The sequence below is a fragment of the Drosophila teissieri genome, chromosome X, assembly GCF_016746235.2.
Source record: "Drosophila teissieri strain GT53w chromosome X, Prin_Dtei_1.1, whole genome shotgun sequence".
NCBI lineage: Eukaryota > Metazoa > Arthropoda > Insecta > Diptera > Drosophilidae > Drosophila > Drosophila teissieri.
In genome coordinates, this window is record NC_053034.1 from 3,859,431 (window position 1) to 4,082,044 (window position 222,614).

At 45.2% G+C, this 222,614-nt stretch overlaps 23 protein-coding genes and 2 long non-coding RNA genes across 30 annotated transcripts; 13 read left to right on the top strand and 12 right to left on the bottom strand.

Annotated features, from left to right (window-relative positions):
• Window positions 1–3,163: 3,163 nt before the first annotated feature.
• On the top strand, window positions 3,164–12,030 carry LOC122624529 (titin). The gene is made up of 8 exons (XM_043804136.1): window positions 3,164–3,316; window positions 3,625–3,738; window positions 3,798–6,887; window positions 6,952–7,587; window positions 7,657–10,707; window positions 10,766–11,356; window positions 11,415–11,654; window positions 11,718–12,030. Exons 1-8 carry the CDS (start codon window positions 3,212–3,214, stop codon window positions 11,940–11,942), a joined length of 8,052 nt encoding a protein of 2,683 aa, XP_043660071.1. The 5' UTR covers window positions 3,164–3,211; the 3' UTR covers window positions 11,943–12,030.
• A 7,236-nt stretch (window positions 12,031–19,266) lies between these two features.
• LOC122624474 (putative inorganic phosphate cotransporter) lies at window positions 19,267–28,275 on the bottom strand. Of its 2 annotated transcripts, XM_043804026.1 has the most exons (2): window positions 26,791–28,275; window positions 19,267–19,393 (listed from the first exon to the last, which is right to left on the bottom strand). In XM_043804026.1, coding segments are annotated over exons 1-2 (1,410 nt in total). In that variant the 5' UTR covers window positions 28,200–28,275; the 3' UTR covers window positions 19,267–19,392. The 2 variants fall into 2 exon arrangements, with proteins under 2 accessions (XP_043659961.1, XP_043659960.1); XM_043804025.1 differs by lacking the exon at window positions 19,267–19,393 and having other exon boundaries at window positions 26,757–28,275.
• A 1,266-nt stretch (window positions 28,276–29,541) lies between these two features.
• On the top strand, window positions 29,542–30,120 carry LOC122624693. The gene has a single exon (XM_043804367.1). The coding sequence runs from the start codon at window positions 29,635–29,637 to the stop codon at window positions 30,022–30,024; it is 390 nt and encodes a 129-aa protein (XP_043660302.1). The 5' UTR covers window positions 29,542–29,634; the 3' UTR covers window positions 30,025–30,120.
• A 10,250-nt stretch (window positions 30,121–40,370) lies between these two features.
• On the top strand, window positions 40,371–41,336 carry LOC122624822 (Krueppel-like factor 17). Its single transcript, XM_043804537.1, has one exon. It carries the CDS (start codon window positions 40,371–40,373, stop codon window positions 41,334–41,336), a length of 966 nt encoding a protein of 321 aa, XP_043660472.1.
• Window positions 41,337–41,939: 603 nt separating this feature from the next.
• On the bottom strand, window positions 41,940–50,788 carry LOC122624791. Its single transcript, XR_006326513.1, has 3 exons — window positions 50,659–50,788; window positions 42,584–42,812; window positions 41,940–42,515 (listed from the first exon to the last, which is right to left on the bottom strand). It is a non-coding gene; the product is annotated as an uncharacterized LOC122624791 (long non-coding RNA).
• A 2,359-nt stretch (window positions 50,789–53,147) lies between these two features.
• LOC122624461 lies at window positions 53,148–61,158 on the bottom strand. Of its 2 annotated transcripts, none has more exons than XR_006326469.1 (4): window positions 61,037–61,158; window positions 53,614–53,934; window positions 53,492–53,560; window positions 53,148–53,413 (listed from the first exon to the last, which is right to left on the bottom strand). It is a non-coding gene; the product is annotated as an uncharacterized LOC122624461 (long non-coding RNA). The 2 variants fall into 2 exon arrangements; XR_006326470.1 differs by having other exon boundaries at window positions 53,488–53,560.
• On the top strand, window positions 55,921–56,532 carry LOC122624460. Its single transcript, XM_043804007.1, has 2 exons — window positions 55,921–56,252; window positions 56,373–56,532. Exons 1-2 carry the CDS (start codon window positions 56,040–56,042, stop codon window positions 56,496–56,498), a joined length of 339 nt encoding a protein of 112 aa, XP_043659942.1. The 5' UTR covers window positions 55,921–56,039; the 3' UTR covers window positions 56,499–56,532.
• Window positions 61,159–79,484: 18,326 nt separating the features above from the next.
• Window positions 79,485–100,822, bottom strand: LOC122623790. Of its 2 annotated transcripts, none has more exons than XM_043803125.1 (9): window positions 100,667–100,822; window positions 99,727–99,926; window positions 84,264–84,639; window positions 82,636–82,808; window positions 81,550–81,666; window positions 81,198–81,473; window positions 80,842–81,068; window positions 80,402–80,605; window positions 79,485–80,344 (listed from the first exon to the last, which is right to left on the bottom strand). In XM_043803125.1, exons 3-9 carry the CDS (start codon window positions 84,467–84,469, stop codon window positions 79,916–79,918), a joined length of 1,632 nt encoding a protein of 543 aa, XP_043659060.1. In that variant the 5' UTR covers window positions 84,470–84,639; window positions 99,727–99,926; window positions 100,667–100,822; the 3' UTR covers window positions 79,485–79,915. The 2 variants fall into 2 exon arrangements, with proteins under 2 accessions (XP_043659060.1, XP_043659061.1); XM_043803126.1 differs by having other exon boundaries at window positions 99,727–100,004.
• Window positions 100,823–101,275: 453 nt separating this feature from the next.
• On the bottom strand, window positions 101,276–103,360 carry LOC122623610 (probable pyruvate dehydrogenase E1 component subunit alpha, mitochondrial). Its single transcript, XM_043802864.1, has 2 exons — window positions 103,084–103,360; window positions 101,276–102,818 (listed from the first exon to the last, which is right to left on the bottom strand). Exons 1-2 carry the CDS (start codon window positions 103,204–103,206, stop codon window positions 101,472–101,474), a joined length of 1,470 nt encoding a protein of 489 aa, XP_043658799.1. The 5' UTR covers window positions 103,207–103,360; the 3' UTR covers window positions 101,276–101,471.
• A 142-nt stretch (window positions 103,361–103,502) lies between these two features.
• LOC122623234 (pyruvate dehydrogenase E1 component subunit alpha, mitochondrial) lies at window positions 103,503–106,316 on the bottom strand. Of its 2 annotated transcripts, none has more exons than XM_043802253.1 (5): window positions 106,044–106,316; window positions 105,751–105,942; window positions 104,514–105,078; window positions 104,116–104,438; window positions 103,503–104,059 (listed from the first exon to the last, which is right to left on the bottom strand). In XM_043802253.1, the coding sequence occupies exons 1-5, from the start codon at window positions 106,101–106,103 to the stop codon at window positions 103,877–103,879; spliced, it is 1,323 nt and encodes a 440-aa protein (XP_043658188.1). In that variant the 5' UTR covers window positions 106,104–106,316; the 3' UTR covers window positions 103,503–103,876. The 2 variants fall into 2 exon arrangements, with proteins under 2 accessions (XP_043658188.1, XP_043658189.1); XM_043802254.1 differs by having other exon boundaries at window positions 105,751–105,819; window positions 106,044–106,313.
• A 2,570-nt stretch (window positions 106,317–108,886) lies between these two features.
• LOC122623795 (ataxin-8) lies at window positions 108,887–109,777 on the bottom strand. Its single transcript, XM_043803131.1, has one exon. It carries the CDS (start codon window positions 109,775–109,777, stop codon window positions 109,295–109,297), a length of 483 nt encoding a protein of 160 aa, XP_043659066.1. The 3' UTR covers window positions 108,887–109,294.
• A 39-nt stretch (window positions 109,778–109,816) lies between these two features.
• On the bottom strand, window positions 109,817–120,474 carry LOC122623796 (dynein light chain 1, cytoplasmic). The gene is made up of 3 exons (XM_043803132.1): window positions 120,323–120,474; window positions 116,954–117,163; window positions 109,817–109,978 (listed from the first exon to the last, which is right to left on the bottom strand). The coding sequence occupies exons 2-3, from the start codon at window positions 117,059–117,061 to the stop codon at window positions 109,817–109,819; spliced, it is 270 nt and encodes an 89-aa protein (XP_043659067.1). The 5' UTR covers window positions 117,062–117,163; window positions 120,323–120,474.
• A 1,394-nt stretch (window positions 120,475–121,868) lies between these two features.
• On the top strand, window positions 121,869–128,813 carry LOC122623864. The gene is made up of 3 exons (XM_043803233.1): window positions 121,869–123,665; window positions 124,868–125,315; window positions 125,383–128,813. Exons 1-3 carry the CDS (start codon window positions 122,591–122,593, stop codon window positions 128,174–128,176), a joined length of 4,317 nt encoding a protein of 1,438 aa, XP_043659168.1. The 5' UTR covers window positions 121,869–122,590; the 3' UTR covers window positions 128,177–128,813.
• Window positions 128,814–129,243: 430 nt separating this feature from the next.
• Window positions 129,244–141,761, top strand: LOC122623533 (fizzy-related protein homolog). 2 transcript variants are annotated; one of them, XM_043802738.1, is made up of 5 exons: window positions 129,244–129,544; window positions 132,117–132,494; window positions 134,590–134,842; window positions 140,128–140,361; window positions 140,437–141,761. In XM_043802738.1, the coding sequence occupies exons 2-5, from the start codon at window positions 132,373–132,375 to the stop codon at window positions 141,262–141,264; spliced, it is 1,437 nt and encodes a 478-aa protein (XP_043658673.1). In that variant the 5' UTR covers window positions 129,244–129,544; window positions 132,117–132,372; the 3' UTR covers window positions 141,265–141,761. The 2 variants fall into 2 exon arrangements, with proteins under 2 accessions (XP_043658673.1, XP_043658674.1); XM_043802739.1 differs by lacking the exon at window positions 129,244–129,544 and adding an exon at window positions 131,237–131,361.
• Window positions 141,762–142,551: 790 nt separating this feature from the next.
• LOC122624266 (acidic phospholipase A2 PA4) lies at window positions 142,552–151,474 on the top strand. The gene is made up of 4 exons (XM_043803757.1): window positions 142,552–142,862; window positions 149,144–149,318; window positions 149,397–149,849; window positions 151,086–151,474. The coding sequence occupies exons 2-4, from the start codon at window positions 149,152–149,154 to the stop codon at window positions 151,183–151,185; spliced, it is 720 nt and encodes a 239-aa protein (XP_043659692.1). The 5' UTR covers window positions 142,552–142,862; window positions 149,144–149,151; the 3' UTR covers window positions 151,186–151,474.
• Window positions 151,475–151,626: 152 nt separating this feature from the next.
• LOC122624264 (nuclear cap-binding protein subunit 1) lies at window positions 151,627–159,506 on the bottom strand. The gene is made up of 7 exons (XM_043803755.1): window positions 159,186–159,506; window positions 157,786–159,124; window positions 157,611–157,714; window positions 152,546–153,034; window positions 152,354–152,478; window positions 152,100–152,288; window positions 151,627–152,044 (listed from the first exon to the last, which is right to left on the bottom strand). The coding sequence occupies exons 1-7, from the start codon at window positions 159,226–159,228 to the stop codon at window positions 151,931–151,933; spliced, it is 2,403 nt and encodes an 800-aa protein (XP_043659690.1). The 5' UTR covers window positions 159,229–159,506; the 3' UTR covers window positions 151,627–151,930.
• Window positions 155,072–157,577, top strand: LOC122624265 (serine/arginine repetitive matrix protein 2). The gene is made up of 3 exons (XM_043803756.1): window positions 155,072–155,113; window positions 155,244–155,473; window positions 155,547–157,577. Exons 1-3 carry the CDS (start codon window positions 155,072–155,074, stop codon window positions 157,492–157,494), a joined length of 2,220 nt encoding a protein of 739 aa, XP_043659691.1. The 3' UTR covers window positions 157,495–157,577.
• Window positions 159,507–159,754: 248 nt separating the features above from the next.
• On the top strand, window positions 159,755–161,011 carry LOC122623705 (torsin-like protein). The gene is made up of 2 exons (XM_043803003.1): window positions 159,755–160,007; window positions 160,073–161,011. Exons 1-2 carry the CDS (start codon window positions 159,812–159,814, stop codon window positions 160,900–160,902), a joined length of 1,026 nt encoding a protein of 341 aa, XP_043658938.1. The 5' UTR covers window positions 159,755–159,811; the 3' UTR covers window positions 160,903–161,011.
• Window positions 160,944–161,715, bottom strand: LOC122623706 (39S ribosomal protein L30, mitochondrial). Its single transcript, XM_043803004.1, has 2 exons — window positions 161,499–161,715; window positions 160,944–161,426 (listed from the first exon to the last, which is right to left on the bottom strand). Exons 1-2 carry the CDS (start codon window positions 161,624–161,626, stop codon window positions 161,012–161,014), a joined length of 543 nt encoding a protein of 180 aa, XP_043658939.1. The 5' UTR covers window positions 161,627–161,715; the 3' UTR covers window positions 160,944–161,011.
• Window positions 161,716–163,216: 1,501 nt separating this feature from the next.
• Window positions 163,217–163,720, top strand: LOC122624749 (helix-loop-helix protein 1). The gene has a single exon (XM_043804436.1). The coding sequence runs from the start codon at window positions 163,217–163,219 to the stop codon at window positions 163,718–163,720; it is 504 nt and encodes a 167-aa protein (XP_043660371.1).
• A 941-nt stretch (window positions 163,721–164,661) lies between these two features.
• On the top strand, window positions 164,662–168,548 carry LOC122624613 (protein Flattop homolog). The gene is made up of 4 exons (XM_043804268.1): window positions 164,662–164,794; window positions 167,544–167,680; window positions 167,737–168,046; window positions 168,162–168,548. Exons 1-4 carry the CDS (start codon window positions 164,768–164,770, stop codon window positions 168,447–168,449), a joined length of 762 nt encoding a protein of 253 aa, XP_043660203.1. The 5' UTR covers window positions 164,662–164,767; the 3' UTR covers window positions 168,450–168,548.
• Window positions 168,549–168,774: 226 nt separating this feature from the next.
• LOC122623950 lies at window positions 168,775–170,559 on the top strand. The gene has a single exon (XM_043803349.1). The coding sequence runs from the start codon at window positions 168,775–168,777 to the stop codon at window positions 170,518–170,520; it is 1,746 nt and encodes a 581-aa protein (XP_043659284.1). The 3' UTR covers window positions 170,521–170,559.
• A 253-nt stretch (window positions 170,560–170,812) lies between these two features.
• Window positions 170,813–173,608, bottom strand: LOC122623949 (calponin homology domain-containing protein DDB_G0272472). The gene is made up of 2 exons (XM_043803348.1): window positions 173,036–173,608; window positions 170,813–172,882 (listed from the first exon to the last, which is right to left on the bottom strand). The coding sequence occupies exons 1-2, from the start codon at window positions 173,474–173,476 to the stop codon at window positions 171,344–171,346; spliced, it is 1,980 nt and encodes a 659-aa protein (XP_043659283.1). The 5' UTR covers window positions 173,477–173,608; the 3' UTR covers window positions 170,813–171,343.
• Window positions 173,609–174,029: 421 nt separating this feature from the next.
• LOC122625202 (Alstrom syndrome protein 1 homolog a-like) lies at window positions 174,030–178,471 on the top strand (the record flags this gene model as incomplete). The annotated part of the gene is made up of 5 exons (XM_043805192.1): window positions 174,030–175,950; window positions 176,010–176,968; window positions 177,064–177,814; window positions 177,876–178,024; window positions 178,108–178,471. Coding segments are annotated over 5 exons (3,843 nt in total), but the record flags the coding sequence as incomplete, so codon positions are not given.
• A 110-nt stretch (window positions 178,472–178,581) lies between these two features.
• Window positions 178,582–188,653, bottom strand: LOC122625201 (zinc finger protein 236). The gene is made up of 3 exons (XM_043805191.1): window positions 188,177–188,653; window positions 185,204–186,112; window positions 178,582–184,929 (listed from the first exon to the last, which is right to left on the bottom strand). The coding sequence occupies exons 2-3, from the start codon at window positions 186,086–186,088 to the stop codon at window positions 180,058–180,060; spliced, it is 5,757 nt and encodes a 1,918-aa protein (XP_043661126.1). The 5' UTR covers window positions 186,089–186,112; window positions 188,177–188,653; the 3' UTR covers window positions 178,582–180,057.
• Between the last annotated feature and the right edge of the window lie 33,961 nt (window positions 188,654–222,614).

Here is a 222,614-nt window from a genome sequence, read left to right on the forward strand (position 1 = left end):
GTTTTGTGTGGTCCTTCGATGTGTGTCTGTCTGTGTGGGCGTGGGTGTGCGTTTCTGTGTGTATGTGCATGTGTGTGTGTGTAGCCTTGTTGCACTTTTCCGCCAACAAAGTAACTGCAAACTGAAAACCTGCAGCAGCCAAAGTAAAATAGTAAAATTAAATTACATGTGGATCTATATGAGCACTTACACCTGCGCGCAAAATACTAGCATTTGTAGGGATAGTTGAGAATGTACACATGTAATCCTTATGGAAAGGCACGACTCATGCACTACTCCCCTATCAAAATGGTATTTCTGCTATTGTTTGTTACATCGCGCATTAATTGGAACATACAAAAGTGCATTACTATTATGACCGCTGCTGTCTGGGTGTGCATGTTTGTGTGGTTTTGTGTGCTTATGTGGTTGTTTTAAATAGTCATAGACTGTTAGACAACAAACAATGCCTCTGCCGCTCAGCCTGCGCCACTTCTGCTCGCAGCTTCTTCTTTTTGACCGCTTTTTGGGAGGGGGGGGAAAAGTTTTTTCGGCTAAGGAAAAGGGGGCGGGGTCCATGCGTGGTGGGCGTGTCTTGGGAAAGTTGCAGCCGAAATGAAATATGCTCGGTGGCACTGTGGCGAGAAATCTCAACTGAAACGAAAGAGAAAGAGAGAGAGGGGCTTATGCTGTGCGAAAGAGACGCTTGGACGGCGGACGGCGGAGACAAAAAGCCTTGGCAGGAAGTTTTGGCTACGGAAATTTATAAGATTTATGTTTAATTGTTGTTTTTGGCTTTTGCGGCAGCTGCCGCGTGCCTTCAGCACCATCGCCACCCCCACCCCCTCACCAGCACGCCCCTTCATTTCATCCTTTCGGTTGCTGTGTGTGTGTGTTTGTGTTTTGGAGAAAAACAAATTAATTAGTGAAATTAAATGGCAGTCGACGGCAAATGACAAGTTCGAGCAATTAAAAATATATATGTGGCTCACACTCGAGCGCACAAAGTGTTCCAAAGCTGAGCCATCACAAATCGCACATCTCCAGTGATGTGAGTGTGAGTTTCGCTTAAGACCTAAATTGGCTTAGAAGGATTTGTTAGCTATATAGCTGTATGTTGCTAAAAAGTGTCTAATAAAAATGATTGGGCAACCAAAATACTCTTAGGAAATGTATTGCTTTGGTAAAATACATGCGCCTTTAAGCTGTGTGCACTTTAGTTATTTACTAATATTATTCGGCTTAAATGTATGCCCAAAACTGATAGTTGGCCAACCACAAGACGCCAATGCAGTTTGCAAGTTTGTAAGTTTGGAATTTGCCAGTTAAATAAGAGCTTCTAATAGCAGCTAAGCTGAGCTCGTTAGGACAACAAGCGAAATGTCGTAAATTACCAATTACAAATTGCTCGGAAGACGATGACGATGAGGATGAGGATGGCACATCGGATTTTATCTGCGGCCAGCAATTATAAATGCATTTGTCAAATATTGAAATAAAGTGAAATACTCTCGAAGGAGGAATGTGGTGCGGTTTTTGCTGGCTGAGCAATTAATGCCAATAATGCAATGAATACTTGGCTAATTCGAAGTGTGCGCCCTGCACTGAGCGCAAATCTAGCGGGCAGATAAATCAATTTGCCTATGTACATATGGGCGACATGCAACTGAAATTGATGACCTCGCTCAACTGAATCAATTGTGGACATTGCCACAAATTGGTTAACGTTTCGAATTTTAGTATTGGGTATTGGCCAAATCAGTAACAGAAGTCCTTCCATATTGTGAACAGTATTGCCTGTTTAGGGCATGAATAATATTTGGCAACACTTAAGAGCTGCATACACTGTTGGCTGCACTCATGCGATTTAAATTGTATTGCCCAATATTCCAGAGATTTTCTGATAAAGAACCAACCACCTTTTCATTTCTTTCTTTTAATTTCAGACTCGAGGACATCCGATGCGCCTTCATTGCGAAATCCACGAGAGCTGGGAATTAATGCGAAAAGAGAAAACACCGCCGGTTGTTGATGTTTTTGGTTCTGGGAGCGATGGAAACTGGGCAGGATTTTCCGTAAGACGCTGTCGCGCAGCACAGGACTTCACTCGATTTCCGTTGCGTGCACTTTTGCGGCCGGCTTTTCCATTTTGCGCATGGTAATGGAGCTGGCCAGCACAGCAGAAATGCAGGCCGCAGAAGCCATGACCGCACTTTTAATCAAAGTGAAAACTATGAAAATTTATAAAATAATTCTCGTAAACGAGCTGGGGAAAAGAAGGCGACCTCCTAAGCATGCAGAAACCGAATTTGTGCAAGGACCTGTCACTGCAGCCCTCAAAAAAGGCTGCAGCCAGCCAGCCACACCCCAGAAACCAAACATCCTCTGATACAAGGACCTCGAACTCCTTACCCCCCTCCCCTAAGCTCACCCCTCACCCCTTACCCCACAACAACCTCACGCTCTGGCTGCAGCTTGTGTTTGTGTTTGTGTTTGGATTTTCGGTTGCTCGGGGGTTTTTGGGGAACTGCGAGCTGGAAGCTGAGAACTGAGAACTGGGAAATGGGAGTAACCCCCTCTGTGTGTGGATATTTGCATGATATATGCAGTTATAATAAACCACAAGAGCTGCTAAAGCAACAGCAGCAGCAACAGCAGCCACAGCCAACTAGATGGGGACGAGGACGAGGCACAGGAGGTCCTGGCCAGGACCTGGCAAACAAATGCCCATGCTCAACGGTGCGTGCGAAGGCAAATGGCAAACAGGAGCCACCATAACACTGGCCATCCAAAGGAGCCTCGCTCGTGGGCCACCAAACTGCAACTGCCACTGCAACTGCAACGGCAACGGCAACTGCCGATCGCAATTTTGACATACATAAATTACGTAAGCATATTATTTGCCCCAATTGAAATGCACATTAATAAACAGAACATTTAGGCCGCCAGGTGGAATATCATTGGACGAGCGTCGAAAGTTGAAGGCAACTCTTGCCGTACATTTCCCATAATGTGTGGCATTCCTTTTTTTCGTAACTTTTGGTATTAAATACTAATTGAAATCGTAGACGTCTTTGCCGATTAATTCGATTTATCCGAGTAGCACTGACAAATACGTCAACCAGTTCAGAGCTGACAGTGGAGTGAGGTGTCAGCAATTCAGTAATATTAGTTCAGTTGGCAGGAGAACATCTCTGCCGAACGAAAAAATATAAATCGCCAACACACAATCATGAGTTATCACCAAAACAACAGAAACGCGGCTGCATATGACCACTATGGTTTCGCCAATGCGGACAATCGGACTGAAGACAATTTGCGGCGCTCCCATTCGCAGGTGAGTTTTTGTTCATTTTCCTGCTTACATACATACATAAATGTATGTTCTAAAACACCGCAGTTTGGGCGCACTTCGAGCCCCACTATTACCACTATTCATTCAAACAGCATGTCTTTGTTCCGTACTTCTACCAATTACGCATTTGATACATTTCTCATTTTCTTGTCTTTTTTTTCATAGCAAACATATACATATATATATATATATACATTTTTGAAGCATTTGTTCATAGTAGGCATTGACTTTTCCTTTCATATCTTCGACTTGAACAATTCATCTGACATTACTTTTTCTCTGGCTTTCAGGCCAATCGGTTCAGGCCAACTGCAGGAGAAAATATGGATTTCGATCTTATGAACTTCGTTTCGCAGCATGCGAACTACATCGATGTCCATGCCGAAGCCAGGATGCAATTTCCGGTGCGTGTTCCTTATTAGCTTTTATACATTTTTTATTTGACATACATCATCAACTGCAGGAGCCGGTCAACGACTACGAATTTGATTGGAGCTCCATTGGAGTGGACGAACATCAGGGTGCGAATCAAGGTGCCATTAGGCAAGATCTAAACCAGCTGAACCAGGCCCCAACCGATGTACCTTTTTCGAGGATGGCTGTAGATCCAACGACATCGCAGGATCCCACTCAGCTGGGTAGAGCCGAATCGTCAAGGAAGAAAGTAGAGAAAAATCAAATTGACGATACTCAGTTCCTGAGCGAATTGGAATCTCTAATTGACGGTCATGAAAACTTGTCTCAGCCGACGAAATCGAAGGCATCCAAGCAAAAGAAAAAGAAAAAATCGAAATCTGAACATAAACATAAGCCAATTAAAATGGAAGCAAATTCAACAAACAATGAATTACCAACTACATACTGCGGAAACATAGCGCAGTCAACTGATATGCAATCTAATACGAATACCAATTCCTTCAATTCCGATATGCCCATTTCTGATATTGCACAATCCAACGGAAATGCTAATTCAGCTTATGACACAACTGGCGGTACAAACATGGATGTAGAAGAATTACCAACTACGTCCAATGATATAACCAATCCGCCAACTGATGTAGAACCTAATATGGATATTACTTCAGTCTATGATTTAATTGATGATTTAAATTTGGACTTTGATCAACTACCAACTACTTCCGTTGATATAGCAACACACCCAATGGACATACAATCCAATATGGATGTCAATTCCGCGTATGATTTAATTGGCGACATTAATAGGGATTTTAATCAATATAACAGAACATATACGGCACCTGCCAAGCCAACTAGAGGCTCCATATACAAGATCAAAAAGCCCAGGCCCGTCAAAAGAACCATTCCGGCACCATCGAAGCCCAGTATTGCCCAATTGATGCGCGAGGCTGCCAAAAAGGAAAGGGAAGCTGCCAGACCGAAGAGACAGAAGAAGACCAAGGGGACCACACAACCAGAACCAGTTCCAAATCTTCCAAACTTCAATCTGTTGTCTGCAGACCAGACCATGCCTGAGCCATACTATTTTCAAGAGAATTATGACGAGTTCATGCTGCAGGAACCCCCAATACCAACCGAATATATAAGTCCCATTGAAACCGAAGACTTGATGCAAACGATTCCGCAGATTCCAGCAGTGCCTGCTGCTCCAAATCAACCAATACGAACAATCGGAAAGGTAATAAAGCCTCCAGTCAAGCGGACTTACAAAAAGAAAGCCAATAAACCCATGACTACTGATATACTTCAAGAAAACCATGCCGAGGTCATGGCGCCAGAATCATCTACTATACCAAATGAACTAGTAGAGCGCGTTGAAACTGATATTGGGATGCCAGCAAATCCTCAGATTCCAACAGCGCCTGTTGCTCCCATTCGATCAATCGGAAAGGTAATAAAGCCTCCAGCGAAGCGTACTTACACGAAGAGAGCCAATAAGGTCAACAACACAAATACACTTCAAGAAAATCATGCCGAGGTCATGGTGCCCGATCCTACCATACCAACTGAACTTGTGGAGCCCAATGGAACTGGTTTTCTTATGCCACCAAATCTGCAGACTCCAGCAGTGCCTGTTGCTCCAAGTGTACCAATACGATCAATCGGAAAAGTAATAAAGCCTCCAGCCAAGCGTACTTACACGAAGAGAGCCAATAAGGCCAACAATACAAATACACTTCAAGAAAATCATACCGAGGTCATTGTGCCACAACCTACTACAACAAGTGAACTCGTAGACCCCGTTGGAACTGATGTGGGCATACCACCGACTCCGCAGACTCCTACTATACAATCGATCGGCAAGGTTAGTAAGCCCAGAGCTCCCAGGAAGAAACCTGTTAAGAAGGTTCCCGTTCAGGAGACGCAGCAGGATGTACCTATTGGAGTTGCGGCAGAGCAAGAAGCTCCTCCAATCGCTGCCCAGGCACCTAAGCCTCGAGCCAAACGAACTTACACAAAGAGAGCCAACAAGGCCATGAATACAAATACACTTCCAGAAAATCATACCGAAGTCTTGGCGCCAGAACCTACTATACCAATTCAACTGGGTGAGCCCCTCGGAACTGACATTGGGATCCCACCGCTTCAGCAGATTCCAACTGCGGCTGTTGCTCCGAATTTAACCGTACAACCGATCGACAAGGTGGTCAAACCCAGAGCACCCAGAAAAACACCTGCTAAGAAGGTGCCCCCTCAGGAATCGGGCACGGATATACCAACTGAGATATCGCCGGAAGGAGAAACTGCTCAAAACAAACCGAAGCCTAAACCAAGAGCACCCAGGGTACCCAAGGAACCTAAGGCGCCAAAGGTGCCGAAGACACCTAAAGTACCAAAGGCACCGAAGGTACCGAAAGAACCTAAGGCACCCAAGGTACCGAAAGAACCTAAGGCACCCAAGGTACCGAAAGAACCTAAGGTACCAAAGGCACCCAAGGAACCTAAGGTACCAAAGGCACCAAAAGAACCTAAGGTACCAAAGGCACCCAAGGAACCTAAGATACCAAAGGCACCCAAGGAACCTAAGGCACCTAGGCCACCCAAGGTGGCCAAAACTCCTAAGGAACCAAAGGCACCCAAGCCTCCGAAGCAGCCCAAGATACCAAAAGCAGCAGGGCAACCTAAGGCATCAATGAACACAACACCGAACAGCGTACAGGTACCGCTTCCCATTGAGCCTGTCCCCCCAGAAACAACCATCGATACCATGCTCTTAGATAATCCCACTTGCATGGATCCCATGTCTATGCCTGTAATATCAACACTTTGCAAAATACTCATTCAGGGGCCGATAACACCCATATCGCCAATTAAATCCCATGTGCCAATTGCTCAAGATCCTGCTCCGCATCACGTAGAGGACTCCAATGTGTCCCAATTGTGCGAAGATCGTCCAAACTTGCCGACCATCTCATGCGAGGCCAGTGTAAAAGCTAGTCCACGGGTCCCAACAATGGGCAAGAACATAAGCAATGTGACTGCAGTGATGGAAAATAAACAATTACCGAAAGAAAAGGCTGAAAAATCGGAAATATCAAGTCATAATGGTGGCAAGACAGTTCAAGACACTGCTGTAAGTTTGAAATACATTTCATATTTTCTCTGCTGTAATTACCTTTAAATATTACCCAATTTAGATTTCAAACGGCGCGATTAGCCAAGATCATGTTAGATCACTATCAAAATCCCTATCCGTATCTCCACGCGTATCAAGGCATTCATCTCGTTCCTCGTCATCAAGTTCTTCGTCAAGCTCTTCATCAAGCTCTTCATCAAGCTCATCGTCAAGCTCTTCATCCGGCTCATCCAAGTCGTCCAGTTCGTCCAGTTCATCCAGTTCGTCCTGCTCGACTTGCTCCAGTTCCGACTCTTCCACATCAACTTCCAACTTGGAGTCGTCACGATCTTCACGAGCACGGTCCCGGCCTTCCCGGTTGCCAAAGTCTGCTTTGGCAAACAAGTCGGTTCCACTTTTGGAGGAGCCAATTGAAGCAAATGCGAAAATAAACATACAGTTGGGCCAACCAACCCGTCTTGACTCACTATCGCCACCAAGCACGCACAAGCCGATTTGTATCACATTCGAAGAGCATTTGAAAAATCTATCAACTGCGCAGATTCGGCCTATATCGCCGATGTCAAGGCAACCATGTGATGGGTTTGAGTTCAACTTGCCAGCGCCCATGTTGTCCGAGGAGTCATCCAGTTCATCTTCGTCGGAGAGCGAAGATGAATCTAACGTGAAGTGTCAGATGACACCAAATTCTCATGCTGTTAGTATAAACTGTTTATGAATTAATTATTGTATATAATTTGTATGTCATTGCAATGTTTCATTTCAGGTTTTACCAATGATACCGCCACTTAAACAATTGAACAGAGAGTCCCGTCCAATTCAACCAAACTTGAAAGCTTGTAAACCTGGAGTTCCCCTAGCACCGGCTTCCAGATCATCAGATGAAGCCGCACTTGGGTCCTGTGCTCCAAGAGCACAGGTACCAATGATACCGCCACTTAAACAATTCGAGAGAGAGTCCAGACCAATTCAACCAAACTTGAAAGCTTGTAAACCTCAAGTTTCCCTAGCAACGGCTTCCAGTTCATCCAGATCATCAGATGTAGCCGCACTTGGGTCCTGTGCTCCAAAAGCACAGGTACCAATAATACCGCCACTTAAACAATTCGAGAGAAAGTCCATCCCAATTCAACCAAACTTGAAAGCTTCTGAACCTAAAGTTCCCCTAGCACCGGCATCATCCAGATCATCAGATGAAGCCGCACCTGGGTCCTGTGCTCCAAGAGCCTTTGAGCGTGATTTAAACAAACCAAGTCATGCAGCGAGGAATGTTGGTATCAATTATCAGAAAGAGGTCTCACAAGACCCAAGTGAAATACTTCTGAAGAAACGTGCCACTGAACTATACACTCCAATGGAAATAAATGCTGCGACTCAATTGCCTATTCAGAATCCCATTGAAGTGCCCAATTCTAATGCTTCTTTACCGATTCCCGTAAATTTGAATTACAACTTAGAGAAAGAAACAAACGATAAGCCACCTAATTCTAAAATGGTAGAACCATTTAAAAAGCCAAGTAATTCAATACTTTCCAAACCAGACGTCGATTTTCCGACCATTATGAATGCACCAAAAACAAATCTTTCTGATGAACCGAATAATGAAAATATAAATTTCCAGAAACGGGCTTTACTAGACTCGAAGCTCAAATCATTGATGAGAAGTGCCATTGTAAAGTGGAATGTGCCAGGAGTTGAAACCAACCAAACAACACAACAATCTGATTCCATAATAATAATAAAGGAGCGCATTAAAATCCCTGAACATAAAGTTTCGCTACCGATGGATGTGAATTCAACTGAAGGAGAAGATGATAAGATAAGTAATCCCAAAATTGTTGAACCAGTAAGCAATACATTAAAAGTGCTGCATAAGCACCAACCATCAAGGATCCCAATTAAAATCAGACCACCGAAGAATAAACATATTGATTACCAGTGGCGCGCTCCACTGGAGAGGATTAAAAAATCCTTGAAAGACTGTTCTAGTGTAACTAGTGATTCGGCAGATAGTCCAAATGACCAGATGGAAAAGGATGAGACTCAACTGAAAGAACTGCCAATCCAACCGACCACATCTACGGTAAACCTACCGATGGCTCTGAATTCAATGAATGAATCAGAGGATAATGCATGTATTCCAAAGATTACGGCAAAACCGGACACAGACGTCAATCCTCGAAGTTCTACAGTTTGTGGACCGAACTTAAAACTGACAAATGAGCACAACAAATCTTGGGCCCCAAATTACCAAGGACTAGAATCACGGGAGTTAAAGGAGAATTCATTGAATGGAGGTTTCAATGCGAAGTGTAACTTACCAGATATTCCTATCAGCCGGATGACAAAACATCCTAAGACTCAGCTCACAATTGAAAAGCCATTTAAAGATTCCGGCTGCGAAGTTTCTCAACCGGTGGCTCTGAACTCTAATCAGGAACCTGATGTTGAGACAAGCGTTTCCAAACAATTGGAACCTGTACACAAGGCCGTCAAACTGATAAACGAATCACAACCACAATCAAGGTCTCCAAATGTAGTCAGCAACACGAAGAATAAGAATGCAAACGACCAGAACAAAGTTCTGGTGGAACCAACAAATAAGTCTTTCAAAGAAGATCCTACTGTAAATTGTAATTCGGCAGATAATCCAACCAATCAGGTGGTAAAACAATTCCAAAAGGAATGGCCAATCCAGGAGACAGCATCAACTCTCCCGATGGTTGCAAGTTCAATGAAAAATACAGAACCTGAGCCATATAAGGCTGACACTGTTGAATCCAATGTAAAACCTTTAATATCTGCACCAGGCATAAACCCAAGCAGTTCTAAGGCTTGTAGACCAGACTTGAAGCCCAGTATTCTTGAAAGGTATTATTCCTATAAGCGTAAATCGAAGGATGCGATGAAGTCAACGCTCTTTACTTCTAATATTTCCCAATCAAAAGATATAGCAAATCTCAAAATATTCGAACCAGATATAAAACCGCGTAACTGTAGAATACCTGTTCCAGTTAAGCGAAATTTATCTGAACCAGACCTTTTTGAGCTAGATATGCAGCCTAGTACTTCCAAAGCTGCTAAGCTATATATTAATTCAAGTACTTCCAAAGCTGCTAGGCCAAAAACTTCTGAACTAAACATCAAAAAGTCAAGGCTCTTTAAATCTAATGATTCTAAATCTGAAGTAAAATCTCCTCTTTGTCAAATGTCAGCACAGCAAGGGCCTCGCAAATCAATTAGCGAACTAGATTTGAAACCCGATGCTAAATCCAATAATTTCAAAGCTGTTCAACCAGATATTAATGCACGTATTCCAAAAATGTCGGAAGCAAATGTCGAACTCGGCAATCTGAAAATATCTGAACCAGATATATCTGATCCAGTTAAACGAAATCCCTTACAGCCTATAATGCCTGAGCCAAATACTTTTGAGCTAGATATGCGGCCTAGTACTTCTAAAGCTGCTCAGCTATATTTAAAAGCAAGATCTTCTAAAGCTGCCAAGCCAAAAACTCTTGAACCAAAAACTCTTGAACCAAATACTCTTGAACCAAATACTCTTGAACCAAATACTCTTGAGCTAGATATGCAGCCTAGTACTTCTAGCTCTTTTGCTAATCCAAGCACTTCTGCACCAACCAAAAAACGTCGTAAATCAAAAACTGCGCAATCAAAACAGGGGACCCCGAAACCATCGAACAAACAAGTGAAATCAAAGGCCGCAAAACGTACAAATGATGCTGAAAATAAAGACCCAATGAATACGGCAATGCATCAGTATAAAATTCCCAAGCTTGGGCCAAATAATCCTGAGGTAAGATTTCAGATGAATGTTTTCTTCTATGTGTTATATTAATTGTTTTCAATTTCAGGAAAATACGGCAGTAAAAGCTGAAGAAAATAAAAGTGCCGATAGGTCTCGGATAAGACCCAACTTTTCAGAACCGGCGAACGGAGTTCAACATGCACCGGAGATGTACCAGACGCCAAACTATCAGAATCTTCAATACCCCTACTCGCCGAGGGGCTATTACCCCTATCAGAGGGTCTATCCGCCGCAGCCCTCAGGCAGTCAGTATTATATGAACCAACCAATGCGAATGAATCAGCCCATGTACGAAGAGGTGGAGCCGTCCTATCAGAGGCCATATCTGATGCAACGATATCAGCCATATCACATTAACCAACCCATGAGACCCAATTACTCCTACCAAGGGGAGCCTTCTCCCAGAACCCATTCGATGGGTATTCATTATCAGCCCTATGACACACTCTACCCGATGAGAAGTGATTTGTACTATCAGAGGGGCCGTTCGAACTACTCCATAAATTATGCCCAACAACCTGTCCATTCTGTAAGAAACATGCAACCACGAAGCTCTCTAGGAAATCATCCACTGAATATGATACCTTCCCGTCAATCTGTCCAATCCATTGATCATGCTCAACGGATGAATGAACAGGTATAAAATATAGAACTCTCAAAATGAGCACCTTGTACTTTTTGTTTTTTTTATATAGAGCACATTTGAAACGATCCAAAAAATTGATTGCACTATTAGAAGTGCCTTCGCTGGTCGGAAGTACAGGACACTCAAGGACCTCAGGGAGCGAACAAAGCTATCGAAATATTGTTTGCGCATGGCTTTTAAGCGCATTTGCAAAATCAAGCGTCCCAAGTGGCGTATCAGCAAGTTCTATCTGGAGGCCTATGGGGCGGAAATGTCGGGTCTCTCCCCAAGTTCCGATGATGATGAACCGGTAGGCTATGAGAGTACTTCATAAAAGATTAAATATCTTTATTCCTTATCCATGCTCTCTTAGTTGGAACTGAACTCTACCTATCGCACAGTGATTAGGTCCTATGCGGAATGCAAGTTTTTACGCATGGAGTCCTTAATGCAGAGAACTGGGTTTGGGAAACACAAACTGATGCGAATTCTGAAGATGATCGGAAGAAAGCGATCGACGAAATGGCGTCTGCTCACTTATAGGAAGCCACTAATTCACTTGCACCGAGGTCACAAGAAAGTCTTCCCTTGCATTTAGAATTTATGAAGAATCTACACTTACATGCTACAGAATTTATAAAGAATTATAATTATAATTGTTATTATAAAACATTCAAATAAAAACACATGCCATATTTTTCAAGCATCTATTATAAAAGTATACATAAATAAAAGGTCGGGGCAGTCAATCTTTTACATTATTTTCAGTTAACTGAGTTTATTCAGGATTTTGCACAAAAAATTCGAAAATCCTAATTTTCGACCCAAAAATAATGAATTTTTTGTCTACAACATCGAAAAGAGTTGTCCAAACATAGAATGCCATACATCGTTGAATTCGTAAGAAAATTTCCAATAAAATGGCATTTCAGCCTAAAAATGTTGAATTGGGCCGATTTTTCGCAAAAATAGATGATGTTACCCCTTACCGAAAATGCAAAAAATGGTGAAAATTTTTTTTCGTGCAAATCTCTAAAAAGATGATAGAAATCGTTAGGGTTGGCAATTAGCTGCACAAAACAGTCATTCTTTCAGTTCTGCTATCATTTTCAGGCAAGTTATGTCAAAAATCCCCAATGAAATATTCCTATTTTTGCCAAAAATCTTGTTTTAATTTTTAGGCCAAAAATAATCCGTTTTTTGTCTACAACAACGAAAATAGTTGTCCAAACATAGAATGTCATACACCGTTGAATTCGTAAGAAAATTTCCAATAATGTTGCGTTTCAGCCTAAAAATGTTCAATTTGGCCGATTTTTCGCAAAAATGGATGATGTTACCCCTTACCGAAAATGCAAAAATTGGCGAAAATTTTTTTTTGGATAAATCTGTACAGAAGTGATTAGGATAGTTAGCGTTAATAATTAGCTTTATAAAAAATATACTTTTTAGGCTATGCAATCATTTTTAGGCAATAATCTGGCGGTTCAACACGATGAAAATTATAATAATATTTGTTTATTGTAAAACATAAAATTGTTATATTTAATTGATTTTGAATTTCATCATGCATTCGGTTATTTGGCTCGTGCAGTTTTCTTCCCTTGTTGCTATTATTTCTATGTGTTGTTTTAGATGTTGCATCCATTGGTGTTTTAAAGTTTTCTATGCGCTGGCAATTAATTGCTTTCAAATCCTTTTATCCAACAGATTTGGTCAATTTATTTTGAACAGTTTTTTGCTGTTTGTATGTGCGTGTGTGCTTTGTTATTTACCACACATGTGTGCATATGTGTGCGCTTGTTTGGCCTGAATTTATTACATGTTTAGTTTATTGTTTTTTAATGGCGCTTAGTTTCAATTTGAGCGAAGCAATAAATTACACATTACTGACTGCCCCAAGTCCTTGTCTCGTCCCTTTTCCCTGTTTCTCTGTGTGGGTGAGCCATTCGGTGTCTGTGCCAGCGTGTGTATGTGTGTTTGTGTGTGTGAACGTGTGTGGGTAAACGCTTTAATGAGGCCAACGAAGTCGTTAAGGCATTCGATACCAGATTGATGCCAGCCGCAGACAGTTGACCTTTCGAAAGAGTTCAACGAGAAGAAGGCATTCGCTGGCAGCACATATCGTTTCACACATTCTGAGTCATACATTATATTTCGCGATATACTATTAGGATACATATCTCTTATGTATTATAAACGGAATATAAGTCGTACTAAGCCGCATGCCTTTCCGTTTGACCATTTATTTCGAATCCGTACATACATCCCCCCATTTCCGATGCAACAAACCCTGCCAAATGGCACAAGTTTTGGGTTTCAGACACCAGGCGAACAGAATACGTAGAAAGTGTCAGCTGGTTGCTTGAATTTCATTAAAACAGCTGATCCTCTTGCATGATGGCCGCCCTTTTTCATAATGGCCGCCCTACACTTTTTACCCATCAGCAGGCAACGATCATGTCAGCTTGCTCCCTACGCAAATTTCTGTTCGCCTGGTGCTAAGCCACCGAGAATTCACAAATCTCGCACAAAATTTCCGTCCCGGCATCATTTTTCCCAGTCAAATTGCCACTTTTGGGATCCCAGATACCAGGCGAACAGAATCCGCAGCAAGCAGCCGCTGGCAGCTCAAATTCAATTGAAACAGCTGATCCTCTTGCATGATGGCCGCCCTTTTTCATAATGGCCGCCCTACACTTTTTACCCATCAGCAGGCAACGATCATGTCAGCTTGCTCCCTACGCAAATTTCTGTTCGCCTGGTGCTAAGCCACCGAGAATTCACAAATCTCGCACAAAATTTCCGTCCCGGCATCATTTTTCCCAGTCAAATTGCCACTTTTGGGATCCCAGATACCAGGCGAACAGAATCCGCAGCAAGCAGCCGCTGGCAGCTCAAATTCAATTGAAACAGCTGATCCTTTGCATGATGGCCGCCCTTTTTCATGATGGCTGCCCTTTCGATCTCTTCAGTCGCCATTAGACCAATAGGAAGCCAGCAACATAAGTTTTTTCATAATGGCCGCCCTACACTTTTTCCCGTCAGCAGGCAACGATCATGTCAGCTTGCTCCCTACGCAAATTTCTGTTCGCCTCGTGCTAAGCCACCGAGAATTCACAAATCTCGCACAAAATTCCCGACCCGGCATCATTTTTCCCAGTCAAATTGCCACTTTTGGGATCCCAGATACCAGGCGAACAGAATCCGCAGCAAGCAGCCGCTGGCAGCTCAAATTCAATTGAAACAGCTGATCCTTTGCATGATGGCCGCCCTTTTTCATGATGGCTGCCCTTTCGATCTCTTCAGTCGCCATTAGACCAATAGGAAGCCAGCAACATAAGTTTTTTCATAATGGCCGCCCTACACTTTTTTCGCGTCAGCAGGCAACGATCATGTCAGCTTGCTCCCTACGCATATTTCTGTTCGCCTGGTGCTAAGCCACCGAGAATTCACAAATCTCGCCCAAAATTCCCGACCCGGCATCATTTTCCCCAGTCAAATTGCCACTTTTGGGATCCCAGATACCAGGCGAACAGAATCCGCAGCAAGCAGCCGCTGGCAGCTCGAAATCAATTGAAACAGCTGATCCTCTTGCATGATGGCCGCCCTTATTCAAGATGGCTGCGTTTCGATCTCTCCAGTCGCCATTAGACCAATAGGATGGAGGGATAACAAGTTTTTTCATAATGGCCGCCCTACACTTTTTTCCCGTCAGCAGGCAACGATCACGTCCGCTTGCCCCCTACGCAAATTTATGTTCGCCTGGTGCTAAGCCACCGAGAATTCATAAATCTCGCCCAAAATTTCCGACCCGGCATCATTTTTCCCAGTCAAATTGCCACTTTTGGGATCCCAGATACCAGGCGAACAGAATCCGTAGAAAGTGTCAGCTGGTTGCTTGAATTTATTTAAAACAGCTGATCCTCTTGCATGATGGCCGCCCTTTTTCATGATGGCTGCCCTTTCCATCTCTTCAGTCGCCATTAGGCCAATAGGAAGCCAGCAACATAAGTTTTTTCATAATGGCCGCCCTACACTTTTTCCCGTCAGCAGGCAACGATCATGTCAGCTTGCTCCCTACGCAAATTTATGTTCGCCTGGTGCTAAGCCACCGAGAATTCACAAATCTCGCCCAAAATTCCCGACCCGGCATCATTTTCCCCAGTCAAATTGCCACTTTTGGGATCCCAGATACCAGGCGAACAGAATCCGCAGCAAGCAGCTGCTGGCAGCTCGAAATCAATTGAAACAGCTGATCCTTTGCATGATGGCCGCCCTTATTCAAGATGGCTGCCCTTTCGATCTCATTCGACCAATAGGAGAGCAGCGCATCCGTTACTTGGGTTCTGAGTGCAGCGCAGTGATGAGCGACCACGTTGTTCTTGTGTGCGTGTCACGATTTTGGCACGATAGGCACGAAAGTCCCTTGCATTACATGGGCGCGTGCCGATAAGGAGAGGCACGCGGGCATCTCTATCTAAGCGCCTTTTAAACTGATCAGCTGATTGTTTTGCACGTGCTGATCTTTCTGCGCGCCTGGTGTCCGAAACTCAAAATGTTACAGTTTAATAACATTTGCAGCCGAACTTTCTGTATTTATTTATTACATTAACATAGATTATTGATGTAAAGGTGAAAATGGACGGATTAACATAATGTGTATGTTATGTTATATTTATGACTTGCTCCTAGAACGAAAGTCACAGGAGTGCGTTTTTGATCCGAGTTTTGTTGGGAAAATTGAGAGATTCTGGATTTCAGATACCAGGCAAACAGAAATGTCAGGAAGTGGCCAACGATCATTTCGTTTCTAGTAGAAACCTACTGCTGATTATGATCGCCTGGTGCATAAAGTAATGAAATGTGCCGAAAACAGGCTAATTTTGATAAAAAGTTCGCCCCTGAAAGTACGCAGCAGAATTTTTAAGGCGAAACTGCAGTGCAAAATGAAAAGTGCAGACTGCAGACTGCAGACTATAATAATTTGCGCAACAAAGGGCGCACCTCAACTTGACAGCAGCGGAAGTTGTCCCCACTTAGCCGGCAATCCCCCTTAACCCCTTAACCCCTTGGCCGCCGCTTGCCCGAGAGCCTTAACCCTCGCGCACCGTTTTGCCCCAGAACAAACACAAAATGAATGGCCCGCAAATTCACGGCAAATTAAATGAAATGCGCAAATTAAACGCAAAAGCAGCGCAACAACAGAGGCAACAAAAAAAGTGAAGCATGGCCAGGACAAAGTGAAACAAATATTGCATAATATTATTGCGAGTTCTTTTTTTTCTGTTGGAGACGGGTGGTTTTTTGGAGGCATGGTCGCCACTTGAGCGCCGCTTAAAGCGAACGAAAATGCGGAAGCAATTCACTTTCGGCTTTCAGCTTTCAGCTTTTGCCTGCTGCTCACTTTTTTCGCTCGCTGTCCTGTGTTTTTCTTCTTTTCTTTCTGTGTGTTTTAATATTTATATCAGGACAGCAGCTTTGGTCCTTCCACGTCGTTGTCAACGTCATCATCCACATTCACATCCAGTGGACGGACTTGCAGCTGCTGTTCCAGCTTAAAATCCTGCCAATACACTGTAGGCAATCTAGCGAATGATTCTGGTCAAATGTTTAGGCTAGATTTGTTAATTAATTTTATAAAACTTCATAAGTTACAGTGGTCCTTGGAATAACTATGAAGAACGAGAGTTGAGAGTGTACATTTTGAGAATCGAGCGTTAAGTGTATCTTAATTTCTTCCAATGCATTGGGTCAGTAATTTTGCATGCTTAGCTTTCAGCTCGCTCGCTCCCAAGAGTCCTGCGTCCTTCCGACCCACTGCCACTCCTTCTCCTCCTCTCCCTTCCTTTCCTTGCCCTTCCCTTCCTCTCTGTTTCGCTCTGTTCTGTTCGGTTCCGTTCCATTCCGTTTGGTTTTGCCTCTTTGGCGCGACTTGGCCATTTTTTTGTGTGTGCTAATTACCATAATTAAGCAAAGGTCAGGCTTTAGTCGCCTTTTGTGGCCGAGCTTGGCGAAATAATAATGAGAGAAAGCCGGGAGAGAGTTGCGAAGAAAGGGGAAGAAAGCGGGAGAAAGCAAGTGATGGGAGGCGGGGCAAAAATGGCTGACCAGCGTACAAATTCCCCCCTCTGTTCTGTTATGCATTATCTTTATGATTATGTTGATTATGACGTTTTAATGGGTTTAGTGAGGCGACGACGGGGGGCCACCCCTGGGCCACTGGGTGCTTAAGGGGGCGGTGGACAGTGGACATTGGACGGTGGGAGGTATCAGCTTAAGCTGACAACAAAAGGGCAACAAGAAAAACAAAGACTTGACAAGCTGTTGGGGCACATTAAGGAATGAATGCAGTTTCCCTTCAATTCCTTCTTTTCGTACCCATCATAATACCCTGCAAAAGCGCACAAGCTTGGGCCATAAACGAATGGTTTATATGGTTCAATTGGGTCGTAAAATACAAGTATTTTGCGGGAGACACAAAACCAGGCACTGCGTACTTTTATGACTTGCGATAGGATAGCATAAAAAATTGCAATAGAAAGAAGCATTGGGAAAGCATCGTAAAGGAAATTCGGAGAATGCGGTTAGGTTAATTTTCACAGGGTAATACACCAGTCGTCTAGAAGTGGCGTTTAGCTTAATCTCAATATTTCATTTTTTTATTGCCGGCACTCAAAACATTACTTTGAACTTGGTCAAATTACTTGGGGCTTGTCTGTCAACGCTTCCTCCCGCACTTCCTTCGGCTTCTGCATTTTCCAACGCCCCCCTTCCCCACCACTCCCCGCCGTTGCCAGCCATAAATATTTTTGGTACTCGGCGAGGAAAATGAAAATTCCATAGGAACTTAACTTGAAAACTGCAATGTCATGACAAATATACAGAAGGGCCAGGGACGATGACGTGGGCGAGTTTCGGCGCGATGGGATCTTGCAGGATGGCACGCACTTCCCTCGCCGGGGGAGGCCCCTTAACCCTTGGGCGCCAGCCTTAACCCCCCGGCGGTGATTAACGATCGCAGCACACGGCGGAAAAGATGAAAGTCAAATGGGAGATATGCCGGAGCAGGAGCTGAAGGCGGAGAGTTGGAGAAACGCAACTATTATTTTAACATGGCGGGAAGCCACCTCACCGACCCCCTCCTAGTTCTCGCCCTGCAGGCCCAGCATTCCTAGCCAAGAAAAACATTTTCATTCCAAGGCGTTTTCCGGACGGGGCATCGAGGAATCGAGGCATGGAGGACGGGATGGGGTTTCTTGGGCGGAACGGCAGTTGTTTGAACTTATCTAAATTGTTTTGCCATATTGTTTTCTTATGCCATGTGTGTCGCATCGTTCCATACTTGGGCGTACTTCCTGCCCTTTTCCGCTGAATATCCTTCTAGTGCAGGCAGAAAAATTATATATGTGACACAAATAATAATATTTATTTAAGGTTAGACAATTCACCTCACCTTAAAATGGGGAATTTTTATAGATTTATTCAATTTGTTGGTGCCAAAATATTTGAATTGAATGAGTAGCATGTAGGTGTGATTTTCAATTTGAAATGGCACGTTCAAATGACTTTAATCGAATCTTTCTTTCGGTGTATCCACTTGTCCGTCCCCCTTCACTCCTCTCGAAAGTCCCATTGTCTTTAGCAAATTTGCTTTACTTGCACTGGCTGCTTATTCATTGACTTTTGTGTTCTGTGCCATTTTCAAATGCCTTCATTTCTTCGCCGCACACAGCCCGAACATACGCCCGTCTCTGTCGCACACCAGATGGCCGTCCCACTCGCACGGCGCTTGCCGTACGTGTCTATTATTGGTATTTGCTGAATGAATGGATTGTACGTGCCCAGAGGCATTTCGAATAACTTTTTTCCAGGCTCCCGAGCTTCCACGTAGCAGCTTCCGCTTCTCTGCTGCTTTTTGCCTTTATTTCTGGCTCGAGCTCCTCGTCGATTGCAATTCTCCGCTTCCGTTCCGTTCCGCCTTTCTCTTGTTCCTCGCCCATCTCTTTCACACACACACGCCCCTCTCCCTTCCTCTGCGGTTGAAATCTAAGCGATTTTACATTGTTATTGTTATTATTGCTACACGCGCACACACACACCCACACCGCACATGAGCTTTATTTGCACATGCATTTATATTTGTTGATGGCGTATTTTTGTTTATTTATGTATTCATATGCAATGTCGAAAATAATCGTTAATATGCTGATAAAACACGCCCCCTCAACAATGTGGGCATGTCGAATGCGTATAGTGAGGTCTCTTTCCAGTTTCCAGTATACCCCCTTCACTTCCCTTCCCCTGACTGACCCCTTCTCGCATTGTCAACACTTGGCTTCATTTTTCATCCGCTCCCATTGAATTGCCGATCCCGGCAAATATGGCATGCTAATGAAATCCCATAATGCATTGACTAATAAACAAACAGCGCCCGAATGTAGGCAACACATTTTCGACCAGCAAAACGGCCAAAAAGTTGCCGTGCTCTTAAATGTGTATGCAAATATATTCGCCTGCTGGCGATTGAGATTTCCCGCTGCCCACGGGAATTCGGCACAATCACGGCCTAAGCCCCCTAAATAATATTGAAGTTCTTTTCAGCGGGCGAGATTATTTATACATTTATACATTTACAAGCGGATAAGCGAATAAGCGGATGAAACTGGTAATTTGTGAATTTGTCATAATGTTGGGCACATGAAATGATCTATTATTTGTTGAATGCAACAAATGGAGTATCTTTACATGTTGCTCATATGCTGTTGTTTTAACTAAGGAACAGGCAGTGCCGCATTGCACATACGCACCGTTGCCGCTGCCCACAAATGAATGCATTTATTTATGCGACCACAAACAATTTGATGTGTATTCAAAGAATTGAATACATAATCCTTCAGCATTTATTGGCTGCACATTAAAAAGCTGCAAGAGTAAAATAGAATAACTCCTATTTCGTGCGTGAAATATCCTCTTATAGTGCAAAATCAAAATGGAAATCATAAAATGCTTTTTGTTTCTCCCCCTCTTCAGTTATATAGCATTTTATTGTACAGTTTAGTTTTGTGCCCTCGGCATGAATTGCATGCAATGTTAATATACCTACAGTTGAATTCTATTCTCTAGTTGGCCAGAATCGAAATCATAAACTTCATTGGGGTTTTGTTTTGGATACAGTTTACTTTTGTCATCACTTTATTCACTTTGTTGCTGTTGCTGTTGCTGTTGCTGTTGCCAGATTACTGTAGATTACACCCACCGTATTCATTGCCATTGTTGTTGGTGAGCAGCCCACCCAACGAAAACACCACCTACCGCCCAACGCCCACCGCCCATCGCTCGACCTTGTCATGTAGTTAGATATATTTAAAGTTGGGCGTTGGAAAGTAAAATAAAATGGAATAAAATGCAGATTGAATTTGAGGGCGACAACTTTGCTGACGTTGGCGACGACAACAGAGTAATATTACTCACACACACACACAGATACATGGGTAACAAAAAAAAAAAGAAGCGCTCACACACACACACACACTCAAATACTCGCACATTCACATGCACACTGGGACCGTAAAAAATAAGCAAGTAATGCGCAAAATACAAAACCCACATTGCCTTCGAAAAAGGGGGGCTGAATCGGTGGAGGGGGGAGGGGGGGTTTGTGGGGATAAGGAGGACCGAAAGCCCGGCTATATACTATAAGTACGATATGTAGTTTGACGTTATCCAACACTAACAACACCACCAGCACTGAGGACAAATGCGAGTTCTGAAGGGATAAACGTGAGGAAAATGGGGGGAAAATGGCAGGAAAATGGGTGTGGGTGTTAAGTAAGGCAGTGCACCATAAAAAATTACTAAACCTTCTATGCTGAATGCTATGCTGGATATGCTCATGCCTAATCTGCATTGGAGTCGTTTCAATAATCGAATATATGTATGTATTCTCCTAATTTCTACTTTCACTAGCTTTTTTTGGACACTTTTCACAGAGCTGGCCAACTGAAAGCTGTGCAGTTTTGCGTTTTAAGACTCTTAATATATGCTCGCTTCCGTTTATGCTTAATTTCTAGCCGTGTGGGAAAGCCAGTGGGAGTGGGAAAGTGGGCAGGAATGGGGGTGGGGTACTGAAAGTCGACGTGATCGTATGCGAATGCGATTGTGCGGGTGTATTATGTATTTGGTGCATTTTAAATCGGATTACTTAAGGCAACAACAACCATGTGCGGCTTTAGCTTTTGTTGTCCTTCCGTGCCTTTCTTCGAAGGGGGGGAAGGGGTGGTGGGTGGTGATGACTCTCAAGTCCCACATGCACACCATGTGTGTGTGTGTGTCTGTTTAGTTCTCATTGTTGCCATCATCGGGATATCGTTGTCAACGCCGCGCCTATAAACCGTTTATTATTATTTACAATTTTCGCCTCGACGCTGGCAAATATTTTCAAATCGCATGGCGACACATCGCTAGACACGTGGCATTTTCCAGCATTTTCCCACCCACCGCCACCCATCGCCCAGCCATCAAGCTTGGCAAATGTGTTGGCAACGTGTCGGCATTCGAGGGAAAAGTGAATGACAAACTCCGCTTCGCTGGCTGGCTGAATGGCCAACTGTCAATCGTTTGGTTTATCAATCCATCAATCGAATGGCTCGGCAGCACTCCGACTGGAATCTTAATCGAGCCAAGCAAGCTTAAGAAGTTTGACACGGCCTCCAATCTTGACACTTCCGCCCCCACAAAGCTCACTACTCTCAGTACTCACAAAAATGTAGAAAAGTCACAGCGCATTTGATACCAAATAATTTAAATTTAGACTCCTTGAACGCGCAGTTAATTAGGCTACATATGTGAGTGGGTCATCAGTGAGTTGGACAATCAATCAAGTGCATTACACGCTTATTCAATTGGAAGTGGCACACTTTCAATGAAGCAGCCTATAAATAAGCCGTGCATTAATCAATCATGGAACTTAATGCAACTGTTTGTAATCATCACAAAATCCAATGATTGTTGTTGTTGTCGAGTAACTAATCAAGCAATGTTTTATTAGCATTTAATTGGCAAATAGTGCAGATGCATGCCTGACGCAAAGAATTAGCCATCGTTGATCTATCGATTGAAACGAATTATGGGCAAATTAGGTGGGTGGATTGGGTAGTTTGGTTTTCGGTTTTCGGTTTTTGGTTTTCGGGCGAGTTCTGTGGGTACACTTTGACCTCCGGCCGCCATCAATCTTTATCGGCAAACGGCAAACGACGAACGGCGAACGGCAAACGGCAAACTGCGAACTGCGAAACTGAAACAGCAGCGGAAATAGAAGTGCGCGGCATAAGTGCACTTCCGGTGCCGCAGTTGTTGCATTTTCAGTGGCAGCAGCCGTCACATCCATGAATCCCCCGCATTTGCATCTGTATGTGTGGCCGTGTGACCGTGTGACTGTGTGACTGTGTGCACTCGCCTGCGGTTGAGTATCATTTTCACTAACGAGATTTCCCAGAAAATGAGAAAATAGCGAGCGTGGGCCGCGCCTTTAAATTCGAATTTGCCCCCAAAAAGTGCATTGCATTTGCCATTTTTCACGCTGCGCTATCTACAGCGCAATTTGCAATAAAATAATGTTAGTCTTTGCAACAATTTTATACGCAATTTTTCGGCATTTCTGCGCACTTGTCTCGCTATTATTTCAGTAGGCTATTTATCGCGCAAATCCATTGCTGAAATACTCGTATTAAATGCCTTAATGAAATCGAAACTGGCACAGCTGCTTAAATTTATTTATTAAATGTATTTGAATATTGGGAACTAATATCTTTTGGCCCTGCTGAGAATGCAATGCCCATATATATGTATGTATATATATGTGCTTCACCTGCGGAATGCATCCGTTTATGCGGCTAGCATTGACATCTGTCACGCGCAACTGAAATTGGACAGCGGGGAGTCGTTTGGTTTCTACTGGTTTGGAGCACTACTGCAAACTGCGGCTTCCCCCGTTCACCTTTGACCCCCTGCCCCGCTGCCTCACGCCTAAGCCATTAACCAAATCAATGGTTAAGCTATTGCCTTTGGTCACAAGGCTTCGATGTTCGAGGTTCGCAGTCCAAAGTCTGCGGTTGCCATGCCAAAGCCAAGCATTGCGTTTTTGGGAGTTTGCGTTTGTGTTCGGGGCTTGTTAGCGGGTCTTTACTGTGGAGTGGGGCTTACTGGCACTTCGGCAGGAAAAACTAGTCATTTTTTATGGATGATTTGGCCGGGCAATTGACCATCGACCTCGCCACATTGTTATCCCATATCCAATTGCGCCCAGGCATTTATATATCCACAGCTTTATATGTATATATATCTATGTATATGTATCTAGCATACGATAGGTATTTGGGTCGCGAGCTGAGTGCTTCGATTTGGTTTTTCCATCCATGTCCTATTTCGGTTTTCGAACCAGCAGTAACAGCAAAAACTCCAACTAAACCATATACATATGTGCATATAAGTAAAACAAACAAATTGGTAAAATCAATAAACGAGCTCTGGACATTTGGGGGGGAGGGGGGTGGGGCTAAGTATGCAAGTGGTGTGCTCCAAGAATGGAAATAAAAATGATTTATAAATTGCTTATTTGTCAAAAGCACAGACACACAAGAGCTGCAGACTGCGAGAAAATACATATGTAGTTGGGTGAATCAAAGCGAATCGAATGCGATTGAGTGAGTATTATTCATATTTCTTGATAATGAAATCAGTGGCAAAACTGTCTTTCCTGTTAGTAAACTCACAAGACACTTTAGAAATATGTTTGCAAAATATCCACCTTGCAGCTTTTCGCTCTCTGCAGTCATAACGAGCAGCTTCTGAATCCGAGTCCAGGGTGCGGCCACGCCCACTCCGCCCACTACGCCCACTCGAGCGGGCTGCACTCGAGAGCCACAAATCGAAGACAGGAGTCGAAGTTACGGAGCCAGTCACATTATCGTAACTTTTCAATATCGAAGCGTAAACATCGGAATCGCACAAAAGTAGGTTCTTTGGGGGCTCTGTTTCTGATTTGAATGCCGTTGCCGTTCGAGTTGCTCGATGGTATGAGTGTGTACTCAAAACTAAAGAAGGAATTACAGAAAAACCTGATGGACATTTTCACAGGCTCACTGCCATTAGTTTTGCTGAATTGGATTAGCAGGCGACAGAGGCCAAAATGCGGACGCAAACGCAGTGAAAACAGTGCAAACAGTGAAATGGGAAATGGAAAATGGCCAAAGGCCGCTTACAAAATGCTGGAATTATGACATTTAATTAGCCAAATGAATCTTTTTTAAGCTCCGGCTTGCGCTGCAATCGGCGGCTCTGCCAATATGCTGAGGGGCATGGAATTAGCGACGGTATTTGGGAATCGACGCCTAATTAGCGCATTGTTGCACCAGAAAATAATGGCGTCCAGCACAGCAAATGCCAAAAACCGATTACAGTCGCCATTCAGCTGGGGATATAGAGATGTTAATGCCGATATGCATTGGCATATATACATACATACATATATATATATATATATGTACATATATGTGAAAGCCAAATAATGAAAACACTCAATCCGCGGCGGGGATTTGCAGCTGGACAAGAGAGCAACGGATTTCCGGCTACAGTGGACCCTCAATATTACATATGTGCATAGGAATATTCAAGTAAAAATATATTTTCAATTTCAAAATGATTTGTATCACGAAATTCTATTCGATAATTCCTTTTAAAAGAAACAATCACTAGTTTGTTAAGTCAGCAACGTTTTCTTTGAGTTATTTTATCATAATTAAAGGGCACATAGCTCCAAACAGGGACTGCTGGTATCACTAAGGTAATCAATTGCCATACCATACACACATAGGTATCCTTACTCCTGGGAGATTTATCAAATCCATGCTGTGTTGCCAGTTTTCAGCGTCACCTGAATTCTCGGGGAATCCAAGTCGAAACCCGGATACGAATACGAGTACGAGCCTCAGTTGGAGTCGGTTTTCAAAAATCCAAATCCGAATAAAAAGCGGGCAGCAAAAAGCGGCAACTGGAGAAAAGCAGAGGAGCTGCAGCTGCAGCTGGGAAATAGACGAGGAAACTTGCGGTGCACTTTGACATTTTGGCGCATGTTGAATCAAGTGAAAACCCAATTACATGTCCCGCCCTATCTAGTCGCTTCACTGGCGACAAAACGAAACGTGCAGACAAGTTAACATTCTGGCCAACTTTGGCAGCAGTCAGCCAGGAGCTGGAGCTGGAGCTGGAGCACCCAGCATCCCAGTATCGCCACCCACACATCCACCCACTCTGGTGGTGTCCTTGTGTCCTTGTGCTCCTGCTCGCTGGTTATTACAAGAGTGGCGAACATTCTGTGGCCACCAGGTGTCTGTGGGCGGGCGTGGGCAGGTGGGTATCTGTGGGCCTGGACGCGCAACTCTGCATCTGTATACACGAGTGAGTATCTATGTATCTACTATGTATGTATCTACGTATCTACTTGTGTATGTATGTGTGCACCCGTATGGCACTGGCTGCTGCTATCGCACGCAAATTATTGTTGCAATGAAACTTAAGCTGCTTAAACTTGCCGGAACGCTTTGGCCTCCACCTCCGGTGCCCCCCCACCTCCTGTGCCCCTGTGCCCCTTACCCATTTGGCCAACGGATGATGGAGACATCAGTGAGCGTGTTTAACCTGATTTGGGGGAAGGTTAGCTGCAGCTGGCTGACAGGGGGCGAAATTGAAAAGCTTAATGGATTACGAGTCACAGATTAACTGGGGCAGTTTAGAGGTCCACGCAAATCGAAGGTGATGCGCACATAATCTCATTCGAATCCAGTCAACTCCTTCTAACAACTCGGGCCATCAAAAGCCATCAAATGTCAAACACGTTTATCTTTATGTGTACATAAGTGCAGAAAGAAGTGCAAAATCGCATTTGCTACAGTTGCGCCAATAAACTACTGACATTTAAAAAAAAGTTTCATAAGTAAGCATTTGATGTGCCTGCCAAAAACACGAGCCGAAAATGTTCGAGTTTCGTTGGAACAGACAAGTTCGAATAAATCATTGTTAATTTACAAACGCCCTGCTGATGGCCTGACAATTTTCGGTTGCTGGCGAATGTTTTGGCCAGAAACCATGACGGGGACAAGTGGCCATCCGAACCCTGCTAATTAGGCCCAGAAATGTGCCATAAAATAAATGGCACAAATGCGAAATTAAATGGCCCGGCCAGGCCAAAGGACATGCGGCCATTTGATTGATGTCCTGATGTCCCGCCGTCCCGATGGCCGTCGTCCGGTTTTAGTTTCAGTTTTAGTTTCAGTTTCAGTTGGAGCTTCCATGTCTGTGGCAGCAGACTGTGTGTTTTAGTTTCCATTATTACAAGAGACTCGTTTTTTCCCCACTTTTCGATTTCCTCTTATTATTAACGAGCTTACCATTGCGGCTTGCCGCTGGCAAACACGTTGTAGAAGCTGGCGGTGAACACAAACAGGCCAGCGGCAATATAGAACACAATCCGCCAGTTCTCCACGCTGGGCTTGGGATCGATCACATGGCCGGCGACCATGGGCGCCAGCAGACCCACCAAATTGGCCACGCAGTTGGTTATGGAGACCAGCAGGCCGGCGAAGCGCGGCGACAGGTCCAGGTGATTGATCTTGAAGCCGCTGTAGATGGCACCGTTCAGTCCCATGCCCAGGATGAAAGTCACGCAGGTCAGCCAAAGGCTGTGGTTCACAAAGCCCACGCAGATTAGCGCCACAGCGGGTCCGTACTGGCCCAGGCTGTTCATCAGCTTGCGCACCACGGCGATGGAGCAGTTGCGCCGGATGAGGCAGTCCGCCACGATGCCAAACACAATGGCCAGTAGCCACATGGCCAGGTAGGGCAGCGAGGAGATTAGCCCGTTGGCCTGGATGTTCACGTCGAGCACTCTGTACATGTAGGTGGGCAGCATGGTCATCAGCGTTTCATAGCCATAGTTCTGCCCGGCATGGGCCACCAGAATGGCATAGAAGGGCATCGACTTCGCAATGCCCACAAATGGTATGCTGCCCCTGGCCTGCTCCGTCTCCGCCTGCCAAATGGCCGCGATGATGTGCCGCCGCTCCGCCTCCGAGATGCGAGTGCTCACCGCCGGACTCTCCTGCACCAGCCAGATGAAGATCACGCACCAGATGGTGCTGAGCAGCCCGAACACGTAGAAGATCGATGGCCAGCCGCCATCGAAGCCGTAGTGGGCCAGCAGGCCGCTCAGCGGCATCGATACTATCGTGCCGAACTGGGCGCCCGCATAGACGGCGGCGCCGGCCAGCGATCGCTCGTCCGGCGGCACCCACTGGGCCAGCAGGGAGTGGGAGCTGGGCACAATGGGTCCCTCGCCCAGGCCCTGGATGAAGCGCACCACACACAGCCCGATGGCGCCGCCCGATCTCGCCGAGATCGGCACGAAGAAGGCGGCCAGCGAGTTGATCATCATGCCCCAGCCGAGGAAGTGGCGAGCGCCATAGTACTTGATCATCAGGCCAAAGGGTATTTGGGTGAGCACATAGCCGTAGAAGAAGCTGGAGAGGATGTAGCCCTGCAGCTTGTAGCTCCACTCGAAGTCACCATCCCGCTCCTTCGCTTGAGGCGACGACCTGGCATCCGAGATGGCCGTGTGGTTGACCATGGCCACAATCGCCACGGACATGTTGGTGCGCATCACGTAGGCATTGGCCATGCCCGTGAAGAGCATCAGGACTACGAAGAACCGGGTCTTCCGGCACCTGGGTATCTGCCCGTCCGTGGCGTAGCGCTCCGTCCTGGGAGTCCTGGAGTCCTGCGGCCCGGCGGCATCGGCCATTTCGAGATTGCTCGCCTTCCTTTTGAGTGGCCAGCGGTTGTGTGTCAGTCTGTGGCATTTGAGTTAATACTCCTGATCTCTAGAATCATGTTTTGGAATGATTTATTCACGCTCGACGAATACCCAGCGCATTTGATTTGTAAGCGAATGCTAATGGGATCCAGATTGAATGTTGCCCGAATTATATTATATTTCAAAAGTATTTTTAAAGCTAGCAAAAAATAGATGCGCTGCAATTATGGGGTAAGTAGAACACCCAGCACCGTTTAAACCCATATTAAATTCATCCAGTCCAGCGACTTCACACTAGATTACCCCGAAACGCTGGCAATCCGATACTTGGAAGCCCAGAAAGCCAAATGGGGGCGAATCCTTTCCCGCCTTTGCCGATTTTGTCATTCATATCAATTCATATCAATTTCGCATATCTTAGGGCAGGCAAATGAAGCCATTGACAAACGAAGGAATATGGCTGGAATCATACATGATGCCAAATACAAGGGGTTACTTTGTTGCGTAGGCTGTTTGCCGAAATCAAATTGGGCCTCATCCAATGCAAAGTGAAGTAAACAAATCCAATTGGATGCGGATGCGGATGTGAGGACAGATTCAACCAAGGGCTGCCTGTGTATTCTTTTCCAATTTATGAGTTAAGTCGCGCTAGGGGACTGCCATTGAAATGGCAAAAAAGGTATAGTTAAACTTACTTACTCTTCAACTTAGTTCTGCCTCAAAACCCATTGCAATCCTTTAACAATTTCATCTGTTAAAGTGCGTACGTTGTAATAAATATAACCAAGTCGCATTAACCAAGTCCATGACTAATCCGTAAATTACTCCCAATTTTCGCCGAGTACACGGCATTATCCCGGCTGGAATTGCGTGAAACACGGCTGGCGCAGAAGGGATTATAAGCAAGGCGGCTTAAGCAGCACCAAAAAAAGGGGGAAAAAACACAGGAAAAAAGCGAAAATACCCCAATGCTGACGAAGATGACGACACCTTTGCGGCTGACCCGGACGGAGAGCAGCATCCTTTTCCGTTCATTTGCCATTCTTTGCAGGCCTGCCAACGGGGCGTATTATGCGCTCACACACGACGCGTCGCCTGAGTTGATTACGTATACGCAACGATGGCCCATGAGTTGATTACGACGCACTGGCGGTGGCGGTGGCGCTGGCGATGGCGATATGTATGCCAAGTAATTTGCATAAACCGCGAATCGGACGCCCGCAGACAGACAGACAGACAGACGGACAGACATTCGTTGACACAGATGATCGGCATCAAAGGAGGCGCGAATAACCAGCCGAGTATGCGAATATAATGAAGCAAAGGTAGGCATTGCCGTAGTGCTCAACACGAAAAAAAAAATTCAAAAAATAACAATACCTACGGAATAGGTATAGAAACAATTGCGCTAGAATTCAAAGTTATGACCAGTCTGCCGGACGATCAGGGTCCCAATATCTGCAACTGTCGTCGCATGCGTTCCGAGTGCTGGATACGACATTCGATCTCCGCCGAGGACACGATGACCCGTCTGGCCCTGAAGTACGACACCAGCATTGGCCACATCTGCCGGGCCAATCGCATGCACCGACAGGATGTCCTGCAGGCACGCCACCACGTTTGGGTGCCCATTCCGCGGCGTCAGTTCCAGATGGCGAGTCCACAGAAACCGCAGTGCCACCAAAGTGCGCAGATCCCGGCCAGAGCAGAAAAGCCGAACTTGCCGCCACATTTCTACCGCCAAAGTGATCCCAATCCGAATCCCTTTGCCGACGATGGCGATCCCCTGCTGGTCATCACAGAAATCAAGTAGTGGCACTGCAAGGAAAAGTCCAATAAATTGTTTGTTAGCAATTATTGTATAATCATTTTGTATAAGTAAATAAGACAATAGTTTTTGGTAGTCCTATTTGAGTGCTTGAATCATTTCACTCTCCATTCCCAAGGATACAGGCATCCTTCAGATGCAGCAGCTTGAAAGAAAGAGCATCGCAACTGACACAGTTTTGGCCCGTTTGCCGTGGCGGAAACAAAGCCGAGATGTGGCGATGCCGAAAAAGCGAATGCAGGCCACATTGGCTGGGAAACGCGACAATCTCCTGTCGCGCTGATTAGAAAACCCCTTTGGGGGCAGCTGGCTGTGGCACTGGCACTGGAATTGGCTATTAATTGTGGCAGAAGTGAATTTGCCAGCAGCAGGATGCAATTAAGACATGCTGCGCATTTTCGCCCACTTAGCTGGACTCTTTGAGAAGCACATAGAGAGGCGCTCCAGTCCGGGGGAAGTCCGTGTGCTGCGCTTCAGATAAGCGCTCTGCTGCTGCTCATATTCAAATGCGAATATTAACTAATCTGGACGAATATGTGAACCGTGGAGCGGAGGAGGCGGGGTGGCCAGCACATCAGCACAACCAGCCATTCCGCTGGCTCCTGGCACCGAAAAAAGGACAACGGGGAATATGCGTACGTGCTCGTGTGATAAATTCACATTTTCCGGCTGACAAGCGGATTGTGCGAGGACAATCGCCCGGGCATTGATAGACACGATGGGCGCCGAGGTCGTGCGACGTGAAGCCAGGTGAAATGGCAGCCCGTGAAACGTAGCGGAACGCCGGTGTCAAAAAGGAAGTGCCAACAAAAAGGCCACCAAAAAAGAAATTCCGCCACCCGTGGTAGTAGTAGTGGTGGTGGTGGTGCAAAAATCAGTTTGGTGGCAAAGTATGGAATGGAAGGCCACATTTTGTGCCTTTCTGACAGACGCAACTTTGAAATTGCTCTGATTATGCGGCAGCGAGGACGAAGGACTCGAAATTCTGAATCGAGAATGGAGAATCGAGAATCGGGACTCGGGACTGGGGGTTTGTGCTTGGGTTTCGGTTTTCGGGTCTCGAGTCTCGGCACTCAACGGCATGTTGACAATGATAACGAAGTTGGTCACGGCCCTTTGGGTACACTGCAAGAATAAGCCAAAGCCTATTAACTACTATTATTAACTATTTATTTGAACACAAAGCATTTTGAATGGATCCTACTAGCAAATGTTTAGCCAGCGTTCTTAGGTTATTCCAGCATTTAATATAAGATACTTACATTTTGCTTAGCTTTTTTTCTGCGAGTGCAATTCAACGTCTAGCGTTGGGGGCACAAAAACAAAAGCGCACATCGCCAAATATCAAATGTCGCATGCCGGCATTAATATTTCATGAGAAATCATAGTTTGCTGATGCGTATAATTCAAAGGAATTGCAATCTGAATTAATTTTTGAATGCCAAGCAGCCAGGTGGCATTTATATTGATTCGCTTTAGAATTTACATGGCTTGCCGCCCAATCGATTGATTGATGAGTGGGTCAGACAGTTCGATTTGGTTGGTGGTGGTGCTGCTGCTGGTGGTGCTGCTGGTGGTGCTGCTGGTGGTGGTGCTGGTGTGGGTGGTGGTTGGGTTGTGTCACTGCATTTGGTACACTCCCATATTTGCGGATCGATGGCCAGAAGTTGCACAAAGAACAAAGTTTTGTGAGCGAAACTCATTTATTTGTTTTCCGCCGTGACAGTTGAACCATGTAATTATACACAGACAGCAGGAGCTCCACCATTCCACCCACTCTACCCATTCGGATATTCCCACTTCCATTCCCATTCCCGTTGGCTTCAGTTTCAGTTTCAGCTCGGGCTTGAGCTTCAGTTTCAGTTGCTGGTTCGGTTTGGTTTGGGTTTAGGTTTGGGTTTGGGTTTGGGTTTTCGGGCGACTTATGAATTATGACAGTTTTGCACACCACGCACAACTTTGGCAGGGCTTTCAAATAGAAATTATTAGAAAGTTTGCAGCGAAAGCGAAAAGGGGGGACAGCTGCATGGCATGAGATTAGTGCAATTGGGAGTGGGGATACGGATCGGATCTCTTTGAGCAATGAGAAATGAGAATTGGCTGGGGGCCACAATCCAAGGCATTCTCATATTGAACGTTTGAACGTTTGAGCGTTTGAACGTTTGAAGGTTCTCGTTCTCGTTTTCGTTGAGTTTTTGATTTATGTCTGTTTGCACTCGGGGAGCCGAGTGGATTGGTCGATGTGGCAATGGGGATTATGTTCATAAATGGCACACATGGAGCATTTCGAGCATTTGGAGCATATGGGGCAATGCAGCTATGCGACAATTGTCATCTGAACGCATTTGAACGTATGTATTTGCCCATGCTGCAGTTTGTCCAATAACTAGATTATACGGTCTTCCAGGCGAAATGCGTATGTATCCATAGCATTTACTCACCATCTTTATCTTTAAAGCAATAAGCCAGGCTCTGCATTTATATGTTTCAATGTGTGCTTTCGCATGGGAAACTGTCCAATACCTTATGCAGCTTACTCAACGGATCAAATTTGAAGACACTCGCACACTTTGCTGTGCCAATTATTAATTGCGAACTGCGAATTGCGAGGCGCTATGGCATCGCATGAAAAACAATCAACAATCATCATGGCCAACTGGCCAGATGAAGGTTATTGAATTACATTAATGACAGACGACAGACGGTGCGGGATTGACCAAATGGGAGGTCCTGCCAGAAGAAGATATCCTCCTTTAAATGGCTGGGTGGCAACGTCTTGGGTCGGATTCACACTTGTACCGCCCAGCAGCATCATCATCATCATCGCCGTCAGCAGCGGGACGACAATCATCATTCATTCGTGCAATGTGGCATTCATTTATGCATTCATTCGCATCCTTCGCACTACCTTTCTATGCCCATCTCTTTCTGCCGCCGCATTAGCCGTCTCTTTCTTGCCGCATCTTCTGAGTCGCATCTTCGTTTATTCGCTCATTTAAGCATTCGTGTTGTCGTTTCAGTTTCAGTTTCAATTTGCCTTGCCAACATTTTCGCAAATGTCTTTTTAATTGATTCGCAGCGATGCGAATGCGAATAAGAGACGAAAGAGACGGCTGCACTTGATGAGAAAGAGATGATGGCAGAAGGAGACAGGGAGAGAGTGCGAGAGAGAGGGAAAGATCTACCTACCCGGCTGCCGAGTGTAATTATAAATTGAATTAAAAGGCGCACATTTCGTCTTTTAATTCTGCTTGCTGCTTGAGCTTAATTAAAATTTCATTATGTCTCTCATATATATATGTACGTATATCCTTCGCTGAAGGATGACTGCGAAGTAAGGAAAACTACAGACTACGATACATGCAAAAAATATATTTGACAAGCAGCTTTACGAGCGAGCAGTAAAAATACTTGTTCTCCATTAATGTTCGCCTAATGCTCGCATAGAGTGCCGCTTCCTCGCAAGCCCCCACATTATTATGCAAAAAACACAAAACACACGAAAAAAAACCAAAAAACAAATAAATAAAAATATAATAAAAGTACCAGAAAATACTGCCAACAAAAAGGGGTAGCAGGCTAAAAACAAAACAAAAAGGGAGAGTGAAATGCCAGCGCAACTTGTCGACATGAAATGTTGTTGTCATTCTGTCTGGCAATTGCCATTCTTGTTGTTGCTACTGTAGTTTATCGTCTTCGGTCGCTGTATGTGTACATGCATATATTCCCACACATGCACGCTCCTTTTTCTGCGAGTGTGTTGGTGCAGTTGTGCGCCTGTTGTTGTAATATTGTTGTGCTGTTGTTGAGTTTATGCATTGCAGCATTGTAGTAACAAAGCATAGCATAGTTTTTAGCGCAAATCAAAATGATTGATGATGATGGCTGCTCTAGATCTTGCACCCCCCCTGCCAAGTGCCCCGCCCACCATGTCATGTCCCCTTGCTACAACAATAACAACAACAACAACAATAACACCTACACCAACAAAAACAAAAACAATAGCTACACTCACTTGACAGTTATGGCTGCTGATATGCTGCAAATAAACTAAATAAATCCTCTTTTGTGTAATGTCATTTTTGTGCCACTTTGTTTTCCACCCAAGCACTATGTTTTGTACATTTTCCAAGACAAAGAGAGCGAGAGAGAGAGAGAGAGACTTGTGCCACTGCCACTGTCTATTTCAATTTCAATGCTAAAATTGACACAACTCCAAGCTGCAGGATTTTGAACAAAGACTATGGTAAATGCATCAAACAATAGAAGCGAAAGGTACCTAAGTTACATAGGGCCAATATCAATATCAGAAGTATGGCAGGTTGGGACAACGCCATTAGCAAGTGGATTTGGAAAAACACTTCGGTTCGCCACATGGCACTTCATTAACATGGGTTAGGCAGCACAAGCAGCGCCAAACACATGCACGCAAATTGGCCAATCGCTTGAGTGAAGGATTATTTGCCCTTCGCCCTTTTGGCGGAAACACCACCGCACCAAACCACACACCACCCCCACTCCCCCCGTTTCCATCGCATATTAAACATACATGCACATGCACATGCAGCTGCTTGTGGTAATGAGTGGGTGGGTTGGGTGGACGGGCGGATTTTGACTGCGGCTGCCCCTGAGGTCGTTGCGAGCAGCTGCACCAAAACCCCAAATTGTTTAGCATATGCAAGATGGGGCGACCACCCACTCCTCCTCCTACTGCTCCTCCTCCTCCCAAGCCACCGCCACCCATCCACATTTCGCTGCCCATCCATCCTTTGGAGCGCACAGCAATTTGGACATGTTAATAATGTTGACTTCTTGGCCAAGTTTAATTAATCCATTTATGCGGTCACAAATTGAAAGCTGTTTAATCTCTTAATTATTGCTGCAAATATGCACTCCACTCACTTTGCACTTTCTCCAGGCCAAAATGGCCAAAAATAATAAGATATTTCATACCTATGTGGAAGGCGGCAAAGATTACACACGCGACAGTTTTATTTCTTTCTATCCTTCTTCTTTATTTGACTCGCAGAAACAGATTGACTCTTAAAGTTAATTACATCAGCTTAACATTATCTTAACATAGGTTTAACATCGGTTTAACATAGGTTATCGTGTAGTGTAAGTATCGATATATGAGTGTGCCCACCTAGTAGGCCATGATTCCCTTTCCTTCCTCTTGTCATTGGATGTCACAGAAATAGAAAGTTCCCCATTTCAGTCGTCTATGCACAGTCAAGTCGGCAGCTTCTAAAAAGCAGTTTAAAATATACACCTGAAAAGAGAAAGTTGGCAAATTTTCAACATGATTCAGTTGATGATTTTCTTCTCCGGCCCCGTGCTCACAGCCCTCATCTACTTGATCGTCAACCTGTCGTCGCTGTGGAAGAAGTGCCGTGAGTTCCAGCGCATGACGGAGCTGCTCGTCCTGGAGAATCAGCTGGAGCGGATGATCAAGGCTGGCCAAGCGGTGCGTCCAAACGACGAGGCGCTGGAGCAGCTCGGCCGCAACCTCATGGGCAACTTCAGACTGGACGTGCGCGACCAAGTGCAGCAGGTTGCAACTCGCACTGCTCAAAAAAAAAAAAACACTGAGGGATCCAAGTGAGGCATCCAACTGAGGGAGCCAGCTGGAAAGGTGAAGCTGGAGTGCAACTAGGACAACATGGCAAGCAGACGATGTTTCGAGTTAGCACCCGCCGTTCCAGCTGCTTGTATCCGCGATTAAAAACAACAAAAAGGTCATAAAATGGTCATTTTTCAGTACAAAGGGGGGGGCTGGCTACTTAATCAGCCTTTGCTGTCGCACTTGTCGTAATACCCACTGTAATACAAGCCAGGCTACTGGGGTGCAAGCCCGTTTTCTGCGTGGCACTCTGTAGGCACTTTGCACTAAACATAAATTTCGCAGCAGTTTGACACGACACGGAGAGAACTCAAATTATATGCGAGTACATGGATTGGGCGGGCGTGTTTAGCTGTATGTGTGCGTGTGTGTGTCAGCTGTGCGTGTGCGTGTGCGTGTGCGTGTGTGTGTAGAACAAGCCTTCAAATTGCCCCGGGGACTTTGGCAGAGTGCAATGTCTGTCAACACTAATTGTTGGCTCCTGCTCAGCCGCCCGACTGCTGTCTTCCGCTACAATAATGTCGTGTGTTCCCGTGGATGTATTCCTGTGTTGGGCTCCTCAAATACCGCCTGTTCCAGTGCCCCCACCCCCCCCCCCCCCCACGCCCTGCTGTTGTCCACAGCCTGGTGTGCTAAGCCAGCTTACTAGTGCGTACACTTGGCGAAACCACACACACTTGCACCATGCAACTTGCAACTGCGCCAAGTAACTCAGATATTAGCTCCTCCTTGGGCACAAATATGTATTTTATATCAGCCTTACATTTTATAGGCTAACCAAGTCAGGCAGCATTTTTCTCCGTGTAGCATCTGAGGCAGCAGGAGCAGCGACGAGGTCCTGGCATTGGCATAAGCCTCGCTTTTGGCATACATACATCCTGGCAGGCAACCGAATAGCTCAATTTTGGTGGCGAGCACAAGACAAATACTAGGGGTTGTACTACACAACACTAATACTAATACTAATACTCGCACTAATACTAATGCCACCTCGGGCCGTGTGTCTAATTAAATTGGGTCAAACCAGTTAACTCGCTTGTCTCTGGATTACGTTTGCATCTGACTTAATCTCGGTGCTGGTGGTGTCCTCTCCTCTCCTGTCCTGTCCTGCGTCTAATATGTGTCCTTTCACCCCACACCACCCCGTTTCACTCGATTTCGAAAAATGGCTTTTCCTCAAGACACAACAAATTGCTTTCAGGCTGTGTCGCTGCTGCTGCTGATGCTGCTGCTGCTGCCCTCAAAATCAAATTATTGTCCTGGTCTCGTCCTTCGGTTAGGCAGCACGGACATAGGGAAAATATTGTCTTTGCTGAGTTTATTAAAACTTTCCACCACCGACCAAAATCGAGACGGGGGACCAGGACTACTCCACTGCTCGGCCGACTGGCGGCAGGAAACTTTTGACCTGTTGCAGGCAACTGACTGCGACTGTGAGGCACTGCAGCTGGAACTCCACCCACGGCGTCTGAGTCCTGGCAGGAAAGTTGTTGGCCAAGTTTGCAGCGCTTCTTGGCTAAATTGTGTAATTAATTGGGAATGCCAAGCGGAGCAGGACAATGCTGAACCCTGGGTGGTTGGCGTTATAAATGACTTCAATTAAATTTTTCCCATCTGGCTGGGCATCTTGGCTTTCTCTCGAATAACCCTTTTTTCCTGACTCCTTGAACTATTTATATAATTAGCACTATCGATAGCATCGAACTTCAGTTGGTTGTCCAGTCTAATAAAACTAATCAATTCCTTCGCAATCAGAGTCGAGTTTCGTACTAAGTCCTTTTTGCCACAGCCAGTGATTCAATTAGTCCACACATTTGCCGAAAATAACTGGGTCACTTAGCTGCAATCCGCTTTGCTTAAGGAAATAAATAAAACTCGGCCCGGCGCAAATCGATAGTAAGCAGAGGGATTATAAATTTGACATGTGGTATTTTGTGCACAGACATTCGCATGCCGAATGGCAAAATTAAATGGCCATAATCACGGCACACAAACAGCAGATACAAGTTTCAGATACAAACACAGATACAAATGCAGATACAAATACAGATACAAATGCAGATACAAATACAGATACAAGTTTAAGATACAAATACAGATACAAATGCAGACACAAATACAGATACAGATAGAGATACCGATTTAATTTGCCACAACAGTAAGCCGCATATACATCGCTCTTCTTTCTTTGAGTAACTAGGCACTGGGAACTCGGAATTTGGAACTCGGAATTCGGAATTCAGATGCGGATTCACAACTCGAAGGCAAAGCAAACTTGTCTAATCCAATGAAAACAAGCAGCTCAGCTGCGATTGATAAGGGCAAGTCCGACTTACTAGGCAACTGAAGTGACCCCCTTCATCTCGTTCTCGTATATGGATGTACTCTTGTATACTCGTACAACCCAAAAACTTATATCCTGACAACCGCTTAGCTCATTTGACTGCTGCCAGGACAACGACAACGACAACGACAACGACGACACTTTGGCAATAATATCGTCCGGTTGTCCGCTTTAAGTCCTCGGATTTGCCTCGTAAATACTTGCAAACGGCTTCAAAATGTCCGGCTTAAGTGAGTTTAAGAGTTTGGAGTTCTGGGAGTTCTGGGCGGTGGGAGTTTGATTAAACTGAGGTGACAACATTTTGCCGAGCGCAATTTACAGTAAAATTGTATGCATAATTTCCGTTATGACACTTGCGGTGCACACACACAAGCACGCATTTGAACGGAGAAATGTATTTGCAGATAGATGGATAGATAGATGTGGTTGCACATTCCAAAGCACTGGAGAAAACTCCTTTAGCAAACCAAATTCCTAAAGGAAATAGTATAAAATTCACTGCAAAAACGTTTTTTGAGGCGCACATCTTTCACAAAGTTAAATGGCATTTTGTAGTAGTGCTTCCTGTTTTCAGCAGTGCATCCTTATATGGGTTTGCGGATCTGTAAGTAAGTGAACTACGAACTACGGCACTACGGCTAAATACCAGAACTGCCTGCAGGCAGCATTCTAATTTATGTTATCCTTGCCACTCCACTCCACTTGAGGCCACACAAAGGCAGATGCTATACTCGTATACTCGCATACACAGAAATCAGGGTCGCAGTACCCTGCTGTAATTACAAAGTGCCGGAGTCGAACTCACAGCCAGATTCCGCAATTGCGAATCCAGACTCCAGAATCCAGTATCCAGAATCCGGAATTCAAAGCCCCGAGTCCCAGAACCCAGAAGCCAGACCTCAGTCCCCAGACCAGTTGATATCCTTTAAATCCCTTTAATGCCGGCGCGCAGCCTTTGATTTTTGCAATATCAATTAGCGCAAAACGCGTAGGCCGCCAAAAACTGGTGGTGAAAATGGGGAAGCTGCCGAAACTGGTGGGGGGTCCATGAGGATTTACAGCTGCTGATTATTTCATTAGGCGAAAGTAAATTTAAACGCCAGCCGCACGTTAAATTTATGTTAATTTCCAAAGGGCTGCCAGCCAAAAAGGATGCGGAAATGGCATAGACGAGGAGCAAAAAGCTGGGGTAACTGGCAACTGGAAACTGGCACAGACAGCCGAGGAAAATGAGATGTTCAAGGAGGGGAAAGCGGTGCTTACAAGTGTAGTGCAAGGCAAATGGGTGGAAAACCATATTAGACAGCAAACTATACATGCAGGGTCACATTTTAATGCTGCATTCCCTGCGCATTACAAAGCACTTTAAGTGAACTGCACACAACTCGCTTATTAAATATGAACGCAGCAATGAATTGCCAGCAGCTAGCCCAGATTTGGTACAGATATTATCCAAAAACTACTATCAACCTTTGCAACCCAATGACCATATGGTGCAAATGGACCGTTGCCAAGCTGCCAACTGGTGGACAACGTTTCCAAACAGATAACTTTCCGTGAATTTTTCAAAACCATATCTGCGACTCACTTGACACACATAGCCAACGCACTTGTTTTGCTTGGACACACTGATCAACCGGGAATATCAATATCCATATCCATATCCCCCGGGCATATCTAGTTCGCCAGTAATAATCATTAATTAATAACAAATTTGTATTGATTGTCGTCCGGCGACGGCGACCAAAACAAACGCAAAAACAATAGAGTGAGATGGCGAGATCAGGTGCCGTCGGCTATATACTATATATAGTATAGGCTATAGCCAGCCGATCTGTGGCCTGACACTGCTTGGCACTCGGTAACTGGGCACTCCGATAGCAGTGCGGATTCCCGGACCCAGTCCGGCCACCAAAAAACCCGGCACATGTGTCGCCGATCAATGGCAACATCTGGTGCGGTCGGCTATGTGTGGTACGTACGTAGATACGTATGTATCTTTATCTCGCTCTCGGACTAATGAAGCCGGCAGCGCGTTAGATACATTGCTCGCCGGCTAATTATTCCCCACGGGATCCTGGCCACGAATCACTGGAAGCAATCCGGCCACGATCGCAGTGAGTGCATCTCTTGGTACCCCTTGCTCTCTACGGCGATCGCGGGGTATGCCATCTCTTGCCACGATGATATCTGTATCATTTTAAGCGGATAAAGGGTTAAGTTCATAGGGTATGGTCCATGCGTTGCCCGAGCGTGTTCAATGGCTCTCATCAATTCTGTCACTGTCACCACTCATCCGGCTGTTATCATCGGTGGATATTATAAATATTTGGACACTCGACCGCAGTCCGCTCATTTGCGATCATGGACTTCTTTGCGACGGGCGGATTCCAGCAGCTCTACAGCGACTTGGAAGAGGAGCCACTGGCCGCCGGCGATGCGCTGCTAAGTGTAATCAGTGTTGCGGATTTCGAGAGCTCCTATGTGGACAGCAACTTTGCCGGCGGCTATATAACCAACTACAGTCAGCTGGAATTCGAGGAGTCGGACTACTACGGCATCATCACCTTAGACAGCAATAATAATAACCATAATTCTAATAATAGTAGTAGTGGTGGGCATGTGCAGGTGGATCTGCCGTATGGGGAGGATCCCTCGTTGTTCATCGACTTCAATGAGCTGACCGTCTGTCCGCCGGACTTGAGTGACTGGGAGCAGCGGCTGTTGGACAACTACGTGGAGATTCCGGAGCTGGTGGACTTTCTGCCGGAGCGCACACCCCTCTGCACCGAAAACTGTGCGGACTTTCTGGAGGAGAGCAACAGCAATCTGCGGCTGCCAGGGCCACCAACCTCAGAGATCTTCGATCCCGATCGATTGTCTTCGTCGCCCGGCAGTCCTGCGGATGCAGCTGCCCCACCACCAGCACAACTAGCACCACCTGCCCTCCAGATGAGCGAGAATGCCGCCGGCGAACGGGGCTACCTGTGCACCTTCGGCAACTGCGAAAAGATCTACGCCAAGCCCGCGCACCTGAAGGCCCATTTGCGGAGGCATCTGGGCGAGAAGCCGTACGTCTGCAGTTGGCCCGACTGCGTCTGGCGCTTCTCCCGATCCGACGAACTGGCCCGCCACAAGCGCTCCCACTCGGGCGTGAAGCCGTACAAGTGCGACTACTGCTCCAAGTGCTTCGCCAGGTCGGATCACCTCACCAAGCACCGCAAGGTCCACGAGCGGCGACTGCTGGCCGCCACCAGAGCTGGCAAGTCCCTCTTCTCCGACGATCTCTATGCCGTGCGACCAGGTCGGAAGCGGAAGAACCAGCTGTAATCATTCCACAGATGAGAACATAAGTCATAGATAGGGATAAGTCAGCATTAAAGTTTTGCATTTTTTTGTGTTTGTTTGTTATACTTTAGATTAGGAAACATATCCATGAAATAGATTTAAAGTAGTTCTTCTTTTGTTGCAAGAAAATGTTTTTACTTCGAATGGGAATTTTAATTGTGATAATAATAAACTTCTCTCCTTGGCACAAATGAAATGCTGCAAATTATACATTGTCGTTTCTACAGATTTAATTACGAAAATCATAAACCGTTGATAAACTCATTTAACAGAGTAAAAGAGCATATGATTTAATAAAAGTAGGGTAACAAGCATGAGGTTAATTCATTACAGACGTTAAATCCAATTTATCAATATAATTAAAAGGCTAATTTCACGCGGCAGCGCAATTATATCTACAAAATCAATGGGGTTCTACAAACAGTAGGCTGTTTGCACAGTTTCACACTCAGTATATATACGTAGTATATAGCTGCTTAAAAACAGGGTAATATGAACAGAAATATGCCACTCATTTCACATGTGATCAGTATCCCACATTCAGTGCGGAACAGCACAGTGACCATAGTAGCCAAGCGTGTTTCGATCTGAGGAAGTGTGACATAACTGAGCACGAAAGGCAAGACTTCAAGGACTTGGATATGTACATCATTTGGACGCAGAGACCACTCCACGTCTGCCTCACTGCCTTCAATTGCAGGGTATATGTGGCGCTGAATATCATCTCCATCTCGAAGTGATCCTGAATGAGTCTTTGGAATGAGCAGCCAGCTAAGATTTGGTTAATTTACTTTGCATTTGTATTTATTAAAGCGCAGAGTTGTGAAACAAATGGGAGGAGGGGGAGCTCTGATAAAGGAAGAAGGATCCTCCCCAGCTCGCCAACGCTCGCATCCTTTATGCACTGTCATATCGCATACTTTACGGCTTTCAGGGCGAGTGCTTTTGTACATTTGAAGTGAATTTACAGCGCAACTTGCTTGTATAATGGCATTTACTTTATGCAAACACTGGCGGGGCACACAGGAGTGGGTACAGGAGTGAGTGCTCAAGGAGTCGCACCACCAGCAGGATTCAGCAGGATTCAGCGACGACGACGACAACAACAATTATTGCCCCACTCATTAAGGCAAACTGCAGTGCTCCGCACAGGACCTCCTGCTTATTCGAAAGTAATTAGCATAAAAATAAATACCACTCATTAAGTCATGTTGTTTTTATCTATTTACTGTTTGATATTGCCGTCGTCAGAGTCGTTGTTTCTCTTTTTCTTTTTCTTTTTCTTCGTGCTCGTGTTGCTGTTGCTGTTGCTGTTCCTGTTGGTGTTGATGTCCTGGCCCCCCTTTTGCAGCGTCCTGGTGGCAGGACCTCCATTGAGACGACAAGAGGGCAACTGGGGTTATTTGCATAGCTGCAGCCACGGCGGAACTGGTTCAATTAGCCTGGATCTCTGGGATGCTGGAAAGTGAAGGGGGACGTGGAGGTGGGACATTAGGCACATATCGATATGGAATGGTAAGCTTATTTCATATATTTCATATATTTTCATTTTACAAGCATTGGACTGGTGTATAAACATGTATCTGCTAATCTTTTATCAACTCCTTCCCGTCGTGCAGAGAAAAGGAAATCCCCAGCGGTAATAACACAGGTAATCCCCAAACTTAAATCCTTTGATAAACTGCTGCGAATGAATCGCCACGAAAAACAGAGCCACTTTTTGTGCCATGGACATCCGATAAGTTGCCTTCAGCATCCAGTTTCTATAGATACCTGTACATACATACATATGTAAGAGTGTATATGTATGTACACAGATATACGAGCAAGTAGCTTGCCGCTGGCTTATGGATAAATTTGCTTTTTGTCGCAGCTCGAGCTGGAAAATTCCGATTGCAATTTTAATTAGATGCCATACACACATATCCAGCCAAGAAAGGGGGGGAAAAGCGAAAGGCAATGCGCAATGCGAAGAAAGCAGTGAAAGCATAACTTCTTGTGTGCTCTATGGGATATACTCGTATGTACATACATATGTATCTGCTGTAGAGGAGGAGCAGATACATCTGTACATCCTATGTAGCAGATCGGATGGCAGATACGTCAATGGTGTGGGCGAAAGACAAAGCGCGGTGTTGTAAGAGAATTCAATTAAATGTTCATCAAAAACTACAAGAAAAAGTGTTGAGTATCTCTGTAGCTGTGTGTATTTCTGTGTTTCTGTCTGTGGGCTGAGCGATCCAGAACAAAGGATATGTACAAGGACACTGCCGCAGTTGTGTGGCAAGGGGCAGGGTGCAGGATGCAGGGGGCAGGAATAGGAATCAGGACCTTGATGACGCGGCGGCAACGCCAGCAACTGTGGCTCTCTGACTTCATCTCTAAATGCAGACAGTGGCGCAGGCAGTGGGGATTTCGGGGGTTCAACGACCCAAATGAAATGCATAGTATACAACATGAAATACTATGGAAGTACCTATCCGTAACTTGAAAAAATAACAAAAATCTGCCAACTAAAATCAAAATAGTAATGAGAAACCCCCTGTCTTTCATAGCCCGCTCGTCCCTGGCAGTATCTGTGTGTCTGCGCTGCCTCTGTGTGCGTGTGCCGCTATCTGTGTGTCTGTGACTTGGCTGCTGTAATCAGCAGAAGAAGATGGAGAAGTTGGAGGCGATGGCGGCGATGTGGGTGGGTGGTGCGGAGGTAAGGCAGCAGGAAGAGCACAAAAGTTATAAAATACCAGATAGATAGTAATTGCAACAGTTCAGTCTTCCCTCTCTCTCTCTCTCCCTCTCCCTCTTTCCCACAGACCTCCCTTTCTGGCGCTGTCTGTGTGTGTGTGGCTGGTGAAAATAAGCAGGAAACTGGAAATTACAAATGATACGGAAATAATGCGATATCATGAATCATTTTTACGAGAATCGAGACTTTGATTCTCAGGGGCAAACGATTGGCAAGGGGATCGGCGCTGAGCTTCCATACACACTAATATACATATATATATTATATATACTATATAGGGTTGGCGGCTAGGTACATACATACATACATATACATATTATATCCCCTGAAAGTGCAGGCTTCTTGTGGCCTCAGCTTGAGTCTGTGTCAACAAATTTGCATTGCATTGGGCGACCAACTGGCGTCGACCACACAAATAATGTCAACAGCATTTCCACTCATCAATAAGTGAAATATATATATATAAAAAAAAACACAAAAAAAAAGAATGGTAAAATGAAAAGGGACAGTTGGGGAAAATTCAGGGCGCATCGGGTTCCGTTCCGGCTCCTTTTGGCATCCATTTTCCCAAGGAGTGCGGAAAAGCTGAAGGCTGGCATATTTATTTTCTCCCCGCCTTTTCTTTTGTGCGGCTGTCGCATTCTTGATTTAGCAAATTGACTGCCATGAAAATGCGGAAAACTTGCGGAAAAGTTGCCGGGCGCTTTAAGCGTACAGGAATTCGACTCAAGTTCTTCGTCCAGGTATTTTCACGGCATATCAAAGATTGAGTCGAAAATAATTTTAATCAAATATGGCTCGTTACTTTTACCAAACATTTCCTGAGAAGTTCAAGAATCTCTGCGGAAAATATGTGCAGTATATGTCCTTGTTGTTCCTCAACCTTTTTTCTAATGATTACCAAAAACAATTACGAGTATTTATAAAAAATATAAACAAAGATAATTATTTTCTTTAGAAACAATAGCTTTACAAAGACTTGCAGAAAAACTACACAAACCTGAAGTCCCAAAGGCCATAACTTGGCCAAATGAACTCCGATTTTGGAGTAACATACCTCAAAAAGCTTGTATCAATATACTTAAAAAATTTGCATTTAAATTTATGTTTCCCAATTTTGAACCATTTTTTGCAAATTTTGATGATGGTACCCCTTGCCAAATTTTCAAAAAATTGACAAAAAATGGTGTGCCCAAGTTTAAACGCCAAAAGTTTGTGGATGTCATCCTGAGTTGCGGAAGGTACAACATTCCACTATCCGACTATTTTTAACCAAGTTATGAGGTACCAAACTATGGTTAAATGGCCAAAACCAGAAACAGTACACAAGCCTGAAGTCCCAGAATCTAAAACTTGGCCAAATGAACTCCGATTTGGGTGACATACCTTAAAATGCTTGTATTAATATGCTCTAAAAATCTGCATTTAAATTTGAGTTTCCCAATTTTGACCCAATTTTTGCAAATTTTGATGATGATACCCCTTACCAAATTTTCAAAAAATTGACCCAAAATGGTGTGCCCAAGTTGGAACGCCAAAAGTTTGTGGGTTTCGTCCTGAGTTGCGGAAGGTACAACATTCCACTATCCGACTATTTTTAGCCGTGTTATGAGGTACTGAAGTAGGTAGGCGACCGAAAACCACGAAATGTAAATCAAAACATAGGAAATTATTAAAAACCACTAATTTGATAGGGCAAGGAAGGGGGAGGAAGTGATTTGGCAGCCACCCCTTGCTGAAACTCAAATCAGCCCAAATCGCAGCATAAAACTTGGTCAAAAACTTAAGCCATGCTCGGTGGCAAAAACGGGGAAAAGCCCAACAACAACAGCAAAAAAATGGGAAAACCAAGAACTCTCGTCTCAACTCAACCGAACTGAACTCTGCGGAACAAAATCTGCAGCTCGGGTCCAGAGATAAAGTCAAATACTTGACAAGTCACAGGTAACAAGTATGAACTTATGAAGCCATCAAGTGTGTGTGTGTGTGTGTGTGTGTGCGTAAATGTACGGGTGTGTGTGTGTGTGTGTGTGTGCGTAAATGTACGGGTGTGTGTGTGAGTGTATGTTGGTCTTTTGCAAAAGTGCTGCAAAGTTTTCAAATTATTTTTGGTTACATAATTGGAATTGATAACTTTGCCAGTCGACAGCGCACGGGAATCATTCGGGACATACATACAGCTCTCTCTTTCTTTTTGTACAACCCTCTCTCTCTTTTTCTCCTACATCGCTTTCCATCTCTTTCGCCCACGCAGATCTGCACTTGTATTTGTCAATAACAAGCAATTTAACAATTTTGTACACAGTCACAGAAAAGGCGAAAAACTCTTGTAAAGTTATCATTCAAACTTGAAAATCAATAAAACTTTTGACACAACTCCATGCAGTGAGAAAAAAAGAGTGCACAAAGAGCGCTGTGGAGAGAGGGGCGCGGGGCGGGGGGCGGTGGCAGAGGTGTGCGGAAGCTAGAGGTATGTGTGTTCACCTCTGACTTAACCCCTCTTCACCCCTCTGCCCCTGACATTTTTCCTTTGTCGCTTAACAACACACATTTTTCACCAAAAAAAAAAGTATATAAATCCCAGCAACTTCCTCTTTCCCCTTTGGAGTTTTCTCATCTTTTTTTTAATATTCTTGCTCTATCCGCACCCACCCACCACCACCACCCCCCGCTATCTGCCATCGACGCCGCTCAAGAAAGTTAATTAAGAAAGTTTGATTTCTTATGGCTAAATAACGCTGCAAAGTTTCACTGACTGACAAATATCGAGCAATAATCAAAAAAAGAAAGAAAAAAAGGGGGTTTTATTATACAACAACAAAAATATGAAATTCCTTACCCACAGAATATTTCCTGTTTCCCACACCACACACCCCCCCGCCCTTATCGGCGATTGATAAGATGGGGTTGCCAAATTTTTCCGGGGGGGTAATAAAAAGTTTTTTCCCTGGCCCCTTTTGTCTGACTTGGTAACCAGCAAATCAACAAATATTTGTTTCTTCCTTGGGCACTTTTCCTGAATTTTTCCATAACCCTGGGCACACACACTTTCACTTTGAGAATGTTGCATTGGATTAAATTGGGTATTGCATGTGTGAGAAAATATAAAAAATCTTTAGTTATTTAGTTAAAACTTTGAATGGCTTAATTCCATCGGAAAATGCATTAACAAATCTTTTTAGTAAGCATATTTACTAACATTTATTCCCACAATTCTAGTTAGGGCATTCGACTCTCAACATTACTGGCTAATATTTTTATGCATTTTATTTTACAATTACAATATTTATTAAGTGTGACGGCCCTTGGCTTTACGAGCTGTTAAGTGGCCAGCGAGAGAAAACGGGAATTGGGTTGAGGGTCATAAAGCCATGACTTATGGCCTGTTAACTGGTCCACACACAAACACAAACACACACAAACAGGCAACCGAAAATCAGAGTCATACATTATGGCAATTTACAAGGGTTATTGATATGGCCGCCGATAGGCTGCAGGCCTATGAATCGGCCCCCGTCTAATTGGCCAACTGAAAATGGCCAAAAGCCAGGCGCAATTTTCGCAGGCAAATTGCTGGGCAAAACCAAAAACCAAAAAACCAGAGAAACCAAAAAATGGACCGGCATTCATGTCACATGCGCCGGATGTAGAAAAGAATATTAAAGAAGCTGCCACTGCGAGCTAAACAACTTAATGACTTCCTGCTAGTTAGGCCTCCATGCACAGCCGCAAAACAGCAACAGCAGCCAGTGAAGTACACTGCAAAAAATTTCGAATTTTTTATCAAATAGCAAAGCAATTCAAAGCAATGCAAAAGCTACAGGCAAAACATATACAAATTTTGTTTGACTAGCTTATAAAGAAGAGTTGTTAGTTTTGGTGTGTAATAGTTAGCTTTTTTCCAGTGCAGCACAAAACCAAACAACGTACTCAAAACTGTCAACAACAACAACAAGAACAACAACAACGAGGACGAGGACAAGGACAACAACTAAAGACATCTGTGCGAATGAATGTTTCCTTGGGGCTTCTAAGGCCGCCAACGACCGCAGAGAGCGCCATTATAAAGCTCCAAAATGGGCCGGCGTGTTTTATGCACTGGCAAAAATAGCTGTAGGTTTCTAGCTGAACAACTAACAAATCATTGCTAACGTAGCTCAGCAATGAAGGACTATACAGAGTAATTATAGCTAAAATCCCCATTTAAATTGTAAATAATGATGTTTGCAATATGAAAGTAAGCCAATTCTTTTCTCAGTGCATAGAAGTTGGCGGGGGATGGCTCAAATTTATGTCGCACTTGCGACGCTTTATCTCTGCGGCGAGAGACAACAAAAAAAGCGAGAGAGTACATAAATTTTTAATGCAAATTTCCTTTCTATAATTGTTCATACTTGGACACATTTGCATTTATTAAGCCCGAGTCTAAGGAGCCACGCCTACCGCCCCACGCCCACCGCTGGTGGGCCACTTAGTTCGCGTTTATTGTACACTTTTTATGGGGCATACCCCCCTGCGAAGGGGAGTGGGCGGGGGGGAGATATTGCTATTTTGTTAAATTATGTTGAGCATTTTTATGGCAAGATTTGTTTTTTATGGCATCGAGAGTTGCGCCTCCACAGCCGCACTTCTGGCACTCGGCTTTTATTTTTTTTCACTCTTAGTGCTTATTTTTATTGTATTACGAGGAGCACGCGGGTGGTTTAAGCAGATCTTTACTTCAATTGGTAAAAGAGTGAAAGAGATCTAAAGTATAATACATTTATATTATTGAAATATAAGGAGTAACGCTTGGATTAAGAACCAAAAGCGACTAAATAATATTAAGTACAGAACTGTGCAATCCACCCTCGCCGATTTACATTTGTCACACATACCGAAAGCTGCCGAAGGAAAGAAGGAGAGCAGCATTCTTGGCCGTCTCTGTTTTGACGGCATTTCATTTAATATAATAAAATGAAACGCAAACGCAAACGACAGACATCTGGTATCTGGCGAAGTGCAGAGTAGAAGGCGCTGGGTGGCCAAATGCTGGGTTATGTTGGCCAAAAAAAACACCAAAACTTTGGCATAAAGAAAGCTGGGCTTTATAAATGCAAGCAGATAAAAAATGGTGGGTCAATTGAAGTTGCTATGATGCAAATACCTAAATATCTAAGCTACTTGGATAGCAATGCTGCCATTGAGTTATTTTAAGTAACTTGGATTTTTTTTGCCTGTGTAGCGATGTGCGGAAATGACACTGAAGTGATGAACCAAAATCAGCGCCACTTTTCTGTTATTAGAAGTTGTAAAAAGAACAAATAGCAATTCGGAAAACGAACTGGGGGCGTGACAGCTCAAATAGACCCCGAACAATTGGCAATGGGGAAGTAAGGGGGGGAAATCGGCTGGAAAAGCGGCGGCAAAGGCAATGGAAAATCTGGGGAAAATCATTTGAAAAGGGCGAAGACAATAAGAAGGCACTGCGATGACAGCACAATGTTTGACAGGCGCAACATGTGATGGACGTGCCCGAAAAAGAATGTATTCAATATATACATTTGTATATTTATATTTATATATTTATATTTATATTTACATGCATATGCCCATATAACCCATATAGACCGACATTCGATATGCTGACAGGTCCCGGCATCAAATTATCAAATTATCAAATTATTCAACTGTCAAACACGTCGCGGCTGCCATCAGCCATCAGCCAAGAGCCAAGCTGAACTGCAGCCAATGTGAATTAATTAAACTGTAGCGTAAACATATTTGATGTAATTAGCCCAACAAATTACAAATTACAAATTACAAATTACAACGCCAACGCATAAATAACCCATCGATGCAACGCAGCAAAGCAATGAATATATATATGCATGGGTTGGATTTTCTAAAAATTGAATAAGAATAACTAAGCATATAAATACCAATTTGCAATAGGTTGAAGGGTTGGGCTAGACGGCACATAAATTAAGTGCGGACCGCCTTTCCGCAGCGCAGGAACATGATTTGTGGCATGCAACTTTGCGGCATGCAACTTACCAGGCGCTGTCCTTGTGCCCCACCCCTCCACGCCTCTCCCCCGCTGGCTGAGTTCTATAATATCGAGCAACATATGTTGGCAATAACGTGCACCACGGGCCCATCCATTCGGCGGAAGGGGCACGAGTCCAGCCTTGAACCCCCTCTATTATTGCATAAAGTTTTACTTTTATCAGCTTGCACTGCTCGCTCGCACGCAGCAATGGCAGGAAAAAGAACTTGAATACAAAAAAAAAATATATATATATATAAAAAACATGCTGCAAAGAAGCAGCAAAGCAGCGTAAAGTTCTTAACCAAAAGTACTGGACCAAAAAAATCAATGGCCAATGCGAATGTGGCTCAGAGGAGCACAACAAACTTGCACCACTTGCGCAGCTTGTGCCTTGTTTTCCAGCCATTTTGGCCACGTTTCTTCGCCTGCTCTCTGCTCCTTTGCGAAAACTTTTCACCGGCCAGTGTGGCCAGAGCTGAAGTTTTTCGGGTTAAGCGACCCTTGTGTGACCGACCATCTAAAGTGCTTACCAAACTTCGATCCGTGGCGTTGGTAGATCGACTGGATAGAAATAAATTGGCCAGCTTCCCCAGTAAATGCGACTAATCAAAGTCTTTGGCTTGCGCCTGGCCTGCACTGAGAAAAATTAAATGTACAAAGACATACTCTCTAAATATGTAAGTAATATACACGATTTCTGTAACAGACAATGTGGATGAAATCTAACAATATTGAGCTTTAATTGCACTGTTATTTAGGTTGTTCACCCAGTAAACGTGGCTCAGCATTCAGCTTTTGTACGCAGTGTTTGTGCCACTGGCCAATCCACATCTTTTCATTTTGCAGCTCTTGTCACGCGGCTTTCGGTGGCTTATGGCCAACTGATTCTGTGATTCTGCGACTCTGCTGGCTCTTTGTCCTGCTTTTCCGCCGGCTATGGCGATGGCATTGGCAATGGCAATCGGCGGGATCAGGACTCCTTCACAGCAGGCGTTCTCCTAAGCTCCAGCAACTTCTCCTCTTATTTTCCTCTGCTCGCAGCCACAAAGAAAAACTTTACACAAAGATTATTTAGTTACAAGCGCCGTTCGTGTGTGTTTGTCTGTGGGCAAAATAAAAAGAAGAAAATATCAACAGCAAGTTGGGATTTAGCTCGGGGGGCAGGAGCCACAATCCATGTGATACCCCAGCCATTAGCCAGATGAAACAGCAGTCGCGATCCTGGAGCCTGAAGTCCGGAGTCCTGCTGCTTATTAAACTCATCAGGAGGATAAAGGCAACAGATTACATTGGAATTTAGTGGCACTAGGTTTAATTTGTATTAAATCAGAGATACATTTTAATGTAAAGCGCGTGTTTTTCTTAGTTTCACAAGTGCTTTGCTGCCGTTTATTATTCAGCCACGTCATTGGTGCATTGGTGTCAAAGTGCAAGCTGAATTGTTCATTGCCCTCTTTTGCGCCATTCATTGCCATGCACGACGTACCCCTCCTTTGAAAAAAAGAAAAAGTGCAAACCAGAGACTCCGACACTGAAGACATTCCACAATTTGTATGACATTCGCAATGACACACTTGGCAGGAGAAAAAAACCACACTGAGGGGGAGCTCTGCGATGAGATGCGAGTCAATTGCACATGGGTTCTCTATTCAGAGCGATTGTGCTGACGTCTCTTCAATGGCCTGAAATGAATGCTGGGTATCGAGATGCCCCCTGAAAAACGCCATCGCAAAAGAGCTGAAAACCCAAGCTCAAACCAAAACTGAAATCCCTGAAACAAAAGGCCAAATGCGCTCACTTTCCGCTGGCCTGCGATGCGGCATCTGCGTATGGCCAAGTTCTATTCCTATTTCTATTCCTATTCCTATTCCTATTCCTATTCCTATTCCTATATCTATTCCTATTCCGATATGAAGTCATAGTCCGTGCACGAGTGCGATGTCATTGTTACAGCCAACTGGCGGACAAGTGACTCTGGCTTTTTTCGCACCAACTTCTAGTGGTAATGATATCCAAGGGGACACTTGTTCTGTGCTTCCCTTACGCGCACAGGGCGTATACTTAATATGCACTCGCTGGCAGCTGGCGGCTTGCAGAGCACACAACTTGTACTGGAACTAGAACTCAACCAGCAGTTAACTTGTATTTATAGTAATATTTCATTGCATATTTGTTTTAGTCGGATTGGTAGTGCTTTAAAGCCGCAAGCCAGGCAAAGGGTATATCTTTCGTGGGTTTCAGCCATTGCAGCCATTCACTCCCTTTACTTTTTATGTATTTGCCTGATTTTTTCATCGTTTTGCCGCTTTCCCTTTGTTTTTGCCCTTTCAGCTTTCTTTCGCACGATTTGTTTTGCTGATGCAGCTGCTTTGACGCTCGGTCCGCTCAATTGGCTGCAAGTGCAATATTTTGATTTACAATTGTCTCGCAGGAAGAGCAACGGCAACGGCAACGGCAACGGCAACACGCTGCTTTTTCAGCATCTTAATTGGGTGATTTTTCTGCATTTTCACGAATGCTTTCTGCGAGTGCAGAGATACAGAGATAGTACGTACTGCGTCTCAGTGGCCAATGCAATGACATTTGTATGCATTGCGGGCAGGACACAAACCGAAACTAATTTCCATTGTGCAAATAATTTGCGACCAGACATAATTTTTCTACACTTGCGGGGCAGCATGTTGCTGCTGTTGCTGATGTTGCTGCAAGTGCAATTTCTGCTGCAGCTGCAGCTGCTGCTGCTTGCGAGTCCCAAAGGGTTGCCAGATTGGCCGACTTTTGCCGGGGATTCCCACTGTTTGCCCATGCACAATGCATACAAATTGCATTACAATCAGGCAGGGCAAACATGGAAATATATATATGCGTACTCGTATAATATAAGTAAGGAGCGACAAAAACCCGAATGCAAGAAATGCTTGAAATCGTTCAAAGAAAGCGAACAAAGCATGGCAAATATTTATATACAAATATTTTTAGCTCCAAGCCCAAACAACAGACGAGTAAAGGAGGCGGCAGGTCGATACGTGTATGCAGCTGGAAAGTGGAAATGCAAAATTTTAAATGTAATTTGGAAAATTGCTGAACAAAACAAAAAAAAAGGGATGCCAAAAACCAAGTGACCGGTCTGCGAATGGAGTCACATCACGTCCTTGATTCCCACAGAGAAGTATTCGCATTAATTGGCAGCTCTCACTCTCACTCAAAAGTATCTTTGCATCTGCAAGATGCAAGCTCAGACATGGCCACACTGGGCATGATGTTTCGGGCTTAAGCTGCAGCTGCCTGAATAATATACATGATATATATTTAATATTTTCTAATCCATACATTTCCATGACTTTTGCATATGCACATACATACGTTCAGAAGTGATTTCCAAAGGCAGCCAATTCAGGGAATTCGGGGAAAAGTTTCCCTTCTCCGCCGGCTCTGCAAACATATTTTTTAATTTTCGTCTTTTTGAGTGACAAGAAAGGAAATACTTTATTGTTTGCATTTATAATTTATACGATATATCTTCTGCTGATCCTTTTTGGCTACGTCTTCGCTCGTTGTCCTTTGAGGCGCTTGTCATTTCATTTCATTACATCGCATTGTTGTCCCTTTTGGCTTTTGTGCTTTTCTCAAATATTTACATGTACCTTTTTCTTTTTTTTTCCTTCATCTCCTCTCATTTCTTCATCTCCTCGAAGGACTTCACCTCGTCGCCCCTGCGCTGCTCGGCTCTGATGTTCACGCTCCTCGAGGATATTTTCCCCGCAGGAAAATCGCCTGCTGCGTCAGTTTTCCGAATGCCTGCTGGGCTGTAATGGCATTTATTAATTGCTATGTAAATAACTTGAAGTCAATTTCAATGGGAATTGTGTTGGCGCGCCATCCAAACGAGCCAATTTGCAGGCTCATTTCAATGCCTTCCGCCATTCAGGGATATCCATGGCAATAAGTCACTCACTTATGACCAATTAGTTCGAACTTCGAACATCAATTTAAGACTCAGATCCTCAGACTTTGATTTTTATATTCTCCCTCTTTTGCAAATGATATTTAACATTCTAACTATAACTTGGTACATACCATAGCATATTGTTTTACACACATTCTGCTGGCCCAAAGAATCAAATGGCTGGGCATCGGATTTTGGCCAGCAAACTGGGACCAAATAAGCCGAACTTCGAAAACCAAAGTGCTGCACATGAAGTGCAGTCGTATGAGGGAGTATTTTGGTTATTCCAAGTGAAGGCAAACATAATGCGCATAATGCCAGCAGTGGTTGGCAAAAATGCTGCCATTTAAATGCTGGCCAACATTTGTCAAGCCTCCGCTCGTTCTGTCTCTTTTCGCTGAACTGTTGCCGTCTCTCTCTCTCGCTCTCTCTCTCTCTGTGTGTGTGTGAAACTATAGCCATCTCTATATTTTGGGTCGGTGGAGGTACTGTTGTTGCGACACTTTTGTGAGGCGAGCTGCTTGTAAATCTCTTTTTAATTGCATTTAACCGCAAACAAATTCCAAAACCCGGCAACACTGGAGTCGCAGTAGTCGCAGTAGTAGTAGTAGTATGTAGTAGTATTAGTAGCAGTAGTGGCAGTGGAACATTCCAACCACCCACTGCTTGCTTGGCAATCCCGCTTGGCCGAAAACCAGGCTGAAACTAAAAACCGCACGTGGCAGACGAAACTAAAATGCAGGACACATGCACAATGAAAGGCCAGTTGAGTGGGCGTCAAGGGGGGCGACAAGGGAGGGGGGAGTGCCCCCCCGAACATGGCCGCACAAATTGTTTAAACATATACCAACCCAAATACAATCCGAATCCGAATCGAAAAGGCGCCTAGGCAGGCAGCCGAGGCAGCAGAAAAGCAGTCACAGTCACAGTCAATTATACAAATTGCATTTGTGTTGCTCTCTTGCAGGACCGCATTTGCATACCACCCACCACACAGCACCTCCCCCTTCCCCCTTTTGGCCCCCTTTCGGTTTTAGCCACACGTCGCATGTTGGCCACGAAAAAGTCAACCAAAGCTGCAGCTAGCCCATGCAGTAAGCCCGTTTTAAGCGGATTTCAAGCGGCCAAAATAGGTCCAATTTAATCGGCATTATGCGAAAATAAATACATATTCGACATTTATATATTACTCGCTTTGTGGCTTAAAGATGCAATAAGATTACATTTTAATTGTACCAAATGCTACCTCAAATCGGTATGCGAGATGTCTCCCTCAGTTGGATGCCTCACTTGGATCCCTCAGTGTTTTTTTTTTTAGCAACACGAGTTGCAACCTGCTGCACTTGGTCGCGCACGTCCAGTCTGAAGTTGCCCATGAGGTTGCGGCCGAGCTGCTCCAGCGCCTCGTCGTTCGGACGCACCGCTTGGCCAGCCTTGATCATCCGCTCCAGCTGATTCTCCAGGACGAGCAGCTCCGTCATGCGCTGGAACTCACGGCACTTCTTCCACAGCGACGACAGGTTGACGATCAAGTAGATGAGGGCTGTGGACACGGGGCCGGAGAAGAAAATCATCAACTGAATCATGTTGAAAATTTGCCAACTTCGTCTTTTCAGGAATATATTTAAAACTGTTTTTTTTAGAAGCTGCCGACTTGACTGTGCATAGACGACTGAAATGGGGAACTTTCTATTTCTGTGAAATTAAATGACAGAAGAAGGGAAAGGAATCATGGCCTGCTAGGCCAGATAGGTATCTCTAGTCTAGGTACACAGTCTACTAGGTATGATAAATTTTAGGCTGACACATTTGAGTCCAATCAATTTCTCAGCTGGCATGGAAGCTAGTGTCACGTAGTAGCCGCAAGTTACAAGCTGAAAAAGTATATTTAAAAGTACTATTGAAAGCTGTTACAAGGGAAACAAGTTTTAATTTGCCTTCAGAAATACAGAATTCTAGAATTCAATGGAGGAGCACTACATTCGCGTCAACTACGATTTTCAGCAGGAGGAGCTGCAGGGGCAGCTGCTGACCTTCGAGGAGATTCTCAGCCTGAGCAATGCCTCGCCGAAGATTCTGAAGCAGACCATCAAGATTTTGGCCAGGCAGCGTTTCAAGGTCAATCCAAAGAAAATGGAAAACGAGCTACAGTACATGGCGATCGACCAGGACAATGGGGTAAGTAAAGTAGTGGAAATAGTTAGGAATATCTTTCATTGCTTTTTAAGATGCTAATCCTGGATCCAAGTCCTTGTAGGATTATACAAGCCAGTGAAACCCTTCCTTCTTCTTTCACAGATGCAAGAGGGCGCTGAGAGTGTGGGGGGCATGTCCTTCGAGGAGCTGGTCGTTCGCACAGGAGTGCATCCTTTGCACCTGGAACGCAGCCTGTACAAAATCGCCCTGCTGAGCGACAACTACTAATAGTTGGTTTAATAGATTAAATGCCAAGCATTAAGTTCAACTTTAAATGCATTAGATGTTCAATAAAGCAGTTGGCGTTGATCTGAACACCACTTTATTCTATTTCCATACGAAGAAATAGTCTGCTTGGTATTATGTAAAACTTGTTTCAGCTCTTTAAATGGATGTTTTCCCAAGGGTCAGGTTAAGTTCCATAAGCAGTTAACCCCGCTGTCGCTTTGTGTTAAACCCAATAAAGTTCGCATACTCCGCTTTAGTTTCATCCAAGGTATCTCTTTTATTTTTGTATCTTTTGTTGGCCCAGCCCAGTTCATCTTTTAATTAATTCACAAGCAGCGTAAAAGTTTTGTAGCCACTTTGGGCCTAGACCACCAGCAGTTTTTCCGCCCTCTCCCCTTCTCGTCCTCCTCCTCCAAAAAAATATATATACATACATATATATATATATGTATAAAGGAAAAAAAAGAAAGGGGATTGCGAAAAAAAGGCAGGAAGCACTTGCAACACAACGCAAGAAAACTTTTCTTATACAAAATTATGGAAAACTTTTATTTCCATGCATAACACACATACGCCCTGTTGGCCGTGTGCCTGCGTGTGTGTGCGTGTCTGTGTGTGTGTGCGTGTTTATTGCTTTACTTTTTGCACTCTTAAATAAAACTTGCATGCATGAGTGTGCGTGGGTGTCTGCGCACATTTATTTATTTAGTTTCGCTGCCTCTCGTCGCAAGTTTTTCATACATACGCGACATACGTACGCGCATATAAATTTGTATTTTGTATCTTGCCCCTTTTCCCCCATTTTTTTTTTTGGCATAAAATTGGCACATCAAGCAGCGGCAAATTTAAGTTGCAAGTGTAAACAGTGAAAGGGGTGGCGAGGGGCGTGGCAAAGCTGTCACATCAGCAATTGCCCATGGGCATCCAAGACCAGCAGCCGCAGCAGCAGCAGCAGCAGCAGCAGCAGCATCAGCACAGTGATTTATAAATTTTTAACTTTTATTCTGCGGCCATAAGCGCGGCCAACTTGACTTTATGGCCGAAGCAGGCCGAATAAAACTTCAGCTGTAGGAAATAATGGGTGACGAAGATGATGATGGCCATGTGATCATCTTCACGGGCAGTTTTTTCCTTTTTGTTCCGGTTTTTTTCGTTTTTTTTCGAGTTTCTGGAGTTTTTGGAACGTGCCAATGAGCTGGCCGGGCCATTTGCGACTTTTATGCGACAGCTAATGACACAATTTGGTGGCGCCGAAGGAAGATGCCTGATAGCGCAGCGACATGTGACACGCACGCAAAACAATTAACTGTTAACACTCACTCACACACGCACACCCACACATAGATACTTACCAACACACACACGCACGCAGATACTTTTTACGTTTACGCTAATCCGCGTTGACCGCTTCACTTCATTTCGCTTGTTGCGTTTTTATTGCACAGCCGCACACAGCGAGAAAAAGGTTTTGAATTGAATTTCTAATATTTCTTAAATATTACATGTCATGCTTAGATTTTCCATTTCCAGAGTTATGTTTTAGATGTAGCTAAATGTATCGACTGCACTTGAAATGATGCAACTTTATACATCGGCAATTTGCTTGTTTCCTAGTGCACACACTTGCAATTACGCTGGCTGTGCAGCTGGATTTTCCGATGACCCCTGAACCCGACGCCATGCTCCACCCCCTCCCCCGCGCTCCCTCGCACACTCTCTACCCTTCTCTTTCTCTTTCGCTTTCTGTTCGGCCGGCTCAGTCAGCGTCTAAGTATGCTGCTTCCGCTTCCGTCGCCGTTGCCATTATATGGGTGTGTGTGTGCGAAAAGGACTTTCGTTAGTGGGCATGGCATTGTTGTCGCAAAGTGCTGAAACACACACACACTCGCACACGCACGCATATCAGCACCAACACACATGCATCATTGGCCATTATCGCGTGCGCCTTAAAAGCACAAAAACGTCGGGTTGCGAGTGGCAAAAAGAGAGTTGTCTAAAAGCCAAGCCACCAGCGACAAGGACAATGAAATGCCACTGCCAATAAATAGTGAAGAACAACAACAACAGCAACATCGGCGCAAGGGAAAGGGAAAAGGAAAAGGAGAGAGGGGTAAGGGGGGTAAGGGGGAAAGGAAAAAAGTAGCATCGACATTTCCTTTGACTTTGCTTTGGCTTGCTTTATCGCAACAATTGGCAATTGGATTTGCTTTTGTTCGGGCCACGGGGCGTATGCGTAATGTATTTTGTATCTCCTGCCACAAACACGCACACACACACACACTCGCACACACACGCGCATAGAGGGAGTCGCGACAATCGCAATTTAGTGAGGCTTTTATTGGCCACCCCCCTGATCCCCCTTACCCCCCTTAACAGCGTAAAGACCCTAAATGCCAAATTGTAGCCGTAGCCCCGTAGTTTCCACGCTGGGTGACCATTTCGCTGGTCCGTGTCCATGGCATAATGGAAATTACTTGATTATCGTTTACACGTCGCCAATCGCTCAGCGAATCTTCACTGAATGCGAGCGGCTAATAGACGACACACACACACACACACACTCAGAAAGGACAATGGGAATGGGAAGAGCCAGGATATCCGTGCGTCTTATTGAGGTGTTTGTGGCAGGAAGTGAATGGCAAGTGTGCTTACCCTGAAATCATAACTTTGTTACATACATATGTATGTAGATATAGATAGGTTGTTGGGAACTTCATAATGTAAATATAAACTAGCACATATAGTTAGTTATAGTTTGTAAGAAAGTATTTCAAATTAAATGATACATATATTCCAACCTAGTTGGCATATCGCAATACTCCGTGCACATTTCAGGGCATTAGCAACGCCTTCGATTAGCTTTTTATGCTTCGCTTGCAGCTTTACCCCTATTTCAATGCAACTTTATTTTGCGGCGACCACAAGAGTGGAGAAAAATCGGAAAATCGGAAAACCGGATACAGTGGCATCATTAACTACTCGCTCGTTAATTTCTTAAGCGATTCCAGGGCACTTTCGCAGGCTGTAATTAAATTTGTTGCTCGACCCAAAAACCGAGACCGAAACATTGGCATTTTCCTTTGCAAGGAGACTTGCTTGTGTGTTTTTTTCTGTTTTTTCGGCCAGCTGATTTGGAAAATTCATGGAGGAAATTGGGGGAAATGGGTAAACGAGGCAACTGGGACTTGGTCAAGCTGCCACAGTGCATTCGGCTTGCTTTTCAGCCAAAGGGAAAGCGACAGGTCGAAAGTAGGTGAAAATGTCAATGGGAGCCAGTTGGTTCTCAGTTAGCCTCTGTGTGCTTCGGCACCGTGGTGAGTTTGCGCAGCCCTTTTCCAGTGGTGAGTTTTCCCCAAGAGTTTTTTACCTAAGAGAAAACGCGAAGAGAGTGAAAAGCGCTCAGCGGTTTTAAGCAAAAATGCTAATTTTTGATCATGAATAGAAGTATGCACATTTGCGATCATCACATTTGCCTCAACTTGGAAGTAAACATTGCTAATGAGTTGGCTGTCGAATAACCCGGTTGCCTTTACAAATGTTATAATGTATATTAAAGCAACTTAATTTAAGATTCTATAAGTTTGTAGATGTGCAGGGTAGCTGTGCAAAGCAACAATTTTGATAGTTCCTTTCAGACTTTTGCTTGCCCCGTGCCGAGACTTCTGAGTCCGGCATCCGAATGACTGAAACACATGGCCAAAAGGGGGGTTCCACAGTGGTGGGGCAGGGGGCAGGGGGCTGGTGGCACACACGCACTTGGGCGCGCCTAGAAGTATCCTCTGACAAGTTTGAAGTGCTCTTGCTCTTGCGGCCGTCGTCGCTGTAGTCGCAGTAGTCGCGATGTCGCGCCGCTTTGACTTGTCAAACAAAAATAATGCCATTTGCCAGTTGCAAGAGTACTCAGCTACGAAGTTCCTCGGCCCCTTCACCCCGCAGCAACAGCTGCTGTCCCTGCAACAGCAGCAACACTAGCAGCAGCATTTGCAACAGCAACAGCAACAGCAGCAACAGCAACACTAGTAGCATTTGCAACAGCAGCAACATCAACCGAACGGCAACACGAATCCGTTTTAATGAAGACCCAGGCCTCCAGCCACCAGCTTCAAGCTTTCAGCTGGCAAAAGTTGGCAAAGTTGGCAGACGGTTTAAGTGGAAGGCCAACACTTAATATCGGTTAAAGCTAAATTACTGCCTTAATTGCAAATCAAATTTGAAAGAGACATCAGGCGAAAGTGCGTGCAAGTGGTGAAAGCAAATCTAGCCACCAATCGCGGTTTGCCCTTCTACAAAATAGTTTTTTTTTATTAATATTTATTACAGCATAATATTGTATCTCAAAATCACAGGGTGGAGAAATATTCTTAAGAATCACCGAACACTATATAAAAACTAGAGAAGTACATACATATATATATGAATTACTTTATTTTTATTTTAATCATTAAATATGTACGTTTTTTAAATAAATATGTTTTGAGAAGGCGCACGTGAAGAGAAACATATATCTTAATAAACTACTTACTAAGTGTGGAACATACCCAGTCAGGTCCATGATGCACTGCATCCAGATGACGACGGGATACCCACATGTCCTCTGGAACCACTATCACACACACAGATACACAAACTACTACTTCTACTATCAAATCATAACTTCCGGTCAACTGATCCATGTGCTGTCAGAGCGGCTATCCCATGAGGATCGAGTCAGAACTGATTGGGAATTGCAAGTATTGGTGGACGAAAATTGTTCTACATTACATTAATTATGTGAATTAAGTAAATTACAATGTATACAAAATAACTTTTGATATGTTTAATGTTTTGCGTTGAATGTTACCTATGTTTTAAAGTTGCAAATCCATTGTTGCACATTCAATGTTGCAAATTCAATGTTGCAAATTTAATGTTGCTAATTTAATGTTGCAAATTCAATGTTACAAATTTAATGGTGCAAGTTTAATGTTGCAAATAATGTTGCAAATTCATGTTCATGTTTTATGTTCAATGTTACTTGTCACATATGTATATATATTACTGAATAATCGTGAAAAATCAAATTTTGCCTTTGTTTTTCATATTATTATATTTTTTTATTTATATTAATGATTAGCATCATTATGCGACATAAACGTTTTCCTGGAAATCCAAGTTCTTTGCCAACAAATCGCTGAATGTATATGATTTCTATGATCTATAATTTTTGGTTTGAAGGTCTGATAGCAAGTTTTCTAATGGATTATCCATTTCAATTTTCCACCCAGACTTTATCCATAATCATAAAATCCAACAAAATCCCACAAAAAAAAAACAAGACAAATCTTCATCTTAATGATGCTCAATTTTAATCCATTGGCTTGTGGCATCGCCGCGCCTGGATGTGTAATGTAATTGAAATGTCATGAATGAAATGACAAGTAAACCGACAGCCAGCAGCTCGCTGCTGTGGATGCTGCTGCTGCACATGTTGCATGTTGCATGTGGCATGTTGCCGGTGGCACGAGGCGACTGCCTTAGTACGTGCGCGAAAAAAGTGGAAAACCATGCAGCGTTAAGTATCCTCCGCCCGCAATTTTTCTAGCCAAAAATGTCCTGCCAATGGCACAGGACTTTTGCCACAGGCAAGAGCAGCAAAGGAGTTGCGGAAAATGCGGCGTGGAAAAGGTGAACTGCGGGAAAAGCGCGAAAGCGCGATATGCCGAAAGCAGTGTTTCCTTTGAAATAATGTAACTCCTCTTTTTTTTTTGTTGTTGCATAGTAATTGAGATGGTGCGAGGGGATATGAGATTTTCAATTAAAGACAAAGAAAATAATGTACATTCATCAGGCTGCTTCGGTTGCTATGCTAAAATGCAGGTCATGTGGCCTTGGCCGCATCGTTCGCTACATATTCCTTGATTTTCATTATTATTATAAGCCAAGGCATTTCCGAGGTCGGAATAAATGGGGGGAAAATGGGCGGGGTGGGGACTGGCAGTCGAAGCACCCTGCATTCCAGGCGGCAACAAAAACAGCAGCTGTCAAAGGCAAAAATAGCGCACAAGTTTGGACTTCATTTTGCAATCCACAAGAACTTCATTTGCGAGTGCCAGGCATCAGCTTCAGTGCATGAATGTCAGCACGGGACACACACACACACAGTTACACCCACCCTCACAGCCACACACACACAGGCACACACACACACAGACACGGCAGCTAGGTAAGCTGTCAGCTCATTTTGCAAAGGATGCCGGCAAAGGATGCTGGATGCCAGGACGCTGAATGCATACGAGATGCTCTCGGCAGATGCCTGCTTTAATCATAATATTAATAATATTAAAAGGTAAATATCAAATGCAACTGCATCTGGCACTGATCTATAGCCCACTCACACTCACACCCACACTCACTCAGCACCGAATGTCAAAGGACCTTGGGGCGTGGCGTAGTATGGGCGATGGAAAATATGCAGGATATGCAAATGTGCCAGCAACGAAAAGTGGCACAATAAATTGAGTGTATGATTGCAGGAGTCACTGCCAAGTGCAATCTTCGACCGGAAATATGTATAGCTAAGTATAACTAAGATTTCCATGAGTCTCGCAACGAAATCATAATAATAATGTGTTGGATAAGTGATAAGTCATTGCTAGATCTTTTCTCTTACTTCTCATAATAGTAGTTAAACCACTATTATTAACACAACAGCCGTAGTGCAATTATCATAAATACTTCACCTCAAACATCGCATGCACAACTCCGCAACTTTGTGTTGGGCATTAACTGAAATCAGCTTTTAAGTATCTCGAGAGCAAGTAGCATTGAAGGGCCATTTGGCCGGCCGTTTGGGCCAAGGACTTTCGCCCGATTTCAACATCAATTAACTGATTTGGCCCGCTGCCAGCCACGAAAGCTGTTGATCTTGTGCTCGGCTGTGTTTGCCAATGTAATTGTCAGACATTGTATCGCAGGCACTTTCGGGGTATCTGGGCCACATAATTCCCCTCCTTATCGAGCTGCCTCACATACACCACCCAGCACCACCCAGCACACCACCCAGCACACCACCCAGCACCACACAGCAGCAACCAGAAATCCAACCACTTTTGGCCATAACTCGAGACAGTTTGCTTAATTGAATTCAGGAAATAACTCGCGCTGGGCCCGAAAGGAAGCTCGCTGGAAATTGAGTAATGCAAACGTGTCATTAAGCACTTAAAGGCACTTCACCGTGGGGCGTGGGGCGGGGCTTTTCCGCTTCTCCGCTTTTCCGCCTCCCCGCTTTTCCGAACGGGGGAAAGTGTGGGCTTAGCGGTCGGCGGTTTTGCTGCCAACGAAAACCGCCAAAGCACAAACTTTCAATCATGAGCATTGAACATGAAATGCCCAACGAAAACAATTAAGCATGATTACAACAACACAACAACAATGCCAGCAACCAGCAATTAGATGTTTATGTAAATTATATACAGCCCGCTTACTGCGCAGCCAGTGCGAGTGCGAGCGAGAGGGTCGCCAAAGGAGCGACAGAGACGGGTGTCGCATTTGCATAAGTCGTGTACAATGGAAATGGGGGGCAGTGGGGGGCGGGGGGGCTGGCAAAATCCATCAGCAATCGTTGTGCCAGTAATTAGTAGCAATTACAACAACAGGCAGGCACGGGTTACGAACACAAAGCGTTTAGCACTGGCCATACCCTGTACAAGTATCAATGAACCACTCAAACACACCAAAAAAACGCTGTGATCGCCAGTGAGCAATCAAAATCTAAACGAATCGAATGAAATTGGAAATTCCAAGTGTAAATTGCAATTGTAAAAGTGCGAAACAACCCAGCACAACACCCTGTGGTGGCTGAAGCAATAATACAACATTTGAAGCTGCGGCCAGGACTCATCAAATAGAAGAGCGCAAATAGCAATAAATTTCACACCAAAGCATTGCACATTAACTAATTAATTGTGTTGAGCCAGCCGCAAAAACAACAAACAACCGGGCAAAACTTGCGAAACAAAACGAAATGCGAACTGGGAAATGGAAAATAGGAAATGGAAAATGGGAAATGCGCTACAAATGACAGAAGCGGGATAGAAATTTGCCGCCAATTGGCTTTATATTGAAATTGGTCAACTTATTTGTAAGCAGCATGCCAAAGTCGCACACAATACTCAAACTCAAAGACCGCGTACGAAAGTATACTATATTGTTCTATATTGGCGATGGCATTTCGCTTCAAAGGGATAATTAATTTTATAGTTGATTAATTTGCACTTCATTCCCCGGCCCAAAAGTTATTCATTTCGCTTTTTGGCGGCCAGAGATGATGAGCCAAAAGCTATGTGCCATTCATCCCAACCGAACCCATCCCATCCCATTCATTCATCTATCCTTTCCTGCCACTTTTTGTTGGACTTTCCCTGCGAATGTCCTTTTTCGGTTAGTTTGCTGCTCAACGCAATATATTTCTGCTCAAAAGTTTCGCCCTCTGCTGGCAAATTAGTTCCGAAGGCATTTCGCCTCCTGCCAGAGAAGCTGTGCAGAAATTGTGGCACAAGGACAATAAAAGGACACCCGACAGTCGACAGCTTCGGGCTCAAAAAATGAAAGGAGGAGACTGCGACTCCAGATGAAAAGCAGCGGGTATTAAATCACAGCGTGTAGTTCATTAATGGAACGAACAGCCGTTTATTTGCATTAATATAACAGCAGCCAAAGAAAAGCCATCAAAAGTTATCAGCCAAACTAATGAAACTAAAACGTATCGCATAAGTTGACTTTTGCAGTTCGAGCCAGAAGTTCTAGTCTGTCGTTTGCAATCCATAAATGCTCACTTTAATTCAACGAAATCGGATCAATTAGGGGAGGCGCATAAATTGTTTGGCAAATACATAAATACATTGCCGGTAATTCGTTTGATGACTACTTGGATAATCGATCGAATCCCCACGGCAATCAATTAGCTCGCCCAAGCTAACAGCTAACAGCTAAAAAGGCTGAAAGGGCAGAAATCGGCGTGTGAATTGCTCTAGGCCACGTTAACGTTTAACTTTCTCGCCAATTGATGCTGGCCATGTTCCTTGCTCTTCTGCTGCTTCTGCTGGCCATTTATTGATGGCGCCCAAAGTTATGGGCCAAGAAATTGTCAACAACAAGTTGCCTGCCCAAGAGCAGGTAATAAAAATGTCGAAAATATGCATTTTATGTATTTCATTTCGTTTTGGCCCATTCTGGCCACCGTTGGCAATTAAGATATGAGATACAGTTGGCCACAGTTTACGATTATGGCCAGCAGGTTCTGGCCGTTGTTGTCCGAGTACGCAATGTATTTCATGCATAAGTGCAGCAAGAGGATTTTTGCAATTTTAATTTGTTCAAAGTGCACACGCACACAGGCTCATAAACAAGCAAGGAACATGCAGGACATGCTTCATCAGTCAGTTAGTCGAAGGCAAACACATCCACTGCACTGCCAGCTCAAAAGTGCATCGCCATCATTGGCACTTGAACCCAAAAACCCAAGCTTTGTTGCACAATTACTTTACTACCAAAAGGCATTGTTACATAGCATTGTTTTATAAGGCAAGCTGGTTTTTCAATAACATTAGTTGGCAGCAAACTTTCTCCAAGTGCAGCACTGCAAACTTTGATTTTTGAAAATGCTTCTCTGCTCTTCTCTGTCTCGCTCTGCCCCATCGCCCATCCCTTTCGCCCACTCGGTGCGTGAGCAAACATTTTTCAGCCTAATTGTTGGCATTATGCTCAGCCATCATTGTCATTTTATATATCCCTAGAAGCCGGCGATAGGCGGGGATTTTGGGGAAATGGGGGGAAAATGGGGGCCGCTTTTGGGCGAGATATAAACTTTAATGACGAATGCCTAATGTGCGAGAGCCATAAAAAGTGTCGCGTCTGCAGCGCCCATCAAAACTCCAAGTGGCAGTAGAAAGGCAGCCAGAAGTTATGGTTAAATGCGAGTTGAAATTGTGGGGAATACGACTGAAACTGCTGGCAATTAAGTAACAGAGCATCTTGTAACCCGTTGGCAAAAGCTACTACCAAGCTAAATGTACAACAGATATTATAAATACATTATTTACAAGTCACAATTGCTGTTTACTTGGAACTAAATGTTTCAATGCGAGATAGAAACATACGTATATGAGGATATGAGCCCTTTCTCATCTTTATCTGTATCTGTGTACTTCTTCTCCGAGTTATAAGTGGACCAGGTGACCTGGTGACCAGGAGAGTGGAGGTCACTGTTCTCGCTCAGTGTGTCAGTTGGCCAGTCAATCACTTTGGCTCCTCCGATGCAGTTACTCGCACAAGAAAGTGGCCAGAAGGAGCGACGGCGATGGCGAGGCGCTGCGTATCATTAGCCGCATGTGAGGCGGCGAGGAGCTAAAAGGTCAATTTTCCTGCTGATTTCTCTTTGCGCCTTCAGTCGGTCTGGCTGAAATTTATGAAGGCACACACTCACTGGCACACACACCCACACACACACAGGGGCAGAAGAGGAATGGCAGGCAGGACAACAAAGCGCCATTATTTTTGCGTTCGATCAAACAAAAGTCCCAAAGATTTATGCCAGCAACGTAGTGGGTGTGTGTGCCTGCCTGCCTGTGTGTGTGAATAGTGTGTGTAGTGTGCTTTTAGCCTAAAAGCAGGCTACACATGTTAGAGGCCAGGACACACAGGACCTGGGAAAGAGAGGCCCGAACCCAGAGACACATTCATTCATTCATTCATTTGATGCTGCTGTCGTCGTCGTCGTCGTCGTCGTTGTCCCCGTGACAATGAATTTATGCACATGTATGCAGGCCTGTGTGTGCTGTAAATTTGCTTGTTTTTCGCACACCCCACACACGCACACACACACAGGCATGTGAGGAAGAGGGAGAGGTAGAGCGAAAGGAGCATAGCCCAGACAGCCGGCCAACCAGACAGACAAGACAGAAATCAAAAGAACATTGGCCACAGGCCCATTTCCCCCACTTTCCCCCTCTGCCCTTTTCCCCTCTTCCCCCCTCTGCCCTCTTCCACCCCGGGGACACATTTTGTGCGATAATTATCGATGTCCGCCCGTCAAAGACAAGCCCAGAATGGAGCCCAAACTGACGGCGACCCCCTGAGTTTCAGCAGTCTGCAGTTGGGTGTGGAAATCGAGGAGCGTAACTGAGATTGCTGGCATCCTTTGTGGGCGTTCCACTTTTGGGGCACCTCCATTGGGCGCCACTGCTGCCGAAAGTGCAGCACTCAACGCAGCCCATTTAAATGATTAATGCGATTTTAGCTATAATTCCTAATATGCCTAATATTACGCTTTCACAGCATCAGAAATTAGAAATCAGAAATAACTAAGAAATAACTGAGAAGCGTGCCAGAGTCGAGTGCATTAGGCACAGATTGCAGATACTTTTATGATACGAGTATGACTACATTAATTGCACGAGACTTTCCACATTCCGCCTACGTTTTTCCTGTGGCGCAAAAGCAAAAATTGAAAGGTGAAAAGCGTTTAACTGCCAACGGAACTGATAAGTGCTTTAAGCCTTTGTGCCCCTGACTGTGCAGTTTCCACTGCTGCCACGCAGATGAAATGAAATACAATCATTAATTCCGTTCTGCCTGCTGGCAAGGAGGCCTTTCGCTATGTCCATCTCTTTCTGCCACAGTATGGCCATCTCTTTCTGCCCCAGCATGGCCATCTCTTTCGGTGTCTGCACGGCGTGTAGTTCGGTGGGGTGCCTGTTAAAACATTAAATGAGCAACTCATTTACAAACTCAAACAGCGCCCATAAATTCAACTAAATATCATGAACACAATGTAAATTTTAAGTTCAAATCGCATTAATCATTTTTCGCAAAATGCTGCCGCCCCTCCTCCCCTCCTCCCCTACCCCTTGCCACTTTCCTGGGAAAATGAAAAGTTCTCCGGAGTCTTGGCGACAACTTGCGGCGCTTCCCACTGAGATGAGACACTGGGGATTTGATTATGCCACCGGCTGCATTCAATTATGGTGTGCAAAAATACCCTTTGTGCGCGGCTAATGGACAATAAATGCACTCCAATAACTGCAGTTAGTTAGTTTACGATTTATGCTGACTTTGGGGTGTGTGAAATATTTATTTATCAGCAGGTTAATTAGCGCAGAATTCGGTTCCATTTGAAGCAAGTTGGTTGCAGTTATGCATCTTAGTGAAATACGCATTTTCCAGTTTCTAATCAATGGCACATTTCAGAAATTGCCAGTTATAAACCCTCAAATGTATTTATTGCTAACTCTGACTTGATTTTTGCACCCTAACTCCCTGGGAAATTCTATTACAGGGTATCACTGGCAGCTTTGCTTTGCCCTTTTATGGGAGTCACAGTTTTAGCCCGCTGGCAGAACTCAGAACTTGACTCAAGTTTATTTCGGTTAGTCTTTGGACTTGCGAGCTGAGAGCAAAGTCTGCAATTCGAGTTGCATTAATCATCAACTTGTTTCAACCGCACACGCACACCCCACACACTCTCGCACACACACTCGTGCATACGTGCATTTCCTTTCGAACCTGCACTTTTATTGACTGTGCACCTGTGTGGGTGTACATCCTGTACATCCTGTTTGCTGGCGGGGCGAGGATTCGGGTGTCTAACGCGCTTCTAATAGACTGCAACCAGTGAGTTCGGGCTTACTTGTCGGTCTGACTTGGTTTGGTTTGGTTGGGTTTGGATGGACTTGGGTTTGGTTTGGTCTCCAGCTCTGGTTTGGTTTGGTCTCCAGCTCTGGTTGGGCTTCGCTTTTGGGGTCCGTGACCGTTTATAAATTATCAGGCACAGGCAGTGACTTTTGCATGGTCGCCCCGGACCGCAGCAGCTCATAAACGAAACCACAGAGTCACTTTAAGTGCATGCCACATAAATCCGACTCCAAACATGTGTGGCAACATGCAGGGGGGGTGGAGAAGGGGGAAGTGGGGATACATGCGTATTCATTAGTTACGCTCCGTCGGCAAAACTTTAATTCCATTTAGGCAATTTCAATTCAGCCAGCTCCTAATGAAGTGCAAATTACACAAAGCCAAATTGCTTTAATAAAAATGCTAAACAAAAATGGCGCACACCAAACCAAAAAAAGCAAGAAAAAGAAAGGAAAAAAAATGGAAAAAAGTGGAGAACAACAAAAACATGTTTCCGTGCATATTCCGCTTTCGGTTCTTTTGTTACAACAAACTCAAACACATTTTCACTTTGCTTTCAGGGTGCTGCCATTTTTCTTTATTTTTCCCATTTTTTACACAGTTTCATTTTTTGTTGCGCCTTGTTTGTGGGGCATGCAAATTTTCCATGTGAGTTTACACTGACGTGCGTAAAAGTTATTGTTTCAAATTTTGCACTTTCTATTGGAGTTCGGGATGAATATCATAGCAGCCATACTGCAAAAACTAAACCATTTCCCCAGCACAATTGGGCACAAGGCAAAAGGGGCCAACAAAAGGTGATGGAATATTTTTGAAAAATTGTTTTTTAACGCAGTGCGCATAGAAAAGAGCCCCAAGAAAAATGTGGGGCCATTAAGGGCCTCAATAATCGACATGAGGCATACCGCCTAGCTAATTGTATCAAGTAATTTTAGCAGGTAATTTTATGAAGCAATTTTGAAATAATGCGCATTGCCAGCTGCACAATTTTCCAGCGAATGCAGTGCAGTGAGGAATTTTGCATATGGCATTTATTAATTACATTATGTGGCTTAATTTACAATTTGGCAAATACTCGTGCGTTGCTGGCGCAAATTGAAACCCTTTGTTGTTTCGGCTGCCAATAAAACTCGTCATCATTGATAGATCGTTTCAACGCTCGGCGAATGCAACAAACCAAATCATTGAAGTGCGATTCGTTTCGTTTCATTTCTGGCCCTCTGGGCAAGCGGAAAAAGTGGAAAAAATGGGGAAAAAAGGGGGAAAAAATGGTTAAATTCTAACACAAGGCCTGTAAAAACTCTTTGAGGTGAGGCGTAAAAAATTGCCTGTGCGCGTGTGTGGCAGTGTGAATTGTAAAACAAACGAAAGATGAAACTACAACTGAAAGTGGCCCCCAAAATTGCTGCCCTTTGTGCCCGGTTACAGTTTAACCCATTGGAGCGAGTTTAACCCCCAGCTTAGGGCCGCTAAAACCCGAATCAGAAAACGGAACCGGAACTGCAAAACCAGTTAAAAACGAACCAAAAAAAATCCTGACTGGAAAAAAACCAAAAAAAAAGAACATACAAATGCTGAGGCAAACAGATGCCAGTTGCGAGAAACCGAAAAGTGCCCAAAATGCCAGCAATGGATGAAATGTTAAAGGAAATGCGCAAATGCTCGCTGTGAGCAATGAAAATTTGATTTTATAACAGGAATTTTGATTGCCTGCACTTGCACAACATTCAACGAGCCAACGAGCAGTTCAAAATCAAAATCTAGACAACCTACATATATAGCCAGAGTTCCCAATCCAAAGTTCTCTAAACGAACCCATCACCGATATGCCTTGAATTCGATCAAACTGAATAGCCGTGGTGGAAATTAGATCAAGTGTTAGATTGTGTGCGTACTTATGAGTGCGCGGAAAAGCGGAAAAGTACAGGTGAAAAGTGCTTTAGCCATTGAAGCGGCAGCTGTTGATGCTCCCAATTAGGCGGGCACTTTAAATATTAATTAGCTGCCGAAGAGGGGCACTTAATTAATTACTAAAATAAAAACAACATGCAAACACATGAGCAGGCGACTAAAACTTGACGAGGTCGCGTCCACCCAGCGCCACCCACTAAAATGAATTATAATGCACGGTCATAAATAATAATAAATGTGAATTGAGTGCGCCGAGGCTGGCAAATAAACATGCATTAATATGCGGCCAAGGATGTGGCGGCCAAAACGAAAAAAAAATCAAATAATAAAAAATTAAAAAACACACACACACACGCATATATGTATGTACATATATGCACAAACACATAGACGGCATAATTAACGACACTTGCGACGCGCGTCTGCAGGCAAAACATTTGATAAATGGCCAAAACAGGATCCTTGGGGGCTTGGGGGGTTTTTGGGTGTTTGGGTGGCGGAGGTCCTGCGAGTCCTGCGAGCAGCTGCCGCCTGTCAGTTGAATTTAAAGTTGCCCACTATGAATTTGCGAGCTGCACAAGTTGCGTGCGGTGCTGGCTGTGTGCTGTGCTGTAAGGCCAAGCGGGAAATGTTCTTATTTGCTTACTTCCCATTTTGGCAGATATTCATAAAATTTGCATGGCTCGGCGAGAAGCGGGTGAAAAACACCTCAAGTGGGCAGCAGCACCAACGCGAAAGGGTTTGCAGCCAACTTGGCAAAGGGGCACTGAGCAAAATGAACCAACTTTCCATAGTACATAGAACTCGATGCCAGGAAAATGCCTTGCAACTCATCAAGTTTTGGGCCACAAACAAATTGCACAGCACAGCACAGCATTGGCATTAGCATTATGATTGAGTTATCGGTTCAAGATTAAGGCCAAGCCTTTTTGTGCCAGTGTCTCGAGTCGAGGAATGGACTATGGACAGCATCTGGGATGATTTGAGCGTGGTGCCATGGCCATAAAAAGGCAAACTGCAGGCAATGAAACCGAATCAGCAGGCAGCCATATCTATACGTATGCTATGGCTTCCGGTGTCGGGATCCTGGGCAATCCCTGGCATTGCCGCCCTTCGGATTCCCAAATCCTGCCTAACACCACCGCCTCTCCTGTCCGCCCCCGTAACGGAGGCGTGGCAGACACAAACACACTGGCAGTGGCAGTGGAAGTGGCAGTGGCACAGACGCAGACGAGCTCAGTGTTTAATTAATGTACGGATTTCGGGTTTCCTTTTGTGCAATCAGAGTGCAAATCAACTGTCAATAAGGCACTGAGCACACACACACTCGCACACTCACACACACACACTTGAATGGACTGCATGTGCACATGAATACATATACATATGTGTATATTTTTGCCCTTTTTTTTGTTGTTTTGCTCCATCTTATTTTTATTTCATGCTCAATTTTTAACTGGTCTCTGATTTTCCCTTTTCGGTTAGCTGCAATTTGTGAGCTTGTCAAATAAATTGGTAATTCGAGCTACACACTCACACACCCACACACTTCCACACACACACACACTGCCACTCAGCAATTACGCTTCACAAACGCTGGCCGTTACGTAACTCAATCCATGGAAAGTGACTTACAGCCGCTCGAATTGCGTATACGCAGCGTTAACCGAACCGAATTTATTTGCATCGCAGCATTCGCCTAAGTATTGTATGAATTTGAAAATACACAAATATTTTTCAGCCAACGCACTAAATGAAATGAAGGAAATGCTAAACAAAGCATAAGCGCTTTCATCAAATAATTTTATTATTTTGAGTTTTACTTTCAGTTTTAAATCTGTAAACCAAGCGCAATGGCCTGTCTAATTTATGTTGTGCACGAAGCACAAAAGTGCACATTTTTCTTTTGTTGTAGTGGAAATGCGTTTAAAATGTCATCAATTCGCGGATCTGCAGGACGAAGTTGCGCCTCTGACAAGGTTAAGTGTCCTTTTAAGGCAACTGCGACAGGCGGCGGCTCAAACAAAGTCCTTTTGTCCTGTCTTTTGTTGTCAGCTGAGCACAACAGCCGCAAGATGGCTGCCCAGTGACCCACGCACCAACACACGCACACCCCACGCACACACACACACACGCACTCACACACACTCACACACATACACAAACAAGGGCACTGGGAAAACACTAAACTGTCGCCGCTTTGAAGTTCTTCTGCTGCTTTTCTGCCGTTTGCGAAAGGTATACAGTTATTTGCATTCACTTCAAGTTTAAACCATAAATACGATATATTTATATATATATATATTTCTATATTAGACAACCCACTAACTTAAAGCTAAAAATTAATTGAATTTTAAAGCAGGGTATTCAAGATCTCGATATCGCGCTGCAGGCGACTCTCTTTTTTTTTATGAATATTGTGCTTGTTTTTCCTCCGCTTTTCGTCCTTTATCCCCGCGTTTTATGTGTCAAGTTTGCCTGTTGCGCTTCCTGGCCGCCTTTTGTCCTGTGGCAGGACTCGCTGCCACTCGCCGGGCGTCAAGGGAAACAAATAACAAAATAAAAACCATTGCCTCGCCTTAATTAAAAAGTTAAATTTTCGTGCTCCCCAGCCTATGAAGCTTGGCGACAGTTGCTGCTCCCTCCTCCCAGCAAAACTGCTTGGCTTTGGCTTTGGCTTTGTTGCCATTTTAAACACACACACACACACACAATGCCGATGTCGTTGGCCGACTGACAGTCCAGACATTCCACTCGAGCGTTGCCAACAAACCAGCAAGCGAACAAGCCAACAAGCCGGCGATTGCAGTTGAACAATCTCGAAATCGCATTACCAGTACCGTTTCTTTTTGGGGCAAGCCGGCACTGTCGCTCACTTGGCTGCACTCATCTCCAGGGTATTGGGTATAGGGTATACACTTTACACTTCCTAATATCTTCATACATAACCCAATAGGAAGGGACTATAAAATTGCTAATAATTTCAAAGGGAGCAAGTACGGTGAATGCTCTTTAAGACACTTTTATGAATGAAAAAGACTGTATTTATATGACTTACCATAGTTCTTGGTACTACCTACAGAATAGCTTTGTGCATAATTTTTGCAAGCATTTCGCCTGCTTTCCCAGAAGCGCTCTTCAAATAATCATCAAACTCATTATGAGCAGCATTTTCATCCAAATCGCTGCCTTTTCTGCAAGTCAATAACATTTGGAAGCTGCGGGCGCTTACAGCGAGAAATGAAAGAGCTTTAATTGAATAATGACTAAACGCTGAGACTTGTTTAAAGCGAGTAATTTGTAGTCTTTTTGCTTTTACTGGAACAAAAAAAACAGTGGCCGAGATAAAAGGGAATCGCATAATCAGCCCTGTTCTGTGGCCGCCAGTTTTCCTCTCCCCGCCCCCCGAAAAAATCGGAATGCGAAATACAGCAACATGGACATTGCCTCTAATTGGCATTAGGCAAAAGTTTTTTAGCCTTGATGGCTTCCAAATACAATTAACACTGAAATTATTTTAGTGCGTCAACTTTAAGCCGCTTAGCTGCCATTCGCTGGCTGCCACAAACATGGCTGCACTCAGCAAAAAGCCATTAACCTCTTCCCTCTTCCCGCCCCGCGACAGAAAAGTCCACTTGACTCCGCAATCTGCGGGAGAACGGAAAGTTTTTACTGAATACAAAATGAAAATCGACTGGGCTGATCAGCAGTTTTGCTGCTGAAATAGAAAAATATCTGCACAGCTGGCCCTAAAAAAAATAGTGAAAGGGTTTTAAAAATATATATGAAAGCATGCAGCGAAATGAATCTCTGATGTTTCAGTTGGGCGGCTTCTCTGAATTTCGGGTATTTGGGGTGTTGATGAAACCAAAATGAAAGTAATTACCAATGGGTGAAAGGCATTTGAAGACAACAAACTCCGCCGCTTTTAAAAACTCATCAGGGGAGTTTGGGGCTGTGACTGCGAGTGTGTATGCTGATATATGTATGTATGTGTGTGGCTCTGGTGCGAGTGGATGATGAGCTCCGAGGCTTTGTGCAAATTAAACGCTTAACTAACCATTAAACAAAGTTTTGCTTGTAGCTCTGCGGTTGTTATTCCTCTGCCCCTCCCCTGCACCCTCTTCTGCCCCTCCTGCCACCCGCTTCAAATGGGTTTTTTGGTTATAACATTGCAATGGGCTGATGTTTGCTGCTGGCTTTGCTTGTTATTTTTAATTAAGCAAATTTTCGGCACAAAACATAAGAAAACAGCAAACAAAGAGCAGAAAGAGCGCCAAAAGGGTATCCCCAAATATATCAGTGTGTGTATGGGTGCGTGTGTGTGTAAAGTGCGTGAGTGGAAGTATTAAAGTATAAATAGGGTAGGCTATTCCAGTTAAGCCACAGCAGATTGTTAATTGAAAACATTTAATGGCAAGAAAAACGAAATTCCCAGGGAAAAGCTCAAAAAGTAGAAAAGGAAAATTAGGCAAGCACTCTACACATACAACGCATTTAAACCCAAATGTGTGCCTAAACCTAAAACTCAACAATTAAAATAAATCCGTGTTAACCTACCTCAATTCTAGAAGTGCCATTCAAACTCCGATTGAACTGGGTAATATATAAAGTATTTAAAATATATTGCAATCTGCATAGTTCTCACCATTTGATAGTTATCACAAGCAAATTGTATATCCTTTTGTTACAAAAACATTTGCTTATATTTCATATTTTTGCTTAATAGTGTGCTAAAAGTGCCGAAAAGTAGGCAACGAAAATTAGCCAGCTGGCACACGGATACTCACACACACACAAGGGCATCAAGAAATTGGCAAATACTATAAAATGAAAAGCAAACACTGAGAGAACAACTCCAATGATTAAACGGTTTGTCAGTTTTGGTTCCTTTTTTCGTACCTCTTTCCCGCTTCTCCACCTCCCATATGGCCATCCCTTTCTAACGTAACTCACATGTGTGAGTGTGTGAGTGAGTGTGTGTGTCTGTGTTTGTGTGCAACTAGTTTGAGCAGCTTGTTTATCTAGTTGTACATTTATTTGGCTAACTGCCTTCGACCGCAAAATGTTTTTGTGCCCGTTTTTCCCCTTTAGAATCCCATCTTGTGCCAGCTATCTCGCTCGCACTCGGTCATGCTGTCTCGCTCGACGTAAAATTTTACGAGGCTCAATTGTAGCATATTTGAATTTGCACAGTTTTATGGCCTCCGATTTGCCCCAAAATAGCAATAAAAAACGCCTGGGAAAACTAAATAAATAAATAAATACAAATTGCTTCGAATAAATAGCACGCAAGTAAACATTTAGGCAAAAGTAGACTAAAGATTAATTGGATTAAATTAAGTTTATGTGTAAGTTTAAAGCAAAAAAAATCATCTGCATTTTCGTACTTCATTTGCTGTTAATGATGCAACACAGAAATATTCAAAACCTGTGAATATTTAAATTCGCCAAAAATCAAACAATTTTATTATTTGCATCATAAGTTACACATAAGTGACACAAACTCGCTATCTTCTTGTTGCAATCAATTTGCGTTTAATTTCTGATACTTCCCACTTGCCATGTACATCCATTTAAAGATTGCAGCTACAAACTACTGAATCCGAAAATTGTTTTTTGTAACAACTTTTTGACTGTCGCTGCCGGCTGCATGGCAAAAAAAACCAAAAAAAATAAAAATAAAAATGTTCATGATACTTTATAATGTTATTCTGTTGCCGCTGCTGCTGATGTTGCTGCTGTTTCTGCCACTTTTCTTGTTTTTGCAATGGCATTATCCGACTTTCGCTTTGTCACGAGTGCTTACATTTTTTCTACTGCTCCCCTGTTTATTTTTGCAAGTTCATTCGATTTTTTTGCCACCCGATTCCGCGCTGCTTTTGTGTCACTGCGAATGTTTTGCATGCTTTACTATTTTTCGGGTTGCGCCAGCAAAAATAATTGTAAACTGAACAAATTATTTGAATACTCCTTACATGCCTACTAGTTGCCTTTAATGAGTTTACAAAATAGGAAAATACTCTAGTGCAAGTACACATTTCATTTCATGATAGCATCATATTAATCATAGGATTACAAATAGTTTTTTTGCTGAGATTACAACACTTCAAATTACTAAACAAATATTGTGGAATGACACTGCCACATGAATTCTTCTTAGTTCTTCGATTAGGGTACTCGTTATTCGTTGCATTCTGCTAACGACGGCCTTCGTGCCTATTTTTTTGTTTGCCTTCACTTAATATTTTTTACCATTGGATGGGTTGTCCTTGCACCTACGTACATACATATCTGTAAATAAATGCATGCATTTCGCTGAGCGGCCCCAAAAGTATGTTATGCCTGCTGCATTCCACATTTTCACAATTCACAATTGAAAAAGGACGAAAACAGCGCCGTCGCCCATTCGATTTTTATATGCCGTTTTCAATAAACAGACGCCGCTTGGCGAGCTTTTTATTCTGCGCTTTGCCTGCTTTTCCCGCTCTTCCTGCTTTTCTCGTCCTGCGGCAGGCGTTCAAAAACAATCAAATATGGAAATTTCTCGGACCCGAATCGCCATACAGCAACCAGCCACCAGTATTCAATATCCAGTAGCCAGTAGCCAGTATGCGAAGCTGGCAAAGTGGGCCACACATAATGCACATATGTGTCCACAGCGATGTTGTCCTTGTCGCTGCCACATCCGTCTGCCATATCATCCTATATGCCCATACTCCCCCGACCCCCCGAAAATGTCGCACCCCTCGATTTGACTGCATATTTTTGGCGTGTTAAAAAAAGAAGGTGGGAAAGGGGGAAAAGGGGGGAAAAGTTGGTTGGTGGCGCACAGATAACTATTTTCGATTGCGCATTTCAGTGCGTTGAGGCGGAAATATTTCAATTGTGGAGCTGACTTGTAATTTTTCATGCACTCTAGTTGTGGCAGGCGGCCACAATGTGGGTGGTGAATCAGCTGTTACACTTTCCCCCCCTTCGGGTCCCTTTCGGTCCATTTCAATGGCCTGATGATGTCCGCATCGAATGATGGAGGAAAAGACGTAAGGGAGTCGATTAGATTAGAATGGAATGGCAGTCTTTAACTTGCTGGAATTGCAGTAAATGTGAGAGTCTCGAATAGTCTCAAATGTGTTCCCCAATTTGTCCTATTCGTTTTCATAGCAACGTATTGCACTTCCCACTTACCGCACATTTAATAAAGAGTTCTTTCTCAGCTTGTTATTTCAAAAGTGCTCTCAATTTCTTAACAACAAATGCGATTGCCGTGTATCAATACACGTTACATAAGCGACTAAAATAGTAGCAGTTGAAGGCAGAGCACAAGTTCTAAATAAATATGAATCAAAATGGCATGAAAGTGGAAAAAATCGCTTGCGAACTAATAGCTAAGATGAACCTTTTATCAGAAATGAAATGTGGTATTTTGCTGGGTGAAACCTATTTGCGTGGCCAGTGCTGTACATGTGTGGATGGAAATAGAGCAATGCAGTAAACCGCAAATGTTTGTTACTCCATTACGTCTGTGTGTGTGTGGCTTTCCGTGTGTGGATGGGCTAGATTTCGCTTTTCCACATTTTCTCCCCTTCGAAATTTATTGCCGGCATTCCGAAAAAGATTTTCACTTGTATTTTAGCATTCGCCATCGATGGCAACTAGCAACTAGCAACTACCAACTCCCAACGAACCAATTATCCTGGAAAGGTGGGCGGTTTGAGGTTGACATGGAAGATTCCCCACTGCCCCACTGCTGCACTTCTGCACTTCTCCACTGGCCAAACACGGCACCTTCAATTATCGGCTTAGTTGGATCTGCAGTTGCAGCAGTTCGATTGCAGCAGCTGTTCGCATTGCATTTGGGGCCTGCGAACAGAGAACAGCAAACAGGATGTGGGGAAACCGGAAATCGGGAACCGGGAACCGGAAACTGGCAACTGGAAATGGGCAAGAACCTGGTTTTTGGCTGGCATTCAATTAGGTATCGGTCAGCCCAATTCAACTGCTAACTGGCAACTGGAGATTTGGCAATGGCGATGGCGATGGCGATTGCAGCTGCCCATTGTCAACACTTTAATTATGGCAACAACAACAACAGGTAAAGGGACATCTTTGCAGCGAGATTCTGACCTTGTTTTTCCATCCTTGCAATCAGTTGGTTATGTTTGTGCGAATATAATGTATATATATTTGATTGTCTAGTTAATGTATCTAAACACAACTACTGCATTTAGTTTACGGCCCAAAGAATGCCCTTTTCTGATGGAAATGCAACCTTTGGAGCTTCACATGCAGAAGGTCCTGTTCCTGCCTTCCCTCCCTTTTCATTTCGACTTCTTTCGCTGGCCGCAGTCTCGCAGGATATGCTAACTATGGACTAGTTGCGTTATTCATACGCCCCGTGGGACATAGCAAAACTCTCAATGGGCCTTTGTTAATTTGTGTGTGTGTATTTGCGTGTATTTGATTTGATGCGTTTAGTACTTAGGACAACAATTACGTTTAGGTTAACTAGCATAAATCTATAATCATCACATTATGGCACAATGTATGTTATGTAGTATATATATGTATATATATAAAGAGAGAGAGAGAGAGAGAGATTGAGATATACATAGATATCGATTGATGTAACAAATTAAATTTTCTGCTAATCGCACGCCTGAATTGAATCACTTTTGATTTTGATTCAATCATGTCACTTGTGATTCCGTGTGACTTGCTGGCAAATTTAAAGCCCTCTGCTCGTCCGGAGAAATTACGTGGCATGTGCTATCATCACTCTTCCCGTGGAGTTGAACCATTAAATATACAATTTTCATAGATATCTCCACGATGGTTCACGCTATCAGGCGACCCGTATTGCGATTGCGACGACTTCCGGCTCCGCCGTAATTGCTGCCATAATGGTCGCCATTTATTTGGGTCAGTGTAGTCGTCGTGTGCGGCACATAGAGACTCGTATTGTTGCGGGCATGTCGACGTCTATAGCGATATCCGGTTATCAGTTCTCGCACCGTCTTTCGGTACTTATCGGATAGCACACAGTATAGAAAGAAGTTGGAGGCCGCGTGCAGGGAGGCCAGCAGATTGCACACATTTCCCGCCACCACCTGGGTGCCAACTTGGATTTCCATGTACTGATTGACTATCAGATAGATCGCCCAAGGCAGCTGGCAAACTATGAACATTAGCACCACCGCTATGAGTGTGATCGTCACGCGATTTTCCTGCGACACGCTGCCTTTTAGGCCAGAACTTGATTTGCGCTGTGTGGATTTTGAATGACATATTATTGTGAAACACTGTGCTTTCGAGTAACTCACCTTGGTGCGCCTTATGCTGCTGGCATTGGTCAGGTCGCCACGCAGATTCTTGGAGCGATGCACCAGCAGAATGAGAAAGGAGTTGAAGGTGGCCAGCAGCAGCAGGGGGAAGACCACGAAGACCAGCAGTGTGAACAGGTTCCACAGATAGCTATACAGCTCATCATAGCCCAGTTCCGACAGACCGTGGTTGTAGAAAGTCACCTGGAAAGCAAACATACATGCATTTCCATTAATAACAACAAAGCAAAACCTAAGCAAAGACGAACTCCCAAGCGAGCAAAGTAAAAGCAACTCGTAGCACAGATATCATTTAAAGTTATTGCCAAATTTATCATAGTCCTGGCACTTCAACACCCCTCGTGATTTTCGGTGGCTAACCATTTTCTCATGGCTTTGCACCAGGGAAATCTCCGCTTTTCCCAGCGCAGTTTACTCACATTTTGACAGTATTCCGTTACATTAAATGCGAATGCATCCGTATTGTTGATGTTGTGGCTCTCAGCGCTGCGCTGGCGACGCTGCAGCAAACTCTCCGTGACCCCTGACCCCTGCTGGTCCTGCTCCTGCTCCTGGTCCTGCTCCTCCAGCTCCAGCGTTTTTCTCAGTGTGGGCAGCGTCACAAATCCAGACGACTGCCGCTGACGGCGATGTCGTGGAATGTTCTCTAGTGTAGGGATATATATTATATGTAGAATACGAATCAATAGGGTTCTGCAGGCACTGATAGAGCTGCTACTAAGCATCTCTATTCGATTTTTTCGAGTGTACTCAATGCGATGCCCTCGTCACTCACCTGGCTCTCCATCACCACTGCCACCGCCGCTTCCCCAGTCGACGAGCAGATTAGACTCCGTGGTGGAGTCCTGCGATTGCCAAACGGTCGCCGGCGTGGGCAGCGGGGGCGTGGCCAGTGGGGGCGTGGCTGCCGCAGGGGGCGGCGGCGTGGGCGAGATGTTGGCCACCGTTTGGTTGCACGGCCGGTAGGCGTCATCAATCTGCCGCGTACCTATCGTAATTGTGTGCTCGAATGCCGTCGAGAGTGTGGACAGCAAACAGAAGATGGCCACGGCTAACAGCAAAGCCAAATAGATACATCAAATATATATGTATATGTATGTATACCATTGTTTCTGAGCCAAACTCACCTGCTATCACCTTTTTGGCCAGCGACTCCGTGCAGAATGTTTGCCTCTTGAGCGGGTAGCGTATCGCAATGAATCGCTCGATGGTGAAGCACACGGCTATGTAAATTGAGATGTAACCTGTCCGCAAAAAAAGCAGTGAAACAGTAAAACAGTGAAAGCAATTGTGAATGGGTACAATGCAGAGGCAATCAGTGAGATGCACTGCAAATATTCTGATGCGTTCAGTCCACATACTTGAACATATAGATTCATAAGGAAAATGTATAAAACCGTTGAATCGCTGAATGAAGCTTAAATTGAATTTTTCCGTGTACTCGGGAATTATAAATAAACGTAGCTCCGCTGTTAATCCCACAAACCACACACATTTTTGAACCCACACCAATTTATTCGCTGCGCGGCCTGTCAATTTATTCAAAACGCGGCGCACTCTAAGCGATTGACGTCCGTGCTGCGCTGATGAGGTTGCTGCAGGGTATTGGGGGGGTTTGAGGAGGGGGTGGGAAAGCGGAAAATGGTTCGGAAAAACGCTATCGCATGGCAGGGAGCCGCAGCTGACCGCTGGCATTTCGCAGAAAGCGCTGCTTACTATACCTCGTAAATTGGCAGAGCTCAATGAAATTGATGCACAACAGCAGCATCAGCCGCAGGTGCAATTCGAATTGATGGGCCCATCGCAGGAATCCATGGATACGGGGAATAGGGGGGATATGGGGGCATCCAGCAGAAGCTAAACCAGGAACTGGGGAATTTATGGAATCCACACCATTCCACTTAGTGCTCTCCAAACGTTGCATTCGCTCTTTTTACCCCCAGCAGCAATTGTTTTCGCCGCATGAAATGTACGCTTTTCCTATCGAAGTTCGCCCTCTCTTGTGTGTGGGCGTAAAGCTAAATATCTACACCCTTTTCGTGCACATTTAACTTTGAAAGCATAGTTAAGCATGGAACACCACGGCTTATTTCTTTCGGTGTAAATTCAAGTTACTTCCTGCCTCACAACTTATTGTTGCCTACTTTTGGGCCTCTGCAAGGACGATCTCCGTTCCTTGAGCTCTGTTTAATTACTAATCTAGTAGTACTCACCGAAACTGTCGCACAGCCAGACGAAGTAGCCGTAGAGCTGCCAGTACAGCTTGAAGTGGTACTTGGGATAGTCGTAGTGCTGCAGGGACAGGATCAACTGGCAGGTCAGGTAGGCGATGTCCGTGATGGCCAGCGCCGTTAGATATATGTTTGTGGTGCATCTCATGCGCTTGCTAAAAAAATAATGACGGTCATCAGGAATAGCAGAAGGAATGGCAAATGGTGTTTATTCTGTTGTTGGGCCGCAATTTGGAAATCAGGCCAAACCATTTCGGTGGACAATGCAAAACGCTGCCAAGTGCAACACGAATTGAAATAGCAAATTGCCAGAAAGCCAAACGACGCACTGCGAAAAGGGGGGGTGGAAAATTCGAGGGGGGGTGGCCTTGGGCATTTTCCGAAATGCGCACAAATGTCGGCACAGTCATAAAGCCAAAAGATGAACAATAAAAACTAACTGTTAGCATTTAGTTTGCTCCCTGGCATCGCCCGCAGCTCTGATAGTTAAATTTTCCACTTTTCCCGCAAAACAAAATAAAGTAATGCAAATATTTAATGAAAGCGCCATTCACGCCGTCCACGTTCTATGCGAAAAGTTATAAATATGGATGGATGCAAATAATTCATAAGAAAGAGCAATTAATCTAAAATATTCATACTGTTTATATCAATACATTTTGTGAAATTTTAGTGAAAAAAAATTAATATGGCAAACTTTGAGAGGGGGAAATTTGGAAATTAGCTGAAAACACTGTTTACGTTTCCCAGCTTTTCCGGGAATTGGACATATGGTGTCATAGCAGTCAGCCTGCCGCACAGAGCACTTGCAACTGTCGCATATTTTCCGCCAGACATAAAAAACACACTCACACACTTTTGCCTATCTGTGTGCAGCTGTGTGCGTTTTTGCATTTGGCACATAAAATGGCTCTTATTGTTTCAGTTACTGTTATTGTTGTTGCACTTGTCCCCAGCATACAGTTGCATAGTTGTTGTTGCTGCTGTTGTTGCTGTTGCTGTTATTATTGTGTTGTTGGCCGTGTGGAAATGATTTTAAAGTGCAGCGGTGGCTACAATTAAATGTCGTGTTTAATGCGCTGCGTACCTGCTCGCTGCTTCATCCATGTTCCACTTATTTCACACACACACACACACACACACAAAACAGCATGCAGTTGGGTGCACAGAGAGAAAATCACGCAAGTCAGCTGGCAGTTTATATGCAAAATTGCAACACATTGTAAGTTGAAGACAAGTAACTTGAAGTGACAAATGAAAGGAATACAAGGCTAATATTGCTCATATGCATTGCATACTTTTCACTTAACCAAATGCAGGAAAATCTGCTTAAACGCTTTTGCATACCTAATCACTCAACGTTCTCCGTCACTTGGCAGCTTAAACTTCTTTGAAATGCCATCACCATTACCAGCAAACCAAGTAGTTGATATTTAATTCGAAAAGTGAATCTGTTGCATGCATAAAATAGCAGTGCCTAAAGGCCACGCCCACGCCATTGCCCAAAATCGGCTGGGCAACAAGAATCCAGCAACAATAACCACCGAAATGGATGGGGAGGGGGTAGCGAGGGGTACGAGGGGTACGAGGGGGGATACAAGTGCACTTACCGCGTCAAAACATAAATGCTCACTGAATTTCCCAATAGTCCAATAACAAAAACGCACGGCACCAAAATGCGTTGGACAACATGCCGCACTTCCGCCATATCCGCATCCGAAAACATTTCGCCAACAGTTGCGTTCGCCTCGGCCAGCGTCGCAGTCGCCGTCGACGTCGCAGTCACAGTCGCAGTCGACGTCGAGGACATTGTCATGACTGCCACCACGCCTCCTCAGCCGCCACCGCCTCCGCCTGTCCTGGCCACTTGAGTTTGGCCCGTATCGGTTTGCGTTCACCCGATTTTCCGTTCGAATCCGATTCCAATTGCAATTGCACTTTTGTCAGCAGCCAAAACACACACACACACGCCCACGGCCACGCCCACTGCAAAAATGTGAAAGAATACAGTAGTTGTGTTAGGTATGTATGTATGTATGTATGCACGAGTATATATACGAATACGACGATATGGAACTAATCTACTTAGTGCGGGCTTTGTGGTGAATGTTATTGCCAACTCTTTACAAAATAAATCACTTGATAAGGTGTCGGAAAGTATGCAATGAAATAAGCCAAATGGCTTGCAACTTCGAACGCCAAACAAAATGTTGCATACTTTCGGACACGTTGGGTTTTGTGTTTAAGCTAAATTTTAATCAGATTGTTTGGGGGAAATGAATAAGAAACAAACAAGAGGAAAATCAACACTCTGCAGCGTTATAATTTCTCACGCTAATCATTCGATATCCTTCCGCTCCTTTCGTTGGTTGCGTTTCTTGGGTTTCTTGGGTTTCGACAGCACCGAATGATTTATGGCCAACTCGGATTGGCATTGATATTGGCCAACAATCGGACAGATACAGATAGCACTTGGCCAGCGGCAAGAGAGAAGGAAGTTGCGATAGTGGGAGGATATGGCCTGCAGCTCTGTCTTGCAGCTGTTTGTTGCAGATTTCTGCAGCAACCACTCGGATATTTGCCTCGAATTACATTTTCCACACACACACACACACAGCGAGCATAGAAAGTTTACTTATTTATTTGGTTTTCAATTTCGGGGCAATTTCGGGGCTTTTTCGCTTTTCGCTTATTTCTTTTGTTTCAGTTCGCAACAAGCTCGTGGCGAGCATTTCTCGATTTTGCCACGATTTTTTCCCACGCTTTTTTACCACCCACTTACAAGCCGGGCAGACAAATTGCGCGTAAAATAAAACTGGAATTGCAATTGCAGCGGGGGCAACTACAAAAAACATAAGCAACGAGAATCGAGCAAAATGGGCGAAATGGTCAAAATAGAAAATCGCAAATAGACAAAAGGAGCGCAAGGAATTGGAAAGCGTTTTAAAAACAATAAAAGTGGCAAATTCACAGTCAAGTTCCCGCCCCTCGAAATTCGCAAATATTGCACGTACGTGAGTGAAAACAAAAACCCAAAAACCCAAAAACCGACAAAACCGAAAAACGATATTCGTTGCATTAAGCGAACTTGGGAAAAGCAAACAAAACAACAAAAATGCTTTTATTTCCGCCAGCCACATCTGATGACATTTGAGAGGTTCCCAAAAAACAAAAAAAAAGGTGGCACAAAGTGTACCCATTAATTGATTGCAAAAAAAACACACACACACATTAGCTTGCTGTGGGACTTTTGACCGTTTTCTCTTTGCGAAAATGTTTTGAAAATCCTCAAAGTAAAATTAGCTCTCTGTTTTCCAAAACCGCATCAGCACAAGGGAAACTACAACTTCGATATCGAACTGGATCTGCATTCTATATACAAAACATTTTACCAGTGCAGCTGCACTCTGAAATAGAAGAGGTCCTGTAAGGTTCTGGCTCAGTTATCAATGAATGAATATGGAAATGGTTGAATGAATGCCGGAATGAATGGGCATGAATGAATGAATAGCTGACTAGCTGCCTGACTGAATAATTGAATGAATGCGTGAATGAACGGCGCCTGCAAGGAAAATGGCGAAATATGGCTAAAATGCCGCTGAGTGGAACGGAATGGAATAAAACAGGCCCATCTCATCTCCCTCTATTTTTTTTTGCTTTTTCTTTGGCATTTCACAATACGTCTGCTCTTCTTCTTCCTCAGGCTGTACTTAGTAGTAGTTGTTGCTGCTGTTGTTGTGGCAGCCGCAGGCAAACAAAGACTTTTTGTTGTCTGTTTTGTCGTTCTTGTTGGCGGTTTCTATACACATCTCTCTTTTGGGCAACAGAATTATTTTCATTTTTAGCCCAAGCAATTCAAGGGGTATGTGGTAATTTTATCAGCATTTTTCCTTTATTTTTAATTTATAATTTATGTAGATATAATAATATATATATAATAATAGTGACACTTGCAGTAAAACCCATTTCAATACTTTCCCAATTGAATACACAAATATTACGTATACGCAATGTAGTTAATACATTGTACGTATACGCAATGTAGTTAATACATTGCGTATACGCAATGTATACGCAATGTAGTTAACATGAAATAAATGAAGGAAATGTACGTTTTTTACAGGGTATAACCCAAGGCCAAAGTATCCTTTTGGTCCATAGACACATTTCTGTATATGTGTCATTTGGGCAGACACAACAAAAGATGCCTAAATTAGCACACACCAGCTCACACACACACCTGGGCGGTTGACAGTTACGTGCGAAAAAAGCGAAGAAGAATTCTCCAGATTTTCCCCACCCTGCGCTTTTTCTTGCTACCAGGCCGCGTTCCAGTTTTGGTTTTTTTTTACAGTTCGGGCAGATGCAACAAAAAATTCGTACATTCCTCTAGGTTTTTTTTTGTGTTTTTTGCTCGCCTTGCATAATTAGTGAGTGGCTCAGTGGGTACAAAAAATAAAAATAATAATAATAGCGACAAGAGAAGCTTGGGCAAGTCAAGTGGCTGTGTGCCATTTTCTCAGCACCTGCAAAAAAATGTGCGCCTTGCTCCTAATTGGCAGTCAACTACAAAGAAAATGGGGAAAATGGGGAAAACGGCTTTAAAGCCAGACCCAAGGAGGCAGTCGGGAAAAAAGCGTCGGGAAAGAAGAGAGCAGAAAGCAGAGCCCGCGACTGCGTTTTCCCTGATTAGGATAAGTTGCATTTAAGCAACATTTAAAATTAACTTTAAATTGAAAACCAGACAGAGCGAAGGCGCACACACAATAGCCTAAGAGGACTACACTGAAAGTATAGAATTCAAGCAAAGAAATAGGACTTTACTGATCTATCTAACTATCTGCAAGTACAGATGCTTAAACATTCTAGATAGCTCAACCTGAATCCCATTAAGTGCAGTCATCCCATTTCTTTTTTTGCCGTGTAGAGCCTGAAGCGCTGACCACATAAATCCACGGGGCCAAGTCAACGCTTTTTGGGTTTTGTTTATCGCTGACCGTCTTGCCAGCCCGGCAGCACTTCATCTCCTTAACCCCAGTGCATTTTGTTTACCCAGAACCAGCAGCGGCAACAAGATAAAGTCAAATAGTTACAACGGCATCATGACAAGGCAGCCCCCGTCACTCGCATTGGAGTTGGCCAGGAGTGGGAGCTGGAGGAGGCTAGAGTCACACAGAGAGTCAGTCAGTCAGTCAGTCAGTCAGTCAGTCAGTCAGTCAGTCAGTGAGTCAGTCAGTCTGCCAGTGAGTCAGTTGGCAATTCCATCAGGTTGCCCTAGGTCCGAGTTTCGGAGTCAGCAACCAAGGCATCCATTGCAGCCTTTGTGGCAAAACAAACAGGAGCTCGCAGCTCGACGGCCAGGGGCGGGGAGGTGGAGTCCTGAGTGAAGGGAGGGGAGGTGGGGAGAGGGTGTTGCAAGGGGTCGGCAGCTCCGACAGCTCCTTCTTTCACTCGAAAACTACAACAACGAGTGCGCTAAACTATACTACTACCGACTTTGTGGCATTGAGAACGTCGGCAAAGAGCAGAGAAACACAGTTGGCACGGCTCAAGAAGGTGCACGCCACGAGATACCCTGTAATTGAAGCAAGCCCATGTGTTAGTGCAGAGCTAGGTGGTTAATTAACTAGTATATATAAGAAAACTTAGCAAATAAAATGCAAATCTATATAAATAAAGACGCAAATCTATAGAAATAAAAAGCAAATCTCTAAAAATAAAAAGCAAAACTATAGAAATAATAAGCAAATATATAGAAATAAAGACGCAAATCTATAGAAATAAGAAGCAAATCAATAGAAATAAAAAGCAAATCTGTAGCAATAAAAAGTCGTTGCCTTGTTAATACAAAGCCTATGTAGAAATGGAACAGCCAGTTTAAAGGCACAGTGAAAATGGCAAAATGCAAGCAGATGATGTCCTAGCAGCGATACCCTTGGAAAAGTGACGGGGAAAAACACTGGGCAAGTACAGTTTCCCTCAGGTATTTTTGCATTTGATTTCAAGTTCTGTCTCGTCGCAGCCGGACTTTTGTGGTGAGCGTCGAAATGGGGCAAAGAATCTGCCCAGGACTCCGCAGGACACGGTGACCAAAAGGGATCTGGATACGGATCGGGATAGGGACACGGATACAGCTGCGGATGCGGATGCGGACACGGATGACGCTTGTCCGGACTGAGGCCAAGGTGCAGCATTGCCGTGACAGCCCATCAACTTGCATTGCCCCCCATCTCCCCAGCTTCCCATCACCCGATTTTCCCACCTCCCATCGCCACACCCCAGATTTGCCAGCGCAGTCTGCACTTTTTTTGATGACGCCCCGGCTTGGCAGACAAAATTGCATTTCGCTCAAGGTGTGACCAGGTCCGAGTGCAATGGCAAGTCCCCTGCCAGGCGTTTATAAATCGTGTGACAAGCATACATACACAGCAACAAACGGGGGGTGAGTATTCAGGGAAGAATGGCCTATGCTTCTAAATGATCTTATTAGAACTGATTGCTTTCAGGCCACTTTTTATGCCCAACTACACAATATAATAGGTTCATCACTAGCCATTTAGTGCATTTGATTTCTCCCGGTGCAGCAGCGTGGGGGTAGGGGAGACGGGGGGCAAAAGGAGGCGCTGGAATACTGCGCAAAGGACCAACGTCCATTGCCATAAAACTTAAACAAGTTATTTATGCACACGCGTTGCGTGCTTGAAGCTCGTTTTCAATTGCAGCTGGCGAATGTTTAAGAGCTGTGGAAAAGCTGTGGAGGGAATGAAAATGCGGCTGCGAGGGTGTATGGCAAGGTGCATGAAAAGTGCAAAGTGTGGGGAAGTGTGGGGGGAAAAGTGAGGAAAGCGGTGCCTGCAATGGGGCCTTAAGTTATCAACATGGAATGCAATTTTCCAAACTGTCTATTTTCTATGCAAATTCGCTTGCATTTCACAACGCGCTGCGCTTTGCGCTTTTGCTCTCTATCTTCCTGCAGCCACGCCCATCACCGCCCCCTTCTAGGGGTTAGGGGGGGCTGGGGGGGTGGTGTGGGACAGTCGGTGCAGACAGGCCATATCAGACATATCACAGAGGAAGCTGAGAGCGAAGAAAGCAGCAGCAGCAGCAGCGGCGGGGAAAAAAGCGTCGCACAAACATGCAAATGTGTTGCATAGTTTAGGGCGCCCTCCCACACAGAGACACACACACACACACACTCGCACTGGCACTTATCAAAAGCATCCTGTGTGTGTGTTTGTGTGGCATATTAACTTGATATATATTTAGCTGGCAAATATAATGCTTACGACAGATTCTTTTCATTGCCTGGCGAAAAATACGTTGAAACGTAATTGGAAGTAAGCAGCTCCACAAATTCACTTTCGGACATCAGAATTTTCCACTTTTTGCTGCTACTACTCGTAATACTTGTGATAGAAAACCCACTGGGAAATTGTCTAAATTCAGAGCCGTAACTGTCGCCGGATTTTGCTGCTTAAACTGCATTCAACGCACTGGCTAATCAGTGAGCTCTTTGGGGAATGGCTGTTGTTGCATCATTGATGGATTGCCAAAGGCATGCTTAACCCCTTGTCGCCCCCTGTTTTGGCCAGCGCTTACGGGGCTGCCACAAAATCAAGCCACATTGATGGAGAAAGCGCGTCAGCGGCAATGAAAAACCAAATGAGCGACGCTTTGAGCGCTCCACTCGATTAACACGTTGCGCCACACAGTAGCCATCGGTTTGCTGCACGGAAGGTCCTGCGATTGATGGATGAGGGCGGCGAACGGGGGGGCGGCACTAAACAGAGCCAAATGCTGGCCAACGGACGCCGATGGAGGCGTAACTTTTCAGCTGGCCACGTGACTGGCGACCTCTGGCCATACACTCGCCAAAAAAAGAGTTTGCGTTTAATTAAGCAACCAAAAGTTATTTGGTTGTTCACCTTGATTGAAAAAAAAGACGTGGAAAAATCATTTTTAGAGCGTGATTCGCATGTTCACATTTTTTGAACACCATATGTGCAGCTATTTCCGCTCGAGTCGGGACAATTGGCGCCGCTGCTCAATTACACAGAGCAGAGATGGCGATTGAAGGTGTTTTGGCTGCCGACGCGTTGGCATCGCAGGGCGCTGAAATTTAGTGGCGTGTGAGCAGCAGAAGTAGCTGCGAATCCCTTCTGACATTGACAAATAGTGTGCGAAGTACAATGCAGGCGCACACACACGCACACTCACACACACACACATGCCACGCACACACACAGAGGCGCGCACACACACACAAACGCGCTAACTGACACACGCATGCCGTGGCAAAATGTGTTGCATACTTGCGGGCGCAAATTATTGCCAGCAGGCCAGCTGCAGCTGCGACTCAGGTCTCCTGCTCCTCGTGCTGATCCTGTAGCTGCTGCTCCTGCTCCTGCTGTTGCTCCTGATTCAGCTCCTCCTCCCCGCCAGCTTGCTAATTAACAAAGCACTTTACAGCTGTCCGTAGCGAGGGCTGTGCACTTGGCGAAACCAAACCCAAACATGCCACCCACTTCTCTGATAAAACGCACCTCTGGCTTATTACTGCCTTATGTTGCATGAGAAAAACCCATTTTATGTTTAAAACGCTTCACTTTACAACTGCGCTGCGCTGTCAGTTTTTCTCGCAGTGCACTCATGCCTTACACCTGGCCCAAAAACAACAGAACAGCGGCAGTAGACAAAGCCTTCAGGACCATCCTCTCTGCGCAAGCTTATCCCGTTTCTTGGGCCGCCTTCGTACCGCCCCAGCCACGCCCCCTTCTCACCGCCCTTCCCACACGGCTGCATTAATTAAATTTTATAACGCCGCCACTGCAGCTGCCTGTGTGGCAACGTTGAAACGTGGGAACGTGGAAACACGTGACGCAGCAGAACGCGTTGCATAATTTGATGGCGCCAACGGCGAAAGGCGACAACGTTTAGAATTTGTCGCCAAAAGTTCCGCTACGGTATGGTGTGGCACATACAACTAGGTATTCCCACAGCCCAGTTAACCACTTCTAGCCAGGAAATATCTATATGGTTGAGTTGAGTTGAGTTCGATTTAATGGCTCCAAATGGATAATAAGCTTAATCAGCTTAACTTAAAATTTAATAAGCAAATGCACATTAAAGAAACACAGAGCATTTCATTTCCATGAAGAGATTTAAGATAATATTACAAATACCAATTACAGGCAAGCGAATCTGGCAAAGGGCACATTAATTATGCAAAAATGCGCATAAATATAGTTCTCAGTAAAATAAGAAATTGAATATGCTGCTCAATGTTTAAAACATTTTGGTATGAGTACAGACTTCGTCAGTGGGAAAATCGTAATTATATTCCGCATATAAATATCCCTGTTATCAAGTAAATTCTGCATTTTCCAATTTACCCCGCATAATTTTATTATGTAAAAACAAATTGTTTACGAATTGCCGGAAAGTTGTGAAATTGCGGATCGCCAGCTGACTTAATTCCATTAGATGCGTTACTCGCAATTATTCACAATTATTCACAATTATTTATGTTGCCGAGTGGTTAACCAAGCGTTTATTTATTCGCCATTATCTTTTATACGCTGTCAATTAATTGGCCTAAGGACTTGAGGCGTTTTGTCCATTTTGTCCGCTTTGTCCACGAAAAGAAATTAAGAGCGGAATTGGAATGAAAATTTAACAATTTTGCAACTCTAATCTGCGCGGCAATAAAATGGAAATGCTGCAAGGAGAAAACTTTGCCACGCGACCAAGGAAAATAAAAACGAAAATAAAACGTACCAAATAGAAATAAGTGGAAAAGCGTCACGAAAATGCTCAGACAGCGAAAGCGGAAAGTGTTTATATATATATATATGTATGTATATTGTGTAGTGTATATGGGTACCTCCATTGTTGCTAACTGCGCTGCGTTTATTTAGAAAGTTATTTCTCTCGCTCAGCGAAGGCAACAAAAAGTAACTAAAAATAAGCTCAGCCAAAATAAAAACATTGTTGCACATGCTCCACTCCGCACCCAAAAAAAAGTAAACACAAAAAGTGCGCAGAAAATATGAAAAAAGAACTAAAACAAGCTGGCAACAATGTTGTCTGTTTTCCCAGCCGAAAGCACTGTGGAAAAGGGGCGGAAAGGGGGCGGGTCTGGGTGTTCTCCGCCTCATTAGCTCGGGGGATTTAGCCATGGATATGCTAAAAGGTTTTTATTATTATTTTATTCACTTTTTCGGCTGCTCCGCTCCTTTGTTTTTTATCCCCGCTGATGATTATTAATGGATTTATGTTTGGGCAATTTTAAGTTTCTCCGTTCATCATCACTTCGAGCCGATGCCCTCGTTTCACCAAACTATGAGTGACTTTTTGATTGCGAAAGGTTCGAATTATTCTTATTTTAGCCAAAAATCGGATTCCAATTTTCCAGCCCAAAACTTCGGTTTTTCGTCTACCATGATGAAAGTATTGCCCCGAAAATGGAATGCCATACATCGTTGAATTCGTTATGAAATTTCCAATAAAGTGGCATTTCAGCCTAAAAATTTTTAATTTGGCGGTTTTTTTGCAAAAATAGATGATGTTACCCCTTACCGAAAATGCAAAAAATGGCGAAAATTTTTGTTTCTGAAAATCAGTACAGAAGTGATTTGGATAGTTAGCATTAGTAATTAGCTGCATAAAAAAGTCAGTCTTTTAGTTCTGGGTTCATTTTCAGGCAAGTTATGACTAAAATGGATAATAAAGTATTCATATTTTTGCCAAAAATTGGTATCCCAATTTTCTGCCGAAAAATAATCAGTTTTTTGTCTACAACAATGAGAATAGTTGTCCAAATATAGAATGTCATACATCGTTGAATTCGTTGTGATATTTCCTATAAAGTGGCATTCCAGCCTAGAAATGTTAAATTTTGACCAGTTTTCCCAAAAATAGTTTTACTAAAAATGCAAAAAATGGTGATCAATTTTTTATTGCGAAAATCAGTACGTAAATGATAAGGATAGTTTGGCTAGTAAATTTTATGGGTGTAAAATTATATAAATTTATATTTTTTAAAGCGAAAGTACTTGATAAATTACGAAATTGTTGCAAAGAGCGGATTTAACTGTGGAAAACAAAAGCAGTTCTGCAATATTTATTCTAATGCCTTGCAAAATTGTGTGATGCCCTTGGAGCTCGCAATTTCCAGAAATTTCCGGAATCGTAAATAGGATTCGGTAGAAGCGCATTGTCACCACACCTGCCATTTTTCCATTTCGCAGCGCCTTTTGTTTAGTTTTACATTATTTTCTTGGACTTGGCATGTGGTCAGCACACACAACACACACACAGCACACAGAATTTACCTCAGTCCATTTGTAGACGCTGTTTCCATAGTACTGAATGCTATTTATTATTATTATTTAGCCATCATTTGGCTGCCAGTCTATTGGGCGTTTTGTTTATAAACAATAAGCATACAGGGCGCCGAGGAGCACAACATTTTGTGATGTACTGTAGCTCATAAAAATGGTCAGCGAGACTCGGAGAAAAGCAACGAAACCCCCAAGAAATAATAAACACGAATTGCAAATATTTGTAAGCTTTCATCGTGGAAAAAAAGGTGTTGACGGAGGCAAACAGAATTAAAAACTGTGTGTATTTTTAGCGCCAGGTATTATTCGTTTTTCGATTTTCCTCTTCACGTGACATAAACGAAAATTACGTATACGCACTGCTGGCGATTTTATAATATTTAATCGCTTGAGCTTGAAATGAAACCGAATACCGAATACCGAAAAGAATGTGGTGACAATTAATTAAATACTTGGTTCACATTCTGTGTAATTTTTTTTGTTTTTTTGTATAATTTTGCACGTTTTTACCCTTGTTTACTTTATTATGCGTAAGAGATTATAATGGCATTAATTACGTATACGCACAGGTGGACACGGCATAAGGCACGATGGGCACTTAATTAGCGTGCGTGTGTCAGCCTGTTTGTTTATGTTTAAATGTCTGACGGCTTTGGCAAACATTTCCCAACACACCCATACACCCAAACGTTTATTCTGTGTTTGTTTCAGAGAACTGCAGCCAGTCACCGGCACTCTAAGTGCACCCGCTAAACACCGGGTGTGTCTCAGCACCCGGGTGTTTGTTTCTTATGTCCTAAAAAAAAAACAATCTAATATATTAAATAATATATACATTATATATTATTTATATTAAATAATTAAATAATATAATCAAATAATATTTATAATTATTTAACACTATTCTAATTATATTGTTCTAGCTGGATTTCAAAGTGAAATTATAAAATTATAAGTAAGATAGCTGACAGGATTACGTTACATTAAAAGGAAATAATGATTAATACTAAATACTAAATAATTCGGAATATTAAATACTAAATAATACTAAGTATTAAATACTAAATAATACTAAATACTTAATATACTAAATACTTAATACTAAATATACTATATACTTAATACTAAATAACACCAAAATATAGGTGCCCTCCTCTGCGCTTCTCAAAAGTTCTACATAAGCAAACCACTTTTTCGATGTTTTTTTTTAAATACTAATTGTGAGTGAGTGGTGAAGAGATATGTGATATATGGCAGCAGAGGATATCAATCCCGTGATTTCGACCTACTGGAGGAAGTGCCTGAGCTAGCTATTTTCCAGGAACTACATCCAGCTGTCAGCTCTGACATGGAAAGAGCTTGAGGAAAGGGGTGAGTACCTGGGGTTTTTTTAATCATTTTAAAAAGAAAAATTATACATTTCTAAAGTTAAATATGGGAAGCAAATATTATAATAAAATAATATATAAAAAAGAAATGTCTATTTCGTGACCACAGACACTCGAGTGTCTACCAGACACCCGGGTGTTTACAAGACATAAATCAGTGTTTTTGCCACTCATTCCGAATATGGTTTGTTTCCCCTTTTATATGGGCTTTTTTTCGAACAAGCAGAACGGCAGATACTCTTGTGTGAAGGCGGATGAATGGGAAACATATGGCTATGCTTGGTTTTATAAATAGATTCCTATATTTATAAGCAGTTTGCTTCTCTTTTGTGGAGTATAATGAACAACATACTTTATAGTTTTATATCAAAACATCAAAGGTCAGCAGAATGTCATATAAATTCCTTAAAATCCCATATGTTTGCATATATTTCCCATTAGAAGAAATAGCAATAAAAGGAAAGAAATCTGGCGCATAACTGCTACACATTTATCAAAGGAATCGAGCCACTTTGTAATTTTATTTTGCGGCCATTCAAAGCGCACAGAGTTTTGATATTTTTGTCAGCATGACATCTGGATTTGCATAATTAATCAATTAATGCTGCGATTTTAGAGCCTTTCATTCGGCAAATGGGGAAATTCGCGAGCGTCACGTGCATAAATTTTGCTCATGTGATTTGCGCTCGTTTCATTTTCATTTCTGAATACAATTTTTAAGCCGCGCACGTGCTGCGACATGACTATATGTATATATTTATTCATGTATATGTATATATGCATATGTATAGCTGGATGTACGTGAACATCTATTCAATAGATACTATGAATGTGTGGGCAAACGTGGCGGTTAACATTTAATTTGATATGCACTTTGTTTGCCCAGCGACATGGACATGTCAATTATTTAATGCTTAACATTAAGTGCCTTATTGCATTTCAATTTTCCATTTTGCCGTTTTGCCATTTGACTCGATGCGTTTTTATCGCCGGCCATTCGATATTCAGCCAAGTTACGTGACGAGAATGCCATGGAAACACTTAAAGTGTGCCAAAAAGTGTCTAATATTCAATGTTGAATGGCCAACCCGAGACGTATCTGTAATTTTATGCCGGGCAATTTGTTTAAATGGTTTAATATTTATGTTATTAACTTGCTAATCTCATAGTGTTGTCATTTGCATAAAAATCCGATCCGATTTAATATAATTAATTTCAAAACAAATATCGGTGCACCTGTTTGAGTTTTAGATTTTCCAAAACAAAGGTGCTCATTAATAATTTAATTGCTGTACTGTATGCTTATATTAAATTTTAACGAGGAAACGCATTAAATTAATGGGCCATAAATTCCAAAATTCGATTAAAAAATAAATTCAACAAAAATTGAATCGAATCAGCTGCAAATGTTATTTATTTATTTTGCAATTGAATGACGTATTTATTGACCATTAATTTGAAGATTTTCCCTGCCTGCCTGCCTTTCTGCACCCATTTTTTTGTTGAGCACATAGTATAGTAGTATATAGTATTCTTCGAAACGGATCTCGCCTGTCAAAATTATAATAGATTTTTTATTGTACCAGGTAACTGTGGCAAATTCGCTTCGGCTGAGTCACTTGCACTTCGCAGATAGGATACTTCCCTGCCATTCGGATTTCTCTTTTTTGGGTTAAGAGATACGGCTGTCAGTGGTTTTAGTACTTCCTCTCGCTTTTCGGCTGTTTATTTTCGTTCTCGTTGAGGGGTTCGTCATTAGACGGCTGCTGATTGAGTGTCCACTTGCTAATGGATATGTCTTTTCCAACCCACGCCCCCTCCACGCCCCCATCCTCATGCCACATGCCCCAAATGCCCCAAGCCCTGCCCGTTCTATTTCTCGCAGCCATTTTGCACATTTTGCTCAGCTTTCCTGTCATGTTCCACCTGCCAGATGAATGCATTTGATTTGATATTTTCTGTCATCTGTGCGTCGTTGGCTGCTCTTTATTTGGGTTTTCACTGCTCTGTTGTTCTTAGAATCATTAGTTTGCTGCTGGCTCTGTGACTGCGCTTCTGTATCTGTCTCTGTATCTGTATCTTTTTGTCACGTTCGCCTCTCGATTTTCGTGATTTGGTTTTCATTTCTTGGGCCTGATGTTTCTGGCGTTTTCTTTTCTTTTCTTTTGCTTTCTAGCCTGCCTGTTGTTTTTACCCATCTATTTTTGGTGCGAGAGCACAACAAATGAAATAAATAATATTGTCATTCTCTAAATTGCATTTGTCACTATTTGCCTCAGTTTTTCCCACACATTCAAATCCACTTTTTATGGCTTTATTCGCATGTGGTCAAAATGATTCTCCTGCCTTGTGTGGTTAACTAATTGCCAGAAATGTTGTCGTTGTCACAAGATTTCAAACGTATTCGCTTTTAATTTGCATTAGTGGTTTGAAAACACATCCCTGTTTTTTTATGAGAAACTATAGAGAATTTATGGTTGGATTTGGGCCTTGTAAAATTCGAAATCATTGGACTTTATGCCTTTCGACTAGATTTTTTGATCAATTGTGGCCAGGTTTTCAATTAAAAAGTCATAAAAACTTAATTACCAACGCTGGCCATTTTCACCAGATTTTCGTTTAATATTTACAAGAGAATCGACCTCCAAACAAAAGGCAGGCGTAAAAATTATTGATTTGCGGTGCAAATTGTTGCAGCATCCAGCGATACGTTGCGTATTTTAGCTCACGATTCCTGTCCATTCCACTGCAGTGGCAATTCAATTTCAATTTTCTGGCCGCCCCATTTGAATCAAATGTGCACTTGGCCGCGGAATGTTAATGCATTTCCACTTGAATTCAAAGATCTTATCTCCGTATGCCAGCGATACCAGCTGCATTCTTGGCCAAGAATCTTCAGCGGGTTAAGGGGCAGCGAAGGGGTTAAGAGAGCGGCATCGAAACAAATTCAGAAGAAAAATATTCAAATTGCTTGGCATTTGGTGACGTGCGGCGATCGCGTCCAACAGAAACAAAAATAAATAAATATAAATGTTGCGCATAAATTTCTATTTTAACTCAAGGTCGCGTCATCAGTTTGATTCTCCTCTTTTTTCGCCCATAGGAAATCGTGCCGAAAATTATGATTAAAAATTGAAATTATTATGTATGTGCCAAAGTGTAGTGCCTGAGGATGGCCAAGATCAGGATCAAGATGTACACAACAATATATTGACACTTCTAATTGGCTTAAAGAATAAAAACATTAAGTTGAAAGAATGTTTGAAAAGCACACACTCATACATAATTCAATGTCATTTTTAGGCTTCCGAAAATCGGCTTTAAATAGCATCAAACAAAGACGCCCACTTAACACGTTTCAATTGCATAAATCAGCATTAGCTGGACTTCATCCGCACCTTGATCTACATTCCCAGATCCAAGATCCAAGATCAAACCGAAGCAGAGTGTTCTTCCGATTCTGCACCCAAAACGCATGAATAGATCTTCTTTCAGCAGAATACAAAATGCTGCGGAGATGGCGATCTCGTGTTAGATTGTTCAATTATTCAATTGGGGACTTCGAGACGGCGGCAAGCAATTTTGATTATATTTATTAGATGCCGGATTAGCTGCACAGCCTCTTTTCTGCCTCTTGTGGCAATTTCGTTGAGTATACGCCATGTATACGCGCACCCATCCAAGCAGTTTAATTTTTTCCCCCACATGTGTTTCACATTATTTTTTATATTTTTTAGCCGAAGTAAGCGCTGCCTGACGAATTGAAAATGAACTTGAAATGAAAATGAAAATGAAATGTCTTCAGATGGAATTTAAATTGAAATTGAAATGGAAATTGAAATGGAAATGGGTATGAATTGATCGGCTTTGCGGGTAGTGAGTGTGGCATCTCCTCAATTCAGTTCACCTTACCCAGCACCCAGTACTTCTAGCCCGCCGTCTATGCAAATGTAGCGGAAATACTGAACAAATGCCACTCGACTTGGCCCTGGATCGCACTATATACCATATACCTGTATATATATATACATAGTTATTCATAAATGCGGAGCACTGGGTTTTCGTACATAGCATAGGTTTTGTGAAATGTTCCTGAATGATCTCTCGAAAATTTGCTCAAGTATGTCACTTGAGACGCGTACAAAACAATTCAATCGATCTGAGTGTATTTGATCAGCTCTCGACTTCAGTCTCAAGCGTTATTCAAATGTATTCGAATATGCTGCAAATGTATATGTAAGATCATGAAACGATGAGTTTCAAATTCTAGCAAAGCATGAGACTCCACACATTCGATGTATACTAGTGATTTCAAGTGATTAAAATGTGAATTTAATTTATACCTGGAATAATCGAGTTTGTTTGCTGTTTTTCGCCGTCTATATATTTGCTGCTAATTTTGTTTTGGCCATGGCAGCAAAGCCATCAATTACACAGATTGCTGTTGTTTTTTATGGTCATTGAGTATTAATTAGTGTTTTGCAAGCCGTTCACATACTTTTGTGGCATGTCATTTGAAAATTTTCCATATTTCTGCAGTCCACTTCCATCACAATTGTCAACAATTGAGGCAAAATGGGTGGGAAAAACAAGGAAATAACGCCAACATAAATGTTTTGCACTATTTGAGGTGCCGCAAACGAAAAAGCGCGAATTTATAAATAAATAAAAGAACTTATAAAGAAGCCAAGAGCGCCGCTGGCTCTCACACATTTTTGTGTGCTAAGTATGAAAGCAGCGTGAAGCCAAACAAAATGTATAAAAAATATTTAAAAAAAAACTAAAGAACGCGCAGAAAAAAAGGAATTCAAATGAAAATTGTTTGACACCCGCCGTTGGACTTTGCTAGTTGGACTTTTCGCAGAAAATCCAAACGAAATTATGGCACAACAAAAACAGCAGCAGCAAGTGGGTACAATAAAAAGGCATCAGCATCAGCGCAATTGAAATGCAAAATATTTGCATCTAAATAAAGGCTCAAAAACCGATCAAATGTGCAGTCATCGGAATCAGCAGATATTATAATAAAAAATGGAATATTGAATTTGATTGTGGCATTTGAGTTGATTTCTGGCCGCCTTTTTGTCGCCACGATTTAATAAGCCATTTTATTGCATTTTTGCCATTTACATAGAATGTCATCTTTAAAAGCGCGGCTAATTTCACTAATTAATTGATTCTATTGCACACTTCAAGGTGTAATTACTCAATATTATTGACATTTATGGTTGCATAGATTTTTTTTGTTATTAGTTTGTTTATATTTTCAGCATTTTCACATACTTAATGTGTATGGTGCACTCAATCAATTTCACTTCACAATGGAAACCAATAAAAAACACAGCCGAAGTAAAAAAAAATAGAGGTGACAGGCGACAGGCGACAGGAAAGAGCTCGGATAGCACGTGAAGATCGGCGAAGATCAACGCCAGAGCATCGCGAGGAGACTGAATCCCCGATCGGCCATATCGACTATATTCCCCGGACGTCGGGCAGGTGTGCGAGCGAGAGGGCGAGAGCGGTCGCACAGCGCGTGCCTCTCATCTCAACTCAACTCAACCCATCACATCGCATCACAACCCATCTCATTTCATCTTATCTCATCCCATCTCAACTGAACGGAACTGAACTGATCCGAAATAAGATCAAGAATAAGAAGGCACATCATCGCACAATCGCCATTTAGGCGAATGATAAATGAGTGGACCGCTCTGGTCTGTGGATCTCCCACAGATGATGATGATGATGAGCAGCCAAGGAGCGCGGAATGGATGGCTACAGGTGTCCGTTGGCGGTTCAAGCACTTGGGCAAAAAAGCTCTCAAAAGTAGGCATAGGTTATTCCCAACTAGCTCTGCAATCTACGAACTTTGAAAGTAAGTGATACCTTGAATTACGTTTTAAAAGTGCTTATCTAATATAATAAATATATTTCGTTGGCTTTTGCCAGCTTGAAACAGATTCATACTGTAGTTTACATACATTTGCTTGCGTCTTTTGGGTTCAGAAATCAGCTAAAGCACTCTTGCGAAACTTTCAGCTTGGTGAAAAGCTGCAATGTTGCCCCACATTCCTGGCGCGGGGGCATCCTACTTTTTGGGGGCAGGTGGCTCCTTAGTGGCTGGTGGTGTTTTAGCTGCTGGTGGTGCAGGTGCAGATGACTTGGCCTTCTTATCGCCATCTTCTGCCTTGGGCGGCTTGGAGTCAGCGCCCTTCGGGTCGCCTTTACCTTTACCCTTGGCGTCCTCCTTGGCCTTTTGGGCCTTCTTGGCATCCTGCTCGGCCTTGCGCTCCTTGGCCTTGGCCACGTCGATCGCGGCGCCCACTGGCACATCGTTGATCTCGCAGGCCGGCGTCTTCCGCGGCTTGCCAAAGCACACTTCCGCCAGCTTGATGTGATCCAAATGGAATCCGGACACGCCCCGGATCTTGCCATCCACATTCTTCGCATAGATATCGGTGTGCAGCTCGTGCAGCTCCACCTCCTTGTCGGTGGTCGCCTTCTTGCAGATGCCATCGACCTGCTTCTTCGTCTTATCCTCTAGCACCTTCAGCTCCTCCTCGTCGGCGAGACACAATGCGATGATCTGGCTGCGAAAACTGGTGATCGGATCGCCTTTCTCCCTCGCCGCTTGAACTTCGTCCCGCGAGCGATACGAGGTGCCCGGATCGGACATGGAGTGCCCCACATAGCGATAGGTGCTCATCTCGAGCACAATGGGTCCGTGATTGAGGGCATGGTCCACGGCGAACTGGGTGGCGCTGCGCACGGCCAGCACCTGATTGCCATCCACCCAAAGACCGGGGATATACTGGCCACGCATGTAGAACTCGGTCATGGCAGAGGCGCGCCTCACATGGGTGCCCATGCCGTAGTGATTGTTCTCGCAGACGAAAATGCAGGGCAGGCACCACAGCTTGGCCATGTTGTAGGACTCGAAGACCTGGCCCTGATTGGCGGCACCATCGCCATACAGCACCACCGCCACGCCGTTGTCCTTGCGATACCTGTGGGCCAGCGCAATCCCAGCACCGAGCGGCACTTGAGCGCCAACGATACCGTTGCCGCCATAGAACCTATCGCTGTACATGTGCATGGAGCCTCCTTTGCCACGGCTGCAACCGCTCCGGACGCCGAACAATTCCGCCATAATTTCGTGCATGGACACCCCCATCAAATAGGTCCAGGCGTGACAACGGTATGCCGTTATGACCGAGTCGCAGGACCTTAAACGCTGCTTCATGCCCACGGCCACTGCCTCCTGACCGTTGTACAAGTGACAGAACCCACGGATTTTGCGCTCCTTGTAGTAGTTGCCCGCCACCGTCTCGAAGCGGCGCAGCTCCAGCATCTGCGTGTACATCGCCAGGGCGTCATCCCTGGACAGCTCCACGTCCATGGTGGGCCCATTCTCCAGGTCGTAGCACTTGAACGTCTGCAACGGGCATACAAGTATTGCGTATAAATATATATTGGGCTTAGGAATACGTGATTCTGCTAGAAGTTCGAGAAGAATCTTTGGAGTTACTGATAAATATGGGTTATACCAGCTATACGTAACAACAACTATCCGAAAAATGTAAGAGAATAAAGGAAAAATAGGTGCTTTCATTTAATTCAAAGTAAATTCCTCTACTCTAAGAATATAGTTTATTCAAATGGCATCTACTTATCCTTCTTGCGATATTCAAAACACTCACGTTCTCCAGGGTCAGGCAGCTACACTTGTGGCGGCCTATGATCCTGCACAGGATATTGCTCTCGAGGATGGAGCGGGCTCCACTGCATCTCATCACCACGCGGACGCAGCTGGGCTTCATCATTGGCCCTAGCCCTGATCACTATTTCCAAACACCTGGACACCGAAATGAACCTTTAGCCAAATGGACAATAGCCGCGCAGTTAAATTTTGAAAATGTTCGGAAATTGGTGAAAAAGGGATTTTTACTTAACCAAATGGAAAACGACAATAAAATCAAACGCAAATCGACAGAGATGGCAACTGTCACAAAACAGAAAGAGACGGAAATATAAAGTTCTCACTTTTGAGTACAATTCTTACACATTTCAAGAGCATTTTTGGATTCACGTTTGGGTGAAAAACTACAAAGACAGCTGGTCAATTTTTCTAGGTTTGTATATTTTCAACAATTTACACCTCGCTTTATCCTTATTGAACACGTTCGCAATATAATATCCAATGCAGTTCCCCAGAGTAATGTGGTGCGCTACGATGTGTGATTGGAGTGCTCCGATTAGCTAAGCTTTTTGTGGGTCTCTTCGGGTCCGTTCCGCTCTACGGGATTCTCATCATTCAACATTCGGCTTAAGAGCTAGAGATTTCGCTTGTGTCCAAGTGTGTCTGAGTTGTGTCTTCGTGTCTGTCTGTCAGTGATTAGTGTTTATGTTTGGTGTTCGGTTTTCTTGTTTCGTTTTTAGTGTCTTGTGAGTTCCCGAATCTGATTCGTTGACCCGATGACTTAGTCCGCTGACTTAGTGATTGACGCCCTTGCGCTCCTGGATGTGATCGATATCGTAGGCGATGGTGCCGCGCAGCTTGGGCTCCAGGTTGTTGGAGTACACGTCCGTCCAGAGGTGGCTCACGCCCAGCTCGGCGTCGGACTTGGCGAAGGCGGTGGCCTCGTCGACCTCCTTGCGTACCTTCAGATCGATGGCCTGGAATGTGGATATTTTCAATAGCAATCATAACTTGTTTGAAAACCAAAACGCACCTTGACTTCATCGGTGGTGATCAGACCCAGCTCGATGCACAGCTCCTTGAAGGAGGTGATGGGATCGCGCTTCTGGCGCACCTCCTGGATCTCCTCGCGTGTGCGGTACGATGTGCCCGGATCGGACATGGAGTGGCCGGAGTACCGGTACGTGTTCGTCTCCATCACCAAAGGTCCGTGGGTGTTCACATAGTTGATGGCGAACTCGGTGGCGCTGCGCACCGCCAGCACATCCATGCCGTCCACCCAGATGCCGGGCAAAGCGTCGCCGCGGGTATAGTAGTCGGTGTTGCAGGAAGCACGCTCAGAGCTGGTGCCCATTCCTAAAGGGGAAATAAATAACACATTTGATTAAAATAAGTATCTTTTATAAGTTTGTCACTACCTAGAGCACTCACCGTAGTTGTTGTTCTCGCAGACAAAGATCACAGGCAGTTTCCACAGGTAGGCCATGTTGTAGGCCTCGAACACCTGTCCCTGGTTGGCGGCACCATCACCGTAGAGGGCCAGGCACATGCCGCCATTGCCCTTGTACTTGCAGGCCAAGCCAACGCCGGCGCCCAATGGAACCTGGGCGCCCACGATGCCATTACCACCGTAGAAGTTCGGTGCGTACATGTGCATGGAGCCACCCTTGCCGCGGGCACAGCCACCCTGGACACCGGTGAGCTCAGCCAGTACGCCGCTGGGCGAGACGCCCATCAGGTAGGTCCATCCGTGGACACGGTAGGCGGATATGATGTTGTCCACATCCCGCATCGCCGCCTTCATGCCAACGGCGCAGGCCTCCTGGCCGGAATACAGATGGCAGAAGCCACGGATGATCTTCTCCTTGTACAGATTACCGGCGGCCGTCTCCAGCCGGCGGATCGTCTGCATCTGTGTGTAGTACTTGAGGGCCTGATCCTTGGTCAGCTTCACTTCCGTGGCGGGTCCTTCGTCCAGGCGGTGCAGCTTGAAGGGCTGTAAAATAGGAAAGCATTCTTTAGACATATTTCCATTTAGTTACCTAAACTTGATTGTTTCTCCACCATCCTACATTTGAATCAATCAATTCATAAATGTTTTAAATTAACAGCTGACACACAGCTGATAAAAACGCAACGGAAACGTTTGGAAGCATGATAGGTAATAAAATGATAGCAGTTCGATGGGATAAACCAGATAATCACAAGCTTCGAGCTTGCCTTATCTGAAAAGCTATGACCAGATATCGAGGATTTTCGGAAGTGTGGCCCAAAACTAAATCGGGCTTTATGGCACTTTATGGCGGCTAATTTATGGCGTGAGAATCGAGGTAAACAGAGAGGCAGACAGACAGAGAGAGGGCGAAAATCGGCGGATCGTTGATAAGACTATATGTTATATGGTGCGTGAACAGTCACGCGTCGGCCACGCAAAAGGCAGACGGCGATAAAGAGCGTGGGAGACGGAAAACTACAAATTGCTGCGTGACCTTGTCATTTGAAAATGAGCGGTTTGACCGGCGAAATGCAACCCTGCACTTACACACACGCGCACGCACACGCAAACGAATCCCCATTAACCGTTGCTATCTGGCAGAAATCGCATTATGTAACCGTATTTTTTCCTTTCTTCCTGAGATACAGGTGCTTTATGCTATATAATACGCACCCGATTCACTTGTACGGTGGCCTCCGTGGCATAATTGTTGGTTTTTGAAACACCTGCTTGGGCTGCATTCTGGAATAAACCGAAAAACGACGATGAATATCTCCCATTCCTGATGATATTGTTGCTGTTGCTGTTGTTGTTGTTGCTAAATATCCGACATCCGCTGATGATGTTGTTGTTGTTATGGCAACGCTTTTAGTGTTTTCATTATCGAACGGGTTTGGGTCAATTGGATGTTTAGTGACAACAATTAGAAATGTTAGTGCGTGCAAAGCGGGATTGGGATTACGTACTTTTTGCAGTTGCTTAACAATAATGGGCAATTCGCTAACGCGTGACAGAGTACGCAACATTTTCGCTGTGTTATTCTCGTTCGACTGACAGAAATCGGATGTGAATGGGGGCTTTCTATATGCGGATTGTCCGGATCTAGAATCGCACGTTAAATATCTGGTGTCTCAGTCGCACCGCCGCGCGTCGTTGTAAGTTAAACAATCGGAAAAAAAAGGTAGCGAGATTAGTTTATCAACTACTATATTGCACAACTATAACAACCGTATCGCGGTATAGCGAAAAATACCACGCCGTACTTAGCCGATCAGTGTGACCCTGAAGAAAATACTAAAACGTTCTCTTTGCTAAAAAAAATACTAGAAAAGCTTATTAAACTTTCTTTTTCCATATAAGTTGAAATATGAAAACTGTAGAGTGCCATATTCAATAGTCAATAATCAATTTAGTCAATTTATGAAAATTCGGAATACTTACTGAATCCTTATTTTGAAATATCTAACCGCCCAAGTGAAAACCAAATAAAACCAGGGGTTTCAAAGAAGTACTTTTATTTCACATTGAAGATCTCATTTGGTTTTTGTTTGCTTTCTCATTTCTTACTCGTATTGTTACTTGAAATTGCCTCCATAAATCCGCATTTGCGATTGCAGTTGCAATTGCAATTCTGCTCTATATCGCCCTCAGCTCACATAATTTACTAATCTCTTACAAAAACTTAAGTAATGTTTGTTTCTTGCACAAAAATCCAGTTAAATAGAAACAGGTCAAGTAGAATTAAACGGTTAAATTCAAATAAACGGTTTACGAACTAAGATTTTAAACTAGTTTTTGTATTTGTTGGATTCTCGGTTTGTTGTTTCTTGGTTTTTCCATCAGAAATGGCAGCTAAAAGATTTGAGTTTAAAAGTTACTAACGGAAAATGGGGAAATGGATCGATCGATTGGGTAAAAACTAAGCGAAAGAAATCAACTTTTCACTTTCTTTTATCTATCTTTTGCTCTGTTACCGTTACACATATTCATTTTTTTTCGCGCGTTTTTCTGTTACATCAAAAATTGGTTTCCCACACAAATATTTTGCATTATGACAAAAAATTATGCTCATTATCTTTTGCTTTGTTTTTGGTTTTGTTTTATATGTATACATATACATGTATATACATATATATATATATATATTTGAATGTATAAACACTTATTAGAAGTCCTCGTGTGTTTTTGTCTTCTTTCCCGTTAGAAATCCGCCATTCCGATTTTTAAGAAAAAAATTACGTTTTTCTCTTCGTCTTCTTCTTGTTTTTGCGAGCGTGTGTGTGTGTGGAAGTAGAGGAGGTGTGTGAGGTGTGGGTGAGAGAGAGAAGGTCCTATCTTACCGTTAGCATAAATAGTTTTGTGTCTACGCAAAAACGTGCTGAGCAATAATCTAAAACGCAATAGCTAAAGAGAGAGAGGTGCTGTATGTGTGTGTGAAAAGTAACGGTAAATGTGTGTGAATTCTGCATATGTATATGTCTTCTGTTGTTTTCAGGAAATTACGTATTAAGCTTCCATTTTTTTTTTGGTTGTTTTTAGTAGGTTTTGCTTAGGTTGTTGCTTAATTTACACCAATGTTTACTTTATTTTGTATTTCTTGCATGAATATATATATTTACTTTTTGGTTTCCTTGTTTCCTATTACTGTTCGCTTTCATTCCTTAATATTTGCCTTTAAGTCGTTACTGTTCTTCTGTTTTTTATAACATAAATCCGATTCGAAGAAACACATAGCACACATTTATATAAACGACAAGATGATAATTATTTATTTTGTCTTTGCATTTGCTTTCGACATTATCTGCTCTTTTGGTTTAATTACTGCTTGCAGTTTCTACAAAAAATTTTTGTTGCATACTTCGCTGCTGTGGATGGACAATACATATACACATACACATAATATTCGATTTGCGTGTAATTTGTTTGCTGCTATGGTTTTATTGCAATGGTTTTATTTTCTTGTTCTTGCTGGCTTGCTGTTGGTTAGCAAAATCCAGGGAAAGGAGTAAATAATGGGCGAGAATGGGGGGTTTGGTGGGGAGGTGGGAAAAATCCATGTCCAAACACGCACCGATTTGGTTTTCTCGTAAGCAATGAATAATACATTGTTTAAGCACACAGAGAGAAATCAGCAATCATTCGTAATATCCATCAAAAACGATCCAAGACAATTTAATCAATAACATCTCCGTCTATCATCTAAATAAACTTTTCATGATTTATAATTGCTTTTTTCTATATTCCAAGATAAGGTGTTAAATTGCAACATTTCATCATATATTCAGATACTCGATTGAAATGATGAAACGTTTTCGGTACGGGGAAGCTAACAAATGCAATTTGGAAATGCGTATTTTTACCAATTTAAAGAACTGGAATACCATTTTTATGGGAAAAGCGTGCCAATTTCGTGATATTTTTCTCTGTGTACCCATTAGGTGTGCAGAGAGCGTCTGTGTGTGTGAGTGAGTATGGTGTGTGTATGCAAATTTCACATTATACTATTTTTTATATATATATTTTCTGCTTGGTTTCCGATTACAAGTGTTGAGAGTTCAATACACATAAATAATCCATCCGACAGAAAAATATGTGAGTTTTCCTTACAATTTTGTTAAATATTCTGTTTTTTCTCTGTTTTTTTTTTACTTAACTCGTTCGGTTGTAGTGGTGGTTGTTGCCTGTGCTATGTGTACGTGTGTGGGTGTCTGGATGTGTGGGTGTGTGGTTCTTGCCTCTGATAAGCGCCAACGAAATTTGTGGAAAATGCAAAAAAGAGGGAAATAATACAAATAAATACAACACATGGTTTTTGGTTCATTTCTAGTTAACAATTATTTAATTACGCATTTGCAGGTTTCATAAGTAAATTATAAGGCCAAACAAAGCGCCAGCACATAATACATTTGCCAAAGAAAAAATATAAGTATCCCAACAGAAGTTCGAATCATGGGGCGCGAATGCAATCCAAATGGTAACCAATTGCTAATTCTAAACTATATTATCAATTTATACATGCCGAAGCTTGGGATGGGAAATGGTGATTTCAAAACTAAACAGCGTTGGTTCATGCTTGTAAACAAGTTCCTCAGTTTCTTGTTGTGTATATTGTGTGTACTAGTAGCGCTTTCTTATTGAACATTGTTTCGCTTTATCATTTTAAGTTACTCAGCAATAAGCTATACCACCAACAAATCGGTATTCCCCGTTGATGCATCTAGGTGACACCTTCCCGCTCTTTTTGGGGAGAAGAAGACGTTTGCTGTTCCTGCTGAATATCCTCCAGTTCGGCGCGGCGACAACTGCTGCAGCTGGTGGCATCGCTGTCCTCCACGATGGTGCCATCGTCGTCCTCGTCCTCGTCGTCTTCGTCGTCGTCGTCATGTTCATTCTCCCCATCGTCTACACCCTGATCGTCGGTAAGTTCCATATCCAAATCTTCGGATTGCTTTTGTTGGTAATGTTCTTGCTGCTGTTGTTGCTTCTCGCTCGGCTTATCGGTCATCATTTCCGCATCCTTGAGATGTTCTTCCTGTTGTTGTTGCTGCTGCTGTTGTTGGTGCTGTGTTTTCTGTGATTGGTTATGTGGTTGTTGCTGTTTCTGCTCTAGATCCTCATCCTCTGATGCCCCGAAATGCGACTGCTGCCCCTGCTGCTGCTGCTGTTGTTGCTGCTGGCGGGGCAACTGCTGCATCTCCATCAGCCTCCTCACCACCACTTCATCCGACTCGACAATACTTTAACCGCTCTTAAACAGTAAAATGGCCACCTGGCCCAAATAGAAGTAGATAAAGTGGCGCGTCTCGTGGGTGACATACGATCCAAAGTTGCGACCGACAATGCAATGCCATGTGGGATTGTATTTTTTGTCAAACTCCTTCTTGATGTAGGCCGCAATGTCCTGCAATTGAATGTAAAGCCAAAATAATGCATTAGTCTTTGGTTTAGCCAGTAAAATTATTGCAGCTTTTAGGTTTCTTGTGATTTTGTTATATTTTCGAGTGAATTCAATTAGCAAAAGTTAAGCCGTGCACCTAGCCGTGCCGAAACTTCAAACTTTGCCATCTTATAATCTAATATTGATAAGTTTGCGGCTCTCGGTTGTAATTCAATTTCGCATAGTGGGTATCTATTACCTACCTCCCCGCCGCCCCCCCCTGTGCAGCTGCCAATTGTCGAGCAAGTTAATGCCACATTCCATAAAGCTGTCAGAAATGCATTGGCAAGATGGGAACAACTGAAGCCAAGCCGAAAAACGCGAAAACAAAAAAAATAAACACCCGACGATGCCCATCAAAAGGGGGCCAAAAAAACAAATGCCTAAGTGGCTGCTAACTGTTTTGAAATTAGCGGCAAACGGCAACGGCAAACTCAATAAAATGCCAAACGAAAAACTCATTTTCCACCAGTCGCCCCCCAACTCAACCCCCCTTTCCCCACTCTCGGGGCCTGTCGCCGGGGGGTAAAACCCAAAATGTGACCCCAAAAACCAGGCAGCAACCGAAAAGTGTTGGTGGCCTAAAGGGAAAACTCAACGCGGGCGTGTTGGGCGTTTGGCGTTGTGTCGAACTAAAAGTTGCTGTGCTAATGAGTTAGTTAGTTATGATATTCGTTGTTATTCATTCGCATTAAGTCATTTGGCTGACATTAATGCACAGTTCTTCTTGTTCTTCTTGTGGCAAAGGCTAATTATGCATGCTAATACCAACACCAACACTAACACCAACACTGAACAAACCACAAAGTGAATGCGGCCACAATTTAGAAGGCGAATGCCGAGCAAAGGGTTGAAATAAATGCCGCTAAAATGTAATGGTAAAAACATTGCAAAATAGCTGGCTGGGTGGGTGGGTGGTTGGTTTATGGTGGGTAGTATAAAGTACTAGAGGCACTGCGTTGAAAGCCATGCAGTTTGGTTGGTCTGGCAAATGTCAAAGGTCATTGTCAGTCGATTTTGGCGACTAAATCCAGGGTTACGCAAACACACACGCAGCCAGCACACACACACACACACACACACAGCCGGTATATAATGAGATATATATATGTATATATAAGGCGAGAGCACAATGGAGGTCAGGTACGTCGTATTTTATCTTTATCCCATACGGCTTTCAATAATTGCAGCTGACATCCTAAAAACGAAAGGGGTTCAAAGTGCATTAGCACTAGGTTTTTGTTTCAATTATTATGTGTTTGCCATGTGTTTGGGTGGCAGGAATGGAGAGAATGCGGAATGGGGCATGTTGAACCCTATGAAAATAAAACTGTGCTGTTTCGAAAGTTGGGGCAATATGAAAGTTTTCTTTTGCCATACTTTTGGGCGCCTCACTTCGAGTTGATTTCATTTACTCATGGGTGGGGGTCAAAAAACCAGGGGGGTTGGGGGTTTGGGTTCAATAGGGCGGAGCAGGTGGGGCAGCCCATTGTCGTTGCAGGGGAATGCGTGCAAAGTCATAAACTTAACCTGGTAACCTCAAAACAAAAACGGTGAAAATAACGAAGCAATAATAAAACAAACAGGACAGGCGAAGAAAAGCGCGCCGGCAAAGGAAACAAAAGGGAAACAACAAACAATATAAAGCTGATTTAGCTGAGTGCCATTATCCGATTCTCTGCCTTAGCTATCCTTCAATCAAAGTTGTCGTCGTCATCGCCATCACTCCCGTGTATCCCCACATACAGTAGAACCTATATCAGTTCAGGTAGTTCACATTTCTGCGTTGCAAGGACAGTGGTTTCACTGTGCCGAAGTTCCACTGTAATGAAATCCGCCGGCGATCATGGCTATTAAGTCATTCCAGCTGCTCCCCATTTTGTTTTTTGTTTTTCGTTTTTTGTGGAGCTCTCTTCGGAGCACTTCGTTTGGACATGTTTTGTTTTCCACTCCGGTTTTGTTGCTTTCGGCCTATTGCGTGCATATTTTTGTGTCGTGTCAGACGACAATATAAGGCTGATTGTTTTATATTCAATTTGGTTTGGGGTGAGGCGAGGTGGGGCCTCCTTTACCACCCCTAGCAATGCCATGGAATTTTGTTTTGGCAACGCCAAAAAAATACAAAATGAACATTCCGACACACACACACACACACACAACACTCAAAAAGCACTGGCAACAGGGGTTAAGAGTGGGTGGGTGGGTGTAACCATAGAGTGGGTTGGAGTGCTGTGCTGTTCTTGTTGTCGTGCACACTCAGTTCTGTGCCACTAAAAACATATCTACATACATACGTAGGTAGCCTGTAGCCTAATGAAATCGGCATTGCAATTTTGGTCATATAATTTAGGGAAGGTAACTGACACATTTTGGCAGCAGCGATTGCGCCTTTACTTTTGATTGGCATTCTTTGTTATTCATCAGTTTTTTAGTTTTTTAGTTTTGCAATAGAAACGATGGGTTTAAACCCAATCATTTCGCTTTAAAGACGCAAGCCACATTTCCAGACATTTTTTTTTGGGCCACTCCTGGAAAATGTGCCCAGGCTTTTGAGCCCCGGCAAATAAGCCTGGACACGTTTGAAGGCATGGAAAATAAAATCAAGTGGAAAACTCTGGATTCGATAAATGTGTGCCAATAAAAGTGGATGCATGTGTGCATGTGTTTGCCTTTTACACACACACAATCTATTTACATACACATATTCGCCGGCTGCCTGCATATTGATTAAACATTTTGGCCACGCAAAAAATCACAAACAAATCCCAGAAAAACCCATAAAAAAAAGCAGAAGAAAGTAATAATAAAAATGCATAAAGTCCTCACCAACGATTGAATGCAAAACTGTTTGTCGTGTTTATTTGTTCGCTGGGTTTCCGCCTTTTGTGCGTCACAGGAGAAGCAAACAAAAACAAAAAACTCAAATGCAAGGATAATAACAAGCGCACAAAAAATCTAATTAAATTCGTTTTTACATATGAAAAGCGTATAGAGCTGATACAGTTGATACAGTCAATAGAGTGAATAGAGTCCTCGATTTTATCAGGTTTTTCATCAAAGTTGTCATCATATTCATGATGTAGTTTAATTACCTACACTTTGCATGTTCAGTAAATCAAATGCAATAAGATCGCTTCGAGTTAAATAAATCAATAGAATTAATTGTTATAAAGTACGATATCATTTCCCACCTGCTGCGCTGGTTGCTAAAAACGAATTAAGTTTATTTGGAAGCAAACATAAGACCAGAAAATAATTGAATTGAAAATTTATATTCTGCTGCCCCGCTGTTTTTCCCCCCTTTTCCCCTGTTCACCTTTTTCCATTTTATTTTTTGGCCCTCTTGTTGGCTTATTTAGGGCTTTGCCTTTAAATCGCAGCTCACCGACACACAAACACACACATAATACGCACACAGATACAAAAATACATGGAAATAGGGGAGGGGCAACATAATGCCTATGGATACGATTTAAGCTGCCTGAAAGGTTGCGCGCCCCTAAAAATACATACATAAGGTACAACGAAGTGGGCCCAGGCTTAACCCTTGTGCGCCCCAGGGGGCGGCCACCCCCCACACCACATTTTGTAGTATTAGTTGCGTATCTAATGGATACCAAAAACTGTTTTCTGCCCCTCCCCCTTCCCCCAGCCAGTGTGCCATTGTATCGCTGCGATTGGAATTTTTCAACTTATAATCAGCTGGGAAATGCGGAAAATCGGTAGATATTACCAGGTCAATTATTGATTCGACAGTCGAAACTATTGGCGAAACAAACGGCATTATTCAATGCAGCATCTAAAGCATCTAAAGGTTAAAGGTAACTCTGCGGCTTTCCATTATCTTTGCCGCAAAGTTGATTCTATTTTTATTGTTCATTTTTTCCATTAGACGGCGGCAATTTTTCAATTTTTCAATTTTCATCTAAGCAATTAAATTGTGTGCGTTTTTTTTTCGCCGCTCAGCAGCAAAAACAAAAATCCATATTTAATTACCTACACCAAACACAGGCACACAGTGAGAAATAATGGCCAACTTATTATTATGCAATAAGCAATGGAAAGAGGATGCGGAAGCGAAGGAAGGGTAGGAAGAGGAAGGGTAAGGGTAAGGGGAAGTGGAAGAGGGAGCGAGAAAGGAAGAGTAAAGACAAAAAGGCAATCAATCGTGTGGCATATATTTTATTTATAGCAACAAGAGGTAGGCTCGCAATGGGCGGTTCAGGTGGTTCTGGTGGTTCAGGTGTTTCAGGTGTTTCAGGTGTCTCGGTGGTGGTTTCTTTTCGCCCCAACTGCTCCACCCGCCCACCATTAACCCCCAACCCCCCTTGAAAGCCACCCAATACTTTCCATATCCCCCAGCTCCTGGGCACAACAACGACAAGTTCGGGAAGAGTGCGAGTAAAGAGAAAATGTGTGGCATACTTTTAGGAGCTGTCCCAGGACCTGTCGCACATACAGTGAAAATCACCGCATTTGCCAACAAGCCGTTGGAAAACTGTCTTTTTCCTAGGGAAATCAAAGCAACTAGCCCACTGAATGACTTTGATAGGAATGATTTAGTTAGCTTGCTCAGCTATTAAGCAAAGTTGTGAAAATGAGCTTAAACGCTGTTTGACTTAGCCGATATCCACTGTGTACGCACATTTTGCCTTACTGCTCAATTAGCAGAACCTCGCTCTGTGTTTTTCCTCCCACGAGTTCCCCTCGCCCCTCTGGCGCTTTATTCACTTCCGCTGTGATTTCAAGTTTACTTTGCTTTGCTTTCAAGGGCCCGCGTTCTGCTTTTTTTGCCTCCCCCCACCTCGCTCGCCTTTCCATTTTCCGATTCCATTTAGCCAGCGTCTCAGTAGCAGAATCGCAGAATACAGAATAGCAGTCGCTATGCTTTTAGTCTCAGTGTGTTGTCTTCTGCCATTGGCATTGACAAAGGCCCGCTGCTAGTTGCTGGCAATGCCCGCAGCTTTCCACCCGAACCCCGAACCCCGCTGGCTTTTCCTCTCCGGCTTTCCCCACATTTCCCTGCAGGCCGCATTTTCAGTGACCTCCGTCAGGGTCTGCACTCTGTGACCATCGCACTCGGGAAACTCGGGGAAAACAATTTCCATAATGTTTTTCGAATGGATGAAACACTTTGCTCACAAGCGCATGTGAAAAGCATATTGGCTTCAGGGCTCGGTTTTTATGCCATAATGGAAACTTCACTAGATCTAGGAATATTACGAATGCAATGTGTAATTTCTCCAAGTGCAGCCGAGTAGTGTGTGTGTGTGTGTGTGTGTGTGTGTGTGTGTGCTTGGCACTTCTCCTTCAATCGCAATCCCCACGACCCCCCGCACATCTATTGATTATTCAATTTCTTCGCCTTTGTTGACATTGCTGGCTGATTTTGTTTTTCTTTCTTGTTTTGTTATTGTTGTTCTTTTTCTAGTTGCTGTTGTTGTTATTGTTGTTCCATGCGTTCAACTAAATCAAGAGCTTATTTTAGTTGTTGTTTCGCATGAGCGTCGGACATTGTTAATGATGGTCAGTCCTCCGCTGATTTGCCACTTCCTCCGGAGAAAATCTCCTTAAGTCAGTCAGGGCCACTTTAACCGGAGGTTAGTCGCGCGAAAGCGGAAAAGCGGGAAATCCTGCACACAGCAGCTATTTGCATTTGATTCAATTTCCACTCCATACAGAATGCATTTAACCCTAATGATGGCATCCTCTTTTCGATTCCATAAATCTACATTTTCACCCCTTTTTATTGCACAAAAAGATTTTTGCTATCAAAAATTAAATATGCAAGCTGCATCCAGTTGCTAAAAGAAAAGCTATGGCCTTTGCCATTAAGCCGATGATAAGGGCAAAGGTTAAGAGTGATAAAATTACGAAAAACTTTCGAAAAATGCAGGCAAATATTGTACATTGTTTGTGAAAGAAGTTCTTCACCCAGAGAGCCGAAAAAGAGAAGAAGGAAAACTGCAACGCAGTTGCATGGTTGCATAGGGGCATGTGGAGCAAAAGGAAATGGCTGTGGAAATGGAAGCGTGGGCGGAAAACCCAGAGGCTGCACCGCAAAATTGTGAAATTGCCAAACGCAGTGCAAACCACAAGTTTACTGGGGGAAAAGTGAGTTTGGGGTTACATGTCCCGAACGCCCTGCGATGCAACAATGTCCGAGCTGGGAAAACTAATGGAAAACAACGCGCGTGTGTGTGTGTGTGCGCGCGTGTGTGCGTATGCGAGTAGAAGTAAATCCAATTTAATTACGGTTCTGGGCCAAAATAATAATCCCAACGCTGTCAGTTTCTAATTTCTAATTACCTGCCTGCCTGCCTGGCGAAATAATCAACCGAAGGCCTTAATATCAATTGATTCTGCCAGGGAGTTTGGTATTTATCCAAATCATTATGAAATTTACATGCAAAACAATTGCAGCCCAAAGCCAGTCTTATATGCGTTTCTATTTAGCTGCCAAATAGGCAAGTTCATTGATGGAATTAGCAACTGAGTTGTTTGGAATTTGGGAATTAGCAACCGAGTTGTTTGGAATTTTCTTAAGTAAAGCAGGTGGTATTTAAAAAACGCTTACGGCAATCAATACATTTGGGTCTCCCGAGACCACCCACTAAAAAACACCTGTTGTGCCAGCTCATTCTCTTTTTCAAAACCCCATTTTCCGCATTTTCCATCCCCTAATCAGTGGGTGACTTGTTTCAATGTGAATGCGATCAACTTTTCCCCTTGCGTTCTATACATTTGATGGAATGCCAAGGCATTTGCGGGCTATTTATGTACATTCTAGATGTGTGTAAAAGTGTGCAATCATAAAAGTCACATTGTTCCAGGACTTCAAGTATGTTATTGCATACATTTCGGCACGACTATCGATATGGTTTGTTTGCTATTAAATTTGTACCTTTTCAATTCAATTGTAAACTATTCAATTCGTACCTTTTCAATGTTGTACTTCTCGAGGGCCTGTGTCGCACAATCGACGGCATCCTGCTGCATCTCCTCGCTCATGTCGGCATTTTTAATCACGGCCTTGCGATCAGACATTTTGACTGTTTTTCTTGGGGCTTCTGGCTTCCTGTGTGTTTAAACTGTAGTCGAGTCGAACCGTTTTCGAAAGTGGCTCTTTTTGGCGCCTCGCCTTTGTAACTGTAACAAGAGCAAAGAGGGAGAGAGAGAAAAGAAAAGAGATGAGCAACGCCACTGAAAAGAGACGAGCGCATCGTAAAAGATTATTAGCATTTTCTTCAATTAAAGAGCGAGTTTTAATAAAGTTTGCCTTCGCTGGACACAGACACACATATACACCGAGAGAAAATCTGACTGATAAGCATGTTTAAATCACAACGATTCAGTGAATAGTTTGGCTAATTCTGAAACTTCTTAGATATTTAGTGATCTGTGCTTTGTGCATTATGAGTGTTTCTCAATAAGCCCTTCCTAATAGGTCCCGATTTCTTGCTGTGTACACTTTATTAACGCAGGCGCATTGCATGCTTTTTTGGGACCGTTTGCACAGCAGAGCAGAAGCCAGGCAATTTAATTATAGAAACACAAGCAATACAAGCGGCAATATTACAAATCAAATATCAGAGCCACAGGATGACATATTAACACAAACAAGCACCAACAAGCACACACTCGCACACACACACACACAGAGGGGCAATGCACACATACCAATGTCAATTAACAGGCAATATGCATATGCAGGATGCATTTAAATTAAATGGAGCGAGCGAGACGGCAGCACAGCCAGTGCACTGCAACATGGCCTTGAGCAGATGCTCCCTCTCTCTCGCACTCTCTCCCTCCCTCCCACACACACACACACGCACACACACACACACATGAGCGCGTAGGTGGCCATGACAGAGAAGCTGCGAAGCACCAGCAGCAACAACAACTAATTCAAATTCAAGGCTCACAAACACACATACACACACATGCTAGGAGATTCCATTGCAATTGCTCTTTTTCGTAGCATACTTCTGCGAGCAATGGCATTGCTTATTAGTTGCGAAAAGCACAGCAAAGCGGGGCAGAAGAAGCAAGGCAAACGGCGGAGCTCACTAAGTGCGCTTGGCATTTTGCAATTGCAACCTCAAAATCAGCGGGTGGAAAATGTGGGAATGGGAGTGGTTGTGGCAGTGGTAGTGGGCGGAAGGGCTGCTGAAGTGGGTGGCTAAGAGGTGGCGAGGTGGCAGAAAGCAAGGTGGCCAAGTGGCGTGGCAAAGCAAAGCAACCGCAACCAATTTTAGTCGCTAGGATACCCGGCTCTTTGTGCTAACACACTCGCACTATCCAATATTCAATCCGGAATGTAGTGAAATCGCCAAAGCTAAAGCGACCAGCAAAGTCCCACATGCAGCTGATCACGAAGAATATGAAGCTTACAAGTACAGTTGGCTCCCGCTAAAACGGATCGCAGTGTACACAAGCCTCAGCATTCTATTATATGTAAATTTAAGTTTTATAATAACTCTCTTGGTTTTATTCGTGTGAGTTATCAATTAACTTTTTATTTATCATTGATGATAATAATTAATTGTAGCTTTTTTTTACATCTGCCATAACTGACCATCAATACTTTGCATAGTTCTGAATGATAAGCCCTCAGAGATTTGATATCTACACATGCACATTGTGCAATATGGCAAGTCAAACCTGATTACTTCCTGTTCAGAAACAGATGGACTATATTAATTTCCGATTTGCTCGGTGCCTTGTACACATATTTATGTTCAGTTTTGAAACGTCTTTTTTTCAATCGGCAACTGGAATTTGTGGCGATTTAGCAGGCTGGTTCGTGTTCCTGACGTTTGACAGTAACGTGCAGGGCAGACAAATCATAACGGTAAAGCTGGCAAAACTGTTGGCGGGCGGAATCACGCAGAGTGTGAGAGAAAGAGAGAGCCGGAAAGGGAGGGGAATAGGGACAGGGATTGTGGGTGGGAGTGGGGATGGGGATAGGAGGTAGACAGCCGAGAGTTGACAGGTGGCCAAAGGCAATGGAGTGAGAGGGACGGCATGTGTGTATTTGTATGGATGCTGCAGCTACCTCCACTTCTTCTTCTGCTCGCTCTTCTGATGAAGTCAATTAGAAAACTGCATTGACAGTTGAACAGTGTGGTGGAAAGAGAGAGGGAAGGGGGGAGCAGCAAGGCAGGAAGCGGAAGAGAGCACAACTTGTATATTTATGAGCGCGAAACTGTGCTTGTTTTAGCACTATTTTTTGTACAGTGTTCTTCAAACACACACATGTCGTCCTGCGACATAAAATGAAATTATAAATGACAGGCTGACAGCAAACAGTGAGAGAGGAAAAGAGAGAGAGACAGGAGTGGACCGGGACCTGCACCTGCAAGTATGCAACGCTTTTTGCTAGCCATCACAGGCAGACCAACACACACATGCAAACACACGCGCTTGCACATGCACGCTGGGTAATTGAATTTCCGTTCGCAATTGGAAACCCGCGAATTTTCAGTGCAGGACTACACTGCCTCGCCTGGCCTCACCAGCAGTGTTCTCTAATTAGCAATTTGCGCAGAGCCTAAGGGAAGAACAGCTAAAACTTTCGACAGCTGATCAATCATTAGCTGGAAAGTTCGCGAAAAATGAAGCGGAAACAAAGGCAACCGCTGACCAAAAATGTTCGACTATTACCTGCGTTTCTATGCATAATTAAAATGACGTCAACCCGAAAACTTGATTTCACCGTAGCTCCAAATAAAAACCAAAAACTGACACACCAAAAAAAAAAAAATGAGTCGGCATGTGCCCTGTGTTCTCCCACACACTTTTGCACCATGGGAATTTTTCGCATTATTAAAATTGCACAACGTTGCATTTTGCATTCAAGAACATTCACACGGCTTTTGTTTTTTGTGACTTTTAGCTTGCTATTTTCTATGACTTACCTTTTAATTTTTGCTGATTGCGCGCGATTTTTTCACTTCGTAGTTCAACAGCTGTCACCAAATAAATTCTAATGCAATACAAATTTCGAACTTTAAAAAAAATCCAGTTGTGGGCAGCAAAAAAAATGCGGAATGCGTGTGTATGGGTTTGCTTGTTTCTCTTTCGTTTTTTTTTGTAACAATTTTGCACGCAATACAAATTTAGCACGCCGCGGCTTTTTTCACTTCATCTTCTTCTTACTTATTCATTATTTTGAGAACAGAGAACGTGAAAAAAAAGAACAGCAAATAGGGAATGTGTTTTTCAGAAGATCTCTAGGAACCGGGTTGAAAAAACATTGGCCTCCATAAAGTTTGTTGTGCGTGGGTGTGTGGGTGTTTTTACCGCTAAGCGTAGTCGCCTGGATTTTACACTGGTACGGTGAATGGAAGGCAGATCAGCCTGACAGCTCGACAACTGGAACTACTGAGCGGTTTGCTTGCTGGTGATTTACTAAGCGACGGCTTCGATTTCGGGATTCGATTTTGGTTTATCGGACGGCGGGCGACGAGCGCCGACATACGAGTCGTAAGCGGCTCTGATTGGTCAGAGCCGGGCCGCGTCTGGCAGGCCACGTCTGGCGGGCGGCGTCTGGCAGCAGTGATGACTGTTATCGGAGGCCCGATAGCATTAACAAAGCTTATAACGCTGATGATTACCTAGTAAAAGGGAAGAAACTTGTTAAATATAAAATCCAAATAGTAAAAAACCTAATAAAACTGTTGAAGATCAGAAATCCCTCCAGAAATTCCGCACTCGATAGCCGTTAGTAAATATTCGATAGAGTGCAAGTCAAAGCCCGACATCACTGATATCAGAGCTGCAAATGATACAAGCAGCTGACTTTTCGCATGCATTCGATTTATTTTGTCATTTATACATTTATTTTAAAATTATAGACCATTTTTTAAAAACTTTTTATCGGTATAGGTCTAAAGACAAGTTGGCTAGCGATATGGCATATTTATTGAGTTTATTAAGTCATAGAGTTTTTGGTATTGCTATTGCTATATCTATTTTTATATATAGTTGAGTTAAGTTAAGTTAACCATATCCACACTATATAAGCATCATATATTCGATATAATTTAATATGATGAAATTCAGCCTCACCAAAGATCGACTTGTAACTAACGATAAAACTAAAGCTTAGGCAAAGATTCACAAAGAAATATATGTTCATAAGGAAATTTTAAAAATATATAAAACAATGAAATGTGTGCATTAAAACAACTTTATTTTCATATTTAATTATTTATTAACACACTCTTTAATTAAGATAGTAAGTAGTAATTTTCCAACAACAGAAACCAAATATTTTTCTTTATTGCCAATTTTTTTTAATAAAAAATCTAATATTGATAGTTATATAATTGTTACTTAAATATAATGCATTTTAAAATAATAAAAACGTATTCAGAGTTCAAGAAAATTGTTTCTATTGAAAATCATACTTTTTATCGGTAGCTCATAGTATGAATATATACCATTTGAAACATACGAATCTATAACAAAATATCAAACTTATTGTTGTTACCCATATGAATGTATTTGCATAAGATGTGCATTTAAAAACATATTAGCTTGATCACGAAACTAGCTTTTAATCTTTCTAAATAAAATAAAATAAAATAAAATAAATTATATATCGAACCCAACTATTTATCATTATTGAGACCAGAACTTTTTGAAATTAACTTTTTACTTTTAAACGGTAGATGAATTTTAAAAGGATCAGAAAAAAGTTGTATCCCCATAATTAGTGTATAAATGATTAAAAACCTTATAAAAAACTCTAGTGATACATTCATCGGTTGCAACCCCCTCATCGTTGTTATCGATTGGTTGGCTACCAGTATTAGACATTGCCTATCGAGCGCGGTATTTTCGTCCTACTTTCACAACGGTCACACGCTTTCTATTTAATTTTTTTTCCAACATAATTTTTGTTAAACAATTTACCGTGAATTTTGTTGTGTGTGTGGATGTGGACGTGCTGACAGCCAAAAAATTCAAATCAAATAAAAAATAAACCAAAGTGTTCGGAAGTCGTGGGAAAAATCGAATAGCAGAAAATGCTGGCGAACAACAAATCATCAAGGTGAAACTGCGCGCCCTGGGCATTGAGTCTTTTGTCGTGGATAAAAGGGCGCTGTTTCTCCACGCTATTCAAACAAGCTTAAGCAGAAATTACAATCTACTCCATCCTAGTTTTGGTGCAAAAAAAGGAAATTCATCGGTTTTTGGCGGCCAATTGCAAACACAAAATACTAAATACGCTAGATGGAGCACACACACAGGCAAGCTCGGTGGCGAACGTAAATACATACAGCACATATAGTCGTCTCGCTTGCTCTGCCCGTCACAGCGAGGGCTGCGAGAGCGAGAGCAGGAGAGAGAAAGGCCTGAGTCGCTTTTTCTTCTTGTACTTTATATATTTTTATTGTTTTTTTGTGTTGTGTTGCGTTGTACGTGTGTGTGAGAGTGCCAAATGTCAACGGAAATTACAACACTGCGAGACGGAGAAGTCTAAAAGGCGGAAGAAGAAGAAGCAGCAGCAGGCAGCATAAACAAAACACGGGGGAGAACCACAAAAATAACAGAGGAACGAAGATGTTGCCCGCCAATAACAGGAGCAGCACCAGTAGCACCCATACCAACACAAATGCCAACACTACCAATACCACTACCAACAGATGCCTCATCAAGTCGGCCATCGAAAGAACGGTAGTTCGTTTGCGGGAGACGGCTGCGACTAGCGGTACTTTCCAGGACTCAGATGCGCCGTTCGTGGAATTCGATGTTATTAACTATTATGCGGACGATAGCGGCAGAACTGCAGCAACAGCCACAGCCTCCGTTACTCCGCGACAGCAGTTGTCCTCTTCTCGCCACGGCGGTAGTAACAATAACAATAATAACAGCAACGGCAACAACAACAGCAGCAGTGGGTGCCATCCAGCATTGGATGCCAGCAGTGGTGTTGTTGTTGTTGCACCGGCAGCGGTAGGAGGAGCACAGGAAGAGGAAGAGCCGGAGAGTAGCAGCATTCCCATTCCCGAGCTGGAAGTAACCGAGATGGAAGCAGAAGCCGAGGAAATGGTCGTCGATGTGGAGGGAGGATCACCAGCCAAGCCTTTAAATCCAAAGAAACAACGTATAAACTCAGCAACAACAACAACAACAACAACTACAAACACAAACCGCTCGAGGGGCGGTGGGGGAGCGGCACAAAGTCGATTGCGCCGGTCGGCGGCCATCGTTCCAGCGCGATCGATTCCAGAGAGCTGTTCCAGCAGCAATTCCAATTCGAGCAGCAGCTCCAACAGCAATTCCAGTTCCAGCTCCGCCAGTGGAAGTACCGCTTCCACCGGCAATCCGTCGCCCTGCTCCTCCCTGGGCGTCAATATGCGCGTAACTGGACAATGCAGCCAGGGCGGCCGGAAGTACATGGAGGATCAGTTCTCGGTGGCCTACCAGGAATCACCGCTCACCCACGAACTGGAATACGCATTTTTTGGCATCTACGACGGACACGGCGGTCCCGAGGCCGCGCTCTTCGCCAAGGAGCACCTCATGCTCGAGATCGTCAAGCAGAAGCAGTTCTGGTCCGATCACGATGAGGATGTCCTGCGGGCCATACGCGAAGGATACATCGCCACACATTTTGCCATGTGGCGGGAACAAGGTGAGCACGAAATAGCTGCGCAACTAAGCCATCTTAAGGTTGAGGGAAACCAAACAAAAATCAGTCGGTGGGGGCAAATGCACCGTATTGGCATAAAGATTTTAAACTCTATAGAAAGAGAATATATAATATATTTGTATGTTTGCCTTCTCTCATGCAATTTCATTTCCAAATTGTTTGCCAATGCCAAGCGACCGTTAGGGATGCGCGAAAAATGAAATAACTGCCAGTTGGCGGCATTCAAACCGCGTAAGTCCCCGTTGTCAGGGTTGCCGTTTCGCCCCCCCACAACAAAAAAGAATCACCCCAAGTCCCGAGCTGCTCCCTTGGGTCTCCCATCTCTAGGTAATTATGCAACCGTGCGTGGCGATGACTCAACCATCGCTCAATTGCTCATCTCTATTGTCAGCCCACACCAAAAAGATACAAGTACAGCAGATACAGATACACAAACACTCGCACACATGCACACACACACACACTTAGTTATCGCGAGTGGAATATTCCACGGGCTTGCCATATGGCTGTACTCTCGCCAAGCATGGCAACCCCACTGTGAGTTAGAGCGGGACGACCGTATGACCGCGAGCCCACCAAGGCGTTTCGAAATGCGAGAACGAAAGAGATGGAGCGAGTGAGAGAGCGAGTAGTGGGAAAGGGAAAAGAAAATAAATGTGTGCCCATTTCCTCTTCGCATAACAAAAACAATGTACACAGAAATTCAAGGGATGCCAGAAACGCAGATACACGTTTGCATGTGTGTATCTGTGTGGAAAATATCAATACTCGTCATTTCGATATTCCGAAATATTCAGTTTAGCGCCAAAAGTCCACGGGCCTTGGAAAATGATTTTTTCAACTGCTTTCATGATGTAAAGTGGCTGTTTACATGCTATTAATCATTGTCTCATTAATATCTAAGTAAAAATTGTCTTGCGACAAAGATATTTAGATTTTACTTTTGAATATGCTTTCAGTTTGTTTGGGATGGTTTTTGTTGCTGTATATCAGGTTTTCTGTTTAAATTTTATGTAAAAATTAAGTAGTTTCCACATCAACTCCTAACAAGAACGCCCACGATTCTATATGACTAATAATAAAACGAAAGTTTTTGTTGTTGATTTAAATTCTTGGTACATATAAGTTAAGTTGAAAGTATAGAAAAGTCTATAATCTGGTATTCCCCTTTTGCCATCCCGCAGAGAAATGGCCCCGAACTGCCAATGGGCACCTGAGCACCGCCGGCACCACTGCCACAGTGGCCTTCATGCGTCGCGAGAAGATCTACATCGGTCATGTGGGTGACTCTGGGATCGTTTTGGGTTACCAGAACAAAGGCGAACGCAACTGGCGCGCGCGTCCACTGACCACGGACCACAAGCCGGAGTCACTGGCAGAGAAGACGAGGATCCAGCGAGCCGGTGGCAATGTGGCCATCAAATCGGGTGTTCCGCGTGTGGTGTGGAACCGACCCAGGGATCCAATGCATCGCGGTCCCATTCGCCGCAGAACCCTGGTGGATGACATACCCTTTCTGGCAGTGGCTCGTTCTTTGGGCGATCTCTGGAGCTACAATTCCCGCTTCAAGGAGTTTGTTGTGAGTCCCGATCCGGATGTCAAAGTGGTCAAGATCGATCCCAGTACCTTTAGGTAAGTATTTCCGATACGCCGCTAGCTACGCTGCTGGATTTCTAAATAATGATTAATTTCCCTGCAGATGTCTAATCTTCGGCACCGATGGCCTGTGGAATGTGGTGACCGCCCAGGAAGCGGTGGACAGTGTGCGCAAGGAGCATCTAATCGGCGAGATACTCAACGAACAGGACGTGATGAATCCCAGCAAGGCGCTGGTGGATCAGGCCCTCAAAACCTGGGCCGCCAAGAAGATGCGGGCGGACAACACGTCCGTTGTGACTGTGATACTAACACCAGCGGCCAACAATAACACGCCCACAACGCCAGCACGCTCCCAATCCGCGATGGCACGCGACACCGACCTGGAGGTGGAGCTGCTGCTGGAGGAGGACGACGAGGAGCTGCCGCCACTGGATGTGGAGAATAACTACCCCGACTTCATCATCGAGGAGGATGAGTATGTGCTGGACCAGCCGTACAGTGCCTTGGCCAAGCGGCATTCGCCTCCGGAAGCCTTCCGCGACTTCGACTACTTCGGTTTGGACGAGGACGAGCTGGAGGAAGACGAGGAAACGGTGGAAGAAGAGGAGGAGGAGGAGGAGGAAATCAAATCGGTGGGTCTTCTGCAGCAGAGTTTGTTCAGTCCCAGAAAAGCGTGGCGCAAGTCAACCATCAACAACTCGTGGAGTGGCATCACCGAACCGGAACCCGATCCCGAACCAGATCGAATCAATGTCTCCGCATTGGACCTGTACTCCCACACCAGCATTGACAAGTGCGCCATTTATGGCAGCAGCATAGCCCAGCCAGCAATAAGTCCAGCGGAAGCGGCTGAAAATCGAGAGCTCAGCGAGTTGGAGCAGCATCTGGAGAGCAGCTACAGTTTCGCCGAGTCGTACAACTCGCTGTTGAACGAGCAGGAGGAACAGGAGGCACGCTCTCGTTCAGCAGCAGCTGCAGCCGCCGCACAAGCAGAAGCAGCAGCCCAACAAGCCACGGCTCATTCCGCATCCGTTGTGGTGGACCGCAGCATGTTGGAGATCATCCAGGAGCAGCAGCACTATCAGCAGCAAGAGGGTTACTCGCTGACCCAACTGGAGACCAGGCGCGAGAGGGAGCGGCTGACCGAATCGTGGCCACAACAGCCGGCGGAGCTGCTCGAGCTGGATGCTCTGCTGCAGCAGGAGCGTGCCGAGGAGGAGCAGGTAGCCCTGGAGCAGCAGCAGCAGCAGCAGCAGCAGCGCGAGCAGCAAATGGAGGTGGAGGCCATAAGTAGTTCGGAACAGCACGAGTTTGCTTTCCCAGTGACCGCAGCCGCCACCGAGTGGAGTGCTCCGTTAACAGAAGGGGAGGAGGAGGAGGAGGGGGAGTCGGAGTCCAGAGTAATAGACATAGAAATGCAACACGAACAGGAGTTGCAGGACAATGAAGTGAGCTCCACGTTGCCCGCCACACCAACTCATGTGGAGCCCGAGCAGATTGCGGAGAAGATGAAGCCCATTAAGGTTCAGGAAATGCTGACCAAGGTGGATAAACCTCTGCCCAAGCAGGAGAAGAAGCTGCCGAAGAAGCAGGAGGCCAAACAGGAACAAGGACGCGTTGCTGTGCTGGATACAGTGGCCGACATCCGCAAAGAGGATGCCCATGCGGTGCACTACATATTCGAGCGCATTCAAAAGTTGCAGGACTCGGAGGCCTCGCCCGTAGCCGTGGCGAATACGTCGATGGCTGACGCTCTGCCCGCTGAGTCTGGTGGACTGGGAGGATCTATGTCCGCCCCGCGAATCCGCCAAATGCGACGCTATCGCAACGTGCCCAATGAGAACCATCAGCACATGCAGACGCGTCGCCGCCAGATATTCAAACATGTCAAGCCCAAGTCCTTCATACAATCCAGTGCTGCGGCCATTGTGGCCTATGGAGACAGCAGTGAAACGGTCGGCGGCACAGCCGGAGCATCTGGCAATCCTGGAGCTGGGCGTGTAGGCGGCGGCGGAGGATCGGCCGGTGGTGCCAGCAATCCGGCGGCGGCGGCCAATCGTCGACGGAGCGTCAATGTGGTGGCCAATGCGAGTGGAAACGGCGCTGGCAATGTTGTGCCCAGCAGTTCGATGATGATGACCCGTCGCAGTCACAGCTCGACGGCCAGCGGTGCCGTGAACAAGAGGCAGCTGCGCAGCAGTCTCTGCAGCTTGGGCCTGGGCCTGGGTGCCGGTGTGGGTGTCGGTGTGGGCCTGGGTCTGGACATGACCAAGCGCACGCTGAGGACAAGGAATGTACCCGCCTCGTCGGGCGGATCGGCCACGCCCACTAGCAATTCGTCACCAGCCAGCGGAGGCAGCAGTCCAGCCGGCTTCACCAGCCCAGCCAATCCGGTCATCACGTCCAGGGGAAACGGCGGTACGCCCGGCTCGGGCGCCAGGCGCCTGAAGCGCAGTCACGAGGATCGGGAGCAAAGGAGGAGCTTGCGGCGCAGCACACTGAGTGGCAGTGCCAGCGGCAGTGGACTGGTGGGCAGTGCATCCGCCTCGAATGCGAAACCAAATCGCCTGCAGGCCTGCAATGGAGCCATCTCGGCGCGTCCGCCGCCCTCGCCGAAAAAACTGAATGCAGCCGTGCCCACGCTGGCGATTGGAACGCGTGCGTATACGGCGGCCTTGGCGGCGGCGGCGGATCACCTGAACAAGCGGTGGTCGTTGCGCAGCAGCAGTGGCAATTCCGGCAATCTGATAACAGCCATCAGTTGCTACAGTGCCAGGAGCAGAGCGGCGGCTGCGGCGGCGGGAGCAGCTGGATCACCGGGAACTGGAGGCGGAGCAGCGGGACCAGGAGGAGCATCTTTGACCGCATCCACAGTCGGCACGCGGAGGCGCTAGGCTAGATTGTAACGAAACATGCGAGCAACTTGCAAGTACAAATCCTATGCAACGGAAAACCTTAAATCCTAGTTCTACTTTACTGAAGTACGCAAAATTGTGTAATTGAATCAATTTTTTTATGTGCACAACACACACACACACACATCGGATAACTCGTTTACATGTACATATAGAAAGCTATAAAAGCCCCATAAAATATATATTCATATATATTAATATAAAAGCCTAAACAATAAAACAAATTCATAGTGTAGCTGTAAGTAGCAGTTAGAAAATAGTAAATAGAAACTATATAGTATATATATATTTTTTGTATCGCCCGAAGTAAGAAGTTCTCCAAACATCCGAAAGTTTTCCTCAACATGACTATTCTGTTTTCGAACTCAATCGATTTGTTCAGTGTACTGCACACTGGAAAGTATTTATCTCGTCTCTTATGATTTACTGTTCTACGCTAAGTTGACTAAGCTAGTTGATAAGTTAAGCTAACAAGAGAGATGCTAATATCTTTAGGTTTAACATTTAATTTTTTTGTTCTTCGCTTGTAAGGCGTTCACCAACTGCGTTTGCATATAATTTTCATGTCGTCGCACATCATTTTCAAATGAAATACATATATTTTTACATAATTAAATCGATTTTGCATTTTCAATGGGGGTTCAATTGGATGCGGGTAGTTAAATGATATCAGTTTATTTATTCGTTTGTCAACCAAATTCAAATTTAATGCGAGACATTTTTCTAAGTGTCGCTAATTATGGTTCCCATGTTGCCTGGTCACACTGCCAAAGTTTGCTATAAAGCGAATTAAATACTTTTTTCCAAAGTAATGGAAACAAAAGCTGAGAACAAAATAGCATTGGTTTCAAGATTCTGCTCCTATCCAATATTCGATGTTAATTAATTAATAAAAAAGGTATTATGTGAATTTATTGTAACATTTAAACCTAACGGTTTTGCGCAGCTGTTTTGCTATAAATGCGGTATATGAGTGTCGCATTTAGTATTTTGCAGCGAAGTAGAGCTGCATGCCGCGTGGTATGTTTTAGTCACTCCACGAACGGTCACACTCTGGCTTGTTTGCGTGAAAAAACGTAACTTTTTTTTGTTGTAATGTAGGAAGCAGCACGGGCAGTCGACCAACTTGAAATCGCGCATTACCGGACACAAGACGAAGCAGCCCGTGTAATAAACGCAAGAAAACCCCGAGCGACAACAACAACCCCCGAAAAGCGGTAGTTGCAAGCGTTTTTCCCAAGTGGCAGCGGCAATTTACACGGCGAAAAACGAGCTCGCGTCGCGTCCAGCTGTCCAACAATCAAAATTAACCGTCTTTAGCGCGTAAAACTATTAATATTCAAAATTGTAAGTGTGCAGAGAAGTCTTAGATTACGCGAAAACTAAAGCTGGAAAAGTGGAAAAGTGTCTGCTGGTGTGTGCATGTGTGTGTGTTTGTGTTTTCTGCGTCGGTGTGTCTTAACAGTTATGTCTGGCATAGATAACCGTCATCTTCGCCCCGCTGCCCGCTCTCCCGCACACTTTGCCTTTTACATTTTCCATTGCTAGCTGTACATTGTGTGCGAGCGGGATGGAGCATGACGGAGAGTCAGACGATCTCACCCCGCTCTCTCTCTCTCCTCCTCTTCCCATCTGCACCTCTCCTTGTCTGCCTAATAGGAAAAGCAATAACAATAGAAAAAACCACAACATATTTGATTGCAAATTGCCAAGTTAAATATTTAAACGCAGTGTGCTTTTTGCGATTTGGATGCCATGTCCTTGACATAAATGCAGTTTGTTTCTTCTCATTTTGTTGTTGTTTCGTTACGGCCATCGATTATTCCCGTGCAGTCGCCTTCCCATGAGGAGGGGGTTGTTTTTGTTGTTGTCTGTGGTCCGTGGTCTGCTATCATTCCAGCCTTAATGTTCCACGATAAGGAGGTAGAGTTTAAAAATACGAAACGCAGCGAGGTGCAGACGTAAATAACCATAACCACATCCCCCGGATTTCTTATCACCCACTGCGGTTTTCGATGAGTCGATTTCTGGATGCCTGGATTTTCGTATTTATAGTGCCTGGAATTTCCTTGGCATTTTCTTCTCCCACAGAGCGCTCTTTATCTCTATCTGCAGTCAGTTGACCTTCCACTTCCAATCGCTCCCTGGAAGTCATGCACTAAAAATAGTACGAACACATGCACGAAACATAAACAGATTGTCTTAGATCACAGACAGCGTGAAGGCAACAACAAGAGGCCAAGTTCATTGTCCTTGATCACCGACGGAAGGAGAGAGAGAAAGAAAGGGAGAGAGAGGGTAGGGGTCGTGGAAAGTGACGTGTCACCTTCCAGCGAATGCATTGTGTGGGTGCGACAGAGAGGGGGCGAACGGGTTCAGTTGCCCTGGAAAAGGGGGTGGCATCAGCGCAGCAACCCCAGAAAATATCACTTTCTGGACTTGCTTACGAAAGTATCTTACAATTCCCACTCCGCAAAGCAACTAGCTTTCGCAGATCAATCAAATCCACTGATCCTAACTCGAAGCACTATCACTGGAAGTGATCAACCCATCAATTGTGATGCGATTATGTGTTGTTTGCTGGGTGTATTGGAAAACCTCCCCCAGGGAACGTTGCTGGAATGCCCAGCGTTCGTATTTACACTAGCACAACTTTCACACGGAAACCCTACCCCAAAGCTGTAGAACTCCCCCCATATTTGTACGAACCTTATCGCAGTAGGCTCCATTTCACGGCTATCGGCGTAAGTCGCCGTCTTGTATTTGCTGCCCGGGGCTTGAGTCATGGCTTTCGGTGGGTAGATATTTTGGGAAGGCAACGTTTACTCGGTATCACCGGCAATTCGAGTTATCAGCATTCTGGGTTTCGGTTTTGGGTACCTGCCGAGGGCGGTACCTGCGAGTCAATATCAATAGCTTTGCTCTTATCTGCACTCGAGCCCGGGAAACGCCGGGCTGGGCAGAGCCATAACCGAGTTTTTACTTTCCAGGCGGATCAGTAGATCAGTAACCTGTCGGCCGTTGTCCGTAGTTGTCAGTCTAAGTTTTTACTTCCCCAGTGTCATATATATATATCTATATATTTTGTAAAGCAAAAACGGAGCAATAATAGTATCATCAGCAGAAGCAGTTCTATGCACCCGATGCGGAAGTGTTTGGCCTGAGTAAGTTCTCTGCTTCTGGTTACGCTGCTGTTGTTCTTCCTGAAGAAGAAACACTTCTCTGCCAAAGGAAATCCGGCAGCGCCGTCGCAAACAAGCAACACTTAACGCCCATAAATTAATTACCGCCAGGCACGCCATTCATATAGAGGCGAAAATCTAGGAAAAGCGGGCGGGGGGCGGCGGAATTTCAAATAGATCGCTGGGGCGGATCTAATTAGCGGCCAAAAGGGCCGATCATATTACATATTTTGACCAAGGCTTACCCACACTACTTACTTGTATCTTGTAGCTGTAATGATTTAAATCGAAAACCAAAAGAGATCGCAGCTCTAAGCCTCGTTTGCTCTGTAGCCACGATCGTTGGAGTCAACCCATCGGATACTTCTCGGTATGCAGAACGCAACCGAGGGAAGATACATCCAAAATACATGACAGCCCACCCGCTGCCTCTTCGTCGCGAGCGTTTATTCTATTCTGAGCCGTGATTGATACGCCCCCAATGCGAAATGGGTGCGAAAAGACTGGGGAAATAGAAAGGCAATTGTCGGGGCCGATTAGCCAGGCCCAAAAGCCCCAAAGCCAAGAGGCCAGACTCAATTCCAGACGTTGATTAATGGCTTTTGGGGCCAAAATGTCGCTGTAGTCAGTCGAAAAACACCACAAATAAATTACAATTTTATTCAAATTCGAAATACAACAGCGAAACACATAGAGACACCATTCTAATTAATTATGTTTATCTCTCTCTCTTGCAGGCCCCGTATATAAATTGTTTATATATTTTGTATATATATTTTCTACGCCACGTAAACCAGCCATTTCGCGTTTAAACCTAAAACAAGACTTGTAATTTTCGTTGGATTTTTTTCTGGAGTGTTTGTTTTTTTTTTTTTTGGCGCAAGTTTTGTTTGGTTACATTTGTGTTGAGTTTTTGCAACACGAAGGCGAAGACGAAGGCGCTGCTATCAAACAACAGGCGAGGGCAAGTGGCTAGTTACGACGGCCGCTAAGATGTTCAGTCCCGAGTACGAAAAACGCATCCTGAAGCACTACAGTCCCGTGGCCCGCAATCTGTTCGACAACTTTGAGGCGTCCACCACGCCCACATCTCTCGACCGCTTCATACCCTGCAGGTGAGTGGCTGTTACCACAGGTGACACAGATGATTTTCCAATTGATTATGATGGTTTTCCACTTGCTGCATGTTGTTTATTATGATTTTCTATTTGCTGCAAGTTGATTATGATGATTTTCTATTTGCTGCCAGTTGATTATGATGATTTTCCACTTGCTGCAAGTTGATTATCATGATTTTCCACTTGCTGCAAGTTGATTATGATGATTTTCCACTTGCTACAAATTGATTATGATGATTTTCTATTTGCTGCAAGTTGATTATGATGATTTTCACTTGCTGCAAGTTGATTATCATCATTTTCCACTTGCTGCAAGTTGATTATCATCATTTTCCACGTGCTGCAAGTTGATTGCTCTGCCCAGCGCTGTGTTGTAACTCTATTTGGGTGCATTGAACTCTGCACGAGCCGTTATTCTTTTTGCTACGTCATCTTTGCCGCTTACAAGGCAACAAACCTGGCGAGCGGAGAACCAACGAGCAGCAGCAGCAGCGGATACAAAGCGGCAACCTATGAATTTCCCGCCTGACTGCGCTGCTACTCGTTCAGTTAACGGTGATCGCAAAAGCTGGTTGCAGAAGCAACAAACAAACAAATTGTGGCAACAAACACGAACGACAAACATGGCCAGCGTTGATTTACATACAAATTATTGCCAGGGGGCCAAACTGTGCAACTACAAAGGTGTAAATTGAAAATAGATACAGATTACAGATATTACATCAGATATTACAGATATTAGATATTTCAGCTATCAGATATTACAGATATCGGATATTACAGATCTTATAGCTACACTAAAGTAAACTTATAACTGAAGAAGTGACGAACTGAAAAACTTGGGCATTTCTGCTTTATTCGCTAATGAGTTCCGCGTAGAAATCCAACAAGAAACGAGGCAAAGAAGCGAAAAAGTGAAAAAGAGACATTACTAAGAGGACTACAAGACTACTGACTGGCCGAAAAGTTCAAAACTTCAAAACTTCATGGGAAAACGGGGAAATTTGAACTCTTGTGTGCCAACATGGGTTCAACGACAAGCCACAAAACGACGTGAGAGTTCAGCGAGGAGTTAGAAAGAGTTAAAAAGAGTTGAGAATATTTGAGAAGAAGTTGAGAAGAGTTGCGAAGAATTGGTCAGCGAAGAACAAAAAGTGGGGAAACACCGTCGAGTTGGTCACTTTGTGCGTTGAAACTTTTAATTAGTTTCCGGTTAGAGGTGGCACCTCATAAGCATATACTGTATTTTTTCAACCTTTTGATTGAATTGTCATTCGTTGCGCCTGCATTTTGTATACATAGTACACACACACACACATATGGATATTTCTCCTCGCTCAAATTGCGTCCCCCATTCGCTTATGAAATTTGATTTATTCGAGGTGGAAGTGAGCACTTCAAATGCGTTTGCCAGCTAAAATCATTAAAAAGGGGGTAAAGTCGTGTGAAGGGGCGAAGGTAGCAACCAACGCTTATTGCATTCGTAAACAGTTTTTCGCAGTGCACTGCAACTCTCTCACACTTGGCCAAATTTCATGGCAAATGATTGTTATTATGATTATTGTTTAGTTGTTGTTTCTCGCAAATTTTTTGCACAATTCGACCGTCAATAATTTTTCGTTTGCACGTTGCACACGTTTTTTATGCTTTTAATGGATAGAAATAATAACAATTGCTGATGGAGGGGGGAAAGGTGATATAAGGGGGAAATGCCAGACGATATGGCTAAATTGAATTTGAACGCGTTTGCATAAATTTATTTAGTCTGCGTTCTGTTGTGTGCCTTCCCATGAATCCATTGTGTGGTTTTGATATAAATTATTTATGTAAGGCTAAGTACATTTTGATGTTCTCATTTACCTTTTTTTTTTCTGTTTCCATTGCTGCAACGAAGCGAACTAACTCTATTAAAAAACAGAAAAAGTTGAGGTACCAATAAATCATAGAAATTGCAGCGCTTGAATTGGGATTAGGGTAATGTGGCTTCCTTAGCCGTTTCTAGCGTTAATTAATGGCATTTTCACTGCATTAGCATTAACATTTTCGTGTTTCCTATCTTTTCCGCCCACCTTCCGCCCCCGGCTGAGTGCAGAGCGTACAACAACTGGCAGACGAACTTCGCGTCGATCAACAAGTCCAATGACAACTCACCGCAGACGAGCAAGAAGCAGCGGGACTGCGGGGAAACGGCACGCGATAGTCTCGCCTACTCCTGCCTCCTGAAGAACGAGCTGCTCGGCTCGGCGATCGACGACGTGAAGACCGCCGGCGAGGAGCGGAATGAGAACGCCTACACGCCGGCCGCCAAGCGGAGTCTCTTCAAGTACCAGTCACCCACCAAGCAGGTGAGTTTTTCATTAGCATTTGCATTTCCCTGTGTATTTCCATTTCCTTAATATATATGCTAAGTTTGCACTGGGCGAGCAGGGAACAAGCACAACAAGTGGCTGAAACTCCTAAAGATCGAGTATATCGGAGTTATCGGAATCTTGCCTATCGCACGATAGCATAGTTTCTTCAGATAATATCGAAATTATCGAATGAACATTTATTCACACGCAGCTGAAGACGTTTCCTTTTTCAAACTCCACTTGATTTGTACACTCGAATTGTGGTGCGCGGAATTCTCTAAGCTGAAAGGTCAGCGAATTTGACTTTTGATTGAGGCATCGCAGGGCATTGTGTGCTGCAGAATGCATTTAATTGAATTTGCAGTCGGTGTTAATTGAGGTTTTCTTGTGCTGCGCGATGTGAAAAAGCAGCGTTTTCAAATGGAAAGTTGAATACACCGCCAAAGCGGACGGATCGTGGGAATTTGATTTCTATGCCTTTATACTCGTAACATTAGTTATGATATTTGTACACGCAGATGTATGTCTTGTCACCCATTGTTGGCTCGCTTGACTGCTGAAAAATCGAAGGTTTTTCCGGGCGGGAAAACTACTTGCCGGCCAAGACACACAGGGCTGCTACTCTGTCTGTCTATCTAACCGTCTATCTATTGATCGATGGAAACCGGTTTGTGTGAAAAGCCTTTGCTTTGGTCTTTGGTCTGCGGAGAAAAGTTGCCACGACCAAAACTCGAGGTGAACACACTCACTCTGCTGTGTGCGCGTGATGATGATGATGGCCAACGTGGATGGTTCGTAGATCCCAACGTCCATATGAGCCATATAAACCATATAAGCAGATCTCCTCCATCGCCACAGCGCTCCATCGCCATGTAATTGTATTCGAATGTGTGTAGCTGGTGGACTGATTGTTCAAGTGTTTTGTTTGGTCAGAAAGTGAAATAGATGGGAAACACACAAACTTAAAAGAGAAACAGAAACAGAAACAGTAATAGAAATGGAAACAGAAACAGAAACAGAGTTAGAAATAGAAATGGAAACAGAAAAACAGATGTGTGGGGAGTGGGGGTAACTACATATCTATGGGCACTTGTCATTAGATTCGTGGCAACGCCGGTGATCTTCCACATCACCAGCATATCGCCATCGCCATCGTAATTATTATTATTGCGGACCTGACATATTTGCCCGCTTATCAGATTTATGTTGCCTCAAAACAAATAAAGAGGTACGTGTGGGGCACGTCCGCTGACCGTCGTCGTCGTTGGCCCTTCTTGACTTTGTTGGATATTTTGATATTTTGCTTTGACTGATTTTTGACAGTTGACACGTTGCCTGCCGCCGTTGAGGCAGCAGAAGCGGTAGACAAAATCATCGGCAGCCAAACAGAAACAGAAAATAACAAAGGCCGCATTCCCGCCGTTCGAAACAAATAAGTGAGCTAAGCAACACGCACTCACTTCAGATAATGAATTGTGATCATTTATTCGAATGCGACGCGTCGAATACTCTTTGCTTTGGATGCTGCATAGATGGATGCGTTTCTATTCACTTCTATTAATATTTCTATTTACTTGGATTGCAAGAGGAATTCTCAGACTTACAGATTGATTGTATCCCACAGATTGATACTAACTCACAGTTTCAGTTTGGAGTTTCTTACACTGTTTTTGAACCAAGTTCAGTTACATTTTGCATATGCTCTGCAGCAACTAAAGAGTGTGTGGGTAATGGAAAGGAGGAAACGCAACTTGAAGTGGTCGAGAGTTTGGACTGGAGGAGAATTCTCCCTCTTCAACTACTACTTCAGTGGTCTAAAACGGCACTTGAGTCAATAACTGAGATCTCTGATTTCTGTTGGCCATTTCAGCGCTGGAAACTCACTCTTTTTCTCCTTTTCTTTGGATATTTTTATTGTTTTATATCTTTTTTTTTTATTAATAGCGACCACGCCAAGTTGATTTCTTTTCGGCCTAATGGTTTCGCCAATTGGCAAGTAGCTGCGTTGCTTCGATTTTGATTTTGAGTAACTGTGCAATTACTCAGCCACAAATCGCCGGCCATTCATCTACATCACGCCCACGCAATTAACACGCCACGCCCACTTTGCATGTAGCCCTTATGTTGCTCATACGCCCCTGTGGTCACAACAAACGATATGTAATTCAATTATGTGCGGTCGCAAACTTATTGTCATAAATAATGTGCTGGTTGTTTTTTTTCTTTTTTTTTTTGTGGTCTACAGTAGTAGTAGTTGCCAAAAAATATATGGTCTCAACACATTTTTCGACGTTTTCGACATTTGGCCATTGTTTTGATTGAAAGGCAGAAAAAAATAGGGGATTGGTCGTGAATTCATTGACGAGTTGCAAAGTATGCTGGAATTCCTAGCGCCCAATGAATGGGCCATCATTGTTAGTCAGCGTGTGTGGCACTCTCTTTTGATTAAAAATCGGATTAAATATTTATTATATATGTATATATAGTTAATACTCCTTATGCCTTTCTTCTGTTCTTGCATTTCGTGCTGGTTTTTGGTTATTTTGATGTACTTACTAGTATGGTTTCCAATCCAATCACGACCGCTTTGAGTTACTTTACTTTAACACATCTCGTGCACCTGTTTTTGAATCTTTTTTGTGTATTTTTAAGCCATGTCTGGCCATTTCGAATAGCCATTAAGGGGGAATTATAGAAAACAGATAGCAAGCAGGCAGCAGGCAGCAGCGTATTCTCATCTTTTATGGTCTGCCTTTGTTGTCTCTGCGTTTTATTGTTATAATAATTATTAATTTATGCAGCAGACATTTGCATTAACATCGCATTAGCGATGACTATTTTCGTGGCAGCGTGATTAAGTTGGTCCGATCGCCGCGACAGGTTCAACATTACCATTAAACATGGGTTAACTCACCATCTCCCCTCCCCTCCCCGCTCCCCTCCCCGCTCTGCTTAACCCTCTGCGATCGCCACTTCTTTTTGGAATCACGCTTTTATATTTCCACTCTTTTTTCTGCGCTTTTTTTCCTCTGTTCTCGCTGCTGGTTGGCTGTTTATTTGTTTAATTTATAAGCCTGCCTTCAAGCGCCGCCCACCAACAAAAAAAATAAAAAAGTAAAAATATATATATATATATATATATAAAAAGAGCCAACAAATGCCGGCCGGCAAGCTTCTTTTTTCCTACACATTTTTGGTTAGCAGCTCGCATTTTTGTCTTTTGTTTGGCGTTTGCTGGGCGACATGAATGAATGCTGTTTGTTTGCTGGCACTGCGACATGCTGTTTTGTACCCGACTGTACTGCAATTAACAGCGCTCTGCTAATTGAATAAAACAATTAAACCAAATAAGAGTGAAAATAATAATTAGAAACAGGGAAAAGAGACTAGGCAATTGAAGTGGACACAAAAATAGGTGATAAATTAGGCAAAAGCCACAAGGTTGAGACAAGAGCTCACTGTGCGATTTTAATCGCGCACAAGTTGTCGGATTTCCTTTTGCCGGATTTGTCAGTGGGTTTTAATGCCACTCTACCTCCCCCCACTCCCCTGTGTGTAATCCCCCCCCGGCCATCCACAAACTGTGTAAGCGTTTTAGCAATTGAATTTCTAATAGGCTTACCCGGTTTTTTCTCGTGGTTTTCTCTTCTTCACGCCGCATGGCATCGAAAAGCATTTAAATTTAATGGCAGTTGCTTGTACGCTTTATAGACTGAGTGCCTCTGCCTAATGGACGGACATTCGCAGAAACCAAAAAAAAAACCATTAAATCGCTGCCTTCTCTGGGCTGTGATCAAATTTTTAATTCTATCCAAAGTGTAAAGTGGCCAATGGCGAGCATAAGAAGCAGCATGCCAGCCGAGTTGTGTAATTAAGTTCTGTATATCTGCGCGGGGCCAATCCTCTGTTAATTGAATTAAATTTTAATTCGCTCAACGAATTAGGAGTCGCGGCATGACGTCAAGTGCTTTTTGGGGTCAGGTCAAAGCACCTCAACCCCATATCATACACACATATGTATGTATGTACATACGCGTTCACTTTATCTGGGGCGCTCTGTTTGCCGGGATGTTTGCTTGCCACCTTTATCGCCGAACGAGAACCTGACCAAACCCATAATGACAAATGCTTTTCCAGCAACCAACTGCATGTCACAGCCATGAATGTATCATGGAACAGCGATATGCGAACTGAATGAGTCGGGCTTGAAGTAGTTAGTAATTAGTAATTCCTAATGACTCGCATGAGTGTTTAACTATTAGTCAGCTTGGCAGCTCTAATCTTTAAGACTTACCGCACTTACTATCCAAATTCGTATCGCAGCACCAGCATTTCCCTTTGTTTTATCGCGTTAAATTCCAGAAGCAATTCACCAGCAGATTGCAAGTTAGTAGCCATGTGGAAAGACCCGCTTCCTTGAGCCTATTTCCATGGATTAGAAACAAATGCGGAATACATTACATGCCTTAATAGAATGCAGCTGGAATCTATGCCGGAGAAAGCTCCTCTCCTGACCCTTGCTTTCCATTTGATTTGCATTTCCATCCGGCACTGGGATCCCAAAACTTTGCCCAACCATTTTCCATCTTGCAATGCCTGGGCACGCACAATTCCGTTCAGTTGCCAGTGGGATTGTAGGGGGTTTCACGCATTTCAAATGTAATTTCGTTGCGTAAGAGCGGGGCGGAGGGCGCAGGGGGCGTGGCCGTCGGAGGTCCAATGCCTATGACTACTGGCCCTTCACGCATACGCTTAACACACTTCTCTGCCCGCATTTTCTATGCAAACAAAAGCCGGAGAGCAGAGCCGCCCGCCCAAGCGGAATGCGTGCCAAATGCGAATTGTGAGGCTACACGGCGAGAAAAACCTGCAGCTGCAGTTTGAATTGATAGTCTTGAGTAGAAGTATCTCTTGAAGAAATGCTTTTGTAAACAGTAGTGTGTCTCTGTTTTTTTGCGCGTGTATGGAATAAGGTGAGGTGACTGGCGACTGGCGACTGGCGGCTGGTGGCGGAGAGGAGGAGGAGTAGCATTTGACCAGGGGGCAGGGATGGCGACGCGGTCGCAGCTCTTAGCACGCTGGCGTTAATTGCTGAACGCCAAGTACGCGGCCCGCAAACAAAGCAAACTCCAATGCTGCGCTATTGCCGCAATTGAGACACATTTGCTTTGGCAATTTCTTGCTCGGCTGCAGCAACTGTAACGCCCGCAATTAGCATCCAATCTAATTCCTATTCCTATTTCTAATTCCTGTTTCTCCCATTAAAAATTAAATTGCAGGACTACAATGGCGAGTGCCCGTACTCGTTGTCACCCGTCAGCGCCAAAAGCCAGAAGCTGCTGCGGTCGCCGCGCAAGGCCACGCGCAAGATCTCACGCATTCCCTTCAAGGTGCTGGACGCGCCCGAGTTGCAGGACGACTTCTATCTGAACCTGGTCGACTGGTCGTCGCAGAACGTCCTGGCCGTGGGCCTCGGCAGCTGCGTCTATCTGTGGAGCGCGTGCACCAGTCAGGTGAGTCTCAGCTTCAGCTTCAGCTTCAGCTTGAACTTGCAACTTGAAACGTGAAACTAATTGAATGATTTTCAGGTGACCCGCCTGTGTGATCTCAGTCCGGATGCGAATACGGTGACCTCGGTGTCGTGGAACGAGCGTGGCAACACCGTCGCCGTGGGCACACATCACGGCTACGTGACCGTCTGGGATGTGGCGGCCAACAAGCAGATCAACAAACTGAACGGCCACTCGGCGCGCGTGGGCGCCTTGGCCTGGAACAGTGACATCCTGTCGAGCGGCTCGCGTGACCGTTGGATCATACAGCGGGACACGAGAACGCCGCAGCTGCAATCGGAGCGACGCCTGGCCGGCCATCGGCAGGAGGTGTGCGGACTGAAATGGTCGCCGGATAATCAGTACTTGGCCAGCGGCGGCAACGACAATCGCCTGTACGTGTGGAATCAGCATTCCGTCAATCCTGTGCAATCATACACGGAGCACATGGCGGCTGTGAAGGCGATCGCCTGGTCGCCGCATCACCACGGACTCCTGGCCAGCGGCGGTGGAACGGCGGATCGGTGTATTCGATTCTGGAACACGCTGACGGGCCAGCCCATGCAGTGCGTGGACACCGGCTCGCAGGTATGCAATCTGGCCTGGTCCAAGCACTCCTCGGAGCTGGTCTCCACGCACGGCTACTCGCAGAACCAGATACTCGTGTGGAAGTATCCATCGCTGACGCAAGTGGCCAAGCTGACCGGCCACTCGTACCGTGTGCTCTACCTGGCGCTGAGTCCCGATGGTGAGGCCATCGTTACGGGCGCCGGCGATGAGACGCTGCGTTTCTGGAACGTATTCAGCAAGGCACGCAGCCAGAAGGAGAACAAGTCCGTGCTGAATCTGTTTGCCAATATCAGATAAGGACAATAATCCAAGGAGCGAAGACTGAGCGAGGCGCCAAAGGCAAACACAACACAACACAAAAACAAAGCAAAACAAAACAGAAGAAAAGAAATCGATACTAGAAACCGAAAAAACAAAGGGAAACCAACCAAGCCAATCAATCAGCAAAACCAAGCAGATACTAACTAACTAACTAATCGAGCCTATATGTGTATGCTCTACACACACACAAACGATTCTTGTGCGGCAGTCGTTTAGTAAATTGTAGTAACCACAGCAGCAATAGTTAAAATAAATTTAAGTTAAGTCCTTTGTATAGAACGGTAATTAGCAACATTTACGTAGGTAAACACATGCAATTTATGAAAGGAAGGAAGGAAGGAACAACATCAAGAGATGGCTGCAACTAGAACTGAAAATGAAACTAAGTCTATGGAAATTGTCAGTAATTGGAATATAACACCACACTCACAACACCACTATCTATAAACGACATTTTTGTTGCTTTTCTTAAAGGTTTTTTTTTTTTATTTTTCTTGTGGTACACCTACACTACACCTAAGAGAATTGGATACATTTATATATAAATATATATATTTTTTTGCTAGCCTCTAAGTAACTAACTTTATTTCAAAGCAAACATATATATACACATTTCGCTCACCAGCCACACTCATACACACACAAACACACACACACACAATGTATATTAAATAAACGTATACAATTTCAAAATGTGCCCCAAAAAGTATGCTTGTTTTTTCTGTGTGGCCTAGTGGAGTTTGGAACCGCGAAACGGTTAAGCGGCTTGGCGGCTTAGTGGGGGCTCAATCCACACGTGTGGGGCCCGCAAAGCTGCGAGCTTTTGTCTGCCACCTGTCTGCGAAGAGCTTTGCTTCACTTCTTACTCAACTTTTGGACGCATCTTCGTGGGCGTGGCCAGGGGCGTAGACTAAGGGGGCTCAAGAATATTTCCCCTGTTGCAATGCATTAAATTGATTTAGTTGTCTGCTTCTTGCAGCATAAAACAGCAAGAGCAGGAATCTTTTAATTAATTGGAATTTAATGTGAAATTTAATTGATGGCCAAAAGCCCCCGTGGGCCACGCCCCTGGGCTCGCTGCAGCTTCCGCTGGCGACGACGTCGGCTTTTGGGCTTCTCGGTTTCTTGGCTTGTTTCTGTTGGATTTGTTGGCGTTGTTTTTGGTGTTTGTGTTTTTTGCTGCCCATGATTTTTTCATGTCTTTTTGGGTTTTTGGCCAAGTCCAAGTTTAACAGCGCTCGACGCGCCAGAATCAAGTTCAGTTGCGCCGCAAACGCGTCGCGGAAATGTTTCGCTGCTTCAGCTGCTGCTGCCACCGTCCGCAAGAAATCGAAATCAAAATCGAAATCGAAACCGAAACTGAAACCGAAACCGAAAGCCGAAATTGAATTTTCATTTAAAATTTAAAGCCATTCAAACGCAAAGCAAACGCGCTGCCGTCCCTTTTTGAATTGCGCATCCTTGGCAACCGTTAAGAAAACGCAGCAAACGCATTGAAAACCCGATACAGCGAAACGGGAAACGGGAATCCAAACCGTTTGATAGTTTTACTTTCCTCTCCCCAAAGTTCTCAGGTAAAAATTGTGTTGCATCTCTGTTTTTTTCCCCTTTTTTTCGTGTTTTTTGAATGTGTTGTTAATGTGAAGTGCGTACACACCTGTCCTTGCGGTTTTTCCTGCGGCTGCCTTTTGAAGGTCACTCACGCACGAAGGCCGCGCCCAGTGGGTGGTGTCCAACATATATATGTGTATATTTTGGGGGCGGAATGGCGGAAGGGCGCAGTGGGCCAAATGTCAAAAGGTGAAGGCAGCCAGGCGGCCTTGGGATTAAAGCACAGCTTTCGCAGCCAAAACGACGACGAGTGAAAGTGCGGGCAATCGCAAAGGACACGAACTTCAAAGTTAAGGATAAATGTGAATTCTTTGCAGGGATCAGCGATCGAAAAACTAAAGCCAACAAGTGTGCAGTGTCCTAGAAAGTTAAGGATAACATGTGTTTACAAGCACCAGTTAAATGGTTTTAAAAAGTTAGGAACTTATCAAATGTAAAGAAATTTATGTCAATTATTTTGTATTTTCACAAATCCAAAGGATAAAAAGGATATGTTCAGTACTCCTAATTAGTTATTTCCTGTTTCTTTTAAATTTATGCAAAGTTACTATAAATATATATAATTCAAGGATACGTGCAATTTTGCCAAAAATGTATTAGAATCCATCTAGTTAACTGATGATACATGGAACTATGATAGTTCATAGACAGATAGAAGGGCTATTTGAGTGGTGATGCAAGCATGGGAAACCACTTAGAAGCCCCACCCAGTGTCCCAAAAATCTGAAAATCCAAAGGCGGCTCTTCAGCAGAACCTCTTGGCATTTTGGCCAGCATTTGCATGTCAAACACTTCTCGTCGCCAGTCGCCAGTCGGCTGATTATGATGATGATGACTTGTGACGATGATGAGTTGTGGACACATCCAACTGGCAACTTGGTTAAATATTTGGGCGGTCATCGATCAGCAAGATCTGCCCCATCATTTTTGGCAACTTCGATCCACTGGCATCGCAGGCATTACCAGCACGACAAGCCGTGAAATTTGCTTAGCGATTAGCACACGTGGTCAGTGGTCAGTGGAAGGTCAGTGCTGTGGTTTCTTTGCTATTTTTCTTCCTTTTTTTTTTGGTACAAAATTCTCGAGCGTTTTCGCCAATTGCAAAAGACAACAATATGTTCTTGGCCACAACTTCCGATCGGTTTCGCCACGAATTCAGGCCCATCCTCGAGACTTTCGAGATTTTCAGTGCTGGCTGATAGTTTGATAGTCTGATAGTCGCTTCCTCTATTTCAGGCAATTAACGCCTTGTCTTTACTTTCGGTTTTGTGTTTTGGGTCTTTGCTGTTGGATGTTGGGTTTCGGGTGTTGGGTTTCGGCTATCGGCTTTGGATTACAGTCCGAATCTGAGCGGCCAGTTCACTGCCACTGTGACCATCTTTTGTCTTTCGACCTTGGCCGGGGGCGGGAAGGGGGAGGTGGTGGGGGGCGTTCAATGACCGACACTGTGCAGTTAGCTTTATGCATATCGAACTGACCGCCCGCCCGCCCGCCGATCGAGATTCGTGGCAAGACAATGAGCAGCCACTGTTTGCCCTCTGATTGGCCCTAATTCGATCGTCTTGCAGCGGCCAACACTTTGCGATCACTTTCCCAAACATATCTCACTCCATCAGGCTTCTAAGTTGTGTGATGACTTCGCTTGATGAGCTCGAAAGTGTTAATAATATTTTATGCTGGCAATTTGGCCATCCAAGGACATCGTGTAATAGTAGCGAAATAATTCATTAGTATCATAATAACTTATAATATGAAAGGAAGTGTTGGGTCATATTTTATGTTAGCAACATCCAAGGACATCATGTACTAGTATCGAAATAATCGAAAACCGAATCGAGAACCGAAATCGAAGTTAAACGATGAACTTCAGGCGTTGCAAGCTGAAATCCCATCGATTTTGTGTATAGAATATAGACCGCTATTGTGTGTGTGTGTGTGTGTGTATGCTGCACTTGAACTTGACCCCATTTTGTTTTTTGTTGTTTTCTGTGGCCGGAGGACAAGGACGCAGATGCGATTCCTTTATGAGCGGGGCACGTCGGAAGGTCTGCGGCTCCGCACGGCGGCAATTACGGCGATTATCGGGCTAAGAGAGATACGAGACTGTGACAGTCGACAGTCCACTACGCAATTACCACGTTTCTTCAACTGTGGGTAACTGGCGTCCAAACAAAGTGGTAGAAGTTCAGGGGGGAGGGCGGGGATTACAACTTGTTATTGTGGCTTTTAAGAACCAGCGTTTCCATTCCATCTGCAGCGTGACATTCAAAATGCAAACGAACGCCGCAAACCAGTTTCGGATGCGTCCAAGTGAAGGGCTGCTTCTCAACGGAACAAAACCATAAAAAAAAACACCAAAAATCACAAAAAAAAAAGCGAAAAAAGCATAAATAAAAACCATAATGAAAACAACGAGTATCCAAAAACAGGAGTTTGTTGATTGATGATCTGATCTACGGCTGCGAACTGAGCTGTGGATCCAAGACACGCCTGTGCACTCAGAAGACACTTTAGTAGACGTATCAAAGTTCAAACTTTGACCAAGGTACACAGAGAAACATTCCCCGGGGTTTAATGGCCCCCAAAAAGGCAGCCGAGCACTACAGTGAAACCTCCAATTTGCCAAATTAAAATCCAGCCATATAGCCTTTGAATTGCACGCACTTATATCGTAAAAGATCTACGAAAAGCCTTTTTATTTCGTTTGGAATCATGAAACGCGGTTCACGCGTTAAATTTTGACCGGCACGTTTTTATGTGCCGAAATAATTATGTTTGTTTTAATTACACACTAAGATAACCGACGGTATTGAGGCTAAGAATATGATTTTAAGTCGTGCAAACATGCCCATGTAGGGAAACCGCCTTAGATTTTCATTTTTTGGCTTTAACATGGCCAAAATCAGACCCCAAAACAGTAACACCAACTGGTTTAGGCAACTTGCGTCCCAATTCAAATATGACTATCACTTTTAGGCTGATTTTCGCCAATTAATTATTATGCAAATTTTTGCATTTTTTTTGAAGCGGTGACATCAGCAATTTTTGCGAAAAATGGTCAAAATTGTACACTTCTAGACTTGAATGCCACACGACTGCAAATCTCACAACGAGTTTGACGATGCATGACGTTCTATACTTGCATAAATATTTTCTTTGTAGTCGATTAAAAAATTGATTATTGTAGAGTGAGAAATTGTAATTTGATTTTGGTAAAAAATATGATTATTTTACTAGGATTTGTTCTTACAACTTCACTTTTCTGCCAATTTCAAAAAAAAAAATTTTTTTTTTCATTTTTCATTTTTGGTAAGGGGTAACATCATCTATTTTAGCGAAAAATGGTATCAATTTAACAATTTAAGCCTTGAATGCCACTTTGTTGGAAATTTCATAACGAATTCAACGATGTATGACATTCTATATTTGGAGAACTATTCTCATTGTTGTAGACAAAAAACTGATTATTTTTGGGCAGAAATTTGGGTTATGAATTTTTGGCGAAAATATAAATACTTTATAAGCCATTTTAGTCATAACTTGTCTGAAAATGAACCCAGAAACAAAAGAATGACTATTTTATGCAGCTAATTAGCAATGCTAACTATCCTAATCACTTCTGTACTGATTATCAGAAAAATTGTTTTTTGCCATTTTTTGCATTTTTGGTAAGGGGTAACATCATTTATTTTTGCGAAAAATGTTCAAAATTTGACATTTCTGGGCTGAAACGCCACTTTATTGGAAATTTCACAACGAATTCAACGAGGTATGGCATTCCATTCTAGGACCACTACTTGCATTGTTTTGAACAGAAAACTGCATTTTTTGGGCGGAAAATTTGGAATTTGGATTGGAATGTGTTCAAAGGACTTTGAAAAACCCGTTTTCAAAGAATTTTCGGTATACTATAGTGGCAAGTAGTAGAAGCTTGACTGTAAGCGCAAACGATTTGATCCGACGTTGATCTCTTTCTGCTGAGTGACAGCTTAAAGCCAAAGTTATGGCGATCTATAAACGGTTTAAGTATATGTACTTTTGGTTTTTTGTATGTTTTGTTTTCCGAATTCACTTGGGAGTTGCTGGGTCAATGTACTTGAGGTCCATAAACACGCCGTTGGAAATGGAAGTGAGCGAACTGGATTCACTTTTGATTTCGATGCCGAACTTTGTTTTCGTTTTCTTTGGCCGACAGATCGAAAGACTGGCTTATTATGCTGCCAACTTAAAGAGCCAACAGCAAAGGCAAAGGCAAAAGCAAAAGCATTGACATTGAAAATTATGCGAACAACAGAGAGGTTCAATATGTTTCGATTGGAAAAAGAGAACAAAAATGAAGAAAAATGAAGAAAAAAAGGCGAAGATGATGTTTACATAGAGTTACTTGCGTTCACCGACAGATAGAATGGAATATGGAATATGGAATATGGCATGGTGTGTTGCGAGTAATTGATTACCAATTGTTGTCACTTGTCGGTGCGAATTATCAAGTATTATTAATGCGAATTGCGATTGCGATTGATGGGCTCCATAAATAACCATAAATGCGATCACATAACAATTGCTCTGAGTGACAGCCAAGTTCAGGCGACGGATGACGAGGGGACAAGGCTTTTACCAGGGGCGTAGTAGTACTAATAATTTGTTAATAATTAATTCGCTTTAAACAGCTTCTCATGTCTAACCTTTGACTTATTTAGCTTTCGCATGCCTAACTACGTCCAAAAGTTCTCACGCTTTTCCGCGGCGCTCCTCTTGCGCTGCGCCACTCGGCCACGCCCCCTTGGGTTGCCGCCCACGCACAGTGGGGCAAGACAATGTGGTGCAAACAACATAAATAATACTTATGCCTATAATAAGCGGCCGCAAGTGTGACACCTTCACTCATTATTCTCGCGGAACGTGATGACTGCAATTGTTCCTTGGCCTGGCTTAAATGAAAAAGCCAAAAAAAAAGAAGATAAATATAGTAACCAAATAATGGCGTCGAGTGAACGTGGAGCAGGCGGATGGGCGAAGAATCAAGCTGGCGTCATAAATTGTCTTCACTTTTTCTCCATTTTGACTAATTAACAATGTTGGCCGACGGCCGGTGCCGCTGACCTTCACCTTTTGCGAGCTGGCCAAAAGCAAAAGCAAAGCTGGCTGGTTGGATGGCAAAGAAGAGAAGCCAAAGAATTGGTAACAAGCTGACACCTCCACCTCCACCTCCACCGCCATCTCCACCTTCAACTGACCCACTAAAAAGCGGAAAAGAAGCGGCGCCGCTCTTCCTGGCTCTTGATATTCAATTCGTAGTTGGTTTCTTTTTTCTTTTTTCGGCTAAGGTTGGCCCGTTGGGGTAGGTCACTAACGGGGGGTCTCCTCCCCCTCCTCCCCCACTCCCACACTTTATAGTTTAAACTTTTATTTTGCAAATTGTTTCGGCTGCCTGCCTTGTGTGTCTGCATCTTTTATCTGTGCCCACGATCATTTGTTTTGCGCTGCCTTTTGTTTTGATCGTGGGCTTTACAGTGGTGCGCAGTTAATAAACAATACACGAAATACAATAAATAAATGGCCAATAAATGGATAAAAAAACTTGAAGAGCTCCTCTACATATGCTAAAAGTAACATATTTTCAATGCTGTGTCGTATACGTAATATATCATATTCAATGCTCTATCGTATACGTAATATATCATGTTCAGTACTCTATCGTATACGTAATATATTATGTTCAATATTCAAGGATGTTATAGAACTTAGATGCAGATAGGAAAGTATTTCATTCGACTTTTAAACAAATATTTTGAATAAAATATAGTAGCTTATAGGAATATGCGTAACAAGCCACACATATAAAAACACCATGCAGCTGAAAAATTGAGCATATCTGATTAAACTGATTATCATAACAAAATGCCAGGTTCAGCTATTCATATTCATGTAGCTGATATTGTTGATATTGCTGATACAGTTGCGAGTGATATCTGCCTGAGACCCACTGTGCGCAGTTATGGATATTTGATTCTGTTCGCGGCCAGAGGTCAAATCGCATAGAAATGCAAAAAGCAAAAGGCGAGCTGCTAATGATGGCCCACATATCATATGCATACCACACCATGTCGCCTCATTATCGCGCCGTCAGCTCAGCCAAGCAGATCTCATCCATTGGATCAGTCACGCCCCCACTTGCTACCTATCTACCTATATGTACATATATATATTTATATATATAGGATATATCCTCTTCTGTTTCCAGTTGGCGCCATGAGGGAACCGCTGCCCGCGGCGCTGCTGACGGCGATCCTGCTCCTGTGGCTCGGCTCGGCGGTGCCACCGACCACTGGATCGGCGGTGCTCATCTCCGACATGACCATGAGCGTGATGGTGGAGCTCTCCTCGCGCCATCCCTTCTGCAAGATGCACACCGATCGGTTAGTCCACCACTCACATATACTACTACTACTACTACTACTAAAGTGATATAATGATCCCTTGCTTTTGTCCGCCAGTGGGGATATCCAGCGCATGCTGCTGCAGTCGGATCCGCGCCGCATACGCCAGGTGCCGCGCGAGTCGGTGATGGAGCTGGAGGAGGTGTGCCGCCGGCAGGGATCGTATGGCCACGAGTTCCGCGGCGGCCTGGGCTTCATCTATCCGGGCACCAAGTGGTGCGGGCCGGGCACGGCGGCCACCAGCTACGAGGATCTGGGCGCGCATGCACGCGAGGATCGCTGCTGTCGCGAGCACGACATGTGTCCGGACGTGCTCAATGTCGGCGAGTGCAGGCGGGGATTGTGCAACCGCGGCACATTCACCAGGAGCCACTGCGACTGCGACGCGCGCTTCCGGCGCTGCCTGCAGGCGGCGAACACGGAGACGGCCAACACGCTGGGCGCCATATTCTACAATGTGGTGCAGGTGACGTGCTTCCAGGAGCGGAGCCCCTGCTCGGCGCACCAGAGGTTCGAGGACTACTACTACCGCACCGATCACTGTCCGGCGGAGTACCGGCAGGCGGATCTCTATGTCCCGCCGCACGCGGACAATCTGATAGCCAAGATCCTGGCCCATCCGCAGGGCCGGGCCCTGGCCGCTCCAGCCTGGTCGCTGCCCGCCAAGTCGACGGCGCGCCGCTGGGGCGTCAAGCTGGCCAGCGTTGGCTTGGCGGCGGTGAACATCCTGCGCGAGGTGGTGCAGCGACCCCGCCTCCTGTGGGACAGCCTGCAGGCGCCGGTCGCCAGGGAGCTGCCCCCTCCGTCCCAAAGCTATCAGGATGCGGGCTACCACTACGAGCGACCCGGGCCCGGCTCCACCTACGGATATGGTCGCGGCTACGGGGGCTTCGACGCCCCATGGCGCTAACTGGAGCGCTGCGGCGAATGCCCCCGAAGACTGTTCCGCGCGGTTGGTGGTTGGGTGGCGTCCAATGGTGATGGGCAATAGTTGCTCCGGTTGGCGAGTAATCCCAAGAGTGCCCTATAGTCCTAGGAACGCATGCAGCATACTAGATTAGTTCCTGACAGGATTACCTGTGCAGTATATCAACTTGAAGTGACAATGACAAACCAAGAAACCTTTTGTTTCCTCCTGTTTGATATTCCGCGAAAGTCTCATTCTCATAGGTACTTGATATGCTGGAAAAGTTCCATTATCGCAGTATCACATTCCCACAGCATTACCATCTGAATGTGGGAAGCGAGTGCGTCGCGTACGCATGTAAATTGTGTGCTTTAAATGGGTTTTATTGTGTAAGCTGCCCTTTGTGAGTCATTAGGCAGTACAGTGATAGTTCTTAAGGAAGGAAGGAGTATTTACTGTAGTCAGTAACATATTTTTATAGTCAAAGTCTAAGGTCAAGCTATAACCATAAGCTAGTGAAGATTACTCTGCCACCGGGATAACTATTCGCTAGTCCAAACACCTTGAGTCGCCCAACTGCTGCCCCGTTTAGTATTAGTAGTCATAGCTGCCCCAATCCTAGTTACTAATTACTGTAGTATGTAGTACGTATGTAGCTGCATGTGTGATTGCCATTCACGTTCTGCATGTAGTTCACCAGTTAACCAGGTGACCAGTTGCTCACCATGGACAGTGTTTGCTGTGGAAATAAACCTCACTGAGAATCGCATGCCTGCGCTCTTCCCTTCCTTTTCTTTTCTTTTCTTTCCTCTCCTTTCCGGTTCATGAATCTCGATCAGAGCCGGCTACAATCAGACGGAGCAGGAGGCCATCTGCGCCCAGTGGCAGTACCAGCCGTCGGAGAAGTATGTGCCCAGCCAGCCGAGAACCTCCTCCTAAGGGAGCCACGTTGACGACCTGGACTAGATGATGGACTCACGGACTCATGGACTCACGGAATCGGTTACAAATCTACAAGCTATAGTCATATGGTTATCCTCGATTGCAATTCTTAAACCTGAACGAAAGCCAAAGATCAAAACAGCCGAAACAGCGCGAAAGAACTAGATGGGAAAATATATCCACACATATATTTTCATATATTGAATGCATACAAAACAGATCTATACATATATATATATATACACACACACGGAAACGTACATATAAATAAATATATTTACCAAGATCAGAGCAACGTAGTGTCTTTTTCTTCTCGCGCCCAAAAGTATTGACTTCACTTCATGGTTTGCATTGCATATTTTGTGGGATGAGAATGTTCACTGTTTCAATAACCAAACTTATGTTTCCCACCCATTGAATCACCCAATGAACAGCGCATTTCGATGTACATCTTGGTCTTTGTCCTTAAAAAGAAACTCCCTATTCGACTTTATTTGTCTGAGCTTTTCTCATTCTTGCTGTTAACTTTTCGCGTCGTTTACAAAAATTAAAAAAAATTATCTCTAATCCAGCGTGTTTTTTGTTTTTTGTGTATGGGGATGCGGATACGACAGCTTATTACCCGAAATCATATGCCTACAGTTCGATCTAATCAACATTAGCGAACTTTACAAACTCAAATCCATCATCATCGATGTAAAAAGGGTGGGAAAATGGGTTGGTGAGGCTGGACTCCTACTCCTTAGGCACGCAGGGCCACGAACTGTTGGAACACCTCCAAGATGTGAGTGTCCAGGTCGGATGTGAAGAGCAGCGTCTCCAGTGTGCTGCTGTACTTCTGAACTTGCTCGTGATGCTGTTGGAAATGGAATTGTAAGTACCGTGTAAACAATTGTAATTGAATCACCCACCATAAGGAAGACCTGCTGCAGGCGTCCAATTGTCCAGCGATACCAGTCCGTGTCCGGATCACGGCCGTCCGTATCGGAGCGCAGCAGATGCTCGGAGAGGATCATGATGAATCGCTGGAAGACGATGAGGAACAGACGCTTCTGGTTCACATTCGCCGCCTCCAATTTCTCCTCCATGCGCTCAACCACCTGGAAATGATGATCAAAATTGATAAATTATCCTTCATTTGCGAGTTTAATGACTGTGGACCCACCTCCTCGGATGGCTTGTCAGCGTGTGTGATGGGCTTCTTTCGCTTGTGCGACGAATCGTCCTCCGAATCGCTGGACGACGAGTCCGCCTTCGCAAGTTTGTCCTTCGCCTCGCTCAATTCGGAATCTAGAAGCGAATTTAACCCAGTTAACTCAAATGGCATAGAAACAAAATGGAAAGTTTGAGAACTCACTCAGCTTGATCACGTGCTTGTTCATCTTCTTGATCGTCAGATGGAGTATTTCCCAGAGATACATTTTCGTGAACTCGCCGGTCATCTCCTTGGAGAAGATCCACGTGGCCACCGCCGAGCAGTCGACGATCTGCAGCTTGAGCAGCTTGTCGATCAGCACCACCATCATCTGCTGGTGCGAGGACCACAGCTCGTAGATGTTGTGCAGTATGCAGATCTGCGCCTCCTCCGTTTCGGCCAAAGCGCGGAACACCGAATGGAACTTGGAAATGGCCGCAAAGCTGTGCGAGAACGACTTCGAGCCCAGGTTCAGCAGCGTCTGCACGAACACGTCGATCTTCAGGGCGTTGAAGCTGCCGTCGGACATCTCCTCGCCGCTGTAGCCGCTGCTCGGTATGTCCTTCAGGATGTTGACCACCTCCTCGGGCGTGCACTTCTGCCGAATGGCCACCACCAGTTGATGGGCCACCGTTGTTCCCGGCAGGTTGGCTGTTTTTTTTTTGGCGAAAGGCAGCAAGTTTTTTTGGTGAGGAAATGATTGAGATAATTTGTTTGCATGCCCTGGTTCCCTCGATTTTCGGGGCATATCAGGCTTATATATAAGACATAACACTTTAAGAACTATAAACATATTTACACTTTGCTATCTGCCATCCCTTTCTAATTCAATTTTTGGGAAACTGGCTTACTTCAAGGGGTACTTGCTGGTCGTTAGACTTGCTGGCAAACGCGATTGCCGTTGTTCCTAGTTAGGTGACACTTTCGTTGCAATTCGCATTTCATTGCTTGGTTATGTGGCTCATGGCGTGGAACCAAGCGGCACCACTCCACATCTACACACACACTCAAAGCTCGGCGTGGTGCGTTACTAATGATGGTGGTGCTCCAGCTCGGCCAGATCCCCGCCAGCTCTCCCCCGACCACATGCAGTTTATTGGCACTTGCGGCAATTATGTCAAAGTGGAGATCGCTTGGAACTGGGACTGCGACTGGGACTGGGTTCCCAGTCGTGGAACGGAGCAGCTAATTATGCGGCCGTTGGGCAAGCCAATGTATTGGCAAATGGGCAATTCATTGTTCACTTATGGGTGGCAACTTGGCGATGAGCACTAAACACAAACTGAAATGGCACTACAGAAGTACAGTGCATAACTTCCACTTGCAACTTTGACTCAAAACTTGGGCTCAAAAGAGTTTGGCCAAGAGTGGCCAACGCTCTGTAGACAATGTCAATGGTTTGGGAGTTTTTGGGTTGTGTCAAGATCATGCGGCGCTTTTTGTTTAGCTGCCAGTGGAAAAATTCGCACATTTTGGTTGCTATTTTGGATAATAACAACAAATGACTGCTTAAAACCGACAACCCGACTATCCATGCCATCGCCTTCGAATGACAGCCAACAACCACATCACCTAATAGCCAGAATTAAAGATGCTTTCACGGGAATCTGATTTCCAGCTCAAATTGAGCGTATCAATGGGGGGCTGTACTCTCGTGCACTCGGTTGGAGTTCAATGTTGATGGGTTTGCATAGACTCGCCTTATCCACTGGGTCATCTGGCGTCTGCATCCGTGACAGGAAAGGCGGAGAACTCCGGCAAGGTGAAATCGCCATACGGAACCAGAGCCAGAGGAGCCACCAGAACGAGCGATTCCGAGCGGAGGAGGTGGAGGTGGAGGCGGAGGTGGAGGCATCGTTGAAAGGGAAACTCCAGCCAAGCGAGCCAGCAGCACTCATATCTCAATGGAAATCTAAGGCAGAGTTTGGGCTTAAATGGAGGCTATAGCCAAAATGAAATCACAATCAAGAAGCCCACAACGATCCATATCCAAGGCAGTGTAGTAACGCACTGGCTATACCCTCTTCGAATATCAATTGGTAATAAAGTTATGTAAAGGAACTATTTTGTTCAAGGAGAATCATAAACAAATGACCAACCGAGGATTCACAAAAGAGCGCCATTGTTTAGCAGGGTATCCAGCCGTGCTGCACATCCACATGGTTTAGCAGGGTATCCAGCCGTGCTCCACATCCGCACCACACACATGCCTTGGATGCCAGCGGTTCGCCCTGCCACCAGAAGGGTGTTGCATAAACGACTCCAGCTGCGAATCCAACTTCTCGGCACTAAGCTATGCAAAAAGCCCAAGAAAAACAAAAAAAAAACAAAAGTAACACACATAACACTCACATGTGTGTGTGTGTGTGGCATTAGATTGCGCAAAAAGCCACCGGCGGCGGCGGTGGCAACGCATCGCTTGGCTGCCCCAACGAAAGCAGCTTAGATGGATGTAGTTGGCTGATGGCCACAGAAGCTACCAAAGCCACCGGAGCCACTGGAGCTACAGAAGCCACAGCTCCAGACGCCAACGTCGATTATTAGCGAGCGCAACTGGCGGACGCGTTTCAGTCGCTTCTTCGCGCGCGCGCACTTCAAACGCATCTTGCAAATTCGCTGCTTACTTTTTTTGTTTTGTGAACTTATATATATATATTTGATTTGGATGTGCTTGTGCTTGGCCAGACAATGAGGAATCTGTGCTGGCTACTGGCTGTTCCCATGGCAATCGTAAGTTGGGCGAAAGCGGCGACAAGTGAACGCGATGTGTTCTTAGTTCACGAACGATGTGAACGAGTATCTACACAATATGAGTGGTTCTTCTTTTCGATTGAAAGCCATATCCTCTTTCCGTGTGCAGCTGCCCCTGGGCTGTGCCATTGTGGGTGCAGGACGCGATCTGCTGCTGACGCCGAGGCAAGGACACCAGCTGAGCGGCAAGCGCATCTTCTACGAGGAGCCGGCGGAGGAGCGAGTGCTCAACCAGCGACGCAGTGCGTCGGAGCGTCCTTGGGAGCGCACCCTGAAGCATGTCACCTACGTGACCCTCTTCACGGACGCGGCCGTGGGCGCAGCAGCCGGAAATCTCAGGTAGGCTGGCCAGCTTGGCTGCGCACACACTTTGTACGCCGTTGGTTAAGTTGCCATGTTGATGCTCGAGCAGCCAGCTGCACGAGTATCACGACTTCCTGCAGACTCCCTATGTGCCGGCGGATGACCAGGGCGGAGCTGCGTTGGGAGGAGCGCCGTCCGCGCGCTTCGGCGACATCATGACCCTGGCCAAGGGCTACCTGGAGCAGCTGCCAGGCCCGGGAAACGGATCCTATCGCTTCCTCGAGGGCGGCACGTGCTTCCAACTCCAATGCCCCAGCTCCAGTGGCAGCCAGCGACGGGCCTTGTGGCAGGTGCAGCGCATCCGCCATCGGGACGGGGACCCGGGTCGTCACTACCACTACGAGCTGAAGTTCAGTGTGACGCCGCTGGAGCAGCAGAACTGGCAGCCGCACCACCAGCACCACCCACACCCGATGAGCTACATCCAAAAGGAGTCCGACTATCCACGCAGCTTCGGGCGTTTGGCACACGAGCAGGACTTCCAGGCCCAGCGGCGCCAGGACAGGGAGCGATATGGCGCTGGAGGAAGCGCTGCTGGTGCTGGTGGTGGTGGTAATGCGGAGCAGTCGCAGGCCACCTTTGTGCACGGCATTTTCCAGCCAGCGCCGCCGCCGCCCAAACTCAACATCGGTGAGTATCTAAAGGGCGCCGTGGCAGTGGCGCCAGGCAGTCCGAAGATCGAGCTATTTCCGGGACTGCTCAATCTGGGACTGCGACCCAACTATGTGGTGCCCACCACCTTTCGTCCAAGCTACCCGGCCGCGCTGAAATTTGGCCCACATCCGGAATTGGAAAGATTCCCCAGCCACAGCGGTGAACTGGGCCATGCTGGTAATGGTAATGGTAATGTTGGTGCTGCGCCACCGGGCGCCGTAACCCATCACTTCCATCACCATTTCTATGTGGCACCCGGCGCCGGCGATGCCCAACTGCATCCGGAGTTGGGCTACCGCTTGCCCAGCTCCTCGCCTGCCGAGCCGACCACACCACCAAACCTGTATCCCCATCAGCAGACGGTGCAGTTTCCCAGCTCGCATTCGGGGTCGTCGGAGTCGCTGGAGGAACAAGAGCAGGATCTACTGCTGCGCACACCACAGATCTATGGACAGGCCTCCAAGTACCAAACAGCCAAGCTGCCACCGCTGCTCATCTATGCGGGCGGCAGTGCTGGCGACGAGGACAAGTCGTTTGTGCAAAGCGAACCGCTGGAGGAGACCGTCTATCGCTACTCCGAGCCGGATCCCCTATATGTGCACCAGAATCCCATCGACGTGCTGCCGGATAAGCAGCCGCAGGACGAGGAAACTGAGAAGGCACCGCCAGTCCAAGTGCAGGACGGGGACCAAAGGCGAGGGGAGCAGCGGCCAGTGGTCAGTTTGGAGCAACCGGAGCTGACCACCACTGCAGCAGCAACCACCGCGGCAGCGCCAGCGCTCAGCGCCACAACCACTGAGACGGCGAGCACGGAGAGATCGACGACACACGTCGTCCCCACCACGAGTGCCAGCTTTGTGTCCACCTCCACGCACTTCAGTCCACTGCGCTCCATCAGCAGGTACCGCACCACGCCAAAGATGACAGCTGGACGATCCACCACAACGACCACATCCACCAGCACGCAAGCACCGCTGAGCAAGTGGGCCAAGCGGCGAAGGGAGCAGGACAGCAAGGCCAAGAGCAGTCATCGCCACGAGGCCTTCGTTAGCACCACTCCATCCACCAGCACCACTTCGTCCACAACCACCACAAGTTCCAGCACCACCAGTTCCAGCACCACAACTTCCACGACACAAACGCCGCCGTCCACAACCGCTGCATCCACGCGTGTTCCATTGGCGCCACCCCTGCCGCCGGCACCACCCAAGGAAGTGGTGGAGGTGCTCACCCAGAAATCGGTCAGCCGATCGGTGAGCATCAAGGTGGGCGAGAACGGCGAGGAGATACCCATCATCGTGGACGACGAGGAGAACGAGGTGAAGCCAGTGCTTAATAATTAACTCCCCCACCCTAGCATCCTAGCATCCTAGTTATCCTACACGTAAGCCTAGTCGTAAGCAGACTTAATCCCGCAATAAATTCATGTAATGCGTACGGCAAGGGGCCACAGACTCACCTGCCTCCTCGTTGGCGTACTTGTAGTTGGGCACGGGCGTCAAGGGAATCAACTTGGCGTACGTCGTTGGCATCATTTCCGTGATGCGCTGATGATACGAAAGGCTGTCGAAACACAAAACAAGAAAACGTTCTTAAGAATCAATGGATTGCACAGAGATGGGGGTATAACCAACCGTAGGCACTTCTGCAGCACCTCCTGGATGAATTTCGGCCGCGGATGCTCGCCGTCGAGGAGCAGGCAGCTGTCCCACTCGTCCCACGACCATGTGAACTTGAAGTTGCTCAGGTGATAGGAGAACCAGTTGACGAACCGATCGAAGCAGGACGTGTTCATCGAGTCGATGCGCATGAAGAGGATCTCGGTGGCCTGGGCCAGAACCTGGGGCAGTGTGGCCGGCTGCAGTTTGCAGAGTTCGATCAGAATGGAGCCGTAGCAGATGTCCAGGTAGCGCGGCGTGGGCATGTGGAAGAGCTCGGCGAAGATCACCTCGACGATGCAGTACTCCAGCGGGATCTTGTGCTTGAACGGAAAGCTGAGCAGCTGGGCGGCGCAGTCCTTTCGCTCGTGATGGTATGTTTCGATGATATGATGCAGATGCTCCTCAATCAAGAACCGCTCTATGGAGTGGGCGCCCGGCAGATTGGGTCCGTCGGGGCAGTCGGTGTAGTCGAACATGCGGTACACCACCCAGGGCATGGGATACTCAAAGTTGTCGTGATGCGGCGGCGGCACAATCGCTGGCAGATTGTGCTGCAGTGCCTCGCAAAGTATCGAATCGAAGACGAGGTAGGGTCGTGGTATATGCTTCTCTGCCCAATTGTCCTGCCGCAACTTGCGTATCTGCGCCCACAGACAGTCCAAGTACTCCTCCTGCGGATGCGGCGCGTCCGAGGACCACACCCTCAGCGCATTGTGGTGCTTCTTGGAGCGTTTGTTCAGATAGACCTCGATCCTAAGCAACAGCGACTCCAGGGCAGACTCCTTCTTCTCGTAGAGATCACGACCCACCCAGGGCAGCGTGGAGAGCACGGCAAAGACGAACCAATCGCGACGCACCTGGGGCACTGTATCCTCGTTGGATACATCGATCATGGTGTCCAGCAGCTGGAGCAGACTGGTGGCCGAGATGACGTGGCAATTGACCAGGTCGGCCAGGAAGCGCAGCGAGTAGCGGGCGGCATCCCAGCGGCACATCTTGAGGGACTCCTTGAACGTCTTCACCATGTGATCGACGAACTCGCCGCCAAACTTGTAGTTCTTGGCATTGAGCAGGCCCACCAAGGTGGTGTAAACGGTGCACTTCTCTGGCATTCGCACGGCGCAGTCGGACAGGATGCGCAGGATCTTTAGGCGAAATGTGCCCAGATCGGCCTCCAGAACGGAGACGAGTCCTTCCAGGTTCGATTCCACCGATGAGGTGCTCCGCTCGCCCACCCGCAGTATCAGCGACTCCAGACGATCCTCGATCTCCTGGTTCTCCGACACACGTCTACGCTTGTTGCGCCGGTGATCTGCAAGGCAAAATCCCTTTAGAAGTCCGCCGCGTATATGATTACATCGATGCCCACTTACCATAGCCCTCATCCTCCGTGTCGTGAGCCCTCCTGCGACTCATCTTCCCCTGGATTTCGTGTGAATTTCCGAAAAAACACCGAACAGCGTTGCTTGCCTTGGCCACCGGCACACACAAAAGCACGCTGCTGGGGACACCTCTTGAGCTGGACTTTGGCGGGGATCCTGGACAGGATTCGGTTGACTGGTGAGCCTTGCCGGTGCGCCTAGTCTTCCACTGCGAGCGTCAATTAACGTGCCAACTTTCGAAACAGCGTTGTCACAATTTTTCACAAAAAACGCGATGCGATGCTTTTTTTTTTGGCCAAAGAACTAGTGATGTGCCGCCATCGATTGCGGTGCATATCGATAACAGCGTCACCGGCTACAGGGACGGACTGAGAAGGGGCCTGTGTAACCGTTTCTCTGCATTAATATGCAATTCTGCTTGTGATCCTCGTGATCTATCCAATTGGCTAATAAATCAACACGTAGTGCATGTCACCCAGAAGTAAAATAATTTGAGCAACGACAGCCAGCCCTGTTGCACGCCACTGGTAAAAATATCGATAGAAACCGGCGCAACAAAGGTGTTGTCTTCCGCCTATCGAGCAACGGCAACTCAGCGCATTCCGTGCACCACAAAGATGAGCTTCATGTCCGTCCTGCCGCTGTGCCTTAGCCTGCTGGTGATCCTGCCGCATCCCCTGCAGTCGCTGGAGCCCCTGACCATGGGTGCCATTGGCCTCGGCGCACTGGGTTTCGGGGAGTACTTTAAGGAACATACATATTGCAGGTTTACCGAGTGCTGCGACGATCGGAGTATTCCGGCAAGTATAGCGGGTGAGTGGAAGATTTCTATACACGCATATAGTGACGCCTCAGTGACAACCATGCGGGCATTACAGCATTGAAAGATTCGCTGGATAAAACCCTCATCGGCCAGCACATTGTAAAGCAGCATCTCATCCCGGCACTGAAGGCGCACATCACTGCAGGCAGCAAGTCGCGGAAGCCGCTGGTCATCAGCTTTCACGGACAGCCCGGTACGGGCAAGAACTTTGTGGCCGAGCAGATAGCGGATGCCCTGTATTTGAAGGGCTCCAAGTCGAGCTATGTGACCAAGTATCTGGGACAGGCAGACTTTCCCAACGCGAATCAAGTGGGCAACTACAAGATGAGAATCAATCAAGAGGTGCGCAACAGCTTGCGTCGCTGCCCGAGATCTTTGTTCATCTTCGATGAGGTGGATAAGATGCCCAGCGGTGTCTTTGATACGCTCACCTCGCTGGTGGACTACAATGCCTTCGTCGATGGCACGGATAACACAAAGGCCATCTTTATCTTCCTCTCGAACACGGCGGGCAGCCATATAGCCGGTCATCTGGGCAGTGTGATGAAGAATGGTATGCTGCGGGAGGAAACGCGGCTGAGCGATTTTGAGCCCCTGTTGAGGAAGGCCGCCTACAACATGGAAGGCGGTCTACTGAAGACCACAATGATCGAGTCGCACGTTATTGATCATTACATTCCGTTCCTTCCGATGGAGAAGGGGCATGTGGTCAAGTGCCTGGAGGCAGAGTTCTTGAGGTGGAATCGCAACCCAAAGCGATCTGACAGCCAGCAAATCATCGAGGATATCATAAGCTCCTCGATTAGTTACGATCGCACGCACAGCTTGTTCGCCATTTCGGGTTGCAAGACGCTGGAGAAGAAGGTTTCAATGGCCATCAACTGAAGGCGAACTTAAATGCGTTAACATGCGTACATAAAGTGGCATTTTATATTAATAAACTTTTTTTTAATAATAAACTTTTTTTCGGGAATAAAAAGTGAACAATAATCAACTACCAGGGATTTAGCCACTTGAGGCGGGCATCTTTGCGCAGAAGATCGGTGTCCAGACGCTTGGGCTGCTCGTCGTAATCCTGGCGAGCCGCCAGGCGGGTGTCGATGGGTCCCAGGTCCTTGGTTACCAGGCACTCACCGTTCTCCTTGAGTATCGTATGCCGGACATCCTGGGCAGTGGGCTCTCCGTAGGGAAACGTGACCGGCGTCACCTTGACCAGGTGCTTGATCTTCCACAGGCGGGCATTGTTCTCCGGTATGTTTTTGACCACGGTAAAGTCGCTCTGCTTTCCGTCCAGTCCCAGATCCTTGAGGATTCGCTTCTCCCAGTAGGGATTGCCCTTTACCGGCTTGATGCGCTGCACCCGGAAAAGTTTCGCCGGCTCCACAGGTGGATCCTGGTGATCGGGAGTCCTGAACCGTATAGAAGAACCGTATAGACATTAAGAAATGCTGCGTTTTTCTTCCGTTGCTGTGTGTACGCACCTGGGATAGTAGGTGATTCCCTCGAATTTCTGGCCATTTTTGTAGAGGAACTTCTTGTTGTGCTTCCCGTAGTTGCGCACTGACCATGTGCTGCTCCTCAGTGGATTCAGCAGTCTTCCCAGGTTCATCTTAATTTATTATTTTTACTTTTTACCGTGTAAATAAAATGCAAAACGCTTATGAAATAATTGGTGTTGACCTGTCGATAACGATCACCCAGACCATCTGGTTAGCTGGTCACCTATCGATAGGCAGCATGGACACTGCTGTTAAGAGAAACGGAAACAATGTTAACCGCTTGCTGTTAACCGCTACGATTCAAATCCAAAGGCGGCAAAGTTAAAAGAGTTCATTTATCATTTAAAAATGGAAACTAGTGAAAACTTTCGTAATAACCTGATTATACATGTTCGTGTTTTAATAAATTATTTTCAGTATTTACTGAGAAAATAGAAATAGTTTTCTTTTCGTTCATTGCTTATCGGAATGCACAGCATCCAGGGGATGATATCCACTTCGCGAAAGGGGCGGTCTTATGGCAAACGCTCCGCCATTTTGTCCACTACAATTGGCGCTCATCCACGAGGGTGGTTAACTTGGCATTGGCTGGTTTCCTACGAAATGGGGTGGTTTCCGATTTGGGTTATAAAGGAGGCTGCAGCTTCCTGACCGGAAGTCAGTTCCATTTGCGCTTCCATCCGGTGAGCCCAGTGTCGAGTCCAGTGGCAAGTGGCAAGCAAGGATATCTTTCAGTCAACTCAAGGATCTAGGATTACTCTGCACCTGTGACCGCTGTAAGTTCGGGTTGCAAAGCGCTGTGGCACACCGAAAGTTGTGAGCAAGGACACTGAAGTGAAACAAAATCAAGCTAAAGATACAAATAGTTGAATTGAGTCTCACTTGAGTCTCTCAGCCAGCAATTTCCTAATTACCTATCTTGACCATGTGCACTTGACATAAGTACAGCAGTTTCAAAGTCTTCAGGGAATTTGAGTTACACCCCCCATGAAAAGTTCTTGAAACTAGATCAGATTTCCATCTTCCCCAGGGAGCAATAGTCACGTCTTCGACTTGATGCAATTCGTGTGACTTTTCAGACGAAGGCAAGTAAGGAGAAAACCCCATTAAATCAATGGATATAAAATCATACGCAAACCGCAGGAATGGCAAAGGGTGGCCAAGTTGAGGGGCTACAATCTGTGAGGTTTGCCAACTCCCGCGGGCAAATAAACGTGCCGATTGTTCAGCTATTTGTGTAGGTGTGAAAATATGTTGCGAATAAACAATCGGCACAATGCAGCCATAATAAGCACAATAAGTACAATAAGTACAATAAAAATAAATGAAAATAATAGCAAACGCAAACAGTGCGCACCGAAAGGGGTGTGTCCTTCGGAAAGGACGACACACTCGCACTCGCACTCACACTCGCACACCCTTCATCACAAATGTCCACAAATGAACCATAAATAATGCGAGTGCGAGTGCGAGTGGCGAATTATTTGATTTGAGGACTTTCGACTGCAAGGGTTATGATTGTACTTAGCTTTTCGAATGGCAGGGATACACTAATGTGAAGTGGGAAGTTTAGCTGCAGCACATCCCAACTTTAAACCACTTTCGCATCCATAGCCTAACCTCTGACCCCATGTCCATTTGCAGCACTCAGGAGCAGGCAATCGGGCAATCAGAGGTGCACATAGCCACGTAGCTGGAGGATGGTCTACGATATGAGCCACATGGCGGCGGGTCCGCCGCAGAGCATTTCGCTGAGTCGCTACTACCTGGCCGACGAGGACGAGATGGTGGGGCCGAACAATCCGCATCTGGTCAACGAGGATTACGCGGCCAGTACGACGCTGGACATCGATAAGCGTTTCCAGGCGCGCATGGCCTGCGAAACGGCCGCCCAACCGGCACCGCCGCCGCCGCCCACGCCGGCGCCACGACGCCGGACCACGCCCATCGCCCACCTGGATCCCTCGGAGCTGGTGGGCCTGTCGCGGGAGGAGCGACGTCGTCGCCGGAGGGCCACCCTCAAGTACCGGACGGCGCACGCGACCAGGGAGCGGATTCGGGTGGAGGCCTTCAATGTGTCGTTTGCCGAGCTGCGCAAGCTGCTGCCCACGCTGCCGCCGGACAAGAAGCTGTCCAAGATCGAGATCCTCAAGCTGGCCATCTGCTACATTGCCTATCTGAACCACGTGCTGGAGACGCCCTGAGACAGCGCCGGCGTCTCCAGCTTCGCCACCAGCTGCCTCTTCAACGAGGCCAACTTCTTCGCCCCCCCGTAGGAGGTGGGGGGGCGTGGCAGCCCAAATCAGCAGGAGGCGTGGCCAGAAGGCCCGGCGACAAACTCGGCGATGTGCAAACCAGTTCGGATGAACAGATCATCCGCATGGAGTCACTCAAGGAGCATCCAACCTCAGTGTTTGCTAACCTTTGGTTAACTGATAGATGCACTTTTATGTTATTTGTGGTGGTTTTTGCTTTGTTTCACGATCTAACCTAAGGTTAAAGTACTTCACCATTCACGCGAAATATATGAAATGTAAGGTGGCCAACTTTTGAACGAAGATGGTGAATAGATGGTGAACTATCTCAAGTTCATGCTGTACAATTACCAATTCGCACTATAGTTTGTAGAAATATCGGATATAACAAAGCCTAACCAAATGCTAACACTAGTAACTAAGACTTATTTAGTGAGATTTCCAATAGTATGAACAATTAGATTGATGGGAGAGCAGTGCTTACTCCTCAGCGGAAAACCTTGACCATGGGTTATAACCAAGAAACCAAGAAACTAAGAAACTAAGATACGTTTTTTTTGTCTAGCCCTTAAGTCGTGATATTTGTTTATACTCAAACGATAAATATACGTACATATACGTGCATAGTACTCGCAACGAAATGCTTGTGTTTTCCTCTTCTCTTCGCAACTCGAAACTCGAAACTCCCACACACGACTTTGTGTGGGACCCCAGCTGCTGTGACCGAGTTTTCCATTTGTCTGAGCGCTTTGCTCGGAAAAGCCAGATGCTAACCCGCACCCACCGCCCCACCCACTGCCACACCCCCTCGGAAAGCACGTGTATCCACAAAAGCGGGCGTGTCCTCTGCGCCAAGCCCCGCCCACTTATGTAGAGCAGAAGCAGAAGCAGAAGCAGAGCAGCCTCTGCCTCAATTATCAGAAATTAAATCGACGTTTTTATCATCATCAGTGAGCAGGCCCCACAGAAAATTTGGACTTTTCGGCAAAATTCAAAATGGCCCTTAGTTTCAGCGCACAGCAGGTGAGAGGAAAAAGAAGTGAAAAGGAAGCACCCACTACTTTGTTTGTTTTGGGAGGCTGTTTTCAATATCCATAAATAACGGCCTAATTTCGTTGGCACGGGCAACGCCGTCTGCCTATATATATACTATATATATATCTATATATATATTTTCGCAATAATAACAACAAGCAAACGTGGCAATGGCAACCAACTGGCTGCCAGCGCGTTATCCTTTTCCCTCCTGTGAGAAAAGGACTCCTGCATTCCGACAGTCGACCGTCAGTTTGTGGGTCTGTGTGGGTGCTATTCGTGTGGCTGTGGGTGTGCGGACGTCGGTAAACAAAAACAAAGGCCAGGCGACGAGGAAATTGGCTTAAGTAGAACTGGTTGTTTCGGTTTAATCAGTTCTTTTAGATAATATAATATAATAAGATATATACTATATATATTATATATATTTATTGGCTAGAACTTCAAACTCTTGGCAAATTTGTTTCTTTCCTAGCCACTTTGTTGGTTTTTTTTGGAAAATATATCGCTTTCTTGTTTTCGAGTGTCGCACGCATAACGTAACCGTAACCGTTACCGATTCGTTACCGCTTCGTTACCGCTTTGTTACCGCTCCGTTACCGTTTCAGTTCGCTCCGCTTTTTCGTTACTCCCCCCGTCTAACGCCCACCGCCCACCGCCCCCTTTGCACATTTGCAAATAGCGACAGTTAAAGTTTATTTACTTGGTAACGGTTACTTTGGACCAGAGCCCTTGCCACGCAACTCGTTTGCGGAGTCCACAGCTATTCGCCATATACACACACAGTCGCAACGGAATCGGTTAACTGCAAAGGTGACGGAATTTCGAAAGAAGCATATTCGAAAGGCGCCACTCGAGACTCAATTCGCAGCGTTAATGATTTACCCATTTGGGCGAAGTAAATTGAAATCGAAATTGGAAAAGGAGAGGAAGGAGCAGGAGCAGGAGCAGAATCCACAGGATACGCCACTTTGGACCAAAGGACAGTCGGTGGCAGAGCGTGAAATTAGCTTAAGTGCTTGTCGCCTCGACCAGGACACACACACAAACACACACACAGGATAGCGAAGGATACAAGTGCGGCAGGAGATACGAGCTACAAAAGTATAAATGTGAAAAAGTAGAATACTAGTAACCCCATCTACATCGCCATCGCATCGATTCATCCTTGCACGTGTTTGCCAGCTAGCTTTTTGACTGTCTAATCCTGCGGATGCGAGTGCAAGGACACCATGTGATAAATTGCACCCCAGAGGGTTGCCATAAAAATCATCGCCTGGCCTTCGCTGTAGGGGTGACCACCTCAGCCAAGGGGTGTGCCAACTACACCATCTATCTATCTATCTATCTGTGTAGCTTTGTATCTTTGTATCTATTGTGTTGCGTACCATAGATACCAAGATACCAAGTGGCGTAAGCTCCTTTTGTTGCTAATTGAGTTTAAAATCAATTTGTATTTTTCACGCCGCAATTTGTTCGAGCGTACTTGCTACATGGCTACCACATTGCCACATTGCGTAATTGCCGTGCAAATTTAATTACAGTGCCGATGCGGTAATGCTGGTGACCCACAGCCACGCGCTGCGAACGTGCGCCACACCCACTCATCCAGTCATCTACTCATCTACTCATCCAGTGGAACACCCACTGCACCACCCACACCACCCATCGATCAAGGGCTCAATCAAGTGGTGACAACGGAGCGCTCCGCGTATCGAGTTACCAGCGGAGGTCCATTTGCATTCCTTAATTGAAATCCGTACGCGTGGGAAGAGCACGCAGCTTCAAAGCTTCCTAGATTCCAAGCTTCCGAGGCTTGAGTCCTCCAAAGTTGAGGCCCCACTTGGAGTGGTCCATGTCCTTGGTATACATCTTGGAGGTGAACTAGTATGCCTCTTGGTATAGCTCTTAGTGAACCTCTTTGTGAATCTTGCAGTATACCTCTAAGTATACCTCTTAGTATACCTCTTAGTTTATCTCCAATTATACCTCCTAGTATCTCTCTTACTAAACCTCTAAATGAACCTTCTAGTATACCTCTTAGTATACCCGTTAGTATACCTCTTAGTGGTCAACTAGTATACCTCTTGCATCTCAACTAGTATGCATCTTGTAGCTGAACTGCATACATCCTTCCTTTGAGCTTATACCTGCTGCTAGCATATTGTTTATGCACCCATTTCACTAGTAATACTCATTCAATTATGCCAAATAGTTGCCGCCAATTGCAGGCAATTGCAGGCATATTGCTGGGTATTCCTGGCATTCCTCTGCCCGCTTAGCGCTAATCCTCCTGATAAATGAGCCGGACTTTCGGAGATCAGTTGGCTCGCTTTTTTAGCAGAGTTTTGAGTTTCGAAAGGCAAACACAAACAAGGCATTAAGTGGCATTAGACGAATGCCTTGCTACACATGTTCCGGCGTAGAGATTACGCCGTGTAATTGCACCCACCTCCACTCGCACGGGGTGGCTTCCGGTTTTCCCAATGCCACGTACTGCGGGGTGGGCTTCAATTTTCCCTCTCCCTTTCTTTCCTTTTTTTATTTTATCAATTGCCTTGTTTGCGCCGGGACCATAAATAAGGGCATTACCCAAAGGGGCGACTGCGAGTGCGTTTTCCTAACAGGTGTCTATCGACTCCTGGCTAATCCCGCCCAGATCCTCACCGCTGCATCCCCTCCATCTTCTCCAACTTCTCCATCTACTCCATCTACTCCATCTCTCTGCTCGTTGCAGTTCGAGGGGCGATTCCAGTCGAAGCGGCTGAGCAACTGGGAGTACCCGCGCTTCTCGCCACCCCGCCCACGTGGACTGCTCAAGAACGCCAGGATTGTGGCCGCCAACAACGGACACCTGCTGCCCGGCGTGAAGAAGTAAGTCCAACTATTGCTATTCCTGGAAACTGAAACTGAAACTGCTTTTTCCGCAGGGAGGGCAACTCCTTTGGCCAGTATCGCGGCACCTACGAGCTGCCGCGGCGGATAACGCGCTCCTTCTGCGCCCACTACGATGCCTGCCTGAGTGGGCGGTACAAGTTCGTGGCGTTTCCGCGTGACCTGTGCTGCTGCCAGCGCGAGAACCGCAGGGCACTGGCCTGCGACCAGCGGACGACCTTGGGCCACCAGGACGACCCGCACTGGATGCGCCAGCGCTGCCAGACGAAGTGCGAGGGCCTCAAGCAGCTGACGGAGCTGAGCGCGCGCAGTGAGCGCTGCAAGCGGGCCAAGTGCCAGGTGGTGGTAAGTCATCGTCGGGGTCACCCAGCTTTCTGTTAGAGTTATGTGCACTTTCAAACTGCACCCCGCACTTGCTATGTTCACTTTCACCCACAACTTTCCCCAAATGCACCCGTAGAGCGAGAAAACCGTGCGCATGCCGCCGAAGGCCATCAAGGCGGCCTGCGTGGCCATCGAGAAGCGGCGTCGCAAGCGCACCATCACCGCCTTCGCCAAGGGACGTGCGGCACTGCATCCCAATGAGCTGACCAAGCCGAGTCCAGCGGCAGCGGCCACTGGCAAGCCGAAGGACAAGCCCAAGGACAAGGAGGCGGGCAAGAACAAGGACAACAAGGACAAGGCGAAGGATAAGGGCAAGGAGCGGGAGAAGGAGAAGGAGCGCAAGGCGGCCAAGGGCCATTCGTAGCATTCTGTGGTGTGAAACCCAAAGAACAAGAAATCAAATCAAATTCGATGTAAATCTGTAAAGTAGAAAATACATTTCAAAAGGGCTGCACAAATCAAAGCATATATCTTATAATCCTGGCTATATCTTATAACCTCACCAAGTGCACCCACTTACGTTTAAGCCACCTGTACATACATCTTCGTCTTCATCTGTCCATCTCTTCTCCACCCATCTCATCTCATCCCACCCCATCTCATCCCATTCCATTCCATCGCAACCGCACCACCATCGCCTTGATCCACTTATGTGATCCACTTAGAAGTGAACCTCCTCCAAACCAACCATGTCGCAAACAGCTCTCCCAGAACTGAGCTACACGCCCGGCGAGCTCACGGAGCCGCAGTTCCGGCTGCCCTCGCACCAGGAGCTGCTCGACCAGAAGCGCCTCTCCACGGACAGCCTGCCACTGGGTCGCCTCAGCTTGGACACCAGGGACACGCAGCCCATCAAGTACCGGGAGCAGCTGGGCTCGGCGGCGGGTCGTCAGTTTCCCGCGCTGGCAGCGGCACAGAATCGCTATACGGATCACTTGGAGCGCGGCAGCGAGCTGAGCTTCTCCTGCCTGGAGCCGGGCAAGGATCTAATCTCATTGCCAACGGTGGGCGTGCGAAACTTTGACCCACAACCCGCTACTGGTGGCGCCAACGATCCGGATTTGATCAGGAAGATGCCGCTGCACTCGATCACGGAGAAGCCGAACGAGCGGTGTCCCTCGCCGGTGGTGCCGGCCTATGCCAACTTCGAGCTGGCCAAGCGGATGCACCAGGACAACCTGGACCACCAGCCGCTGCCCGATTGCGTGGCCGACCTGGCGTTCCGGCGGGCGCAGATTGCCGGCGGCCATGCGGGCCTGGCGCTGGAGATCGATCCCATTGCCACGGGCGTGGGCGTGAAGACGCACAATGCGGGCCCGACGCACTGCACCAAGATGAAGGTGTTCCGTCCGAAGACCGGCGGCGGCATTGTGCCCCGTGCCTTGGGCAATGGCGATGCCTATCGCGGCGTTGGCTCAGCGCCGGCCAAGAAGATGGGCCCCATGGACTTGGCCATCTGTTGGGACTTCAAGCCGGCGAATCCGGCGGACGAGCCACGCCTGGCCAGGCACATCGATGGCACCAACGACTCGGCCGGACCGGCCGTCTTCACCTGCGTGAAAACGCCGCGCGAGGAGCAGCCGTCGGACTTGGGCCGTTCGGCTGGCGTCTTCACCAGCACCCTCGGCGAGGCGGACTTCTTCGACAAGGACATCCTGCGCAAGCGAACGGACTTCGGGGGCACGCGCCTGGATCGCGAGGATCCGTGCGCCTGCGACTACTCACCGCCGGCCAGGCAACGGGCACGCAGCGTCTCCCGCGACTCCAGCGCCTCGCATTGCAGGCGAGGATCGGGCATCGGCGCAGCCACTGGCGGCGTGAGCTTCGGCAACCTGGCGGAGCTACCAGGTCGCGGCATGCCCGACCGCCTGGCCAAGCAGTACCAGTCGTCGCCACTGCTGGGCGACAAGGCGTACCAGGCGCTGCGCGAGAAGTACTTGGGACCGGACTCTGGACAGGATTGCACGGCCCCCAGTTGCCGGCCAACGGGTGGTCCGCCCTGCAAGCGGGACGTTCTCCTGCGGCGTCCGGCGCGCCGCCTCTGCCACAAGGTGGCCCCAGCACCCAGATGCTGTGCCCCCTCCTTCGGCGGCCACGGACACGGACATGGTCACTGCCTGACCAGCGGCGGCAAGGCGGCCTTTCGCGCCGGAGTGCCCAAGCACAATGCCTCCGGCGACTTCGTGGGCATCGAGCCGGGCTGTGGAGGCGGCGGCGGCGGCGGTGGTCGGGTGCTGGTGGTGCCACGCCCTCGGCAGCCGTATGCGAAAAAGAACTACGACATCGAGACGCTGGTGCCGCCCTTCCAGAGCCAAGCGGGCGGAGCGGGGCAGGGCGGCTATCCGGAGCACTGGCGCCTGGCCAGCGTCTACCAGCACGCCTACAAGCCCATCGACCAGCGGAGGCGCCCCCTGCTCCAAACGGTCTACAAGTAGGTGCGCTACACTCCTGTCCGTTCAGCATGTTGTCCGCTCAAGAGAGCAGTGTCCGCAAAGTATAGTAAAAAGATATAACAAATAGAACATAACAGCACAGATTCCCGAAAGCAAACATATAGTATAATGATAATAGATTTGTTTCCCAATGGATTGCATCTCATGAGCAAAGTAGGAATTGAACTCATCATCTTGAATGTCTCAAAAATAAGTTGTATGTTTGGCACGCGGGAAAATCGGTCCAAGAATAAACTAAGTTAAGCAACTCCAGAAATTCAACTAATAGCATACAACATTATTCATGAAAGGAAAGACCAATCTCGACTTCTCAAGATTCGTAGTTATGTCCACCTTGCGTTTGTTAATCCCTTTCGAGTAGAAAAACACAACAAGTTTATGTTGAAAACAAATGTTATATATTAGAAAGCATATACATATATAAAGAGATATGGGCAAACATACATATATGAATAAACGTGCAAACATCAAGTACTTAAAACTATAAACATTGTGCGAAACAATTTGCAGCTGGCTTCTTTCGCAGCTGCCTTGAAAATTTGAGAAAAAAAAAGTGAGTATACTAAAACTAGGTGATGTAAAATGTATTTGGTTATCAGATGAAGTAAGGTTTCCTTTCGGTTTGCTGGTCTTGTGTGACAATCTTTGGGTGCATTTCAAAACTTAACTAGGTGCTGAAAAGTCGATTTCAAAAGAACTTAATGCCTTGGGTCGATTTAAAAAGGGTGTCAACAATGCCTCTTTGGATTATGAAAGCCCTTCTAAGTCGAGCCAATCTGTGGAATCCGCGGAGCCAGCTGAGCCCTCACTTGGCGGTGGCGTAGGCATCGTGGCTCTTGTGGAACACATGGCGCAGCACGTCCCGCGTGGACCGCCGGATGCTGTTCCGCAGGGAGTGCTTCTTCTCGTTGGTCAGCTGCTCGATGGTCATGTACTCGGTTTGGGCGACGCTCGAGCGCAGCTTCATGGTCCGCTCGCTGGTGTCGACGATGGACACATCGGCGAGCACGGGCTCCAACTGCTCCTCCAGCTCGGCTGCCTTCTGGGGCCTGCGGCGCAGGCTGTGCCGTATGCTATTGAGTATGTTGTGATGAGTGTGGCCTTGTCCATGGCCATCCTTGTCCTCGCACTTCTCGGGCGACGTGTGCGCCGTGGGATGCATGAGTCTGCGGATCGACTTTCTGATCATGCCCTTCATGCCGCCACTGGGCTTGACTTCCGCCGATTTGGCGGACTTGCTGGAGGCGATGGAGTGCAGCGACTCCTTGCTGGCCGCCTTGGTGGGCAGGGCGGCGGGTCTGTAGGCGCGCACGAAGCGCGTGGGCGCCTTGAAGTCCAGGTCGTCGGGCTCGTCGTCGGATTCGGATTCGGAGGCATAGGCCACATCGCCGTCGGCTGGCTCCTTTTCCCTTTCCTCCTGCAGCTGCCTCTCCAGCCGCTCCTCCTCCAGCTTCTCCTGCTCCAGATGCTTGGCCCTCTCCTGGAGTTTTTCCCGCAGCTGCTCGTGCAGCTTCTCCTGCAGCTTCTCCCGCTCCAAGTGTCTCTGCCGCTCCAGCAGTTTCTCCTGCTCCAATTGCTGCTCCCGCGTTGAGTGTCTCTCCCTCTCCAAGAGCATCTCTTGCTCTAGCATTCTCTCCTGCTCGCGAATCTCCTCGGCCTCGGCATCTTTTTCGAGCAGCTCCTCCTTGTCCTCTTTGTCCTCCTCGGGCGCCTCGCTGATCTCGGTGAGTGTGCGTCTTCGGGTGCACACCAGACGCCTCTCCACTTGAGTGTCCCCCACCTCCTGCATCATCAGCGCCTGGGTGTCGGTCTCCATGACCAGCTTGGTGTTCTTGGGCAGTTCCACCTCCAAGCTATTCCTGGGCACCTCCCTATCCACCTGCTGGTGGCCATTCTTCCTCAGCTTCGCCTCGTTGATGCTGTTCTCCAGCTCCAGTTGATAGCGGTCCAGCTCCTTGCCAATGTCCATCGATGACTCCTCGCTGATGGCGCCCAGCGATCTCTTGGGCGCCGCAACGGCAACGGGAACGGGTGAGAAGACCAGCTTCTCGGCCAGCAACTTGCTGGGCGTCAGCTGCGTCAGCGACATGCCGTGAAAATCGATGCGACAGCCCAACGTGGGTGTGAATGGCAAGCCGATCTTCAGGCTGGTGGGCAGCTGCTCATCCGGCTCCCTATCGGCCAGTGCCAGATTGGCCACACCCGCGGGATTGCAGGCGGCCTCGGACGCCTCGCTGGGCCGATGGATCTCGAAGGGATTCAGCGAGGCTGGCGCATCACTGCCGCGCAAGTTCAGGGCAGGATTCACGAAGCCCTTGGCGGGCGTGGCTGCCAAGCGGACGACCTGCAAATATTATGGCTGGGTTATTCAACATTCTTGATAGTTTTATAATATAATATAATATTATATAGATTATATGGTTTACAGTTTATAAAGTAAGTGATATCTACTGTATCTTAACTAGGTTTATAGGTACACCCACGTACACCAACTCACCTCATATGGATTGAACTGCTTCTCGGGCAGCTCCAGATTCAGGCCAGGATTCTCGAAGCAGGCGTGCTCGCGCTTCTTCTTCTTGGGCGGCTGGCGCAGGACCTCGAAAGGATTGGTGGACAGCTGCTGCTGCTGGTGCTGCTGCTGCTGGGCAAGATCGGCTATGGACTTGACCTCCAGGCCGGGAAACGGATTGGGATGGCTGTTCTCCTTGGCCAAACGGCGACGGGCCACCATCAGCTTCTTGGGCGTTGAGCTGAAGGCGGCGTTGGTGAAGCAGGACTCCGTCGACGCGACGACAGCTGCATCCTGTGCGTCCTTTTCTGGGGGTTGTTGCTGCGCACTCGGGGGCGGGGGAGCATTTTTATAGAGCGTCTCCCGTTTGCGCTTGCGCGGCGTCTCCTCGAATGCCAATGCAGCTATGCTCTTCGTCTCCAACATTGTTCACTCGATCTCAAGCAAGTCAAGGCGTATATCTTAAGTTTCTCTAAACGGATTCAAATTGTTCTTATTTTGTAAGATCAGCAACGGGCAATTATAAACAACGCAGTGCGACACCAAATGCCATTTTGAAAATCCTCAGACAACTGGAACCGGTTGCATCGTTAGCCAACACTGCGTCCGAACCGGTTCAGCATTAGCAGCGCTCTCGATAGGCACTGTTAATTACTTATAACATGACTGTTAGTAACATTTTGTGTGCATCCATTTGTATCAACTAACCAACTGGCTTATTTAAGTACTAACGAAGTTTTAACTTCTTTTATAAGTTAGTTTTCTTTCTAAATGTGTACTTTAATAAAATGTAATTGCATTTTTAACATAGTGATTGTTATCGATACTAAAGGGCGCTAGCCGGCTATCGCCACCGATAGACGATAGCCTTCGATATCAGGTGGTACAATTTGTTTTCAAATGATTTTAGCGTCACATCCTTGTCAAACAGGAAAACGCTGCTTCTGCGTGGCGAAACAGACATAAAGCGGTAGAATAAACTGTTTCCTCATTGAGAGCCAAGTGTGGTGCAGTGGGAAAGGCAAAGATGTCCAGTTCCCGCCATCGCAAGCCGGCGAAATCATCCCGCGTTCCTCCACAAGCCCGGGAATATATCAGCGCCATGGCCGAGGACCGGGAATTGGAGCGATTCATGGCCTTCTCGTCGACGGCCAGCAGTGCAGCCAGTGGCAGCACCCACAGCTGTGCCCTGGGCTCAGTGCTGCCGCCAGCTTGTGCCTCCATGGAACATGGATCGCGGCCAGCATCCGGCCACAGGCGTCGCACGAAGAGCAGCGACCATCCACCTGACAAAGAAGGAGCAGAGGAACAGCTCCAGGAACTGCCAGTGTCACCGCCCATCAGTAAACACACAATCCCCCAGTTGACATCTCCAAAATCACAAGTAACTCGCACAAAATCTGATGAATACACCATAATACCCATTGTATTGGCCAGTAGCCCCAGTTTTCGACCCGTAGCAGCCACACAAACCATCTCCCAGTCCGCCGAGGACCTACGCACACCCACCAAGTCGCCCAGGATGCAGAGCAAAAAGACGCAGACACCAGAGTCCGCCCTCAAGTCGCACAAGCGCCTGGAATGGGATCCTGCGGCCGATGTGGGCTACTACAAGCGGGCACTGTCCACGAGTAACATCAGCACCCTGGAGCGATCGGTACTGGAGGATTGTGGCTGGCGTCAGCCCACCCAGCAGCGACCCGAGACGGATGCGGATCGATTGCAGCGCCAGGAGGCGGAGGCACCGTCGCCAATGCTGGACAAGCCAACGCCACCGCTGGCTTGTAGTACATTTGTCAATCGCAGCGATCGCGTGAAGCCTTTGAGCACTAGAATGGATTCCATGGAAAGTTCGTTGAGCTGTGGAAAAGGGGATTCTCGGAAGAAATCCCAAAGTAAATCCAAGAGGGAGGATTCCGGAGGCAGCTCTCGTCAGATGGACTCACGCAGCAGCTCGCGCAAGGAGTCAACCCAAGGCAGTTCCAAAGAAAAAGACAAAGCTAGGGAGGCTTCCCAAATTGACTCCACCAAAGAAGAATCTATCGGCAGCCGTAAGAAAGAGGATTTAAGGCTTTCCTCGCGTGTGCAAGATCCACAGATTAGTTCTCGCAGAGCATCGCTAAGTGGCTCGCGGAGGGAATCACTGAGCAGTTACAGAAGAGACGACTCCAGGCTCAACTCGCAGAACAGCTCCAGACTGGGCTCACATGTCAGCTCAAGGGCGGAGAATTCGCGTTCCAGTTCAAGGCGGGCATCGCAAGCCACCTCGCTGTACGGCAGTTCGGCGGCCAGTAGCTTTGATTACCACATGCACATAGAACAGGAATTCCAGGTGGTCAAGCAGGATGAGGGGAGGCAGAAGGAGAAGGAGGATGAGCCGAAGGAGCAACTGGAAAAAGAGCAGCAACAAAAGGATCTGCAACCAGGGGAACACAGGCGAAAAGAACAGCGGGACAAGGATCAACCAATGGAAAGGGAACAGAAGGCCATTCAGCAACTGGCGCGGGACCAAAGAAAAGCTGAACAGCGCGAAAAGGAGCGCGAGCAGGAGCGACAGTACACAGCGGCCCAGTTCGAGAAGATTTGGGGCAGTCGGCGGCATGAGAACAAGGAGAACCAGCAACCCCAGAACTTTGTAGTGAATCCCTCCACCGGCGCAAGCGCAACCGCAACCGGCTCCACATCCTCCTCATCGATGGAAATTGGATCTGGAAGTAGACCGCGCGGGGAACTGGATCTGGGAATCGATTTGCTCTGTTCTCTGGTGAAAACGCGCAGCCTCAGCCAGGGACAGAAGAAGAAACTCGTCAGGGACATAGCCAGGCGTATCTCCTGCCTGGATCTGGCCGAATCCAGCACTAGTTTGCGCTCCCTGAGCAACACAAAGGAGCAGCCGAAGGGTGAGTAAATCATTTAGGAAGCTGACATCTTATTTCATAACTTGTATCTGTATCTACAGGAGCTCAGCAGCGCCAAGATGCGGCCACCAATACGACCCAGTCCAGCTCGAGAAGCTCCTCGAAAGCTGAACGCATTACTCTACCCGTGCCCGTGCCTGCTCCACGAAAGCGGGGAACTGCGGGAACGCCGTCGCCACTGCCTGTCAGTTTATCGCACAGCGGTTCCACCAGCGCCTCGCGCGAGCTGATCACCCAAAAGACCAATGTGCCAACGCGCGAGGCTGCCTCAACGGACGCAGATGCCGAGCCCTCGGACTTGCAGGAGTGGCTGAATCCCATGACCCAGAGTGAAATAGAGTACGAGCAGCGTTTGAAGGGAGGCGCGGATGCGGAGCGAAGGAAGCAGCTCAGCTGGATCGACACAGAGATTCGTCGCCTGGAGGCGTTGCAGAAGCTGTTGTTCAATGCCATCGCCACGTTGCCCAACGGTTCGCACATTGAGGCAGACAAGGAATCTGAGCGACCGCGAATGGAGTATCTTTTGCCACAAGCAATGCAAGCGGAAGCCTTTGATGAGGTGGAAGATCCGGGAACACCAACTACACCGCCGCCTCCCATGAGAATTGAATCGGCGGGAGTGATGCTCAGGGAACTGCCTCAAACTCCTACGCCGCCAGTGCCGCCGCCACCACCACCACCTCCTCACCTTAACCAGCAGAAACCAGTGAGCCGCAAAAAGATGGCCACTCCTGTGCTCGCTTCGAGTAGCTCCTCCAGTGGCGGTGGTCGCAGCGAAAGTGTTTGTTCCTTTGTCCAGCAACGGCAGCGGCAGTTCCGCGAGCATTATCAGAACCAGCAGCAGCAACAGTTGCTACTGCTGCAGCAACAGAAACTCTACCAGCAGCAGAAGCAGCTAAACCAGCAAAAAGATCTTTTGAAACAGAAGCAGCAACAATGTGCTGCCCATTGCGAGCATTGTGGGCACCAGCGCACGTATGTTCATCAGCAGCATTGCCCGGTAAGGACACCACTTCAAGCCATTGCCAAAGAGCAGGACATACTCCTTGCCACTCCTGCTTCCCCTTACTCCAGCCATCTCTTTCTTTTTCGCAGCAGTACCAAGGGCGACACCAGGAAGCACAGGAGCCACACGACGAACGAGAGCAGTATATGCAGATGCAGTACGCCCAGGCGGCGAGGAGTGCCTATGCCACTCCACTCCAGAGTGGCAGCGCCGGCTATAGCTGTGCGGATAACAAGGAAGCCGTCTACTACCAGGTGGTCAACTCGCAGGGAGCAGCCAGCTATGTGCAAGCAACGATGGTGAGCACAGGGCAACAGGGGCACGAAGCATCTGCAACTGGCGGAGGAGCAGGCGGGTCGGCCGTCAGCAGGTCGACGACAACCACCACCAGTTCGTCCACCTCGATGATGTGCATCAGCTCGGATATGTCCATACCCATGGGCATGGTGAACACGTGTGAGACCACCACAACGACCACCACACATCAGTACGACGATGTGGCATGTCAGCGGGTGCGCAGGCTGCACAAGGAGACCAGGCAGCGAGCAGAGAGCATGCAACGCCAGACGCTGCAAGTGCGTCCACGTGCCATTGCCTATGCCATCCAGTTCACGCCGACGGGCGACAGTGAGGTGTTTCCGGAGACGCGATCCCTGCAGGATCAACTGCAGCTGGCACGCCCCGAGTTCTGTGCCAAGTCCAAGCAGCGCAAGGCCATACTCAACCAGATGCAGATGATACGCAACCATCGGCGGCAGGAGCTCGACAATCTGTTGTGCGAGAACACCAGCTTGGAGACGCTGGACAGGCGTCTGCAGCAGCTGCCACCGCCAGCCACTTGTAAGATATCAGTGAAAATCCGCCTGATATTGAAATAATATCCATATTTCTCAACTTGCAGCTCGCTTGAGGATATTTACCACCAGGGAAATGAAGGCCATGACCACCAAACGCTGCCAAAGTCTGCCGGAAGTGATGGCCGCCCAAAGTCGGCAGCTGGAAGAGCGGCGACGTCGCTGCAATCGCATGATGCGGGATGTCTTCAACAAGGTACGATATAATACACCCCCGATTTTTATATATATCCAAATTCCTATAATCCTATAACTTCCTAAATCCCATTCCCAAACCAGCGCCTTCAAAATCGCGTGGCCAACGGACAAATTTCGCTCAATCACAGCGCGGCAATCATCTAGCGAGGATCGAATTAGGATTTAACCACAGCCACAGAAATGACCACCCACCAGTTATAGTTTCTTATTATTAATCTTTTGCCACTGCCAGGCTTTTTATTTCTTTGTATAGCTTTTAATCGTTCACAATTGTTTGACACCAGCACCAGGTTAGGCTTAGTTTATAGCAAATAATAATAATAATAATCAAATTTGAGGTAGGCAGTCAGCCAACTACAAACATAGAAACTATGTTGATCCTATGAAACCAGAATTTGACTAAATTTGTAATGTTTTTAAAGAAATAAATTGAACAACACACGAATTTAAGACCGATTTAAATCTATATTGCAGTGTGACCAAATGCATATATTTTACAGTCTTTCAATGCATTCCTTACATATGGGCACACTTTTTGCCGCCAAATTTAAAAGTTTCGTTGCCTTTAAAGTAACGAATTCATGTTGATGAATAAGAGGAATAAAGAAAATGTAAAGAAAATGAAAACACCAGCGATTATTTGTTCTTTCATCGTTATTTTATTAGAATTCAATTTGTAATCCATTCTCGTTGCGTGTGTCTTTCTGAGTTTACAATTAAGTACACTTTTACAGTACAGTTTTAAGTACATTCATAATCGCTAAGTACATAGTTTAATTTGTTCAGTAGTTCTGCTGCTGCATCCACATTAAATAGAACCATATATTTCATATAATATAGTTGCTGTGTGCTTGTCTTTTGTTTTTATAAATATGTTGTGTGTATATATAGGCATGCATTGGGTAAATGTAATTTCGTTTATTTTCGTTTAGCTTAAACAACGCTACAAACGCGAAATGCTTTGGTTATTGCTGTAAGAAGTCCACTAATTTAATTATATCATCATGCTTTTTCTTTTCGTATATATATTTAAATAGCTATATGTTTAATATGTGTTTCAATGCGTGTGTGTTTGTTTGTGTTTTTCATAGGCTACAGCAATGAATGAGTTTCGTTAAATAGGATCCTTAAAAAAAAATGTGTCTAAGCCTAGTCTTACAACTACCTGACTATCCTTACTTGCAAGCAGCAAAATTTCGTTTCATTTCGTTTGCATCCTACATCCTGCATCCTGCATCCTGCATTCTGCATCCTGCATCCTGCACTTTATAACTAGGTTTAAGCCACACTGCGGTTCTCAAGGCCTCTTTCAATGTACATTATACGTATATTACTTTATTACTATTTTAAGTGTGTATATTTGTTTTTTTTTCAGTGTCAAGTCTTTTTCTTGTCATGCTCAAATGTTCGTTGTTTTCAGTGTTTTTTTTTGCGTTTTTTTTTTGGGTTTTTCTTTGTGTGTTTGCTTTGTTTTTGTCATTGCAGCTACTTACGGCTAATTGTAAAATATGTATAATTAATTGTATAGCTAGGAAAAAAATTGTCAAAAAAATAGTGTTTGTCTCCAAAGATTTTGATTAGCTTGTGGTTTGTTGGTTGGACCGCTTAACATAGGGGTTGGCAACAAAAAAAACAAAAAAAAAAATTAAGAGGTCTCCCCAAAATATGCTTATAAACTCTGCAAAACAGGCGTGTCCAGTTGTAGCTCCTTTTTTCTCCCTCTGTATATCCTGAGCCTGTGACTCCTACATTCAAATAATCGAGCTGTTTTTAAACGCACTCCTGTTTTACACTCTAATCAGGTTTTCACTTTCACTTGCGTTTTGGTTTTTCTTCGTTTTTCTTGTTTTTTTAAATAGACTACCATTAATGAAAACTATTTAAGCTTTGGTATATGTAAGGCGGTGTTAAGCTGCGGCTACTGCTGCTACTTCCGAATTTATGGCTCTAGGTTGCTCCACTCAAGTGGCTCCACTCAAGCTGCTCCACCCAAGTTGCTCCACCCAAGTTGCTCCACTCAAGCTGCTCAGTTCACTTGTTGTCCACACCCAGAAGCTTGGCCGCCTCGTCGGCGGAGGAGAGCAGCTTGTTGAGAATGCCCTGGTCGCTGATGCCCAGCAGATTGCCGATCAGGTCCGAGCCGGCGACGGCTGCTCCCGAGGGCGTGGCCTCGCCCATGTTCTCCTTGTGCTCGCCCAGGCGACTGGCCCGCCACTCGCTGGCCTTGTCCAGCAGGTCGTGGAGCTTCAGGCCCAGCTTGGAGCTGCCATTGTTATTGTTATTGTTGTTGCTGGTGTTATTGTTGTTATTGTGGCAGCTATTGTTGTTGTTGGCGCCGGCCGGCGTGCTGCTGTGCTGGACAGTGGGTGGCAGCGGTGTGCTGGGCGGGCTGCTCACCTGCTCGTCGTCGGAGCAATCGGAGCCGGGTGTATCCCCATTGTGGGCCCTGCCGCTGTGCTTCTTCATGTGCCGCAGCATGCTGTGCTTGAGGGTGAACTTCCTCAGGCAGATGTCGCACTGGAATGGCCGCTCGCCGGAATGGGTGCGCATGTGGCGACGCAGATCCTCCGTCGACCAGAAGCGACGCACGCAGAAGGCGCAGATCACCTTGCGGTTGCTGTAGTCCGGATACTTGCCTCTGTTGCCGCCATTCGCTGCCTCGTCGTCGGAGTGCACCGCCTGCTGCTGCGATGGGAGCAGCAGCTGGTGGGGATTAGCCTCCAGCGGCTCGTTCTCGATGGCACCCTTGGCCACGAGCAGGGCGAACTCGTGGGCGTGAGCCTGCTTGATGTGCTCCAGGCACTGCACACGCTCGGCAAACGAGCCCTCGCACAGGTGGCACTTGTAGGGCAGATCTCCGCCAGCCATGGCATCTCCAATCGGTCCCGGTCCATTCGCTCCACTTGCATTGCCACTTCCACTTCCACTGCCATTGCCCGCCGTGGTGGCGGCTGCGACGGCGGCAGCGGCAGCAGCGGCATTCATCTGAGCCGCCAGCTTTTGGATGAGCTGCTGGCGCTCGCGCTCCTTCTCCTTCTCCAACTCTCGCTCGCGTTCCAGCTCTCGCTCCCGCTCCAACTCCCGTTCGCGCTCCAGCTCCAGCTCCTTCTCGCGCTCCGCCTCCTGGCGGCGCCGCTGCTCCTCCAGCTCGATCTCCTCGACGGACTTGGGCACGGGTATCGGCTCACTCACATCCTCGGTGGGCACATACACGGACATGGCCGACTCCACATTGCCGTGCTTGCGCAGCAGATGGCGGTCGCAGTTGCTCTTGGTGGTGAACAGCAGCGGGCAGTGCGAGCACTTGAACGGCTTCTGGCCGGTGTGGGTGAGGATGTGGCGGCGCAGCGAGCTGCTCCATGGGAACATGCGCTGGCAGTAGGGACAGGAGACGCGGTTGGGCGCCAGGCTGTAGGCGGACTTCTTCTTGGGCTCGCTGCTGGAGCTGCTGCTGGTGACGTCCTCGGTGCCGCTGTTGTTGCTCTCGCTGGCGCTGCCGGAGGCCACCAGGCCCTCCTCGTCGCTCTGCTCCATGTGGTTGGCCACGTCGCTGGGGCGGAAATAGCTGTTAAAGCCCATGTTCTGGCTGGTGGCATTGTCCACCAGCTTGGCCACCGGCACCAGGTCCTGCGACTCGTCCTTGAACGGCGAACTGGCCACTTCCTTGAGGGACTTACCCACCGATTCGGCTTGGGCGATCATCGTTTTCAAACTGCTGGCATTGGTACTGGGTGGAGTGGTGGCTGGCTCCTGCATGGTGGTGGCCACGATGGGATTGGCTGGCGGGGCATTCTCCTTGGCGGGCGGGGGAGTCGATGGCTTGCCCGCCTTGATGGCCTGCTCCAAAATGGTTTCGGCCATTTTTTGCGCCGCCTCCTTGGAGGCCAAGAGGTCGAGCGGCTTGGGCAGCTCCTGCTCCTCCTCGGCTTCCTTTTCGGCCGGCTGCTCGTCTAGAATCAGCTCCGGCTCATCCTCCGGCTCATCCATCTCCTCCTCGTCTTCATCCTCTTCGAAGTCATCCACGTCCTCCGCCTCCGCTTCCATCTCATGGTCATGCTCGTTCTCGTCCTCGTCAATGATCAACTTGGGCTCGTCGTCATCCATGGCCGTGGCCTGGCCATTGCCCTGGCTGCCATTGAGCAGCGGGCTGGGATTGGTCAGTGGGTAGCCGAAGTGCAGCAGTGGATTGCCGGCCACACTGCTGGAGCCGTGGGCCAAAGCCTGCTGCAGCAGATCGGTGTTCTTGTGCGCCTTCAGCTGCTGGGCCAGTATGGCGTACTTGACCTGCTCCGAGATGGGAGCATGTCCATGGGAACCGTGGCCATGGCCGTGATGGTGATTGCTGCCGGAACCGGAGGATCCCGGACCCATGGCAGCGGCAGCTGCTGCGGCGGCGGCAGCAGCGGCGGCGGCACTGGAGGCACCCCTGCCACGCATCACATGGTGGCCACTGCGCTGCCGTTGGGCGTAGAACTGCGGATGCTGCTGCTTCACATGGCGCTCCATGTTCGAGCGCAGCGTGAATCTCGCCGAGCAGTGCTCGCAGGCGAAGGGACGCTCGGTGCGGTAGCGTCGCTGCTTCTGCTTGGGCATGAGGACGCCGTTCTTGATGACCATCTTGACGGGACCACCGGGTGGCACTGGCACGCCGACGCCCACGCCCACAGGCATGGGATTGAGGCGGCTGGGCGGGCTCACCAGCGGTGGCTTCTCGGGATTGGCTTGCGGCGGCGGCGGTGCCATGAAGGGAAAGAAGGGGAATCCCGGCGTCTGCGATTGGAACATAAGGCTGCGGAATATCTGTTGCATGTACTCTCCGCCAGCGCCGAAGAGTTGCTGCTGCGCGAGCAGCAACTGTTGCTGCTCAATGGCGGCGGCCAGATCAGGTGCTCCAACGCCGCCAGGCGCCACTGGAGCAACTGCAGCGGGCGTCGGTGTGGGCGTGACAGCGGGCGTCAGTGATGCGCCGCCAGTTGGCTTCTTGCTGAGATCCAAAACATCCATGCTGAAGTCCAGGGCAGCGCCACTCTTCTCCTGCTGCTGCTGCTGCTGCTGTTGCTGGGGAGCTGGTGCAGCTGGCTTCTTGTCCACCAATTGGTCGAGGCTCTTCACCTGGATCTTCAGCGGCGGCTGTTGGGTGACCGGAGCTAGGGGATTCTCGCCGAGCAGCATGTGCTTCAGCTGGGAGCTGCTCTCGTTCACCGGCGGCGGTGGTGGCGTGGGACTGATCGAGCGGAAACTCATGTCCGCCAGGTCTTCGCCCAGGCGGGATTTGCCATCCTCGCAGCCAGCATCCTCCGCCGGATGGTAGACAATGTTTCGCTTGACCTCCTCGCGACTGGTCTTGCCATGGCGATTCCTCAGGTGGCGCTCGCAGTTCGCCTTGGTGGTGAAGGCGTAGTTGCACACGGCGCACTCGTACGGCCGATCGCCGTTGTGGGTGCGCATGTGCCGCACCAGGGCGGCCTTGTCGCACACGGCATAGGGACACATGTTGCAGCGAAAGGGTCCGGCGGGACCCACGGCGCCCAGATGCACCCGATTGTGGCCCTTGAGGGCGCGAAGATTGGGGAACACGGCGGCGCAGAGCTTGCAGGGGAACTCGCCGCGCAGCTTCATGCGACGGAACTCCGAGGTGAAGGCGTCCTGGGCCTCCTCCTCCTGATCCCGGCCGTCCAGGCTGTACTGACTCGAGCTGGGCGTGTTCACCGACTGCTCGAAGTTGCGCAGGAAACTGGAACTGGAGCTGGTCATGTTGAGGATGCTCTGGATGTCGGCCAGATCCTTGCTGTCCGCCGGCTCGTGTTTGATGGGCGACGGCGGATGCGAGATGGCCCCGCCGCCACCATTGGCCGTCTTCTGCTTCAGATACAGCTGATGGAAAAAGTCCTCGCTCTGACACGCTATTCTGTCCTTCTGCTCGAGCTCCTCATCGTCCACGTGCCCCTCATCCTCCGGCTCCTCGTTGTGCAATGGCGAACTGCTGGCACCCAGTAGCGGCGGTAGGACACCGCCCAGGGCGGCGGGCAAGCGGCAACAGTGCGCCTGCAGCTGACGATGGCTGGCGAAGATCACCTCGCAGTCGCGACACTTGGCGGGTATGTCCGAGTGCCGCGCATCCAAGTGGGCGCACAGAGCGGGCAGGGTCTCGAAATCGGAGGCTCCGCAGGCGGGACAGCTGAGCAGCAGGGCCGGCGAGGCGGATGGCGATGGTGAGGGGGAGCGCGAGGCGGCGCCGGATGCACTGGCTCCGGCCAGAAGTGTGGCGACATCGGGTGTGCTGGTTAGCATGGCCACGTCCGCATCGTCGGCCTCCTCCTCGTCGTCCATATCCTCCTGCTGCTGCTGCTCACTGTCAATGATGTTGTTGTTGATGGTGGTCTTCAGGCGACGCTGCTTGCTCTCCGAGTCCTGATCCTCGGCCGGCAGCTCCAACTCCTCCACGTCCTTCAGGTTGTTGTTAGTCTTGTGCGAGTTGTTGTTGTTGTTGTGGTTGTGGTTGTGGTTATTGTTGTGGTTGAGGGAACTGCTGCTGCGACTGTGACTATGTCCACTGGACGTGTCCGTGGAGCAGCTGGCATCGCTCTCGTAGCTCTCCGCTCGTCCGGATAACGCGCTGGCCACCAGTTGCTGCTGGGCGGGATTCTGCTGCTGCTGCTGCTGCGACTGCTGATGTTGCTGCTGTCGCCGCTGCTGCTGTGACTGTTGCTGCTGCGACTGCTGCTGCTGCGACTGCGACTGCTGCGACTGTGACTGTGCAACCTGATGCTGCTTATGGGTGCGCATGTGGCGGTGCATGTTGCCATTGGTGGTGAACGTCAGGTGGCAGTAGCGGCAGTTGAAGGGCCGCTCGCCCGTGTGCACCAGCACGTGTCTGTCCAGGGATGAAGCCGAGGATAGCACCTGTTTTCAGGGCATCAATTTGTTCGGCGAGAAGAGAGAAGGCGGGAGAAATGAAGAACAGGTGAGTGAGTAATCAGGCGATCGGGGGGTTAATAACCTAGGCTCCTAGTACACCTGTCTATGTATCGACTTAAAGGGTGCATCGCAACTACTTAAGCTACATATATGGAATATATGGATATCTTCGAATGAGATTCGTTTTGGCAAGGATTCAGCTTCTATTTCTAATCTATTGCAAAACAAAGGGCATATTTGAATGGAAACAATGACTCACCTTGGAGCAAATGCGGCAGGTGAAGTTCTCCGTGTCGCCGTTGGCGTAATTGTGGCACCGGATGTGATTGGTGAACTCGTGCGGCGTGGCCGAGACCACCTCGCAGATGGGGCAAAGGTATTTCATATGCTCGTCGCCGGCACCGATGCCCGACTCGCCGCTGGACAGGCACAGGCCCTGGGGCGAGGAGCCACCGGATCCGCCGCTGCTGCTGCCACTGCTGCTGCTGCTGGATGCTGGCGTGATCGCTGCTCCGCCGACTGGCGAGGGAGCCACTGCGCCAGCAGTGCCCACACCCACACCGCTGGTGGCAGTTGTGTTGGTTGTGCTGCTGCTGCTGTTACCCAGATAGCCACTGTGGCCAGTGGTGCTGCTGGCGTCCACGAATCCCGACTCCGAGAGACTGGCCGCCGAGCGATTCAGACGGAATTTCTTGCGCAGCGAACTGGCATCGCCACTGCTGTAGTCCACCACAATGGAGGCCTGGGTGGAGGCGCCACCACTGCGCCGCTGCTTGTGCCGTCCCAGACTTCTCGATCCTAAGGCGGTCAACTGGTCATCATCCTCCTCTTCGTCCTCCTCCTCCTCCGCCGCCGCCGACTCGTCCTCATCGCTCAGCAGTTCCGAGTGCTGCTGTTGATGGTGATTCAGTTGCAAATGGCGAAGTTTACGCTTGCGCGACGACGCCACCGTCGTCAGCTCGTGTGGCGTGGATGTGGTCTGTGTGGCGCCACTGTTGCCGCCCAGCTTCTTGGGCGTGCGGCCCAGATCCAGGTGCTCCAGCGAGGACTCCGATGTGGTGGAGTCCCGCCGCTGGCGCTCCATTTCCGATTCCGCTGTGCTGTTGTTGTGCTGCTGCTGCTGTTGCTGCTGTGCGGCGAGCATCTTTCCAAAGGCTAGTCAACTGAGCTAAAGGTGGAGAAGAATCCGAAAGAAGAAAGGACTTTTAGAGATGGGGGAAAAGCACATTTAACAACACTCTATCGACATGTTCAAAACACTTGAACAAGTGCTTAAAATAGTATAATAATTGGAAGTTAGAGAAAGTGTATCAAACCTACTCGTATTATCAACTGATACTCTTGCATTGCATTGAAAACCTTGCACAAAAAGAATTGCATAATTGCAATCATTGTTCAAAGAGAGAAGCTCATTTTCGAGAAGACAGCCCAAGATTTGTCACAACAATCAAAGGATTTGCCAACACTAACTGATGTGATTTTAGAATTGTATCCTAAATGCAATTAAAAGCTTTATGAAAAGCTAAAGATGGAGAGAAATCAAATATGTCACGCGTAAACAAATGCCTTTCTGAAAAACTTGGTATAGGGAAAAACTTGGAATAATAACAGAAAATCAATAGTCCCCGCATTCCCCAGTCTTCGATTGTCATTGTCGCGTAATACTAAACTAAATCTCGAGTCCCATATAAACAGCTGATCGCTCGAGATCCAGGAAAGTAAACAATGCAATGGGTGAGAGGAATGGAAACAGAAAAACTAGGAAAAACAGAAGCCGAAAGCTATTGGAAATCGAGTTGCGTTCGTGGGAAGAGCGAGTTAGAAGAATAGGCGACTGTTGCAAGTGGCAAGTGCATCCGCAGAAAGGTGCGAAGAATTGAATTCAATACGCATCTGGCAATGCTGCTGCTGCTCTTATCTAGAATTTCAGTGTGTGCGCATGTGCGTGTGGGTGTGTGGGTGTGGGTGAGAAATGTGGGTACGCTCATTAGCATTCACCGTTATCAAGGCTATGACTATGAGCATGAGTGTGAGTGGTGTCCCAATTGTTTTCGTTGTTTCTGTGGTTGGTGGATCAATTTGGAAATCCTAACATCCTAACCGAAAAGCAAAAATGAAAGAAACGAACCTCAGAGGCTGATCAAAAATTTCTACCGATAACGAGCCCACTGTTCGCTATATACATACACACACACACACATACAATACGTTCATACATATATAATATTTTTTTCGTTGAATGTGTGTTAGTTGTTTGTTGTCCATTGGCTTTCGGTTTGGCCTTTCATTTTGGTTGGCTGATTTCAATTTCGTTGTCCGTGAGTCATGAAAAGTCATTGAGATAAAGAATCCCTCCCAAATATATATATTTCTTGGGGCGGGCAATCGTTGGGCGGTTTTTCGAGAATACCCACACCTTTATGACCCTGAGAATTATCAATGAACACAAAACTTGGTCAGCAAAAAAAAGCATATTTCTAATCGCCCATCTAAGTGAATCAAGCCAAAGTGAAGTGAACCGTTTGACATGGAACACAACCCCTGTGATATTGATATTAAACAGATCATCAATCTGCATTAAACCCTATAAACGGGGTCTCATCATCATCCCCGGACCACAGAACTTTTCGAACTGGACCTCGACTGTGTGTGTGTGTCAAAGTTCAAGGGTTTTAGCACTGGCCATGGGTAATTTTTTGACCCGGCTAATTGCAGGCAGAACTTGACCCAAAACACCAAGGGAAGGGGTTCTTGAAACAGGACTTTGAATTGAAATGTTTTCAAACATTGCACACGTAGGAAAATAATCCAAAAATATTACTCCCCTTTGCATATTGCATTGGGATTATTTAATAAAATAAATCCATTTAAAACACCGGTGAAATTTGTTTAGCGATCGTTTTAAACTGGCTATAATGTTTTTACTACCTCATCTTTTTTTTAACTATTTCTGCTATCTAAACCGATTTTACACTGCTGCACCATTTTTATCTTCTTTTGAAAACTAAGTTTAGAAATTTCTAAATTTTAAAACAGTTTCGCCCATTCTTCCTCAATAATTTAACACAAAAAAGTCAGCTCGGTTGAAGACCCAACGTCTATTCCAATTTCATCCTTTTGATAATCCATGTTTTTCGGCTCGATTGGTTATCCAACAATTTGTTCACACACAAATCACAAAATGAACAACAACAAAAAAATAATCCAAAATAATCACTATTAAAAAAATTACCTTAGTGGATATTTAGTTGTGAAATTGTGTTCAAAAGTTGCGACGGCATTCCAACTTCGGATTTCGCACTGTTTGAGTTTTGGTTCCTTTTTAAAAACGATTTTTGGTGGCTTTTTGGTGTTTAGTATATGTTTTAGGTTTAGTATATATGTTTTTCGATCTTTGTCAGATAACTTAATTCAGATAGCACTTTTTTTTTTTTTTTTGGTTCACTTAATAATTTTCACACTTCTTTGGCTTTAAAGCTTAGGTATTCCAAAAATTCCCAATGGTTTGTGGTTGAAAAAAAACTTGAAAAAAATATGCAGTTCGTGTTTGTAATTTCTTCTTTTAGGATTAGAATTGAGAAATTCTGTTTATGTTGGATATTTTTCACAAGTTAGTAATTTGATTTGTCTGCTTTTGAGTTGGTTTCTTGAAGCGCCGCGCACGAGTTTTGTATCTTGTATTTTGTATCAGCGCAGCCGCAACGCAACATTCGGCAGATGAAAATCGACTGATGTTGTATTTATAAAGTTGTATTTATAAATACACGCTGCGCGCTGCCGCCGTCGGCGTCGCTGTCCGCGCATGCAGCGCAGTCGGCGCAAGAATTGAGAGAAAAACCATTCTCTCATTTTTTCTCATTTCAAATTTTACGCTCTGAAACGACAAAAGAGAGCGGAGGCAGCGCAGCTTGCCTTTTCATTTTCTTTCCTTCTCCTTCTTCGTTTCAAATTTGTCTTCTTCTTCTTTTTTTGGGCGCAAATAGGATTACACATTGTGTGTGTGTGTGTGCGTGTGTGAGTGTGTGTGTGTGGCAGAGCGAGAGGGCCGTACTCATCTTATTGGAATTGGAAGTACAGTGGACACTTGGCAACTGGAAAGGGATGCATGATCCTAGATAACCGAAGGAGTATTATTTGTGTAGCTCTTCTTACAATATTTTTTTAATATTTCAGTCACTCTATTTATTTAAACTCTATTTAGTAACTAGAACTAGATATTATATCTGCAAAATATCAAAACAATAAAAACTAGTAACCGCATTAAAGATAAATTAAGTTCTAGAAAGTGAATCCAAGATCTAGATACAAAAATTAAAGGTAGTTAAAATGAAACACAAAGCAGTGTTATCAACTTGTCAGTGCCACGAGTGCCCACTGTATGTAGCACCCACATACACATATGCATTTGCCTGGATGCATTTTGGATTTTCGGGCAAATCCCGTTGCCATTGGCCACGCTGGCCATGTTTGTTGCCCTTTCTGTCGCACTTGCACATCATCTAGCGATGCACATCCAGATCTTCGTGTGCATATGTGTGTATGTATGTATGTACGTATGTACATATGTTTGTTATGTGCTCATCCATAGCTGTGAACATCCCCAACCATATCCGTATCCATTAACCCCCGTGCGGACACTTCCTGGCCAGTTCCTCAACCTTAACCTCTAGGCTGTGCCCGGAGCGGAAGTCGGAGACGATCGAGTCTCTTTTAGGTCCCTTTTCACCTTTCACCTTTTCAGGGTGCGTCATCAGCAATCAAGCAGCATTGAAATTAACATCATTGCACCGAAAGAAATACCATGTAGCTTGCCTGTAACTCTGGTTTATATTATTCACCAATTTATTTGCGTTATAACATTATTATTAACGTGTTTTCTTTATTACTTCAGTAGTTTCTAGCTAGTACATTTTGTAAAATTTGTCTCCGATTTTTCTTCGAGTGTTCTGCAAGAACTTTGTCGTTACAGTTGACCGCCCTATAAAACTTCAATGTTAGTAAGAAGACGAGAGGTCAATTTGAAAGAGTGCGTCAGCTGCCGAAAGAATGTAAATTAGGTGACCAGCAACCCCCTTCCAAGAGCATCTCTTCCGAAAATCGATGCATTCGATCGATTCTCCCTCCACTCGAAGAAAAATAATGCAAAACAATTGTAACAACAGAGGCGCAACGATAAAAATAAAAATAAATGAGCACAATAATACAATGCAAGCAAAAGCAAAAAAAGGCGGCGAAATTGTGCAAAAAATGCAGCAAGAGTTCAATACACTCGCCCACTCACCCACACTTCTGCACTCACACCGACACGAACACGCGCCCCTACGCACACACACCCACACACACACACCACAGCACTCGCACACTAGCACACACAGCGACACGTGCAACGCGCTGTTTGTACACAATTTAATAATATTTACGTTTTGTTTATAATGAACTTGAAAAATTCGCGCAGTGGTTCAGCGATTAAAAACGAAAACTCGCGGAAAAGTGGCAAAATTATGCCGCACTTGGGTATATTCTATCGTAAAAGTTTTCATAGATACATTTTGAGAGATCCTAAGGATCTTAATAATATTAACTCCAAAGTTTGTATATGTAATATTTTCCAGGAATTTAGTTCAAAAACCCGGCGAAATTTCCATCGAAACCTATTGGAAAACATCGCTGCGTGCGTCACTGTCTTTTTGAGTTGGTTGCGCATGCGCGTGGGTGGCACAATAAATACAATAAATACAATAAACACAATAACAACAGTAACTTTCATGGCAGCCAACGGCAAGCACAATAACAACAATATAATGGTAATGGCAATGCGTGTTAAATAAACATTAAAAGCGAGCCAGATATGATATACGTACACTGCATTTTTGCCATATGCAAACAGCTGAGAAACCAAAGTGTTTCAGTTTCGGTTTCGGTTTCAGTTTCTGTATCAATTTCCCTTTTCAATTTGCCGTTTTCAATGGAGACGGAAAGTGTTGGCGGTGCAAATACTAGTGGCAGCTAAGTAATATCAAGTCGAACGAGAAGAAGAAGCAGTAGCACCAGCAGAAGGGGCAACATTAACATTTAATTGCCAACATTTAGTTAGCATTTAGCTTAGCATAAAACAAATAGCTAACAATGCTGCCAACTGAAAATCCCACGCGCTGCTCTTCAACATTGAAAAACTACCATACCCCCTACCCCTCTCTTTCCAACACCCGGCTCCATATAATATTGCGCGCTTTATCACTTAGTTGTGGGTATATTTTACAGAGAGAAAAACTACGACATTCAGTAGAATCAATTTTACCAAGAGGACTTGGGAGAAGGCATTGCTTTCTTACTTTCTGCTATTCATCGTGACATTTGTACATATAAATATTGAAATGTTCTACCTCCTCTACAGTTGGCAGCTGAAAATGTGCTCAGTGTACGGGCCTGCAATGCCTGAAATTCGCTTTCGTTTTGGGATTATTATTTGCAAAAGCAAAGCCAGCGCCATAATTGTTTTAATTCGCACCCGTTTGCCAGTGAGTTGTTGCTGTGCTGGGTTGTGTTGTTTTGTTTGTTAACGTGTTTAAAGGGTGTTATTGTTATTGCTGTTGCTATTGCTATTGCTATTGCTGTTGTCACCAGTGACATGTCAAGGTGACTGGGCACCCGCCGCCACCCAAAAGCCACCCACAATAGCAGTCACCCACCTGATAAAGGTTATTGAAGAGGCGCGCACCGCATTTATTTTATATTTTCTCATATTTTTACCTTTCACTTGGTTTTCCGCTTTGCCCAAACTTTTCCCCCCCGCACCCGTCACGAAAATAAAAACGCAAAACCAACGGCAAAAGAACAATAACTATGACCAGCCAAACAGCTTGTTTAATAACAACAATAAAGGCAACAACAAATGTACAATAACAATGCAGAACAAAGGTTTTGCGAAGTGAGCAAGTGGCTAATACCCTGGATTTTTCCTATGTGTGTTATAAAATGCTTAAACTTTCGTTGTTCGTTATAAGAGAATTGCTGCAACAGAAAGAATTCTGTTTTTTTTGCAAACATATTTGGCTGGCAATCAAATAGATGACTAATATGCCCCGGGAAAGAACAGGGTATTCGCGACTTGTGGCCAAACAAATGGCGTTAGCTGGTAGAATGCGTCAGTTCACAGTTTGCTTTTCGGTGAATTTCCCCGCCAACTTGTGTTTGGGGTTACGGGGTACCAGCGACTGTGTGTTTATTGCCACCAATACAAACTATAAATCCAGTACACATATATGTATGTGTGTGTGTGACACAACAAGTGGGCAAAGCTGGTCGGGCCCCCACTTTTTCCACCCAATGGGCTGTTGTAAACCGATTGAATTAGGCGGAAAATGTCCAATTCATTGGATTTGGGGGAAATCCCCTGCACTTGATACGGATTCGGTTCAAAATTCGCTATAAAATGTGGCCCTACAATAAATGTAGAGGAAATACCTTAAGTATTTAAGTATACAGATTCTCATAATCATAATTTTAAAGAACTGAAAACAGCATGCTGATACGGTGCCATATCAACTGATATTAAGTACAAAACACGTAATGATGACTTCGGGATCTTTCGCTTTTATCATGTTGAATAAATTCAGATCAATATGTAATAAATATTAATTTCTATTTAGTGAGATTTCCCATACCATACCATAGGTTGTCTAATTCCTTATCATCATCGCCGTTAACTTGGCTAATATTGCATTTATTGCCCAACCATTCATGGCACTGCGACACCCAAAACGCAGACATTGTCTGCACAGGAGCTAAGCTCGTTAGAAACCAATTGACTTTGCCGGATCAACGACACTCGTAGGGAGACCGCGTCTGGCCATCATTTTGGTCATTGTACTGGCCTGCGCCTGCGCCTGCACCCATCGAGATACAGATACACTGCTTCCAGATAGTTTTTTGGGTTGGACAACTGTCGCCGATTAGCGCACGCGCCGCGTTTCTTCAAGCAGGTAGATGTGCCATGGTTCCATGCCCATACTTATACGTATGTTTGTTCCCCCAAAGAGACTGGGTTTTATGATACAGCGGCGTCGGGAATTATGACGGCGGCTATCGATAGATGGATGGATGGTTGGTTGGTTTTCGCTTGATGCAACACCGCGGTCATATCACTAAATCATGCCGTACGGAAATTGATTGCCCCGTGATGAATAACGAACAGCCGAAGTAAGCACCATTCTTCCCGATTTCACGATTGTGAGCGTCTTGCGCGGACTTCTCAGATAAGGGCTCATTAGTTGGCCAGCGACCGACCGACCAATTGTCGTATCTGGGTGTGTGTTTTTGGGGTTTTCCAGCGTGAAAGACCTCGTGCCGCATTTCTTTCGTGCTAATTTCGTCAATAGCCGCTGGGCGCCAGAAGCATCTAATCACATGTAGCCCCAAACTTACACTTCTTCATTCTCGTTGGCCATCCAGTCAGCCATCCAGCCAGCCAGCCATACAGTTCATTGTGCATCATCATCGTGCTCAGTGGCTTTGGCTTTCGCTCGGTTCGGGTGCTGTTTCCTATCTGCACAACGAAGAACCAGCCGATAGTCATGGGGGTTCTATAAATATAAATAACAGGAAATATTTGCAATTGGCCATAAGCTGTGCTAGTGTTATTCACAAAATCAGTTGAACTTATTTGGGGCTAGACCACAGCGGGCTTAAGACATTTTTGTGCGTGTGGCCATGAATCAGTTGGGTTAAGTCGGCAGAAACCAGCGGCAATCACCATCGAAACCCTGAACTACTGCACCAGCACCACAAAGTCGTCATCGGGCGCGTTCATTGAGTATCGCACCCACCCAGCCAAGCACCACCACCACCCCCACCGAAACAACGCAGCACCCCCGAGAAGTGCCTACTCCAGCGATAAGCAGCTGGAGCGTAGTATATACACACCATACACACCATATACACCATATAGATCGTGTTCGAGCGCGGTGGGCGGAGGAGGGGGCTGGCAGATAGGAGCCGTGGAGTACTTCGCTCGAAATCGTTGTCGAACACACTCACTACCAAGTTCTGCTAACTCGATTGTGGTTTCACATTATCTGAGATCTGCGGAATTTTGTGAAAAGTATCGGTGCTGTGTGCGGGTGTGCCGGGTCCAAAAACTAAAAAAACAAATCAAATAAAATAAAAAACGCTGTGTAAGATCTATCGGCACTTAGTCAGCGGACAAGCAAAGGTGTGCGGCTGAGATAAGTGGGGGAGATTCTCCAAGAGGTGATCCATACCTGGGTTTACGGGTTTACGTCTTTACAGGTGTTCATCTAAAGTTCCCCGGTGGATAGCGTTTCGTTAGTATTCTGCTGCATGATTCATACTTTGCGTACGTTAAAGATAAACTATTTTTAGCATTGTTTTGATGATCGTGCATTATTATTATCTCTTACAGGTGTCCTGTTGCTGTATGAACACTGACTTTTATGCAAGAACTTGAATAATTTCAGAAACAGAGAGAAATACGATCACTGCTCCGGTTACTTAAAAAACAACTAGAAGCTATGAGTCCAAAGGCGTATTACTAGGTAACATCACCTGGAATCTAATGGACTTTATGAGTCACAGTTCAATGACGTTTTCCGAGCCTGTTTCCGCATAAGGAGAAAGGCTCACTTTTTCCGAGACTCTGGCCTGGACTCCGGTGATTGTGTGGACTGCGCTGGAATTCGGTTTGTTTGGCCAGCGTTTTGTGCTTTGGTGTTTTCCCACAGTTTTCACGGAGCGCAAAACACAAGCCTTATCAGGCAATTTATATTTATCACAACGCCAACAGAAACAGAAACGATCTCGCGGATCGTCATCGTCATTGGAGTCTGGTATCAGTCTCAAATGATTACCCGCATCTACACTGGGCGCAAATAATTTATTTAATTTTGATATATGTACATATGTATGTTGCTAAGTGTTATTGCTGTAGTATTATTGTTGTTACAAATATTTGGTAAATAATAAATATTCCCTTTTATCTAATTCTCAGTTTTAAATAATAGCAGTTTTTATTTTTAGTTACAGAATATTTTTTAGAATTTTCCCATTTATTTACTCAATTTCTGAATTCGTATTTCCATACATTTCCAAGATGCAACTGTTTCTCTTAATTTGCCTCTCTTGCCGGGATTCCTCTCTTACGAAAAAGGGGAGAAGGATAACTGCAATGTAAAAAATACAGTTGATCGAAAGCTTGAGTTGCAGACGTCACGCAGCATCCGCGAAAATTGCAATTTATTGAATTTCGGCTAAAATCGGTTACGAATAGTGTTGAAAGTGAGATATTTAACGGAGTTACATGTTCTATGTCGGTTTTCAATTAGTTTTGTTTGGAATTTATCGTTTAAATGGTTAAATTCGGCGTTTTTGCAGCAACCGCTGCTTTTACCGTTATCTCCGTTACCGTTTTCACCGTTCTCACCCGCGCTGGTTAAAAGTGTTGCATTTCGTTAATGCATGCTTATTTCGTGGCTAAATTGTAATTAGAATGCAATATTAATTGCTTTTAAATGCGATCCTTGAGCAACAAAATTAATTGCGCAGTTTATTTCGTCCTAACGGTAAATTTCGACGGTGTGTGCGAGGGTGCTCCGCTGGACAAGTGCGCGGGTGTGTGTGTGTACGTGTGTAAGAAGAGCAGGTAAATTAGGCCGCAGTGCAAGTGTATTTGTAAAAGCGTGATTGCTCTTGTTAATTTTTTGTTTTTGTGAATTGAAGCTAATCTGAAATTTAATTTCGAATTACGAATGGTGTTGAAAGTGAGATATTTAACGGAATTACATGTTCTACGTCGGGTTTCAATTAGTTTTGCCGGGAATTTATCGTTAAAATTTTTAAATTCGGCATTTTTGCAGCCACCTCTGCTGTTTACCGTTATCTCCGTTACCGTTTTTACCGTTATCACTCGCGCTGGTTAGAGGTTATGCATTTCGTTAATTTATGCTTATTTCTTGGCTAAATAGGTATTAGAATGCAATATTAATTGCTTTCAAATGCGATCCTTGAGCAACAAAATTAATTGCGCAGTTTATTTCGTCCTAACGGTAAATTTCAACGGTTTTATGCCAAGGTGCTCCGCTGGACAAGTGCGCGTGTGTGTGTGTGTAAGAAGATCAGGTAAATTTGGCAGCAGTGCAAGTGTATTTGTAAAATCGTGATTGCTCTTGTTAATTTTTTGTTCTTTTTTGTTTTGGTGAATTGAATCTAATGTAAAATCGTGATTGCTCTTGTTAATTTTTTGTTCTTTTTTGTTTTGGTGAATTGAATCTAATCTGAAATTGAATTTCAAAATGATATGCGCGCAGGTAAGAGATTTATTTTTTTACGTGTTTAAAGAAATTATGGGCTTATTGGTATGGGCTAGCATGTATAAGCGTATTGTATACCCTCTTTTTCTGCGTGTACCTCGCGCCTCGTCGTCGCGCATTCGTATTCCTCTGCCAAAATACATTGCTCATTAGGTTTTGGGTTATTGTCACCAGCCAAGAAAGGCAAAGGCGTTGCGATGAGGTTGGAGACATCGTCTTGGCTGGTTGCTGATGTTGATATTTACTCAAGTGTAATTGCGAATTGTAAATGCGACAACACAGATGCTCTCGTAATTGGGATTGCGAATGGGAGGATGATGGGTACGGATACACATGCCACATAATGATTGCGATGATGATGGGGGAACAGCCTCAGTACTTTTCAGAGAGCATTGGTCCAAAGAAGGTAATATAGTATGTACGTATGTACATTGGCAGAGTGACTGATTGCTTGACTATATCCGAATCTGAGGCGCTGCCTCGCGCTATTTGTATCTTTTATCTGTGAAAATAAACGTTGAAAGTTGTGTGGCTTTTTTCTCCTCAATTTCATTTTCGACTTTATTGTTTGAACATTGATTGTCAACTGATCGGTATGTATCTGTATCTGTATCTACATCTATATCTGTATCTGGCCGACTGGAGTTTTCGGTTTCAGCCGCATCGAGCTACACTTAAGCAAATAATCGCGTTTTTTCCTCGCATGTGTCGCCGAGTACATATCTGCATCTGTATCTCTATCTCACGGATACTGTGTGTTTTCCTTGGACGCATTGGATTTCGTTTGGCTTTTGTTTCCTATTATCGATTATTGCATCTCGATGCCGTCCCGTCCCGACTCGTCTCGTCACTTTTTCTTGTTTCCAGAGTGTTGTTTTCCCAGCGACAACACAGACATCTCCCGATCGCACCATCATCATCTTCATTATTGTCATCCTGGTAACCGATGATCGTCATCGATGTCGACCCAACCTGACGGAACTGAACTGAACCGAACTGAGCTGAGTTGACTGATAAGAATGTTTGCTAATAAGCTGGGTAAACAATACATTTCACCACACCACACCACCCCACCCACACCCATCTTTACTCCCACCCCTTCAATTCTACCCATATTTGTTGACTTTCTCATCTCTGTAGATATTTTGAGCAACATCTTATTTCACTTGGCACATGTGGCGGTGGGTAAACATTAAAACAGATTTGAAAATACCTATTTTGATTGTTAGAATATAACACTAACGTTAAGATCACAGAAAGGTGTTTGGCTTAAAAATTTCATAATCATTTCATAATTTCATAGACCGTAAAACTAACCCGTAAACCCTCCGTTTTGCACTGTAATATCTGGGCCAGTTATTGTGCCCCATCATCGCCCATTGGAAGCTTCAAAGGAGCCGCCTGTCCCGCTGATAACGCGGATGTAGATGCGGATGTGGATGCGTAGGTGGTGCAAAAGGTGTGTTTTTGGGCGAGGGAATGTGGGAGGTGGTTCGGTGCTTCGGTGCTTCGACTACGCAAAGTATTTGCACACCTCACACTCCCTTATCGTGGGGCCTATTTTCACAACTTTGGGCGGGTGTTGGCCACAGATGATTTGTGCTCCCCCGTTGTCCCAGAACACCCCCCTCAACTGCCACCACCCCGTATGTCATTAGCTCACAACTCATTAGCCGTCGTTGAGATAAAGCTACGCAGATAGGTATTCTGCACAGCAAAAAAAAAAGCGGGATCTATAAACGCGCGATTTAGTTTGGATATTGTTTCACAAGAACATTGCTGAAACTTCACCTTTTGAATTTCGTAATGTTAATGTCTCACCAAAATGGGTACTGTTCACGCGGTGATTTTATATAAGTTTGCGCCACTCCAATCTTTTTTTCTCGGGTTTTTCTGGCTTTCTGGTTTTTTATCTTCAAAGTTCTTATTTTTTCTTTTGGCACTTTGCCTGATTCCGATTGAGAAACGCCAAATGGAAGTAATCACCAAAAAAATTCTATATCAATCATCTGACCCATTGAACGGGCAAAGGAGAGGGGGTTTTGGGTTTTCAGATAGAGGCGAGCCGAAGGTGCCACAGATTTCGTCAACACAGAGTGTCCACAAAAAAGGCACCAAAATAGAACTAGCAGCTCTGCAATCGCTCGTATACATTTATATCTCCCTTCGAGGCCAAAAAAGTTTTTTGTTTTTGGTTTCGTTGGTGCCTGTGGGCGGCTGCTTGATAAGCCACGTCCATCGCAGGTGCTTTAATTGAATTTCCGTTCTGGGTATTAATGAGAAAAATCATTTTAAATTCAGAGGCGATAAGAGAGCAGAGCATACAACAAATAATATTGCCAAAAATGGCCGCTTATCAGCGGTTTGCTTACTGAACTTTGAGATGTGCAGAGATTCAATCAACGGGGGCTCATAGGGAATTAACTTTCGATGGGAAAACATTCTGGGACTCACCGAGTTCCCAAAACAGCTCTATTGAGGTGTCACCAAAATCTCAGAAGAATTAACAGACAATTTTGTTGATGCGTAATCATAACACACAATATATAAGAGGTCTGATAATACTATTTAGACATCTGTATGGGCGTTAAGCCTAAAAGACAGCCAGGGCGTTAAAATCTTCCAGGCTCAGAAAGACATTCTTAATATTTATACAGATCGTAACAAAAGATGATTCATAATACCAGTAAAAAGTTCGATTAACCAAGAGTTTAGTACCATTGCAGTGACATTAGGTGGTGAGCAATTTCGGTGCGCAAATAAAGGCTCCTCGTACCTTTTAGCAGAAGCGCGTTACGCAGTTGGCAACCAATGCAGATATTATCTAATGCCCGACAAATCCCCCAAAAAGCTTTTCTAGGGTGGGGGACATATGACAAGCAGCACATCATCATTCAAAGCAAAATATCTTATCAGTGAACGAGGCAGAGCGGGCAGGCATCTAAATCGGAATTGGAATCGTCATCGATTTCTTCGGATCAAAATCGAAGGTGTGCGGGAAGAATCGTGTCGTCGGGCGCGTAGTCTTCAGTCTTCCCAACATTGGATGGGCTAAGGGAGGGGCTAGGACGTTCTGAAAGTACATTGTATCTGTCTATCTGTCATAGTATAACCCACTCTATCTTTGTTCGGTTTCAAGGGGAAGCGATTCGGTGTCTCTTGCTGCTCGCCAATAACTTTGAGGGTTTGTAACTTGCAGCGCCGATAACTTGTAATGCCATTTGCTCTATATATTTCTCTATTTCCACTTCCTCAACTCTCCCGTTGCTGTTGTCGCCTGGCCATAAACCCAAACGAGCTGTCGGCTTTCGGGCTTAGAAGTCTTAAAGTTTTCTGTTTGCGATGACAACGATGCCAAGTCACAAATGTAAACCGATCGAGGGTTATATGTTATGGAGAAATACTGGGGGAAAATTTCGGATGACGCGCCGACGCCTTTATTTCAGATACCGGCAGAAGGTCGCCGGTGGATCCCGCCCGGAACGTCTATGTATATATATATATATAGTTATCATCGCTAGGTCGAATATCCAGATAAACGCCAGATAGGGGATAGTCAAAAGCCATTTGGAACTCCTTATTCGGTTTTCCGCAAAAAAATATTGAGTAATGTCAAGATACATATTATTATTACAATAAAATGGAAATTTGTTAGAATAGTAAAATGCATCAGTTAGTAAAGTGCCTTTAGAAAAAATACCTCCTAGAACATGAAGTATCGCTAAGTATACTTCATAGGTGAAGTATTTGTGGGCAGAAAAACATCAATAATCAGGACAGAATCTGTGGAGTGCTAAGTAAACAGCTAAAGTGGAATGCAAGTTGTGTATCCGGAAAAAGTATCCGTGATGGCGATTCGGCCCCAAAAACAGGGGTTTCCATTTAGGGGAAGGGGAGCTGAGATACTCTCTCCATAATCATAATGGTGGATGACAGGCTGCTCTCCATTATCCCACTCGACTCCATTCAAATATGCCTCTTTTTCTATTTGTATGTATTTGTATACGTATGTACATATGTGTTCATAGCTGTTGCCTGCCAACCGAATCCCAAGTTCGTAATGTGCGCGCCCCCATTTATCAAACGTTGAAAATCTGGCGTCGCCTTCGATAAGGGTAAATAAGAAAATGGCCAAACGATGTGGGTCGCCCCAGCACACACACATGTGTACACACATATATATTCTCTATCTGTATCTGTAGCTCTGTGGGGCGTACCCTAAGGTGTATCTGTGCGTCTGGCCCCGATGAACAATCGCTGTCATTGAGGAACCTTCGCCGTGTCTTGGTTCTGAGTTCTGGGTTCTCTGGAAGCTCAAGTGGCTCATTATAATTGAGGAAATCGTAGAGTCGGGGGAACTATAGACATTCTAGGGGGGGTGGCATTACTGGGAGGTGTTTGCCCAAAGCTGTTTAGGCGCCATGAATAATGCCGCCCGATCGTCCAGCAACCGACGCACCCACCCCTTGAACAAGTAAGATCCCAAACTCGTGGGACAATCGAAAATGTACAAAGAAAAGCCCAACGAAAAATGCCAGAAGGAGAAGTTATATCAAGGTTTCGTTTTATCATTTTGCCCCTCGGTTTATGGCCGTCTCATGTGATAAATATATATGGCAAAAGCGATCGAAGTTCACCCAATACGAAGTGACTAACCCGAAGGTATAGGGGAAACCAGAACAGGAACGAAAAGTCACTCGGCCTGGCCCTAAATCACTAAATTGGCGAGATCTTTGCACCCCATAGAGATTTTTATCAGTTTTTGATTTTACCACATTTTATCAGCTAAAAACTATATGTTTCTTACTAAACTGAAGTATTTTGTACACAGAATGTGAATGATTAAATCAATAAAAGAGCAGTCCATGACAGTCATTGGATTCCACAAAGTTTGTGAAATGACCAACCATTTTTATAGGTCAGATTAATTCTTGGATTGATAAAAATCGAGTGCCATAGAAGTTAAGCATACACACTAGACGATTTTACGTCAAGTATCGAAATTTGCTTATCAATTTTTGGGAACCATTAAAAAGCTCCCCAGCAATCTCACCTAACTTAATCTGTGCGCCAATGATTCCATTTCGTTTGTGCCACAGCCAATACATATATATGAATACTATAAGTATACATCTACAGACGCAATTGACTTTTGCACAGAATCAGCGAATTTTGGCAGAGAGAAAAAAGCGCTCACTCAAGTGGAAGTCAAAACCCAGCCATCCAAAATATCAGCCCCTTTCGGGTTCGGTGGTAATACGAGAAGCCCACCAAAAACCCATCATCGAAGTCCACATAGAATTCGAGTACCAGAAAACTGCATTGCCAAGATAAAAATCAGGCCACTGCGATTTAAATAAAATATGAAATACAGAAAAATAAAATGAAAATATCGAAATCATGCATGTATTCGTTGCTGGGGAGATGTGGTTCTTCTTGGCCTCTGTCTGTGTACAATGAGACATCAGAATCATTTAATTGCAACATGCACATAATGAAATCGGAGATCGGACGGGTACACATGTGTATTTGTACTTATAAAGGGGGATTGATCAATACGGCGACAGGTGGGTCAGCAGTGGATGGATGCATGGATGGATGATTAATGGGCAGCGAGATAGCCGATATCGTACACCACTTTTCACTTGCCGGACGCGTGCTGTCGTAGCTTCAGTACATCAGGTCTCTATTGGTCTAATCTTCCGGCCAAGATTTGTTTACCTTGCGGGGAGTCTAAACGCGGGTCAATAGCATTAGGACTGCGTCGCTGCACTGAGAATAATGAAATTAATATGCTTATGACTGTAAACTTTGAGTTCCACTGTGCTCTGTCTGTACTCAAAACTCCCTTAAACCCCACAAAAATCCTAAAAGCTGCTGAGACTGTGATCCCACGTACATTTACCTTTACATATCATACTGCGTCTTAGTTTACCGCTTCGCGTTTGGATTTCGCTGATGCCTCGCATTTCTTATATAGATCAATGATCGCCATGCATCCACGTAATTAAATTAACTGACTGTCTTGATTTCTGCCCACTCATGGATAATGAAAAGTGTAGAAGCGCAATAAATTCCTGGAAGCGTCTCCGTTTCAAAAACTTTCTGATTTCTTTAATTCGTTTCCCGTTCCCATGGGACATGCCAGATAGATGACCGCAAATTTTCAATCTTATCGGTGCGATTTGGGCTCCTGAGCTACCCCGACAAATGTTTGTATTATTATTATCATGCTCGTAATTATAAGGCACACAGCCAGCTCTTTAGCATGTCCCATGCAAAATGGTCAACCGCAATCCAGGGTTTTTAAGGGAATCTGTTTGTAATCGCCACTCGGGTTACAGTTTTCGTGGATCAGCTGGACCTTGGGACCTTGTAATTTTAATATTTGAAAATACACTTTGTTTTATGTATTAAGTAGTATGATATCAAAATAGTTTCTAAAAATTATTTTAGGGCAGCAATCAAGGTATATTTAATAAAAATTCTTTTAAAACTTATATGCCTTTCGGTTTGGAAGTAGGGTTCTCCCGATTTGCTTATCGCAAATACTTTTGTGGCATCCACTTAGTGTTACCGATGTGAGTTCCCTTTTTTCGGGCCGCATGTTTATTTTATCAACTCGGTGACCAGATGGAGCAACCGCAAATTTGTGGGTACTTCGTCGCCCGATTACACAGCTTCTGGGAATACAAAAAAAAATACAACAAAAATATAGTGCAGCCTGAACAATCCGGCATCTGTTCTTCTTACACAGTAACAGCAGCTGAAAGACGGAACTGGGGGATATCTCAAAAGTCATTAGAGGCAACGGGAGAGGGGAGCCCCACAAGTGGCAGATAGTTCGATTGATTTGCAATGTTTACATAAACGCACAAGGTTCTTCCTTATGGGGCCCATAATCTGGCGCCTCTTCACGAAGAAACCCAAATCTATACACAAATATTTTACAACTAGCGTCGCCGGCAACAAAATGCAATTAACTGGAAATTGCAGCCAGCGCTATCGGCGCCTTGGAATGAAAATATAAATGGAATGAGCACTGGGAACGGGAATGGGAATGGAAATGGCATCGACTGGCGACGCCAATCAGTCGGATGAGCTTAGCAGCCGCGTGTCTCGCTGAAGTGCACCACCTCATCAGTTATAGGCTATAACTCAAGGTCCCAATGACACTACCCTAAAAATAATAATGAATATGACCTGAAATTCGATAGAAAAGTTAGTACTATTCGTGTAGACACTATATACTTTATAGATTCGTATTGAATAATTATTTTCAATATCATCTAAGAGTGTTAAAAAGAGAGCTATATTAACGGAAACCCCCTATTATTTAAAGGCCTCTTATCATCCGTGCTCTTCCCAAGTATCAAGTGGTAGCATCAAGTTCTCCACTTGGTCCCGTGTCATATAGTCGGAAAGTCCACCGAACTCGACTCTATTCGATTATCGAAATCGGTTGGGAATCGTGTTTTCCTACAGTTGGCCTATAAAACACAAAAACTATACAACTCACCTGAGCTCACTTTAGCTTCTGCGTCTTTGGCTCTGCTCTAGATATAGTAAATAATTCTGAGGGCTATATAGATAGATCAATTGCGGACTGCCGACTGCTGGTTGACTGCCTTTTTCTGGCTCAGTCACGGGGACTTGCTTAACAGATGTGGTTGCTTATCGTCTAGCTGATATGACTTTTCTACTTTTCTACCCGGTATAAGCCCACTAACATACATACATACATATGTATATAACTCCCAATGTGACCGAATTGAGGATCGATCGGATCTCATAATGAATCATCATGGACGTCGATTAAATGACAAAGCATCGTATAAACCGCTCAGATCTTGCATTGCTCATGCACTTTAGGGTGCCAATTCATGGTGATTCAAACATCTTACTTTCGATCTAGAGAGGGGATACCATCCACAATAAATAACTAAGTATACTGTTGGTAAAATTTAAATTTTCTGTACAAGATTTTATCTTTGGAAACTACTAAATGATGGATCATGCATCGCTCATCCGCACCGTTTAATCCACTTTCAGATATTTTAGTATATAGCCTTGTAAATCCATATGCATATACATACATATAGATATATATTCTTTGTCCATCCATATCGATTTTCTCTGCTGCTGTCGTTCTTGTTGTTTTGGTTGTTGTTGCCACATAATGCTGCAAAGTGCTTGGCATTGATGGGTGGGCCGAATGTGCCCCCTCCGATTTTCCATGAGGATATACACCCAAACATGCGAACGAGAGAGCAAGTGAGAGGAGAATAGTGAGCGAAGGAGAGGGAGCCACCGAGAATGGCGCAGTGAAGTATTTATCAGAGCAACATCAGAAATTCAGAAGAACTTTTGCCATGAGGCAACGACGACGTGGCCATTTACCACATCTATATCGTAAATATGTACATATATACATGTGTGTGCATGTTGTATATAAATGGGGGTTCTATGTACCAGTGAAGAATCGGCCAAGGCAACAGCAGCAACAACAACAAGAATAGGCCAAGTGAAGCACGATGAACAACGAAAGCGACGCGAAACGCGAAGACCGACGACGTCATCATCCCTGAATAGGTGGTAGAAACCCGGTGGGTGTGGTGGGAGGATGAAGGGTGGTTGCACAGGTGGGCAGAGGTCATGCAGAGGGTAGTGGCTGAGCTGCTGCGTGTGGGTGGTTGGGTGGCTCCTCTCTTTCTACACACAAACCAAAACATTACGATCCGAACAATATATTTAACGATTTTTAAAGAATTAAAAAAATCTATTTTTTACATATCAAATTTAGTATTATAATAAATCTCAGAAAAAATTTTGTTTCTACCGGAATTTTTAATTTGATTATTTTATATAGTTTATTTTCCTGCATAGCTGCTTCCCCACGATTTTGTCACCTCCGGGGATGGTTGGACACCCACCGAGGGGGTGGCTTTCCACAGAAGGTCGTCACAGCCACATAAAAAAAAAACGAGAAACAACATCAGCACAACTGAAATAGAAACAAAAAATTCTTTTCCATAGATTTTTTCTTAGAAACGAGGGAAAATCCAATTAGAAATGCCCGCAGAGGGAAATAATTCACCTGTCAGGGTGCCACATACACACACACACACGCACACACACAGCCACACAAACAGAGGGATGAAAAAAGAAGAGGGGGTGTTGGTGGGTTGGTTGGGCGATGGTGCTCACAAGAGTGGGAGGTGGCTGCGTTGTTGTTGTGATGTGGATGGAACCTGAAACTGACGAGCTGACAAGGCTGACTAACTGAAGGCCCCGCTGCGTGCCAGGTGGAGAAAAAGGGGGTTGGCGGAGGTGCTGGTGCTGGGGGTGCAGGGGGTGCACAGGTGAGTCGCGGCGAGGGTGGCAGGCAAAATTAATGACAGACTGCAGATTGGTGGAGGGTGAAACGCAGGCAGACGTCGCATTTCGGTTTTTTCTCTCGATTGTTTTTTTGTTTTGAGTTTGGCTCAACTTCCTTGGATGTGGACGGTCCTCCCGCTGCTTCTCCTCCTTCCCATTTTCCTCCCTCTTCCTGTGCATATATGTAATCCTCCAGTACATATACAAATATATATGTATTAAGATTTGGTCTGTATGTGTGGGTAAAACGGAAATGAAACAACAGAAAACACAAGCAAAGCCATGAATCTGAAATTCTTTTGGCTCTTAGCATTCCCTACAGTTAAGGGTGGATTGGTTATCAATATTTATTGTGCAAATTAATAATTAAAAAATTGTGGATTACAACTCAAGGGATTTATGATGAGAAAACATAAAGAATTATTAAAGTTTTATAAATAAATGAGACAAAAACGAAAGAAAACATTAAAATTCATTTAGAGAAAAAGGAACAAGGTCAAATTATACAAATCGAAGAGTTAACAAAACATACATTATTTTATTTCAAAGTACTGAAGAAGGTATTGGATACCAGGTATCTGATACCAAACTTTCTTCTCCACCCTGCTTTTATATTCTGTTCGGTTTAGTTGGGTTTGGTTTGGTTCCGTTTGCCTCGAGTGACATGCGGCTGACGTGGGCCTTTTGTCCTGCTGCTTGCCTCGGATGCCCAACGGCCCTGAGTTCTCGGTTCTTGGCCTGGCTTTTGGCTCTGGGGGTTGGCCCTCAGCCGTAGGCCCGTCCACCCCCTTCCCCCTCGCTGCGGCCCATTCACCTTTCCCCCCGAATAATGACTGCTCTTTTGCCGACACTGTCCAGAGGTTTCTCGTTTTCTGAGTTGGCAGTTCTTACGACCGCTTAGTCATCGTTTCTGGCTCAGATTAAATATAGACTGCGAGAGTGCAAACAGTAAATCCATTTAAGATTAGCTTTCTAGCTTTTTTGTTGTAAAAATCAAGAGTTCGATTCTGTGATCTTTTAATTGCAACACATAGTTATTCTTATTGAAGGAAAAATAAAATGGCGCCGTCATCCAAGCTTTTGATTAGCTTACGCATGTTCCACCCCCAATCGCCATTTTCTGGTTTAAGATAAGAGGAGGCTGCTGGCGAATAATGTGGCAAACAACCCTAAAAAATATATAGAATATTTGTATATATATAACTTGAAAATATGTAATGAAAAGCAAAAGCATTCAACAAATCACAGTTCAGAGATTTGTTACGCCGAATCCAACCGAAACTTGGATGATTGAGCCAGGGATGCAGGGTGGTTGTGGGTGGTTTTGACGGGTTGATGGTTGAGCAACCCCTAGCGTTGTCCTCGTATTGTCGTTCTGTCGTATCTGCATACATTCCCAGCTGAAACGGAAAAATCTATTAAATCAACGTTGCTGCGGCAACCAATTGCGGGCAAACGAAACCACCGAAAACACACTCGTACAAAGTGGGGGGAATGGGTGGTGATGGTGATGGTGGTGGTTGAGTGGCTGAGTGGTTGAGTGTGCCACCCCCGTGCGCCTCGCATTGGTGTATCTAAGTAGCGCACAGATACAATTTACAGCTCGCATTTCGTATGCAAAAACCAGCCAACAAAAACTAGTGAAACTTTTTGTGCCGCTCCGCACGCCAACCGCAGGGTCGGGGGGTCATCCTTGTCGGATGGGGTGACTTGGTGGGATTGGGTTGATAGTCCCCCACCTGCACCCTCTCGTTCCCCACCCACCCTCCATCCGGGTGAGAGGGACAATCGTCAGATACATTTCCCTCGAATTTATCGCTGCTGTAACTTTCTGCCACTGCTGCTGCTGCCTGCCTGCCGGGCTGCTTTATCCTATTTTTCTTTTTTCCCCTAGCGCCGCTTTTTCTACTGTGTTTTCCGTCCTCGTCGAGTAGAAACTTTGGAAAACAGGAAATTGTCGCATAGAGACACCCCACATACGTTGCTACCCCCCGGATTTTCCTGCAGCCCATGCCATTGCCACATTGATGTGTCCAATGGCTTTGGGCCAACTCCGGGTTACGGACTCCCGGTCTCGAGTTCTTGTCAAGATGGCAACCGTAGATGGCTAGTGGCAAGGTCTAAGGCTCAGGGCCCAAAGACCAAACTGAAATAGTTTTCTTTTAAGACTCTTGATTTCCATAAAATAGTGGTTGAACTAAATCTAAGTAGAACCTCCTATGACTCATTCATACATCCATGTTTTTATACAATCCAAACTTATTTAATAAGCTATATAATATCTGTATGTAATACCCATAGGTCACTGCATCCTCTTTAGTCAACTTTCTAATTTACATTTTTTGCAAAGAAAATATTCTTGAGTCACGTAATAAATTTCCCTGTGACGCTTGCAGTTTTGGGTCATGTTCTACAGCTGCACCACCCATGTTGCACCATCCATTTACAAGGGTTTCAGGGTTGACACACCGCTCGAATGCCAATCCAAGGATGTAAATCAAGACGAGTCTGTGCGAATTGGCTCTTCACTTATTTTTCTCTGCTATATAAGGTGGCTCTTCTAAATAAGGGGTTACATTACTCATCTGCTGGCAATGACAGTGACAATACAACCCCATCGGTGTTTTATTCGCCTTCCGTTTTTTTTTATATCCCCCGCACACTCGATAAGGCTCTCCAAGGATTTGCCTAATGAGCATGCCATGTCCAGGCAGTTCCTACCTGTTCGTTGTCCTTTTTATATGACTTTCCACCCACTCTGGGCCATTTTCATCCACCTGCGATGGTAATTACCCACTGATGATGGCGACTCGTCACTGGCTTCGTCATTAGTTGGAATTGCCGGGACATGAAACCCGATGCAGACATCAAAAAGCTGGCCTCGGAACAAAACAAGTGTGTATATTATGGGGGAATAGTAGTACTGGGATCTATAGCCTCTGCCCTGCAGGTACATACAGCTCCATCTCGCGTGAGAACTGACAACTTGACTCGTACCTCTTAAATTCATGTAAATGGGGATCACTATTGATTTCGCAGTTTTTACGCTGTTTATAGATGTTTTCTATAAAACTGACTGGATATCAAAACAAGTAAGGTCTTTGAGTAAAAAGTAAGGAGCCATAAATTTCCATTGGTAGTTTACATAAGATCGAAATGATAAGGTATTTACATCATTGCGAATATTTATTAGCACTACGTTCGACCTTCAATTACAAGTTGTATAATACTAGACCGATAATGTGATGTATATATAGAAAAACGTTGTATTTTGCTACAGGGTAATATGTTTTCGTGTGGATATCTGACAATACAAAACCAGTAAACGTAGTGGGGATATAGGGGAAAAGTGAAAGAGGAGAAGCATCAGGGGAGCTCAACTATTCGTACAACCGCGAGAACATTTTTTCGGGGATTATTCATGGTCGCTGGTTCCGACTTCCCCAAAGACGTTTCCTTGTTTTACCCAAGGTGTGTCATTGACACTGGACGGTTGCACTCCCTTTCCTATACACTTGAGAAAATAATTTCTAAAGAAACTGGGTAAATACCATGTATATGTGTTAAATCTACTCAAGATCAAGATGAAACCAAACCAAAGAGTTTTGTATTTAATTTTGTGAAAATGCATTGCTAGCAGTAAAAGTCTACGTATCTTTTCTCAGTGTAGGACCTTGGGTGTGTCCTCTTTGGTGGTGAGCGGATGGAGCGGTTCAGCATCTGCGGCAGTTGCCAGCGGCCACTTGGTACTTACCACTCACCATTTACCACCAGGAACATTCGCTTGTTTTTGGCTATTGATTTTTTTTGTATTCTCTGGATGTTTCAGCCACGAGGCACGCGATCTGCTGGAGGTACGAAAGTATGTACACACGCATGTGGCGTCGTCTTGGTTGTCTGCCCACTCGAATGTGACGAAGCACCCCCTTTATCAGCGGACATATAACATACGAGGATGTTGGGAAAGCCCGAGTAACATTCGCAGATATAAGCCGTTTACGTTCCTTTAAAATATTTTTTTGAAACTATTTGATACTAGAAACTCAAGATTTGATGTGATTTTATTTTTAATAATACAATTTTATGACTTAATGGTGCCATAAATAAGACCCTTTAACAAACAGTCAAACCCATTTGATATTCCATACACTGCGCTGGTTCATTGCTCCGATCGATTCCGATTCCACCAATCCCAAGTCGACAAATCAAAGACAACAAGATGAAACCGAGAAACGAAAACTGAGAGGCAAAATCAATGCTAAGCTGGGCAGCCATCAAAGCTTACCACAGTGCGATCTTTACTCGAAGATACAGATACACGAATGAAAACAATGAGGGAATCCCAAAAAAACGAAAATCATTCGCTTGAGATGGGGGATCCAAAGAGGGAAGACCACCTCGCTGACAGAGATTAATGAAGCACTTATGGGTGAACGAGGCACACACAGCTGAGATATATACAGATATACTCTACCATACCATGCTACACTATTATATACATATGTACATGGGGAGCCCGACCGCAGACGAACTCGTATCTTTCAGATACTTTGTTTTTTTTTTGTTTTAGCTGTATCTGTGAATGTATCTGTGTCTCAACGGTGGCTGTGCGCAGATCACGACAATGGTGGTGATCTCGTCGAGCTGCTTGTTTATTTGCTGCCGTCGAGATTTCAACGCCTACATCTATAGATACTTCTGTGGCCGGAGAGCTATTTATAGACCTCACTCTCCTAGATCTCTCTCTCTGCATCACCATTTTTATTGAGAAATACAGAGAAAATGGTGTTTTATAAAAATCTTATGGCAGACCATTGGGTTGCAGGTTTGATTATTTTTATAAGCTTTGCATATACATACCTACATATGTTTGTGTTTTTAATACTGTCTCTGGCTTTGCAGAGTTTTCGGATGGAGTTACATAAATATCCGACAAGACAAAGAAAATCAATTTTGCAGAAGCAAGTGGCAGCACACATTTAAAGCCACTTGGCATTTTTCACACGCCACTCTGCTTTGGGTCCCCCTTTTTCGCCCACGCCCCTGTCTTGGTCCAGTCGACGATGCATGGGCCCAAAGTTTTATGGTCATCTCCCAAATGAAGGTAGAGGGCAGAAAAAAAGTAAGAAGAGCCGGAGCCACCGGGCGCATTAGCATTTTGGTATCCGCATCTGTATCCGTGACCATAGCCTTGTATCTGTATCTGTACCTATATCTGCCATACCACACACATGTGCCTGTCTTAGTTTGTTGAATTTTTCTGCGAAATTGTTGGCTGTCTGCTTCGCTTCCTACGATTTTATGAACCTCCTCTCCTCCGCTGCCCCCTGTTTCACACTCATCTCACGGTTTTGGCCATGGTCAGAACATGGGATCATCGCAAGGTTGGGTTCTGGCTAACTGCGAAGGTATAGCAGTTTTCGTGGATCACAAGCGGGTGTTTGTTTTGTCAAGAAGATTTATGGCAAATACAGGCACTAAAATATATTCACTCAAGTGATCAGAAAATGAAATTAGCTTAAGAAAATCGAAATATAGAGTCCTTAGGTGGGAAAAGAAGCTACAATTTCGTTCGGAAAGACTATAACCTATTATTTTGTCATAACTGACTAGCGCACTACTTACTTATTCGTAATCTTACTACCCTCAGCTTACATTTTAAAAAATGCAAATATAAAGTTTTCACTTTCCCAGATTCTTAGCTCCCCTTTTATAGGGTCTCTGCGATCCTCTGGCAATTACTCTCCACTCTCGACCATTGGGAATCAAGGTCTGCGTACTCGCTGCCCGCCTGATCATTAATGGTGCATTCAAAATGCACCAGGCACAGATACAGATACCTATCTGAATCTTCATCTCTCTCTATAGTGTAGATACATACATATATCTATGTGGATGTATTTTCTTGCTGCCATTTAAATTCGAGCCACAACGGAAGCGGAGCGGGTGGAGCAACCCGACTCAACTCAAACCGACTGTCTGTCTTTCTGTAGCTGAGTCCGAAGAAATGGCTGCAAGATGATGATCATAATGCTGATGTTGCTGCTGTTGATCATCCTCATGATGGTGACGGCGCAGATGTAGACGCACTGAAAGCGAACGTTACGCTTGGTTAAAGATCATTACCGGCAACCCAACACAACGCAGAGCAAACGACGACAACCTGAAGGGGCCGACGACGTCAGCACTAGCAGGGAAGGGAGATTTCGAGCTGGAGAGCCAGAAAGCCAGAAAGTGCCCAGACCAAGACCCAGACCCCGAGACAAACCCAACCCACAGCCGAACCCATAACCCATTCCAAACTCCATCACAAACCCGAAACCAACAGCCAGACGACAATGGTGGCTTTGATCTTGGAGGGACTGCGACTGCGGTAATGCGGATGCATCCCCAAGGCAAAGTTCATGCACAGAAAACATTTTGTATTACATTTAAATAAATACAAGTCATATTTTATGTTTATAATTAAAGTGATATTTGTAGACCAGGAATTTCCACAAACTTTTTGTTTCTGAGAGCTTAAAGCGAAGCTAATAATGATGCTTGTATTGGAAAACCAAATATGATGAAGATCCATGGGCCATGTCAAAATATGCTTTTCACAGATCTGAACCAACTCAACGGCTCAACGATTTTTTGACCGGGCCAAGACCGCTCAGCGGCCGATGCCAAACGATGCCAACCGATGCCAAGCGATGCCAGGCGAAGCAGTCAGGCAGATCAGAGCGCACGCCAGCTCCAGATTCGAATTCAGTCGCTATATGGTTTTCTTGGCCGAGAGTAGAGACTTGAGAACTGAAAGCTAAGAGCTAAAAGCAGCGGGTTCATCCCCAGACAGCCGCTTTTGACGTGCCCAGATGACGGATGTTGTGCGGCCGCGTTCTTCTCTGGCAGTCATTATCTTCCGACTCCGGCCATAAGACCAACTCCAACTCAAACTCCAACTTCTGGCTTCCACTGGTGACTCTGTTTCGGTTTCGTTTCAGCTTTGCTGCTCTCTTAGCAACCGTTTGCTCCGTTTTTAGCTTTTACATCAATGATCACTGAACCGTTTACGTTTTTGAACTGTTTCAAGGTCTGCAGTCTGCCATTGTCTTCGGTTCTGTTCTGGTTTCGCCCTCACCACACTCTCCCCCCTGCGTTAGCCCCTATATATCAACAAATATCTGTTTCTGGTCCGAGCAGATCTTCGAGTGCAGTTTCGATCCGCAGCGGTTACGACGTGTAACGATTACCCTCGGCTGGGCGGTGTTGGTCACCCTAAAATCTGTGTACTGACCATTACAACAAAGGCCTCTCTCCGCGATTCTCATAAATATGGGCTGCATACAAAAAAAAACTTGTGCACTTGTCACTTTTTTCAATTTATATAAAAACGTCTATCAAATCTGCCTTTGGTAACAGTTGAATTTAAAGGCATTCTGGTTAGGATGACTTAAATGTTCAATATGCATTTACTATTGTACGGTTTTTGTTCTCCATGTAGGGAGATGCGCCAAACTTTCTTTTCCGAGGCTTTGCGAAAGTTGCAGGTCGTGCTAAACGTTCAACGCTTTGGTCTTGTCCACGCCTATCCCACCCACCAATCGGTTATGGGCTTTGATTGACGTTGATTGACTTTGATTGTTGGTGGCGGTCTAAGCCGATGATTGGACATGGTCTAAATTGCCGCTCAACTGCAACTGGAATTGAGCATTTAGCAAGAAAGACAACAAAATATCGAAATTGCATCCCCCAAAGACCAGGTCACGAGCTAAGACGAAGGCAGCTGTCTTCTGGTGGCTAAAAGTGCCCATTCTTCTCTAGCCAAGAATTCTGGACAGGTGTGCTAGTCGGCAACGAAGACTCACCCTCTTAGTGTAACCCCTCTTCCTGACTCTTCCACACAAACAACTTCACATGGCATGCGATCTCGAAATTAATGATCAGCAACGTAATTACTTCTTGATGGAAATTAGGCAGCCAGTGAAAGAAAATGAAAACGAAAACACCATCCAAGGAAAAGCCGGCTATAAAGGGAGATTCACAGACAATGACAAAGCCAGAAAGAGCCTAAAAATTGCAGTTTAAAGTAAGCTTCTGAAAAGGGCCCAAGAACTAGACAGAATTAATTAAATATTTTAGAAAATCGATATTTAATTTCGTTGTGTACACAACGATGAACGTTAAAAGATTTATCTCCCCCGAAATAATGAGAATATTGCATGTACACATATGTATTTTGCATAACCCTCTTTGGGGCTTGAGCTTCTAAAGTTACTGCCGATTTGCTATTACTTTCTGACTATCTCTCTGGCTCCTTTGTGGCGCGGGTTGCGCTGAGTCAGAATTCAGAAGTTGGGGAGACATTATTTCGCCATTATGCAAGCCAAAAGATTCCCATTGAACAAATGAATTGTCATAAAGAAAATTCTTGGTCTTATGTGAGCAAAAGCAGGGAGAACAAGCTGGGAACTGGAAGACGAAACTCAGGGAGCTTGGGAACGCTCGTTCGTTGCAATTATGCGAGCAAATTTGTTGAAAAACGAAAAGAAATCCAGCCGGGCACACGTATACGTTGATAGAGTGAAACTGAACTGCAGAAATTGGGTAATTATTACTGAATGGGTCAAAGCCAGACAGAGAAAAGTAGTGGGGATGGGAGTGTGGGATGGGGATTATTATTATTGGGGCGTTCTAATTACGAGTGGCGCCATGAGGCTGTGAGCGTAACCAGAAACCGAAGAAGGTGTCAAGCCGTGAAATATTTTGCACATGCCGTGAGATACAGATATATGTATGCACAAGTACAGTAAAGGGTGGAACCGAGACAAATATATGTAGTTACAGATATAGGTACAGCCACAGCCAGATACAGATACATATACATATATACAATATAATGGCCTGATTGCATTGAGTGAGTTTACAATTCGATCGCTTATCGGCAACGCGTGCAATACTCAGGGATTACCTTTGTCTCCCGGTAGAATACCCCCCTCTTTTATATATTCTCTCTACAGACACATATGTATGTATAAGCATGCTTGTATTCAATAAACGATAATGAAGACATGCAGCATGCCATTGGGGGAAGGGGCTAAAAAAAGAAATGAAAACTGCGGTTTCGTCATCGGGCAAATTGAATTTGAACACGTCTTCCTGTACCCTGAACTGATCCACTTACATAACGGCAAGCCATCCGAATGGGACGTGTCCGAGTCCGGATTCGGCACCTCCGGCGTAACTTTGGGTAGCTCTGGATGAGTGGCAATCATCTGGAAATCGCTAGAATTCCACCCAGCAAGATAGCCACTGGCCTTGGCTGGTCAAAATCTCTATGGGGAGCTGGCCAAGATTAGGAGTACTTATGCTAATACGCCAACAGACTGATAGCTGCTATCAGCCAGGAACTCTTCGATTAGCTACAGTTGTCACTACACTGCAACTGACTACAGAGCTTATGAGTATTCGTTTAATTGTAGATCAATTTATGTTATAAAACTTTTTTGTACACCCAATATGTGTTACAGTTTTCCGCAACTTTGCAATATCACTTGATGATAATACCAAACCAAGTAACACTGTATAACGCTTGGGGCAGCTGTTAAAATGCGGTTTGGAGTCTGTTTTTCGTTTAATATCTGGAACTAAGTTGGCTGAAACCTATAAACAAACTTTTTCTCTGCGATCATCAATACCGAGAACGCCGGCGCCGTTTTCAGAAATTGCGCAGAAAGTACCCCCTTTCTTCCAGCTTCGCTAATCTCTGCTACAGAGAAGGAAAAATCGGGAGGTGAGTTTTGGGGGCGGAAGGTGGGAAACTCTGGGCACGAATGCGATTAGATAGCCAGTCAGTTCAATCTTGTTCCTGCGATAAGGAAATTGGGGATTTTGAGTGAAATTGGGAATGGCAGAAACATTCTTCGGAGGTGGATTTCATTAGTCGGAATAGACGAAAATATCTAGAATTATTTATGACCATTATATGCTCATATTCGAGGTAGCCTAAAATAGAACAAAATAAGAAAAAGTTAGTAAAAATTAGAAAACCCATACTATTTTTATTACTTTGATATAGTATTTAAATATCTCCGAATATTTCCTTGCGAAAAATTATTTTAGAAAGATGTCAATTATTGCTTTTCCCATTGAAAACCCACAAACATTACTCAACGACTTTGTTTTCGTTTTCGTCAGATTTGCAACCCAGTTCCGATTTCCAGTTGCTTACAAAAGTAGTAGCTTTCCCTTAACAGCTTTATTACGGCCAGAACCAAAACAGCAAAGCCACAAAATGACAAAAACACAACACGAAAAACAATGAAAAGAAAATGTCACTGACAGTTAATTAAAAAACAATTTAAACAAATTAGAGTTGAAGATAGAGTCAGATGGAGACACCAACAACAACAACAACAACCGCGAAAAAGCGATGGAAATAAAAACGTAAAACGCATTAACAGTAAGCAACAGAAAACGAGCAAGTAGAAGAAGAAGCAGAAGAAGAGGTGTTCAAGATGGAAATATGGGCGGGGGGAAAGGGGGCGGAGTAAGCGGCAAGACACAACAACAAAAACGACAAATTGTAAAAACCCGTAAAGCTGGCGACGAAAATTTAACAAATTTTCCAACAGCCAGCGACAAGAAAAGTGGCCAAAAGGGAAGCTGAAAAGATATGCACCGAACGAAAATATTCATAAATTTTGGATTTAAGAATTAAAGAGGAAATACATATATCAATGAAAACCTGAAGTTGTTCTTATTAATTTGGAGAGTATTTAAATGGTTTTTAAATTAAACAAATGATTTACTTAAAATATCAATTGCATTTTTATTCTATTCCCTTCATCTAATTAATATTTTACGTACTTTTTGTTGTTGAAGAGCATAGATATTTTCGCTCAGTGCATTCCACCCGCCGCCGACGCTCATTACAATTCAATTGAAGTAGCGACTGCGACGCCGGCAGCGACGTCAACGACTTGGCGGCCGAAGAAGAAAAACCAAGCAGCAGCAGCAGCAGCACCGCCACCAATAACAAAAACAAAAACTCAGGTGTAAGTGTAATGAGAGCGCAGCAGCACACACGCACACACACAGGCACAGGCCAAACAGTCTGGCTGCCGCACACAGATACTCGGCGTGCGCTCACATAGATACAACTTCTGTTGGTGGGGCGGGGGTGGCAATGAAGGGTGGCAGTGGCGTAGACGGGGGGCTTCTGGGCGTTACACTCTCGTCCACCGGGGTGAAATCTTATGGTAAATGCTGGGTTGGAATGGTAGGGCACACCAAACTTGTTCTCAAACTCCCTCTCAACTGTATTTAAGATACGCTACTGGGGGGTGGTGTATCTCTGTTTCTGAGTATCTGTGTGTGTGTGTGCGCCTCCTTCGCTCGAGATTTGTCTGAATGTGTGCGTGTTTGTGTGTGTAAGCCAACCACAGCAGCCTCTGCCTATGTATATGCATTTATATGTGTGTATCTGCTGCTGCGCAGGACAGTCGATTTGCATGTGTGGGTGTGTGTGTGTGTATATATACATCTTATGTACTTGCGTTCTTCTGATTCTGATTCGTTTGCTCTCCTCTTTTGCTCTCCTTTTCGGACGCCTTTTCTCCTCTTTGCGCATTGATTTTTCTCTGCGAGATACACAGCATAATGCTTCTCAAGGTACAGTGAAGCTTCAAGAAGGAGAGCCGCAAGGAAACTTAAGAGACATTGTAGTGTTTCAACTTTCTAAAGTGTTAAAAGAAAGATTTATTCCAAAGAAACTAAAGGATACCATACATAGATGCATAAAGAGAACGTGCCGCTAAAAAGACTCCTTGGGAATTTTGTGAATAAATCAAATATTTTTTATGAACTGTGTGGGGTTTTCTTCATTTAATCACAAAGCATGAACCACCTTTCAGGCCAGGTCCATTAAAAGCCTTTTCCTCCATTTCCACAGTGTCCATCTGGATGTATAAAATGCACCATATATACTATATGCGGTCGTCTGTATATACATATGTACACGTGTTTATGGCAATACCTGAACCTGTGCTCTCTTTTTTCTCTGGCCATCAACGCACGCGCCCGCATTTAGTCAACGAACCACAAAAAGCCATTCGCAGCCACAGCTGCAGATACAGATACAACGTAAAAAGTGGAAAAAAAAGAAAAAAAAACTGGGAGAACCAACCAGATACAGATACAGACATTTTATTGATTTGTCTGCCGTGGAGGCCTCCACTTTGCATCCAATTCGAGGTCCCCTCTTCAGTTGATGATTACATAAGGTGATGAAATCATGCGGGCTCCCTGCGTTTTTAGCCAATGGGAAAAGGGTCGCAACATCCGCGCCCGCAGGTATCTCCCTGTTTCTCCCACCCACAAAATGATATTACCCATCCCAGATCATAGATCTAATACCACACAACCCATATCCCAGATCGCAAGCCAACCATCCCACAAGCAACCCCTATAACTGTTTTGGTTTGTTATGTACAAATTCTCATGGCTTTTTATTTTGGTAACCAGGCAACTGTCGTGTATCTGTGTATCCGTTAAAGTATCTGGCATTTGTATCTGTGTGGGCCTACCCACCAACCCGTCTATCCATCCAGCGATGTTGGCTCTTCTTCAGGTTGGTCAGGTTGGTTGCGTTTCTCCAGCGCGGATGGGGTGGCTGAGCGGCGGTTAAGCAATCAATACCCTGACAATAGATACAGTCTTCTAAACCATCACGCCCTACCATCCAGCCATCCAACCATCTACCTCACCCATCCCAACCCATTTCCACTGCCATTTTAGCCTTATAAATTATGCGTGAGACTTTTATTGATTCGCCCCGGCAGCAGAACATCTACGTGGATTACTATAGATTGTCGGCCTTTCAGTTCGGGTTTGAGTTTGGGATTGGGGGCCTGGAGCTTTGGGTGGCTTTCGGTGGCATATAGTCGTAGTACAGTCTGAGATGGTAGCTATTCCAATTTGAGGTTAATGGACAAACGATTATGGGGCTACCACTTTCTTCCAGTGAAATGAACACAATTTGCAATTTAGCTCTTAGGGAAGCATCCATCAGTTGGATTACAGTGTCAAGTATAAAAACAAAAAATTAATAGTATATGGGTATAATATAGTGTAAAGTATGGATGTTCTACCCTTTCTAAGCTCAGTTCCTAATTAATATCTTGCCCAGTATCATTGGAATCATAAGGTGATGATGACTTCAAAATGATAAAGGTTTTGCCCTTCATAATGTTTTTAAAGCTCCAATACTATTTTCAAAAGAATTGGTCAATAAAAGTTGTATATTTTCCTGCTAACTGGGGAAACATAGCACCTCATAAACTTCGAGTACGTCAACAGCTGATTTTTGACAGATCACCTTCGTAGTGGGTGCTATTTCGCCATATCTGTCTAGATCTTGTGGCTATCGTATCTGGAAAAAGCCACATGCACAAGGCACTGACGTCAGAGGTAGGATCACTTGGACTCCACCGGGCAGACCAACATCATCATCAGTTTGCGGCGTGCGAAGGTGTGAATAAGTATTTGGCAGTGAGATATGGCCTCGGTTATTGGGAATCGTAATAGTGGGAATTGGAATCGGTCGCTAAGAGTGATGATTGGGGGTGAGTCACCTGGCCGGAATCAGCTGAATCAGCCGGAGGAGGAGTGCGTGATAGCGATCACACAAGGCGAAATCTATCGAAATCGGAATGGAAATGGCAATGGGAATGGGAATCGATCGGAGGAAGGCCAGAGACCATATCACGCGCCTTCGTTTGGCGGGGGGCTTAAAAATCGCTTCCAGCGTCTTTGATACTTTGGAAGCAAAGCCCAGAGACAACAGCAAGAGGCTCCACAGATATATCTAGGTGATAATTTCGGAAATACTTTGAGACTCTGCCGGTTCTGTACTGTGAGTAGTACTGCAGCCCAAAGTGGAAAATGGGAGGAATGACAACAAACCCCCGGACGTATCAGTGGGTCGGTCGGTTGGTTATCTTTGGGGCTATAGATCGATAGGTTTATGAGTCGCACTGCACTATCAGTAGTGGAGGCCTCTTACAACACAGAAACACACACATCCAGCTGCCACAGAGATAATCGCCGAGTATACGGCTCCATAAAAGGTGCAATCGGTACCAGATCGTTTGTCCAGCGTCCGACTATACCACCTCTATATAAGGTGGATTTATAATCGGACACGTGACATGGTTTTCCAACCGAGCCCAATAAAGATAAACACGCAACACAAGACGCACTTAGCTGCAATCGATTCTGACCATTTAATTTCGTTTTTTTGTAAATTCCTCCTTCAGTTACTTAGTTCTCAAAGACCTATAGACAGATAAGTTAGAGGGGGGACAGTTTTTTCCCGTTTAAATATAAAGAAATCAGCTCTTCCAAAGATAAATGGAAGTGACGCAAGATATATCCAAGAAAAGTTCCCCAAGTACCAAGAGTAGAATCACAAATGGAACCGAAGTCAAATGAAGAACCTCCATTTCGCTTTCTTATCGCTAAGGCGAACCAAAATGCGTTGCCTAATGATGATGGATCGTGAATTTGAGATGATCGATGATTTGCCAGCCGATAAGGAGGGCCCGCGGAAATGCCGAACCACCGAGCCATCCGGAATGGGTGGGCAGGGGGTGGTACATTATTTTGGTGGTGGTGCTTTTTTCATATTTACCTGGAACAGCACCACTTTTATGATACCGAGACTCTGCGCTTCTCATGTGTGGTTTTCTTTGAGAGTCTGAATCGCGTTTGCTCACCCGTTATCTTTTTCCCTGATAGTAATATATGTATATATATATAAATATGTCGAGCGCAAGAGGGGAATTTGTTTGTGCTATTAAATATAGAAATTTGGCCCAGTTCGACTTTGGCTCAGTGGTGGGGGATTCGTTAGATACGAAGAATAGAATAGTTAAGAGCAATTGACCAGAGATGTATTCGTAAATACGTAGTTACAAACCTTTTAGCACTATCAAAAGTTTTTTTCTCTTAAGACTTAAACAAGAAATGTGTAAAATGCAAGGAAAGCTAAAGGGAATTCATCTCGCTCCACTGGTCGATAATTTACCCCTATCCTTGCTCACGTGTGCCTAAAATCAACTCGTAATTTCATGCTTCCAACGTATCCTTTGACTTTCAGCTGCTCATTTACATTAGCTACTTTCCCCCGCTCTCCACAAGTTTGCTCAGTCGCGCCCCATTTTTTTTTTTGGTCCTAACGGTTGCCTTAATTCAAACAGGAGTTTCGAACCACCCTGACATCCAGATTGCGATCCGAGCGAAAGACTTGGGCTCAAGCCAATCGGTTGATTTCTATGGAAACTATCTTTATCTGCACTGAAAATAATAGTGCACTTAATTTAAATTTGATCATCTTGTTTTTGAGAAAATCAAAATAACAGTGTTTTTAATACATTTATGAAGGTTTGCTGTCACAATTCAGCTTAAAAAGGTCGCAGAGACGAAGGACCGATGGTTCTGAGCAGCTTATGATATTATCAAACAATATATTTAATCTTTCTGCTGATTACGAAATTGGGCATTTCTTTTGGTGTATCTCTACTCCCACAATTCAATTTTCCGCCCACCCTCTCAGCGCAAACAAGCGGAGCGTGCGCGGAAAATGCATCTGCAGTCTGGGAGCATTTCGATTTCAATTTGGATTTCGCTTTTTTATCAGCAGCCAAAGCCAACGAAAATATTGACTCAACCGCCGCACAACCCTAAAACTAAAACACACGAGCCTGGAGCGTAGGATCGAGCGGGATGGGATGGGACAGTTGGCATAGGAAGTTGGTATCGTATCGTACTAGGATAGATGGAAGTGGAAGTGGTTAACAGATATTTCTCAGATACGGGGAATGTTGTCTCCGATGACGGCTGCATATTCAAATGTAACCGTTAACGCTGTATCTGTATCTCGTATTTGAACTGATTAATTTGTTGACACAGCCACGACGCAACTCCAACACTTGGATGGTTGATGTTGATGGCAATGATTATTATGGTGATGACAGCAGACACCAGGCAGACCCGAAGAGCAGACACACCTTGTTGCAAATGCTTTTTTCTTATTCCTGTATTTTTTATGTCGTCTGGTAATCGATATTTGACTGCAACACTCCTCTGTTTGCAAGACCAGATGGATCGGATGCATGGGATGTTGGTTTTTGGGATGGGGCCACTCTCTACAGAATCCTTAAAGTGTTGGTGCCCTCGGGGGTGAAGATTTTATTTTGAATGCTCCTCAAACTGACCTCTTAACGTAGTAAAACATAAATCGAATCTAAAAATGTCCTTACTAGTGTATTTTTATTTCATTTTCGCTTTAGAATATTCAGTGGAATAAATGATTAAAGTTGAGTTTTCAGTGTTTCAAATTATCTGAAATTATGTGATGTTCTTAACCCCAAAGGAGATATCATATAAAGACAATTTTTTCAATACTAAAGCATTAAATTAGCGTGGCAAGGAAATTACCGTTTTTCCACAACCTTATATGCTATATGTTTTTAGCTCTTATCGTCAGTCGAGGTAAGTTGATGAACCTGCTGCTGCCGTTTGGCAGCTGAACCCAAAAAGACCAAAGGGATGGTACAATAGTTCAATAAACTGGCCGTCTCGAGCGTTGATCCTGGATCCTGGCCTATTCCGATCCCTGGCAACTGGTCAGGTGTCCTGTGTCGGGTATCCTGACAGCAGTTGAATGAACGTGGTCGGCACTCAGCTTCCTTTTGCCCTGACCTGTGCCTCAGAACGCCAGAACCTGTCTTCATCCCCTTAGTCATGCAACTAAGGCCCCTTTCGTTTTCTGTTGTTGGCCGTGTTGCGGTGTTTGGTTCCCTTGAACGGCCGAGACGCACGCTTTGCATCCTGACAGTTGGGCCAGGACAGCAGGAGAAGTGCCAGCAGAAGTGCATACACTCAAAGAACAATGTGCATAAAGTACAAGAACCAAAAATACAT

Bases quoted from the DNA above. Each gene is read 5' to 3' on its own strand.
- LOC122624529 (XM_043804136.1), top strand. From the start codon at position 3,212: ATGAGTTATCACCAAAACAACAGAAACGCGGCTGCATATGACCACTAT. The intron at 3,317-3,624 runs GTGAGTTTTTGT...TCTGGCTTTCAG, and splicing joins TGCGGCGCTCCCATTCGCAG to GCCAATCGGTTCAGGCCAAC. The intron at 10,708-10,765 runs GTAAGATTTCAG...TTTCAATTTCAG, and splicing joins TTGGGCCAAATAATCCTGAG to GAAAATACGGCAGTAAAAGC.
- LOC122624474 (XM_043804025.1), bottom strand. From the start codon at position 28,199: ATGGCCGATGCCGCCGGGCCGCAGGACTCCAGGACTCCCAGGACGGAG.
- LOC122624693 (XM_043804367.1), top strand. From the start codon at position 29,635: ATGACCAGTCTGCCGGACGATCAGGGTCCCAATATCTGCAACTGTCGT.
- LOC122624822 (XM_043804537.1), top strand. From the start codon at position 40,371: ATGGACTTCTTTGCGACGGGCGGATTCCAGCAGCTCTACAGCGACTTG.
- LOC122624460 (XM_043804007.1), top strand. From the start codon at position 56,040: ATGGAGGAGCACTACATTCGCGTCAACTACGATTTTCAGCAGGAGGAG. The intron at 56,253-56,372 runs GTAAGTAAAGTA...CTTCTTTCACAG, and splicing joins CGATCGACCAGGACAATGGG to ATGCAAGAGGGCGCTGAGAG.
- LOC122623790 (XM_043803125.1), bottom strand. From the start codon at position 84,469: ATGACAATGTCCTCGACGTCGACTGCGACTGTGACTGCGACGTCGACG. The intron at 82,809-84,263 runs GTAAGTGCACTT...TTATTTTTTTAG, and splicing joins AGCATTTATGTTTTGACGCG to CAAGCGCATGAGATGCACCA. The intron at 80,606-80,841 runs GTGAGTAAACTG...TTTGCTTTCCAG, and splicing joins TAACGGAATACTGTCAAAAT to GTGACTTTCTACAACCACGG.
- LOC122623610 (XM_043802864.1), bottom strand. From the start codon at position 103,206: ATGATGAAGCCCAGCTGCGTCCGCGTGGTGATGAGATGCAGTGGAGCC. The intron at 102,819-103,083 runs GTGAGTGTTTTG...TGCCCGTTGCAG, and splicing joins GCTGCCTGACCCTGGAGAAC to ACGTTCAAGTGCTACGACCT.
- LOC122623234 (XM_043802253.1), bottom strand. From the start codon at position 106,103: ATGTTGCGTACTCTGTCACGCGTTAGCGAATTGCCCATTATTGTTAAG. The intron at 105,943-106,043 runs GTACGTAATCCC...AAACACTAAAAG, and splicing joins TTGTTAAGCAACTGCAAAAA to CGTTGCCATAACAACAACAA. The intron at 105,079-105,750 runs GTGCGTATTATA...CCTATTTTACAG, and splicing joins CCACCGTACAAGTGAATCGG to CCCTTCAAGCTGCACCGCCT.
- LOC122623795 (XM_043803131.1), bottom strand. From the start codon at position 109,777: ATGGAGATGCAGCAGTTGCCCCGCCAGCAGCAACAACAGCAGCAGCAG.
- LOC122623796 (XM_043803132.1), bottom strand. From the start codon at position 117,061: ATGTCTGATCGCAAGGCCGTGATTAAAAATGCCGACATGAGCGAGGAG. The intron at 109,979-116,953 runs GTACGAATTGAA...ATTCAATTGCAG, and splicing joins AGAAGTACAACATTGAAAAG to GACATTGCGGCCTACATCAA.
- LOC122623864 (XM_043803233.1), top strand. From the start codon at position 122,591: ATGTTGCCCGCCAATAACAGGAGCAGCACCAGTAGCACCCATACCAAC. The intron at 123,666-124,867 runs GTGAGCACGAAA...GCCATCCCGCAG, and splicing joins TGCCATGTGGCGGGAACAAG to AGAAATGGCCCCGAACTGCC. The intron at 125,316-125,382 runs GTAAGTATTTCC...ATTTCCCTGCAG, and splicing joins ATCGATCCCAGTACCTTTAG to ATGTCTAATCTTCGGCACCG.
- LOC122623533 (XM_043802738.1), top strand. From the start codon at position 132,373: ATGTTCAGTCCCGAGTACGAAAAACGCATCCTGAAGCACTACAGTCCC. The intron at 134,843-140,127 runs GTGAGTTTTTCA...ATTAAATTGCAG, and splicing joins ACCAGTCACCCACCAAGCAG to GACTACAATGGCGAGTGCCC. The intron at 140,362-140,436 runs GTGAGTCTCAGC...AATGATTTTCAG, and splicing joins GGAGCGCGTGCACCAGTCAG to GTGACCCGCCTGTGTGATCT.
- LOC122624266 (XM_043803757.1), top strand. From the start codon at position 149,152: ATGAGGGAACCGCTGCCCGCGGCGCTGCTGACGGCGATCCTGCTCCTG. The intron at 149,319-149,396 runs GTTAGTCCACCA...TTTGTCCGCCAG, and splicing joins TGCAAGATGCACACCGATCG to TGGGGATATCCAGCGCATGC. The intron at 149,850-151,085 runs GTTCGAGGACTA...AATCTCGATCAG, and splicing joins CCCTGCTCGGCGCACCAGAG to AGCCGGCTACAATCAGACGG.
- LOC122624265 (XM_043803756.1), top strand. From the start codon at position 155,072: ATGAGGAATCTGTGCTGGCTACTGGCTGTTCCCATGGCAATC. The intron at 155,114-155,243 runs GTAAGTTGGGCG...TTCCGTGTGCAG, and splicing joins TGGCTGTTCCCATGGCAATC to CTGCCCCTGGGCTGTGCCAT. The intron at 155,474-155,546 runs GTAGGCTGGCCA...ATGCTCGAGCAG, and splicing joins GCAGCAGCCGGAAATCTCAG to CCAGCTGCACGAGTATCACG.
- LOC122624264 (XM_043803755.1), bottom strand. From the start codon at position 159,228: ATGAGTCGCAGGAGGGCTCACGACACGGAGGATGAGGGCTATG. The intron at 159,125-159,185 runs GTAAGTGGGCAT...TTTGCCTTGCAG, and splicing joins CACGGAGGATGAGGGCTATG to ATCACCGGCGCAACAAGCGT. The intron at 153,035-157,610 runs GTGAGTCTGTGG...AAAAAAAAACAG, and splicing joins GTACGCCAACGAGGAGGCAG to CCAACCTGCCGGGAACAACG.
- LOC122623705 (XM_043803003.1), top strand. From the start codon at position 159,812: ATGAGCTTCATGTCCGTCCTGCCGCTGTGCCTTAGCCTGCTGGTGATC. The intron at 160,008-160,072 runs GTGAGTGGAAGA...CGGGCATTACAG, and splicing joins TATTCCGGCAAGTATAGCGG to CATTGAAAGATTCGCTGGAT.
- LOC122623706 (XM_043803004.1), bottom strand. From the start codon at position 161,626: ATGAACCTGGGAAGACTGCTGAATCCACTGAGGAGCAGCACATGGTCA. The intron at 161,427-161,498 runs GTGCGTACACAC...TATACGGTTCAG, and splicing joins GGAATCACCTACTATCCCAG to GACTCCCGATCACCAGGATC.
- LOC122624749 (XM_043804436.1), top strand. From the start codon at position 163,217: ATGGTCTACGATATGAGCCACATGGCGGCGGGTCCGCCGCAGAGCATT.
- LOC122624613 (XM_043804268.1), top strand. From the start codon at position 164,768: ATGGCCCTTAGTTTCAGCGCACAGCAG. The intron at 164,795-167,543 runs GTGAGAGGAAAA...TGCTCGTTGCAG, and splicing joins TTAGTTTCAGCGCACAGCAG to TTCGAGGGGCGATTCCAGTC. The intron at 168,047-168,161 runs GTAAGTCATCGT...ATGCACCCGTAG, and splicing joins GGGCCAAGTGCCAGGTGGTG to AGCGAGAAAACCGTGCGCAT.
- LOC122623950 (XM_043803349.1), top strand. From the start codon at position 168,775: ATGTCGCAAACAGCTCTCCCAGAACTGAGCTACACGCCCGGCGAGCTC.
- LOC122623949 (XM_043803348.1), bottom strand. From the start codon at position 173,476: ATGTTGGAGACGAAGAGCATAGCTGCATTGGCATTCGAGGAGACGCCG. The intron at 172,883-173,035 runs GTGAGTTGGTGT...TAATATTTGCAG, and splicing joins AGCAGTTCAATCCATATGAG to GTCGTCCGCTTGGCAGCCAC.
- LOC122625201 (XM_043805191.1), bottom strand. From the start codon at position 186,088: ATGCTCGCCGCACAGCAGCAACAGCAGCAGCAGCACAACAACAGCACA. The intron at 184,930-185,203 runs GTGAGTCATTGT...CCCTGAAAACAG, and splicing joins CCTGCCGCATTTGCTCCAAG to GTGCTATCCTCGGCTTCATC.